Source organism: Myotis myotis, unplaced genomic scaffold, assembly GCF_014108235.1.
Source record: "Myotis myotis isolate mMyoMyo1 unplaced genomic scaffold, mMyoMyo1.p scaffold_m19_p_2, whole genome shotgun sequence".
NCBI lineage: Eukaryota > Metazoa > Chordata > Mammalia > Chiroptera > Vespertilionidae > Myotis > Myotis myotis.
Genome location: NW_023416324.1, coordinates 101,295,114 through 101,551,685, shown reverse-complemented (window position 1 = coordinate 101,551,685; position 256,572 = coordinate 101,295,114). Strand labels below are relative to the sequence as shown.

Genomic DNA, 256,572 nt, shown 5'->3' with positions numbered 1-256,572 from the left:
TACACGGTGGCAGCACTACCGAGCAGCGGCAGCAGGTGCAGCAGGCCAGGATGAGTGAGAGGGGCACGGCGCCTGGCCCTGATTCGGGCTCCTTCCTGGCCTCCTGCCACTTGGTGCACTGCTACATCCCCCGAGGGGTCCCGGACTGAGAGAGGGATGTTCGACTGCCGGCTTAGGCCCGATCCCAGTGCGTTCTCTGTAGAAGGCAGTCAGTCTGAATAACTCAGGGACTCAGGGAAGCACCGGGAACTCAGAGTGAGCCTGCCTCCGTGCTTGACTCACCCACTCGATGGTGTTTGCAGGACCGACCGTGGTGGTCCAGCCTGTGCATGTGCAATAGCTGCTGAAGCTCAAGCAGCAGGCCGTGCAGCAGCAGAAGGCCATTCAGCCACAAGCCAGCAGGTGGACATCACCCGAGGTGTCCCAGACTGCGAGAGGGCATAGGCTGGGCTGAGGGATCCTCCTCCCCAGTGCACGAATTTTGTGCACCAGGCCTCTAGTAAATGCATAAATAAGTGGAACAACAAATCTCTCTCCCTCTCTCTCTTTGTCTCTCTCTCTCCCCTTACCCTCCTTCCTCTCTCTCTCTAAAATCAATAATTTTTTTAAAAAAGCATGGGGAGGGTATCTTTCACACATATTGGCCACACCACCAAGTACACCAGGCACCATCAGCCTTCCTAGTTGAGGTCAACCTGTTAGGTGAAGATGGTGTCCATTATTTGAAGTTGAATGTCTCTTTAAATGTTGATTAGACATATGTGTTTCTCCTGAGAACTCAGTGTGCATGATCTTCATTCATTTTTACTAGTGAGGTATTCATCTTTCTTTAATAAGTTTAAGAAATTCTTTGTATAGTAGAAGTGCTGGCTTTTTGTCTGCTAAATACATGCTGCAGTCGCCATAAGAAGCATCCAAACCTTCAGATGCCTCTGTTTTAACTTTGGTTTTGTATTTATTTACATATAGAACTTATAAAATTTGATGTAGAAAAACTTACCAGTATTTATTTTTGTGCTTAGATTCTTCCCCATTCTAAGATAGACTTAGTAACCTACATATATATTTTTCCAGTTCCTTTTTTATTCATTCACTCATCCATCCTTCATTTATTATTGCCTTTGAATCCAATCCCAAGGCCTCTGGCTACCCCATCCCACATAGCTGGTGGTTGAGTCCTGTATGTGGCAGGCTTTTACAGTAATTTCTGGAAGCTTACCCTTCTAGGAAAGTGGGGGGAGAATGGGCAGGTACACATCTCTGTTTAAATAACAAACATTGGCTTCTAAGGCTCCAAATAGTCTCCAGGTATGAGTCAAGGTTCTTCCCAGCCAGTCCTTTAGCATTGAGAATTTTAGGATAATACTGATTCCAGTGGCATGAGAATGCATCGCTCAGATCTGCTCCAAGCAGCGTGGGTGATTGTCCTCCCCTCTAGATCTGCCACCTTAAGCTCGGTGTCCCACACAACCTGGCACTCCCCATCAAGAACAGAGCACAGTGGTTGCTGTCACCATAACAAGCATCCAAACCTGCAGAGAATTCTTATGAGTTTACTAGTGGCCCAGTGCACAAAATTCATGCACATTACAAGGGATTAATTAGAGGAAATATTTTAATATTGCTATTTGCCCTTTCTCAATAATAGAAGTGTCAGATATGAAAGAAAATTAGTAAAATGTATATGAAAATCTTCCTCTTGTCAGAGGCTGGGGCATGCTGCAGGACCCAGAGTCAAGTCCTCGCACACCCACGGTGCCTCAAAATCATGCGAGACCCAGACCCAGCCAGCCCCACCCTTGTCAAGCCCTTCCAGGCAGGGGGCACAGCCTCAGGTAACCCATCAAGCCCCGCTGGGGCAGGGGGCGTGGCCTCAGGTCCCCCGGGCCGGGATGGGGGGTGTGCCTTGAGGTCTTCTGTCATGCCCTGCATGGCAGGGGGTGCAGCCTCAAGTCGTCTGGCCTGGCACCGGGGGTGGGGGGTGCAGATCAGTTCCCCCGTCAAGCCCTGCCAGGCAGAGGGTGTGCTCTGAAGTCTCCTGTCAAGCCCCACCATGCAGGGTATGGCCTGAGGTTCCCTGGCCTGGTGCCAGGACACGGGGCATGGCCTGAGGTACCCCGGCCCAGTGCCACACAGTCTCAGGTCCCTGTTGATTACTACTTAAGGCTCATTATGGGACCTCGGCATCCACTGTGGGTGCAGCCATCTTGACCATTATGGCGTGGTGGTCAATTTGCATATTCCCTCTTTATTAGATACTAGAGGCCCGGTGCACAAAAATTTGTGCACTCGGGTGAAGGGGGGGTCCCTCAGCCCGGCCTGTGCCCTCTCGCAGTCTGGGACCCCTCGGGAGATAACGATCTGCTGGCTTAGGCCTGCTCCTGGGTGGCAGAGGGCAGGCCTAATCCCTAGGTGCAGCCCCTGGTTGGGCTCAGAGCAGGGCCGATTGGGGTGTTGGGGCACCTTTCCCTGTCATGCACAGAGCAGGGCATATTGGGAGGTTGCGATGCCACACTCAGTCACGCTCAGGGTAGGGCCAATTGGGGGGTTGGGGAACCGTCCCCTGTCACACTCAAGGCAGGGTTGATGGGGAGGTTGTGGCGCCACCCCATCACGCACAGAGCAGGGCCAATCAGGGGGTTGGGGCACCACCCCCTGTCACACTCAGGGCAGGGCCAATCAGGTGGTTGGGGCGCCGCCACTCTCATACTCAGGTCAGGGCCGATGGGGAGGTTATGGCTCTACCCTGTCACACACAGAGCAGGGCCGATCAGGGGGTTGGGGTGCCGCCCTCTATCACCCACAGAGCAGGGCCAATGGGGAAGTTATGGCTCTACCCCATCACACACAGAGCAGGACCTGTGGGGGGGGGGGGGGCGCCGCCCTCTAACACCCACAGAGCGGGGCCGATCAGGTGGTTGGGGCGCCGCCACTCTCATACTCAGGTCAGGGCCGATGGGGAGGTTATGGCTCTACCCTGTCACACACAGAGCAGGGCTGATCAGGGGGTTGGGGCACTGCACCCTGTCACACACAGAGCCGCAGGGCGATCAGGGGGTTTGGGCGCTGCCCCCCGTCACGCTGATCCAGGTGCTGGGAGGCCTCGCGGCTCCGCTGATCCCGGTGCTGGGAGGCATATTACCCTTTTACTATATAGGATAGAGGCCTGGTGCATGGGTGGGGGCGGGCTGGTTTGCCCTGAAGGGTGTCCTGGATCAGGGTGGGGGTCCCCACTGGGGTGCCTGGCCAGCCTGGCTGAGGGGCTGATGGCTGTTTTCAGGCTGGGACTGAAGCTCCCAACCGCTCCTTTTTTTCTTTTTTTTTTTTTTATTCTGGGCCAGCTTTAGCTCTGAGGGCTCGGCTGCTGAAAACAGGTTTCTGGCCTTTGTTTACCGTCTGTATTTGATACAATGTTGCGGTCCGGCTGGCTGAAGCCCTGCTGAGTAAAGCAGGTTTCTGGGGTTTTTTTAGCTTCTTTATTCGCAACATAGTTGCTGAGAGCTGCAGCTGAGAGGCCGGCAAGTCAGGCGGGGAATGTTGGAGTTCTCCGTCACTGAAGCAAGCAAGCCTCCCTGTTCGCATCAGCTGCCTGGCTGCCGGCCGCCATCTTGGCTGCCAGTTAATTTGCATATCTCGGCCCTACTCTGTGAGTGACAGGGGGATTAACCAATGGGAAGGGTAGCGGTCGTATGCCAATTACCATGTTTCTCTTTTATTAGTGTAGAAGCTTTGCACTAAACTGATGACTTATGCTGGGAAGCCAGACCTCAAACACTTCTGAGAATAACAGCTTTGCAGCTTCTTTTATGTGTTTGGAATTAAGAAGGAACCTAAGGAAGTTGCATGAGAGTGGGAGAAAGCAGCAGAAAGAGCCCAGGTCTCCTGCCCAGATGAAGCCAGAGCCGGAACTCAGCTCTGGGTGGGAGCCCAGCACCTTTCATTCTGGGACAACTTCATGTGCTGAGAGAAAAGTCTTCACACAGACAGGCAAATCCCTTCTTGAGTGCTGGCCCTGCCCTCTGCTCCCCTGACTGTCCTGCTCCTCCCCAGTCAGGGCCTCAGGCTGTTATTTTCCAGACCGGCCCACCCCAGCTCCCCCTGTGCCCTGGGGCCAACTCAGTCTGTCACTCTCCCAGTGCTGAGCACAGGGCCTTAGGGCAGTCTGCACAGTCCAGAGAGAAGCTTCACCTTCCACATTCCAACCTTAACTTCAGGTAACCTGACCCCAGCTGGAGGTAGTTATTGGGGTGATTGTGTTGAAGTGTCAATACACACTGGCTTTAGGGCTCCTCAGTTGCCCAGCCAAACATGCAGAGCTGCTTCCCTGTGCTAACCCACCTGGGTATGGGAACTAGTGGGCAGGCAGGCCCATCTGTCTTGGGCATCAGCACTGAGTTGCCCTCTGGTCTCCTTCCAGCCCATCCAGCTCTCCCTGGAGTCTGCTTCAGCCTCTTCTTCCTTCGAGCCTCCTCATCAAAGCCCTGCTAGAGGCATCTGGTGGGAAACCCACTCCTTCGCAGCACACCAGTGAGGAGGGTCCTTATCCTACATTGCCATTTGTTCAGCCCCAGTCTTCTGACATGCTCAGACTATAGGTGCAGTCCAGGCTCCGCACTCCTGATCTCCACTCACCTGAGCCCTGTTGGAACATGACCTCAGTGCCCGTCCATCCATCCACCCATCCATGCAGAGGCGATGCAGCTACAAGCACAGACTCTGGAGCCAAGAGGCCTGGATCTGCATAATAACCACATGGCCTGAGGGAAGTCCCTTCTCTGTGTCTCTGTTCCCAGCTATAAAACAACTGCCAACCTCAGCATGCAATTGTGAGGCTAAGTGAGCTAATGTATGGAAAGTGCTAGGGGAGGGGCTTGTACAGGGTAAGTGCTCAAGGACTATTAGCTAATATTACTCACTCAGCAACTCTTTCCTGGGCATTCAGTCTGTGCCAGGCACTGGGCATCCCACTGGGGGTCCAGCAGGAGGGCAGAGTCACCCCTGCCCACATGGAGCCCACACTCTGACAAAAGACAGATACAAATTGAAAGCCAAAAGTAAGAACTGCCCTAAAGAGAAGGTGCAGGGGAGGCAATGTGGTGCAGTGGTTGGCTTGTGGAGGCTGGAGCCAGAATACCTGAGTTCTAACTGACCCCCAACCTCTCTGGGCCTTGTTTCCTCCTCTGTAAATAGGGATAATAGTGCCTGTCTCATTGAGTTTCATGAGGAATCCTATATAATAAAAGGCTAATATGTAAATTGTCCCCTTGGGAGTTCAACCAGGAGGCCAGGAGTTCAATTGCTCGCTATGCCGTGCGCTGACCACCAGGAACATGGCAGGTGACCAGCGGTGGTGGCAGCAAGGGAAGGAGGAGGTGGGGAGGCCGGGGGGTGGGGAACCTGATCAGCTGCTGGAGACCAATTCCAGCATGACAGCAGGGCTGCATCTGGGAATGGCTGAAGGCATTTCCTCAAACCTGAAAAGGGATTATTGCTTGGCTGCCAGACAGCTAAAAGGGCATCTTAATCTACATGTTATTGCCTCCTACTGGCCAAACACCTGAACAACCATAGGCTAATTCCCCCATTCTGACAATGAACTCTGTACTGAAACCCTGACCCTTTGAAGTGTATATCTCTGCCTTGCCTCAGGACAAATTGTGTTAATAAAAAGCATGGAGTCCTGGGATGAGGAGACCTGAGAATTTAGATCTTGGATCTTAGCTCCTTTAGCTAAGCTCCTCTGACCCCCAAATGACTTTCAAAATTATATTTCGTCTCTGGACTCTTACTTAAAATCTACGCACAGCCTTCTCCAGATTCCTGAATCCTTCTTGATGTTGGGACAAGAACCCCGACAATTGGCCCTGATCGCTGGCCAGGCCTAAGCACCCTACTTGTGCACAAATTCCATACACTAGGCCTCTAGTAAATGAATAACAGGTGGGAAGGAATTTTGCAGGGCCTGACAGACACAGTAAGTTCTCAAGGAACGTAATTTAGTGATATAGAAGCTAAGGAGTCCCTTGAAGGAAAGGTTGAGGGAGGACTTGAGGGTCCCAGTGGGCTGCAGGAGAATTTAGTGTTTATTCTGAGAGCTATGGGCAGGTATGGTAGGATTTTAAGGAGGAGCTGGGACTAGAGTCCAGGGAGAGCTGATGGAATCCCAACAGGGTAGCTGCATGGAGAAGTGATAAAACTGGAGAGATACTGGGTAGAGAGACTATGCAGACTGGTGTGATGTTGGGAGCCAGGGAGAGGGAGAGCCAGATAACTCCCTGGTTTCTGGCTCAGGAGGCGTTATTGATGAGTTGGGAAGGGGAGTGGGTTTGGCCTTTCAGTAAACTTGACTCAAAGAGGCTTAAGCCAAAAAAGGGGACATATTGAATTCCATAATGAAAGAGTAGAGACGAGAAGTGGGTCTAGGTGCTCAAACGTCTCCAGAAACAAGTTCCTCCCTCCTGTCCCTCAGCTCTCCTCCCCACTCCTCCATTTTCCATCTAAAGCACTTCTCTGGTGGCCAAAATTCCCAGCAGCTCCAGCCCACAACCCTCAAATCCAGGCAGAAGGAAGCAGTAGTCCACTGAGTTTCAGGTTATCTCAGATTGGAAGGTTTTAAGACAGATGCCCAGGCCTGAACCCTTGCAGCTAGGTTATCTGCTCTCCAAAAAGCTCTAGGAGGGCAGGGTGAACCTCTAAATGGAAATGGGGTTGTTGCCAGATGCTACAGAGGAATCCGTGAATGTCCCCAATAGGGCGAGTGAGTTTGCATCCCTGGGTTTGAAGTCAATTTCTTCTACACCAGATTCAGACACTGTCAGATAATAGCACCCATTTTTAAAACAAGTTCTCTGTGAAATCCCCAATAGGTACGTGGTGACATCATGATGCTTGCCAGTGATTGGCTCAGTCTGTCCAATGAGATGCCCAGCTCTCACACTGTCGTTGACTCACAGAGGCCAGGCAAACAAACACGGGTCTGATGGGAAAGTGTTGCCTGGGGTTGGTGACTAATAATACAACAATGAGGTTACACCCATTACAAAAATGTTAAGCCAGAGAGAATGTGACAGGAGCCCAGTGGCTGATTCCAGTTATGTGAAAATACCAGAAAGAGGGTCTGTGAAAGGCAGAGGCTGCCAGATCGAGGAATCCTGGGTTTTCTTAAAAGCATGACCACCTCTGTATGCATCCCCAAAGTGTTAATTAGTTTGGGCTGTTTTGAAGTTGATATAAACAGACATTCTCTAGTTATTGCTATTGCATTGAGAACACCCATGTCAGTCCCAGCAGCTGCTCTTACCTCTCTAGCACATATAATGGTCCACTAACTGACACATCGATGGATTCACTTGTCTGTGGATATTTAGTTTGCTTTCTGGTTTTCTCTATTGCAAATAATGCTGCTATAACTATCCTTGTACCAGTCTTCCAGTGACATTTGTATTAGCCTTCCGGCCATCCAGGAGCCAGAGTGCTGAGTCATGGGGTGTGCATGTGTTCAAGTTGATCAGCTCATGTAAACTGTTATTTCAAAGTGTTTGCGCCAGTGTGCGCTCCCTCTGGTTGCTGGTGAGGCTGCACCTCCTGGCTAACTCTTGTTAACATACCTCGGAGATGTGAAATGGTGTCTCGGTGTGGTTTCAATTCGCATGTCCCTTGTCACTGAGGATAAGATGGACATATGTTTATCAGACATCTGCATTTCGTCTTTCGCGAAATTTCTGGGCATGTCTTTTACCCCTTGTTGTTCTCTTCAAAATCACTGAGCACAATCAGGCCATGTGACTCTGCCTGTGAGCCCTTTCATGGCTCCCTAGGCGCCTCAAAGCAAAGCCCACGCCCAGCGGCCTGGCCAGCAAGGCCTTACAGTGGTTTGGCTCTGGTCTGTATCTCCACTCTCAATAGGAGCATTTCCTGAATCCCTCCTCTCATATTCTCTCCTCCCCTCAGCTCCTACAGAACTTCCTCCACTTCTTTGCCCACATCCTACTCTGTGCCACCTTATAGCTCCTGCTTGTGCTGTGGCACCTGCCAGCAAAACCCTACTTCTCCCCACTGACCCTTGCCTGGCTGCTTGTTTCTTAGTCTTCAGATCTTGGCTAAAACATCACTTCCTCCAGGGAGACCTCCTGGCTTCTCCCCACCCAGACTGCGTGGCCACAGTGCCTGCACACTCTGTCTCAGGGCACTGCTCCTGTGCCATAATTGTTACCAGGCTCATCAGCCTTTGCCACTGGACAGTAAAGTCCATGAGGGCCAAGACCATGACCATTTTGCTCACATTTATATTCCTTTAACTAAGAATGTGGCTACACAGTTAGAAGGGTGGGAAGACAAAGAGATGGACAAGGCAGTGTGGGGCTGTTGAAGCACTCACTGTGCTTTCTGGGATCACCTCCAAATAAACTCTTTGCACCAACACAGACTGTGGGAGGGACTGGGGATCACTATGAGCCCATATTAGAGTGGAGGAAGGGGAGCACTGCATTGGGAGCCAGGAAGCTGGGTTCTAGTCCTGCCTCTGCTGCTGGCAGGCTAAGATCTCTCCATAAGTGTCTTGTCTTCTCTGCCCATCTAACGGAGGGAGGGCCTGGCCTTCTTTCCATCACAGAGAGTGCCCTGTCAGGCCAGCCCAGGGAGCAGGCAGACCCCTAATCAGACAAAGGGGCCTTGTTCCCGGAGCTCTTTCACGGAAACTCCTTCTGCAGCAGCTTGGCTCTAACTGAACAAAGCAATATGCCAACATGTAGGAGGAGGAGCGGTGGGCAGGCAGCATCACAGCACCCCTCTCACTGTCCAGACCCCACCCAAATGCCAGATGCCAGGATCTCACTCTGAAGAATTCTCCCCTACTGTCCCTGGCCCCACCCCCAGCGGCACCAGGCCTTCGTCTGAGTGTCTCATGGAGCTGAGGAGCCAGTTGAGGCATGTTCCCTTTTTGCCTCATGCAATACTCAGTTACCCTCCGGGCGAGCGTTTCCCCAGGTCATTTCAACAGATGAGGAGCTTGAGAGGCTTGGGGGACATGGCCATGAGCCAGCAGGATCAGTGGCCGGTCCACACAAGGGCAGCCCGCCTCCATGAGTGCACTGCCTGGAGCCTCCCTCTGGGACCATGCCACAGCACTTTCAGAGAACTCAGGAGTCGGGGATGGGGGTTCTCTCTTCATCAAATCTCACACTGGCCTTCCCATGAGAAAATAAGGCTCAGTGCAACCTGCCCTCAGCAAATCAGAAAATGGACAGGGACAGATGTCATCACCTGGCCTGCTGGACAGCTTCAGGGAAGGAGCAGGCCTCACCCCACCACCACTTTGGAAATCTGTTGAGCATGTCCCCCTGGCTCTCCACCCCAGCATGCCAGCAGCAGCAGATCTCCTGTGGAGAATCCTGGCTCATTCCCCATCCTGCCACCTGCAAGTTGTGTGCCATTGGGCAAGAGGCTCGCCTTTGAAGCTATCTGTGAAGTGTGCCCAAGGCCGCTAGGGAGGACAGAGGACCTGGTGCATGTGAACAACCAACATGCCCCTAGATTTGTAGAAGGAAAAAGATGGAAATATTGTGGGCAAGGAAGTGAAGCAACTGCAATTATTGTCCACTCCTGGTAGAAGTTTCATTTTAGAAAACTGTGGGATGAAACTGACTAAAGCTGAACACATGCTCACACGAGGACCAGAAATCCCACTCCTAAATTTCTGCTCAGGAGAAGAGCATGTGTCCTCCAGGATCTGGACACATTGGTCGCCTGCAGCATTGCTCCTAATTCCCACACTGGGCACCACCTAAAAGTTCTTGTGCAGCGGGAGGGAGAGGATGTCATGGATTATCCACACTGCTGAGCGCTGTATAGCAGTGAAAACAAAAACTTTATGGCCACATGGATATAGCTCACAAATTCAACTCTGAGCCAAAGGAATCAGGTGCAAAAAATTGCACACATGTGAGTCCATTTTTAAGAAGTTCTAGAACAGTCAAAACTAATCTGTGCTTTTATTTATTTTATTTTATTTTATTTTATTTTTTAAGTCCTCCAGTGGCGACTCAGTGAACATACCCTTTCCCTGCCTCACCCTCTCACTGTGCTTTCTTCCAAATAAACTCTTTGCATCCGAATCCTTGCCCTAGGTCAACTTTTGTGTCCCTAAATGTCTGGACAAGAGGAAAGAAGGGGGGATTGTCCTTATCTGGGAACTAAGAGGCCAGGAAGCTAATTCAGATCTAATCAAAACACTCCTTGCCCAAGACCACAGCAGCAGAGAACCATGCTTTGGCAGGAACTGGGCACATGAGAAGGGGTTCCAGGTCAGGGCCTCTGCAGAGAGGCCTCTCCTGGAAGAATCACACGTGCCTACAAGCTGGTGGGATGGAGGCCACACCAGGACACTGCTGGTATTGATGGCATGTCAGTGCAGCTCAGAAGGCTATAAAGACTGACTATGAGAGCACAGTAGAGTCAGATGCTGGCCTCCTCCAAGCAACCTCCTGCCTCCCCATACTGGATGCAAAAGAGGCACAGAGAGTAGGGAAAGACAGATTACACTGCCTTCACCCAGTCCCTGGACCATGGACCACATCCAACCTGGGGAGGGAAGGGGAGAGAATTCATAGTCCACAGTGGCCCAAACACTGGGATTTGCCAAAGATGGCCACCAGGGAAAGTGGGGTCCACAGGACTGAGGAACAGTACCAACAGGAGACGAAAATCCTTTCCCCTTCATCCTCCCAGAAAGTCCAGGCTGCTCAATAAACTGGTGGCACTTGAATTGGGCGGTTGTGCTGCATAAAGGAAGAGCAGAGGTTTGTGGGGAAAGGCCTAGCCCCATCCTCCCATGCAGGGCCCACCCCCCCCCCCCCCCCCCCCCCCCCGGCCATGCAGAATGAGGGTGTCTCTTACCCACTCTGTGGCTTTGCCAGCAGGAAACAATCTCACACACCATGAACAGTGCCTCCAGGTCCCCCCAGGCTGCACAGATGGCTTCATGCCTCACCAGGGCCCAGAAAGCTCTGCCCCCAGCCCAGGCCCCCTTAGATGGCTGAGATGGTGAGGACAGCCAGGGTACCGGGTGCAGGAGGGCTGAGAAATAGAACATTTCTCCCAATGTTTTCCCTATGAAGAAGGAAAAGCATAGTCCAATCTCTTCCAGAGACACAGATGCAAATTTCCTAAACAAATAGGAAGAAACCAAACCCAGCCATCTCTAAAAGGCAATGCACCACATGCAAATATGGTTTATCCAGGAATGCCCATTTGGTTTAATCCTGGACAAACACATCATCTGGTTCACATATTAACAAGTAAATGGAGAAAAACCATTCAATCATCTCAATCAGAACAGAAAAAAGATGTGTCTGGTAAAGCCAACATCTCACAAACTGGGAGTGGGAAGGAACTTAATCTGATAAAGTATGTATCTATACTAATAAAAAGGTAATATGCTAATTAGACCGGACATCTTTCAGACATACTTCCGGACAAAGCCATGGTGGCAGGGGCCAAGGCAGAGGTAGTTAGGGGTGATCAGGCAAGCAGGGGAGCAGTTAGGGGGCAATCAGGTAGGCAGGCAGGTGAGCAGTTAGGAGCCAGCGGTCCCGGATTGTGAGAGGTATGTCTGACTGCTGGTTTAGGCCCGAGGGGTTCCAGATTGGAGAGGGTGCAGGCCGGGCTGAGGGACCACCACCCACCCCCCATGCACAAATTCGTGCACCAGTCCTCTAGTATGTATATAAATTCCCTTTCTACAGATGACTGAGGTGAGTTAGAGATGCAAGTCTCATTTCAATACTAATTCCTTCTTCCAGATTAGGGTCCCTCATACCTCCCATGCCAGAGATCATAGAATAGCACAGCGTCACTGCCCTCCTGGAACTGACTGTGCCAAACCATCATCTTGTTGCCAAGGTAGCTTTCCTGGAGGTTGGAGAGAAGGCAGGATTGGCCCTGGCACTACCACACCAGCCTCAACAGCTTGCCTTTCCCTTCCCTATGTGAACAACTTTGCAACTTTTAAAAAAATGTTCAATTATGGTTGGCAGTCAATATTATATTATACTAGAGGCCCGGTGCATGAAATTCATGCATGGGGGAGGGGTGTCCCTCAGCCCACCCTGCACCTTCTCCAATCTGGGACCCCTCAGGGGATGTCTGACTTCCAGTTTAGGGCTGATCCCAGGGACATCCCTCTTGCAATCTGGGACTGCTGGCTCCTAACCACTCACATGCTTTCCTGCCTGATCACCTCTAACCACTTTGCCTGCTGGCCTGCTCCTCCCCAACTGCCCCCCCCCACTGGCCTGCTCCTCCCCAACTGCCCCCCCCCCCACTGGCCTGATCACCCCCAACTGTGCCCCTGCCAGCCTGCTCACCCCCAACTGCACCCCCTGCTGGCCTGCTCACCCCCAACTGCACCCCCTGCCAGCCTGCTCGCCCCTAACTGCACCCCCTTCTGGCCTGCTTGCCTCCAACTGCTGCCCCCTGCCAGCCTGCTCACCCCCAACTGTCCCTTCCCCCCCAACCCCCGCTGGCCTGATCACCCCTAACCGCCTCTGCCTTGGTCCCGCCACCATGGCTTTGTCCGGAAGGATGTCTGGAAGGTCTCCCAGTCTAATTAGCATATTACCCTTTTATTAGTATAGATTAGTTTCAAGTGTACAGCATAGTGGTTAGACATTTCCATAATTTACAAAGCGATTCCTCTGGTAAGTCTGTACCACCTAACACCATACCATAGTTATTACAATAACGCTGACAATATTCTCTATGCTGCACTTTACATCCCTGTGACTGTTTTGTAACTACCAATTTGTGCTTTTCACCCAGCCTCCCACACCTCCTCCCATTTGGCAACTATCATCTTGTTCTCTGTATCTATGAACCTGTTTATTTTTTGTTTGTTGGTTTATTTTATCCTTTAGATTCCATATATAAGTGAAATGATATATTTGTCTTTCTCTGTGTGACTTATTTCACTTAGAGAAATACCTTCTAGGTCCATCCATGTTGCATAAATGTAAAGATTTAATTCTTTTAATGGTTGAGTAATATTTTATTGTTTATATGTACCACCTATCCTTTATCCAATCATCTATGGTTGAGCTTGGCTATTATAAATAATGCTGCAGTGAACATAAGGGTGTATATATCTTTTTAATTAATATTTTGGATTTCTTTGGATAAATACCCAGAAATGGAATTGCTGGGTCATATGGTAATTCTATTTTTAAGTTTTTGAGTAACCTCCATACTGTTTTCCATAGTGGCCGCACCAATTTACAATTCCACCAACAGTGCATGTTGGTTCTCTTAACACTTGTTTGTTGATTTATTGATAGTAGCCATTCTGACAGGCCTGAGGTGGTATCTCATTGTGGCTTTAATTTGCATCTCTCTGATGATCTGTGATGTTGAGCATCTTTTCATATGTCTATTGACCATCTGTATGTACTTTTTGGAGAAATGTCTATTCAGGTCCTCTGCCCATTTTTTTAAGCAGATTGCTTTTGTGGTGTTCAGCTGTATGAGTTCTTTATAAATTTTGGATATTATCCCCTTATAGGAAGTATCATTGGCAAATACCTTCTTCCAGTTGGTAGGTTGTCTTTTCATTTTGTTGATGGCTTCCTTTACTGTACAAAAACTTTTTAGTTTCATACAGTCCCATTTATTTATTTTTTCGTTTGTTTCCCTTGCCTAAGGAGATATATCAGAAAAAATATTGCTAAGAGAAATGTCAGAGAGTTTACTGCCTATGTTTTCTTCTTGGAGTTTTATGGTTTTGGGTCTTACATTTAAGTCTTTAATTCATTTGAGTTTATTCTTATGTGTGGTGGGAGAAGATGGTGTAATTTCTTTTTTGTTGTTGCTGCATGTATCTGTCCAGTTTTCCCAACATTCTTTATTGTCTTTACTCCATTGTATATTCTTCCCTCCTTTATCATAGATTAATTATCCATAAAGATGTGGATTTATTTCTGAGCTCTGTATTCTGTTCCATTGATTTATGTATCTGTTTTTATGCCAGGACCATGCTGTTTTTGTTTGTTTTTTCTGGAGTTTTGTTTTGTTCTTTCATTTGGGACATGTTTCTTTATCACCTCATTTTGGCTGCCTCCCTGTGTTTGTTTCTATGTATTAGATAGAGCTGTTTTGATTCCCTGCCTTGGTAAAGTGGCCTAATGCAGTAGGTGTCCTGTGGGGCCCTGCACCACAGCTTCCCTGGCCACTGAGCCAGACACTCTAGGAGTGTTCTTGTCTGGGTTGTGTGTGCCTTCCTCTTGTAGTTGAGCCTTGATTGCTGTGGCACATTACTGGGTGGGGTTGACCCACAGACTGACTGTGAGGTTTGACCAGGAACACAGCATACGAGCTACCACTGTGCACGGGCTGACCCCCATGGAGCAAGATTCACTCCTAGTGGGCTGTGGTGCCGGCGGACATCTCTCTATAGGTGACCAGGTGTGCCACTTGTGGAGTTCATCAGGTGGTGCTCTGTTGTGGTGTGAAGCTGGCTGGCAGATCTGTTGGTTCTAGGACTTCTTGGGAGAGGCTTCTATGTAGGCCAAGGTCAGCCGCTCTCTGTGAGTGGCTGGGCTACCTGGTAGTAGCTACAAAGTGAACTGTAGTTGTTAGCTCCCTGCTCTGGGTCTGGAGGCATGTGGGAAAGGCCACCCTGCAAGCCAAGGCTGGCTGTGACTAGTAGCAGGCCTGGGGCCACTCAGGAGAAGGCACAGGGACCCTGAGGCCTGCCATCACCTGTGGGCTTCCCATAAGCCTCGGTGCAGAGAGAGCCTGGGTTGTCATGTGAGTTGGTTGGGGCAGGATCTCAGGGAGGCACCAGGGTGGGGCAAAGTGGAATTCACCTGGCTGATCCAGACTCAGATTCGGCTGGGTGGGGGGGAGAGCTCAACACAGGAAAGGCGGCGCCCACCTGCCAGCTGTGTGGGAGGAGGCTCCACCCAGGGACAATGGCAGCTGTCCCTCCAGCCCTCACCCAGAAGCCACCAACTCAGTTTCTCCCTGTATGTCTCTGGGCTCCAGAGCCCGAGCCCAGGGTGAGTGCGTGCAAGTGCCAGTATGTGTGTGGGCCCTTTAAGAAAACTCCTGTTTTCTTTTTTCTTTTTCTTTTTAAAAACATATATTTTTATTGATTTTTTAAAGAGAGACGAGGGGAGCGGGAGAGAAAAAGAGAAACATCGATTGACTGCTTTCCGCACGCCCCCCACCAGGAATGGAGCCCATATCCAAGCATATGCCCTGTCCAGGAATCGAACTAGCAACCTTTTCCTGAGCCACACCGGCCAGGGCGAGGATGCCTGATTTTTCAGTAGCTTTCCATCTCCCCTGGATGGGCAAGACCCCACTGATGTCATGTGGGCTCCTTTTCCTGGCACTGGAACCTCGGGCTGTGGAGCCCAGTGTGGGGCAGGGATTCCTCTACCCTCAGGGAGGACCTCTGCCACTGAGATATCCCTCCCATTTCTCAACGGCCACTCACGGGTTAGGGCCAGTCCATTTTGCATTTCCACCTGTCCTGCAAATCCTGATGTGGCTTCTGTATTTCCTTAGTTATAGGACTTTAATTCAGCCAGTCTTCAGGTTGATTGTTCTATAATTTATTGTAATTTTGATGTGGTCACCGGACAAGGCGAGCACAGTGTTCACCTACTCTGCCATCTTGACTGCAAACCTTGGTTTAATGGATCAGAGATTTCTTAGAAGAAGTGACATTTAAGCTTATAAAGAAAGATGTGATTAAGGACCATGACATGAGGAGATCCATCTAGGTAGTTTTGCCATAAGCATCTTTTTCCAACTTCTTTAAAAAATTATAGTACACATAAAAAATACATATAACAGAATTTACCATGTTAGCCATTTGTAACATGCTCAGTGGCATTCAGTGCATCCACAATGCTGTACAACCATCACACCATCATCTCCAGAACTTTTTCATCTTTCTAAACTGAAACTTTGCCCCTTTCCAGCCCCTACACCACTCTCTCTGTGAGCTTGGCTTCTCTAGGGCCTACCTCATATGAGTGGGATCATCCAGTATCTGTCCTATTGTGACAGGCTTATTTCACTGAGCAAAATATGCTCAAGTTTCATCCACATGGTAGCAGGTGTTAGAATTTCCTTTCTTTTTAAGGTTGAATAATATTCCATTGTATGGATAGACCACATTTTGTTTATCTAGGCATGTGTGGATGGACTCTTAGGTTCTTTCCACCCTTTGGCTGTTGTGAATGGTGCTGCTATGAACATGGGGTGTGCAAATATCTGTCTAAAAACCTGCTTGCAGTTATTTTGGGTATTCTTATCATTCCTACTTTGTGCACAAAGAAACTGCCCCAAACCCTAGGGTTTCAAGCCTTGTACCTCCCAGCTCAGATGCTGGGATGGAGGAGTAGACTTGCTAAAGAACTAAGGCATGTATTCAAGCAGAGGAGAACCTGGGGTGGGCAGGGGAGGCAGAAGAGATGCATATGTTGGCATTATCCACATATGTCATCTCAGCTAATCCTCACAGCAACCAAGATCTGGGCCACAGATGCATTTGCTTATCCAGGATAGTTTTTAAAAATCAGGATATTCCAAAATTTCTATTTCTTACTTCTGTTGAAAAGTCAAAGAGTCTACTTTGGTTTGTGTTCTGATAGCTGGAGCCAAGTGGCACCCTTGGCACCCTTAGCATCCTTAGACAGAGCCTGGGCTCTCTAGGTGTCCACAGTTTTCTACAGCCCTTCCCTCCCTGGCCTCCATAAGCACTTGAGTTTGTAATCCCTTAGCTAAGAATGAATCATCCCATTTTACAACTGAAGAAAGTAAGGCAGAGAGGTTAAGTAAGTAGCTAAGCCCCAACTTAAATCCAAGACTTTTGAACTACATAACAGACAGTGAATGGAAACTTGACTGTGTGGGTAGGGCTACATGCTTCAAGATAAATATAACAACTCATTCAAACACCACATCTCCATCCCCTTTGCTCTCAGGACCCCATCACTGTCTGCCCAGCCCCACATGCAGCCCATTGCCAATGGAAGGGCTGTGGCCCTTTTGCCTGCCTCCCCATTCTTCTATCCTGCCACCTCTTCCCTCATTCACCCTCGGCTGCCCTCATTTTGTCCTGCCACTGCCAGGCGCCCCTGCAATTTGCCCAGACACTAGCTGCAGGAAAGCTCTTCTGGAAACATGCATCTGCTGGTGGTACTCCCCTGCCTACACACCCTCCTCAGCCCCAGTGCCTTCAGAATGAGGTCTGAATGTATCAGCCTGGTCTTCAAGACCCCTAAGAACCAGCACAGCTGTCCCCTGCTCCCCTGCCTTATCTCCCACACATCTGCCTCCAGCCAGACTGAGCTGATGGGCACAATACAACATTCACACCTCTGTGCCTTTGCAGAGGCTGGTTCCTCTGCCTCAATGCCCTTCCCTAACTTTTTCTCCTAATTCACTTCTACTCACGCTCCAGAACATGGCTCAAGCATCGGCCCTGCCCCTGTGCTTCAACCATTATAGCTCTGATCGCCGTATGTTCCTATTGTACTTCTCTCGTCAGACTGAGACCACATCTAAGTCATGTCTGAGCCCCCACACCCAGACTAGGGAGGGCCTGGCACAAAGTAGTTAAAATAACTAAATGGATGGAGGAAAAGATGGAAAGGAGAAAGGAGAGGGGAACAGGTGGGAAGATGAAGGGATGAATCAAGGGAGAAGTAGACGGGTGGGTGGATGGGGAAGCATAGATGGAGGGAGGGGGGAAAGAGGGAGGAACGAAGAGATGGATACTAAGAGAAATGGAGGGATGGAAAAATGGGTGGATGGGTGGAAGGAGGGAAGGGTGGAGGGACTGGTGGAGAGAGGGGTGGGATGGGCTGGATCTCCTTACCCCACTGTGTGCCAAGGCTCTCAGAGAGGTGCGGGGGTCTTTATTTGCCCTGTGAGTCCTCCAAGGAGCCCAGCAAAAAGAGTTCAGTAAACTAACAATGACCAAATCCGGAATGCATTGGAAGTGGTGTTTAGGCTGAGGAATGGGGCCATTGGGTGCAATGGATAGGGCAGTCCTGATAATGGTGCCAGGGCCAAGGCAGGAGGGGGCTTTAGTGAGATTCTAAAACACTATGATGGAGACAGAACTAGCTGGGCTTGGTGACCAGGGCATCACAGAGAAGAAGAGGGGGTTCGTGTCCCTGTAGTGAGGAACAGTGGTGACCCAGAATTGGATGTGCTGAGAATGAGGCCACCCATTGGGGAGCTGTCCAGGGGCAGGGTCGGAGCTCAGGAGAGGGCTCTTGACCAGAGCCAGGCCTGCAGTTTCTAAAAAGAGACAAGCTAGATGAGCATGTGGGATTGAGAGAAATTTCCAGAAAATCTTGGTGGAAAAAGCAAAAGATGGAAGCAGAGCCTTGGGAACAGGAGAGGAAAGCCAACCAGGAAGAAACAGAAGGGAGAGGTTGGAGGGAAGCCCCAGAGAAACCCAGTCCCCAGCGGGCAGTAGAGAGGGCACATGGTGGGTAGGATGTGTTCCCTGTCCTTAGTCACCCTCTTTCAATCTGTCTGGACCTTGGAGTCAGACAAATGCTTGCAAACAAAGATGAAGGAGATGGGGCTGGGACAAAATAGCCATCATTTGCAGCACCAGAGCGCCAGGGCTGTCCACCAAGCAGAAGCAGCAGTCATGTTAACAGAGAGATGATGTGCAGAAAGTGAGAGTATTGGGTGGTTTTTGGCAAACTCCTCCTCTCAGCCACATCAGCTCCTGCCTGGTCTGGACATCACCTGGAGCCAGGCCATCTGCCCTTAGTTTGGGACCTCTGACCTTCCTCCACTTCAGCTGTGCCTCAGCACACCCCCTCCAGTCCCAGCCTTGCTCTGCCAGACTGCTGTCCCTAATCCCGGGTGCAGACAGGACCAACCTCCCTCTCACAAAAGGCTCTTGTTCTGCTGCTGCTCACCCCTGGCCCCCATCACGAGGAAGGCCTTCTCCCAGTCAGGGAGGAAGGAGGCCTCTGTCCAGCATCTCCCACTGCCAGGCCTCAGGCTGCCCGCCCTTGTCCTACAGCTGAGGAAGGAACTAGAAAGGCCAAGCTCGGGCTTTAATGCCATGCCCAAGGCGGTTGCTCCTGATGGCCACACACCAGCCGCACAAACCTGGGCTTGTTCTTGGGTCTCTCTGAGCCTCACTCCTCAGACATAAAGAACAGATCTTCCACTTATAGAACAGATCTGAATGCAATGGGACATGTGTCCCTCTCTCCTTGCTGTGTCTCCAACCCCCAAGCCAGTTCTGGACATTGGGCCTTGGTGCTCACAGAGCCCTCTGTCTGAGCCTTCCTCCCCCACAGCGCTTGTGCACTGTCACCATGTCCCCGGTTATTCTGAACAAGCAGCAATCTCCCTCACTCTCTGAATTCTTCTTCAGTGTGATCCCTAGCGGTGTACTAACCAGTGGTCCTCAAATATTTTGCTCTCAGGATCCTTTACTAAGAATACCAGGTGTAGTACATAAGTAAAAACACAGAATAACCAGTTCAATTGGAATTTCAGATAAAGGACAGGTAGTTTTTTTAATGTAAGTATGTTCCAAATATTGCATAGGACATACTTGTATTTTATTTGGCAACATTATCTTTTTTGGGGGGGAAATATTATCTTTTATGCTCTTAAAAATTATTGAGAACCTCAAAGAGCCTTAGTTTATGTGGATTATACATAATGATATTTATTCTATTAGAAACTAAAATGGAAAATTTGTTAAAATATCACTGCCAGTTGCCTTTCTGGTAAAAAGTGGAATTCCATAACAAGAGCTAGTTGAGCTGACAACTCACACGCCATACATGTTCTCTTCCCTGAGAAAACCATCAGATGTGGGGATGCACTATGCACACTTCCCATTTTATCACATACAGCATTAGAAAGATGAGTGCCAAGGGGTCAAGATCAATACAGAACTTTTCAAATATCTATTGAGATAAAACTCATATACCATATAACTTACTCACATAAAGTGTTCAATTCAGTGGTCTTTAGTATATTTACAAGGTTATACAACCATCACAATTAATTTTAAAACATTTTTATCACCTCACAAAACAAAATCCCATGCCCACTAGCCGGTGACACCCACTTCCTCTTTCCTTCCAGCCCCTGACAAGCACTACTTCCTGTCGCTGTAGATTTGCCTATTCTAGGCCTTTCGTGTGGATGGAACCATACGCTGCGTGGTCCTCCGTGTGGCTCTGTCACTACTCGCCTGCTTTCAGCTCTGTCCACGTGGTAGCCTGTGTCAGGGCTTCATGGTTTTTTATGCTGAAAAAGTTCCACGTTTTGTCTATCCACTCATCTGTGGATGGACATTAGAGCTGTTTCCACTTTTTGGCAGACATTTATTTGCACAAAACTGCGAACCATATCCCCCCCCCCCCCCCCCGCCCCCCCCCCCTCCCCCATGAAGGCAGATAAGTGCCTTACTATAGTCCAGTGATGGCGAACCTTTTGAGCTTGGCGTGTCAGCATTTTGAAAAACCCTAACTTAACTCTGGTGCCGTGTCACATATAGAAATTTTTTGATATTTGCAACCATAGTAAAACAAAGACTTCTATTTTGGTATTTATTTTATATATTTAAATGCCATTTAACAAAGAAAAATCAACCAAAAAAATGAGTTCACGTGTCACCTCTGACACGCGTGTCATAGGTTCGCCATCACTGCTATAGTCATAAGTAAAAGAGGACTGAGCTGAGTCTTAAAGTGAGGGATTTCATGTCACAATGCACAACAAATTTTACTATTTGTTAGTATTTTTGATGGCTTTCTATTACAGAAAGTTTCCAGAAGTAAAGATCATGGTGGAGTGCCCTCACCACGTGCATACCACAAGCTCCGCCCCCCCCCTTGCCCCCCGCCCCTGAGAGCCTGCGGCTCAGGGTCCTGTGGGACTGTCAGCCCCTCACAGGAAAGGGTGCTGGCACTAAGTCCTGCTGAGGAGCCATCCAGCTGGGCTACCCCCCAGATGTCCGGGGCCAACTGCCAGCTCCCCCGCACCCCCGATTGAAGATTTGGCCTGGGACCAGGCAGCCCGAGCTCCAGATTGATAAACCCAAGTTTCCCTGTGGAGCTGTCTGGGCGGGAAGAAGCTCTGTGGGGAGGGCCTCCCTAAGGTAAAACTGGACCCAGAGGCAGCTGACCACACTTCCTCCCACTCAGCCTTTCCCGCCCCTGGTCTTGTAAGCCCCTCCATCCAATAAGAAGCTCCAGGACCAGCCTGGAAAGAGCTGGAGTTGGGGAAGAAGAGGCCCAGAGGAGTCGGGATGCTGTCCACAACCCCATGAAGCTCAGGATGCAAAGGGGCAAACTCCTTTCAGAGACCCTGCTGACTCCTGAGAGGCCCAAGAAGGAAGACCACCCATCTCAGCCCCCTGCCTGGGAAGGAGGAAGTGGAGGGAGGTAGGCCAAAATGGGGCTGCAGGAGGAATACAGCCTGAGCCTGAGCCTGCAGGGATGGGAATGGGTGGGAGTGGAGGCCTGAAGGCCCTCCCAGGGTTCATTCCCAGGGCTCTCCGTTTGTGCTTCTTGCTTGTCCCTAAGTCTTCACAAGATTTTCTAAACAGTCCAACCCTTGTGCCACAGGGTCCGAGGTCAGGACCCCCAGCACACTGGGGCCAGGAGGCTGAGAGAGAAAGGTCACCTGCCCCCAACCACCACCCCAAGGCCTGAAGTCGCTGGTGAAGGGAAGAGGTCCTTGGGATCAAGGTCATTGGAGGCACTGCGATTCAGCTTCCCCACCCAGGAGGGTGCCTCTCCAGGACCCAGGACCAGTCTGGGGAAAGGAAGCACCTCTCCCGAGGGCAGTTCAGAGGTGCCATGTCTAGTGACAGGAAGACACCTGGGTTCAGGGAGCCCAGGCCCACACCAAGCCTGAGCGTGCCAGCTGTGTCTGACCTGCTCAAAGGCAGTCTGAGCTCCAGCCTTGGGCTGTGAGGCCCTGGGCAGGGCTTGCTGGGTCTAGCCAGCTCTCCCAGGGTTGGAACTCTGGCTCCTGAAGCCTTGGCCCCAGCCCAGATACCTGGTTTCCTCAGGTGCTGCCTCCATCCCCCAACCCAGCAGTCCAAGTGCCAGCTGCCAGCAGGAGATCCCTAGGTTAGCTCTGCTCTAAGCAACCTTTGGGAAAATATTTGCTCGCTGCCCACAGGCTTCCCTGGGCTTCCCTTTCCAGGCATTGGTGGGGAACACTGCTGTTTGCACTGGGCCCTGGTAGCCAGCCCCTGGCGCTGAACTCTGCGGGCAGTGCCCACTCTCCATCTCAGGCCCAGGAGACCTTGGCAGAGCCCTGGCCAAGCCTCCACCCTGCCCTCTCTCCTCCCCTCCTTCCTGGCATAAACCCTCGTTCCCAAGAGCAGCAAGTCAGTCTCTGGGCTGGCATCATCTGAGAGAGGCAGCAGAGGCCTGGCCAGGGTGTTTCCAGGGACTTGGAAACCAGTGCCAGAGTAAACCCTGCCCATGCCTGCTTCCTCAGGCCCCGCACAAAGGAAGGAAGGTGGCAGATTACAGAGGCATGGAGCACCGACTGCATATCAGGCCCCTGGTGTACATAAGGCCGAATTTCACATGTTGAGGGCATTACTTTCCTACTTTGTAGAAGAGGAAATGGGGACTCAGAAAGGAGAAGTGCCTTGCCCAAGGTCATACAGCCAAGAAGTGGCATAGGCAGGATATGAACCCAGGACCTAGTCTCCAGTGTCCGCAAAGTCGGCCTCTCCTGCTTGGAGCCTGGGCCGGACCTGACAGGGGAAGAACAGCAGCTAGATGGATTGGCAATGACTCTGGGGCCCGAGTGTCCACACACTGCCACCTCCCCGCTGGGCCATGTTTGTCAGTCCCCATGACTGGCTCCTGCATCAGTTTCCCTTGCTGCCTAGAAGGATGGGCCCTGCTGTTCCTCCTGGTGCCAGCAGACAATATTGAGCATCCTGGGCCCTATCCCTTCTCCAGGACCTTCTTGGGGCTGGACAAGCTCGCCTGGCCAGTGTAATCACTCTCCCTCTCTTTCCCAAGGGCCCCTGTCCCATTCTGGGAAACATGGTCCATCCACAGCTTAGAGCTTGCTCCTGTCAGCACAGATGTGTGGGGTGGTGGTGGGAAGGTAGAGACTTGGGAAGAGACCCTCCCCACACTGCGTGCACACACTGTCCCAGGCATCTTCTTCCCTAAAATGACAAGGAATGCAAAGTCCTGAGTGGCTCCTGGTGCCCAGTGGGCACTCATCAAATGTCGGCCCCCTGCTGCGTGCCCCTCCCTTCCCGGCCTCCCCCCCCCCCAACTCCCCACCCCCCAGTTCATGCCTCTTGTCCTCTTCCTCATAGGTCTTGGGTCAGAAGAGCACTCAAAAACTGACAGCTCCATTCCCTGGTTTTCAGGTGGAGGCAACGGATGAAGGGCCTACCCAGGGGCTGTCCTAGGGGCTGTCCTAGGGGCTGTCCTAGGGGCTGTCCTAGGGACTGTCCTAGGGGCTGTCCTAGGCTAAGGAGCCAGGGGAGCTGAGCTGGGACGGGGGGTGGGGGGGGTGGTCATCGTGGCTTGGACTGATGACTGCTTATCTTCCAAAAAATAGCAAGGTCAGGACAGCTTGTTCCCACATCTGGACCCAAGGGAACCTGGCTGACCATGCCTCAGCTTTGTTGGACCTGACATCTGCTCAGCAGCGGCCTGTAGCTGCTCAGTCCTTCATTTTTAATTCTACACAAAGTGGATGGGACAGTGGGCCATAGGTCCACTGTTTCTGTGGCTGATGAAGCTGGCAGGTCCTCCTAGAAGCCAGGTGGTGGCCCCTGCATCTGGGGGCAATTCCCAGGCTGGAGGAAGAAGGGAGGGAGGGAGGGCAGTGGGAGGAGAAAGGGAGTTTCCCCTGCTCAGGGTCTCCTTCAGGCAAGAGACTTTGCACAGTCTCTGCTCACCATACACACAGGGGCACTGAGGCTGGGAGGTGGGCAGTGACGGGCCTGCTTTAGTGCAGCTGTGACTGTCAAGTGAAGCCTAGAACCCTGGCCTGGCCGCTCTTTTCTGGAATGTCCACCATGTGCCAGGCATTATTCTAAGTGCTTTGCATGGGCTGACATTCATTCCTCATAGCAAATCTGAGAGGCAGGTGCTGTTATTATCCCCTCTTTACAGATGAGGAAATGAGACCAGGGAGGTTAACTCACTCACCTAATGTCAGGAAAGCGGACTTCAGCCTGTGCCATCCACTTTACTCCAGTGCTCATTCAGTGGTTGGAAAGTGTGAAACTTGGTTCCTCCCACACCCGCTGGCCCCCAGCCTGGCTGCTAGCAACTCCTTGGAAGCTCTAGGTGGAAAAACAATTGTAGTGTTGGTCCAGGGCTGCTGGAGGGGCTGGGAGCTCCCTTTTCTGAGTCCCACAACTCTGACTGAGAGAACCTGAAAGGACCTGGAGCGGGTGGGGATGGGGGCACTTGCTCAGGAGTGGGATTGGGCCTCCGTGGACTCAGAGGGCAAATGGGCCCATCCCTCCCAGAAGTGGGATGGAGAAAGTGGTCTCCACCCTTGCCTGGTCCCCCAGAGCCTAGAGGGCAAGACAGCCACATTAGGCACCAGCCCATTTTCCTTGTAACTGGAACAATAATGAGTGTTTATGGAGCACCTACTGAGTGCCAACAGGACCTGTTCTGGGGTTAGTGAGAGGGAGCAGACCCAATCCCTGCCTCCTTACTGTCTGGCAGGGAGAACAGACAATAAAATGCGCAGTAAAGAAAGTACCTGTTTCCCAACATCCTGGGAAGAGGTGAAGTGATTGCCACAGGCACTTGGTGAGGCCGTGATGAGATTCACAACCAGCCTGTGCCTTAGTGACAGTGCTCTGAGCCCGGCCAGAATCACCCTGGCATGTCTCTGTGCATTAACACCTAGTCTGCAATGGGTCATTCCCATGCCCATGTGAACCTCCCAAGGACCCCTCAGGTGGGTGTCAGTCAGCATTCCCATTTTCCAGAAATGGCAACTGAGGCTCCAAATGGGGAAGCACTTGTGTAGGGTCATCTACTTGGAAAAGGTAGCACCAAGACCCCACCCTAGATCATTGACAGCCTCCCTTAAATCTCTTTTGGGAACTGTGTAGAGTCATGGCAGGGCGGAGTGGGGTCAGGGCTCCAGCCAGCAGGCAGACTCCTCCTGCACAGGGGACAGCTGGGGGCTGGACCTCAGCTGACAGCATCCTTTCTTTTATAATGATACATTATTTATATGGCCCCAGCCCCACCTATGGTGAACTCCCTTGATAATGTTGGTCTATCTTTTTAAGCAACAACACAGCTATAATTTAACATTTAAGAGGAAATGAAATCCACACAATGTTTCCTTTGTGTTCCTAAAGAAAAACTACCATCACCAACCATGTTCAGGCCACAGCAGAATAGAGTAAGAATCTAGGTGCTTATTGAGATAAGAAAGGTTACTTGCAGCTAAACAAATGGCCCCAAGCTGATATTTTGTTGTTTTTGTGTCAGTTCTGTCTCTTCTCTTATAGTCCGACTATTATTTCTAAAAGCACCTAGGCTTTGCTTTAGAAAGTGGTAAACAAGCTTGATACCACTTAACAACACATGGACTTTATCATGAGAATAAATTCCACCAAATATTGCAAGGTCAGAGAGCTCAGGAACCTGCCACAGCACAGCAGCTGGCTTCTTCAACAATTTTGTGCCAAGTAGAGAAAGGCTCTACTTCCTGGAGACACTTACTGCCCTCTGCTGGAAAGCTGTCTTGATAAACACACAAATCCACCCTGTTACCGTGCTACCGTAACCAGCAGTCTTTAGAATTGTGTAGTGTACAGCTTGTACAGCTATCAGTCCTTCTTGATGTCACCAGAATTCCCTCTTTCGCCATCATGGTTTCTCTTTTCCCTTCCATTTTACTCTTTCATGCCTTATTCAGGCTTTATCACTGGAGTAAAAATATGGCTCTATAACTCAGGAGACAAGGTCACGTCTCTCCCACCCCCAAATAACGAAGTCTAGGTAAGGACTCTGGCCAAACAAGTCACACCACATCACTAACCATCTCTGACCAGGGAAAGGGGATGTGTAACAGAATAAGCAAGATTATGCTGTGTCAACTGATGGTCATTGGTGCCACTTCAATGCCAACCAGAATCCCCAATCTTGGATGCAGTGAAGGAAGAGAATTTATTTGGTGCAAACAGCTCCATTGTGATTCAGTTGTAATACAGCATGACTGCAGAACAGCATAGCTATGAAACAGCTTGATAGTGTTACAGCTCAGTTATGGAAAAGCATGGCTGTGGAACAGTGAGGCGGCTCTGACAGAGTGGTGCTGGCCCCAGTGGTACCAGCCAGACAGCTCCTTTCTGTTCTGTTCTGCCCTGGTCCACCAAGACAGCTCTGCTCCGTTCCACTGGGGCAAAACAGATCCTCTGCCTTACAGCTCCACCTGGGAAGGACAGTCTTCCATGGAAAGGGAAAGTGCACTCCCCAGACCTAAAGGGAGCTGACTTATATAGAGAGAAATCCTTGCCCCTGGTCCCTGATTGGTTCATTCTCTTGAAAATGAGGACTCGAAATCTTCACTGTTTGATTGGCCCAAAAGCACTGTCCCAATTGGTCAGAATGGAGCTGCTCTGATTGGTCAATGGAGATGCTAATGAGGATTCTAGCTGTGCAGGTCCAATTGGATGGGGAAAGTCTCAGTCCTATTGGTTGAAATATGATACCAGGAACTCCTTTATAAGGGCTGGCTCAGATGCAGGGACACAGTGCAGGCAGGCAGTTCAGTGTGGACAACAGGCAGTTCTGTGCAGGTTTCTCCTGAATCACGGCTTGCATGAGAAGTACCTGTTTAGCAACAGCTGCTAGGCGCTGTTTTGTTTTTTCTTCTTTTTAAAATTTTTGAGCCCAGCTAGCCAGCAGGAGCCCTTCTTCATAGATATTTTCTTTCTCAGGGTTAACTGCAACAAGCCATTTGAGACCTCAGTTAGCTTAAAAAAGAAAGGTTTATTTCTTGCTTCCACTGAATGTCCACCACTGTTTGGGGGAACTACTTACCTTCGACTTTCAGGGATCCAGACTAATAAAGGCTATGGGTCAAAATGTGTTCCTGCCATCACTGTGGTAAAGCCGGGGACACATAGAGAATCACTCACTGGCTTAGAAAGCATCCATCCTGGAGATACACCAGCCACTGAGCTCAGAGTTCATAAAGCAAGTCTGTGGCCACATCTAACTTCAGAGGGCAGATGGGTGCAGCCCTGTTCTGGCCTGAATAAGGGGGGCTGGACTAGGATGATCTGAACTTGAATCACAATCTACTCTTAGGGCAGCAGGGGCTGGGCTAGGGGTGGGCAGGGGACTGTGACTGTTACAGCCTGGAATTGATGGGTAGGAGTTCCTCAAGGAAGAGAGGAGGGTGCCACCTGTCCCAAACAACTGTCCAGGTCAGTAGCCAAGAGTCAGTCAGTCCAGGGTTGGAGGGCCATGTGTGAGTGAGACAGCGTGGAGCCGCCACACGCAGCCTCTGGACACTGCAATCAGAAGGAGCCCTGAGGGACCCACAGCAACCAGAACTCCAGGGAAGCAGCACACATATTCCAGCCATGAGAAAAACACACGAGGGCCCAGCCTGGACCCCACAGAGAGGTTTTAGATGTGGAGCCTCTGCATTTGTTTCTCTTTCTGGTTCTTGGGTGGCTGTGGGTGGGCAGAGGTGCCAGGTAAGTAAGGAATGATTATCAACATCTCTTAGAGTTTTCAACACCATTTTACAGAGGCTATCGGTACTTGGATCAGCTAAGGAATTTTCTCAAGTTCGTGGAGCTAACTGGGAAACCCACATTTTCTAAACACATGCTAAGCTTGTGTTCACTTCTCAGGAGCTCCTTCTCTGTTACAGGAGCAAAGAAGCACAGAGGTTGAGGGGCCCATTGCCAAGCCAGGCAGACCCAACTCCAAAGCTCAGCCCTCCCTCTGGAGTCCTGGGGAGGAGTGTGGGGCAGGGGAGCCGGGAGCCGAGGGGAAGGAGCACTGGGCCTTTGAAAGGGTGATGGTCTAGCACAGCCGTGGACAAGCTACGGCCCGGCCCGTTTGAAATGAATAAAACTAAAAAAAAAAAAAAAAGACGATACCCTTTTATGTAATGATGTTTACTTTGAATTTATATTAGTTCACACAAACACTCCATCCATGCTTTTGCTCCGGCCCTCCGGTCCAGTTTAAGAACCCATTGTGGCCCTCGAGTCAAAAAGTTTGCCCACCCCTTGTCTAGCATGTGATCAAGGAACTTGGGGAACCACATGGATGTCTGCAGGACTGCATTTCAGGCACATTCCTGAGCTCTGAAAGGAGAAATAAAAATGTTCCCTTGTCTGTGAGCTAAAGAGACAGCAATATTGTAGTGTAATGAGGACCAGATGGACTTCAGGAATTTCCAAAGCCCTTTATAGAGTATTAGACAAAATAGCCTCTGAGCCACACACTGTAACTTTGTTTGTCTGTCTGGATATCGGCTAACAAGACGACCCATGGGCTACACACACTGGCTGGAGGGTCCTAGAAGGAAGTGGGCCTCTGGCTGGATCCCTGGCCACTCCCCCAGCTTAGGCAAGTGCCTCATGCTTCTCTGAGCCTCGTTTACCAGTCTGTAAAATGAGGCTCAGGTCCCCGCCCAGGGAGGCTGCTGTGAGGGTGAAGAAAAAGTGGGAGCACAAAGGGTGGGGTGACTGCTAGTGGGTAGGGCGGCAGCTGCCACCATGGCCCTCCCCCTCCCACTACTTCAGTGTGAAGGCTGCTAGGGGAGGAAGCCAGGAGGCTGGGCTTGCCACGGGTGTCAGTTTCCTTAACAGCCTTCCCTGGGTCTTCCTTTCCCCACCTACAAATAAAGAGTGGTGACCAGCAGCACTGAGCCAGCACCACAGCAGGCCCTCAGAGAAGGGCAGCCTTCCCTCTCCCCCACCTCAGCAAGCGCCATCCAGCCCCAGTGCCAGGAGGCTGGGCCTCTATGTGCCATCAGCTTGACGAGCAGGTACAGCTGGTGGTCCCAGGGGCCCTCGGCTCTGACTGGTCATATGCCAGTCCATAAAGTACTTCTCAGCTGCCTGCTCTGTTTTATTTTCAAAACCACTTTGTACTTGCAAAATTCAAGCTGCAAGTTGGATGGCCCTTCAGAAAGCCAGTGTGTCGTCTAGCTGCAAAATGCTTCAAGGGCAGGACATGCAAGTTGCCTGTCTCTGCAGGCCCCAGCTCAGCCAGCCTCTCAACCACTTACACCACCACACTCCTCCACCTGGCTCTGCCACTGCCACTGAGTGATGGGAACGGCTGCCTTTTGCCTCTGGGCCCCATCTCTTCTAGACAGTGGGTGCTGACATCTGCCTCTGCCAGAATTGCTGGTGAAGGTGTGCACCAGGGAGGGGCTGAGAGGTCCAGGTGGGATGTGAGATATAAAACTCTGCAAGATACTCTCATTTCAAACCTTTGCCAGAGGGTCTAGTTTGGGGGAAAAGCACTTGTTTTGGAGTTGGATAGATTTGGACCTATTCCCTGGCCTTCCCATCACCTGTGTGACTTTGGGCAAGTCACCCCCCTCTCAGTCTGTCTCCTGTTCTGTAAAAGATTATGATAATGATGGGTAACTTGTATTGAGTGCTGGACACTGCTTTAAGCACTTTACACATTAAATCACTCCATTTCATTCTCATGAGAACCCTGTGAGGTAGGTGCTGTCACCCCATTTTACAGATAAGTAAACTAAGGCACAGAGAAGAGAAAGTCACCCAGCCAGCAAGGGGAGAGGTGGTACTCAAAGCCAGGCTGGCAGAGAGGGAGCCCATGCATCAACCATTATACCCCACAGCCTCACAAAAATCACAGGACAGTATTGCTCCCAGGGTGGCCCTGGGCCTGGACCAGGGTGTCCCCAGCCAGTCTTGGCTGAGTTAAATGAAACCAACTCAAGGACAGGCTGCCTTAGAGGGTTTCTCGGACCTAAACTCTAAGCATTTGGCTGAGGAGCCAAGGAGGTGTCATAAGAGCCTCCTTTAGGTCTGCCTAGGAGTCTGCCCACTTGGCTGGGAGGGGTCCTACCAGAAGCTGCCTTGGTTTACACCCCAGGTGGCAAGCTGGGACCTTTACTCTTGTCTCTGCTGCCCACCAGAGCCCTGTTAGCCTCGCGTCAGGCCTGGTCTTTGTGGGGTGGGGGTGGGGTAGCTACTGTTTCCAATACTTGCCTGAGAACCCTTCAATGTTCCAAGTGGAGTGCAGAGCTGGGACTCTGGGAGGAGAAACCCCTTCCCCAGGCCTCAGCCGGTCACAACCAGGGTCTATGGAAAGGAGTGGAGGGGCTGCTTTCATAGAGCACCCACTTGGTGCCAGACTCAGCTGCCACTGGTGTTCCCCCACACCTCTGCTACACCTCCCTGTCCCCAGCGCAGCACTGTGACTCATCAGAATGGCTGAGGAAGAGGCTGTCATCTGTCCCAGGCCCCCACCCAGGCCCAAACAGAGCAGGGCTCCCCAGGTGATGGGCTTGGGCGCCAAGCTCTGCCCGCTCCCCTGCACAGAGCGGTGCCGCCTCCGCATCAATGTTCCTGCTCTGGCAGGGCCTCTTGCAGAAACTCCACACCCAGCAGGCATCAGGGCTGGCCCATGGGGCTCCTGTGTGACAGTGCTTTCCCAAGCTTGTTTGCCCCCAAGTTCTCAGCACAGCGTGTGTTTGACCCCTGCCCTCCCATGGCCTCTCCCTCTCTCACCCTGGGCTGCAGCATCAGCCAGGCCTGCCACACTGGCTCCTCAGCCGCCTCACACAGTTGGCATGTTCCCCTTGGGTTTTTATAACTTGGGATATAATTTGCAAACAGCAAAAACACATAGGCCATAAGAACAGATCCCAAACATTTCACCTCAACTGCCCTTGATGCTCAATGAGACCTACAGGAAAATCATCGTTGCTAACATTTACTAGGCGCAGAGGAAATGCAACATGGCATCCTCCGTGCATCCCACATATTAAAGCGTTTATCCCTGGAATCTACCTTTAGGTAAGTATCCTGAAAAGCCCCTACAAGTGAGGAATCAGCTTGTAAGTTCTGGAGCTGAGGCCTTGCTATGAATCCTGTTCTACTTACTAGCCGTGGGCTCTGAGTGAGTAACTAACCCCTTCTATGCCTCAGGGTCCACATCTCTAACACAGACAACAGTCCTGCGCTCACCTCAGTGCAATGTGCTTCCACAGGTAATTCCCACTGTGAGCCTGGAGCAGAGCCTGGCACTGTCAGCCTGCATCCTCCTCCTCAGGTAGCAGAGGGCCACCCTAGAACCCTGCCCACCACCCTGGTGTCTTCATCTGATGTCCTTGTCCCTGACACTGACCACTCAGGGTCCATCCTGCCCCCATCCAGGCGGTGCCGCTAACCCTGGGGATGGCCTGGTCACTCTGCGCGGCTGAGGACAAGGACCTGCTCCCCACCTTCCTGGACTCATCTGCCCCATCCAGACCATCCCCACAGTGCGCCAACCAAAGGCCAGGGCTAGAAGACCTTACCCCACCCCACACATGCTGCCAGCACTTGCTGCCACACACACACACACACACACACACTGCCCAGCTAGAGCACCCACTACCACACACACACACACACACACACACGCTGCCCAGCTAGAGCACCCACTGCCACACACACACACACGCTGCCCAGCTAGAGCACCCACTGCCACACACACACACACACACACACACACACACACGCACACGCTGCCCAGCTAGAGCACCCACTGCCACACACACACACACACACACACACACACACACGTGCTGTCCTGCTGGAGCACACACTGCCTCACACACATATGCACATGTGCCCTGCTGGAGCACACACTGTCTCACACATACACATACACACACACTCATGTGTTGCTCTGCTGGAGCACCTGCTGCTGATACTATCATGAAAGTGCACCAAGGAACTTGGAAGGCCAATGGACCTTGGGCATTGGTGTACCATTGCTCATATTGAAATAGTAGTGGCTCAAAGCAATTTCCTGACCTAATAGCCTAAAAGCACATGTTTACTGGGCCTTACTGATCTTTACTGATCTTTATTGACCTTAGAGACGGTCTGTCTGCTACCAGTTTGCCATGCTTTACTGAGGGCAAGATGTGTATCTAAAACTGAATAAAAAGCGGATAAGGCCAGGTTTCAGGATGTCTCTCCAAGAGAGAGGTCTCCACCTGCCCTGCCCCCCATGCCTTCTGAATTCATATTTCTTGTATAGCATTTTCATTTGTGCGTTGGCCCCTCCTTCAGATCCTGAACCCTAGCCATGCAGGTTGCAGCATCTGGCGCCTTGAACAGGATACTGGAGATTTGCCTGAATGAAAAACGAAGTGAAAAAGGAAAAGTGAAATTCACTGGAAAGGTGGGAAGTTCACCATGCACAAAGCCCATGCCAGCTTTGGAGTCGTGACCATAACTGGATGGGAACGTCTTTAATTAACCAGGTTATACTGGGGCAGAATTGGAATAAAAGGCAAAAACACCATTGTAAATTCTTAGCTTGAATGCTCAAGGATAAAGGAATTAAGGTGTCAAAAGGTACTCTCTTAAATCAGGCTCAAGGAAAACAAGTGCCCTTGTCATCTTTAACTACGTGGGCTCTTGTTCGAACTGCATTTTGCCCACTTTGTATTGGGGGTCAAAAGTCTATAAAACCTAAGGCCCTGGATCCTCTGCCTCTGGTGTGGGAAGGCTCATTCACTAGAGAAAATGGGGCTAACAGTCCTTTAACAAGGACTCTTTAATGCTTTGTCTGAAAATTACCATATGACGCCTTGGGACTGGCAGATTTTAGCCAAAACGACTTTAGAGGCCAGTCAGGGCTATGGAGAGAAGAATATGATGAGATCTGTGAACAACAGGCTGAGATCTGGGCCGCATCTGGCTGTAGGTCCCAGGCAATGTAAAACATCTGAAAGATCCATGAAAAGAACTCTTGATTTATTAAGTCTTGTCTATGTATAATGTGTGCTTGTCTGTTGTTATTTTATCTGTCTTTGTTGTTTGGTTTAATTTGTTTATTGTTAGTCTATTAAGCATGCCTTTAATTTATCCTCATAGAAAAGAAACAGTAGATGGCCAGGTCATTACTAAATTTCCCCAGAGCAAACAGAATGTGGGGGTGGGGAGAGAGAATATGAGCGGTACATGTGGCCGATAACACAGGCCCTAGGAAAACTCCCTAGACAAAGAGAGGTAACTAAAAAAGGCCCCAGACCATTAATTACTAGGTCTCTTGGTGATCCTGCAAAATGGACACCCACTCTGGGGAGTGTTATTAAAAGTCTCATTTTCGCCATGTTTTTGTTTTCTAGTCTCTCATTTGAAATGTAAATAAATAAGCCATTTCTCACAAATTGGAAATGCGTCTGTGGAAGGGAAAAGGCTAGTTTAAGAGGAAGGCTAGTTTAAGATGGGTGGCCTCTCGGCCTAAGCCCCATCTCTTCATGGATGAAATAGAACAGGCAAAAAAAAAAAAAAAAATTTAATTCAGCCTCTGTTATTCTTCAGAAGATGGTGAAAATGACACAAAGAAAATATACAGGTTGTGTTTGGGCAATAAGATTAGTGTTTCCATAATAATGGGCAGTTCTTGAATAATGGACCGTATTCCAAGGTTGCCTCCCACGTCCTGCAGGCACTCCTGTTTTTATAAAGAAAAATAAAATAAAATAATACTTTAACATTAAAGCCACTGAAAGTCAGTAAGTTATCTCTGTTACAGACTTTGCCGAAGAAAATGCCTTCAATAATAATAATTGGCTTTAAAATCTCAAAGTGTTAAAACATAAATAAATAGATGTAACTAAAATGAAGGATTTGTAACAAAGCTTTTCAGTAATAATTATAAATATATTAATAATGTGAGTGCAGTCACTCAAGAGGAGACTGACTGCACTCTCTGTTAGAGGAAAGGGCCAGTTGCCCTTCTCCCTGTAAAGGCAGAGAAGCCACAGCAGTAACCTTAGATGTTATCTCTAAGAAAGAATGTAGCAGTTTAAATCCAAGCGGCTAGACTAGAGGCCTGCTCCCTCCTCCCCCTGCCTTTTCTCCAGCCTCATATGCCTATACATAATTTTCCAAAGTCCTTGGTAACTTAAAGACTTTAGAACATTGCTGGATTAAATGATAAACATCTAAATATTCCAAGAAGTTTAAGTTCACCTGGTTTTACCTTTTATTACAGAAAATCTAAAAATATATTTCTTAAAGGTGAGAATGTTCATAAATGTCAATCTAAGAAATGCTGGCTGTTTACTTGTAATTATCATTGGAAAATTGAGGTTTAAATATTGTATGGTTTTAATAATAGAAGGCATGGACATACATTTTAAAAGACATACATTTTCTTCTTTAAGAAAAAGGTCTGTGCAATTTACTGAAGGTATATACAAGCTAATGACAGAAAGAAAGAATATTAGAGTGGAAATACTTAATGGAAGGCCTAAGGCATGGTTATGCATTTTTGAAGGACATGGAAAGAAAGTTTGAAGGCTAATTTAAAAGTGTGAAATTTGTGAAGGTTGCGTATGTAATGAGAAGGAAAAAAAATGTTAAAAGAAAGAAAGAAGTTCTAAAGTTAACTATTTGCAAAAGTTGTAAAAGGGTCATAAAATCTCAGGGAAGTTTAAACAAAGGTTAGACCACTACACTTACCTCCCCTGCCAAGGACAGAGCAAATGGTTAATACAGAAAGGGAGGGCAGGACAAGGTTGCTGAATACTTCTTAAGCAAAACCAGAATATTCAGCAGTGAAATTTCGAAACAGGAGCATACATAATGCCTCAGACCCCCCAACCCAGCCTGCTCTTCAGATTGGCTGGGGGGTGGGGCAGCATCTGTACTTCATAGGTCAAATGTATAAGTTTGCTTACTTTGCTTTTTCAATAAAGACACCTACTTTAATTAATAAGTTAGTTTTTCACAATATAATCAAGGTCTCATATAAACTCATTTATATGAGAAGCCAATATTTTATGAGCAATTGGTTCTAGTAGTCCAAAGTAAAATTTGCATACATATGCAAATGAGCACTAGCCAAAAAGAATGTTGTTTAAAAGTAAATGTTAAGCTTAATAAAAAAGGAGAAATTTTAAATCTCTTCTGCTACTACTTACACAGTAAACTAAAAGTTATTATTCAAGCATTAAATCTCACCATTAATGAGACACCATAAGTAAAAAGTTACTTTTACTCGAGATGTATGCATTGCAGTATTGACCAGCATGTCTCTCTCCTCCGTTTTTCTGAAAGGCAGCCAAGTTGGTTGCTGTTTAAAAGAAAAATTTTTAAAAGCAACTCCCTAAATGTGGCTTAGAGATTGCTCTGGGAAAAAATACAGAGGGAAATACCTTCAAATATCTAGGAATCATAATTGAAAAATCAATATATTAGGCCTCAAAAGATAGAAATATAAAAGAATTGCCGTGACCTTAAATGACTTTAAGAAATTATTAGGGGATATTATTTAGTTAAGACCTTATAAAAAAATCTCTATGGGAGAAATGACAAATTTATTCAATTTACTTAGGGGTGACTCTAATCTTTTCTCTCACCGAACATTAACAAATGAAGCTAGGGAGGAGTTACTAAGAATTGAGCAGGCAATCTCCTCAGCCCAAGTAGCAGGGGGACAGCCAGAATTGCCTTTATCAGGACAGATTAACCCTACTGCAAATAGTCCCACTGGGGTCATCTTCCAAAATAAGAACTCTCCTACTATTATTGAGTGGGTCCATCTAGGACATCAATCTTCTAAAACTGTAGTTAAATGTATAAAACTCATGGCACAATTAATATCTCAACTCAGAAAGCACTGCAGGCAGCTTAGAGGAGAAGAACTCCAATGCATCTATCTTCCCCTCACTGGGAGGCAATTAGAAATGTTAATTCAGACTGATCTGAATTGGCAGACTGAACTAAGTAGATATTCAGGGTAACTTAGTTGTCACCTACTAAAAAACAAATTACTACAATTTTTACATTACACCCCTATTATTATATTTTAAAAAATACTAGGCAGGAACCTATTCCTGGATCATCAACTGTTTTTATTGATGGTTCATCTAATGATAAAGCTGCTTATCATACAATGAATTCAGACCAAGTCATCCAGACCAGTCATACTTCTGTGCGAAGAATTAAATTCGAAGCTATCAAGGCTGCATTGCAGGATTTCCAAGAGCCTCTTAATATTATTTCTGATTCTGCTTATGCTACTGGCCCGGTAAACAGAATTGAGACTGCTCAATTAAAATAGTTCAGTGACCGCCAAAACCGGTTTGGCTCAGTGGATAGAGCATCGGCCTGCGGACTGAAGGGTCCCAGGTTTGATTCCGGTCAGGGGGCATGTGCCTAGGTTGCGAGCACATCCCCAGTAGGAGATGTGCAGGAGGCGGCTGATCGATGTTTCTCTCTCGTCGATGTTTCTAACTATCTCTCTCCCTTCCTCTCTGTAAAAAATCAATAAAATATATATTTAAAAAAAAAAATAGTTCAGTGACCAAAGTCTATTTATACTATTTAAACAGGTACAGCAAATTATACAGCAAAGACAATATCCCTTTTATATTACTCACATCAGGGCTCATACCACCCTGCCTGTTCCTTTAACAAAAAGAAATGCATATGCTAATCAATTGGTTGCTTTAAAACAGGCCACAGAATCTCATCAGCTTTTACATCAGCCTGTCTAAACAATTCTCAATCACTTGACAGCAGGCAAAACAGATTATCAAGGAATGTCCCACTTGCATGTTACATCTGCCTCAAGGGCCTAATACAGGAATTAACCCTTGAGGATTGATAAGGGACCATATCTGGCAAATGGATGTAACACACTATACTCCTTTTGGACACCTTGGGGCATTGCATGTCTCTGTAGACACTATTTCAAAGATCCTGTGGGCCACTGCATCTACAGGGGAAATGGCAAAACAGGTCCTTAATCATTGCTGCTTTTGCTGTCATGGGAATGCCAAAAATTACTAAAACTGATAATGGACCCACATACACAAGCTATCTTTTCCAGCAATTTTATAAAAAGTGGAAAATTCAGTACATTATGGGAATACCATACAATTCCCAAGGACAAGCAATTATAGAATGCAAAAATCAGTGGTTAAAATCCCAACTTGAAAAACAAAAAGGGGGAGTAGTGCAGAAATCTCCTGTAAGTAGACTACAGCAAGCCTTAATTACTTTAAATATTTTCACTTGTAACACTGATGGCACGACACCTATGGATTACACTGGTGTCAGAATAAGCCAAAGGAAAATGGTGTGGTTAAATGGAAAGATCCCGAGTCTGGTTCATGGAAGGGTCCCAACCCCTTGTTAACATTTGGTCGAGGATATGCTTGTGTATTTCCAGAAAACTCCTCCAAGCCTGTGTGGATTCCTGAAAGGAATATTAAACTTCAACATGGATCTGAGAGAGGAACTGACCAGACTAATGAGGACCTTGCACCTGGAGCCTCACCCTGTATCTGCGGCTGTAGACAGACAACTACTCCAGCCCCAAAAAGCAATAGCCCCAAGCAACACGCTGAAGATAAGGAATGGGAAGAGAATGAGACAGATGACAAACAGTCCAGAGATAACTTGGAGGATGGTGAAAAAGCCCTGTCATGCTAGCAGTCATCAGTTGTGCAATGGTGCAGGTTGCCCTGGACAAATCCAGAGGAGGTCGCATCTGCATTGTCACTGCCCACCGTTTGTCCACCATCCAGAACTCAAATATCATTGCTGTCATGTCACAGGGGACAGTGATTGAGAAGGGGACCCATAAAGAACTGATGGCCCAGAAAGGAGCTTACTACAAACTAGTTCCTTAGATGCCTGGCAGCATTTTAAAAAGGACATGAAAGAACTCAATCCTTTTCATTGAATCTCCTTACATTTGCCTGTTAGCATAACCACTATTGTCTGTCTCATTCTTGTTCTTATATGTTTATTTCTAGTCTGCAGATGCAGAATGAAAAGTCTTAAAAGGACTCAAGCCCTACAGACAACATACATTTTCAAGATTAAGAAAACAAAAAGGGGGAGATGCGGGACGCCATTCACTGTCAATACTATCATGAGAGTGCATCAAGGAATGCAAAAGGCCAATGGACCTTGAGTATTGGCAAGGCTAATGCTAAGCACCATTGTTCGTGTTGAGATAGTAGTGACTCGAAGCAATTTCCTGACCTAATAGCCTAAAAGCATATGTTTATTGGACCTTACTGATCTTTATTGATCTTAGAGACGTTCTGTCTGCTACCTGTTTGCCATGCTTTAGTGAGGGCAAGATGTGTATCTAAAACTGAATAAAAAGCGGCTAAGGCGAGGTTTCAGGGTGCCTCTCCAAGAGAGAGGTCTCCACCTGCCCCCCCCCCCATGCCTTCTAAATTCATATTTCTTGTATAGTATTTTCATTTGTGCGTTGACCCCTCCTTCAGATCCCAAACCCTAGCTGTGCTGGTTGCAGCAACACACATACACACACAAACACACACACACGCTCCCCTGCTGGAGCACCTGCTTACACATACACATACACACAATGTGCTGCCCTGCAGGAGCACCCACTGCCTCTACACTGTGCAGAGCCACCATCAGAGTCCAACCCTTCCTGCCTTCCCATCCCATACTTTCCCAGACCCTCCTGTTTGGAGAGCAATTACCTCCCCCCATCTCCTTCACCCCTGCTAAATTTGAGGCAGCTGAGATGCTTACTTTGGAGTCCACTAGAGCTAGGTTCAACCTGGCTTATGCCTCACTAGATGTGTATGGGGTTTGGATCACGTTGTTCACTGTATCATCTGTAAAATGGGAATAATGACTACTTCATAAGACTTGGAGGGTAGAATAAAATACTTTCACTTCTTGGGCAGCTGCTGATGTCAGGCCTTGTGTTATGTGCATTTTAAATGTTTATTTCCTTTAATTCATAGGAGGGAGGGATTCTTCATCTCAAGAGCACACAGTGACTAGGCCCAGTCAAGAAAAGCCTTTATGGTTCTTTACAAACAGAAGCTCACAGTGAGGTGCTGCACCACAGCCTTTCCCCAGATGTCACAGGCTGTCACTGGAGATGTAGGGATGTTAGGGATCAGATACAGAGATACCAAGGACAAAGGCAGGGGGTGGGAGGGTGGAGTGGAGTGTGGTCCACGTGATGGTTAATGCCTCAGGTCTTGCCCAGAAGGTCAGCATTTTTGACAGTTTGTGATCTTGGAACTTTATTCCACCCCCACCCACGCTGAAGCAGAGGAAGTGTGAGGGAGGAAGTGTGAGATTACAGGAGCAGCCCCAGAGGATAATGGCCACAAAACCCATAGGACCTGGGACCCAGATACGTCTCTAGCCCCACCTTTGTCCACTAAGAACACACCCAGGCAATGGAATGGGCTCTCCCCCAAGCCAGCTTCCTGAGGAACCCAAGAGTCCCCTTCAGAGTAGAGCTGAGGACAAGGTTAGGGCCCACTCGGGATCCTGGACAGTGAGATCAGACCCCCAGGAATTTGGGTGAGGCCAGTGGATTCTGCAGCCCCACCCAGGGCCCTGACCCAGCCCCCTTCCCTTACAACTTATAGGCCAGATGGAGACCCTCTGCTCTCCCTCCAGAAACCCCGGCCTGGCCTCCTCAGTTCTTCAGTCCCTACCTGGGGCCTTGGTTCCTGCAGCACCTGGCTTGGTCACCTGCCCCATCCGAGATTTCCCCGTCCAGTCCTCATCTTCCTCTGCCCTCCCCGCTGGGGTCAGCAGCCCTGTTATGCTTCCAGCGCCGAGGTCCCGAGCCAAGTGCTCTTCCCCAAACTGCTCCCCCCTGCACAGGTGGGCCCCTATGGAAGCAGGGACGGGGCCCCTCAGGCCTCCCATCCACATGTCAGCGAGGGGCTCTGAGAATATGTCCAGCCCTTGCATTACTAAAGGAATGCCAGAGGGAAACCTCCCCTTTCCCTGCCACTGCTCACATATAGGACCAGGGTTCCGCCCTGCAGGCCAGGAGTGCAGTCCCCACCCCAGGCCGGGCTCCAAGAGCCGGGTTCCAGTCCCACCCACATGGCTGTCCCCAGATCCTCAGGATATGCTTGAGACAAGAAAGGAAGCAAATCTGATGACTTAAGAGGAGGGAGGCCCAGCCATTGCAGAGATGGAAGCTTCCTTGGTCTGACATGGGTCTGACATTTTTTAAAACGGGAGGGAGCATCCTGACCCCTGGGGGCCTTCCCTGCAGCCCCCAGAGCCTCACCTGCCCTCCTCTCTCCTTGGGTGAACTGCCTACTTCCACAGGGCCTGAACATCCAGTGGGGAGAGTGGAGGAGCTGTCTGCCAGACCTGAAGGCAGGCCTGGGTGGGGACAAGCCCCAGGCCCTTCAGGGCCCCTAGCAGCTGCCCTGCCATCCCATGTGGTTAGAAAAGGAGAAGCACTGAGGGGTGGGATGGGTGAGGCAGGCAGAGAACTGCTTCGAAGGGCAGTGCAGTCAGGGAAACTCCTAGAGTAGCAGAGGTGTGTCTGAGTTCTGTGCTGAGATGCTGGCTGACTCAGGACCAATGAGCCCCAGGTCATACAAATTAAGGATGGAGTCAGCAATGATGCGGGCTGTGCGCTTCTGGTACCCGCCTGAGGTCACCATGAGGATGGGCACCTGACATCTGCGGGCCACCCGGAACACCAGCTCATCCCGCTTCACGATGCCCTGTTGGGAGATTGGGAAGGTGAGCTCAGGCAGGCCCCGACCCTCATGGTATCAAGAGGTTCTGCTGCAGGTCTAGCCCTGCTTGGACTGCAGCTGTTTCCACCCATCCGCTCTGATATCAGGAGAAGCACCAATGTGGTCCACCTGTCCTGCTGCAGCTGAGTCCTCAGAGCAAACCATCCCCTGCCCTCCCACCCCCAAGTTCAGGACATACCTGTGGGCTAATGGATAGTCCTCCAAGGCGGTCACCCTCGAGGATATCGGTGCCTGCGTTGTACACCATGACGTCGGGAGGATGCTCCTGAAGGGCTCTCTTGAGGTTCCTCTCCACTTTATCCAGGTACTCGTCATCCTCGGTGCCCCATTCCAGCTCTACCTTCCGCCTGATGGCCTCTAAGCGGGACACAGGAATTTCCCCGTGTGCAGAGACAGGAAACTGAGCTCAAGAGGACAAAGATTGCTTGGATCCCTGCCAGTGCCCAAGGAAGGACTAGAAAATAATCTGACTCCAGCACTGCTCAGCCTCTTATTTCACTCAAAACTAAGCTAAAAACACACACACAAACAAACCCATCCTTTTCCTGTCATTGTGGTACTGTCCAATGAATGTCTAGTGAGGACAGTACTGCTAACCCTAAACAACACATCCACATTAGATAGGGCTTTCTTTACCTTAGTGCAATTTGAGGGGTGGGGGAAACTCAGCTAAAAAGAGTACCAAGAGCTGCAAAGCGGGAACCCAAAAGAGAGAAGGGGAACTGCGGATAAAACACCTTGCCCAGACACAGGGATACCAAGCTGTGCCCTCATGTCCAAACCCGGCACATTCAAGATTCATTTCTGAAACTGGTCCCTTGGGGTATACCAGCAGCTGAGTGCCCACAGGAGACTCACTAGCCCTTCCAGCATAAAGGTCCCCAACCCACAAAGTGGGCAGGCGCTCAAGTTTTCATAGCTCATCTGAGCATCTCTGCCTTTAGTTAAGTTGAACCTGCCTGCATTTCTTTTTATTTTACCAACTATTATATTTGAACTAATTTCTTCCATCTTATTTGGAGTACCCTATTTATCTTATTTTCCCTCATTTCCTTTTGCTCATTCCCTGTGTTCTATAGACAGATGCATCCTAGGAGTCTATTTTTATTCTTCTGATGGTTACCCTTAATATAAGGACCCACCCATATGTTTATTAAACAGGCTAATGCAATCTTGAGTGGGTCATGTGACTTCTTTAGGTCTCAATTTCCTCATCTGTACAATGGGAACAATTCCCACCTTGCAAGACCCAGCACATAGGAAATACTCAGGAGAAAGCCCCATCCAAGCATGAGTGAACTCAGGACTGAGGGTAGCAGGCAGCTTACGCTTGGCAAAGCGGTCTCCAGGGTAGATGTGGCGGTTGTAGACATCCATGATGTACACACGCTGGTCACCCATGAAGTCCCGTTCGTGCCCATTGCCCTGCAGGGAGAACATGGGAGCCACTTGCAGGCAAGTGCCCTCAGCAAAGACAGGACCCTCCCTCCAACCCCCACTGCCCTGTGTCTGAACAGTGTGGTTTGCCCTTTGGCAGAGGGTCTCGTGGCTATAAAGTGACAAAGCTAGGATTCAACCTCAAAACCTGGCCCCATGACCTTCCAGCATGATCTTAAGCAAGCCCAGCCCTCTCAAGTCTTCTCCAGGACACAAGGCAGGAATCCTGGCCCCACACCCTCTCAAGTCTGTGGTAGAATTGGCTGGGATCAGGAATGTGAAACATAAACTGTAAGGGCTGTACGCATGTGGTTCAGGAGCTCAGTGTCATGTGACCTTGGAGAAGTCCCACCATCACAAAGCCACAGCAGCAGAGGTGCAGGAGGGCCTTCAAGAACCCAATGCATGCCCTGCCCCACCTGGGACAACAGGAGCCAGACCTGGGTAGCAGTGGCTGAGCAAACCTGCAGCGCATGAATGAGCACTTTCCTGGGGTGCAGGAATACAGGCTCCTGGGCTCTGTGCACAGACTAGGGAGCCACTGAGGGGTTTAAAGCACAAGAATAGCACTACCTGTAGGGATTTTAGGAAGAGCCACCAGCCTGGTTTGGGGAGGCAGTCAGGAGAAGGGAAGAAGGACCCTCAATTTCACAGGAGCATTGGCTGGGGCGAGAGGGGCAGAGGGAGAAAGAAGGACCCTCTGCTTCCAGTCTCTCCAGCACAGAGAGGGTAGGCAATGGGAGAGAGGCAGAGCAGGATGAAGGTGGCGGAGATCTGCCTTGGGGCTCAGGGATGTTTCCAGGGGGAGGAGTCCCACAGTGTAGGTTGTATGATGGAAGCTGATGGGGAACACATGGAGACATGGAGGGGTGCTGAGGAGGGGGCCCAGAAGACCCCAGCCCCCACGGGGCACTCACCTGATGGGCATCAAGATCAACAATGGTGGCCCTGGAGATGCCCTCCACTCGCTCAAACAGAAACTGCCCAGGGGAGGAGAGGGGAGAGGTGAGGACCCACACAGGCCAGAAGACACAGCCCCTCAGGAACTCCCAGGTGGTGAGGGGCCAGGGCAGGAGGACTAGGCAAAGACATCACACACCCATGAGAGCTACGCAGCTCCAGAGAAGCATGTGTGCATGGACAGGGAAGCCCTCCTGGAGGAGGGTCCTGTGCCGCGCCCTGAAGGGCAGAAGTCAGGAGGTGAGCAGGTGAGTGAGGCTGGCCCTCAGTGACACCCCAGGAATCCCGGGGAAATGTGGGGGTTGGGGGAGGAGAAGCCTCCCTTCAAAACTGGGCCAGGAACTTTATTCTACAATCTTTATCTTCCTACAGGTCAGGTCCACATTCCTCCTGTGGGAAGCCCTCCTCCCCTTTCTCCACCCTCCAAGCTCTCCTGTGTGTCTGCCTCCCGAATGCCCAGGGTCTGCTGACCTGTCTCACCCCCACCATTAGTCTGTGTGCCCTGTGAGAACAGGAACCTCAATGACCTGTTCCGGAAGCCCAGACTGAGACCAAGTGCAGCATGGTCAGGGGGAGCCCGGGGGTTCCACAAACATGGAGACCAATGCCAGCTCTGCCCCTCTGGCTGTGTGACATCACCTCTTGGCCTTAGTTTCCTCATCTGTAACATGAGGATTCACTGAGGTAAGCCATGGAGAACAAAGGTTGGCATAGGCTTGAGCCTGTAGTAAATGTCATCAGTATTATTGTGATCATTATTATTTCTACCTCCCCTCACTCTTCTGTAGGGATGCCCTTCTTATATTGTTAATATACATGCTTCTCCCCAGCCCCTGCCATTGCTGAAGGCTGTAATATCTCCCTTTTGTCACAGGCAACACAGAGGAGAGTCAGATCTGGGTTTGAGCCTGAGCCTGGCTGAGTGATGCGGGGACCTTCCTCCCCTCTGAGCCTCACTTCCCTCCTGTATAATGTGGGGTGAGAACACAAACTTGGGAGTGGCAGGGGGTCCCAGGGAGGGCTCTTGGAGGTGATTCCCACATGCTCTCCTGCACACCTTGATGGCAAGCGTGATGTCTGCGTAGGCGCAGAAGCCCCCTCCCCGGTCGCTGGAACAGTGATGGAAGCCACCACCTATGGAAGGCAGACATGATGAAGTCAGGGCCAGGCTTAAGAGCTAGACCTAGGCATACCCCCCTACCCTCCCACGTGCCCTCCCTGCTCAGCTCCCAGGAAGGTTCCTGGGCCTCCAGGTTGACAAAGTGAGCTGCGTGCCTAGATACGTCACTATCCCCAAGTCAGGAGGTAGCTTTGCCATTACAGCCACCCCTGTCAGAGAAAGAAACCTCTTAGGGTATCCCAACAAGTCAGACTCCAGTGTCCACTCACACCTCTTAGGGACAGAGCTCATCCTTCCCAAGACAGTAAGTCTCCATAGAGCTGGGCCTGCCCACATGTGAGTCCTCCTGCCAGAAAAGGGTGGTGGAGCTATGGGGCAGGTTTACCTTGGGAACCCCCAGATTCTGCCCGGGTGGTAGAAAAGGGTGATCAGGCAGGGTACCCTCTGCTGGTCATGGCTACCCATTGCAATGGTGAGGGTCCTAGAGACCAGGGTCCGGCCTCCTCTACCAATCAACCCTGTGACCATAGCCACAGAGGCCAGAGCCCATCCCCCTGCAACCCCTAAAAGAACTGAGCTGCAGGGCTCCTGAAGTTGAGCCCAGTAACTGCCTCACCTGGCAGTGTGAGGCCAGGGCCCGGATACAGGGAACTGCCTCTTTGCACCACCCAAGAGGCTGTCATTGGATCCTAATGACGAGATAACAGCCAACAGTGAACTCCTAACCAGCACGGAGCTCACTGAAGCCTCCCCACAGGACCATCTCCATTTTACAGATTAAGACCCTGAGGCACAGAGAGTGATGCGGGGTTAGCAACTTGCCCTGGGTCACTCAGCTAGCTAATGGCAGAACCAAGATTCAAACCAAGGGCCTCTGAGTCCTCTTGGGACCCCTGTAGAAACACATGGCACATATCACTCACTTGTTTATTCAGCAGAGTATCATAATATCATGGTTAAGCCAGACCTAATGATGGGTATCTGGCCATACCAAGAAGGCCTTGCAGTGTTCACAGTCCAAGATGGGGGTGAGGGAAGGCAGCTATGGGGCTCTGAGAAAACCACTAGGCCTCTCTCGACGTCCATGTTCTCATCAATATAATTGGACTGAACTGAATAATAACACCCAGCTCAGATGAGAGCCGGGACAGAACAAGGCTTCACAAACTGAAGTGCTGAGCCTTCATGAGGAACACAGCAGGGACGAGGAAGGTCATGGGTGCAGACCTCCCATGAGCCAATCTTGTGGGCGAGTCCAAGGGGCTGGGGGAATGCTAGCCCTCAAGGTCCCTGAGAATAAAGTGATGTTGATCTTGGGCAGCCCACCCACCATGACATGGCCAAGCCCCTGAAGGCTGCCCTGGGTCCCAAGAGGTTAATGGAGTCTTTTGGTTTCAGCTTCATGCAGAGCTGTCCAGGGGATGGCACAGGCTTCCTGGGAGAGAGTGAGCTCCCCACCACTGGAAGTATGCAAAGACAGGACTGAGGAGCAATCTGGAGAACTCTTTTAGACAAGGATTCCATGCCAGATGGAGGTACTGGTTCATCCCTCCTACACACCAGAGTCTCCGAACTCATAGCCACTTCCTCCAGGTTCCTTCTGGTCCTCCCTGCCCCCAGGCCTTGGACAGGCCAGCTCCCCCAGGCGGGGCACTCACCCACATTGATGGCCCAGCCTCGCTCCACTGCCAGCTTCCCCGCCTGGGAGACAAGCACAGGGTGAAGGGCAGGGCAGCCCTCTTCTTCACTCACTCATTCACTGAGTCACTCATTCATCCCATAAACACTATTTCCAGCCAGCGCTGAAGTGGGAATGAGCTCTGAGGTGGGGGCTAAGGAAGCACCCACCCCCAGTATACTCAGTCCCAGAAGCAAGTACCAGATTAGCTGGGATGTGCAGTGCAATTTTGTGAAGAAACTGGAATAAATAAAAGTACTTATGATCACACATAAGCTGACAATGATTTTAATGTGGCCTTTAAAGGGAATTAGACAAGTTTTTGCTCATAGAAATATAGTACACTGAATACTGAAATCCACAGGAAATCAAAGTTTAGGGGGAGGGCAGTAAGTAATACTCTAATAAACTAAAAAAAGATACAAATTTCCAGGTTGAAAAGAAAACTATAGTAGTCAACAGGCATTTACCAGGTCTGAATTAGATATCGCACACGGGAGTCTGAAATGATTCTCTACCTCCAATGAACTTGGCAGCCTATGGCTCATTTTAAAGAGAACTACACACAGGACATGAAACCTGTTTTGCTGGGAGTTTTCTTCATGGCCACACCTGCGATGGGAAGACAGGGGAGCACCATCCATCACTGACATCATTTCCATCTTAAATTGGAGTACATTGGAGTGATCACTTTAGGATATGTCTCTGGGGCATGGGGGTGTCTTACACACCAGCAAATACAGTAACTCAATTGGACGTCCCTGAAAAAGGAACAGTGAACTCTGATGCCCTGGGGCAGGAAAGGCTTTGAGAGGAGCTGCTGGGCCTTGAGGAGTACTTCGGTTTTATTCCACTACTAAGTGGGAGGAGGGCATCCATATGGAAAGCCCAGGGTGGGCAACAGCCCAGAGGTAGGAAGGAACCAGGTGTGGGGATCCCCAGCCCAGCCCTGTGTCCCACCTGCCTCCCCACCTACCATTATGGTTCCTCCTGTCTGGATCCGAAGGGGCTTCAGCACCTTCCTCTGCACAAGGAAGTTGGGGAGAAAGATGACAGGGGGGATTTCTGTGATGGTAGCGACAGCAAAGGACCACTGTGGAAAGAGACGCAGGCCATTGGCCTCCTGCTGCCATGCCCAGAGCTCAGAGGCAGCAGCTGGGAAATCAGATTTTCTGTAATGGCAGTTTCCAGGTGTCCTGGGTGAACTCTGGGCCAGGTATAGTTACTATGATAAGAAACAAGAACCCCCACCAGTCTGGCCCCACCAAGTTTGGGGCTCAGTAACGATGTTTATCCAATACAGTTTTTTCAAGCCTATTTGGCCACATTCCTCAGCACTCCAAAGCCCTTGGCTGCCCTCTTGTGCCCACAACAAGAGCTGAGGAGGACTCCATCCTACAGAGGTGCAGACCCAGAAATGACCCAGCCCTCCCACTGTACAGAAGGGGACACTGAGGTCCCAATCAGGGAGGATCTTTCTTGCCAAGGTCACACAGTGAGTCACAGAGCCAAGTCTGGAAACCCAGATGTCCTGCTTCTGCTGCCTCTTCATCTACTGGGAACTGGACTTCCTTTCAGAAGAGGCGTCCTGCCTCCTCTCCAGCTACTGAGGCAGGAGGACTGGGCCACCTAAAAGGCATTTGCACCAATATCAGACACAGCTTTTCCTGTGACCTCTCAGGCCTCTGGGCAAATGTCCCTGCCTTCAGATCCTGAACCACCTCCTGCCTGACTGAGAATGCACCTGGGCCCATGCTGTGCTCCCTGCGCCCACTGATCGCAGGCAGAGACTCGGAGGGCCCAGGGCACGTTGTAAATGTGTATTAAGGTGGGGGCTGGTGCGGTCCTCATGTCAGCATGCTTACAGCCTAGATGGGAAATACTCATATGTGACAAGCCTTGCGATGGAGAAGAACATGGTTTGGGTGGGGTAGGGGCAGACAGGCTTTTTGGAGGTGGTGACATGAAAGCAGAGACTGAAGGTGAACAAGAGTTATCCAGCTATAGGGGTCAAGGTAAAAAAAATGACTACTGGCAGAAGAAAGTCAGTCCATGTTTAACAGAAGTTAGGGACAGCTGGGACACGGAGGGCTGGTCTGCAGCGAAGGCTCTCAGGCATGTCAGGGCAGTGGGAACCTCAGCCAGTGCTTCCCACACTGCTGTAGTTGTAGCAGAACCAGTTAGGGCAGTGGTTCTCAACCTCTGGCCCTTTAAATACAGTTCCTCATGTTGTGACCCAACCATAAAATTATTTTCGTTGCTACTTCATAACTGTAATGTTGCTGCTGTTATGAATCATAATGTAAATATCTGATATGCAAGATGGTCTTAGGCGACCCCTGTGAAAGGGTCGTTCGACCGCCCTTTCAAGGTTGAGAACCGATGAGTTAGGGGAATGAGAATAATGGCAGCCCCAGGGAGGAAGTGAGGGATATGAGGGTCTGGGGAAGGTGAGATGGGGACAGTTAATAGAAGGCATATGGGGAACAGATGGACAAAGGTCCAGGACACAAAGTCAGAGCTCCAGGACTCCAACACTGAAGGGCAAAACCCAGGTTGGAGTCCACTGGGACAAAAAAGGACTGTCCTGGGACCAGAAGGATGATGGCGAGAGTTTGTGCGTGTGTGTGTGTGTGTGTGTGTGTGTGTGTGTGTGTGTGTGTGGTGGCAGGGGGTGGGGGTAGGGACCAGAGGTGCTCAGGAGGCCAGACACAGAGAAAGTTTCAGGAAGCAGTGAGCAAAGTGAGGCTGTGAGTCTGCCAAGGCATCCAGTGAGAGAGAACTGAGAAGTGTGGCCGTTATGATCACAAATCAGGAGAGATTTAGATTTAGGTCTGGAGAGGCCTACAGAAAAAGCATGTGCCTGGAAAGAGCCAGGAAGGGGTGGTTGTAGTGTGAGGGCACCCAGGAGAAGCTGGAGCAGGAGGACAGGACAGGACCAGTCAGCCCCCAAAGGGGCCCCGGTGGCTGAGGCCACTGGCCAACGGGAGACATTTTGTCAGGTTGCCTGCACTGCTATGAACACCTGTGTTGTCAGGCCTCTCAGGCTGGCAGGGCTGAGGACAGAGGGGGAGGCTTGCTCTGCTCCCTCACTCCAGGGAAGGAACCCAAGAGCAGGGCCCATGGGGCATGGATTACTTGTCTGAAAGTAGAGATGACCATGCTGCCTTCCTCAGCCGTTTTTAAACAGCAGCCTCTCATGCAAACCACACGGCCTGCACTGTTTCTGCCACCTGAGCCAGCCCATATAAAGGAGTTCCTAGAACCCTATGTCAACCAATAGGACTGAGGTTTTCCCTGTCCAATTGGATCTGCGCACCTATATCACCCATCAGCATTTTCTCCAACCAATCAGATCAGCTCCATTCTCACCAATCAGGACAGTGCCTTTTGGACCAAACTGAGGATATGGAGTCCTCATAGGCTGAGAATGGACTGACAGGGATTTATCTGTATTAGACCAGCTCCCTTCTGGCTCCTGCAGTGCATTTTCCCTTTCCACCAGAGACTGGGGACTGGTTTCTGGGCTGGGCTGGAGCCGACTAAACCAGAGCAGAGCTGTTAGCCTGAGAGGCCTCATCTGAGGGCCATTTTGCCCCAGGGCCACCTCACAGCCATGCTGTATTGCAATTGGGCTGTTTGCACAGAATAACGTTTCCTTCTTCGCTGCACCCCAAATTGGGGATTCCTGTTGGCATAGAATCAGTAGCAATGACCACTGGCTGACAGTGTGTGCATATGCATACGTGGGTGGGGGACAGACCTAGGTGGAGGACAGGGCGGCCAGCTCCCCTGTTCATCACGCCATCTCACTGCCCACCACAGGCCTGGCAGACGAAAGGCCTGGAGCCACTGTTTTCTTGGAAAAAATGAGTGAATACTCAACAGAGCCTCTGAAGAAACACATTAAGTGACTGCCTGCCATCACAACCAGCAGAGGGAGGGTCTGAATAGAAACCAAGCCACACAACCTCCTAGGGCAGGGGTGGGCAAACTTTTTGACTCGAGGGCCACAATGGGTTCTTAAACTGGACCGGAGGGCCGGAACAAAAGCATGGATGGAGTGTTTGTGTGAACTAATATAAATTCAAAGTAAACATCATTACATAAAAGGGTACGGCCTTTTTTTTTTTTTTTTTTTTTAGTTTTATTCATTTCAAACGGGCCGGATCCGGCCTGCGGGCTGTAGTTTGCCCACGGCTGTCCTAGGGTCTGGGATGGACACTACCTCAAGAATAGCTTTCTCTAAGAGGATTCCACAGCAGCTATAGCACAATGGCTCTCCATCAGGAAGGGTCCACACCAATGAGTTTGGGAAGTCCTGCATATTTGCCCCCTCCTGGAAGGTCACATCCCATGCTGGCACATTAAAGGCTCTGAGAAGTTCTGCTACAGAATCCCCTGTAACGCTGCTTCACCCCTTGCTTCCCAAATTTCCTACTACAAACCTCCGCCTGCCCGCTTTGCTTTTAATATAACAGTAGAGGCCCGGTGCACAAAATCGTACACTAGTGGGGTCCCTTGGCCTGGCCTGCGGGATCAGGCCGAAACTGGCTCTCCGACATTTCCTGAGGGGTCCTGGATTGCGAGAGTGTGCAGGCCAGGCCAAGGGACCCCACTGGTGCATGACTGGGGTGGGGAGGGACACGAGAGGTTGGCCAGCCGGGAGGGACTGTGGGAGGGCTCCAGGGCATGTCTGGCCTGACTAGCTCAGTCCCAATCGTCTAGCTAGTCCCGATCAGCCGGACCCCAGCAGCAAGCTAATCTACTGGTTGGCGCATCTGCCCCCTGGTGGTCAGTGCATGTTATAGTGAGCAGTTGAGCGGCCTTAGCATATCATTAGCATATTACGCTTAGATTGGTTGAATGGACGACCAGACACTTAGCATATTAGGCTTCTATTATATAGGATACTGTACTGATCTTCACAAAGATGCAGTCATATAGGATAATACTGGGGAAACTGAGCTAGAGCATGAATTTTACATGGGCCAAGCATTAAGTCACAGCACATATGGGTTTCAGCCAAAGGGACCAGCTCCCACAGGAGAAGGTGCCTATCAACACTTCTCGACTTCTGCCCATGTAAACACGGCTGGACACATCAGCCTTCTTCTCAGCCCAGCTGTGGCTCCTGTGCAAGGCAGTGGTGTAGCTCACTAATGAACTATCCAATCCAGTAGCTGCCAGCTACAAATGGCTACTTGCATATAATTTTAAGTTAATTAAAAAAAAATTAAGTTTTTAAAATTAAAATTTGTTCCTCAGTCACACTAGCCACATTTTAAGTATTTAATGGCCACATGTGGTTACTGACTACTGGACTGGACAGAGCCTTCCTAGAACATTTCCATCAGTATAGCAAGTTCTGTTGGATAAAGCTACCCTAGAAAGAAACAGTGGCCAGGGTGAAACATAAATGGAAGGAATGGGACAGGCTGGGGGGTGGGGGGTGGTGGAGACAGATGCTCCAGTGCCAGGAACAGATACACTATCTGGGAGGTGCAGCGGGCTGCATTGGGACTACCCAAACTTGCCAGCAGGCCAGGCCCTCTGACAGCCTGGCCCCAGGCAAGGGCATTGAAGGCTGGATGGGAGCAGGAAAGGGACAAGGTTCATAAGTCTTCCTCAGAGTCAACTTGTCTAACTCTGGACTCTGCCACTGCAATATAAATTTGAACACAGCCCTCTACTTAACTGTGCCTCCATCCTCCTGTCTCCTCATCCATAAAACAGGAGCTCCTCCCAACTAGGCCTCGAATGAGGACTTAGACCATTGGAGAGGCCTGTCCTCAGTGCCCAATCTAAAGTCCCCCTACCTGGCCCTTCGACCCCTGCCTTTGCTTCATCTTTGTACACAGCACTGGTCTCTACCTGACAATAACAATACCTCTATTGTTATCTGTCCCTCCCAGAAGAATGCAGCTCCAGGAAAGCAGGCACACACTTGTTTCCTGCTGCACAGGCAATGCTGAGAATGATGCCTGGCACACAGTAGGTGCTTGCTGCACATGCTGTCAATCTTCCCCAGATCCCTACCTGCAACCTCTCCTGAGGAGGCCATCTCACCTGTCCCATCCCAGGAGAGCCTGTGAGAACCTGGCCTCTTGCTGCTGAGACAATGCCCTGTCTATAGCACACCCCGTGGGATCAGGCTGAGGTCACAATCCTGGTGAACCCACGTGTAGGCCCAGTTTTTTCTCCTGTTTTCTCTGCCTGACTCCCTCTCCCAGAGGGTTCTCCTGGAACCTTGCCCCAGGTAAATCCCTGCTGCAGGCTCTGTTTCTAGGGCTGTGCTTCTCCAAGTATGGCTCCTGAACCAGCAGCAACAATGGCACCTGAGAGCTTGTTAGACATGCACATTCTCAGGCCCACCCCAAACCTCCTGAATTAGAAACTGGAAGTGGGGCCCAGCAATCTGTGTTATAACAAGCCCTCCAGAGGATCTGAGGCTTAAGAAAATTTGAGAACCACTACTCTAGGGAACTTGACCTCAGACAGTGCTGAACAAATGAATGAATGAGCTACAGTGAACCTGTGAGGTTTACCCCAGCCTGATGCCCATGGCCCACCAAAGTGCATGGCCTATGTGCTTGCCCATCCCAGCGCCTGGTCATATATCAGGGCCTTTGTGCCCAACTACTTGGTTTGGGTCAGGACTTTCCAGCAGTGAAGTGGGAGCAAAGGGAGAGAAGGGGGAGAGGGGAGTCCCACACAATCATCTCAGTTGATGACCAAATAAGCCTCTGACAAAATCTAACACCCTTTCATAAAATCAATCAACAAGTTAGGAACAAAAGGGAACTCCCTCAACATGACAAAGGGTGTTTCTCTCTCTCTCTCTCTCTCTCTCTCTCTCTCTCTCTCTCTCTCTCTCTCTCATACACACACACACACACACACACACACACACACACAATCCCATTGCTAACATCATACTCAATAGTAAAAGGTTAAAAACCTCCTACCTAAGATCAGGAACAAGCCAAGGAAGACTGCTTTTGCCACTTCTGTTCAACTGGAAGTACCACCCAAAGCAATCTGTGTTTATATATATATATAAAAGGCTAATATGCAAATTGTCCCCACAGGAGTTCGACCAGGAGACTTGGAGTTTGATCGCTCACTATGACATGCACTGACCACCAAGGGGCAGCGCAACATGAAAGAAGGCCCCGGCAGGCAGCCAGAAGGCTCCGAGAGGCCCTGATTGCCAGCCCAGCCTAGGGAGTCTAATCATGCACGAATTTCGTGCACTGAGCCCCTAGTTAGAAAATAAAAAGAAATAAAATGCCTCTAAATTGGAAAGGAAAGTGGAACTTCTCCCTATATTCACAGTTGGCATGATGTTATATTTAGGAGATCCTAAAGAACAAACACAAACACAAACCCCCAATTAAACCTAATAAATAAATTCAACAAAGTGCAGGACATAAGATCAGCACACAAAAATTAGTTGTATTTCTATACATTAACAACAAAATCCAAAAAGAAAATTAAGAAAGCAATTCCATTTACAATAACATCAAAAATTAAAATACTTGGAAATAAATTGAACCAAGAAGAACCAAGAACCAAGTAATTTACACTGAAAATTACAGAACATTGCTGATGCAAAAACTTAAAGATCTAAATAAACTGAAAAATATCTTGTGTTCGTGGATTGACCTAATATTGTAAAGATGGCAATTATCTCCAAATTCATCTGCAGATTCAATATAACCCCTATAAAAATTTCAATGGCCCTTTTTGCAGAAACAGAGAAGCTGATCCTGTAATTCATATGGAATCTCAAGGGACCCTGAATAGCAATCTTGAGAAAGAACATAGTTAGAGGATTCACAACTTCAAAAAATTCCCAATTTCAAAAAGTACTACAAACTTAGTAATCAAAACATAGGATTGTGGTATTGCATAGGATCGCCATATAGATCAATTGCAAAGAACTGACAGTCCAGAAATAAATCTATATGTCTATAGCCAATTGGTTATCTACAAGAGTGCTAAACCAGTCAATAGAGAAAGAACAGTCTCTTTAACAAATGGTTCTGGGAGAACTGGATATCCACATGCAAAAGAATGAAGGATGCTTATCTCACACCATATACAAAAATTAACTCAAAATGAATCCAAGACCTAAATATAAGCTAAAACTATAACACTCTTAGAAGAAAACACAAGGGTAAAATCTTCATGACCGTGGGTTTGGCAACACAGTCTTAGACACCAAAAGCAGCCAACAAAAGAAAAACATGGATAAACTGAACTTTAGCAAAATTTAAACATTTTGTGCATCAAAGGACATTATCAAAAAAGTGAAAAGGCAACCCACAGGATAGGCAAAAATATTATTTGCAAATCACATAATATCCAGAACATATAAAGAACTACAACTCAACAGCAAAGACAAATATCCAATTTTTAAAATGGACTTCAATAGGCATTTCTTCAAAGAAGACATATAAGTGGCTAAAATGCACATGAAGAGATGCTTAATGTTATTAACCATTACGGAAATGCAAATTATAACCACAATAAGATACCATATCACATCCACTAAATTAGCCACAATAAAAAATAAAACACAGAAAAATACGTGTTGGTGAGGATGTAGAGAAGATGGACCCCTTGTGCTGTTGTTAGAAATGTAAAGTGGACCATGCCTGGGTAGCACAGTTGATTAGAGCATTGTCCCAATATGCCAAGGTTGTGGGTTCATTCCCTGGTCAGAACACAACAAATTGATGTTTCTCTCCTCCCATCCTCTTTCACTCTAAAAATCAATAAGTTAAAAAAAAAAATAGAAATGTAAAATGTGTAGCTGCTGTGGGAATCATTTTGGTGATTCCTCAAAAAGTTAAAAATAATTTCCATACAACTCAGCAATTCCACTCCTAGGTATATAACCAAAATAACTGAAAACAGGTACTCAAACGAATACTTGTACCTATGTTCATAGCAACACTATGCACAAAGACCAAAAGCTGGAAATAACTCAAAATCTATCAGCTGATAAATAAACAAAATGTGGCATATCCACACAATGGAATATTATTCAGCTTTAATAAGGAATGAAGAACTGATGCATGCTGCAAGGTAGATGATTCTTCACACTGTGCTCAGTGAAAGAAGCTGGACACAGGAGGTCACATATTCTATGAATCCAGGTATACTTATGTAAAACAGCCAGAAAAGGCAAAACCAGATGGTGGTAACACCCGTAGCGGGGAGGGAGGAATAGGAGCAACTGCTTAGTGTGGAAGGGTTTCTTTTGGGGTGATGAACATGTTTTGGAACTAAATAGAGGTGATGGTTTACACAGCATTGTAAATTTACTAAAGGCCACTAAATTTTATACTTTAAAATGGTTAATGATTAATTTTATGTCATGTGAATTTTACAATAAAAGAAAAAAGAGAAAAAAGAAAGGAGAGAAGGAAAGATAAGAGAGAATCATAGACCCTGAGGGGTCCCATTTCCCCTGAGACTTTCCTGGGACATCTGCCTTCTGGTGCTGTGTCTCTGGAAACTGTGCTTCCCTTTCTCCCACAGGACTGTGATACTATAAGGGCAGTGACTAGGCCCGATTCACATGTCGGTTTCCTGGGGGTCAGGCCAAAGTTTCTGAGGCGTCTTTGTCTTTTTTCTCTCACATGCCCCCTACTCATCTGAACAACAGAATATCTTGTTGTTCAACCGCTGCTTGCTGCCTGGTCTGAGAGCCCAGGACCTCTCCCAACGAGTACTACACAACCTCCTTCCTCGCTGGTCTCCCTGCTTCTGTCTTGACAGCCTATCCTTACCATAGCTGCCAAGCAACTTGGCTAAAACCTAGATCAGGTCATGTCCCTCTGCTTAACACATCCATGGCTCCCACCTCTCTCAGAGCAAAGCCACAGCAATGGGTGCCTGGCCCTATCCTCTTCTGACCTCACCTCCTACAAGACTCCCTTCATCCCCTCCAATCCAGCCACATCGCCTTCCTTGTGCCTACAACACACTGGAGATACCACTGCCTCGTGACCTTTACACGTGCTCATTCTTCTTGGAATGCCCTCCTGGATGCCCCCATAGCGTACTCCCTCACTGCCCTCAGCTCATGGTCACATCAGTAAGGTCCTCTGTGATCCCCCATTTCAAACTGCGGTCTTTCCCACCCCATTTCCCCCCCAAGGCACTGAGCACCTTCTAAGATACTATATAATTGATTTGATTTTTTTATGACATTAGCTGACTCTCCATCTAAATGCTAGCTCCAACAAAAGATCTGGTCTCTTTTGTTCCATCCTGTCTCCCTGCATCTAGAACAGAGCATGATGCTCACTAAATACCTGCTGCATAAACATGTCCTGGGCATTGCCCAGTTTGGGATGCGCAAGGACAAGATATCAAATCTGCATGACACATCCCATGGCACACTGTCACTGGGGTCAGCAGGAGGCAAGAGCCGGCACTGGCCCAACCCAACCACTACCCTCAGTGGGGCCACCTCTGGGCCTTGCACACAGTAGGTGCTCAATAGACACTTGCTTCCCTGAAAGGATATCATCTGTCAAACATCAGACTACAGCATCTCCTTCAATGCCCTGTTTATTAAGTATCAAAGGCTACACCAGTGCAGGGCCAGGCATGAACCCCGGAACATGGGTGGGGGGGCAGAGTGGAGGTGGGGCAGGGGAGAGGGTGTATGTTTCACTGCACACACAGGACAGCCAAGGAAGAGCAGCCCTGGGAAACCTACATGAACTCTTCAGGTGTCCACAGCAGAGAAAAGAGAAGAGAAAACTGCATTTTTCTCTCGCTGTCTGAGTTACTCCTGACAGAAGAGAACTCAAGAGGACTGTTGGCTCCGGATGAGGGAGACAAGGAACACTTCTGTCAGGCTACTGTGTGATACAGGAGCCCAAGAAGGGGAAATGGGAGGAGTAACTCAGACAGCGAAAGAAAACTGCACCCTGTTTGCAGAGTGAATGGGATATTCCTACGCTGCAACACCTAGGTGCCAGACAATGCCTGAAGTGGACATGGGTCTCACCTGAGCGTGAAGGGTACAGCACACCTATCACTCTTCTACAGCACATGGAAGAGAATCCAAACTCTTCCCACAGTCTACAAAACCCTGTATAGCCTGGTGCTGCTGGCCTCCCTGAGCACACCACATGCCTTTTCATTATCTCAGTCCCTTCGACTTGGCTAATCAATCACACTTCTTCCGTTGCAGAAGGCTCACTCCAAGTCTGAGGCTCTGGAGCATTCTTTCTTTAAAGCTCCATCTATGTCACCTACTCCTTATTATTTAGTCTCAGCTCAAACCTCACCTCCTCTGTGAGGCCCTCCCTGATTGCTCAGTCTAAATGAGCTTACTTCCATCCAGGGACCTTCTATTCTTTTTTCCTTCATAGCCAAGGTGTATCCTCTTTCTGGGCCTAAGCTTTTCCACCTATGGAGGGGAGGACCCTGGTGACCTCTACTATGGCTCTTAGTCTAAAATGAATCTTTCTTTATTTTTTTTTAATATATTTTATTGATGTTTTACAGAGAGGAAGGGAGAGAGATAGATAGTTAGAAACATCGATGAGAGAGAAACATCGATCAGCTGCCTCCTGCACATCCCCCACTGGGGATGTGCCTGCAACCCAGGTACATGCCCTTGACCGGAATCGAACCCGGGACCCTTCAGTCCGCAGGCCGACGCTCTATCCACTGAGCCAAACCGGTTTTGGCTGAATCTTTCTTGAAAAGAACATTTCATTTCATTTATTGGGGTGACACTGGCTAATAAAGTTACATAGGTTTCAGGTGTATAGAGCTCCCACACTCCTAGGGGCAGAGAACCTGTTGCATGCCTGACCCCACCAGGGCAGGCTAACAGCACAAGTCTGGATGCGACCCCTTACCCAGCCCTCCACTCTGCTCCCACAAAGGGGACTGACTAACTGCCTCCACCTCAGAATCTCAGCACTGATGACAGCTGTCGGCCCGAGTCTAGAAGGAGGTCATGAGCAGAGAGCCTGTAGGTGGGATTTTAAAATCTTAAATGAGTAAACACATTAAGAAATCAGGAACTGTCACTTAATAATCTGGATTTCTGGCTTTGCTTCAAAGCCACGCACTCTGGCCATGCTGAGCCTACAGTGGGGCTGGGTAGCAGCCACCCACTTGGGAAGGGCAGCAGCTTCCAGTTCACCCATACACCACTATCTGCATGACCAGGTATGTTCCCTGCTGGGCCCTAGGGGTGTCAAACTCATTTTTAACGCAACAGTTTTCAACAAGTCTTTAGCAGTACAAGTTCTTAGAACAAAATCTTAAACTTCAATCCAATATAAAAGTAGACCAAATAGAACAGCTTGGATTGGATAGGGACAGGGCTTGGACTACCCTGTCCATCATCTCAGCGGGTCTTTGCAGCCTGTTCATAGAGCACAGATTGAAAGTCATTAATATAGAAGCCCCAATCCCTGTGAAGTTTCACTCTCTACCAACTGGACATCCCTGCTCTCACAATTCCAGAGATGGGGAACTCATAACCCCTGGAGCAATCTAGCCATCCCTGGTGTCTGCCTTTTCATGACACCTCACTCCTCTTGGGACCACAGACCCACATGCTTCCCCTGTGCTATGGACAGGAATTGAGTCCCTTTAGGCTGTGCTTTCCCAGGCTGAGCTGCCCTCCCCTGGCCACTCCTCCTGGCTGGCAGCCCTTCTGGCCCTTGTACCTTCAGCTCGTTGAGATAACGTCTCGTGTGCACCACCAGCAGGTCTTCCTCTGAGGCTTCCCGTGCCTCTACCAGCATGCCGTCTGACAGAAGCTTCTCTTCTGAAACCACAAAGTGGGCACCATGCTTCCTTGCTGGGAGGGTTCAGCCCAGACCCTCCCACAGGCTGCAAACCTGGCCTCTGTCAGCCCTGCCCCAGGAGAAGGTGGGCATTGCTAGTTTATGGACATTCTGTCAACAGGCCACCTCCCAGGCCAGTGTGAACAATGGCCAGGCCCTTAGGCCAGGAGACTTCAGACATTGTGCACACAAAGATCCTTTCCAAGCCACTGATAGCCACGAGGTGAGCTCAGCGTGTCTGGAAAACTTTCAGAGGCAGATGACACATGGGTCAATGATGTTGAGCCTCTAGGTGAGAAAAGTTCTTTGATCAATTCTCCCCCCCAACTTCTGATGGCATCCTGGGAGGCTCAGTGTGGTGTGGCCTCTCTTTAATCCCTGCCTGACCCATGATCATCTCCCTTTTTAACCCCCCAAAAAGCACTCACAACCTGCAGCAACAGTAAGCAGCAGCCTGAATTGAATTATACTCTTGTTTTCAATGCATTTATATTTCCCACGATTTTCTATTTATGGCAAGTGAAACCAGCTTTCCCATTTAGATGACATATGTTTCCTTTTAAAACAAGTTTATTTAAGTTTTTAAAAATGAAGGTTAAGTCAATAAAAAATATGAAGTAAAAATGGAACAGGTGGTATGAAGAGATGGCAAGGTCCCAAGAGTGGTTTGCAAATGACCGATGTTTAGAAAGCACTGCATTATTTCATCACCCTCACATACACCAGACAAGATTTGCTCCATTTTTCAAAAGAAGAAACTGAGGTCCAGAGACGAAATGCTCTGCAGCGGTCGGCAAACGCATTAGTCAACAGGGCCAAATATCAACAGCACTTCTTCAAAATAGACTCGCCCAGGCCGAAAACCGACTTCTGCGCATGGGCCACAAAATTTCAATCGCACTGTACACGCACCCGCACGTGGTATTTTGTGGAAGAGCCACACTCAAGGGGCCAAAGAGCCGCATGTGGCTCGCGAGCCACAGTTTGCTGACCACTGCTCTAGAGCACAGTGAGAACAGGCCCATGATCCTCTGGGTTCTAGGGAAATCAAAGGGACAAACAAGGTCAGAATCTAGGGGACCTGTTTTAAAGTGTTACCCTTAGGAATCAACCCTGGCAGAAACCAACTAGTTACATACATTTCTCACATATAGTTCCACATACAGTAGGTACTCCCCCTACCCACCCCCAGGACATTTTATGGCTCCCCAGTGTCTTCAGGCAAAGGGCCAGCTCTTTTCTTGGAGGCACCCAAGGCCCTTCACCATATGACCCCTGACTCCTTTCCACCTACATGCTCATAGGAGAAAGGAGAGAACTCAAGAGGACTGTTGGCTCCGGATGAGGGAGACAAGGAACACTTCTGTCAGGCTACTGTGTGATACAGGAGCCCAAGAAGGGGAAATGGGAGGAGTAACTCAGACAGCGAAAGAACTACAAGGTGAGGGCAGGCTGGCTCTGCTCACTTTGCCAGAGTTTGCACCGCTGCACACAACTTGTATTCTTTTCTAGTTAATATTTTTCTGTGAATACTCACTGTAGTCACTACTGCACACTGAAAATAAGTATCACTTGCCATAAATAGAAGTTAGCCAGAAATTTAAAAAAAATACAATAGAAACTGTTATTAATCTCTAATTTGATTCTATTTTCTGCAAGGTTCAGAGCCTCCGGCTTGCTCTGGATTTGTTAAAAAGGGAGATGGGCTTAGTGTTTAAGATAGGGTAGCCCAGGGGTCCTCAAACTTTTTAAACAGGGGGCCAGTTCACTGTCCCTCAGACCGTTGGAGGGCCAGACTATAGTTAAAAAAAAACTATGAACAAATTCCTATGCACACTGCACATATCTTATTTTGAAGTAAAAAAACAAAACGGGAACAAATACAATATTTGTATTTGCATGTGGCCCGCAGGCCGTAGTTTGAGGACCCCTGGGCTAGCCCCACAAATGAGATTTTCTCCATGGTGTGATCAGAAGAACTGAGTCATCCTATACCAGGTAACATTTCGGTAACACTTCCTACTTCCCTCAGTGAAAGCACCTTGGATACAGAGGGAACAACAATATCCTGGCACTAGCCTACTGTAATGCCTGGATTTTCCACACCACAGTTCAAACAGTGCAAGCCTGACCTTGCCCAGTGGGATGAGCCATGAAGGGTAGGAGCCTGGAACTCTGAGTTTCAGACAACTGCTACTTAGTAGCTATGTGACTGTGAGCATGTTTCCTAACTTTTCTGGGACACAGTTTCCTCCATTTGTAACCAATGGAGTTGGAGCAAAAGTTTTCTTCTTGGACTCTCTGAGCTTGTGGTGGATGGACATTGGAGTCCTCCAAACTTCAGCTTCCTGTGTCCATCATTAATTAGCTCCCTTTTACTGGATTTCTAGGAGAAGACACAGAACTTAGGTCCAGAGCGACGGGGAGCCAGGGAAGGTTTGAGACAGGGACATATGCTTAGAAGTTTGTGTTGGAAAGTCCCTTTTCACAGCATGGGTGGAAGGCAGTCTGAGGGCTGAGGCCGGAGTCAGGGGAGTCTGAAGCTTGTGTTAGGGAAAGGCAACGGGGGAAGGTAAAGGAAGCAGATGTAGGGTCCAAGGTGGGACTGCCATACCTTTTAGAAAGCTGATCACCTTGCCCCATTTTCCGGCGTCAAAGGGATGCAGCTTCTCCAGGCCCATGAAGGTTATATTGTAGCGGGAGGAGTACACGATGGGCCACCGGGTCTCGGGCACGTGCTGGTACAGCTGGGTTGTGTGCGGCCTTCAGTAGGCATGGGGACAGAATAGACAGATAGGGATGGTCTCAGTGTGAGAAGCAGACTCCCACTCTGCACCAGACGGCTTTGATTTACCCGACAGACTTGACCTGGTACCACCAGGTCCCTTAGCCCCAGAAAAGAGGCCCCACAGCAACAACAAGAATAGCGGATCCTTACTGAGCATTGGCTCTTTCCCTGCATTATCCAACCCAATCCTCACAGCATTCCTGGGAAGTAGGCACCACCATCTCCCATCTCACCAAAGGCTTTGCGAGGGGACTAAGGCCGGAGCAGCGGATGTACACCCAGGTGCGTCAGGCTGCAAGACCTCAGCACCTCACTTCCACATTCTAACAATTACACCGAACAGCTGTGTGGCCCTAGGCCTCAGTTTCCTATAAAATGTGTGCCTGTTTCGGGGATGGAGAAATGCATCTAAATAGCTGAGCAAAGAAAGCGTCCTGATCATGAGAGCCGGGCTCCAAAACAGACGTTAGAGGCTCGCACGGTGGTGGCCCAATAAGGAGCCGGTGCCAGTCAGCCCCTCTCCGCGGCGCAGCTTACTCCCCACCCCACCCATCGCACCTCCGCGGCTGCTGCCACCGCCGGGGCCTCCGCAAGGCTGGATGGGCCCGAGAGCAGACGTCGGACCCGCGCCCCGTGACGGCCTCCTGTTCCTCCGGCTGCAGAGAAACGGCTCGGGGTTGAGTCGGCGCGGGGCCCGCCTGGGTACATCCGGCCCAGCGTCCCCTCGCCCGCCATACCTGGGCCCGCACCTGGCCGGCCCGCCGGCCGCCCGGGCCCTGGTGCTCCAGCCCACGGCGACCCCTGGGAACCCGGGGGACTAGGACTGGCGCCCGCACGCGCCCCCCGCCACACTCACATCCCGCAGCTGGGCCCTCCCAGCGCCGACCACCGCTCCAGGACCCGGCGGGGCGGGGCGCGGTCCCGCCCAGGACACGCCCCCGGCCTCGCCGCCTCCATGGGGCGGAGCTCCTCAGGCTCGGCCCCGCCGCCGCGCTCGCGTCACAGAAGGTCGGAGTCCTGGCTCGGCCCCGGCGGGAGGGAGGCCACGCCCCCGGCGCCCCGGGAGCGCGAAGGGCCGCCTCCTCGGACCAGCCGGGACTCTCCCGGCTCCCTGGGGAGCCGAGTTGGAACGCGCGGCCTTGCCCCGCCGGGGAGGCGCTGAGCGAGGCCGCCGGCTGCGCCCCGCCTCCGCGCGCTCGCGGGCCTGCGGGGCTGCGGGCCGAGCTGAGACGGAGTCGCTGTGACCTTGGTCTGCGTCCGCGCGCCGCGCCGGGGTCTCTGCTTCCCGAGTGTCTGCAGCGTGAGGTCTGTGCGCGGGCCGCAGGCGACCCCCCTCTGACCTGCGGTCACGCGCTCCCCGCACCGGGGTGAAGCCCCAGCCCGGTCTTTGGCAGCTCGGAGTTGACACAAGCACTCCCCACGCCAGCCGTAGGCTCTCTCAGCCTCCGTTCTTCATCGACACAACCCTGAACCCGCCGGTGATTCAGTCCTCAAGGCGCCGTCCCTCGCGACTCCCCCGACCCGGGAGGGAAGCCAAAACTATCCCCAGGGGCAGCTGACAGTCTTGGGCTGGACGCTGGGAGGAGGCCACAACAATAGAGCCCCAAAGGACAGAGACAATGGGCCTCTGTAGGCCCAGCTGCTGACCCCAGGGCTGCCAGGAGCTGGGATCCCTGGTGGCTCCATGAGGGCTGGTGACAGGGTGGGCATCCTGAAGGAGAGGGCACAGACATTTGACCAGTGCCTTCCATGTACTTGTCACTTGATTGCATGATGGCATTGAATTCTCACAACCCAATCCTATGAGGTGGTGCCCTCACACCCCAATTTTATCATGAGGTCACTGAGGTTCAGGTCTGGATTAAACCCTTACTCTATCACCTACCAGCCCAGTGTCCTTGGTCAACTTGCTTTAGGTCTCTGGTCCTGCATTTCTGCACCTGTAAATGAGATGATGCCTGCCATTTACCTCATGAGGAAGTTAACAGAATCAAAAGAGAGAGGAATGCTGATGATTATTTAAAGAGCACGTTGCAGGTTTTAGGTTCAGTTCTAAAAGCTTTATGCTCATTTAATTCTTATAGCAACCCTAGGAAGCAAACTATGATTATGCCCATTTTACAGAAGTAAGTTTCCCAAAGGTGAGGGATGTGGACAGATGTAAACTATAGCCACAGAAAGGAAAAAAGTGGCATTTAATAACAACCATAAGCAAGAAAGTGCATACAGTAGTCCTGTGTCATTATGAGAGATCAACTTTTTCTCTGGGAACTTGATCTGTGGTTTGGGAAGGCACAGGTGAGCCATTTGTTGGGAGAACAAGAGTCTGGGGCAGGCTGGATCAGGGAGCTGAGGCCAAAGAGAGTAGGATTGCTCTGGGTAAGAGGGTTTTTTAAGTGGTGTCTGGTATGGCTGAGGAGGAAGGTGTTCTGGAGAACCCTTCAAACCAGTATGCCAACTTGGACCACCTACCCACACCATCACCTGTGGGAGAAATAAACTATGCTATTCATGCTATGTGTTTGGGGGCCTCTTTGTTACAGAATCCTAGTATGTCTGCTCACTGACTGCACTGGGACATAGTAGTGAAACCAGCAGGCAAGATTCAAAAGCCATTGTCAGGCTCACAGTTTAGTGGGAGAGACAAACATTACACTAGGAAACAATCATAATTAAAATGTGATAAGTGCTGTGACAGGCACAAGGTGAGATGGTGAGAGAGAATGAAGGGATCCCTGATTTAGACAGTGGTCAGGAAGGTCCCAAGAGGACTGTTTTTTTATTTATAAACTATGTGTATTTTATTTTTTTAATTCATGTATATGTTATTTTAAAATGTCATTATGATAAAACAAGACGCTGATTTATCAAACATTGTATAGTTACTACTTCCCCTCTTTATGCAATCTTGGAGTATATTTCAACTTAAAATGAATAAGAAACCCCCAAACCATAGCACTTCTTCTTTAAAAAATTTTTTTTTTATTGATTTCAGGGAGGAAGGGAGAGGGAGAGTGAGATGGAAACATCAATGATGAGAGGGCACCATTGATTGGCTGCTTCTTGCATGCTCCACACTGGGGATCATGCCTGCAACCTGGGCATGTGCCCTGACCTGGAATCGAACCGTGATCTCCTGGTTCATAGATTGATGCTCAACCACTGAGCCACACAGGCCGGGCCCATAGCACTTCTTTTGAAAAATACAGGCATACAAAGGACAGCATTAACTGTAGAAATGCACCAAAGATGAATAACAATTGACACAGGTGAGATATTTCAATATTAGTTAAATTGACACAGTATTAAAACTGTGCTCTTTTAAGTTCAAGTAAACATCTATGTCTATTCTGGTATCTAGCAATTTTATACATATTTAACACAGCAGCAACAATAACAACATTAAGCAGTATTTGTTAAACTCATAATGAGTGATAAGCACTGCTAAATATGTAAAACGTGTTTTGCCCTAACAGGTTTGGTTCAGTGGATAGAGCGTCGGCTTGCGGGCTCAAGGGTCCCAGGTTCAATTCCAGTCAAGGGCATGTACCTTGGTTGCAGGCACATCCCCAGTAGGGAGTGTGCAAGAGGCAGCTGATTGATGTTTCTCTCTCATCGATGTTTCTAACTCTCTATCTCTCTCCCTTCCTCTTTGTAAGAAAAAAACCCCAAAAACCAAAAAACATGTTTTGTTATTTGTGTTATTGATGAAGAGATTATTTTTAAACAGAGAAAACTGCAAGTGCAACTGTCCTGAGGCCAGAAGAAGCTTGTGATCAAGGAGCAGAAAATGGGGGTTTGTATCTTCTTGACTGTGGGCACCAGGTCCCAGCAAGAGAGAGGACCCACACAATAGGGTTTACTGAGAAGAGTTTAATGAAGGGACAGTTTACCTGATGTTTGGGTGGGGGTTAAGGGAATTAATGGGATGATACATTACCTGGTCTAGCAGTAGTGGGAGACTTGGCCCACTCAACCTGAAGGGAAGAGAGGAGGAATGTGGGGGGCTGTTTCTCTCGTCTCCATGTCCCACATAGAAAAGGAAACAGTCCATTTGCTGAGTGGAGGAGCTGGGGATTAAGAAATTAAAGAAAGACCATGACGCAGAAATAGATTTTAAGCTGGGGCCAGGTGGGCGCCATCCTCTCTGATGGAGAGGCGGCAAAAAGCGGGCTGAGCCACACAGCAGGTTTATTTTAAAGGCCTAGATTTACATATCTAGTTCCGCCCCTGCCTGATTAACATGTCCAGCCTTATTGGGGAAGCATGTTCCCAGGGCGTGGCTCTGCCTATGCTCTGAGTTCAGCTGACAATAATTATAAGAAAATGCCTAGGTGCCTCCCAGGTGGCCCTCTACAGAGGAATGGTTTCCTGGAACCAGAGAGAGCTGCAGCTATGGGTCAGCTCCCCGCACCCCACAAGGGCAGTGGCTACAAAGAAATACAGACACTGCCAAAACGGGGTAGATGGAAAAATACCCCAACTTTCCTCTCCTCCCACCCTCTGATGCCCATTGGTGCCTCCCATTGGCTGAAGCCAACCAGGAGCCAAGGAAGGCCAGGTTATGGTGTCCACAGGGATCAGATTTATTAGGGGACACAGAGTAAGGTGGAAAACTGTAGCAAGTGGATCAGGGGAGTGGAGGGTAAGTAGAGAATAAACTAGTGTTTTAGGTGACCTTGGATGTTTCAATGGCCCTTCTGAGCCAATTCTCTAACAGGAGTGAGTTGAGGTTGAAAACTGACCCTGTAGGAGAAACCAAGATGGTGGCATAGGTAAACACCGGAAATTGCTGCCTCCCACAACAACTTCAAAAATACAACGAAAAGATAAAACAGACATCATCCAGAACTACAGGAAGGCTGGCTGAGTGGAAATTCTATAACTAGAAAGAGAAAAGCACACTGAGACTCAGAGGAGCTGCGGAAGTAAAGTGCAGAGGTACGGAGGCTCGAGCGTGTGCAGAAAGGGGCTGGCACCTGAGGACGTGGCTGTCTTTTTGAATTGGAAGGGAGTCACAAGCTCCCGACTGCTCTGAACTCCAGTTCTGGGAAGTCTCTGGGGACCCAGGACTCAGACAGAGAGAAACTGGACTATCTGGAAGCGGGCAGAACTCGGAACTTGAGGGCAGCTTTCCCTCAGAGGTGCTTGCAGCGATCACCAGGGCACTGAGAGGCAGGGCCCCTTAGGGAAGGGCTGAAGATCAGCCATAGCTGCTTGCTCCTCCCTGCTGATTCCCTGAGACCCTGCCCCACCCAGGCTGCTGCAGAGGCTTTTGCATATGAATGCCCTGGCCCTTGCAATCTGAAAATTACCTAACTGCAGCTGGGCCACACAGACCCAGAACATCCAAGAGAAGGCCCAGGGACCCACAGCAGCTTGCATTGCTTCACAGCTGGTCCTCATTTGGGCACCTCTAAACTCCAAACAAGGAAGGGGAATCTGCAGATCTCTTTGTAGCTCCTGCTGGGTAGCCTCAGGCACTGGCTAAATTAGCACCTCCTTAGATCCAAGAGCCAGTCTACCCAGTGGTCAGAGTGGGACCATCCAATTATACCTCCTCAGATCCATAAGGGACACACTCAGGGGGCAGACTCACTGAGCACCAAAGCCCCACTGAAGCAAGTCTTGCCTCATAAGGGTGTCTTCAGCACAGAAGTTCTCCCACCATAGACACAGCTGATTCTCACAGCCAATTGGCCTGGAGGTCAATTCCTCCCAGTGATACCTACAACAATCAAGGCTTAACTACAACAAGACTGTGCACAAAGCCCACAAAGGGGTGCACCAAGAGTGTCCACCTCAGGTAATTGGGGAGGCTGAGCCACTGGGCCCTATAGAACACCTAGCACACAAAGACACTCTACCAACACAGGGAAGCATAAAAATGCGGAGACAAAGAAACAGGTCACAAATGACAGAAATGGAGGAAAGCAAACGACTGGATATAGAGTTCAAAATCACGGTTATAAGGTTTTTCAAGAATTTTCTGGAAACTGCCAATAAATTTAGTGAAACCCTGGAAGATATGAAAAAAGACCAACTAGAAATTAAGCATACACTGACTGAAATAAAGAATATTATACAGACTCCCAACAGCAGACAAGAGGATCCCAAGAATCAAGTCAAAGATTTGAAATACGAAGATAACAAAAAATACCCAACCGGAAAAGCAAAAAGAAAAAAGAATCCAAAAATATGAAGATAGTGTAAGGAGCCTCTGGGACAACTTCAAGCATACCAACATCAGAATTATGGGGGTGCCAGAAGAAGAGAGAGGGCAAGATATTGAAAACCTATTTGAAGAAATAATGACAGAAAACTTCCCCTACCTGGTGAAAGAAATAGACTTACAAGTCCAGGAAGTGCAGAGAACCCCAAACAAAAGGAATCCAAAGAGGACCACACCAAGGCACATCATAATTAAAATGCCAAGAGCAAAAGACAAAGAGAGAACCTTAAAAGAAGCAAGAGGAAAAAAGCAATTACCTACAGGGTACGACTGTCAGCTGATTTCTCAACAGAAACTATGCAGGCCAGAAGAGAGTGGCAAGAAATATTCAAAGTGATGAATAGCAAGAACCTACAACCAAGATTACTTTATCCAGCAAAGCTATCATTCAGAATTGAAGGTCAGATAAAGAGCTTCATAGATAAGAAAAAGCTAAAGGAGTTCATCACCAACAAACCAGCATTATATGAAATGCTGAAAGGTATTCTTTAAGAAGAGGAAGAAGAAAAAGGTAAAGATAAAAATTATGAACAGCAAATACATATCTATCAACAAGTGAATCTAAAAATCAAGTGAATAAAAAATCTGATGAACAGAGTAAACTGGTGAATATAATAGAACCAGGCGCATGGAAAGGGAATGGACTGACAATTCTTGGGGGATAAGGGGTCTGGGGATGCAGGAAGGGACTGGACAAAAATCGTACACCTATGGATGAGGACAGTGGGAGAGTTAGGAGCAAAGGGTGGGGTGGGAACTGGGTGCAGGAGAGCTATGGGGGAGAAAAGAGCAACAACTGTAATAATCTGAACAATAAAGATTTAATTTTAAAAAAATAAATAAAATAAGTGGGTTGACCCACTTTAAAAAAAAAAAAAAAAAGAAAAGAAAACTGACCCTGTCCCTGATACTGCCTACAAACATCTTTTTTAAGAGAGGAAGGAAGAGGGAGAGAGAGATAGAAACATCAATGAGAGAGAATCATTGATCAGCTGCATGCCCTGCACCGGGAATCCAGCCAGAAACCCAGGCGTGTGCCCTGATTGGGAATCGAACTGTGACCTCCTGGTTCATAGGTAAATGCTCAACCACTGAGCCATGCCAGCCAGGATGGACCAAGCCTTGGCAGTAAAGGAGCAGGAGCAGCAGCAACAGGTTGGGGGAAAGCTGCTCTCGGGTTTGTCACTCTGGCCCAAGAGAAGGACCTGTTCCACACTGGGGGACAAGCTGCCGGCCTTCCCTGGCAGGACCCTGGACACCTGCCGTGAGGAGATGCTGCCAGGGACACAGGACCCAGGAGTAGATCTTTTGGCCCTGCTTTAATGTTCTGCCTTGCCAAGCCCACAGGGTGTCCCCAAAGTGTCAAGTGCCAGCAATAGCTGCCTGCAAACATCTTACCGGTGCAGAGCACTCACAGGGCCTGTTACCATGGAAACCTGATACTCAGGCTTGGCCAGCTCTGCCAACCATCCATTCCATACCCCAAAATCAAACAGTTGATACAACCTGTGACTAGGTGTTGCCCAACGAATGAGAAATCACTGCATTTCTTAGAGCCTCAGCCTCAGTCTTAGTAGAGGTTGCCAGGGCTGCTCAAGACCAGTAGGGATGTTTGGATGCCCTGTGTGGGATGAAATCATCACTCCCATCTCTGGGCTCCTAGCAATTTGCTCCACCAGGGAGGACTGGCCCTAAGGGAATGCCATGGCTCATGAATTTCTCATTAGCCCACAGCACTGCCAGGCTTCTGCCACTGGAAGGCACGTGAGGCCAACACCAAGCAACTGTACCCATGGAGAGAGAGACAAATACCTGACAGCCACAGACATACACACACACCTTATCATTTCCAGATATAAATAGAAATGCACAGACAGAGACACACACCACAGATGCTCCCAGTCATGCTCCCAGTGTGTTCCCCACATTCCAGCCCAGGTCTGGCCACCCTTTGATTCTTCCATCATTTGTTTTCCTGATTGTCCTGGTTGAAGGTTGGATGCCCCACAATATGCTCTTGTGGATCCCTGAACCTCTCTGAAATAGAGTGTCTTCCTCATTATTATGCTTCTTTCCCAGAAGGCAAAGATCCTGAAACACAAACACTGAAGGAAGAAAGAAAGGAAGGAGGAAGGAGTGTGGGAGAGAAGGAGAGAAAGGAGGGAGGGAGACATAAACATAGACATGATAAACATGTGACAGTATGATATAAATCGCTCAGGAGCAGGTTGGGCTTTATGTTTATTCAATGGGGAGGATTACTGTTTTTCAAAATCAGATGACTAAAACTATAAATACAAATTGAAGATGGAGCCTTGGCAGGGGCCTGTGTAAGTGAGGGCCCTGGAACTTAACGGTGAAACTGCTCCATCACATGCATGAAGCACAGATGTGTAAGTCCAAAAATGCATATGGAAGCACAAACACAGGTGCCCCCAATCAACTCCCAGACACACACGTCCATGTGGCTACAGGATTCAATTGCTAGCAGGGGCTGGGCCCACCAGCACCAGCCTTCAGTGTCTGTGCAGCCTCACTTAGAAAGAAAGCTTTGGGCCAGCTGCTTCCACACCCACAGAGCATCCTCTGGGACAATTCCCTGTGCACTTTGCTATTTTTGAGGAGTGGGCCATGCTCCTACCTCCTCACCCAGACCCTCAAACCCCACACCCCTTCATCCAATGAGCTGACTTTACACCAGGTTAACAGGACAAAGAAGAGGGAGAGCTGCCTCTAAAAAAACGTTTAGCAAACAGTGAGGTGTTAGCCTCCACTGTTAGAGCCAGCCCATCCCAGTGCTTTTTTTTGAGGATGAGACATCCAGGCCCAGAAGGGGAGGGTACAGGCTCTGGGTGGGTCCTCCTAGGGAACAACAGTATCACACACATACATACTCACAGAAGCATCACAATTTTCTGGAATCCAAGATTTTAAAAGGTTTTCAGTTTCAATATAGAAAAACATAAAGAGAATAAAAATGGTGAGTAATGCTGCCACATAGGTAATCCAAGGGGCATTTTAAAAAGAAAATTAATGCAAGCACATATTTAGGACATTCAAACATTTCAAAGACAATAAAAGAAAAACTAAAACCTCCCTTTCTTTGACAGTCCCTCTCACTGAAGAGGATCACTCTGCATTTCATTCCAGAACACTTAGATATATCAGCATTTTTACTGATATAATCACTCTGCCCACTGCTTTGCACCTTGCTACTTTTCTACCTATAGCACATCCCTGCAGATCTTTCCACATCAACAACTTCTAATTTACAAGCTTCTTTTTTAAAAAAAAAAAATATTTTTTATTGTTGATAGTATTACAGATAGCTCCCATTTTCTCCCAGTTTACCCCCTCTCCTCCCAGCTCCTAACCACCCCTGCAGAAGACCCAGGTCTTCACCACCCTATTACCCTTATCATGGGCTATGCCTATCCTATATAATAAAGTGGTGATATGCAAATTGACCCTCATGCCATCACAGGATGGCTGCCTACGACCAGGCCAGCAGGGGGGTTAGTGAAGGATGACCAAATGACCAAACAGCAGGCTGCATGGGGTGACCAGGCTGGCAGGGGGGCCATGAGGGGTGACCAGGCCAGCAAGGGGGGACCCTCAAGGTACCTGTGAGAGGAACACACAGGCCAAGCTTGGGTCCCTGACTCCCCAGGGCTCCCATCCAGCCAGGGTGAATACTTCTGCCTGTGGGGCACAGAAGGTGGACGTGGGGCACCGACTTACCTGATCTACCACGGAGGTGAGGGCTGCCTCCACAGCCGTCTGGCCTCTCTTTATTGGCCTGACCTGATGGGATGACCCATTCTTTGAAGAAGAGAGCACCTCAAAGAACTCAGAGGGCAGTGCAGTTTCAATGCGGATGTTCTGGAAGGCGAGGCAGGGTTGGTTGAGAGGTGCTACTCAGACAACCCAGGAAAGTAAGATGCAGGCCAGAAGCCATGTGACCTGAAAGCAGCAGTCAGGCCAGGCGAAGGGCCCCGAGGCTCGCAGGCCTCCAAAAGCCAGCAGACAAGCTGGACAAAGCCCACGCTGGCCTTGACCCCTCCCGGGCTTCCCTCCCTGCCTGACCTGATGACCCAGTGCTCCTGCTATAGTTACCCCATGGGGCTTCTGGGAGCTAAAAGCCTGCAGTCAGGTTTCATAGGTCCTGAGGTCCCAGCAAGGACACCACCAAATACAGTAAAGGACATTGAAACCCTTACAGCTAATCACAGCTGGCAGACACCACCTCCTCACCAACACTTCCTCAACCCTGCTGCCTGCAGCCTCTTCTCCCGCCCAGCTCTGTGGGAGTGAGTCTGTGGGGTGCAGATGCACAGGTGTACTGGTCCTCAAGATGCCCCAGGGATCCCACACAGTGCCTCCTGTAGGCCTAACAGTACCACTAGGAAGTTCCTGAACTCAGTCTGCCTGCATGGGGACCCCTGTTCTTTGGGGGCAGCTCATTTAGGAGCTATCCCACCTCCCCATCCCTGCCCCTATCCCCACCCCAGGACCCTAGGCAGGCACTCACATCTGATGGGTAGACCTTGTTGCCAGACTTATCAAGCACGTCAATGGTAATTTCATATACGCGTCCAGTCTCCAGCACCCACCTGTCACCAGGGTGGACTGTGAACCCTGTAAGAAAGGCAAGTGGCAGCATCTGATGACTCAGGCCACAGGGACATACAGGATGGGACCAAGCACCATTAGCACGAGGGCCCACACTGCTTACCTGGAGGCCCCACAACCACCTATCTGGAAGGGCCCAGACCACTTACCTGAAGAGACATACAAATGCTCAACTTAAAGGTACCTACAACCACTCACCTGGACGACTCACATCTACTTACCTGGAGGGCCCACAACTACCTACTTAGAAGGGCTTAGACCACTCAATTGGAGAGACCTATAACTGCTCACTGGAAGGGCCCCATAGCACTCACCTAGATAGCCCACAACCGCTCACCTATATTCCTCCATAGAAAAAGTCCAGCTGTTAATGACTGTGGGATCTGATGCTGGGCTTCAGCGCTGAGCCCTACAAACCTGAACTGATCTCTAAGATTCCCCAAGACAATCCCACACTTGACTGCTCAGTACTCACTCAAACTTGACCCTGTCCATAGTAAGTCAAAATCCCATACTGATATATACTCTGAATACACAGTAGGCCCACTCTGAATCCATGTGAGTCTATACTCTGAACCCATAGTAGGTCTATGCCAGCCATGGGCAAACTACGGCCCATTTGAAATGAATAAAACTAAAAAAAAAAAAAGACCGTGCCCTTTTATGTAATGATGTTTACTTTGAATTTATATTAGTTCACACAAACACTGGTTTCCATATGTTACTATTTTGTTGAGGATTTTAGCATATGTGCTCATAAGGGATATTGGCCTGTAATTTTCTTTCTTTGTAGTGTCTTTATCTGGTTTTGGAATTAGGATAATGCTGGCTTCGTAAAAAGTGTTCCTTCCTCTTGAATTTTGTGGAATAGTTTGAGGAGGATGGGTGTTAGTTCTTTTTTGAATGTTTGGTAAAATTTATCTGTAAATCTGTTAGGTCTAGGACTTTTGTTGCTGAAAGTTTTATAATTACTGTTTCAATTTCACCAGTTCTTATTGGCCTACTCAGGTTTTCTGATTCTTCCTGGTAGAGTTTTGAAAAATCATATGTTTCTAGGAACTTGTCCATTATGTCCAGGTTGTCCAGTTTGTTGACATACTATTTGCTTACAATCCTTTGTATTTCTGTCCTGTCTATTATTATATCGCCTCTTTTCATTTCTGATTTTATTTATTTGGGTCTTCTCTCTCCATTTCTTGATGAGTCTGGTTAGGGGTTCATCAATCTTGTTTATCTTTTCAAAGAACCAGCTGTTGGAATTATTGATTTTTATACTGTTTTTTGTTTGTTTGTTTGTTTGTTTTTTAGTCTGTATGTCATTTATTTCCACTCTGATCTTTATTATTTCCTTCCTCCTACTTCCTCGAGGCTTTTCTTGATGTTTTCTTTCTAATTCATTTGGTTGTAGGGCTAGGTAGTTTATTAGTCCTTTTTCTTTTTTTTTCTTTTTTTTGAGGTAGGCCTGTAGTGCTATGAACTTCTCTCTCAGGACTGCTTTTGCTCTCTCCCATAGCTTTGGGGTGGTTGTGTGTTCATTTTCATTTGTTTCCAGGAAGTTTTCAATTTCTTGCTTGATCTCATTGTTGACCCATTTATTGTTTAGTAACACGCTATTTAGCTTCCATGTATTTGATTGTTTTTTAGTTTTTTTATTGTAATTAATTTCTAACTTCATGCCATTGTGATCTGAGAAGATGCTTGGTATTATATCAATCTTTTTGAATTTGTATAGACTTGTTTTGTGCCCTAACATGTGGTCTATCTTTGAGATTGTTCCATGTTCACTTGTAGCCCTAAGAACTTTTTTCTCAGGACTGCTTTCACTGGGTCCCATAGATTTTGGATTGTTGTGTGTACATTTTCATTTTTTTCCAGGATATATTTTTTTACCTCCTTGATAACCCATTCATTGTTTAATGGCATGCTATTTAGCCTCCATGTATTTGATTGTCCATGTATTTGATTGTTTGGGGCATTTTTATTATAGCTGATTTCTAATTTCATGCCATTGTGGCCTGAGAAGATGCCTGATATGATTTCAATCTTCATGAATTTGCAGAGACTTAGCATATATCCTAACATGTGGTCTATCTTTGAAAAATGTCCCATGTGCAGTTGAGAAGAATGTAAATTTTGTCTCTTTGGAATGGAATGTTCTGAAGACATCATTTAGTTCCATATGTTCCAGAGTGTCATTTAGGATTGCTGTGTCCTTGTTGAATTTTTTGTCTAGATTTATCCAGTGATGTCAGTGGGGTATGAAAGTTCCCTACTATGATTGTTTTGCTGTTGATCTCTTGTTGGGGGCCAGATGTAAGCTGGCAAGGTCCTTGCACCTGTAGGGGCTAGCAAGGCTGGGACCCTTACCCACACAGTTTTCCCAGACTTGTTTGGATAGCGATTATCAGTAGATTGGGAGTAACATTTGTAGAATGAGAACAGCCTTTCATAGCTTGCCCAGAAGTCTGTAACTATTTACTGAGATATGCTGTACTGAGAACTTGTCCTTCTGCTATGTCTCTCCCTTAGAGATTAAGAGGAACAAAGAATACATTCCTCTTGACAGACCTCCGATTCAGTGTGTTGTGTATAAATAGGATTGTATAGCTAATAAACTCGCTTCAGTTCATCAAGAGAACTGGGGTCCTCCCGACCCCGCTTTCCTGTCTTTCTTTCTTTTCTCAATTCCCACCTCCCTGCCTCAGCCCGGCTCAATCCTGTCAGGCTGGCCCTGACAGATCTGGCGCCCGAGCTAAGGGACTGAGGAACTGGGAAAAAGACGGTGAGGAACTCCGTCGGGCTTGGAGAGACGACGTGAGGATCTCCTCCGGATAAAGAGTGCACTCGTTAAGGTAAGGGAGGAGCAATTTTTTGATAATCGGGAGTAAAGCATGGGGCAATTAGAATTTAGAGAAAATGCCCTTTATGGGCAAATGTTAAAGTTTATGTTCAATAGTAGAGGAACTAAGGTTAATAAGAAGCAAGTAGAAAATTTTTTAAAATTCATTCAGGAGGTCTGCATTTCCTTATGGAATTTAATACGGGATTATTTAGATCCCAGGCATGACCATAATCAACCATCTCTTAAGCCAGAAAAAAAGAAGCAGTGTGATAGCACAAAACAGGAGTCTAAAAGAGACAGTATATTAAAAAGAAATAATGTAACTTTTTTTAAAAAATATATTTTTATTGATTTTTTACAGAGAGGAAGGGAGAGAGATAGAGAGTTAGAAACATCGATGAGAGAGAAACATCGATCAGCTGCCTCCTGCGCATCTCCTACTGGGGATGTGCCCACAACCCTGGTACATGCCCTTGACCGGAATCGAACCTGGGACCTTTCAGTCCACAGGCCAACGCTCTATCCACTGAGCCAAACCAGTTTCGGCAAGAAATAATGTAACTTTTAAAGATAATTTAACTCCTCAAGATGAGGAGGATTTTGAGGAAGCTGCTGCTCTTTGTCATGATGATAATACAGGTATTGTTCAGGAAAAAGAGGAGGAAGAATATTTTTCTGCTGGAACTGAAGAGGGTAGTGATATAGAGGATGTGTTAGAATGCTTTTTAGAAACATTAAAGCTTCTTGGCAAGAAAAAGAGAAGCCGCGGGGGCCGTTCCCGCCGCTCTCCAATGCCTTGTGCGGCACCAGTTCCAAGGAAAAGTCAAACACACAAGTATTACACTTGCGGAGGAACAGGAAACATAGCAAAACAGTGTCCTTCTAATAAAGGGGTTAATAAAGGAAATGGCAGAGGTCCCAAACAACCTGGACTATGCCCTAAATGTAAAAAAGGAAAACATTGGGCAAATGAGTGTAAATCTAAGACAGATATCCAGGGAAATTCTTTGCCTCAACACCAGTCGAGAAACTACCAAAAGGGGCCAGCCCAGCCTCGGCAAGTAACAGTGGCATTGTCTATTTACCCTCCTGTCCCTGTGCTGTCTCAAGGCCAGCAGGCTGCACAGCACTCAGCCCGCCCCAGAGAGCAAAATAGATACAAGAGCTATTCCAAGCAGCCCCCGGAAGTGCCGGGCTGGACTTTGGATCCATAGGAATAAGACATTCTGTCTGCCCTGGGTGCTGCCCTTGCCTACTGAAATAAACAAAATATCATTAGATTTAAAACCTCCCACATAGAGAAGAAATGATGATTTCCTTGCATTTCTAATACAGCTACAGCAAATGCCACCAGATCTGAAATTTAAAAATGCGTCTGGGATTTCTGTACATGTGTAAAGAGAAAACTAGCTTGGAACTAAGGAGCACAACGTCCGATTCTGGACATTTAGGTAGAGTTTCAAGCTAAAATCTCTTTACAAATATACAAAATAAAACCCAAGACTGATTATTTCCTAAGAAAGATGGCAAAATTTAACCCAAAGGAAAAAAGATGCTGGCTAGATTCTAGCAGCATGATTGGCATTTCCATAATAAAGAACAGTTTTTAAATACTAATAAAGAATATTAAAAGGTTAATTTCAAGGCCAAAAAGGAAAGTCAGTAAAATTGTCTCTGTTAAAAGAATTTACTAAAGAATATGCCTTAAAATAATAAATTGGATTTAAATCTCAAGAATTATTAAAATATACTAATTATAAAAATCTAAGTAGCCCAGGTAAAAGACGGCTACGCCCTTTAATTAAGGCTGGCTTCCCAAAGCAGTTTCTAATAGTGGAAGGGCTAGCCTCCCTTCCCCCAACAGAGCAAGTAGGCAAAAAATTTCCTGCCAGTGACAACTTTTAAAGAGAGGCTTGCTTCCCAGTTTCCCATCCTTGGTAGAAAGAATATAATTTACATTTTAATGGTTACCTGTTTTCAGTCAATGGCACCCCAAGGCTTAGGAGTTTACTAAATTAAATTAGATATTCTGAAATAACAAAATGCTAAAATATTAATCTAAATGTCCCTCATGAAAAATCTAGAGGACAGAATTAAATCTATTGATTATGTCATGTATTTTTGAAGTTTATTCTTAAAAATGTTACTGATTAAGAAATACTAAATATTTAACTTGCCAGCTAAGAGTTTAAAGTTCTGGTTACATAAATTGGGAGAAATCATATAATTATAATAAAATTTCAACATTTATCTAATTGAAAAAAGAGGATAAATTCTATAATCCCAACCAAAATTTTTATATACAAAAATCAGTTTTAATTTAATTGATATCTCTTAATAATTATAAAAGGTATATAATCTTTAAATTATATATACACTTATATATTTAATAGTTTTTTAAGTTAGATTTCAAAACTATAATCAAGGAATGACTTTAGGACATTTCATGGGCCCTGAAATGTTTTCAGAAGTTTATTCTCTTTTCTTAAAGGACTTTTTAATAAAGCTAATTTAATATACTTGAAATCACATAGAAAGCTTTATCAGATAAATATTAATAAATATATATTTTAAGTTTTTGCTTCTAAGAAAGGGCAAAACAAATTATCTTATTTTATATTTCTTAAAATAAAGCAGTAAAATTATAAGATATAATTTAATATAACAAAAGCTCATTAATAATTTTTAATATTTTACAACAACATATTAACATTTATTCCAAACAAGCTTAAAAACTAATTGTTTGGCAGCAATTTAATAAGAACATAAAAGGATTTTATCCCTTCCACTGTGTGGAGGGCCCCCTGGGAAGGCACTTAAGCATTCTATATTGACCTCTCTTGCCCTTTTTGCCAAGGGGGTCCCTCTTCCAATTGTCCACAGCTGTTACCTAAGCTCTCTGTTCATACTGAGGTTGAAGCCTCATGGTGGCTGGTACCATGGATCTGTCTCTTGCCCAATGGTGTAAGCTGGGCCCTCTCTAGAGAAGAAACCTGTGTTCCCCATGATCAATGCCGGGGCCCCGCCAGCAGGCGAGGGGATCCAAAGGCAGTTACTGGGCATGGAGGCCACAGGGGCATACGCTATCAAGGAGACAGAACTAAACCTCACATCACCCTGCTTGGCCCCGGAGGATGGCTGGTTAGTCAACGACGGGTAAGACCCCTCTGGGAGGGGCAACCTAAGACAGGCACTTTAGCAGGGGGCCTCAGGGGAGAACTTGGGGGTCAACAGAGGTGGGGCACAGATCCTCACCCCCCCCAGCTATGCAGGGGCTTGAACACTCGCCCCTTCTGAGGGAGGTCTCCTGTGCCCATGGCTGCTTCTCGATTTCCATGCCCAGGTCAAATTGGGACCCAGATAACAGAAAGAGACTTAGCCCAGCCGAGATTGATACCCAGATAACAGAGACTTAGCTAACAGCAGCTACCCTATATATAAATCTAGCTTAACACCAGGAATGCTCAGGGCCTTCTCAAGGATGCAAAATAATCCTTTCCATTAATATTTACAGTATAAACTAAGATTGTTATTAAAGTATTAAATTTAACAGTAAAATAGTAGTCAAGTTTTCAGATTAATTAAATTTTACTAATTAATATAAACAATTATTCATAAAGTATTAGCCAAAATTTTCATTTCATGGACAAATTGCTTAACATACTATAAACCTAAAGCAGTCATATTTTTATACAAAAATTAAAATTTAAAGTTATCTAGACTACACTAAAAAATTTCCTAAAACCTCCTAATATTAAAAAATAAAAAGGGGGGATAGTGGAATAATAACCTGTTAAGTAAATGCCTTAATTGCTTTAATATTTGAAAATTAATTTTTTCATTTATAATGCTAATAGCAAGACACCCATGAAAAACATACGTGGTGTCAAAATAAGCCAAAGGAAAATCATTTGGACAAAAATTAAAAGAATCCTAAGTCTAAATTATAGATATGATTCCTTTATTAACCTTTGGTCGAGAATACATTTGTATATTTTCAGAAAACAACTCCAAGACCATGTGGATTCCTGCAACAGAGAGGAATTATCAGGACTGCTCCAGCCACAGAATAGCAGTGGCCCCGTGAGACAACAAGAAGAGAAGCAGTCCAGAAATGAAGACGGTGACAACGCTTTATCATGCTAGCAGTCAGCAGCTGTGCATCGCTGCAGGTTGCCCAGGACCAAACCAGAGAGGGTCGGACCTGCATTGCCACCATTTGTCCACCATCCAGAACTGAAATATTACTGCTGACATGTACACATAAAAAAACTGTCAGACACTGAAACATGAACTTCGCCTAAAAAACAAAGAAGGGGGATCTGTTGGGGGCCAGATGTAAGCTGGCAAGGTCCTTGCACCTGTAGGGGCTAGCAAGGCTGGGACCCTTACCCACACAGTTTTCCCAGACTTGTTTGGATAGCGATTATCAGTAGAATGGGAGTAACATTTGTAGAATGAGAACAGCCTTTCATAGCTTGCCCAGAAGTCTGTAACTATTTACTGAGATATGCTGTACTGAGAACTTGTCCTTCTGCTATGTCTCTCCCTTAGAGATTAAGAGGAACAAAGAATACATTCCTCTTGACAGACCTCCGATTCAGTGTGTTGTGTATAAATAGGATTGTATAGCTAATAAACTCGCTTCAGTTCATCAAGAGAACTGGGGTCCTCCCGACCCCGCTTTCCTGTCTTTCTTTCTTTTCTCAATTCCCACCTCCCTGCCTCAGCCCGGCTCAACCCTGTCAGGATGGCCCTGACAATCTCTCCCTTAATATCATCCAAAAGTTTTTTTAAAAATATATGTAGATGCTCCTTTATTGGGAGCATATATGTTTACCAGAGTTATAGCCTCTTGTATTGATTCCTTTAGTATTATGAAATGGCCTTCCTCATCTCTTGTTATGGCCTTCACTTTGAGGTCTATTTTGTCAGATATCAGTATTGCTACCCCAGCTTTTTGTTTTTTCATTTCCATTTGCCTGAAAATTTCCTTTCCATCCCTTCACTTTCAGTCTGTGTAAGTCCTTTGTTCTGATATGGGTCTCTTATAGACAGCATATATATAGGTCATGTTTTCTTATCTATTCATCTACCCTATGACTTTCTATTGGAGCATTTAATCCATTTACATTTAAGGTTATTATTGATAGGTACTTGTTTGTTGTCATTTTAATTCTTTATGACTGTGTTCCTTTTTCACTTTCTATTTTTCTTTTTACAATAGTCCCTTTAGCATTTCTTGCATGGTTTGTTTGGTGGTAATAAACTCCCTTACCCTTTTTTTGTCTGCAAAGGTCCTGATTTCACCTTCAATTTTGAAAGATAGCCTTGCTGGATAGAGTATTCTTTCTTTTAAAAAAAATATATTTTATTGATTTTTTTACAGAGAGGAAGGGAGAGGGATAGAGAATTAGAAACATTGATCAGCTGCCTCCTGCACACCCCCTACAGGAGATGTGCCCGCAACCAAGGTACATGCCCTTGACTGGAATCGAACCTGGGACCCTTGAGTCCGCAGACTGACGCTCTATCCACTGAGCCAAACTGGTTAGGGCTGGATAGAGTATTCTTGCATTCAGTTCCCTGCTTTATTTATTTATTTATTTAGTTATCACTTTGTATACTTCATTCCTTCCCTTCTGGCCTGATGTATTTCTTTTGAGAAATCTGTTGATAGTCTAATGGGAGATCCCTTGAATGTAACTTCCTGTCTCTCTCTTGCAGGCTTTAAGATTCTTCCTTTGTCTTTAATGTTTGCCAATTTAATTATGATATGTATTAGTGTTGGTCTTTTTGGGTTCGTCTTGATTGGAACTCTCTGTGCCTCTTGGACTTGTGTGACTTTTTTCTCCCCAGTCCGGGAAGTTTTCTGTGATTATTTCTTCAGACAGGTTTTCTATTCCTTGCTCAGCTTCCTTTCCTTATTATGTAGATATTGTTTCATTTCATGTTTTCCCAAAGCTCCCTTAGGCTCTCCTCCTGCTTTTTAATTTTTTTTCCAGTTGCTGTTCTGCTTGAGTGATTTTTTCTACTTTGTCTCTAACTTGTTGATTTGGTCCGCAGCTTCTTCTAGTCTACCATTGAAACCTTTCATTGTGTTCTTTATTGCTTCTATATTATTATTCATTTCCTCTTGATTCATACACATGCTGGAGTATTTCTCATTCAGCTCCTTATAATTCTCATTGAGTTGCATGTATTTGACATACAGATGTTTGAGCATCCTTATAAGTATTACTCTGAATACCGTATCTGACAAATTACTTGCTTCCATTTCATTTAGTTCCTTTTGTAGTGATTCCTCCTTTCCTTTCATTTGGGGGTTGTTTCTTTGTCTTCCCAATTTTGCTGTTCCTTTGTATTTGTTTCTATGGATTAGATCAAAGTGCTGTGCCACACAGATTTTTGAGGGTTGGTCTTATGTAGTAGATGTTTTTGTGAAACCCAGTGGTGCAGTCTCTGAGGTCTCTTGAACTGGATGTCCTAGGGAGGCCTCCTACTTGAGATATTTGGGTTCCCCTGATGTAATTGGGTGTTGAATGTTATTGTCCCATTCATGGATGGAGTCTCCTCTCAGGGTGCCTGATTATGTGGCTCACTCCGTACCATATCGTGCCAGTCACTGTGGAGGTGCTAAGCAAAAAGCACAAAATACAAGACAAGACATGTCACAAAAGGACCAGAACACAAATGTACACAATATCCCTATAAACTGAACAAAAATAACCACCAGAGAAAAGTGAATCAGGAAAGAGAAAAGAGCAAAAATTATAGAAATATAAGAAAAGAAAAAAATATGAGGAAAAAAAAAACACCCAGAAAAGAAGGGGAGGGGCAGAATCTGTAGATGCAGAGCTTAAATAAAGGAAATAACATTAAAGAATTAGAGGAATAGTAAAAAACAACAGATTAAAAATGGTGGCAGAGTAAGTAGATGGTGCACAGCTATGCTCCTAGGAACAAACTGGAATTACAACTAAAATACAGAAAAAAATTTCTGAATAATCAATGGAAGACTCTCTGGAGAGAACCCTGATACTGAGGACCAAAAGTGGAAACCACATAGAGACAGGTAGAAGGGACAGAGGCACAAAAGGGCTGGCCGGGCACCAATAGACAGCAACTAAAGTTCCAGAGAGATATCTCAGCTGTAGGTTGTTGCCATTAAGAACCCTGGGATCTAATCCCCAAGATGGACTGCCCAGCAGAGAGCACCAGAATTGAGAAGAGTATCCATAACTTCTAAGCTATGAAAAGCAGCAGGGTTGCTGTCTGCCAGGGAGTGATGGCTGAAAATTCAGGCACCCTCTTAAAGGGCCAAAACACAAAATTCCCTGTGGAGCCACCCACCTTTTGCTCTGGCAGAGGGAGTGTGTAGTGGACTGGAGCATTTGAAAAAATCCAACACCCATTTTTTATTAAATACTCTCAGCAAAGTGGGAATAGAGGGTGCATATCTCAACATGGTAAAGGCCATTTATGACAAACCTATAGTGAACAACATACTAAATGGGCAAAAAGTAAAACCATTTCCCCTAAGAACAGGAACAAGACAGGTATGTCTGCTTTCACCACTCTTATTCAACATAGTACAGGAAGTCCTAGCCACAATGATCAGGCAAGAAGAAAGGCTGTATCCAGCAAGGCTATCATTCAAAATAGGCAGTAAAATAAAGAGCTTCCCAAACAAACACAAAAAAGACTGAAGGAATACATCACAATCAAGCCAGCATTATAAGAAAAGGCATCCAAATTGGAGAGGAGGGAGTAAAACTCTAATTATTCACAGATGACATGATATTGTACATAGAAAACCCTAAAGACTCCGCCAAAAAACTAGTAGATTTAATAAATGAATTTAGCAATGTTTCAGGATACAAAATCAACACCCAAAATCTATGGCTTTTTCTTACACTAATAATGAATTCTCCAAAGAGAAACTACACACACAGTCCTATTTACCATTGCAATGAAAAAAAATTAAGATACTTAGAAATAAACTTGACCAAGGAGACAAAAGGCCTGTTCTTGAAAAACTACATGACATTGAAAAATAGATACAATAAGACATAAACAAGTGGAAGAATATACTGTGTTCATGGATTGGTAGAATCAACATCAATATTACCCAAGGCAATCTACAGATTCAATGTAATTCCTATTAAAGTACCAATGGCATATTTCACAGAGCTAGATAAATACTCCACAAATTTATATGAAATAAAAAAAGAACCCAATAGCTTCAGAAATCTTGAGAAGGAAGAACAAAGTTGGAGGAATCACCATACCTGATATCAAGTTATCCTACAAAGCCACCATAATCAAAACAACCTGGTACTGGCACAAGAACAGGCATATAGATCAATGGAACAGAACAGAGAACTCAGAAATTGATCCAAGCCATTATGCTCAACTAATATTTGAGAAAGGACGCAAGAGCATACAATGGAGTCAAGATAGTTTCTTCAATAAATGGTGTTGGGAAAATTGGACAGGTACATGAAAAAAAAAAAAAGGAAAGAAAAGAAAGAAACTAGACCGCCAATTTACACCATACATAAGGATAAACTCAAAATGGATAAAAGACTTAAATGTAAATCATGAAACCATAAAAACCTAGAAGAAATCATAGGTAGCAAAATCTCAGACATCTGTGTTAGCAATATGTTTACAGATACAACTCTAGGACACAGGAAACTAAGGAGAAAATAAACCAATTCGACTACATCAAAATAAAAAGCTTCTGCACAGCAAAAGAAACCATCAACAAAAGGAAAAGGGAGCCCACTGTATGGGAGAACATATTTGTCAATGATACATCTGATAAAGGGTTAATATCCAAAATATACAAGAAACTCATACAACTTAAAAGGAAGACAAACAATCCAATTAAAAAATGGGCAAGGACCTAAATAGACACTTCTCCAAAGAGGACATACTGGTGGCCAAGAGACATGAAAAAATGCCCAAAGTGTTTGCTCATCAGAGAGATGCAAATCAAGATGACAAATGAGGTATCACCTCACACCTGCCAGAATGGCTACTATGAACAAATCAAAAAATCTTAAGTGCTGGTGAGTATGTGGAGAGAAGGGAACCCCCGTGCACTGATGGTGGGAAGGCAGGCTGGTATAGCCACTATGGAAAATAGTATGGAGTTTCCTTAGAAAATTAAAAACAGATTTGTCAGTTGACCCAGTGATCCCACTTCTGGGAATATATCCCAAGAATCCAGAAACACCAATCAGAAAGAATATATGCACCCCTGTGTTCATAGCAGCACAATTTAGCAAATATCTGGAAACAGCCCAAAAGTCCATCAGTAGATGAGTGGATAAAAAAGCTTTGGTGCCAAAACCGGTTTGGCTCAGTGGATAGAGCGTCGGCCTCCGGACTGAAAGGTCCCAGGTTCGATTCCGGTCAAGGGCATGTACCTGGGTTGCGGGCACATCTCCAGTAGGAGATGTGCTGGAGGCAGCTGATCGATGTTTCTCTCTCATCGATGTTTCTAACTCTCTATCTCTCTCCCTTCCTCTCTGTAAAAAATCAATAAAATATATTAAAAAAAAAAAAAGCTTTGGTACATTTATATCATGGAATACTATTCAGCAGTAAAAAAGAAGACTCTTTTACCCTTTGAGACAGCATGGAGGGACCTGGAGAATATCATGCTAAGTGAAATAAGTCAGTCAGGGAAAGACAAATGTCACATGATCTCACTCACATGTGGAATCTAAGTAACAAAATAAACTGATGAATAGAGTGGATCCAGAGACATGGAAGCATGGAACAGAGTGCAGAATCTCAGAGGGAAGGCAGGGAGGGTAGGAGGTACACAACCAAAGACCTCGTATGCATATATGCATAACCCATGGACCCAGACAATAGGGTACTGAAGGCCTAGGGCTGGGGGAGTGTGGTGGCAGGCTGGAGGGGTTCAATGATGAAAAAAATGGAACATATGTAATATTTTCAACAATAAGGAATTATTTTTTTAAAAAAGATTTTGGGGAGTAGGGGAATGACCGGTTTAGAATAAGGAGGGAGAAAAGAAATGAGAAGATAAAAAATATAAAGAAAAAAATTGAAGAGGAGAGAGCAGATAGTCCTAAATTTAGGAAGTGAAACAAGTTAAGAAATTAGTAGCAGAAGAAAAGAGAAAGAGAAAAAATTTAAAAATTAGTAGTGAAAGAAAATAAAAGAAAAGCAATTAGAAAGGGAAAATGAATATGAGCAGGGAAGAGAAAATTAGATATATGAACAAAACAACAGAGACTAGAATAATAAATCAATGAAGCAGATACGAAGATCAATTTTTAAAAAGGGGAAAAAGAAAGGAAAGAAAAACTGCAATGGAGAAAGGAGAAGAAAAAGAGAAGAGAGGAGGAAAAAGGTCTAAAAAATAAAAAAAGATAAGAATAAAAAAAATAAAGTGAAGTGTCATTTGCTTCAGCTGAGTTTTAATGCCTTCTGGGCGCTGGCTTACGTCCCCACTCTTCTGTTCTGTCAGCCAATTCTGGACTTTCTGTTAGGTACTCAGGTGCTAACCACTGTCAGGTACTGTCTTTTGGCTTTTAGCACCCTGCTTAAAGCTCCAAGTGATCCAACTGGTCCACTGCTTGCACCTGTCTCCACAGGCGTTGGCTTCAAGCATGAGGAGCCATTCTACCCTCTTTGCCTTCCGCCAGGTGTTAGTCTTAATCATTAAAGAGTCTGTCTCTGATAGGGCTTTAGGTGGGGTTGGCGTTATTTCGCTTTCAGGGAATATGATGGGTATTTTTTCCTGTCCCAGAGCTACTCCTCCACGAGTGGCTCAAAATATTACTCTGCCCTTGACTGGACAGAGATCATTATATGGAGATCAATGGGGTCAGTTGGGACCCGGCAGTTTTTATCAGTCTGGTTCCTAGAATAGTGGGGTGGATGGCCCCTCCTCCGCTCTGGTCACCGAGGGCTCCTTGAGACTGTTCAGACCTATAAACTTGGCCTCTGCCTTTGTTTCCTCAGTAAAACTCAGAATGCAGGCTGTGGCAGGCTATATCACCTAGGGCGGGGTGTTTTTTTCCCTTTACCTGCCCTCTGGGTGTTGGGAGGAAGTAACTCCTCCCTGGGAAAATGGCCTTTTTGGTTTGGAAGCTTATGATCAACCCAATGCAGGACTCCTGGTTACTGCTTTTTCAGTCTCCCTGCCCTGCTTCCCACTCCTGCCTGTCCTCAGGCACCTCAAGTCTGCGCTTCCCTCCCCACGCCAATGCCTCAGGTTTGTGTAGCTGCAAACAAAAACTCCTGTGCTCTGGGTTTAAAGATGGAAAAAGAAATAAAAACTGCGGCTCTCTCCCCCACTGACTCTGTTCTGCTGCTGCCATTCTGCTGGCTAGATTCTGTAGCTGCTTGGATGATACGCATGCTGCAGATCATGCCATTGCAGGTCCAGAGGTGACACCAGTCGCTCCGCAGCCACCAAGTGCAGGTGCGTATGCTCTGGGCAACCGCCCTATTGCTACCTCACCCTTCCTGAATGTCCCCAGGTGCCTTCTGTTCTTTCTTGAATTTCTTAGCTGGACCACAGTGGGATATTCTAGGGAAATTCTGCAATTTAGTTGTATTTCCAGCCTGGGCCTGGGACGAGGTGCCCGACAGATCTGCCTATTCAGCCATCATTTTCTCCCCTCATTTGCAATTTTAAATGATAGCTTTGCTGGATACAGTATTCTTGGTTTTAGACCCTTGCCTTTCATTCCTTTGAGTACTTCATGTCACTCCCTTCTGGCCTGAAGTGTTTCTATTGAGAAGTCAGTTGACATTCTAATGGGAACTCCTTTGTAGGTAATTTCTGTCTCCCTCTTGCTGCCTTTAAGATTCTTTCTTTGTTTGTAACATTTGCCTTTTTAATTATGATGTGTGTAGGTGTGGGTCTCTTTGGGTTCATCTTGATTGGAACTCTCTGCCCTCCTAAACTTGTGTGATGTTTTCCTTCACCAGGTTGCGGAAGTTTTCTGTCATTACTTCTTTAAACAGGTTCTCTGTTCCTTGCTCACCCTCTTCCCCTTCTGGTATTCCTATAATGCAGATGTTTTTATGTTTCATGTTGTCCCAGAGCTCCCTTAAGCTTTCTTCCTGCTTTTAAATTCTTTTTTTCTATTTGCTGCTCTAATTGGGTATTTATATCTACCTTGTCTTCCAAATTGATGATTCAATCCTCTGCTTCATCCAATCTACTTTTAATACCTCCAGTGTGTTCTTTTTTTAAAAAAATATTTACTGATTTCAGAGAGGAAGAGAGAGGGGGAGAAACATCAATGATGAGAAAGAATCATTGATCGGCTGCCTCCTGCATGTCCCCTACTGGGGATTGAGCCCTCAACCTGGGTATGTGCCCTTTACTGGAATAGAACCCAGGACTCTTTAGTCTGCAGGCTGATGCTCTATCCACTGAGCCAATTCAGCTAGGGCACCACTGAGTTCTTGATGTGCGATACATCATTCTTCCTTTCTGTCTGGTTCTTGTTCATGGCCAATATTTCCCTTTTTGTGCTGTTGTAATTTGCCCTAAGTCAGAGGTTCTCAACCTGTGGGTCGTGACCCCTTTGGGGGTCAAACGACCCTTTCACAGGGGTCGCCTAAGACCATCGGAAAACACATATATAATTACATATTATTTTTGTGATTAATCACTATGCTTTAATTATGTTCAATTTGTAACAATGAAAATACATCCTACATATCAGATATTTACATTATGATTCATAACAGTAGCAAAATTATAGTTATTAAGTAGCAATGAAAATAATTTTATGGTTGGGGGTCACCACAACATGAGGAACTGTATTAAAGGGTCATGGCATTAGGAAGGTTGAGAACCACTGCCCTAAGTTCCTTAAGCATCTTTATAACCATTGCTTTGAACTCAATGCTGGTAAGTTGCTTGCCTCCATTTCATTTACTTCTTTTTCTGTACAAGCTTCTCTTTAATGACTGTGCTTTATTCCATAGCATGATTGCATTCTCTGTCGACATGTATCTATATCTAATTTCTTTGTTTTTATTATGCCCCAACAAGCACCTTGGGGTACCAGGATGTGCATTAATAAAGCAAGCAATTGATCAGTATATGCATTTACTTTTGTTAAATGACCAGGCAGGGTGGTATGAGCCCTGATGTGAGTAATATAAAAGTAGTATAGTCTTTGCTATACAATTTGCTGTACCTGTTTAAATAGTATAAATAGACTTTGGTCACTGAACTATTTTAATTGAGCAGTCTCAATTCTATTTACCAGGCCAACAGCATAGGCAGAATCAGAAATAATATCAAGAGGCTCTTGGAAATCCTGCAATGCTGCCTTGATAGCTTCTAATTCAATTATTTGCACAGAAGTATGACTTCTGGATGACTCAGTCTGAATTCATTGCATGATAAACAGCTTTATCATTAGATGAACCATCATTAAAAACAGTTAATGCTCCAGGAATAGGTTCCTGCCTAGTATTTTTTGGTATAATAATAGGGGTGTAATATAAAAATTGTAGTAATTTGTTTTTTAGTAGGTGACAACTAAGTTCCCCTGAATATCCACTTAGTCCAATTTGCCAATTCAAAAAAAATCAGTCTGAAATAACATTTCTAATTGCTTCCCAGTGAGGGGAAGATAGATTCATTGGGGTTCTTCTCCTCTAAGCTGCCTGCAGTGCTTTCTGAGTTGAGATATTAATTGAGCCATGAGCTCTATACTAGTATTTGTAACCACAGTTTTACAGGATTGATACTCTAGGTCTGTGGTCGGCAAACTGTGGCTCGCAAGCCACATGCGGCTCTTTGGCCCCTTGAGTGTGGCTCTTCCTAAGCCTTAGGAGTATCCTAATTAAGTTAATAACAATGTACCTACCTATATGGCTTACGTTTAAAAAATTTGGCTCTCAAAAGAAATTTCAATCGTACTGTTGATATTTGGCTCTGTTGACTAATGAGTTTGCCAACCACTGCCCTAGGTGGACCCACTCAGTAATAGTAGGAGAGTTCTTATTTTGGAAGATGACCCCAGTGGCACTATTTACAGTAGGATTAATCTGTCCTACTGAAGGCAATTCAGGCTGTACCCATGCTACTTGGGTTGAGGAGATTGCCTGCCCAATTCTTAGTAACTCCTTCCTAGCTTCATTTGTTAATGTTTGGGGCAAGGAAAGATTAGATCCACCCCTAAGTATATTGAATAAATTTGTCATTTCTCCCATAAAGATTTTTAGATAAGGTCTTAACCAATTAATGTCCCCTAATAATTTTTGAAAGTCATTTAAGGTTTTAAGGCAATCTTTTCATATTTCCACTTTTTGAGGCCTAATACATTGGTTTTCAATTATGGTTCCTAGATATTTGAAGGGCATTTCTCTCTGTACCTTTTCTTGAGCAATCCTTAAGCCCCTTTTATAGAGTTCCTTTTCCAATTTGGAAAACATTGCTAAAGTCTGCTCTTCCAGTGGACTCGCTATGAGAAAGTCATCCATGTAATGGATAATATAATACTGGGAATATTTTTCCCTTAAAGGCTGAATAGCTTGAGCTACATATTTTTGACATAAGGTGGGGCTATTGGCCATTCCTTGAGGCAAGACTTCTTTTGATGTACAAAACCTCCCCTGCTGGCCTGGTTGCCCCTAACTGCCCTCCCCTGCAGGTTGATGTACAGAAGTGTCTATTTAGGTCATTTGCACATTTTAAAAATTGGATTGTCTTCCTTTTGTTAAGTTGTATGAGTTCCTTATATATTTTGGGTATTAACCCTTTATAGGATGTATCATTGCCAAATATGTTCTGCCATGTAGTGAGTTCCCTTTTCATTTTGTTGATGGTTTCTTTTTCTGTGCAGAAGCTTTCAATTTTGATGTAGTCCCATTGTTTATTTTCTCTGTAGTTTCCTTTGCCCTAGGAGATGTATCAGTAAACATATTGCTACGAGAGATGTCAGAGATTTTGCTACCTATGGTTTCTTCTAGGTTTTTTATGTTTTCAAGGCTTACATTTAAGTCATTTATCCATTTTGAGTTTATTCTTGTGTATATTGTAAGTTGGTTGTCTAGTTTCATTTTTTTGCATGTACCTGTCCAATTTTCCTAACACCATTTATTGAAGAGACTGTCTTGACTCCATTGCTCTTGCTTCCTTTGTCAAATATTAATTGAGCGTAATGGCTTGGGTTCATTGCTGGGTTCTTTGTTATGTTCCATCGATCTATATGCCTGTTCTTGTGCCAGTACTAGGTTATTTTTATTACAGTGGCTTTGTAGTATAACTTGATATCTGTCTGGTATTGTGATTCCTCCAACTTTGTTCTTTTCAGGATTGCTGCAGCTATTTGGGTTCTTTTTTTATTCCATATAAATTTTTTTAGTGTTTATTCTAGATCTGTGAAATCTGCTGTTAGTATTTAATAAGGATTGCATTGAATCTACAGGCTTTGGGTAATATGGACATTTTAATGATGTTGATCCTACCAATCCATGAACACAGTATACTATTCCACTTGTTTATGTCTTCTTTTATCTCTTCAATGTTCTGTAGTTTTCCAAGTACAAGTCTTTTACCTCTTTGGTGAAATTTATTCCTAAGTATCTTAAATTTTTTCTTGCAATGGTAAATGGGATTCTTTTTTTTTTTTCATTTCTCTTTCTAAGAGTTCATTATTGGTTTATAAAAATACCATTAATTTCTGGGTGTTAATTTTTTATCCTGACACATTCCAAATTCATTTATTAAATTTAGTAGTTTTTTGATGCAGTCTTTAGGATTTTCTATGTATCTGTGAACAGTGACAGTTTTACTTACTCCTTTCTAATTTGGATACCTTTGATTTTTTTCCTCTTGTCTGATCACTATGGCTATGACTTCCAGTACTATCCTATATAATAGAGGTAATATGCAAATTGGTCATTACACCCTCGCACAAGATGGCCGCCCCCATGTTGTCACAAGATGGCCGGTAGGGGAGGGCAGTTGTGGGCGACCAGGCCTGCAGGGGAGTGCAGTTAGGGGCAACCAGGCCAGCAGCGGAGCAGTTAGGTGTTGATCAGGCAGGCAGGGGAGTGGTTAGGGGGTGATCAGACTGGCAGGCAGAATCAGTTAGGGGCAATCACAGGGATCGGGACTAAACTGGCAGTTGGACATCCCCCAAGGGCTCCCAGATTGGAGAGGTGCAGGCTGGGCTGAGGGACACCCCCCCCCCCCTCCACAGTGCACAAATTTCATGCACCGGGCCTCTAGTGTTGAATAAGAGTGGTGAAAGTGGACATCCCTATATTGTTCCTGTTCTTAAGGGAAATGATTTAGTTTTTGCCCATTGAGTATGATGTTTGCTGTAGGTTTCTTATATATGTTGAGATATGCTCCCTCTATTCCCAGTTTGCTGAGAGTTTTTATCAAAAATGGGTGTTGCTTTTTGTAGAATGCTTTTTCTGCATTTATTGATATGATCATGTGAATTTTCTATTTCAATTGGTTTATAAGATGTATCACATTTATTGACTTGTGAATATTGTACCAGCCTTGCATCCCCAGAACTAATCCCACTTGATCATGGTGTATGATCTTTTTAATATATTGCTGGATCCTATTTGCTACTATTTAGTTGAGGATTTTAGCATCTGTGTTCATAAGGGATATTGGCCTGTAATTTTAGTTCTTTGTAGTGTCTTTATCTGGTTTTGGAATTAGGGTAATGCTGGCCTTATAGAAAGAGCTTGGAAGTGTTCCTTCCTCTTGAACTTTTTGGAATAGTTTGAGAACAGGTTTTAATTCTTTTTTGTCTGAAGAATCTCGTTATGGCCTTCACTTTGAAGTCTATTTTATCAGATATGAGTATTGTTGCTACCCCAGCTTTTTTTCATTTTCATTTGTCTGGAAAATTTTTTTCCATCCCTTTACTTTCATTCTGTGTGAGTCCTTTGTTCTGAGGTGGGTCTCTTATAGACAGCATATATATGGGTCATGTTTTCTTATGCATTCATATGCCCTATGTCTTTTGATTGGAGCATTTATTCCATTTACATTAAGGTTATTTTTGACTAGAGGCCTGGTGCACCAAATTTGTGCATGAGTGTGGTCCCTAGGCCTGGTCGGCAATTGAAACGTGAGTGTCTGGTGTAGAAGGGCAGGTCCAGTTGACGTCTGGGTCCTGGGCAGCACCAGGGCCCCCATGCAAACTCCTCTGCCTGAGTCATGGTGTCCGAGTCCCCACGTGGAGATGCAGTGAGCACGGCTGGATGCTGTGAGCTAGGGCACAGCATGGGCCTCTGGGCCACCCAGCAGTACTACACGGAAGCTGGGAGGGCAGCACACTCTCTCACGGCTGGCCTTGCAGACTGGCTTCTGCGTGAACCCACAGGGAGCCCAACCAGCCCCTATGGTCCCAGCGGCTGCAGCCCAGCTCACCTGGAAGAGGCTATGCAGGTGCAGGGCAGGCTCCTTGTGGGTGCCCAGTACCTGAGTGTGGGGGCTTCCCCAGTGCGCTAGTCCTTGCATCCCAGGGGAGGGTAGCAGGGGGAGTGAGAGTGAGTTTGGCAGATATCCTTCATTCTCATTGCACCTCCATCCCCGTCACCCCCACCCCCAGGTAGCAGGTGAGAGTTCGTAGTCCCTGACCTGGGCACTGCATCATCAATGCCTGCCATGTTTCGTGCCGCCCCCTGGTGGTCAGAGCATGTCATAGTGAGCAGTTGAACTACTGGTCTCCTGATCAAACTCTCAAACAACTGCCCAAGGGGACTATTTGCATATTAGGCTTTTATTATATAGGATAGGTACTTAATTATTGCCATTCTTATTCTTTATGCCTCTGTTTTTCTCTTTCTCTCTATTTCTTCTTATAACAGTCCATTTAGCATTTCTTGCAGTGCTGCTTTGGTGGTAATAAACTCTTTTAGCATTATTTATTTATTTATTTATTTGTCTGTGAAGCTCTTTATTTCACCTTCTACTTTGCATGATAGACTTGCTGGATAGGGTAGTCTTGAGTTCAGCATCTTGGTTTTCTTTACTTTGTATACTTCACTTCATTCCCCCTGGCTTAAGGTATTACTGTTTAGAAATCTGTTGATAGCCTAATGGGAGCTCCATTGTAGGTAACTTTCTGTTTTTCAAAGCCTTTAAGATTCTTTCTTTGTCTTTAATGTTTGACATTTTAATTATTATGTGCCTAGGTGTGGCTCTTTTGGGGTTCATCTTCACTGGTACTCTCTGTGCTTCCTGAACACGAGTGACTTTTTACTTTACCAGATTAGGGACATTTTCTGCCATTATTTCTTCAAACAGGTCCTCTATTCCTTTATCAAATTCTTACCCTTCTGGTACCAATATAATGTGAATGTTGTAACATTTCATGTTGTCCAAAGCTCTCTTGGACTCTCCTCCTGCTTTTTAATTTTTCCATTTGCTGTTCTGAGTGGGTGTTTTTCCTACCTTGTCTTCTAATTTTCTGATTTGGACCTCAGCTTCTTCTACTCTGCTGTTGAATCCTTCCAGGGTGTTCTTTATTTTAACTATGTGATTCATCATTTCCAATTGATTCTTATTTATTGTTTCGTTCCTGGCCTCCTCACACAGGGCACCAGCTGCCAGGGCTGACCAGCTGACTCTGAGCGATGGATGAACAGATTTCTCTGACACACATTTCTGTGAAAGAGAGGGCTACAGGACTTAGAAGTAAAAAACAGTCTTGTTCGATTGCCTTCTTAGGCTTTTATTGTTATAACAGTTTGAACTAAAATTAACCTCTAGATACAATCAGCAGGGTAAGTATCCTTGAGAAAGTATATGCTTCTACAAGGCTGGGTCTTTAAAGACTAAACATAGAGATTCTAGCAAAACACCCCGCGAATCGGACTTGTTTGGGAAAGTCAAGGTAGGGGCTGCTGCCTTCGGCAAGGTCACCTCAGAGGCCCTCAACCTTTTCAAGAATCCTCCTTATAGACATTCTAACCAAGTCCCGTGCTTCCCCACACTCCAAGTCTCAGCCATAGTGATCCAACAAAGAAATAAATAAATAAAAGGCATTCAAATTGGAAAGGAGGAAGTGAAACTGTCATTATTCACAGATATCATGATATTATATATAGAAAACCCTAAAGACTCCACCAAAAAACTACTAGATTTAATAAATGAATTCGGCAATGTAGCAGTATACAAAATTAACAGCCAGATATAGATAGCATTTTTTGTTGTTAATCCTTACCAGAGGATTTTTTTTCCATTGCTTTTCAGAGAGAGTATAAGAGAGAGAAGGAGGGGGAAAAGGAGAGAGAGAGACATACACACATTGACTTGTGGCCTCCTGCAAGGGCCTGGCTGGGGGCAGGGAGAAAACCTGGTACATACTCTTCACCACGAATCAAGCCTGGGCTGATGCTCTAACCACTGAGTGAGCAACACTATCCAGGGCCCAAAATTGATGGCATTTTTATACACCAAAAATGAATTCTCAGAAAGAGAAATGAAACACACACACACACACACACACACACACACACACACACACACACAAAACCCACAATATAATTTACCACTGCAACAACAATAACAAAATAAGATGCCTTGGAATAAACTTAACCCAGGAGGTAAAAGGCCTATAATCAGAAAACTATAGGACATTGAAAAAAGAAAAAGAGAAAGATACAAACAAATGGAAGCATATACTATACTAATTGAAAGAATTAACATCATTAAAATGTCCATACTACCCAAGGCAATCTACAGATTCAATGCAATCCCTATTAAAATGCCAACAGCATATTTCACAGATCTAAAACAAATACTCCAACAGTTTATATGGAACAAAAAAAAAAAAAAAAAAACAACCAAATAACTGGAGCAATCTTGATAAAGAAGGAGGGATCACAATACTGGATACTCAAGCTATAGTAAAAAGGCATTGTAATCAAAACAGCCTGGTACTGGGAGAAGATCAAGCATATAAATCAATGAAACAGAACAGAGAACCCAGTAATTGACCCAAACCATTAAGCTCAATTAATATTTGACAAAGGAGGCAAGAGCATATAATGGAGTAAAGACAGTTTCTTCTATAAATGGTGTTGAGAAAATTGGACAGGTACATGCGAAAAATGATACTAGACCACCAACTTACACCATACATAAAAATAAACTCAGAATGAATAAAACACTTAAATGTAAGTCATGAAACCATAAAAATCCTGGAAGAAACTGATACCATTATAATAACCTGCTTATTATTTAACAGTAGAGGAGAAAAGGGGATACTAGATAATATACGCTACCATTTTCACAGCTTTTCCAGGAAGCTGCAGTTATCTCTAAGTCTGTTCCCTGCAGATTGCATGCCCAGAAAGGTCTGGGTGATGTGAGATGATACTTACCTGTCTGTCACACCTGGGAGAATAGGCATGGCCTCTTCAAGGGCACAAAATCTGATACTTAACTCCTAAACAAAGAAAGTTCTCTCTCGTGCCCTCTTGACACTCTTGGCCCTCTGGCACTCCTGGTCTGCAGAGCTGGGCCATGTGGCCCACAGCGATGTGGACTCCACATAATTAATTTTAATTAGCCTAATGCTACATCGGTCCCAGCTCCACCATCTAACGGAAACTCTGGACACTAGCTTTGCTTTTTGCACAACTGCATCTTTTTCAGGACTTGTTTAAGGAACATGGGACTTTGCAAACCAAGGGATATAACTACGCAGATAAAAACCACTCATTCTCCTGTGTGAGTCTTATTAAATTCCTTTTCTCAAGATATTACAAGGACCCCACTCAATCCTCCAGCAACAAAGTCATAGGCAGCAAAATTTCAGATATCTCTCCTAGCAATATGTTTGCTGATATATCTCTTAGGCAAGGGAACCAAAAGAAAAATAAACAAATGGAACTACATCAAAATAAAAAGGTTTTGTACATCAAAAATGAAAAGGTATCCCACTGTATGGGAGAACATATTTGCCAATAATACATCAGATAAAGGGTTATTTTCCAAAATATATAAAGAACTCATATAACTTAACAAAAGGAAGACAAATAATCCAATTAAAAAAAGGGCAAAGGACCTAAATAGACACTTCTCCAAAGAGGGTCTACAGATGGCCAAGAGACATATGAAAAAATGCTCAAAGTCACTGATCATCAGAGACATGCAAGTTAAAATGACAATGAGGTATCACCTCACACCTGTCAGAATGACTACCATCACCAAATCAACAAATGACATGTACTGGCGAGGATGTGGAGCAAAGGGAACCTTAGTACACTGCTGGTGGGAATGCAGACTGGTGTAGGCACTGTGGAAAATAGTATGGAGTTTCCTCAAAAAAATTAAATATGGAACTGCCATTTGACCTACTGACCCCACTTCTAGAAATATATCCTAAAAACTCAGAAACATCAATCAGAAAGAATATATGCACCCCTATATTTATAGCAGCACAATTTACAATAGCTAAGATCTTGAAACAGCCAAAATGCCCACCAGTAGATGAGTGAATAAAAAGGCTGTGGTACATTTAGGCCATGGAATACTATGCTACTGTAAAAAGAAAGATCCCTTACCCTTTAAGACAGCATGGAGACACCTGGAGTATTATGCTAAGCAAAATACGCCAGTCAGAGAAAGATAAGTATCACATGATCTCATTCATATGTGGAATCTAATAAACAAATTAAACTGATGAACAAAATAGATCCAGAGACATAGAAGCATGGAACAGACTGTCAAATCCCAGAGGGATGTGTAGAGGGGAGTGGAAGAGATTAACCAAAGAATGAATATATATATATATATATATATATATATATATATATATATATATATATATTTTTTTTATTTCACGGACACAGTAGTGTGATGAAGGTCCAGGGGTGGTGGGTGGTGGTGGGTGCAGGGTGTAAGGGGTCAATAGGAGAAAAAAAGGGGACATCTGTAATACTTTCAACAGTAAAGATAACTTTTTTAAAAAGCAATCAGAAAAAAAACACAAAAGTCTGAGACTGTTACCAAACAGGTTTGCTGCCCATTGTGCATGGAAGTCAATACTAAGGCACTGGCTTTTGAGAAAAGAAAGGAGTGTTGCTTGTGAGTTGACTGGCAAGAAGACAGGAGGCAGGCCCAGAGCTGTTTTCCTCAGTCCAGGATATGGGGTAGGGTTTTATAGCAGGGGTCCTCAAACTACGGCCCGCAGGCCACATGCAAATACAAATATTGTATTTGTTCCTATTTTGTTTTTTTTACTTCAAAACAAGATATGTGCAGTGTGCATAGGAATTTGTTCATAGTTTTTTTTTTAAACTATAGTCCGGCCCTCCAACGGTCTGAGGGACAGTGAACTGGCCCCCTGTTTAAAAAGTTTGAGGACCCCTGTTTTATAGGGTAGCAGTTAAGGGACCACATGTAATGTTACTCATAAGTGGTATGAGAAATGGCTCACCTGTCCAAATTCAAATGACGGACTTGGAGGAGACAGAAGTATGGTGAAAATGAGATCTTCAATTCTCTCTCGACAGTAGGCATCCATCCCATTGGGCAGGCACCATGGACTAGCTATCATAGCCTATTTATTTAGTCCCTCCTTCAGTTCCTCATTGGCTAAGTAGTATGAAGTCACCTGTTTCCTCATACGTCGCCTAGGTCTTGCTGTCTCCCATTAGGGCCATTTAAAATATTGGGCTGAGGCCTTTCTAGCTGCCTCCACCTCCCCTAACTGAGCAGATGCCTCAGGGGTTTCCATCATGTTGGCCCACGTGCACAGTTCTTTGTTCCTCTTCCCTCCTCCATATATTCTGCTTGCCCTGAGGAAATTCAGTAAATTCCATCAAAAGCCAACCATGCTGGAGATGGATCACAGAGGTCCATTTCCTACAGTGGTACATCCCAGGTTTAAACTTTGGTTCCGGTTCTTCTTAGAAAACAGGACAGGACCAGGTTCTGCAGTTATAAAACTTACTATTTTTCATAGAATTCTTCTGTAAAGTGACATTCCATCAGGGATTTTAATTAGGACTGCTTGAACTGAAAAGGAATTAGATGTGTTAGGAAAACAAATCTGTGTAATCCTGGAGAAGAGTCATGCCTGATTTTTTGGACAAGCTAGGCTTTGAGATTCCCATTTGGGAGAGGACCTGACTAATCTAGGGCAATCAAATTAATCAATTTGGGTAGAATCTTTCCTTTGGGCCCTGGCTACACCTCAGCCATTAGGGAAGAGCAGGTTTCATTTGATTCCCACTTTCCAGAGCTTAGACCCATCATGGGCTGAACATCAGTGGAATTGCCTGCCCAACATCCTCTCTTGTTAAAGGACCATTCTCATCCATCCAGAGAATAGAAGACAATATTTGAAAACCACATATTGGTAAGGAATTCATATCCAGAATATATAAAGAACTCCTAAAACTCAACAACAGCAACAATGAATAAATCCAATTCAAAAGTGGGCAAAGGGCTTGAATAGATATTCCTCCACAGAAGGTATACTGATGGCCAATAAGAACATGAAAAGATGTTCAATATCACTAGTTGTTAGGGAAATGTAAATCAAACCCATAATAAGCTACCACTTTACATCCATTAGGATGGGCATAATAATAAAAAGAAAAGGAAAACAGAATATGAAAAGTGGTGCTGAGGATGTGGAGAAATCGGAACACTTGTGCATGGTTGGTGGGAATGCAAAATGATGCACTCACTGTAGAAAACAGTATGGAAGTTTCTCAAAAAATTAAACATAGAGTTATTATAAGACCCAGCAATTTAACTTCTGACTAGATACCCAAAATAATTAAAATCAGGGTCTCAAAAATATATTTGCACAACCATGTTCATAGCAGCATTAGTGATAGTAGCCAAGAGGTAGAAGTAATCCTTGCCCATCAATGAATGGAAAGACAAAGTGTGGTCAATCCATACAATGGAATATTATGCAGCCTTAAAAGGGAAATTCTGACACCTGCTATGACATGGATGAACCTTGAAAACATTCTACTAAGTGAAATAAGCAGACACAAAAGAACAAATATGGTGTGATCCCACCTTTATTAGTACTTAGAGTAGTCAATTCAGAAAGAAAAATAGAATGATGGTTGCCAGAGGCTGGGGCTAGGGTTGGGGGAGAGAAACATGAGGAATTGGTGTTTAATGGGGTCAGATTTTTAGTTTGGGATGATGAACAATTCTGGAGACAGTGGTGATGGTTGTATGACAATGTAAATGTACTTAATGTCACTAAGCTGTACACTTCAGAATTGTTATAATGGTAAATTTTGTTATGTGTGTTTTTACCACAGTAAAGAAGGGTAAGAAAGAGGCCTAAATAGGCTTTAAAAAAGACCTGTCTTTTCTCATTGGGGGAGCCAGCCCTCCCCTTACCAGTCCATTAGGTGGGCATTTAATTCACACATGCCTGTGATTGGTCAGGCATGTGCATGTGATTCAAGCTGGACCAAGGAAAATTCTTCCTGAGACTGTTGCTGTAGCTCTTGGAAAGGCAGCTTTTCCAGTAAAAGGATAAGGAATCGGTGTCAGGAGTTGCTGGTGACCTCTTTGCTGTCAAATTGGAAGTAGGTTCTGAGAGTGAGGCCAACTCAGTGGGAAGCGAAGTGGGGAGACAGAGAACCAAGCCCTGGTATTGTCTGAGCCAAGCTTGAAGTCAATTCAGTGCCTACAAGCCAGTTCCCTGTGTCTGTAAGCCCCCTTTGTGCCAATTTGAGCTGGATTTTCTGTCACCTGCCACCTAAGGACACACTGCTTGGTCCGCTAAGATATGCAGAGAGTGGGGCTTCAAATGAAGCAGAGCCTCTTGGCAGCTCAGCCCTGTGTTGCTGATGGCTTCATGCTCACTTCAAATACATGGAATACCTGCTCCATTGATGCCTCAAACAGTCAAACCTCAAGACAGGCGATTTCCACCTGTATTTGGGATCCCATAGCCACATTTTTTGGGCAACCTGAGCAGGATATTAGGGGGTGAGCTGTCTCCCATGCCCACCAATCCCTCAAGTTTACCCCTCATGGTGGCACTCAAATCTCCAATTTGGCATCTCTGGCATTCTAGCCTAGAACACCCCACCCACGTGACACTACAGCCACACTCTCCAGTTCCCTGGACACAGGCTCTGCTTCCCAGCCTCCTCACTTCCCCTCTTCCCATGCTTCTGCCCAGCAGCCCTTCTACTCTGTTCATCCCCATCTGTCACACATAGAGTATCTGCAGAAACAAAGCACATTGTCACCCCTCATACATGTCTCTAGTTCCTGTTCCTCTAATTGACACTTATCCCATTTCAACAGCCTCCAAGAGATCTTGGTCTGAACTGAGAACAAAGAGCATTCTGTGATGTCTCACGTGTCAGGGCCCCAGCACGAGCCTACACTGATCTCACCTTGGATTCAGAGTGGCCCAGACACAAGGTTACACATGAGGCTACATATGGGCCCTCTCAGAGCTTCAGTTTTCATATCTATAAAGAGTGGATGGGAAATAATAATACTTACCTCTATAGTTATTGTGAGATTAAATGACATTATATATCCACGACTACTATACATCCCACACTACTATTTAATGAAAGAGCTCTTATTAACCTCTTACCCCTCCCTAGTTCCCATCCACTCATATTATATCTTGGTCTTCACTGTCCTAAGGAAAGCAAGGCCATAGCCAAAATGGAGAGAGAGAAAAGTTAATCATTAGCTTTTGATTTTTCAAGGACCTTAAATTCTATTAATCTAAGGAATTTTCAAGGGTAGCTTGACAATAATGCATTTTGAGTCTTATATGCAGGCTTTAGAGTCTAACCTCCACATATATTTTTCTTGAGCCTCCTCCTCCAAACCACTGGATTTAGGACCCCGGGGATGATTTAGTCCAAAGACCTCAGTCCAGGTGGCTCACACCAGGCAAAGAGAGGACCAACTGGCAAGTCCTGTTTCTAGCCTTGTTGCTTGAGCTGCTGCCATAGGCATCAATGTGGAACACCAAGACTGCAAGTCAGAGAAGCTTATTTTCTGCCCTGGCGATTCTCTCCTGGCCCAGATGCCTGAACAGCTCTGTTGAGTCTGCACATGATGGTCAAGGACAACAAGGGAATATACAGATATCATTAGTTGGTTGTGATGAGTGTTGTGATAATGGGTGGTCATTTACTTTGTGTGGCAGGTGCCCACTTACAGGGACTTAGGCTTTTGGTTTTGTTTTAGAGTAAGAGAGGTTGCTTTTTAGAAGTTATATTTTACTTCTTGGTCTAGATCAAACTCGTGGTCCATGGGCCACATGTGGCCCACAACAAATATTTTTGTGGCCCAGCCAATATAACGGTATATAAGAAATGTTTTAATAAAAATTTCATAACTTAATTTTTACAATATACTGTTATACATAATTATTAATAACGAACTACAATGTCCACTAATGACTGATTATTATAATCATGTTGCATTCATTTCCCTTACATTCTTTTTTTATTAAATCTTTATTGTTCAGATTATAACATTTGTTCCTCTTTTTTCCCCCCCATAACTCCCCTCCTCCCAGTTCCCACCCCACCCTCTGCCCTCACTCCCCAACCACTTGTCCTCATCCATAGGTGCACGATTTTTGTCCAGTCTCTTCCCGCATCTCCCACACCCCTTTCCCCCCCAAGAATAGTCAGTCCATTCCCTTTCTATGTCCCTGATTCTATTATAATCACCAGTTCATTCTGTTCATTAGATTATTTATTCACTTGATTCTTAGATACACTTGTTGATAGATGCATATTTGTTGTTCATAATTTGTATCTTTACCTTTTTCTTCCTCTTCCTCTTCTTAAAGGATACCTTTCAGCATTTCGTATAATACTGGTTTGGTGGTGATGAACTCCTTTAGCTTTTCCTTATCTGTGAAGCTCTTTATCTGACCTTCAATTCTGAATGATAGCTTTGCTGGATAAAGTAATCTTGGTGGTAGGTTCTTGGCATTCATCACTTTGAATATTTCTTGCCACTCCCTTCTGGCCTGCAAAGTTTCTGTTGAGAAATCAGCTGACAGTCGTATGGGTACTCCCTTGTAGGTAACTGACTGTTTTTCTCTTGCTGCTTTTAAGATTCTCTCTTTGTCTTTTGCTCTTGGCATTTTAATTATGATGTGTCTTGGTGTGGTCCTCTTTGGATTCCTTTTGTTTTGGGTTCTCTGCGCTTCCTGGACTTGTAAGTCTATTTCTTTCACCAGGTAGGGGAAGTTTTCTGTCATTATTTCTTCAAATAGGTTTTCAATATCTTGCTCTCTCTCATCTTCTGGCACCCCCATAATTCTGATGTTGGTATGCTTGAAGCTGTCCCAGGGGCTCCTTACACTATCTTCGTATTTTTGGATTCTTTTTTCATTTTGCTTTTCCAGTTGAGTGTTTTTTGCTTCTTCGCATTTCAAATCTTTGACTTAATTCTTGCGCTCCTCTGGTCTGCTGTTGGGAGTCTGTATAATATTCTTTATTTCAGTCAGTGTATGCTTAATTTCTAGTTGGTTCTTTATCACAACATTGAGGGTCTCATAAGATTTCTTATAGATCTCATTAAGTTTATCAGCAGTTTCTAGAAGATTATTGAAAGACCTTAAAAGTGTGGTTCTGAATTCTATATCCTCCATCGACATTTGTGTCCTGTTTCTTTGTCTCCGTATTTTTTATGCTTTCTTGGTGCACCCCCTGGTGGTCTTTGTGCACAGTCTTGTTGTAGTTAAGCCTTGATTGTTGTAAGTAATACTGGGGGTGATTTGACCTCCAGGCCAACTGGCTGTGAGAATCAGCTGTGTCTGCAGTGGGAGAACTTTTGTCCTCTAGGGAGGTGCTAATCTAGCCCTTGCCTGAGGCTGTCCAGCAAATGGCTCTGTGCAGGGCTTGGGCGGGGTGTGTTGCACGGGATCAACAGGGCGGGCAGAGCGAGCAGTTATGGCTGCTCTCAGTACCATTCCCAGAGGCTCTGCCTCTCAGAGTCCCAGCAACCACTGCAAAGCTCGGAGAGAAAGTTGCCCTCGAGTTCTGACCGATGCCAGACAGTCCAGCTTCTCCCATTTGAGTCTGGGTCCCTAGAGATTCACCCAGAACTGGAGCTCAGTGCCTGAGACTCCCTCTGGATTGAAACAGACAACCGCGCCCTCAGCTGCCAGCCCACTCCACGCGCACCTCTGCCCTTTGTATTTTCCGCACTGCGCCTCCTCTGAGTCTTGGTATGCTGTTCTCTTTCCTTCTAATTGTAGAATTTCCCCTCAGCCAGCCTTCCTGTGGTCCTGGGTGATGTCCATTCCGTCTTTTAGTTGTATTTTTGAAGTGGTTGTGCAAGGCAGCAATCTCCGGTGTTTACCTATGCCGCCATCTTGGTTCCTCCTCCTTACATTCTTATTTATTGTTTCAAGCTCTCTTTTCATGTTGGTGTAGCTCTCATTAAGTCCTTTATAATTCTCATTAAGTTGCAGACACACCATTTCTCTCCACTAGTACTGGCAGCGAATATTTTAGCAGCCGATTGCCATGTCATTAGTCTTGGACTGACTTGTTTGGTGTGCACAACAGGAAACATTTTGCTTTCAGAGAACAAGAAAAATAGGTTTATTTGTGTTACGCTTATTAATTTGTGCAGTTATTCAGTGTCTGGTAAGTTAATGTTCCAGAAAAAGATATTAATTTTTATTAAAATGTTCTATTATTTTATGTTAATGATTACTCATTTATTTCAGCCCTTTGTATTCAGCATGTCTCTATCAAAATAAACCCATGTTTCTATGAAAATTGAAGCTTTTTGTTTTTTTGGCGGCCCACATAAACTTAAACCTTGTTTATTTGGCCCATGTTAGCCTTTAAGTTTGACATGCTTGACTCTCAATGAACTAAAAAAGTCACTTTAGAGCAAATTGATATTTGGAGAATAATGATTAAGTATTCCTCTTAGTTTACCTAGGTTAGTTTACCTAATTAAATTAGTTTACCTAAAAAGCAAGTATGGAGGGTTACCCATTGCCTTGAGAGGAGATTATAATGGGACTCACTGGCTAATCAAAGTCTATGGCTGGGAAAAAGATAGGAAATTTTGTATTAGGACCAAATTACCCCTTGGGTACAAAGTAATCAAGATACCACCCATTCTCTTTAGAGATTCCACTATAATAAAACTATCTGACATGGTGGGGTTAGTTCCTGACTAAAGATCCCTTGCAAGAATGGACATGTAGGAACACCAATGGAGAAATCACCATTGGGCTAGTGACTCATGCTCCATGCCAGGTCTATGTTGTGTGGTGGAGAGAAACCTTATATTGGGCTCAAACTAGCTCTGGAATGGTACATGTGATTTGAGGACAGTGGCTTAACATGAGCCTATAAACCAAAGCCTTAAGCAGTGTGGACAGTGCTGTGGTCAGTTGAAGGATCCAGACCATTCAGTGCATCAGTCCACGACAGGTTGCATAAGGCTAACATCCAAAAGAAAAACAACATGGCAGGGACAGGGTAATCCCAACTGAAATATGGGCCCTGCTGGACACTTAGTCCAGTTCACTTTTCTTTTTTTTTTAATATATTTTATTGATTTTTCACAGAGAGGAAGGGAGAGGGAGAGGGAGTTAGAAACATCGATGAAAGAGAAACATCGATTAGCTGCCTCCTGCACACCCCCTACTGGGGATGTATCCACAATCAAGGTACATGCCCTTAGCCGGAATCGAACTTGGGACCTTTTAGTCCACAGGCTGACGCTCCATCCACTGAGCCAAACCGGTTAGGGCCAGTTCACTTTTCAAGAATATAATTGAATTGCTAGACTAAGTAATCCCTCAACTTTTCTCAAGAAGAGAAACTACTAATCTAGTATGTGCAGACTCAAGTGTGTTTTAATTTAAAAAAATTAGAGGTGGAGACTAGCTGGAGAGAAACCTGATAACCAAGGACAGAAAGTGGAGATCATGTAGGGACTGGTAAGAAGAGTGGAAGTGCAAAAGAGCTGGTCGAGCTCCCACAGACAGCAGCTGAAGTTCCAGAGAGATATCTCAGCTGTGAAAGGTTGCCACTGAGAACTCTAAGGTCTAATCCCCAAGCTGGAACCCCTAGAAGAGAGCACCAGAACTGAGAAAGGTGCCCACATAATATCTGGCTGTGAAAAGCTGCAGGGTTGCTGTATTCTAGGGAAAGACAGCTGGAAATGCAGGCAACCTCTTAAAGGGCCAATGTACAAAAATCTGTGTACAGCCACTCACCTTGTGCTCTGGCAGAGGGAGGGCAGAGTGGACAAGAGCTATGTGAGCAGAAGGCAGGGTTGGGGGCTCTGGGGTTAGAACTCAGAAGACAGCCACCCTGTTCCCTGTGCTGAATCATTCCCCCATGCTGTGGAGGTCATCTTCCTAAGGCAAACAATTGTTATCCAGACAGTTTTTCCTGCAGGGGGGTGAGGGGGGGAGTGGGGGGAAAATAGTTGGCTCACAGTATTGGAAAACACCTTGCCTCATGGAGTAGACTAGAGCTTATGAGTCCCATTAAGAGACTGAGATTAACAATTAGACTACAGGCAGAAGCAATAGCCCCACCCTGTTGGAAAAATTCTCACTACACATGTGGAGAATTGTTTGAGAGCTACTCAAGATTGAATCCAATCAGTCTGCAGGCAGAGGTGGCATCTGGAGGCTTTGAGTCTTTGCCTGATCTAATTAATCAGAAACAGCATTTGACACTGTCCAGCACTAGAGATTGAGAGGGGTAGCAGATTTACCTAATACATAGTCACAAACCCAAAGAGTCAGCCAAAATGAGGAGAGAAAAAAAACCCAAAATGAAGGAACAAGAGAATTATCCAGAAGAAGATATAAATGAAATGGAGATAAGAAATTTATCTGATACAAAGTTCAGAATAAGGATGGTAAATATGCTCAACAGCATGGGAACAGATATAGTAACTATGAAAAAAGAACAGTCTGAAATAAAGAATGATAGAGGACAAATAAAGAACACATTGGAAGGAATACACAGCAGATTAGGGGAATCTGGAGATCAGATCAGTGAATTAGAAGACAGGGTTGAAAAAAAATCACTTGGAGAACCAAAAAGGAAAAGCAATTAAAAAAACAGGAGAGTTTCCGAAACCGGTTTGGCTCAGTGGATAGAGCGTCAGCCTGCAGACTGAAGGGTCCCAGGTTCGATTCCGGTCAAGGGCATGTACCTGGGTTGTGGGCACATCCCCAGTGGGGGATGTGCAGGAGGCAGCTAATCGATGTTTCTCTCTCAGTGATGTTTCTAACTCTCTGTCTCTCTCTCCCTTCCTCTCTGTAAAAAATCAATGAAATATATTAAAAAACAAAACAAAACAAAACAAAAAACAGGAGGGTAGCTTAAGGGAGCTGTGGGACAGCATAAAACATAACAATATTTGCATAGTAGGTATGCCAGAAGAGGGAGAAAGGGATGGAGAACATGTTTGAAGAAATCATGGCAGAAAACTTCCCTAAGCTGGTGAAGGAAAAAGTTACACAAGTCCAGGAGGCACAGAAAACCCCAAGCAAGAAGAACCCAAATAGGCCCATGCCCAAATACATCACAATTAAAATGCCAAAAATTAAAGAAAAAGAGAGAATCTTAAAGGTAGTAAGAGAAAGGCAAAATGTTACCTACAGAGGAGCTCCCATAAGGCTGTCATCTGATTTCTCATCAGAAACTCTACAGGCCAAAAGGGAATGGCATGAAGTACTCAGGGTAATAGAAAGCAAGTACCAGAAACCAAGTTATTATATCCAGCAAAGCTATCATTCAAAATAGACGGTCAAATAAAGAGCTTCCCAGACAAAAAAAAAAAAAAGAAAAAAAAGAAAAAAAAAAGGTTAAAGGAGGTCATCACCACCAAGCCAGCATTATAAGAAATGCTAAAGGGACTGCTGTAATGAGAAGAAGAAATAGAGAGAGAAGCATATGAATTCAGAATTAAAATGCCAATAAATAAGTACCTATCAATAATAACCTTAAATATAAATGGATTAAATGTCCTAATCAAAAGATATAAGGTAGCAGAATGGATATAAAAACATGACTCAACTAGATGCGTGAAGGGATGGGAAAAATTATTTTCATGCAAATGGAAAAGAAAAAAAGCTGTGGTAGCAACACCCATATCAGATGAACTAGACTTCAAAATGAGGGCCATCACAAGAGACAACTGAGGTTACTATATAATACTAAAGGGATTGATCCAATAATTGGATAAACATATATGCACCCAATATAGGAGCATCTAAATTTATTCTTAAAAAAATTTCTAGGGGACTGTAAGGGGGAGATTGACAACAATACTGTCATAGCAGGGGACTTTAACATCTGACTAACTTCACTGAATAGTTCTTCCAGACAAAAAATTAACAAGGAAACAGTGACTCTAAAGGACACACTGGATCAGATGGATTTAATTGACATTTATAGAACATTTCACCCCAAAGCAGCAGAATATACATTCTTCTCAAGTGCACATGGGTCATTCACAAAGATAGACGACTACATGTGAGGACACAAAAAAGTCTCAACAAGTTCAAGAAGATTGAAATTGTACCAAGCATTTTCTCAGATTACAGTGGAATGAAATTAGAAATCAACTACAGTAAAAACCCCAAAAACATTCAAACACATGGAGGCTAAATAGCATTTTATTAACAACTAGAGGCCCAGTGCACGAAATTCATGCACTTGGAGGGTGGTCCCTCAGCCTGGCCTGTGCCCTCTCACAGTCCGGGGAGCAGGCCTACGCCAGCAGTCGGATATCCTTAGCGCTGCCACAGAGGCCAGAGAGGCTCCCGCCACTGCTGCTGCAGTTGCCAGCTGTGAGTCTGGCTTCTGGCTGAGCATTGCTCCCCCTGTGAGAATGCACTGACCACCAGGGGCAGCTCCTGCATTGAATGGGATCAGGCCAAAACAGGCTCTCCAAAATTTCCTGAGGGGTCCCGGATTGCGAGAGGGCACAGGCCAGGCTGAGGGGCCCCATTGGTGCATGATCGCTGGGCCAGGGAGGGACATGGGAGGTTGGCCAGCTAGGGAGGGACCATGGGAGGGCTCCAGGGTGTGACCGGCCCATCTCACTCAGTCCCAATTGGCTGGACCCCAGCAGCAAGCTAACCTACTGGTCAGAGTGTCTGCCCCCTGGTGGTCAGTGCATGTCATAGCAAGCATATCATAGCAAGCAGCCTTAGCATATCATTAGCATATTATTAGCATATTATGCTTTGATTGGTTGAATGGATGACTGGACACTTAGCATATTAGGCTTTTATTATATAGGATGAATGGGTACCAATGAGATGAATAAAGAAATAAAAAACTTCCTGGAAACAAATGAAAATGAATAAACAACCCAATGACATAAACAACTCAGTGATACAGCAAAAGCAGCAATGAGAGGGAAGTTCATGGCACTACAGGTATATCACAAAAAAACAAATAAACAAACAAAAAAAACCAAGAAAAATCAGCAATAAACTATTTAACCCTACAGCTTAAAGAACTAGGAATAGAACAACAAAAAAAACCCAGAGGAAGTAGAAGGAAGGAAATAATGAAGATTAGAGCAGAAATAAATGACTAAAAAAAAATCAAAGAAACCAAGAACTGGTTCTGTGAAAGGATAAACAAATTGATGAACCACTAGCCAGACTCATCAAGAAACAAAGAGAGAGGACCCAAATAAATAAAATGAGAAACAAAAGCAAAGAAGTAACCTCTGACACCATGGAAATATAAAAAATTGTAAGAAAATACTATGAACAACTATATGCCAACCACCTGAACAATGTAGATGAAGTGAACAAATTCTTTAAAAAATACAATTTCTCAAAACTAAATCAGGAAGATTCAGAAAACCTGAACAGGCCAATAACAACTGATGAAATAGAAGCAATAATCACAAACTCCCACCAAACAAAAGCTCTGATCGGCTTCACAGGGGAGTTTTACCAAACATTCAAAAAACTAACACCTATACTCCTCAAACTATCCCAGAAAATCCAAGAGGGAGGAACACTTTCAAGCTCTTTTTATGAGGCCAGCATTATCCTAGTTTCAAAACCAGATAAAGACACTACAAAGAAAGAGAATTACAGGCCATATCCTTGATGAACATAGATGCTAAAATCCTTAACAAAATATTAGCAAATCAGATCCAACAAAATATTAAAAAGATCATATAATATGACCAAGTGTGATTTATTCCAGAATGCAAGGCTGGTACAATATCTGCATATCAATAAACATGACACATCACATAAACAAATTGAAAGACAAAAATCACATGATCATATCAATATATGCAGAAAAAGCATTTGACAAAATGCAACACCCATTTTTATTAAAACTCTCAGCAAAGTGGGACTAGAGGGATCATATCTCAACATGGTAAAGCCATCTATACTAATAAAAGGGTAATATGCTAATTAGACTGGATAGACCGGACATCTTCCAGATGTCATTCCGGACATACTTCCTGACAAAACCGGGGCCCAGGCAAAGCCGCCTTGGGTCCCGGGTGCCTGTGGCCAGCCTGGGCGAAGTTGCCCTGGACAGAGGGAGGGAAGCCTGGGTCCTGGTTGCTGGAGGAAAGCCAGTGCTGGCAGCCAGGGGAAGGAAGGCCTACTCTTGCATGAATTTTTGTGCATCAGGCCTCTAGTATATGATAAACCTATAGCAAACATCATACTCAATGGGCCAACACTAAAACCATTTCCCCTAAGAACAGGAAGAAGACAGGGATGTCTGCTTTCACCACTCTTATTCAACATAGTACTGGATGTCCTAGCCATAGCAATCAGACAAGTAGATGAAAGAAAAGGCATCCAAATTGGAAAGGAGGAAGTAAAATTCTCATTATTCACAGATGACATGATACAGTACATAGAAAACAGACTCCACCAAAAAATCTAAATTTAATAAATGAATTTGGCAATGTAGCAGGATACAAAATCAACACCCCAAAATCGATGGCTTTTTTATGCACCAACAATGAATTCTCAGAGAGAGAAACTAAACAAACAATCCCTTTTACCTTTGCAACAAAAAAATTAAGATATTTAGGAATCAACTTAACCAAGGAGGTAAAAGACTTGTACTCAGAAAGCTACAGGATGTTGAAAAATGAGGTAGAGGAAGATATAAACACGTGGAAGAATATACCGTGTTCATGGATTGGTACAGTGGTCGGCAAACTGCAGCTTGTGAGCCACATGCGGCTCTTTGGCCCCTTGAGTGTGGCTCTTCCTAAGCCTTAGGAGTACCCTAATTAAGTTAATAACAATGTACCTACCTATATAGTTTAAGTTTAAAAAATTTGGCTCTCAAAAGAAATTTCAATCGTTGTACTGTTGATATTTGGCTCTGTTGACTAATGAGTTTGCCGACCACTGGATTGGTAGAATTAACATAATTAAAATGTCCATACTACACAAGTCAATCTAAAGATTCAATGTAATCCCTATTAAAATACCAACAACATTTTTCACAGATTTAGAACAAATACTCCAAAAATTTATATGGAGCCTAAAAAGACCCTGAATAGCTTCAGCAACCTTGAGAAAGGAGAACAAAGTTGGAGGAATCACAATACCAGATACTGAGAAGGCTAAAAAGGGCTAATTCCAATGTAACCCTGATATTTGGGGGGGCTAGCAATCTGGATCTGGGCCAGCAAGCCCAGTGTACATTCTTGATAACCTGTAATTAAGTGATTGCCTCTTTCCCAGAAACTGGTCTTGCAGGACCTGTTATCTAAATACAGAGGCCATAAAACTGTGAACAGTGCACTGCCCCAGGAATTATTAACGCTGGCGCCAGGCTAGACCATCAGATATGGCCTGGAGAATCCCAACACTTGGGGGCCTTCTTGCAAAGCCCACAAAAAGGACCGGAAGCATAATCCATGTTTTCGGGACAAAGACCCCAGAAACATATAAAAGAGAAGCCCCCTGCACGTTACTTTACTCATTTTGGGAAGTTATTCCGCTGAGTCCGTCGGCGTATTAAACAGTGTAACTCCTTTTCTCTAAAAGCGTTGCGTGGTTTTTCTTTTGTCTTCTGCAGCAATACCATGTTATACTACAAAGCCACCATAATATAAACAGCCTGGTACTGGCACAAGAACAAGCATATAGATCAATGGAACAGAACAGAGAAACCAGAAATCGACCCAAGCCATTATGCTCAATTAATATTAGACAATGGAAGCAACAGCATACAATGGAGTTAAGACAGTATCTTCAATAAATGGTGTTGGGAAAATTGGACAGATATACACAAAAAAAAGAAAGAAACTAGACCACCAACTTACACCATACATAAGAATAAACTTAAAATGGATAAAAGCTTAAATGTAAGTTATGAAACCATAAGAATCCTAGAAGAAACCACAGGCAGCAAAATTTCGGACATCTCTGGTAGCAGTATGTTTACTGATACATCTCCTAGGGCTGTGGTCAGCAAACTGCGGCTCGCGAGCCACATGCGGCTCTTTGGCCCCTTGAGTGTGGCTCTTCCTAAGCCTTAGGAGTACCCTAATTAAGTTAATAACAATGTACCTACCCATATAGTTTAAGTTTAAAAAATTTGGCTCTCAAAAGAAATTTCAATCATTGTACTGTTGATATTTGGCTCTGTTGACTAATGAGTTTGCTGACCACTGTCCTAGGGCAAAGGAAACTACAGAGAAAATAAATAAATAGGACTACATCAAAATTAAAAGCTTGTACATAACAAAAGAAACCATCAACAAAATGAAAAGGGAGCCAACTGTATGGGAGAACATGTTTGGCAATGATACATCTGATAAAGGGTTAATATCCAAAATATATAAGGAATTCCTACTACTTAACAAAAGGAAGACAAAAAACACAATTTAAAAAATGGGCAAAGGACTTAAATAGACACTTCTCAAAATGGACATACAGCTGGCCAAGAGACATATGAAAAAAATGTTCAAAGCAATGATCATCAGAGATGCAAATTAAAATGACAATAAGGTATCATTTCACACCTGTCAGAATGGTTAACATCACTAAATCAACAAATGACAAGTGCTGGTGAGGATGTGGAGAAAAGGAAACCTTAGTATACTGCTGGTGGAAATGCAGACTGGTGCACCCATTACAGAAAATAGTCTGGAGTTTCCTCAAAATATTAGATATGGAACTGCCATTTGACCCAGTGATCTCACTTCTAGAATTATATTTTAATAACCCCAAAATAGCAAACAGAAAGAAGGTATGCACCCCCTATGTTCACAGCAGTACAATCCTATCTAATAAAAGAGAAACATGGTAATTAGCCTTACCTCCGCTACCCTTCCCATTGGCTAATCAGGGAGATATGCAAATTAACTGCCAGCCAAGATGGCGACCGGCAGCCAGGCAGCTTGAAGCAAACATGAGGCTTGCTTGCTTCAGTGACGGAGGAAGCTAACATTCCCCGCCTGCCGCTGCCAGCCTCTGAGCTTGCAGTTTGAAACATTGTTACAAATATAGAAGCTAAACAAAACCCCAGAAACCTGCTTTCAGTCAGCCAGGATCTCAGAGCTGGAGTTGAAACAGTGTTTCGATTATAGAACCCAAACAAACCAGATACCTGCTTTCAGCAGCGGAGGCCTCAGAGCTGGAGCCAAGCCTCAGAGCTAAAGCTGGCCCAGAATAAAAAAAAGAAGAAAAAAAGGAGCGGTTCGTAGCTTCAGTCACCCGCCAGCCTGAAAACAGCCCTCAGCCCTCACCCAGACTGCCAGGCACCCAGGTGGGGACCCCCACCCTGAAGGGGGTGTGACCAGCTGCAAACAGCCATCAGCCCCTCACCCAGGCTGGCCAGGCACCCAAGCGGGACCCCCCACCCTGATCCAGGACACCCTTCAGGGCAAACTAGCCAGCCCCCACCCGTGCACCAGGCCTCTGTCCTATATAGTAAAAGGGTAATATGCCTCCCAGCACCAGGATCAGCGGAGCCGCAAGGCCTCCTGGCACCGGGATCAGCATGACAGGGGGGCAGCGCTCAAACCCCCTGATCGCCCTGCGGCTCTGTGTGACAGGGGAAGGCGCCCCAACCCTCTGATCAGCCCTGCTCTGTGCTTGATGGGGGGAGCTCCCCAACTCCCTGATTGCCCTGCGGCTCTGTGTGTGAGAGGGTGCGGCGCCCCAACCCCCGATTGGCCCTGCTCTGTGTGTGACAGGGTGCACCGCCCCAACCTGCGCCCCCCCCCCCCTCCACACGGGCCCTGCTCTGTGTGTGATGGGGTAGAGCCATAACCTCCCCATCAGCCCTGCCCTGAGTGTGACAGGGTGCAGCGCCCCAACCCCCTGATCCGCCCTGCTCTGTGTGTGACAGGGGGTGGTGCACCAATTCTCCTATCAGCCCTACTCTGTGAGTGACAGGGGGGAGCTCCCCAACCCCCTGATGGGCCCTGCTTTGTGCGTGACAGGGTACGGAGCCCCAACCCCCTGATTGGCCCTACTCTGTGCATGACAGGGGGTGGCGCCACAACCTGCCCATCGACCCTGCCTTGATTGTGACAGGGGGCGGTGCCCCAACCCCCAATCGGCCCTACCCTGAGCGTGACTGGGGGTGGCATCGCAACCTCCGGATCTGCCCTGTCTGTGCATGACAGGGGGGCGGCGCCCCAACTCCCCAATCAGCCCTGCTCTGAGCTCAACCAGGGGCTGCATCTAGGGATTGGGCCTGCCTTCTGCCACCCGGGAGCAGGCCTAAGCCAGCAGGTTGTTATCTCTCGAGGGGTCCCAGACTGCGAGAGGGCACAGGCCGGGCTGAGGGACCCCCCCCTCCCCGAGTGCACAAATTTTTGTGCACCGGGCCTCTAGTTTAGTATAATAGCTAAATCTGGAAACAGCCCAAGTGCCCATTAGTAGATGAGTGGATAAAAAAACTGTGGTACATTTATACCATGGAATACTATGCAGCCTTAAAAAAGAAGAGTCTCTTACCCTTTGAGACAGCATGGAGGAGCCTGAAGAATATCTCAACCTCTGCGTCGCGACCCCTTTGGCAGTCGAACAACCCTTTCACAGGGGTCGCCTAAGACCATCCTGCATATCAGATATTTACATTATGATTCATAACTGTAGCAACATTACAGTTACGAAGTAGCAACGAAAATAATTTTATGGTTGGGTCACAATATGAGGAACTTAAAGGGCCAGAAGGTTGACAACCACTGAATTCTAAGTGAAATAAGTCAGTCAGAGAAATACATGTATCACATGATCTCACTCACATGTGGAATCTAATTCAAAATAAACTGATGAACAAAATAGATCTAGAGACATGGAAGCATGGAACAGTGTGGAATCTCAGAGGGAAGGCAGGGGAGGGTGGGTGGGTGGGAGGTAATCAACCAAAGAACTTGTATGCATATATGCATAACCCATGGGCACAGACAATAGGGTGGTGAAGGCCTGGGTTGGGGGTTGGGAGCAGGCTGGAGGGGTCAATGTGGGAAAAAGAGGACATACGTAATACTTTCAACAATAAAAGATTTTTTAGAAGATTAGAGGTGAACTCTATTTGTGCCCCAAAGCTACTAAATAAAGCACAAATTACCCTTAATTTTATTACATTTTTTAAAATGAACCCCCTACCCCTACCTGAAGTTTCTCTCTTCTTTTTCTGTCTTCTCCTAGATCTGTAGCTGTGAATGAAAAAATATTGGGCTTGATTACTGGGATAAGATTTAATTATGTCCCACTGAAAATGGAAAGGATAAAGTAGGCCAGGCATGCATCTAAGAGAATTCTTTCCCATTTTGTCCTAGCCACACCCAGGCAGGACCGCCAAGGCTATCGCTTTGCCAGCACTAGTGGATTCCCTATAATCAAGGGCAGTTTCCAAAGGAGCCCTGGTTGATGTGGGACTTCCTGCAGGGGGCAGGGAACTTGAGATATGAAGCTGGGGAGAGGCGCTGGCTTGTAGGGGATCAAAGTATCGTGTTGTTGTATGTGTCCGAACCCTCCATTTTATTTACTGTCCTTTCAATAGGCAATGTTCCTCTTATAGAACCCTCTGTATTGATTAGGATAAAAACTTGGTCATTTTAACAGAGGCACCAGAAATAACAGCAAGCTTAAATAGCAAAGTTTTTATTCCCTTCTCTCATAAAAGACAGTGTGGGTTATCCAGGACTGGCTCTTAAATAATCCAGGCCTTCAGTGCTACTCTGCTGTCATCTATGCATGGCTCTTTGGCTCCAAGCTGAGGAAATGGAAAAGCAGAGGGCAGGGCCAGTGCCTCCCTTCTAAGGGCACAGCCCAGAGCTGCTCTCTGCTTGGCTGGGAGTGGCTCACATGACTCTGCTAACATCCTATTGGCCGGAACTTAATTGCATGGCCTGGGCTGCAAGAGAGTCGGGGAGATGTGGCTCAGCTGAAAGGCCTGGGCTATTAGGAAGGTGGGAGGAGCTGTATGCTAAGGAGCCAAGGGCAGGAGGGGCCAGCATCTGAAGATGCTCTGTAATACCTGGTTCAGATTATCCGATTTCATTTGCCTTTTCTAGGAATCTGCTTCCTGCTTTCCTGTGAGTGAGCAATACCTGAGGGGCAAATCACCTCCCTGACCTCAAGGTGACCCTGGCCCTCACAAAGTAAAAGCAGGGTATGTTCTGCTGACTTGGGGCAAACCTCACTACTGAAGGGGACTGGTACCTTACTACTCACTCTTGCAAAATCTGAAGGAGAGAGCTGGAGGTTTGATTACCCTGTCTGGGGGCAGTGCAGACACCAGTTTACCAGTCTTGTGGGGAGGACCTGCCCTTCCTGGGCTTTGTAGGGCAGAGTGTGTTCCCCATGGGACAGGTGTGGGTCCTCTGGCTGGGGCCATGTGCTGTTGTTAGAAAAACCCTGCCTGAGAGAGTTTCCTTACAAAGTATGGATAAATCCACAGAAAGGACTGGAGGTGTGTGTGATTGTCAGGCTGGGGGTCGAACCCGTAACCCAGGTACATGCCCTTGACCGGGAATCGAACCCGAGACCCTTTAGTACATGGGCCAATGCTGTAACTGAAAAATCAGACAGAGGCCGAAAACCAGGACTACAGGCTTTATTAGAGAAGGACCTGTTGGGCTGTCTCGCAAGAGGAGGACAGCAGCACGTGCAGGGGTGAGCACGCCTTTTGAGGGGCAGAATGGGAAGGGGTGGGGGCTTAGTGTACTCGGTGCACACTGATTGGTGGCTTACTGCATTGTCCATATAGGACAAGGGCTTAGGGTATTTAGCAGGTGTGGACTGGTGGTCCAATTTATAGTCCATATAAGGTACATGGTTAATCACTCAGGTATTTCCGGGCTGCAGGTTACGTCATACTCTGCCCACCAGTTGGGGGAAGGGAGGACCTATCAGTAACTACTGAGCCACACTGACTAGGGCTGTTTCCTGCTTATTTATATCCTGCCTATTGAGTCACACAACAGTGTTTAAAACCCAGTCACACTGACATTCTTCTTCCAGGGCATTTCATCTTGGAAATGTTCTGGAATGGTAGGCTTTGGGGTTGCAAAGACCAAATACCCACTTGGCTGATTTCATCAGAAAGCGGGGGAGGATTTTTTGTAAGTATACTCCCAGGTCGACTGGGAGCCTGAAGAAACAGGCTTATAAAATGGGCTGGAACCCAGGATCTTCAGCAGAGATCCTGCTGCAGAAATGGGTCACTGCATGTCCCCATTCCATGACTATCAGTATAGCCTTCAACAGTCCCTGACCCTCACTCCCTACTGAAGGATCCAATCCTGGGTGATAGCATTAGGTTGGCCAAACCTATATCATATGCCTTTCTATGCCAGGCTGGCTGGGCTGGTGGAAGAATAGGAGGAGGATGTATGTAATGCATGCAGTAGGTCCATGCCCAGAAGGCCCATTCCATGCTCAGGTCCTATTTTCCTAGCTGCCGGAGTGTTTGCCTGCTGACAGCTCAGCTGAGTCCCTCCTAGTGCTGTCCTGGGAAGAGAGCTGTTTACCAGAGGGGAAGATCTCAAATGTGAAAACATTTGTCCATCATTTTGTTCTTTCCCATTGGTTGTTTTTGTTGGGGAAATTTCCTGATTGTTTTAAATTAAGCATACCGGTGGTCAGAAAGCAGTGTCCACCCAGATTATTTTTTTTAGGTCTGTTTCTGTGTCAGCTATTTGTTTGTGGGATTAAACTTTATTTTTTGAGGTAATTGTAGATTCACATGCAGTTGTAAGAAATAATATAGAAGGATCCCATGCACCTTTTACCCAGGTTCCCCTAGTGGTAATTATCTTGCAAAACCTCTCTGGAGCTGGATGCTTTCCATTCAACTCTCTGTTTCTTCAGAGAAAATAAACCATTGGAACCCCCCCTGCCAGAGCACCTGGTCCCACCCAGGGAAGACCTCCCAGTACAGGGATATTTAGAGGTTCCCCCAACCCACACATTCCCTGGCCTGGGGACTTCAGGCTTTGAGAGTGACCCCTAGACACCCCTCATCACCATCCACAAGCCCAGTGACTTCTGAGGGGCAGGCTTAGACCCATCTGGGCCTCTCTGAAGTCCAGTGAGGTGTCTGCCCAGCCCCAGGGCCACCTTCTCCAAGAAGCCTTCCCCAGCATGATTGAAATCCAGTTTCTTCTTCCTTGTCAGGTGGTGGCATCATTTTGTGTCTTCCTGATTACAATTCAGAGCACACTTTCTGGATGCATGCTCACCCTGTTCCCTTCCTGACCTCCCACTAGGCTGAACCCTCCCAGCAGCAGATTAACATTTTTAGAAATGCTGGTGCACCTGGTGCCTGCTGAACCCACCTTCACACAATTCATGACAAAAACTACAAACCACAGAGGACAAAAAGTACATTGAATTTAAGAGCTGCGATTTTTGCATGCAGATGAATTTAGTGATGCTGAACTTTCTCTCTTTCTTGGGGGCGGGGTGAGGGTAAGAGTGTGCTCTAGGAGTGCCGACGCCCTTAATCTACCCTTTGGGTAAACCACATTGACGCGCTAAGTACCGCCATAGAGTTGAAACCACAGGGTGTGAACGTGGGAGCCAGAAAATGCTCAGGGCTTCCCGCGTCGTCCAGGGTGTCCCGCAGGCGCGGGCCTTCAGGCTCTCCCCACACGGCGCGTACCCAGCGCTTCTACTCCCTACGGTGGTGCGGACATGCGCAGCATCTTTCCTCTACTCCCACCCCTCCCCTCCCCTCCCTCAGTCACCGTCTCCCCGAGAGCGCGCACCATCTCATACCGCGACTGCATGGCCCGGGGCGCGCACCCCAGCCCCTCCCCCCGCCGGCCGTGCCTGTGAGTGGGGTCGCAGTGAGCTCGGCCCCTTTAGTTCCCGCGCTGCCCCGCCCCGCCCCTCTCGCTCCCGCGCTTATCACCTGCTGGCCAGGCGCGCGGGCGGGGACTTCGGGCGCGAGGGGGAGCGCGCGGGCGATCGGGTCGCTGGAGGTGAAGCGAACGAGGATGGCGGCGCGGGCAGCCGGGTCACCGGAGGTGAAGCCGGCGAGGACAGCGGCGCGGGCTCGGGAGCTGCTGCAGCTGCTGCTCGCGCTCTCAGTGCTGCTGGCGCTGGGCCCCGCCGCAGCGGCCAAGCTCAACATCCCCAAAGTGCTGCTGCCCTTCACGCGGGCCACGCGCGTGAACTTCACGTTGGAGGCCTCGGAGGGCTGCTACCGCTGGTGAGGCGCGGCCGCGGCCCCGGGCTGCGGGCGGGCGGGCGCTGCAGGTGCGCCGCGCGGGGGCAGGCGGCGCGAGCGGGTCTGGTGGGCGGGGGTCGCTCCTTCCAGGCCCGCGTGCAGCAGGTGCGGCGGCCGGACCTGGCGGCGTGCACGCCCCGGCGCCGCCACTGCGCACGGCGGCGCCGCTGGGCCTCTGCGCCAGGGCCGCCTAGGCCTGACGGGCCATGACCTGCTTTTTTGTGGGTTCCTCGGGAGCAGGGGCTCCACCCAGTCGTCCTGACTGGGGACAAGGGTTCTCAGGACGTCTCCGGTCGGGAGTGGAATGTGCCCGAGCGTCTGGGCCGGGATTGGCGTCCTGTAGTCTTCTTGTTCTGTACTCCAGGGAGCAGGTGGACAAGGCCCTGCCAAGCCTAGTGATGGGGTACCGTCCCTGGCACCACAGTGGTGTGGGAATTAGGTGTGGAGAAGTGTGGAAGGCGTGTGTGGGAGTCAAATCATATCCCTGCAGCATCTTTGGGAAGAACATAAACCTGTGATGAAAGGGCTTTTGGAGGAAATACTAGGTTCCGTTTGACAGACAAGAAATGAGACACAAGAACGTGTTTGGTGACTCACGCCCAAGTTTCTCAGAGTGGAGTTAGCCATGATGCCTCAAGCTCAGACATCTCTTCTGGCTTCTCAGGGGAATTCAGGGATTGTACACTCATTGTGGGGGATGTGATACTAATGAAACTAGAGGGCTCTGTGCCTCCTCCCCACATCAGGGAGACCTGGCTAGGCTCCTGGCAGGGCAGAGTGATGTGGTCCAGCCCTTTCATCCAGCAGATGGGGAGTAATTCGGCTTCTACTACTAGCAGGGTGGAGACAGCCTTTGGTGTGCCTGAGGCCCCCACCAAGATGGGCCTTGCTAGAGATGAAAGGAGGAGGTAGTCCCCTGCCTGGCTCCCCCCCTCCACACCCCCACCCCCCTACCCCCTCATGGTACACCTTTGCTCCTCCCTTTCTTTCAGAGTCTCAAAGCAGGGTGTGTGTTGTGGCTTAACAAGGTGGGATCACATTACAGAGAAGTATGTGCGTATTTTAAGTTTGTTTGAATATTCATCTGTGCAAGTGTGGGGCCCAGAGCAGCTTTCTACCTTACTTGCATCTTTTTATTTTTCTGTACGTTGGACTCCTAAAATAAGGACATGCCATGTCAGCCAGTTGCATTTTGGGTTTAGTGTCTTCTGTGCCTGCGGGTCTTGTTTCTGGCTGGCTGTCAGAGGCTGATCTTAGCTTTAAGTTTTCTATATCCCTGTCTAGGGCCTTGTCTTGTGTGGGAAGTTTAGCTGTTCATGCTTTACAGGAGATACATGCTCACTCTCTGGTTGAAGTTGTCTGTTCTCTTATTTTATTGGTGAGAAAGAGGAAACTGGTTATTAAAAACAGCTGGCTTCATAGGAGTCCTTTTGGATGTATTTGTATGCTGCTTCCTCTGAGCTTCTTTAACTGTACCTCCACTCCCCCCGAAGTAACAATCTTTTTTGTGTGTTTTTGTGTGCATTTTCTTCTGAATGGAGCGTATAGACTAGAGTTATTTTAATTTACTTGTTATAGCTTCTTAGGAGGGAGGGGAAAAACAACACATGTAGTCTCTGGCACATCAGAAAAGCTTTAAGTGAGCTATAACTTGTTTTGCATCTGATCCATAGTTTTTATTGCAAGTGTGTGACCGCTCATTCTATGTGTCTCCTCAGGTGTTTGTTGGTTGTGATTTCCCCTTCACAGGAAAATCTTCCATCAGTCAAGTACTGAAAATGCTTTCTTTATTTTTAGTAGTGCTGTTCCTAGTTTCATCATCTATTGTTTAGTTCAGTGATTTTCAACCTTTTACATCTCATGGTACACATAAACTAATTACTAAAGTTCTGCAGCACACCAAAAAAATATATTTTTTGCCAATCTGATAAAAAATAGGTATAATTTTGATTCACACTAGATGGCTATTGTTGTATTTGCTGTTGTCATTTTTTTTTTAATTTAACAATCTCAGGGAAAATAAGTCATTGCCCCTGACTAAAGGGTCACATATTGCATGTTTTGAAACTTCTTTTGGCACACTGGTTGAAAATCGCTGATTTAGTTGGCATGCAGACAAGCTGTATGTCTGCAGTAATCTAAACCTGGGAGGAAATATCCTCTGCATCCAAGGAGTTCATTGTTAAGTCTCTGTGATGAAACACAAAGAAAGCGTAAACTCTCCTGAACCTTGGAGTTACTTTGGTTATCCATAGAATTTGAAGTCAAGCTCCAAATTTACTGAAATCACATGCCTGAGCCAAGAAACAGTTTTGTCTTCCTGTTTCTTGATTTTATAGCATCAAATAATTGGACAGTTTTAGGGCCAGAGGAACCATAGAGATCATCTAGTCTAAACTGCCTATGTTTTAGTCTAAGCCTCAGAGAGGAACCTGCTGTCTGTGATGTCCTGTAGAGTGATGGTCTGTGAGTTGAGCAAGACCCCACAGCGGTTCTCAACCTGTGGGTCGCGAACAATGAAAATACATCCTGCATATCAGATATTTACATTATGATTCCTAACAGTAGCAAAATTACAGTTATGAAGTAGCAACAAAAATCATTTTATGGTTGGGGGTCATCACAACATGAGGAACTGTATTAAAGAGTTGCAGCATTAGGAAGGTTGAGAACCACTGCTAGGACATGGGACGCTTCCAGTTCTACCCCATTCAGGAACTTACAGCCTCTGGCTAATTTGCCAGACGAATTGAATCCCTCCAATTACACTCAGCATTGCTGGTTATGTGACAGGTTCCTGATTCTTTTTAAATATTTTGTGTGATTGAAAATGCTCCATAAAGTATATTTCATTAGGTCCTTTTTTAAGATATGTTTTATACAAAAATTACATCATATGGAAAATTGTGGAAAGAGAAATATATCATAATTCTTCAACTGTAATACAATCAATCAGTCACCATTTCAGTTTCCTTTTAATCATTATTTTTTCCCTCTAAGTTCAACCTGGTATTTAGGCCACTTGGTAACCTCTTTCTCTTCCAACCACCAGCTAAAATTAAAGTCCAAGTACTTTTCTATGCCGTTTCAAAATCTTCCTAGGTGTTCAGTGTCTGAGCACTATTCTGCTAGATAGATGTTACATTTTCTGCTTATTCTTTTCCTTTCGGTTGAAGTCCCAGGATTTCTGGATTCTTCAGTGGGCTGCACTGTCTTGGAGAAAGTGTCTTAGCCTGTTTTCCCAGAAGCAGAGCTCGAGATAAGGATTTAGTGTGCGTGGCTTATTAAAAGGTTTCTCCGCTGAGAAGTGGAATAGGGAAGGGGAGATGAGTGAGGATGTGGTCTCAGAGAAGGTCTAGCCTTGGGCTGATCCATGGGACCCTCTGGAATTGACTTGCATGAAGGTTGTCCTCTCTTGAGGTGAGGGGGAAACCAAGCTTATACTTTTTTGCCCAATCAGCCATTGGCTGCTCCTGAGGGGAGGGGTGTGTGCAGCCTCCCAGGCCTCTGGGTGGAGCCTAATGGCCAAGGGTGTTTGACTGGACAGGGTTGCAGGTATAAACTGTGAGCAACAGTACTCCCCACAGCTGAGGGGCATGGGGTGGGCCTGCCTGGTAAAGAGCATCTGGCACCTGGCAGGGCATACACAGTGTGCACTGAATTGAGCTGTGCACAGGCGGCCGGAAACTCCCCAGGGCAACATGGAGCTGCCTGATGTGTTTGCCAGGCTTGGTACTGAACTAGGTGCACCCACTCACCACGGCCCGGCACTTCTCAGCCACAAGTGTAAGGATTGTTGGGGAGGCAAATGGGACCCCTTTCTGCTACATGGGCCCTGTACAGTGGAGTTTGTCCTTGGAATATGCTGTGTCCCAGTCAGCTCAGGTGACCCATTGAGAATCACTGGACATGAAAGACTCACAGTCCCTTTGTTCTTGCTGACCCGCATCTGAGAGTCCAGCACCTTCCTGAGATATGTACTTCCCAGGGTCCCTCTGCCTGCCCCCAGCAGGAGGAACCATCAGCAAGTCACATTGCAGTACTTTGCAGGCTGAAGTTGGGGGAGAGAGGGTGAGGTGAAGGTTTCCTCTGGCTCCTTCCAAAACCCTGCTACCTGCTGAGCCAAGTTGGAACCTCATCTAGTTCCAGCACCTTCTGCTGAGTTCACAGACTCAGCCTGCAGAACAGAGCAGTTCACATGTTGGGAGCTGGACAGGTGAGGCAGTAGGCCTGACGGGAACTGGCTAATCAGGCTCTGACATTAAAATAAAACATTTACAATGTGGAAGCTTACAAAAAAGTGGGCTTCATTCATCTGCAGGCTGACCAGTTTGCAACTTCTGCACCTATTCATTGGGCCTTCTGTGGCCTGTAACTGTGCTTCTGTTCCCCTGGCCTGGAGTATTTTTCCCTTGACACCCCATTTGTGGGCACTGTTCATCCTTACACACTCAGACCAGTCTCTCTCCTCCTTGCTTCTGCAGGGGTCTTGGAATGGTAGACTGTGTTTGTGTGTTCTCATTGGAGGTCGTATTTGGTGTTATTTCTGGCAGAGATGCCACGTGCCTGCAGGTCCCAGGATAGTGCTCACTGTGAAGAGCTGTCCTGCCTGAGTGCCCTAGGGACAGCATTGATGACAACCATATTTCACAGGTGAGGGCTGGGGATTCACTTAACAGGTAGGTCATGAATATTTGTGACTGTATGAGCCAGGTGTTACTCCAGGTCCCAGGGGTGACAATGGACAAGCAGAGGAGAACCTGCTTTCCTGGAGCATAAACTAAGGAAAGTACAGGCCACATTCCTAGTGGTGAGTCTTTGAGGACATGAGCAGTGTGCTGTGTGATTCTGTAGAGGGCAGCCAGGAGAAGCCTCTGGAGCTGAACTGGAACCTGAGTGGGACCAACTGGAGGGAGCAGCAAGTGCAGGGGCCCTGGGGGGACTGAGCTTGTTGGAAGAGCACAAACAAGCAGGTTTGGTGAGGGAAGTGGTGTTAGGAGATGAGGTTAGAGAGGTTGGCAGGGGCTGGGCCTGTGGGACCTTGTGGCCTATGGTTAGGAGACAGGAAGCGGGTGGTCAGGGTCAGGAGTTGGGTGGCATTAGCCTGGGACTGGTGCTCTGGGCCTTGCTCTCCCCTCTGCATCTGGCCTGGGGGCTGCCTCAGCGTTAGTTCCTGCAGGACTGGTGGGGCCTTGCTAAACTCCCTTCATGAGACCCAGATAGGGAGGTGCCTGGAAGTGTTTCTTTCAGTTGGCCTGGTGCCTGGGTTGTTTACTTCCTGCTTCATTTCTGTGTTCCCCATTCTGCTCATCTTCCGGCCTGCAGGCTCTAACTCTGCCCAGGAGGGGCTGGACCTGCAGGTAGATAGAGGGTGGGCTGTCACTTCCACTGCCACCCCCTCCCCCTTGGCACAGCTCTCACTTTTTCTTCTCCCTGTGGTTTTCTGTCCTGAACTTCCCTGTCCGGGGCTCGGCATCCCCTGCTCAGCTCCTGTGCCTCCCAGAGCGCCAGACACATTCTGTGTGTCCGAGGGCCTTATGTGACCTTAAGATTGGGAAAGCTTTACCCTTTCAAAATTCAGTGTCAGTCCTTTAGAGTTCCTCAAAATAAACGTTTATTTCTGGTTCCAATATGTTGTTTATATTTTTTTCTTTGAAAAATTGCAGTAAAATATACATACCATAAAATGTACCTTCTTAAGCATTTTTAAGTGACGGTTCAGTGGCATTAAGTGCATCCATACTGTTGTGTAGCCATCACTGCCATCCGTCTCCAGGACCCTTTCATTAGTGCCAGTTGAAACTCAATACTCATCAACCACCAACTCCTCATCTCCTTCCTTCCAGCCCCTGCAACCACCATTCTACTTTCCTTAACACCTTTTAATATTTGTCTATCTTCAGAGGGAACAGGACGATGGCTCAGAACTTTTGCAGGGAGCAGTGCCCCCCCCCCCCCCTTGCCCAGCTCCGCCTTCCCAGAATCTAGTAACATTGTTTTGACTCATCTTTGTTTTTATGGTTATCATTTGCAGATGTATGGCAAATGATAGCGGCTTTCTGTCTACAGAATTGATATAGGTTTCCTTTAAAGTACTGTTTCTATAAAGAAGAATCAATTCAAAGGAAAAAATAAGGAGAAGATATAAGGGTTACCTGGATATGACTGGATCCAGGAGGGCAGCATACAGCAAGAGCCCAAAGGTGGGGAAAGGCTGGCAGAGGGCAGCTGCCCGGTGGCCAGAGGCACATGTCCAGAGGCAGGGGCTTGGAGTATTGTAGGAGGGGTGTAGCAGAGGGAACAAAAACAGCAGAACCAGTTTTTTTCCTGCTAATCCCTTTACATGTTATTCCCCATTTAATCCTAAAAACAAAATTTAACCCTTGTAGGAATGACTTCCACTGCACAAATGGGGAGCCAGAGACCAGGAGCCTCACAGACAGTTAGTGGCAGAGCCACTTTCAAAACCAGGTCACTCGCTCTAGAGCCAGCTCAGACCTGGGAGGCAAGAGGAAATGAGCCAGCACTTCTCAGCTAACAGTTGGTTTACCTAGTTCCTTCAAGACGGTTTTAGAACAGTTAGTGCCACTTGAAAAGCAGTGTCAAGGATACATGTGGGGTGTGTGGTGTTTGAGGAAGAGGTTAAGGCCATTTTCTGCCCAGGTTTGGAAGCCGGCCCCTCCCTGTGGACAGGGGTGGGAGGCCTTTGTCCTTATTTTGAACTATCTATGTGCCTTCAGCACAGGGGAGTGGGACAGTGTCCAGACCAGTGGTCTAGAGCCAGGCTGGACTGAGGCATTTTTCTAGGAGTATGAATATGGGCAGATTACTTATCATGCAGAGGTTTCCTTGTGTACCAAATGGGGTTTCAATAGAATTAAAATGAAATATTTGTGATGTGTTTCATTCTGTGACTGACACATAAAAAGCACATAATAAATGAAAGGTTTTTTCTTTAAAAAAATATAGTACCAGTAGTTTGAATGAAATAAGGCAACGAACCTTAACAGAATTCAGTCAGGGGGATTTCATTTGTCTAGATTCTTCTGACCGTATATAACAGGAAACTCAAACCACAGTAGCTTAAATAAAACAATGGCATGTTGTTCTGGCTCATAAACCTGGAGGCAGGAAGGATTTGTTTTGGGCATCTGTGTTGCAGGAGCTTTTCAGCAGTACTTGGTCTCTCAGTCCTCAGGTCTTTACTTCAGCTAGGTGCTCTCCTGGGGTAGAAGAAAACAGTTCCAGCCCTGCAGCCCCCAGAGTCAAGTCTAGTGGGGCACATGCTTGGGTCTGAACCCTGGCAAACCAGGGGAACACACAGCTGATTCACCAGGCCCCAGGCACCTGCTTCCTAGTGTCCAGAGGAGTGTGGGTAGTCTGGGGCTCATGATCTGAGAGTGGAGAAGAAATCGCCCCCCCTAGAAAATCTGGACACTGTTACTGAAAGAGGTGGGTGGAGACTGGGTCACCCAAACGAAGCACAGGTTCCCTACAGGAATGACACCCATGTGTGTGCATTGGCCTCACTCACCTGCTCGTTGAGCTGTTTAGATGTTTGTGTGTGTGTGAGGGGGCAGATATACCCTGGGCGGGGTGCTGGAATGGAGCTGCTGTCTGGGAGGAGGTCATGGTAGGATGTGAGTGAGAATGACGAGAGGAAAGAAGGCGACATGGCTGTGTGGCCGGCACTGAGCCTCAGTCTCCCAGCTGTAAGGTGGGTGTCCTGGGCCACCTCCTGTGTAGGACTTTGGGGATGGTTCTGAAAACACTTGGAAAGGCCTTTTTTTTTTTTCCATTTAGGACATTTGGTGCCTTTTTTTCCATTTAGGACATTTGGTAAAATTAAGTTTGTAATTACAAACCTTCCCATAAAGAGAACTCTAATTTCAGATGGCCTTACCTGTAAATTCTTTGAACATTTATGAAGAAATAGTACAAGTCCTTTGTAAACTCTTTTAGGAAGGAGAGAAGGAATGATCATTTCCTAGGTCATTTTTGTAAGGCCAACATTACACTGATTGCAAACCAGACAAAAACATTACCAGTAAAAGAAATGCATAGACCAAAAGCACAAAATTCCTTAACAAAATACTAGCAAATCAATTCCAGGAAAATATAAAAAAAAATAATGTATCATGACCAACTGGGGTAAATCCCAGGAATGCAGGTTTGGTTTAACATTAACAAAGGAATCAATATAATTCATCATTTCAACAGAATGAAGAGGAAAAGCCCATAGGTGCAGAGTAGTCAACACCATTCATGAGAAAAATTTACAGCAAAGTAGGAATAGAAGAGAACCAATTCACCATCTGATAAAGGGCATCTACAAAAACATGTGCCAAAATCATATGCTAGTGCAGCAGGGCAAGAAGTGAACAAGTCACAGGCCCTGTCCTTGTCTGCAGTGTCTGAGGGAAGTTGGACAGGGAAAAGCATTATTGCCAAGTCATTGTGTTGGGGCCTTTGAACTCGCTGATCCATTTCCCCCAGACACTCTTCTTCCGGATGCCCAAGAGCCCACGCCTGCTGCTCCTTTACAGACATGTGGGTCTCTGCTCCCATGTCACCCTCTCCGTGAGGCTTGCGCTCACCATTCTACTGAAAATTACGGCCTTTCCCTATCTTGCTTTAATGCTTTCCGTAGCTCTATTTTCTAAGACCCCATATTCACTCATTTTGGTATTCTTGTTCTCTTCCCACTGAAATTTAAGCTCTGTGAAGGTGAGGATTAATGTATAATTAGTACTTTGTTGTATTCCCAGCTTAGAACAGTGCCTGGGACATTGCACATAACCCAGTAAATATGGATTCAGTGAATGAATAAATGAATTAGGGGCCCCAAGGAGACCAATGGTGTGGAAACTGAGAGGAGGGTAGGTGAGAAGGATCAGAGATGGGTCCATGGAAGAGTTGCCATTTGCCATAAGCCATGAGAGTTGGGCAACATGAGAGTGGGTGAGAAGGGCATGTGAAATGGAGGGAACAGTATAAGCAAAGGAATGGAGCGTGGAGGCGTGAAAGCTGAGAGGGAGGTAGAGACTTCTCAGCAGAGATTAGACTTGAAGTTGGAAGTTCAGGCTCTTTTCAAGAATGTGACCTTGCACATAGATCAATGGAATAGAATAGAGAGCCCAGATATCGGCCCGAACCAATATGCTCAATTAATATTTGACAAAGGAGGCAAGAACATACAATGGAGCCAAGATAGTCTCTTCAATAAATGGTGTTGGGAAAATTGGACAGATATATGCAAGAAAATGAAACTAGACCACCAACTTACACCATACACAAAAATAAACTCAAAATGGATAAAGGACTTAAATGTACGACAGGAAACCATAAAAATTCTAGAAGAATCCAAAGGCAACAAAATCTCAGATATATGCCGAAGCAATTTCTTCACTGATACAGCTCCTAGGGCACTTGAAACTAAAGAGAAAATGAACAAATGGGACTACATCAAAATAAAAAGCTTCTACACAGCAAAAGAAACCATCAACAAAACAACGAGAAAACCCACTGTGTGGGAAAACATATTTGCCAATGTCATATCTGATAAGGGCCTAATCTCCAAAATTTATAGGGAACTCATACAACTTAACAAAAGGAAGATAAACAATCCAATCAAAAAATGGGCAAAGGACCTAAATAGACACCTTTCAAAAGAGGACATTCAGAAAGCCAAGAGACATATGAAAACATGCTCAAAGTCACTAATCATCCGAGAGATGCAAATCAAAACAACAATGAGGTACCATCTCACACCTGTCAGACTGGCTATCATCAACAAATCAACAAACGACAAGTGCTGGAGAGGATGTGGAGAAAAAGGAACACTTGTGCACTGCTGGTGGGAATGCAGACTGGTGCAACCACTATGGAAGACAGTATGGAGTTTCCTCAAAAAACTGAAAATGGAACTCCCATTTGACCCTGTGATCCCACTTCTAGGAATATATCCCAGGAAACCAGAAACACCAATCAGAAAGGATATATGCACCCCTATGTTCATAGCAGCACAATTCACCATAGCTAAGATCTGGAAACAGCCTAAGTGCCCATCAGTAGATGAATGGATTAGAAAACTGTGGTACATCTACACGATGGAATACTCTGCTGCTCTAAAAAGGAAGGAACTCTTACCATTTGCAACGGCATGGATGGAACTGGAGAGCATTATGCTAAGTGAAATAAGCCAGTTAATGAAGGAAAAATACCACATGATCTCACTCATTCATGGATAATAGAGACCATTATAAACTTTTGAACAATAATAGATACAGAGGCAGAGCTGCCTCAAACAGATTGTCAAACTGCAGCGGGAAGGCCGGGGAGGGTTGGGGGACAGGAGGTAGGGGGGTAAGAGATCAACCAAAGGACTTGTATGCATGCATATAAGCATAACCAATGGACATAAGACACTGGGGAATAGGGGAGGCTAGGGGACTGTCTAGGGCGGGGAAATGGACACATATGTAATACCCTTTGTATTACTTTAAGCAATAAAAAAAAAAAAAGAATGTGACCTTGAACCAGGGACCCTCTCTTAGGCTTGAATTTTTGCTTGTGGCTCTAAGGATGGTAGGGTGTGGGCATTGAGGAGGCTGCTCTTGGGGCCCTGACAACAGGGATCAGGGTCAGGCTTTATTAAGAGAAGAGGATGGACAGGGTCAAGCATTAATGATCACAATATGGAAGGTCCTGCATTTTCTTCATTTCTTTAAAGAGCAGAGTTCTTGTGCTCAGAATCATGCCAAATACTGAAGGGCCACAAGCCCCTTATTTGGGAGCCTCCTCCTGTTTTCTGAACTTGAGAGCTTACTGTGTGCAAGGCCCTGTGATAAGAGCTTTGTTATTGTACTAAACCACTCTATCCCTTTGCACCAGGTACTGTTTTTATTCCCATTGTATAGAAGAGTAAATGGAGGTCTAAAGAGGTTAAGTCATTTGCTCAAGGTCACACAGCTAGTGAGTGGCAGCACCCTGCTGTCTCAGAAGTTCACCTTCCAGCAGATATCAGTAGGCAGAGAGCTGAGCAAGGCCATGTCCCATCACAGAGTGCTGCTCACCACTTAGCCGCAGGCCTTCAACTGACTGGATGACGCCCACCACGTTAGGGAGGGCAACCCTGCTTTATTCATTCCATTGGTTACATGTTGATCTCATCCAGACACCAGGGGCCCAGAGAAAGACCTTCACACTTCCATGTAGGCCTTGGGGAGTGTTGTTGAGTGGGGGATAGTGGGATAGGCATGCCCACCAGCAGCTGAGATGCATGGATGAGCCAAATATGTGCGAGCTGGAGCAGCACACACCCTTGGCGGATAATTTAAACTGGAGTCTGCTCTCAGTAGAAAAGCCTTATGAGCCAGGACCTGCTTCTTTAACAGAACATGCTGCTGCATCCAAGTGAATTGGGCTGTTGGAGTAGGAGATGTGGCTTCAGTGGGGGCAGGTTACAGTGTGGATCCACGGGAACCTCACCGTGAGCGGGACAGCGAGGCCCGATGACACATCATTGCTGGAGTCTGTGTTCTTTGTACAGCCAAAACAAATGGCTTCAGAATGTCCTAGAAGGAGTCAGATAACTAAAAATAACCTTTTGCTGTTAACAGAAACACCACCCTAGGCTGCCCTAAACGCTCTGCGGATGGTTGGGATGAGCCCCTCTGGCTTCAGATGGAGCATTCTGGAGCCCAGAGAAAATTCCCAAGTGAAAGTGGGGGTGGAGGATGTGGTTGTCCACCCCCTGGTAGTTTGCCACATCTGCTACTGACTTCTCAGCACTTTATCATTCATTATGAAGTGTTTCCAGCCCTCCCAGAGGCCTCGTGAGGACCAGTCTGGCTCCCACTGCAGTGAGCTCAGCCCAGGTTGAGTGAGTGCAGGGATTCCAGACTGCTCTAGGCCTGTGTGTGGGCTCTTTCCCTGCATGGATCTGGCTGTCTTCAGGCTGGGACAGGCCACCACTGCAGGCCTGAGGATGGGGTGGGTGCCTTCTTCCCCAGGCAGCTAGAAGAAGTAAGGCATGCTGCTTTGTCTTATCTCTGGGCTACATTTACTGCCCCGTGTCAGCCCTAAGTGCAAAGAGCCTTTCTTAAGAGGTTGTAGGAGGGTTCAGCACCTGCTACCCCCAACCAGCCCTTGGCAGAGATCAGAAGATGCCCACGGGAGTGGTGAATTAAGAATACTGTATCTGACTGGCTCTCCACCTAAAGGCCTGCCCTCAGAGCTGACTGTCCAGCCCCATAGTCACTTGCCACTCTTGGGAGTCCTTGACATGCTGCTGGGGCCATGTAATATTTGTGATATGTTGGATTAAGTAATATGTATTATTAAAATTAATTTTATCAGTTGCCCTGCCTGTGTGGCTCAGTTTGTTGGAGCTGAGGTTGTGGGTTCAATCCCAGGTCAGGGCATATATGGGAGGCAACCGATGGATGTTTCTCTCTCTCTCTCTCATCTCCGCCTCATCGGGGACATTGATAGTGAGGGGGTGGGGGTGGGGGAGGAGGAGGCGTGCACATGGTAGGCAGGGTGCATAGGGGAAATCTCTGTACTTAACTCTTAATGTTGCTATGAATCTAAAACTGCTCTAAAAATAGTCCTTTAAATTAATTTTAACTATTACATTTTTCATAAGTCAATTAGAACATTTTAAATGTGATTCACCTCATATTTCTACTGGACAGGGCTGCTTGTACTTAATAAAGCCCTACAAACAGTAGGCACACAATGAAAGGTGCAGTGTCCCAGCCAGGCTCAGAAGGCTGCCTGGCATGGCAGTTGCAGACCGAGAAGGGCTAGGGATGCGGGACGAAGGGCTTCATGCCTCTTCAACTGGAACTAGATAGCTCTGTTCTTATCAGCAGTGATTTATTTGTTGGGACTCTGTCTGAGATTAACTCACTGCTGTGAGGGAATGAGAAAAGAGGTGTCCCTAGTTTGTTCTTGAGATTAAGACTTGGAGAGGGAGTGGCATTTATATCCTAGACTGGGAGTCCAGATCTCTAGCTCCCAGCTGCCATTTAACAAGACAAACCATGCTGTTTCTCAGGGTAAAAGCAGGAAATGATAAATTGTCTTTATTTTTTCCTAATAGACTTTACTTTTCAGAACTGTTGCGGGTTCATAAAAATATTGAGCCAAATTATGGATTTTCTATATAGCACCCCTCCCCTCAGTATCCCCCATTATGAATATCCCACACTAGAGTGGTGCATTTATTACAAATGTTGAGCCTACACTGCCACATTATTGTCCATAGTCCATAGTTTATATTATAGTTTGTACTTAGTGTTGTGCATTCTATAGGTTTGGACAAATGTGTATTGCCTTGTATTATTATAGTCTCATACAGAGTAGTTTCATTTCCCTAAAAAATCCTCTATGTTCTGTCTATTCATCCTTCTCTCCCCAGTCTTTTACACAATTTTAAAATTTGGATTAATTTTAGATTTACAGGAAAGTTACAAAGATAATACCAAGTTCCTGTAAACCCTTTACCTAGCTTCCCCTAATGTTAACATCTTCCATAACCAGGAACACTTGTCAAAATCAAGAAACTGACATTGGTACATGACAGTTCACTAAACTCTAGGCTGTTTGATATAACCATTTTCTCCACTGAAGTTCTTTTTCTGTTCCTAGATCCAGTCCAGCATCAGCATTGCATTTATTTGCCCATTTCCTTTGTCTCCTCTGTCTCCTCTGATCTGTGTGAGCTTTCTAATTTGGTCTTGTTTCCACAGTAAGTGTGGTGTGTGCATACATGCATGTGTGTGCACACATGTTTGGAAGGTTTAATGTCCTTTGAAAATGCTCTTAAGAGTTCCAAAGCTATGGCCAGTTAAATGGGGTGTGTTTCCAGCATGGGTGTGAGCATTTTGCCACAGCTACCTTCTCTCACCTCTTGTATATTCTTGTCCATTTTGTTGTCTGCCCTCAGTCTCTGAAACTGTCTTTTCTCAGAAGTCTCTCAGTGATGCATTTTCTCAGGGGCTTAGACTTCTTCCCTTAACTGTGGGTGAGGTTTATTGCAGAGTACTTTCAGGCACCTTGCCAGCAGCTCGCGTGCCTGTGATGTCTGTGCAATCAAAGCACCCTTAGGTGTGTTTGCAGTCACTACTGTGCCGACTTGGCTCTGGGAGAGCCACTTGGCATCAAACTGGAGAGCAGGGAGAGGTCTGTTTGGGTGTGTTTAACATCACTGCTTTTAAACACCAGGCAGTTTTTACAAATTTCCTTCTGAATATTCTAGGATGTTGATGTATCAGTGAGTTTAAGCCGAGGCCAGGAAGGAAGTAGAGAAACATGTGCCTGCTCTGCTGGGTGCTGTGCTGAGTGTAGGCCTAGGAAGGAGCATCGAATTCTCTGCACAGTAGGTTCCCCTTTCCTGGTTCCTCAGTCACACTAGCAGCTCACTGAGGGCAGCACCTTATTCTCTGATCTATAAATGTACATCAGATTGGAATGCTTAGCAGCGGTTCTCAACCTATGGGTCGCGACCCCTTTGGTGGTCGAACCACCCTTTCACAGGGGTCGCCTAAGACCATCCTGCATATCAGATATTTACATTACAATTCATAACAGTAGCAACATTACAGTTATGAGGTAGCAACGAAAATAATTTTATGGTTAGGTCACAACATGAGGAACTGTATTTAAAGGGCTAGAAGGTTGAGAACCACTGGCTTACTGGCTTAAGATCCCCAGTGCTTGTCATTGCCCTTTGAATAAACGGAAGCTCCTTACTGTGGCCCTCAATGCCTCCTGGCCTCATCACCTCCTGTCTTCTTGACTTCAGCTCCTCTGGTGTCTTTGACCTAACCCCCTGCCATCAACTTGACTAAGACCCTGGCATCTCCTTGAATTCAAAACCCGCTATCTCCTTGACTTCAATCCCTGACCTCAGCCCCTGCCATTCTCCTTGAGCTTAGCACCTCTTATCTTCTGGAGCCCTTTCATTCTTTGAGCACACCTAGCTGCTTTCAACCCCAGGGCCTTGGCTGACCGGTCCCCAGCCTGATACACCTGTGTTTGCGTGGTGTCACTGAATGGCCACTTCAGAGCGGCTTCCCTGAGCCCTGTCTGCAGACAGCTGTAAGGGTAGCGCTCATCCTGTGATCTTCGTGGTGAGTCCACTCTGCTTGCACCCCTCCCTCGCCTCTCACCGCAACTGGGAACTGTTGTATCACATGTTGTAGGTGAGAAAACATGGCACTGATCCTGGATACCTCCCAGAGTCATGCTGTCCCTTCATCCTTTTATTCTGGAGGCCTGTCTCTCCATGGGAAACCACCTCACAGATTTGGCTGATCATTTGTTTGTGTGTTGATCTGCCTTTCTTAACCACATCGACATGATGTTGGCTTCATCACATGGGGGCTTGAAGTCATTGTGGTCATCTTCAGCTTTGGTAGAATTTATTTGGGGATGGAAGCTAATGTTGGAGCCTCCTGTGTGCCAGGCCTGGCGTAGAGTCATGAGGGGTACACCGTGTCTTTTCTTCACCGGAGACCATAGGCAGTTTTCCTCCTGGTGTAGAATTATTTTCAAGCCCATAGAATAATCTCGTAAGATGCCTATCTAGTGAACATTGAGGTGGCTTCCAAGTCTTTGGTCTCCTGCTGGGTTATTTTAGCAGGGGTGTGTGTGCAGAGGTTCCACATCCACAAATTGTCCCCCTTCTATCAGAGGGGTCTTGGCTGGGCCCTGTTTCTCCTCTGGATTTGAAGTTTGTGGAGACTACCACCTTTATTCTGTGTTTGAGTCTGTGACAGAGCCTCATATGGGGAGCCGTCTTTGGCTTCTGCTCCCAGCTGTGCCTTGTGGGATGGCTTCAGAGAGCAAATTCTTGTCTTCTTACCACAGGTCATCGACCCGGCCAGAGGTGGCCAGCATCGAGCCGCTGAGCCCAGACGAGCAACAGTGCTCCCAGAAGGCAGTGGTGCAAGCCCGTCTGTCCCAGCCTGCCCGCCTGACCAGCATCATCTTTGCAGAGGACATCAGTAAGGGCTTTGAGTGTCCTGTGTGTTCCCTGGGGGAAACCATGTAGCAAACATCCCACTGAGAGCCCAGCCATAGATGCCACTAGAATCCATGGCAGTGCTATCTATTTCTCCTGTTGGGTCAGAGGACACCCAGGCAGGATAGGGACACTGAGCAAGCAACATCATTACCCTGGTCCCTCCTGCCAGCACTTTGTACAGTTTTCCCTGTCATGGAGGCTGGCTTTCATTTCTAAATTAGTATTTATTACGCAAATAACTCATAATGAATATTGAATCAAAATGAACAAAGTTGTAATCCTTTCACTTCCCCATATTTAATTTACCATATTATGGTTGTAAAATGCTTAAAAAATAATATAATTTTCTGTCTTGCTTTTCTTCCACCTAACATGATATGAACAGTTTTTCATCTCATTATAGAATTATTTTTAATGGCTGAGTTATATTCTTAACAGGAAGTTGTCCTGTAATCATTCCTTACATTGGACATGTATGCTGTTTTTAGATGTTTATTTCAGTGTTACATAGAAAAGTAAAAATTCTTATTCAGAGAATTATTTTGGGTTCTGTTAGCCATTTCCAGCTAATGATAGATTCCCAGTTTTACTGGGTCTCACAGCATGTGAATATTTTTAAGGTTTTTGATATGGGGCTGTATTGATTTCTAACAAAGTACATTAATAGTGCACATGAAGTTTCATATGGTGCCTGGAGAATGGTCAGAGTGATTTTGAGTCACATGCTGTTATTTTTGCACTAGGGAGTTCTCCAGCTAATACCATTTATGTGTCTTATTTGTGGAGCAAGTAAAACATCTGTGCTCATGGGAACACAGTCCTTTTCTTCTGCTGTAGAGCTGATAGTCTTATGTAAAAACACCAGTGTAGATCAATAAACACCACCAGGCAGAATTCCTAATCTCACTGTAGGGACAGGCATCAGAACAGTACTATCTTTTTGGATGCTCCTCATCGTACTATATGTCATCTAACATAATGACTATGCCCGGAAAGTACAATGTTTCCTCAGAGGAGTGTTCTGCACACAGCTTTAAATGCTGGTGCTCATGTTGGAAAGGCACACAGTGGGCAGTGAGCATGCCTCTAAAGTGCTTACTCTTTGAAAGTCCATGCTGACTTTCAGAAGAGCGTGTGCTGGTCAGCTGCTTGCCTTCTGAGGCTTAATTTGGTTCTTCCAGCCCTGTTTTGTGGTGCTTGTTTTGTTGGCTGCTCTAGTCTTTGCCAAAGTGTAAAACCACCTGACCTGCAAAGCCCTGGAGGTGGGTGGCAGTCATGCCCTGGCACTCCGTCTGACCCCTGGGTCCTGTCCCTTTAGCCACGGGCCAGGTCCTGCGCTGTGATGCCATCGTTGACCTCATCCATGGCATTCAGATCGTCTCCACGACCCGCGAACTCTACCTGGAGGACTCGCCCCTGGAGCTGAAGATCCAGGCTCTGGACTCTGAAGGTGAGGACATCCTCCTGGCAGTCTCTGTTTCTTTCTTCCCTGTGTCCAGTCCTACCATTCCACACAGAAGGCTGCTCCAGCCAGGAAAGTGAGGTTGGTGATGGGGATGGGGAGGAGGCTTGAAGAGCTCTGGACTACCTGGGAGGTAAACCCCAGGCCCTTGGTGTCAGGGATGCCATGGCCACTCTTGTTTACTGGTCTCTGTAGTAGGGCTGGTGAGGTGAGAGCTTTTGTAGCCTCTGGAGGCTGACTTCAGACATGTGCATAGGGATTGTGTTTGGTAAAGGCATTTCTTTGAAAAGTGATATCTGAATGATGAGAAGCTGGGATAGGCTCCTGTGTTACTAGGTTGTAAACAGTGGGAGGCATTCTCCTTGCTTGGCTTTGAGTGCTGCTATGACTTCCTGGTCCAGATGGCAGATTGTGTGTGTGTTTGCTTTGTGTGTGTGTGTGTGTGTGTGTGTGTGTGTGTGTGTGAGAGAGAGAGAGAGAGAGAGAACAGATAGACTCTGGCACACATGTATACTGCTGTCCTCATGTAGTATCTTTCTTCATTTTATCAGAATCAAATACTGAATTGTTCTTAGATCTATTCTGGCAGTCGTCAGACTATCTTCACTGTAGCCTGACCTTGTGGTAAAGGAACAAAGGGAAATTTTGTAGGTTAGATTATTTTTCTTTTCCTTTTAAATTAAATTTAATTAATTTATTTATAAAATTATTTGTCAGTTACAGTTGACATACTTTAATTTTCTCAATTACAGTTGATAGGCCTTGTTGTCAGTACATCAGAATGGCCAAGGCCGCTCTGAACATGAGACTAATTAGGGTGCCCAAGGCCAAGATACCATGAATAGCTGCAAGGCCACAGTGATCTCACGGTACGGTACGCTGTGCCCTTCTGTAACCCAAATGATTGATGTCACTGTTGGCAACTAGCCTTCTTTGTCTCTGGAGTAATATACAGGTTACTGACCAGGAGTCTGCTAGCGAGAGAGAGCAGCTGGGAGAGGAGTGTGTGGAGAAGCAGAGGCGGTAGGCACAGAGAATGTAGCTTCTGTGTGTGCTGGAGAGGCTAGAGGGCTCAGATGGAGCTGAGAGCTGATACTGGTACGATGTAACGCTAAGAACTCACAGAGAGCTCAGATATAGCCACCATGTTAATCATCCAATGTGCTGGGACAGTGAAGCTTAGAAGTAGTTACTGTGTGAGGCTACAGAGACCAGTCAGTGTGCTGGGCAGGAGAGACAGGAGAAGCTGCTGAGCCAGAGAGCTGAGATATCACTATGATGCAAAGCGGTAAGTTTAGAGGCAGCATGCGGCTGCTCAGATAGTAACTGTGGGTACAGAGACTGATGCTACTTTATGGGAAAGATATGTATTTACCAGCCGGTGTCCAGCTGCCTGCCTGTATGGACATTGTCGTGAAGAATTGTCGTGTCTAATGGCTGTATGGCCACTGGTTTCTGCAATAAAGACGCATTCTTATATACCCTCAACCTCTCATGGCTTCTCCATCTGCCCCACGAATTGACCTGTATAACTAGTGAGCACAGGATAAAGGAGGAACTTGGACTAAGTTCCCAACAGTTAGTACAGTGGGCAGGGTTCGAGGAAGAATTAGCCCTGTGCTTGGCTTAGTCGAATGGGAAGAATTTAGAAGAATATATGGACTCAAAGCCACTCAGAGCTAAAAAAGGAAGGGATTAATAAGTACACAATTACAAAATAGTCATGGGGATGTAAAGTACAGCACAGGGAATACAGTCAATAATATTCTAATAACTGTGTACGGTGCCTGGAGGGTACTTGAAATATCAGGGGATCACTTTGTCAAGTGTATGATTGACTAACCACTATGCTGTACACCTGAAACTAATACAGAATAATATTGAATGTAAACTGTAATTGAAAAATGAAATTTGACTTCTGATCAAGATGACAGTGTAGGTAAATGGGATATTTGCCTCCTCTCAAAATTGCATCTAAACTACAGAATAGTTATCACCACCTGAAATCAAGCTGAATGGAAGTCCTACCACTAGGGAATTAGAGAAGCAGCCCCATCGAAGCTGGTCGGGGCAGAGATGTGGAATGGGCTGGTCCCACACCCACATGTGGTGGACAGAAGTCCAGAGGGATATCTCAGCTGCAGAGGTCCCCACTGAAGAGTGAGGGGTCCAGCCCCATACCAGCCACCCCCCGGCCCCCAGGTTCCAGTGCTGGAAGAGAAGTCTCCACCACTTCTGGCTGTAAAAACCAGCAAGGACTGAAGCTGAGGAAGACGGAGGCTGCTGAAATCCCAGGAGGTTCCTTGCAAGCATGTCAAACTTATGGCCCGCCACAGGTTTGACATGCTTGTCAGGTTCTGCACAGCCCTGGCTAGTGTGGCTCAATTGGTTGGAGTATTGTCCTGTACACTGAAAGGTTGCAGGTTCTATTCCCAGTCAGGGCATATACCTAGGTTGCAGGTTTGAGCCCCAGTCAGGGGGTATACAGGAAGGTAACCGATTGATGTTTCTCTCTCACATTGATGTTTCTCTCTGTCCTCTCCTTCTCCTCTCTCTAAGATCAATAAACATGCCCTGGTATGAAAATGAAAATAAATAAATAAAACAAAGGGCCTGCACATGGACTTAGTCAGATTCACTACCTCTGAGCTCCAGCACTTGGGCAGCAACTTGAAAGGCACCAGAGGCAAATGGGGAGGAAGTGAATTGTCCAGCATTAGGATGAGAAGTGGGGTAGGCAACTTTGTCCAGACAGAAGTGCTGGCAGAGGACATTGTTCCTTTGATGAGGCTAACCCCCACAGAGCCAACAGGCCAGAGCCACTCTTTGCTCCATCCTAGTGATTTCCCGAGACCCCACCCCACCACACCCAGCTTTCAGGCCCACCCAAGCTGTTTCCAGTGGCCTTTCCATACTAATGGCCTGTTTTGGCTCATGCTTCAGATTTTTCTAAAATTTCTCAAGCAAGTAGCATCTGCCTGCAGCGAGCCTGCACCCCCTCTCTAAGTGGCCCCAAGCCCGGCACTAGCAGCAGCTTGCCTTGCTTCACAGCTTGGCCTCTCCTGGGCACCTCCAAGCGCAGCACAAGTAGCAGCCATCTGTAGATCGCTTTGTAGCTCATGCTGGGTGGCCCTGGGCAGAACACAGGTAATGCCTGATCTTGGCCTGCACCTCCCAGGAGGCCCCAGAGCCAGTGCACCCAGTGGACAGCTTCAGATCAAATCAAAGCACTGCCACCCAACCGCCTTGATAAGCAACACACTTAAGGGGTGGACTCAGCAGGTACCAGAACCCTGCTGAAGTAAGTCCTGCTCTGTAGGATGGGCCCCTGCATAGCTGATCCTCCAGGGTGGTTGGAGGTTGGTGGTCACAGCCAGTCCTTGCAGCTGATTGGCCTGAGGGGGTAAATCCCTCCCATTGACATGCCAACAGCAGTTGAGGCTCAACTACAAGAGGAAGGTGTACAAAGCCAACACCCGCATGTACCTTTGAGTTCCCAGATTTTGGTGGTCAGGGAGGCTGTGCCATTGGACCCTACAGAACACCTACTACATTAGGACACTCTACCAAGCCTGGGAGACGTAGCAGCTCTACCTAATACATAGAAACAAGCACAGGGAGGCTGCCAAAATTAGGAGACAAAGAAACGTGGCCCAAATGAAAGAACAGAGCAAAACTCCAGAAAAAGAACTAAACAAAATGGAGACAAGCAATCTGCTAGATGTAGAGTTGAAAACACCAGTTATAAGGTGGCTCAGTGAACTTAGTGAGAACTTCAACAGCATAGAAAAAAGGACATGGAAATCATAAAAAGAACCAGTTAGAATGAAGGATACATTCACTGAAATGAATAATTACAGAGAGTCAACAGTAGAGTAGATGAAGCCAAGAATCAAATCAGAGATTTGGAATATAAAGAAGCAAAAAACACCCAGTCAGAACAACAAAAAGAAAAATGAATAAAAAAAAAATGAGGACAGTGTAAGGAGCCTCTCAGACAACTTCAAGCACACCAGCATTTGCATAGTGTGGGTACTGGAAGAAGAGAGAGCGAGCAAGAAATTGAAAACCTATTTGAAAAAATAATGACAGAAAACTTCCCTAACTTGGTGAAGGAAAGACACACACATGCCCTGGAAGCACAGAGGGTCCCAAACAGGATGAACTTAAAGAGGCCCACACCAGGACACATCATAATCTACACTAATAAAAGACAAAGATGCTAATTGACCATACCTCTGCTACGCCCAAGCCTTGCCCACCAGCCAATCAGAGCGACTGTATGCAAATTAACCCACCCAAGATGGCGGTCGGCAGCCACGGAGCTGGAGCAAGCAGGAGACTTGGTTGCCCCGGTGATGGAGGAAGCCAAGCTTCCCGCCCACCCTGGCCATCTGTGGCCTCCACAAAATGCAACAAAGTTTCAATTATAGAAGATAAATAAATCCCAGATACCTGCTTCTAGCCAGCTTCCACTGGGAGCGTGGGTGGCTGGGGGCTGTGGCCAGCCTACAAACAGCCATCAGCCCCTCACCCAGGCTGGCAAGGCACCCCAGGGGGGACCCCCAACCTGAAGGGTCTGTGGCCAGCCTGCAAACAGCCATCAGCCCCTCACCCAGGCTGGCAAGGCACCCTAGGGGGGACCCCACCCTGAAGGGGCTGTGGTCAGCCTGCAAACAGCCATCAGCCCCTCACCTAGGATGGTCACACCCTCATGGGGTGAGGGTCCCCACTGGGGGCCTTGGCCAGCCTGCAAACAGTCATCAGCCCCTCACCCAGACTGGCCAGGCACCCCAGCAGGACCCACCCACCCTGAAGGGGATGTGGCCAGCCTGAAAACGGCTTTCAGCCCCTCACCCAGACTGGCCAGGCACCCCAGCAGGACCCCCCACCCTGAAGGGGGTGTGGCCAGCCTGAAAACGGCCCTCAGCCCCTCACCCAGGCTGGCCAGGTACCCCAGGGATGACGTCCCCCCACCCCCCCGTGAAGGGGCTGTAGCCAGTGTGCAAACAGCCATCAGCCCCTCACCCAGGCTGGCCAGGCACCCCAGAGGGGACCCCCACCCTGAAGGGGCTGTGGCCAGCCTGCAAACAGCCATCAGCCCCTCACCCAGGCTGGCCACACCCTCATGGGGTAAGGGTCCCCGCTGGGGGTCTTGGCCAGCCTGCAAACAGCCATCAGCCCCTCACCCAGGCTGGCCACACCCTCATGGGGTAAGGGTCCCCGCTGGGGGGCTTGGCCAGCCTGCAAACAGCCATCAGCCCCTCACCCAGGCTGGCCAGGCACCCTAGCGGGACCCCCACCCTGATCCGGGACACCAGGGCAAACCAGCCAGCCCCCACCCATGCGCCAGGCCTCTATCCTATATAATAAAAGGGTAATATGCAAATTGACCCTAACAGCAGAGTGACTGGGAATGACTGGTCACTATGACACACACTGACCACCAGGGGGCAGACGCTCAATGCAGGAGCTGCCCCCTGGTGGTCAGTGTGCTCCCACAGGGGGAGCTCTGCTCCGCCACAAGCCAGGCTGATGGCTGCCAGTACAGCGGTGGTGGTGGGAGCCTCTTCCGCCTCCTCAGCAGCACTAAGAATGTCTGACTGCAGCTCAGGCCTGCTTCCCGCTGAAAAGTGGACATCCCCCAAGGGCTCCCGGGCTGCCAGAAGGATGTCTGACTGCCAGCTTAGGCCCAATCCCCCAGGGAGCGGGTTTAAGCCAGCAGGTGGTCATTCCCTGAGGGGTCCCAGACTGGGAGAGGGCACAAGCCGCACTGAGGGACCCTCCTGAGTGCACAAATTTTTGTGCACCGGGCCTCTAGTTAAAATATAAAAGGGTAAAGACAAAGAATCTTAAAAGCATCAAGAGAAAAGAAAGCAGTTAGTTAACTACAAGGAAGCCCCCATAAGAGTGTCAGCTGATTTCTCAACAGAAACTTTGCAGGCCAGAAGGTATTGGCAAGAAATATTAAAGTGATGAACAGCAAGGACCTGCAATCAAGGTTATTCTACCTAGTAAAGCTATCATTTAGAATTGAAGGACAGATAAAGAGCTTCATAGACAAGAAAAAGCTAAAGGAGTTCATCACCACCAAACCAGTATTACAATAAATGTTAAAGGGTCTTCAAGAAGAAGAAGAAGTAGGGGGAATGGGGAGGGGCAGAAGGAAGGGGAACGAGAGAAAAAATATGAACAATAAAATGGCAATAATTACATATCTATCAACAATTGAACCTAAAAAAAATAAATGAACAAGCACAACAGAAACAGACTCATAGATACAGAGAACATTTTAGTGGTTGCCAGATTGGACGGGGCTGGGTAGATGGGTGAAAGAGGTGAAGGGCTTAAGAAGTACATATTGGTAGTTACAGAACAGTCACAGAGATGTAAATTACAGCATAGGGCAGTGGTCGGCAAACTCATTAGTCAACAGAGCCAAATAGCAGCCGTACTTCTTCAAAATAGACTCGCCCAGGACGAAAACTGACTTCTGCGCATGGGCCACGAAGTTTCGATCACACTGTACATGCGTGCCCGCACGTGGTATTTTGTGGAAGAGCCACACTCAAGGGGCCAAAGAGCCGCATGTGGCTCGCGAGCCGCAGTTTGCCGACCAGGGGCATAGGGGATATGGTCAGTAATATTCTAATAACTATGTATGGTGTCAGATGAGTGTGAGATTTATTGGGATGATCACTTGGTAAATTATATAATGTCTAATCACTGGTGTGTACACCTGAAACTAAAAAATAATGTATGTCAACTGTAATTGAAATTGAAAAATGATTTTAAAAAGTTTAAAAATAGTTTCAGGTGTACAGCATAGTGAATAGACATTTATATACCTCATGAAGTGATCACCCTGTTGAATCTAGTATGTAGGTTAAGATTCTTGTTGAAGAAAGCAAGTTAGGCACAAGATGCCTTTAAGATGAAGGATCTTCTAAAATTTCAAGTTCAAACCAAGTCACATCTTATCTTGGAAATCTTCCCTGACCACTCTCCCCCACCCCCTCTAACCCGCCCCCGCTTTTTAAAAACGTTTCTAGATGGAGCTTTCTCAGCGTAGGTAGTATTGACATTCCCTTTCAAGGGAAGATAATTCTTTATGGCAAAAGGCTGTCTATAACGCTTCATAGGATGTTTAGCAGCATCCCTGGCCTCCACCCACTAGATGCCAGCAGAACTCTCCAAGTTGTGACAACCAAACATATCTCTAGCCAGTGCCAGATATCCCTTGGAAGGGGTACAACTGTTCTGGGGACATCTTTCCAATCTTCCCTTCCTCTGTGTGTTCATCCATCAAATAAGTTGCCTACCTTATCTGTTTTCTGGTCTGTGAAAGTAAGATAGGGGATTGAAGGACTTGGTAAGAAGTGTGTAAAGGGTTTAGTGCTGCATGGTGCATATGAGTACTCATTAAGCCCAGTAGTGTCTGTGCACTTTCTACATATCTAGCACTCTTCCAGGTCTGGGGGTGCTGCCTGGAAAGGGAGGGCCTGACCTCTGCTCCCAGATTCTCCGGCTTTGGGGAAGGTCCCTGTGTAAATAAATGCCCACATGCATCTCAGTAGGTGCTGTTGAAAGTCAAATTAGATGCAAAGTGTGAATGGACCACAGAGTTTGGGGGAGCCAAACCCTGGGAAGGTTGGAGGTGAATTGTGTAGGACAGAGGTCAGGACAGTTTCTTAGAAGACATGATGGTTGCCTGATCCTTGAGGATGTGAGGTTTGCTAGGAAGGGAAGGCCATTTTATTTTGAAAGCGACTGAAGCTCAGACAGGGGTAGGTTGCAGAATGTAAAGGATCCTGTGTGTCATGTGTGGGATTTGCACTTGGCCTTAGAACAGAGGGCGCTGAGGAAGGAGTTTGTGCAGTGAAGTGATAGGAGCTTACCTGCAGGACTCTGGGGGGTGGCGTGGGGGGGGGGGCCATTTGCTCTTCTTGGGAACAAATGACCAAAATTTGAGGCCACAAAGGTGCCAGGCACTCCTCTGAACACTTCATATTTTCCAGCTCATTTCATGTGCAGGGGATGAGACTGTGGCACAGAGTGAACACACACATGCATGCACACAGACATGTCCTTAGTATGTATCAGAGCCAGAGTCTGAGCTCCAGCCTGGTCCCAGAGTTCACTGTCTTGGCTGGGGGTTAGCAAACTGTGAAAGGCTAGAGAGTGAACGTTGTAGGCTCTGCTGTCTGTACAGTCTCTACTGCAGTTACTCAGCTCTGCCATTGTTGCTCTAAGCAGTCTTAGATGGTGTGTAAATGAATGGACATAGCTGTGTTGTAATAAAACTTTATTTAGAAAAACTGGCAGTGGGCCAGAGTTGTCCCCGGGACTAGTTTAGTTTACCCATCCTTGCTCTTGGCCACTGTTCTATTTCCCATCTTAAGTCACTTTTTTAAAAAGTGACAGATTTTAAAAAGATTTGTTCTTTTTTATTGATATTTTATATCATGGAATTCACCTGTTTAAAGTGTATAATTCATTGTTTTTTAATATCTTCACAAAATTGTGCAACCATTACCACTAATTGTAGGACATTTTTATCACTGTGAAAAAGAAACCCATACTCATTAGTAGTCACTTTTCATTCTTTCCTCTCTCCAGCCCATGGCAACCACTGATCTACTTTCTGTGTGAATAGATTTGCCTATTGTGGGCATTTCATATAGACAAAATCAGACACTCTGTGACCTTCTGTGACTGGCTTTTATTGCACATAATGTGTTTCAGGTTCATCCCTGCAGTAGCATGTGCTTCTTGGGTATAGACCCAGGAGTGGAAATAATTTTTATTTGAGGAACCACCAGGCTTTCTTCCACAGCAGCTATCCTATTTTACATTCCCACCTGCAATGCATGAGGCTTCCAGTGTTTCTACATCCTCACTAACACTTGTTATTGTTCATCTTCTTCTTTATAGTTGAGTCATTTTTCTGCTAGGTGTGCATCCTTTCCCTTAGGCGGTTAGTGGCAATGTCAGGAGTGGGAAGGTGTTTGTTCCTGGCCTGCCCCTGCAGGACAGGTGCCCAGTGGCCCTTGGTAGTCACCTTTCCCACTCCTGAGGTTTCAGTGGCACATGAGACCAGTTCCAGAGTAGGAATTCGAGGTTCACCAGCTGGCCTACAAATGCTGGATCATTCATTAATCGCCCAGATCAGCAGTTCTCAACCTGTGGGTCGTGACCCCTTTGGGGGTCGAACGACCCTTTCACAGGCGTCGCCTAAGACCATCTGAAAACACATATATGATTACATATTGTTTTGTGATTAATCACTATGCTTTAATTATGTTCAATTTGTAACAATGAAATTGGGGGTCACCACAACATGAGGAACTGTATTAAAGGGTCGCAGCATTAGGAAGGTTGAGAACCACTGGTCCAGATCAAGGCCCCGCCTTTGCAGTAAGCATGTGGTTCACTACCTTCCTCATTGTTCACTGTGAGGGTGTCACACTTTCTAGTTGGTTAACCTTCCCCAGAAATCCTTGGATCAGAACCTCAGTTATCTCTTCTTTCTTTTCCCTGAGCCTTTGTCCTCTTTACTAGCCACAGTGTCCTTTGTCAAGAGGAACTTGACCTTTGTAACCTTTGAGGACATAACAGTCTCAGAAAGGACACATCTTATCTAGACTGGTTGGTGTTTGTCAAAAAGACTCTGCTTATGGCTCAAGAAGCATTGTTAGGTGCCTTCTGTATACCATGCACTGTGCCAGGCCCTTTACAAGTGCAGTCATTTACTCCCAATGGATAAAGCTTGTTGCATAGACAAGGAGACTGAGGCCCAGAGCTTAAGTAACTTGCTCAAGGTCCCACAGCTCATGGGTGGCAGAGTATGGGTTGGAACTCAGGATGTCTGATTTTGTTGCTTGAGCTCTTGTCCCCCAGGGCACATCGCCTGTTTCCTGCTGCAGTGTGTTTCCTGGGTGGGCTCTGCACAGGGCTGGGGGCCATCCTTTTGGCCCAGGGGCATCTGCAGAGTGACTGTTTTGAGCTAATGTTTTTCACAGTATTTTTCAGCCCCCACACACCTCATACATGGCAAAATTAGACAAGCTCAGGGTCACCAGTGATGTCCCCCTCTTTCCCCCTCCCCCTTTCCTTATGCTGCATGTTCTTCTCAGACCACCTTCCAGCGTTTCTTCCTATTTCTGCTTTCAAAAGCCCTGGTCCCTCTGGATATTCCCTTTTAGACATTCTCCCAGGGAGCTCTCCCTGACCACGAAGGAAAAATCTGTCCCTCCCTTCTGACACTACTGGGTGTGGGGCATTTTTCACTCTGCATTGTCCAGTCCAGCACTTGCAGAGCAGAACAGGGCTGACCTCATTCTTCTGGCCTCTCTGTGTTTGACACTGGACTTTGGGCCCAGTGGGCATTCATCAGAGATTTGTTAAGTTGAATTGCTTAATGTTTTTCTGTGGTCCCCAGACCAGGACAGGGGAGGTACAGCCTCCGGAGATTGGACCCTGGGTTTTATTTCTCAATATTAACACTTGGCTGTGAGGCTGCAAGGTCATGGGCTTAGTCTGTCCCACATAGTACGTGCTAATAGCTACTTTTGGAATGGAAAAAGCAAAACTTTAGGCAGAAGTTTTTTTGACATCCCCCATCCCCTACCTTACCAGCCCCACATATTCCTGCTGCATGCATCAGTCTGAGATGTGCCACACATTCCTCTGTCCTCCCATTTGAACATGGTGGGCATGCAGGAGAGGCTGGGTGGGGCAGCAAATCAGAACTATATGAAAACAAATTTCCTATTGCCATTTTTCATCTTAAGAGACCCCAGCAGGCCTCCCCCAGCCTCAGTCTTGTCCTCAGAAGGTCTTCTTGGATAGTACTTGCTCACGGGGACTGTCCAGCGCTGCCTAGGCACCTTGCTGGGGCCCTTTCACCATTTGATCTTACCAACAACCCTGTGCATTGGTATTTTTATTCCTATTTTACAGTGAGAAAAGTGGTGCTCAGAGATGACCTGGGTAGGTCAGTACACTTTAGTGATGCTTGAATGGACATGTGCCAAGAAAGCTTTTGTATTGAATTTCTGGTCATGCTTTGACAGTCTGCTGCGATAATAGGGAAATCCATTCTTCTCCCAATTAAGTGGATTGCAGAGTCAGCATGTTTGGCTCTGCCACCAGAAAGGGGGGGGGGGGGGTTTGGACTGGCTTTGCTTTAGGCATTCCATTTTGACTCAGTGGGCAGGAGGTTCTCATAGTCAGAACCATTAAACAGAGGAATGGGCTATATTGGGAGTTGGTGAGTTGCTCCTCACTGGGTGAGCAGGAAAGGTATAGGTCCCTGCAGCAGGGAGTCCTTGGGTTGGACTCTTGCAGCCAACATGCTTCACTGGCATGGGTTTTATCATCTACCTTCTTGCCTAATGCCTGAATACTGGGGAGACAGGTTACTTTGGTGAAAATGCTTTGAGGTTTAAGAAATCACATACCTTTACCTTTTGTTTGCTCAAAATCATTTATTGAGCACCTACAATGTGTGTCAGGCCCTGCCAGGGTACCACAGAGATAATTGGGATAGTCCTGTCCTCCTGAGTTCCCGGTAATGACAGTACTCAGACAGCTGAGCACACTCTGTATAGTGGGAGGGCCATGCGCCGGCACTGAGAGCATGGCTCTCCTGCCCGCTAGGCTGGGGTCCAGTTTTTGGGGGAGGAGGATGCAGGATCCTTGCAGCTGCCTCCCTCCCTTGGTTTTTGCCCTGTCCTATTCCCTTTTGCACCCTATATGTTACTCATTGTCCACTCAGGAAAGAACTGGGTGAGTTGTCACAGCAGCTGGGTATTCTGGGTCCTCCCTTGGAGCTCCAAATATGTTACTCATTGTCCACTCAGGAAAGAACTGGGTGAGTTGTCACAGCAGCTGGGTATTCTGGGTCCTCCCTTGGAGCTCCAAGCTTGTGTCCATTGTGCATGGGGTTTTTCTTCCCTTCTTCTGATCAGTTGCTAAGTTGATGGAAAGACATCTAAGGAATGGTAAGGAATGGTCTCCCGTCATAATAAGTGCCCTGAAAAGTAATGACAGTGACAATTTTGTGGAACTTTTGATAAGCACTGTCTAATTTGACCTCTGAAACCTCACAGGAGGTGTGGGGTACAGGATCCCAGTCCTCTCTCACTCTAAACACCATGCCTTGTGTGCTGGAAAACGCCTTTCTAGGCTCCAGGTGCTCTGCTTTGGAGGCTGGACAGGCAGGGAATATAGATGATGGGGGTGGAGTGGATGTGGGACAATAGGGTGTGGTGGGGAAGGTGGCACACCTGTGATCATGTCCCTCTAGAGAGGCTGAGCCAGCTAGCTACTGCTCACAGGAAGGAATAGAGCCCAAGAGCTTGGACCTTTAGACTTTTCAAGAGCAAGGCCAGATGCACATGGCTTCCCATCAGCCCCACCCTGGAGGCCAGGGGTCTCAGTGTCAAGGTGAAGAGACAAGAATCCCCCAGCCATTTGAAGCCAGCCAGCAGGTCGGGGATCTGCCTCTCCTCTGAAGTTTCTTTCCCTGTGTAGGGAGGTGGTAGCAAGAATGGATGAATCAGGTCTCAAGAGCTGCTGCCTAAACTGTAAAGTGCTTATAGGCGCTAGGGGTGATGGTGTTACGCACTACACTGAACCTGCTGTGAGCAAAGCGGGAGGTACAGCGGGAAGCACACAGCATTCATCTGAGACAGGTCTGGGTTCACATCCCAGCTTGGCCCCTCACAGCCTCAGGACCCTGATCCTTTAAGCCTCAATTTCCCACTGCCCTCACTCCTCCTTGCAGGGGCCTGAGGACTTTCCCTTCCCTTGGCCCTAGGAAGTTAACTCCAGCATGTTTACCACCCTTCCCCCATCTGCTCTTATAGGGAACACATTCAGCACCCTGGCTGGACTGGTCTTTGACTGGACAATCATGAAGGACACGGAGGCCAGCCGCTTCTCCGACTCCCACAGTGCACTACGGTGAGAACTACCTCTCCTGTGAAGGGAAATGGGAAGGGGTGTCACTTGGCTCTGAACGGGCTGGAGGCTTTCATCGTGATCATTGCTGCTGTCAGTGAGGGGCGATTGCCAGTATGCCAGCCAACATTCCTCGGGACTGATTTAGGAAAAAGTGTTTTGGCCCACACAGTTGTGCGTGAATTTTGATGCTTTTGCAGCCCATTGGGTGTGTTCTGTGAGCAGCTGTCAAGGAGGCTGAGTGTCCAACTATAGAAGAGAAAACTTGTCCCTGGTAATGGGGTACAGGGAAGGGTTCTGTGTATCCCCAGAGGGCAGTCTCCTATTTGGGGACGGTTAATGGGGAGACAGGTTCCAGCTAAGAGGACATTCTCGGATGTAAGAGGCTGTGTTCCCAGCACCAGAGTACAGATGGATTCCTTACCTATCTTGACTCAGTAACTCCTCCCAATAGCTATGTGGGCTTACGTACCACGATTTTCTCCACTTTTCAGACAGAAACTGAGAGTTTGAAGCCTTTTGTCTCATATTAGTAAATGGCGTAGATAGAGTTTAAACCAGATCTGTATAAATCTTCACTATGAATATGGTAGCCACCACCTCATCCTGGCTGTTTGCATTTACGTTAGGTAGAATGAGGAGCCCAGGTCTTTAGGTACACTAGCTGCATCTGTGGTGCGTATCACTGTGCAGTCAGTGGCTACCACCTGTGGACAGCATGGGTGTGCATCCATCACACCCGCAGGTTCTGTGGGCCAGTGGGACAAAGAGCCAGGCCTGGGCTTTACCTCGGTGATACTACATTGTCTCATGCTTTATCAAGTATGTTTTAAAAGAGTGTAATCCCTCTGGGGGCAGAAATGTTGCAGCCATTTTCAGTCTATGGAAAAGTTGCAAGTACAGTACAAAAGGTGGTTTCCCTAAACCAGCGATTTTCAAGTGGCGTGCCGCAAGAATTTTTAAAACATGCGATAGCTGAATGGTTAGTCAGGGGCACGTTCCCTTAGATCAGGGGTCCTCAAACTACGGCCCGCGGGCCCCATGCAAATACAAATATTGTATTTGTTCGCGTTTTGTTTTTTTACTTCAAAATAAGATATGTGCAGTGTGCATAGGAATTTGTTCACAGTTTTTTTTTAAACTATAGTCTGGCCCTCCAACAGTCTTAGGGACAGTGAACTGGCCCCCTGTTTAAAAAGTTTGAGGACCCCTGCCTTGGATCATCAAGTAAAAAAAAATGACAACAGCCAACCCAACAAAGCCATCTGGTGTGAATGAATCAAAATTATAACTCTTTTTTGTCAGATTGGCAAAAATTATAACATGGCTTTTGATGTGCCACAGAATTTTAGTAATTCTTTTATGTGCCACAAGATGACAAGGATGAAAATTGCTGCGCTAGAAGAGCAGGTTTGCCAGTCTGTTGCCCCATCACCCTGAGGACTTTAATGTGCATTTATTGCCACGAAGGGCACTTCCTGCATCTCCACAGCATACTCACCAAAATCTATAATCATAAAAGCGTAATATGCTAATTACACCAGATGTCCTTCTGGACATCCTTCCGGACAACCTTCCAAACGAAGCCAGAGCTGCAAGGGAAGCCCAGGTCTCGGGTGCCTGCTGGCAGCTGGAGTGAAGCCCGGGTCCTGGGTGCCTGCCAGCGGCCAGAGGGAATCTGGTGCTGGCAGCCTGGGGAAGGAAGGCCTACTCTTGCACGAATTTTGTGCATCGGGCCTCTAGTTAGGAAATAAACATTGATGCATACAAGACTTCATTCAAATTGACCAATTATTCCAGTTCCATCCTTTGTGGCAAAAACCCAGCCCAGAGTCCCTCCATGTTGTCCTGTCACTTAGTCACTATCAGCCTGGAACTGTTTCATGGATCTCAGCATGTGTGAAGACTGCAGTCCAGTTATGTTGTAGGAGGTCTCTCATTTGGGGTTTGTTTAATGTTCACTCCCAATTAGACTCAGAGCTTTGCATCTTTGGCAAGAATATAAAAAAGATGAGATTCTGTATTCTTCTAATTGCATCGTGTTACGATTTTGCTGGCCCATCACTGATGTTGATGTTGGTCCATCACTGTCATCACTTGGGTTGGGTGTCTGCCAAAGACCCCAATATAAAGTCACTTTCTTACCCCCTTGCAATTTGTAAGTATTTTGTGGAGAGCTAAGAGTCTGGTATTTATCCCTTTAAAGGTCTAGCTTAGGGCTGTAGGACACACCCAGGCTTGGCTCACAGCATCTCCTGGCAGACACCCTCTCATGTCCTGACCCTGCACCCCTAGGCACCTTCCTGGGTCAGAGCTCTTCCCGGGACTGGGACCATCAATGTGTTACCTGGAAGAGCTCTGGAATTGCTGGTATCTCATAAAGCCTGGGTGGGACATGGGCTTGGCAGTCAAAGGCCTGGATTCCAGTCCCGACCTGGTCACTTCCTGCCTGGGGTCTTAGTGAAGGAATGTGACCCTCTGAGCATCAGCTTCCCTCTGAGGGTGGCCCTGTGGGTCAGCACAGGGACTGTGTTCAGAGCCCCTGCTGGGCCTGTGCACACTAGATGTTCAGGGAATGCTGGTTCACGGGCCCTTATTGTGCAGACTGCCAGGCTTCATGCAAACAAAGATCTGGACCAGGGTCCATGAATGTGCAATTTTCATAAGGATGTTGGCAAGTCTGATATAGGAAGTTTCAGGGACACATTTCTAAGCAGCACCAACTAGGGCAACACCTCTCATTTTAGCACGTGGTACCTACCAGGAGTCCTTTCTGTGTCACTGGCCTGTTCTCTGCCACAACAGGCCCCTGAGCTCCCAGTCACCCCATATCTGAGTCCACAGCTAACTGAAATCCCAGGTACTAAGGCGTATTGGAACTAGTGTATTGGTTTTTCATTAAACTCAGCATATGACACCTAGTAAGATAGGACAAGGAGATAGATCATGGTGCAGTACAGCACCCAGCAGACCTCGGGGAGAAGGAAAGCATCTCCAGTGGATGGCTCTTGTTCAGGCAGAAAGGTGGGCTTATTTATAAATCACAGACTGTAGGTAACAGACTGTTTCAAAAGGGTCCCTTAAGCCAGCCATACTTGCCAAACAACACTCTGGGGAGACCCCACACATCTCGACTTCTCTCCCCACCTGGGCGTTCCCCCACACCCCGACCCTAAAAAGGATAAGATGTGATATGATTCCCTGGTCCTGATGCATTGGGTCATTGAGACTCATTTCCCAGAGGCAGGAGGTAGCCCAAGGGTGGACCGGAACATGGCAAGTGGCCCTGGGGAGCCTGATGGGCATTTTTGACATCACCCTGGCTGAGTCTGTTGTCTGGGACCTGCTTCTTAGTCTCCATGGGCCTCATCTTTCACATCTGTGAGAGTGAAGCATTTCTACTAAGTGGGTGATCCTCAAATTTCAGTGTTTATCATAATCACATGTAGATTTTGATAAAATGCAGACTGCCAGGCTTCATGCAAAGATCTGGATCAGGGCCCATGAATGTGCAATTTTCATAAGGATGTTGGCGAGTCTGATAAGGAAGTTTCATGGACACATTTCTAAGCAGCACCAACTAGGGCAACACCTTTCATTTTAGCACCTGGTACCTACAGGAGTCCTGATAGACAGTGGATGTGTGAGGTTCTTTGGTTCCACACATCAGGTCTGATGACATGTGTTTTTCCAGAATCCTCCCGTTCCTGGAGTCTACCTACACACCTCCTTCCTATATATTAGAAATGGAGAAGGCGGCCAAGCAAGGGGACACCGTCCTGGTGTCCGGGATGAAGACCGGGAGTGCCAAGCTCAAGGCTCGCATCCAGGAGGCCGTGTATCAGGTGGGCCTGGGCGCGGGAGGTGCTGGGCTTCCTGGGGAGGGGGCAGGATGCCTGTTCACCCCATATGCACATTTCCTCATGGAAGTGAGATGCCCTGCCGTGAAAGTTTCACTGTCATGAAAGGGGAACTTCAAGGTGTGGTTCCATGTTTTTGTTAGTTTGGTTTGGGTTTGGGGGCCACAGCTTAGTGAGAGGTAGTTGAGGCACCAGAGTGCACCATCTGAAGTCACAAACATTTGTTCCATTCTCAGTTTTGAAGGAGGTTCAGGAGCACTGGGATTTTCATTAATTAGCTTACTTTCAACAACTACCCCCTGTGCCAATATAGGGACACATCCGAGCATTGGGCACTCTGCGAACAATCCTGAGCTGCCCTCCATGCTGTCTCTTCCTGTGCCCAACAGAAGCCCTGAGACTGGCGGTTCCATTTGTGAAGGACTAGTGCTCCTCACCCTCCCTCCACCCCCAGTGTTGCCCTGGCCTCACCAGCACCTACTTTTCCATCAGTGCCTCGTTTTGAGAGGGGTACAATAGGAAAAGGGTGGGTTTTGTCACAGTCCTGGCTCTTTCCAGATTCTTGTGAGAAGATGTCTGCCCTGCCTGCAAACTGCAAACCGGAACTCTTCCTTTTGTTGGCCTGGTTCCTGGGTCACAGGCAGACAGGCAGTGGTATTTCATCTGCCTTTTAATCTGCAAAGTGACAGATGACAGAAACCTCCCCACATTCAGACTCTTTGGCAGATTAGCCAGTAGTTTGGGAGTCCTGGAGGGTTTTGGAAACATGGGAGGTGCCATGGCACAGGGCTGACCCTACAGGACTCTGCTCTTTGGAAACAGTTTGCCTCTTAGGATCCTGGGCCCTTGTGTGATGTGCAGGGCTGAGATGGACAGGCCCTTTGTCCTGCCTGTGTTGGTAAAGGGCTTCCCTGCATGCCTTTCTGGGAGGCACCCACCACAAAGCCTGGCCCAAGGGAGGGGCTCTGTATGTTCTTTGATTTTTCAATAAGTCAAGGATATTATTTAACTTATTGTTAAGCCGGGAAACCTGTAAAATGTTACAGCTGAGTCAAAAGAGAACCCAAATAATTTATGAATAGGTGCAAAGCTGGTCAATATCCATTGGGCGGTAATCATTTGCATCCCCTCCCCCCCAGGGAAAATGGGTTTCCATGTCTGTGGATGGGAATCATCTACTTTGCCATCAGTTTTCTCCAACTTGCAGAGTTGCCAAGCAGTGAGATGGCAATGGAAGGCACGGCCCCGTAGGACCCGGTGGCGATGGTGCACTGCAGTCCACACAGGTGGTCTTTCTCCCACTCAGAGTCACTGAGGAGGAGGCCTTGGTGGGGCTTCACGTTGGTCAGGGACGGGCCCAGAAGCAAGGGCTGAGTGCTCTCAGGAACACACGCCTCCTCTTTCCACGTTGGCCTCAGGTTTCCCAACCCTTCTGTGGGGAGAGCCCCTGAGCCCCTGGTGACCACAGTATCCATTGAAATCACTCCTGGCTCCTCACTTTGCATTCTGTTTAATTTTTATTGTTGTGAATTGGGCTGTAACACACTTAGAGGGAGCGCTGAATTCATGCTTGCAGCACAAGCGCGGCTCCCCTGGGGCTTTGGGATCCGAAGGCATTGCCTCATTCTTTCACCCCTACCTTCCCTGTCCTCACATGAACATACTGAAATGTTCTAAAGGTTCCTTCTCTTGGCCATACCCACTCTCCTGTCCCTGACCCCACCTCACCTGTTCTATCCTCATCTTTATGCCAAGAATGTCCATGCTGCGGAGGTGAGGCTACTAATTTTGGAGAATATCCTTCTGAACCCAGCTTATGATGTTTACCTGATGGTGGGGACCTCCATTTGCTACAAGGTGCAGAAGATCAGGCAAGGAAAGATTACAGGTGAGTCACCGACTCAGGTAAAACATACATAATATAACATTTACCACGTTAACAGTTCAGTGGCATTAAGTACACTCACATTGTTCAGTAACTATCACCACCATCCATCTACAGAACTCTTCATCTTGTAAAGCTGAAACTCTGTCCCCATCCAACACTCTCCATCCCCTTCCCCAATCCACTGCTTTCTGTCTCTATGAATTTACTTCTCTAAGTACCTCAAATAAGTGGAATCAAACAGTACTTGTTGTTTTGTGACAGGCTCATTTCACGTAGCATAGGTCCTCTAGGTTCACCCATGGTGTAGCACGTGTCAGAATGTCCTTCCTTTTTAAGGCTGAATAATATTCCATTGTATAGACAGACCACATTTTGTTTACCCAGTCATCCTTCGGTGGATGCCTGGGTTGTTTCCATCTCTTAGCTATTGTGAATAATGCTGCTGTGAACATGGATGTGCAGATATCAAGTTGAGACCCTGCTTCCAGTTCTTTTGGGTATTTATTCGTGAGCTTCACAATGGACTGGGTTCTACCCTTGGTTTGCCATCGATTGCTGAGCAGCCTTTGCAAGCCATCCCCCACTTTTGAGACTCATTTTCTCCATCAGAGCCCTTGAGGCCTTTCTGCCTGCGCTGTGAGGGCAAATTGAACTGATGGACATAGATTTGTTCTGGAGTTTCAAAGAGCTGTGTACATGTGATACATTTCATATAGTGAGTGTTGAGTGTTCTTAATGCAGCACCAATCCTACTAAGAATTATTATTATTATTATCATTTTGTTTAGCATTTACACGTTTCATGGTTAGAGCACAGGGTGTCAAGAGTCTCTGGAACAAGAGTGTTGCACTCGGGAACCATCATTTGAGGGCCTGGACCTGTGTGTGGGCAGGCGCCTCCCCCAGGTTGGGGCTGCATGCCTGTGATGCAGGGCGCTGTTTAAGAAGCTGCATGCTTCAGCTTTCAACCAGCTTGGTTGAAAAGACAGCACCTTAGCTGAGAGGATTATTACTGTGTGGCACGCTTAGAAGGCCACAGAAACCGAGAACAGGCCACTCCTGCCTCAGGGCCTGGCTCTCTCTGACAAGAGGTGCACCCTGAGAACATCCCCACAGTAGGATGGGTGAGGGAGAAGAGGGCTCTTAGTATTTATAGCAGGTGTCTATGTTGCTTGCAGGGTGATGTTTCTACTCAGTCCTGTTGGCATTTGGATTGCTTGCAGACACGATGGGCACAGTAACCAAATTATTAGACAGAACAAAATGTGGGAAGGACATGCTGGCTGATGGAATTGGTATCTTGAGAAAGACTTGAGTGATTGGAATGGTGGAATTTAATTAATTAATTAATTTTTTAAATTAAATCTTTATTGTTCAGATTATTTCAGTTTTTCTTCTTTTTCCCCCCATAGCTCCCCTCCACCCGGTTCCCACCCCCCTTCCACCCTCATCCCCCCCTCCACTGTCCTCATCCACAGGTGCACGATTTTTGTCCAGTCTCTTCCCGCATCCCCCACACCCCTTTACCCCCGAAGATTAGTCAGTCCACTCCCTTTCTATGCCCCTGATTCTATTATAATCACCAGTTTATTCTGTTCATCAGATTATTTATTCACTTGATTTTTAGATTCACTTGTTGATAGATATGTATTTGTTGTTCATAATTTTTATCTTTACCTTTTTCTTCTTCTTCCTCTTCTTAAAGGATACCCTTCAGCATTTCATATAATACTGGTTTGGTGGTGATGAACTCATTTAGCTTTTTCTTATCTGTGAAGCTCTTTATCTGACCTTCAATTCTGAATGATAGCTTTGCTGGATAAAGTAATCTTGGTGGTAGGTTCTTGGCATTCATCACTTTGAATATTTCTTGCCACTCCCTTCTGGCCTGCAAAGTTTCTGTTGAGAAATCAGCTGACAGTCGTATGGGTATTCCCTTGTAGGTAACTGACTGTCTTTCTCTTGCTGCTTTTAAGATTCTCTCTTTGTCTTTTGCTCTTGGCATTTTAATTATGATGTGTCTTGGTGTGGTCCTCTTTGGATTCCTTTTGTTTTGGGTTCTCTGCGCTTCCTGGACTTGGAAGTCTATTTCTTCCACCAGGTAGGGGAAGTTTTCTGTCATTATGTCTTCAAATAGGTTTTCAATATCTTGCCCTCTCTCTTCTTCTGGCACCCCCATAATTCTGATGTTGGTATGCTTGAAGCTGTCCCAGAGGCTCCTTACACTATCTTCGTATTTTTGGATTCTTTTTTCATTTTGCTTTTCCGGTTGGGTGTTTTTTTGCTTCTTCGTATTTCAAATCTTTGACTTGATTCTTGCGATCCTCTAGTCTGCTGTTGGAACTCTGCATAATATCCTTTATTTCAGTCAGTGTATGCTTAATTTCTAGTTGGTCCTTTTTCATAACCTCGAGGGTCTCACTAGATTTCTTGAGGGTCTCACTGCATTTATTGGCGGTCTCACCAGACTTTTTGAGGGTTTTACTAAATTTATTGGTGGTTTCTAGAAAGTTCTTGAAAAACCTTAAAAGTGTGGTTTTGAACTCTATATCCAGTCGTTTGCTTTCCTCCATTTCTGTCATTTGTGACCTGTTTCTTTGTCTCTGCATTTTTTATGCTTCCCTGTGTTGGTAGAGTGTCTGTGTGTGCTAGGTGTCCTATAGGGCCCAGTGGCTCAGCTTCCCCAATTACCTGAGGTGGACACCCTTGGTGCACCCCTTTGTGAGCTTTGTGCACAGTCTTGTTGTAGTTAAGCCTTGATTGTTGTGGGTATCACTGGGAGGAATTGACCTCCAGGCCAATTGGCTGTGAGAATTAGCTGTGTCTACGGTGGGAGAACTTCTGTGCTGAAGACACCCTTATGAGGCAAGACTTGCTTCAGTGGGGCTTTGGTGCTCACTGAGTCTGCCCCCTGAGCGTGTCCCTTATGGATCTGAGGAGCTGTAATTGGATGGTCCCAATCTGACCACTGGGTACACTGGCTCTTGGATCTAAGGAGATGCTAATTTAGCCAGTGCCTGAGGCTACCCAGCAGGAGCTATGAAGAGATCTGCAGATTCCCCTTCTTGTTTGGGGTTTGGAGGTGCCCAAATGTGGCCCAGCTGTGAAGCAATGCAAGCTGCTGTGGGGCCTTGGGCCTTCTCTTGGAAGTTCTGGGTCTGTCTGGCCCAGCTGCAGTTTGTTAGGTAATTTTCAGATTGCCAAGGGCCAGGGCATTCATATGCAAAAGCCTCTGCTGCAGCTTGGGTGGGGCGGGGTCTCAGGGAATCAACAGGGCGGAGCAAGCAGCTATGGCTGACCCTCAGCCCTGCCCTAAGGGGCCCCGTGTCTCAGTGTCCCAGTAATCACTGCAAGCACCTTTGAGAGAAAGCCGCCCTCGAGTTCCGAGTTCTGCCTGCTGCCAGACAGTCCAGTTTCTCCCCGTATGAGTCTAGGTCCCCAGAGACTCACCCGGAACTGGAGTTCAGAGCAGTTGGGGGCTTGTGACTCCTTCCCGATTCAAAAAGAGAGCTGTGTCCTCAGTTGCCAGCCCTTTCCGAGTGCGCCTTCATACCTCTGCACTTTACTTCCGCACCTTCTCTGAGTCTCAGTATGCTTTTCTCTTTCCTTCTAGTTGTAGAATTTCCACTCAGCCAGCCTTCCTGTGGTTCTGGATGATGTCCGTTTTGTCTTTTAGTTGTATTTTTGTGTGTGTGTGTGTGTTGCCTGTTGTTTTTTTGTTTTTGTTTTGTTTGTTTTTTAAATATATTTTATTGATTTCTTACAGAGAGAAAGGGAGAGAGAGAGAGAGAGTTAGAAACATCGATGAGAGAGAAACATCAATCAGCTGCCTCCTGCACACCCCCCACTGGGGATGTATGCAACCCAGGTACATGCCCTTGACCGGAATCGAACCTGGGACCTTTCAGTCCGCAGGCCAACACTCTATCCACTGAGCCAAACCGGTTTCGGCCTGTTGTTTTTTATTTAACAATCTAAGGAAAAGAGGTCAGTGTCCCTGACTAAGTATCAGGTATTGCTTATTTTTTAAATTCTTGTGGCGCACTGGTTAAAAATGGCTGCCTTACAGAAAACTGTTTTGATGGAATAACGGGGTGGAAGCCACACTGAAGACAGTAGAATTGTGAGTGGGACGTGAGGACATAGGGACAGTACGTGTTACAAGGAGTTTGGTTGTAAAGGATAGGGAAAGGCAGCATCTAAAGTGGCATGTGTGGTTTTGAGGAAGGATTTGTTTTTAACTGGCAAGCTCCTTCCTACCTCCTAGGGTTGTTGCAATGATTAAATGACATCATGCATACGAAGGGTTAAGCCTAGTGCCTGGTACATGGTCTGCAGTCAACAAACATTAGCTTTAAAAACAGAGTGAAGTAGTATTAGCATTTCCGTTTCATATAACTGTAGGTGTGCCTAACTCCAGACTTACTTTTTTTTTTTTTTATTGCTTAAAGTATTACAAAGGGTATTACATATGTGTCCTTTTTTTTCCCCCCCGCCCTTGACAATCCCCTGGCCTCCCAGTTGTATTTTTGAATTTGTTGTGGGAGGCAGCAGTTTCCGGTGCTTACCTATGCCACCATCTTGGTTTCTTCCTGGTGGAATTTATTGACATAAAGTGTCCAACTGCATGGATGGATGGATGTGGGCTGGGTTCCTGTGTCAAAGACAATGTTGGAGGGACTTAGAACCCAGTCCACCCTTGAACCATGGCTGCTCAGAACTAAAGCACACTGGTTGCATGAGCAGGGGCTGGAGGGAGCCCATGCCATCCTGAGCTCAGGCCACCACCCAGCAACTCCATGGTCATCCCTGGACCCTACCTGGGGCAGGGGACTCTGACAATTAGAAGCACATCTAGAGAGCCAGCGGGAGGGGTCAGAGACCATGTTTCCTAGGAGAATGTAAGGGCAACCTTGAGGATGGCCATCTATTCTCTGCAATATGTCTGATCTGGGACCCCAGGAACAGTGGACAGTGACCCTTAACATCTGAAAAGCCTCCCATATTCAGGGCCTCTGACAAGTAGTGAGCCTGCATTATAGGAGCTATTTAAGGAGTCTGTTAGGCTCCTCCTCATTTTTATCATTTTAGGGTTTTGTATATACATAGTAGGCAAAAGTAGGTTTATCATCTTTCATATGGCAGTAATATAATGATTTATAAATAGTAATACAAGAATGGAGGGGATGAGGGAGGGAGGACAAAATGAAAGAAGGTGAAGGGATTAGCCAAAGAACATATATGCATAACCCATAGACACAGACAACATTGTGGTGCTAGCCAGAGGGAAGTGAGGGGCTTGGGTAGTTGGGTGGAGGTGGGCAAAGGTGGGGAGAATGGGGACATCTGTAATAGTGTCAACAATTAAAATAAAGTTAAAAAAATAAGAATGGACTGTTTCACATGCTCACAACTGTAAACATACTTTTGTCTGGTCTGTATAGTTATGTCTGAGTTGTGCAAGATCCCTCGAGAGTCTGTATATTCATTTGGGGAACTTTAGACAGGGAGGCAGCTAGTGCTTCATAAAGCAGCATAAAGGAAAGCTGCCCTACTGAGTGAGCAGTGGCACCATCTCATTTTACTATGACCTGCATCCTTGACACACTGTGGCCACATGCTGAACACTGGTGCATACTCTGCTCAAATCACAACAGCGCTGCTGGACTCCTCAGTTAGAGGCAAGGAAATGAGCAGTGTACGCACTTTAAGTGACTCAGCCCTAGGCCAGAATCACCTGGCGGGCCTGTTCACAGCACTGGGGCCACCCCTGAGTTTGCTTCAGCAGATCCCCATCCCCAGGGGCCCACTATGTGAGGTTCCCAGGTAAGGCTGCTGGTCCAGGGACCACACATTGAGAACCCTCTGCTCTAGGGTAGAATCTTGGGGACTAATCAGAACACACAAAAGATTCCCCAGTACAGGAAATGGGCAAGTGGCCTTCCTTCAGATTCATTCTGAAGGCTGCTCCAGCTGAAATTTCTCCCAGGGCTGAGCAGGGAAGTTGTCCTGCATTCTCTATGGCCTCTTTCATCTCTTGCTGGATGGCTAGAACATGGCCACTCCTGCTGGCCTTGGTGAGTGGGTTACTTGACAGGAAACTGGCGGAGAGGGCGTGTCAGAGTGGCGAGACTCGAGACTCGGTGGTCTCAGTCCCAGGTCTGTGGGACCACTCTCAAGCTTCTCATTTCATTTCCACAGCACTCCCATCTCGAGATGCAGGCGTTGGGAGTGCCTATTTCAAGGGTTGCTGAGGGACAACATGGGGTAATGTGCACATACTAGGAGAACGTTGGCTCAGTCCCACACCATCTTGGTTTCCTGGTCAGCAGTAGCCACTTAGATCAAAAGTGCTTGTGCGGGAGATTGACAGAGAGGGTAGGTTCTGTCAGCTATTATTTCCCAGGAAATTGTTTTCATCCTGGCCCCGCTGAGCTCGTTCTCTCCACAACACAGCATGGAGCAGGGAAGTATTGATGATGGTCAGGATTAGCAAAAGAGAAGATGCTTTGCATATTCTAGACTCAGCTCCCCAAAGCATGTGGCACACCACAGACCAGCACCTTTTCTGGAAACTTCCAGAGGATACCCAGCCCAGGGAGCCCCATCCGGACTCTCGGTGCAGCAGAGTGCACTTCTGCAGTGAACACAAAAGGGCCTTGATGTTCCGCAACCAGGAGGCCATGTGACAGAGGCTGTGCTAAAATTTAAAAAGCAGCATTTGGCAGCCTCAAAAAGCTGATTGCCTCTAGGATTCATGAAGAGTGTCAGCTTTCTCCACAGGCATGGGAAATAATACTAAAAAAATAAGCAAAAAAATATCATGTAGCTGTACTGGCAGCAGGGATTCAGGGTGCGGCTGACACATCGGCTCCTGACGTTTCCTATCTTCTCGCTCCCTCTCTCCCACCTGGCTCTTTTTGGGTTTCGGTGGCCAGAACTCTCAATGCCTTCAGATCAGTACCAACTGCAGCTTCAAGACCACATCCAGGGCCCTACGGGAGACCCCAGCCGGCCTGTGGCTGTCTTGGCTCAGGACACAACGACGGTCACTGCCGTGCAGCTGGGACAGAGCAGCCTGGTCCTGGCCTACAAGAGTATCCTTTCCTCGGGCCAGCACGCCCCATGCAAGTCCTCAGTGCGGGGATTATCCTTTCCTCAGACCAGCATGCCTGATGCATGTCCTATGCTCAGGGGATCTGCTGTTTGGAAGGGGAGTCTTTTTCTCCTTGGAAGCTGGGCTAGCTAAAAATAGCCCTGTTTTCCCTCAAGGTCTGAAAATCAGAAAGATTGCTCACCTCTGTGGGTGACTCACTGGAGAAGCTCCCGCATGGGAGCTGGTTGTGGGCCTGGAGCCTCACTCCCAACTCCAGAACGCCTGCGATCTCTTCTAAGGAGCTGGCTGAAGCTGTTTCCACAATGGTGTCATCCCTTGTCTCAGACTTGTTGGGGTGTCTGTGTGCCTCCAGTGTCCTCTGCAGAGACCCCCTTTGCTGGTGTAGGAAGCACGGAGTGGCTCTGATTCTGGAAACGGCTCTGCCCCACTTGACACCAGGCAGGGAAGTTTCCCTCCCTCCTCTGTCCATGCGGTGGGTGATGGGAACCATCCTACCCATGCTGAAGCCTGCCAGCTGGTTTACTTACTGCCTTGTGTTTTGTTCCTTAATGAGGAATTCAGGTATCCGTATGCAGGGTGCTTCCAGGTTACCTAACAGCACCATCTACGTGGTGGAACCCGGATACTTGGGTGAGTGTGGGCATCCTAGGTCCTGGATGCTGTTCTTTTTTTTATTACATGAGTTAGGAAAATAAAATAAAAGTAACAACTCCCCAGAGGATGCTTCACTTGACCAGCTCGACCAGCTGGGTGGCCTGGGGCCATCAGCACCCACCTGCCCTTGCCAGGGCTGCTCCTCAGTCCTTCCCCTGTCCGAACCCAGAATCTGTCAGAGGCTAGATGGGGTCAGGGAGGTGGCCAGCTCATCAGGGAGAGAAATGGGATAGGGTAGAGTGGGGAAGGGCTTTGTCTCTTGCTGGCTTTCATAGCAGGGCTCTGTCCAGACCTGATCATGGCCATGGACATTTGGAGGTGAGAAGGGCCCCTGAGGTACCATGATAGTTGGTAGATGTCTCCTTGGGGAGGAAGGGGAGGCTTTTGTCAGGAGGAGGAGAGGAACCCATAGCCATGGGTACAGCCAGTGCCTGGGAGCTGCCATGACAGATGAGGACTTGAGATGCGTCCGGACACTCCGGGTCACCGACACAACACTTCTTTTGGTCTGGGCTTGCTCACCTGTTGAGTGCAGTGACATGGCGCAGCAACCCCAAAGTTTTCTTGTGTGCTGCCATGTCAGATTGCTGTTTGGTGCAGACCTCTGTGGATGATGTGGTGACACCAGGCAGGATGGCCCTGCGTGTCTTAGGAGCTCCACTTACTTAGAAATGCCTCCTTGGCATCTCCCAGCTGTCTGGTCTATGCTGGGCAGGGTGTTCCAGAAGGCAGACAGGATTCTTGGTGCTTGGTGTTGTGGGGAGAGGCCAGCACAGCAGGCAGTGACAGGACAGCTGGGAGTGTTAATGAGAGTGCAGAGAAAGGCTTCAGGGATATGCTAATTGAGGCAGGCCTTTTCTAAGAAGCTGCTTTTGCTGGTGGGTCATCATGGCTCAGAGAGCAGCATGGGTAATGGTGTGGAGGTGAGAAAGCACATAGCATCACAGGGGGCAGCAGGCAGCTGGTGTGGCATCTACAGTGGGAACAAAGCAGGGGGCCTGGAAGCAGTGCAGGCTCACTCGGGAGCATACCCAGTGCCAGGCCTCATGCAAACCTGTGCATTTAGAATGTAGATACAATGTGGGTTCAGAGTGCAGCCCTAGGGTAGACTCAGAGTATAGCCTCACCGTGGACTCAGAGTGTAGACCCACTGTGGATTCAGAGCATATACCTACTGTAGATTCAGAGTATAGCCACACTGTGGATTCAGCGTATAGCCTCACTTTGGAGTCAGAGTATAGCCTTACTGTGGATTCAGACTGTAGACCCCCTATGGTATCAGAGCATAGACCAGGGGTGGGCAAACTTTTTGACTCGAGGGCCACAATGGGTTCTTAAACTGGACCGGAGGGCCGGAACAAAAGCATGGATGGAGTGTTTGTGTGAACTAATATAAATTCAAAGTAAACATCATTACATAAAAGGGTATGGTCTTTTTTTTTTTTAGTTTTATTCATTTCAAATGGGCCGTAGTTTGCCCATGGCTGGCATAGACCTACTATGGGTTCAGAGTATAGACTCACATGGATTCAGAGTGGGCCTACTGTGTATTCAGAGTATATATCAGTATGGGATTTTGACTTACTATGGACAGGGTCAAGTTTGAGTGAGTACTGAGCAGTCAAGTGTGGGATTGTCTTGGGGAATCTTAGAGATCAGTTCAGGTTTGTAGGGCTCAGCGCTGAAGCCCAGCATCAGATCCCACAGTCATTAACAGCTGGACTTTTTCTATGGAGGAATATAGGTGAGCGGTTGTGGGCTATCTAGGTGAGTGCTATGGGGCCCTTCCAGTGAGCAGTTATAGGTCTCTCCAATTGAGTGGTCTAAGCCCTTCTAAGTAGGTAGTTGTGGGCCCTCCAGGTAAGTAGATGTGAGTCGTCTAGGTGAGTGGTTGTAGGTACCTTTAAGTTGAGCATTTGTATGTCTCTTCAGGTAAGTGGTCTGGGCCCTTCCAGATAGGTGGTTGTGGGGCCTCCAGGTAAGCAGTGTGGGCCCTCGTGCTAATGGTGCTTGGTCCCATCCTGTATGTCCCTGTGGCCTGAGTCATCAGATGCTGCCACTTGCCTTTCTTACAGGGTTCACAGTCCACCCTGGTGACAGGTGGGTGCTGGAGACTGGACGCGTATATGAAATTACCATTGACGTGCTTGATAAGTCTGGCAACAAGGTCTACCCATCAGATGTGAGTGCCTGCCTAGGGTCCTGGGGTGGGGATAGGGGCAGGGATGGGGAGGTGGGATAGCTCCTAAATGAGCTGCCCCCAAAGAACAGGGGTCCCCATGCAGGCAGACTGAGTTCAGGAACTTCCTAGTGGTACTGTTAGGCCTACAGGAGGCACTGTGTGGGATCCCTGGGGCATCTTGAGGACCAGTACACCTGTGCATCTGCACCCCACAGACTCACTCCCACAGAGCTGGGCGGGAGAAGAGGCTGCAGGCAGCAGGGTTGAGGAAGTGTTGGTGAGGAGGTGGTGTCTGCCAGCTGTGATTAGCTGTAAGGGTTTCAATGTCCTTTACTGTATTTGGTGGTGTCCTTGCTGGGACCTCAGGACCTATGAAACCTGACTGCAGGCTTTTAGCTCCCAGGAGCCCCATGGGGTAACTATAGCAGGAGCACTGGGTCATCAGGTCAGGCAGGGAGGGAAGCCTGGGAGGGGTCAAGGCCAGCGTGGGCTTTGTCCAGCTTGTCTGCTGGCTTTTGGAGGCCTGCGAGCCTCGGGGCCCTTCGCCTGGCCTGACTGCTGCTTTCAGGTCACATGGCTTCTGGCCTGCATCTTACTTTCCTGGGTTGTCTGAGTAGCACCTCTCAACCAACCCTGCCTCGCCTTCCAGAACATCCGCATTGAAACTGCACTGCCCTCTGAGTTCTTTGAGGTGCTCTCTTCTTCAAAGAATGGGTCATCCCATCAGGTCAGGCCAATAAAGAGAGGCCAGACGGCTGTGGAGGCAGCCCTCACCTCCGTGGTAGATCAGGTAAGTCGGTGCCCCACGTCCACCTTCTGTGCCCCACAGGCAGAAGTATTCACCCTGGCTGGATGGGAGCCCTGGGGAGTCAGGGACCCAAGCTTGGCCTGTGTGTTCCTCTCACAGGTACCTTGAGGGTCCCTCTCTCTCTGGGCTCACAAAGGATGTCTGGGGGCGGCTTTGGGCTCTTCCTGTCACCTGTCCTCACACCAGGCCAGAGGCCCTCTTCCTCTGCCAGCCCATGTAAGAGTGAGCCTGCACCTTTGGGAAGAGGCCAGAACTCTTGCTGAGGAACAGTGTTGGGCCCCTGCATCCAGCTGCACCAACCAGGAGCCACCAGCATCCCTTTGGCTGTTTTGGCTGTGGGTCCTTCAAAGTCTCTTTTATTTTTAAAGTTTTTACATATAAATTTATCTGTAAAGTTTTTACAGATAAATTTTTTAAATTTATCTTTATCATTGAGAGTATTACAGATGTCCCCTTTTTCCTATTGATCTCCTCCACCCCTCAACCTCCCCCCTCCCCCAACCCCACAACCTTCATGGTACTATTGTCTGTGTCCATGGGCTATGCATATATGCATATATGTTCTTTGGTTAATCTCTCCCCAGCTTCAAAGTCTTTTCATTTTTTCCTGTACTTAAAAGGCCAATCAGTTTTAGGTGGGAGTAATTCTTACTGATGGGAACATTGGCATGACTGTTCTCATCTGCCTACCCTGCACCAACCTCTCAGAGGCAGTAGAAAGAAATGGCATGTGGACCACACTGCAATTCCTACCCAAGTCTTCCCTGGGGGCTTTGGGCGAGTTGCTTTAGCATACCACACCTCAGTTTTCCCATTGTAAAGTGGGGATACCCACATCCATTCTGTCAGGGGGTCCCTGAGGATGAAGTCGAGCAGCATTTACTCCAGTGGACATTATAGAGCCACACAAAGCCATCTCCAAGGAGATGGAGAGGCTGCAGGTTATCTGGCATTTCCTTCCCACTCCCCTTTCGTGTCTGATCCCCAGGGAGGGACAGGGGTCTGCTTGACTGGGAAAACTGCTGCAACCTGGTTGTCATGGTGATGTGGGGCACCCTCATCCCCTTGTAGGATGGAGGGGTCCACATGTTACGAGTGCCTGTGTGGAACCAGCAGGAGGTGGAAATTCACATCCCCATCACCCTCTATCCCAGCATCTTGACGTTTCCGTGGCAACCAAAGACAGGCGCCTATCAGTACGTGATCAAGGTAACTAGGAGCCCCAAGTCTGGCTGCACTCCTTTGGGCGTTTCCATGGGATTGAGACTTTTAGGACATTGTGTTTCATCTAATATTATCTTCTAGGTTGTGTTCTAGGGGCTGGAGAGAATTTAAAATCAGTCTTTATTCTTTATTTCTGAGGTTTCTATCACAGCTGTAAATTTTGATAATCAGGAAAAAAAACCCTGAAAAATAGAAAGTAAAGCAAAATAAAGAAAACCTGGAATACCGATATAACTTCCATATGCATTTGGTGTTTTTTTAAAATTATTGATTTTAGAAAGAGAGGAAGGGAAGAAGAAAGAAGGAAAGACAGAAACATTGATTTGTTGTTTTATTTATTTATGCATTCATTGGTTGATTCTTGTATGTGCCCTGACCAGGGATCGAACCTGAGACAATGTTTTAACCAACTGAGCTACCTGGCCAGGGCCACATACATTTGTTTTTGTAAAAAAATTGTTTTCCCAAAGCAGTGTAAATATTCGTAGAGAAAAAATTGAAATGTAAGAGAAAATGTCTCCAACCCTGTTATTTACCAAGTGTTCTTGGGCATTTGTCAGCATGGACTGATTGATTCCTTTGGGCCTTTTGAGCCCTTGAGGGCAGCATGTTCCCCATCAGTCCCCACCTCCCTGGCAGTGATGGCAGGTGTCCTGTCTGTGCACTGGTGCCCACTGCCAGGTATGTCACCATCCTGGCCCCTCTTGGGTTCTAAGGTGGTGGCCCCTGTTCTTGGGAGCTGTCGGACTGTTGTTTACTTTATGGCAGATGGCTAGGAGTGGGCAGGGGTGTGTGCTGGGAAGGAGCGTTGTGTCTGGTCAGAGGCAGCATCCTGCACCGGGCCCCATGGCCTAGGGTCCATCCATTCCAGCCTGGGCTCTGGGAGGTACCCCTGGACTCTGGAGCCACTGTCATGGACATGTGGGTATGTGTATGTCAGCCACAAGGTCCCTAGAATGTGAGGATTAGACCGGGGTAGAGTGGAGAGAGCGAGGCGTGGAGGCAGCCTCCAGTCAGGCATGGGATGGATGACATGTTTTTCCTTGCAGTGGGGGACACTGACCTGTGAGTGTGAATAGGTGTGAGTGGGGGTGAATGTGAGTGGGTGTGTGTGAAGCAGAGAGAGGCCATGCAGGTGCACTGATTAGATGATGATTTTTTCCCCCTAGGCCCATGGCGGGAGTGGGAACTTCAGTTGGTCTTCATCAAACTACATGGTTGCCACAGTCACCGTCAAGGGTCTGATGACCACAGGCAGTGACATGGGACTCAGTGTGATCCAGGCTCATGATGTTCAGAACCCGCTCCATTTTGGGGAGATGAAGGTGAGACCTCAGGGGCCAGGACAGCCCAGGGGGTGATGTCTAGGCCTCAGGCTTAATTCAGAATCACCCTTTAGCCTTTGGTCTTATACTTAGTGTTGGCAACAGGTGAAGTGGTAGTGAATCAGGCCCTAGCCCTGCCCTTGAGGAGCTCCCAGCTGCATCAGGGAGATGGGAATGGCATCCCACACCAGGCAGGGGATGGGACCAGAAGGGCCAGGGTCAACATAGCTGGAGTTTTTCGAGTGGAGACCAGAGAACACAGAACACAGGAGATAACCAAATGAGCCATTCTAGAACATTTGCCAGACCTAAAACATACAACTCTCCAAATTGGAAGGGTCGCTGACTGTCAGGTTGTAAGTGCCCAGTGAAAGGGAAGCCCAGGACTCCAGGAGACCCGGCCCAGCCTCTGCTCTGCTTCTTGTTCAGATACAGTCAGGAGTCCCCTGTCCCAGGGCTCCACACCTGGCTTTTGACCCCAAGTGATGTGGGATCAACTCACTCAGCAAAGGCCACAGGTGAGAGTGGTCATCTGCAGCTGAGCCTGGTGGCCTCCTGACCCCACTTCTTTCCTTCCTCCCTGACCCTTTCATTTCTTCACTTAGGGCAGAAATTGAAGGTCCATTCATGATGTGTCTAATACTGATCTTCTCTTATATTATTTGGGATATTGTTGATAGGCTATTTTGTCTTTTTATTGTCACACAAACACACACATCCCTACCTTAAAATTTATCTAAGTTTCATATGAAGAGGGTTGTAATGGAGACCCTTTAGCTACAGCATAATTGTGAAATATTTAGGTAAACTCTAACCACCTTGCCCCTCCCCATCTCCCAAGCTTCTTCATCTCAGTAAATGTGCCACCTTCCACCCAGTTACTCAGCCAAAAGCCGAGGACAATTCCCTAATGGGCAGTGTATAATGGTTAGAGCCTGGCTCTCGGGGCTGGACTGCCTGGTCCAGACACCATCATGCTTCAGCCCAGATAGGTTCTTTAACCTCCCATGCCAGTTTCTTCATCAAGTGTTGAGGTTGGTATTAGAACCTTCTTAACAAGGAGACTGAGAGGAGTCAGTGAGCTAGCAATATTCTCCTAACTGAACCTGGAGTCTGGTAAGTTTTGTTTATACAAAGATTGTTGTTTTTTAAAAAATATTTTTATTGATTTCAGAGAGGAAGGGAGAGGGAGAGTGATAGAAATATCAATGATGGGAGAATCATTGATCAGCTGCCTCCTGTGTGCCCCACACTGGGGATCGAGCGCACACCTGGGCATATGCCCTGACTGGGAATAGAACTGTGACCGCCTGGTTCATAGGTCGACACTCAACCCACTGAGCCACACCTGCTGGGCAAAGATTCATTGTTTTTGATGATGGCTCTCTCTCACCCTGTACACTGCCTTCTTTATATTTTTCCAATGTGCTGAGGTGGTACATGCCTCAGGATCTTTGCTCGGACCATCTCTTTTCCCAGAATGTCTTTCCTCCAGACTTTTGTGGCTCTCAGATCTAAGCCTACATCACCTTTTCAGAGAGGTCTTCCCTGACAGCTCTATCTCTGAACATTACCTCAGTCCCCAGCACACACCCGCATGACCCTCAGGCTTGGTCTTCTCACTGATATATAGTTGGTACCCAGCACACAGTACTGTTAGTAAATCCGAGCAGCAGGCCTTTCCTCTCCCACGGAGCCTGATGACCTAATCAGCTCCCTGTCTTCCAGGTGTATGTGATTGAGCCCAGAGGCATGGAGTTCACCCCTTGCCAGGTGGAGGCACGAGTGGGCCAGACCCTGGAGCTGCCCATAAGGATCAATGGCCTAATGCCCGGCGGGGTCAACGAGGTGGTCACCCTGAGCGACTGCTCCCACTTAGACTTGGTGGTCGAGGTGGAGAACCAGGGCGTATTCCAGCTGCTTCCAGGTAAATTAGCACTGATGAGCAGGTGCCAGATAGCAGTGGGTTGACGCCTTGTGTTCAACATGGGCTGCTCTAGGCTCCTAAATAGAGGGCATGAGGCAGCAGGGGTCACAGCATGAGAAATGGCATTTGTCTCCTTGTGCTCCACCAGCAATGGTCTGATTTGGATCTTACCTGCCATGTGACCTATTGTGTCACTGGGCTCTCTCAGCCTGTTTCCACATCTCTAATGCAGTATCATACTAAATAGAATTGCATGTCACAGTGCCTATTGCAGCATCTGGACTGTAGTAGATGCTCAGAATACACTGTTGATAAGGGGATTTGGTTAGGGACAGAGTCGCAACACCTTTGAGACATGTGTGGTCTAGCCCTCCAGAGCCATCAGCGCCCCATGCAGGGTTTGGGAGGTGGTGGTGTCAGTGGTGTTGGTATCAGTGGAAGCTTGTTAATTTATAGGGTGTCAGCCCTGCCAGGTACAGGTAAGTGAGCCTCTGTGTATGCCCTCCTTAGACTTCACAACCATCACAGGAGGAGGAACTGGTGTTGGGCCATGTGTCAGATAAAGAGACTGAAGCTGTGTAGCCATCCAAGGTCACAAAGGGCACAGGGTGTGATGGTGTGCAGATCCGAGTATGTCTGGGATACTGATCTGAAGCCTCAGTCCTCCAAAAAGTGGGCTTTGCAGGGAAATTAGCTCAGGGGCAGCAGAGAGCTCCTCTTCGATGTGCAGATGAAGAAAGGCAAGGACTATTGAGCCATTGAGGAAGGAGTAAGGTTTGAGCAGGGGTGGAAGTAACAGGGAAACAGGGAACAGCACTCAGTGGGTGAGGCTCCTGAGGTGGGCATGTCCAGGGACGTGGGCACACACAGTGGACCTGGAATGGCTGAACTTGTTGAATCCTGAATTGTGGAGGGCACTGGAGGGCTTAGACCTGTGTCCAGGCAGTGGGGAGCCACTGACGGTCTGTGAGCAGAGCAGTGTGGCTTGATCCTGATGGGGCTGGGAAGCCCAGTTGGCAGAGGTGTTTGTAGAGTGGCCCGAGGTGCTAAGCAGCTTTCCACACCAGCGTCACAGTGTGGCTACCCATGGAGCCCTGTGAACTCGGAGCTGCGCAGAGGAAGGACAAGCTATGCCAGGTCCTCTCTGACCATCCAGGAGAACCAGCTGTGGGAGATCTTAAAGTGTTCTTGGCGAGGCAACAATTTAGGGTGGAGGAAAACATTAGTGCGTGGGAGAGAGCCCTGCTGGCGACAGGGAAGAAGCCTGCCTCCCAGTCCCCCACAGGTGTCCTGGAGGGGAATCGGCAGGCTCAGCCCAGGCGCTGGGTAAGCATCCAGGAGTCCAGGAATAAAAGGCAGGCCTTGGAATTCTACACTCCTGAGTCTGAGCACCCCTTCTTCAATATTGGCTGAGTTGCCCAACCTCTCTGAGCCTTGGATTCTTCATGTATAAAGTGGGGATACCGGCCCCTTGCCTGCTGTGAGGGTTACAATGAATGTCCCTCAGCCCAGAGGTGGGATTTGGTCCTGAAGACAGCAGTGGAGACAAGTCCTGTGGCAGCAAAATTTTCCTTAGAAAGCTCCTTAAGTATCCCCCAATGTAGAGTACATGTGGCTTTGTGGAGGCTTGTGGTAGAGCCCAGGTAACATGAGAAGCCTAGTCAGGGTAGAAAGGCGATGGCATCATGGAAATCCGTGGGACACAGGACCAGATGGGGTCAGTAGATTGAGTGACACCTGCCCTAGGGCACAGGAGGCTCATGGAAGAGAAACATGAGGACCGATAGGATCCCAGTTAGGCTGACAGGGTCCTTCTCTTTCTCCGTCTCCCCTACTAAGTGCAGGTCCTTGGTCTTGACCAAGTTAAGACACATCTGATGGAGCTCAAGCCTTGGTTCTTGGAAAGGGCTCGACCAGGATCCCAGGCAACACCCCTACCAGCAGCATTTGAGTAATTTGGGGCCTCACCCTCTTCCTGCTGGACTTGCCACTGGGATCCCGTTTCTGCCATGTCCTCATCATGGAAGCCCCCTTAAGAGCCCCTTGGGGTTGTGAGTGTTACTGTGAACTTCTTCACGGAGCCCCCAGGATTGGGCTTGACCAGGTTGACCTCTGGGGGTGGCAACCCCACAGCTCTTGTCCCCACCCCAGCCCTTTTTCTGTTCTCAGACTCAGCTGATTTCTAGCCCTTTGTTCACTGAGTACCTCCCAAGTGCTATGCCCTGGGGTCCCCTGGTTACCATGAGAGCTGTGGTCTCACCTTCATGGCCTTTACAGTCTAGTAAGACAGATGGTGCAATGGGCAGGAGTGGTGCTGGGACAGTGTGCCAGTGTGGGAGCGAGGGTCCTGGGGGCTCTGTCTCACTCCTGGCCATGAACCCACCAAAATGCCTAAACATGTTCCCCAGAAGAGATGTGCTTGAAGAAAGTGCCTACGCCAGTTTGGAGGTGTGCAGGAAGGCTGAGAACTGAAGGATGGGGCTGGGAGGAAATGGGAAGAGTATTCCAAGGAGCAGGATGAGTGTTGTAAGCCTAGAGACAAGAAAGGATGTGGCACACTCCAGCTCCTGCCAGGTTGGGGCAGGTGGGCCTCCACTTTCCAGGGCAGGTCCTTGGAACCAGAGTAAGCCCCTTGGGGCTCCATCTTCAGCATCTTCCTACAAAGGGCCCACCTCCCTACTTATAATTCAGGGTCATGTCCAGATAAACGTTTGTGCAGACTCCTTGTACCTGACTGGAAGACAGCAGGGTCCATACTCAGACCCATCATTTCCCTGTTGTTTTTGTGTAATGTGGACACAGATGGCCCATTTGGCAGTTTCAGTTTTCAGGAGCTCCTGGGCCCTGCCTGTGGACTCTGGCCTGCCCTTCTTGGTGGGCACAGCAGTGGCCATTGGCGAAACAGCATGCATTGAAATGTGTCCTAAGGGTGGAGGAGATTGTTCTCAGATGTCCACAGCAGCTCTTTGACTAATTGCTCCAAACTGGAAAGAACCCAAATGCCGATCAACTGGTGAATGGATAAGCAGACTGCGGGACATCCTGGCAGTGGAAAACTTCTCAGCAATGCAAAGGAAGCAAGCCATTGATCACGCAGCAGCATGGCCAAGTTTAAAAATACACTGCATGAGACGAGCCAGACATGAAGAGTGCAGTTTGTGGATGTGTAGTGTGAGGCAAACCGGTCCATGTGGAGACTGAGTGTAGAGCAGTGTTTGCCAAGGATGGGGTCTAGGGGAGGAGGGTGACTGCTCATGGGTATGGAGTTTCTTGCTCGGGGTGAAATGCTCTAAAATTAGTGGTGATAGTTGCACAACCCCATGAATATGTTAAAAACCACAGAATTGCATGTGCATTTTAAATGGGTGATTCTGCAGTATGTGATTTATATTTCAGTAAAACTAGTATTAAAAAAAACTAAACTATGTTGGGAAAAATCAGAATAGTATACTGATGGCCTGTAGGGGAGGAGTGGCTGGGGATTGCCTTGGAAACCATATGAGGGACCTGGGGCGGTGGGGACGATTCTGCATGTGGGAGATTGGGGCTTCCGGATAGCCAGAATTCATGGTCTGGTCTGTGCACTTCACTGTGTATAAATTTGATTTTTAGAAAAACAGAACCATAAAGAAATATTAAACTGTAGATAATTACCTGCTTGATAAAGTATTTAGAATGAAGTATTCTGACACCTGCAACTTACTTTTAAATGCATAAAAAATAAGATCAGCCCTGGCCGGTTTGGCTCAGTGGATAGAGCATCAGCCTGCAGACTGAAGGGTCCCAGGTTCAATTCCAGCCAAGGGCATATGCCCGGGTTGCGGGCTTGATTCCCCCCACCCGCACCCAGTAGGGGGAGTGCAGGAGGCAGCCAGTCAGTGATTCTTTCTCATTGATGTTTCTATCTCTCTATCTCTCTCCCTTCCTCTTGGAAATCAATAAAAATATATATAGTTAAAAAAAATAAGATCAATTGGTCAATGGGTAGGGGATGGATAGATAATGCAATAACAGAAATAAAGCAAAATGGTAATTGTGGAATCTAGGGGGTGGCAATATGGGGTTTCACAATGTAATTTTTTCTAAAAGTTTGGAAAGAAAACAATAGAACTCTGCTATACTCCCACTAGAATGGCCTTTTTTAAAAAGGGTGGAAAATACCAACCATTGGCAGGGATGTAGCATGGCCTTTAGAAATAGTATAACTTGTTACAACCATTTTGGGAAAGGTATTAGGCAGGAATATTGAAAGCTGAACATACGCATGATCCTCGGCAATAGGGATAAGGGGTGCACATATGGCATTCTTAGGGACACACTCAACAGAAAGGCCGAAATATGTCCCCCCGAAGAAACATGCACCAAAAGAAATGTTCTCAGCAGCACTGTGTGCTGTTGTGCTGCCCGGGAACAGCCCAGGACTTTGCAGTAGCATGGAGAAATCTCTTCACACAACAGAATCATGTATACAAATACGGATAAAAGATCTACAACATGCATAACATAAGGAGGGATCTCACCATCCACACTTAGTTGAAGAGGGCAGACACAAAGGAGTGTAAGCTCAGTGGATCCCTTTATATAAAATAGAGAAGCCAGCAGAAGTACAGTGGTTCTCCTTTGGGGAGGAGCTAGTGACCCAAAGGGTCCATGGGAGATTCCAGGGAACAGGTCACGTTTCTTGATCCCAGTCCTGGGTACAGGGTGTGCTCAGTTTATGGGGTGTGTATGTGTGTGTGTGGGGGGGGGGTCATTGTGAACTGTATGTTTCTGGCGATGTACTGTTTGGTATGGGAATTATAATTTTACGTTAGAAAATTAGGTTGTATATCTAACCCAGGATGAAAGGACTGTCTGCCTGTGTGGTCTTTCAACAAAGGCAAATTCAGAGTGACTACCTGACTCTCTTCTTGCAGGGCGGCTGCAGCCGGGGTCTGAGCACTGCAGCGGTGTCAGCGTAAGAGCCGAGGCCCAGGGGCACACTGTGCTTCTGGTGAGCTACAAACATGGCCACATCCACCTGAGTGCCCGCATCACCATTGCTGCCTACCTGCCCCTCAAGGTGAGCCTGGGGCCCCTGTACTCCACCTGCTTCCATGATGGGAATTATTCATTTGTTCTGGTGAATTTGTGTTAAAGCCCTGATGATTTAGAATAGCTTTTAGAGCAGCAATCTCTTTCTTTGGGTTTCAGGCTGAAATGAGGAAGTATGTAAAAGAGCAGTGCTTAGTGATTCCTGATACCCATGCAGATGAAATGTTACCCTCTCTGGGCCTCCAGGGATTAAGACAGAGAGGGTGATTCTAGTGATCTCCAGAGTTACCCTGCAGGGTCTCCACAGAACCCTCGAATGGGGACAGTGGCCCTGGCTTGTGAGTGCAAATTCTGAGGCCTCAGGAATCTGGGACAGGTTTGGGTTTTCCCCCTGCCTGTCAGGTAACCATCAAGCATCTGAGTCCCCGTTTGTCCATCTGTGGCAGTTACAGCACTTGAGGTCACAGCACACTGCCTCAGGGTTGACACCAACCCTGAGTTTGGATCCAGGTCCGACACCAGTTCTGTGGCTTTGGCCAGTGGTCAGCAAACTGCGGCTCGGCAAACCGCGGCTTGGCAAACCGCGGCTTGCGAGCCACACGTGGCTCTTTGGGCCCTTGAGTGTGGCTCTTTCACAAAATACCAGCTCTTCCACAAAATACCGACTTCTGTCCATGGGCCAGGAAGTTTCAATCGCACTGTATGTGTGCGCCCGCACGTGGTATTTTGTGGAACAGCCGCACTCAAGGGGCCAAAGAGTCGCATGTGGCTCATGAGCCACGGTTTGCCAACCACGGGCTTTGTCTCATTTAACCAGTTAACTGCCATGCATCCAAAAATGCTTTTATCTCGCTTGCGTCTATAGATGCTAATGGCATACAAAGGGTTAATTTCTCTGGGCCTCAGTTTCCCTGCCTGTAAAAATGGGCTAATATAGTACCCACTTCATAGGGTTGTGGTGAGAATTAGCTGAGTTATGTGCAAAATCGGCTTAAAACAGTGCCTAGGAAGTAGTGAGTGCCCAATGAGGGTTAATAATTAAAATACAAATAAAAAAGAAAGCTTCACACAATAGCTACTATGAAGCAGGATGGTGCATGTATCTATTTCTTACTTTGAACTGTGCTTCTCACACAGGAGGCCCAGAGAAGGTAAGTTGGCTCCTTTTTCAGGGGATGACTGAAGGCCCAGCCAGTGCTTGCATTCCCTGACACTCACCATTAACCTCTGGGACAGCTCTGGCCACCTGGGTTTCTGACTCTTACTCATTAAAGCAAGCTCAGTAACATCAGAATCTTTCATCTCAGAGCCCCTGGCCCTGGAAATAGTGCCTGATATAACACAGACAGCTTTTTTAAAAATTGAGGTATAATTGACATATAACAGTGTATATATAATTGACCTATAACATTGCATTATGTGCAACATAATGATTCACTGTTTGTATATATCAGGAAATGGTCACCCAAGTAAGTCTAGTTGCCATCCATCACCACCCATAGTTAAATATTTTTTTCTTGTGATGAGAACTTTTAAGCTCTACTTTATTAGCAGCTTAAAAAGCATGTAATACAGCCCTGGCTGGTTTTTCTCAGTGGTTAGAGTGTCAACCCATGGAACTAAGGGTTGTGGGTTCGATTCCTGGTCAAGGTCATGTACCTCAGTTGTGGATTTGATCCCCAGCCCTGGCCAGGGCCTGTACAGGAGGCAACCAATTGATGTGATGTGTCTCTCTCTCTCTTCCCCTCCATTCTCCTCTTTCTAAAAACCAATGAAGAAAAAAATATCCTCAAGTGAGGATTAAAAAATAAAATATGCAATACAGTATTGTTAACTATCGTCACCATGCTGTACATTACATCCCTAGAACTAATTTATTTTATACTGGAAGTTTGTATGTTTAGATTTCCTTTATGCATTTCTCCTCCAAATCCTTTCTCACCCTTGCAATCATCAATGTGTGTTCTGTATCTATGAGTTGTTCATTTGTTTTTTATTCCAAATATAAGTGATATCATATACTATATGTCTTTTCTGTCTGACTTATGTCACAGAATAATGCCCTCACGGTCTGTGCATGTTGTTGCAAATGGCAGGATTTTTTTTATGGCTGAATAATATTCCATTGTATATATGAAGCATATTTTCTTTATCCACTCATTCATCAGTGGATACTTAGGTTGTTTTTATGTCTTAGCTATTGTAAATAATGCTGCAGTGAATATGAGGGTGCAGAAATCTTTTCAAGTTAGTGTTTTATTTCCTTCACCTTCATTCATATCCAGAGGAGGAGTGGTTCTGTTTTAATTATTTGAGAAGTGTTGTTTTATTTAAAATGAACAAGTAGGGAAAATGTGTTCAGGGTTAACCATGCAGGACTGAACTCAAGATCTCCTGACCCCCAGACCTAAAATAGCAGATCCTTACAGATGTTTTACTAAGAGAAAAGTGTGAGATTATAAAAAATGGGGCAAGGGAGGCTGGCAGTTTAAAATTAGGAGGTCAAACTTCCCTTCCTGATGAGGGCACTGGATGAGGTGAGAGGGCTTCGAGAGCAGAGCTGAAGAGAACGGAAATTCCTAAGATGGCAGTGGTCATTCTTGAGGAAGTCCTGCCATAGCCGCCCACAGCTCCCCATAGCCTGTCATAGCTGCCCACAGCCCGCCACAGCCTGCCACAGCCCACCATAGCTGCCCATAGCCCCCCACAGCCCCCCACAGTCCTCTATAGCTGGCCACAGCCCGCCACTAGGCGGGGTGTTCTGCCAGGACCCTCCTGTGAGGTTCTATATAGCCCTCATGAGTGCTTCTCCAGATGACTGGATGGTCTGATTACTGGGGTATTGAGCTAGAACATCAGAGGCCCACAACTGAACTCACTGTCCCAACACGGGATTAAAGGTAGAGATAAGGTAGGCATGTCCCCAATCAAGGCGGCTTCCTGACTAGACAAATAATAGAAGAAGAATATGGGTCTCTTCTCCTTTTATCTATCTTATGCCTTCATATCAGTTAAGGTCAGGTAACAAAACCCAAATAACAGTGGCCTAACCAATAGAGAATTTATTTCTTGTTCACACAGAGCTAGTGTGGCAGCTCCAGAGTCATCAGGGACCCAGGTTTCTGTCTCTACTTCATCATACTAGTATGTGGCTTTCATCTTCAAGGCTGCCTCATGGTCTAAAGTTGGCTACTGAAGCTCCAGCCATCCTGTCTGCATTCCACGTAGCCAGAAGGGGAAGAGCTCTCTCTCAGCTGAGTTCATTTCCTGTAGGAGCCTTGTCAGAAGTTTAAAGCAGCAGTTTCCACCCATGTCTCACTGGCCAAGACTTAATCTGTTGGTCACACCGAGGGACATATTTTAGCTGGGATATTTACTACGCTAATAAAATGGGGTTCTTTCTCTAAGGAAGAGGAGTATGGAAACTGGGAAGGCAGCAGTCATTGCTATAGCCTGTGTTTGCTGGTCTTTCCATCATTTTACTTTGCAGACAGTTGCTGGGCACTTGGCAGGTACAGGCCCAGGCTGGGGAGACAGAGCTCTAGGGAGAAATCTCACAGTCTGTGCCGGGGAGGGTGCCAGTGTATGGGGAAGACAGACTCTCAGATCATTGCAGTGAACATAGAGATAATGAAGAGTCCCCAGGAGGACAGGTCACTGATGAACACAGAAATAGAAGGAGGACAGGGAGGCAGGAAGTGTGGCTGGTGGGGGCACCAGAAGTAGTGTAGTATATCTTGGAGTGAGATCAGAGACTGTGGTGGGTCAGAACAGGAGGTTTTTGAAATCCATTTAGGAGCTGGATGTTCTCATCTTGCAGTGGGCAGTTGGTGAAGGTCTGGGGATGACAGTCAGGTTCACACATGACCAGCACTACTGGTGGGGTAGGGGAATGTGTGTGCCCTGGAAGCACAGTGTAAGGACTCTCCCCATCTGATCCGCAGAAGAAAGATCCATTTCAGATCTTGTTTGCACTGCTTGCCCTCCCCCTCCAACTTACATAGTATCTTCTCTCTATGCTAGGATCATGGTGGGGCTCATGCTTGCCAGTGACCTGACTCCCTCTGCAGTTAACATCCCAGTCACTCCTTAGCCCTTGTCTGCTGCGGTGGCAGAGTAAGTGGATGCTGCATGGACATGCTCCCAGGAACAAACTGGAATTACAACTAAAACACAGAAAAACTTCCTGAATAATCAATGGAAAACTTGTAGGAGAGAACCCTGATATCTGAGGACCGAAAGTGGAGACCCCATAGAGACTGGTAGGAGGGGTGGAGGCACAAAAGGGCTGGCTGGACGCCCACAGACAGCAACTGAAGTCCCGGAGAGATATCTCAGCTGTGGGGGGTTGCCACTGAGAATTCTGGGATCTAATCCACAAGCTGGGCCCTCCAGCAGAGAGCACCAGAACTGAGAAGGGTAACCACATAACATCTGACTGTGAAAAGCAGCAGGGTGCTGTCTGCCAGGGAGTGACAGCTGAAAATTCAGGCACTCTCTTAAAGGGCCAACACACAAAATTCCCTGTGGAGCCACCCATCTTGTGCTCCAGCAGAGGGAGGGTGAAGTGGATTGGAGCTGTGAGAGCAGAAGCCAGGACTGGGGACTCAAGGGATAGAGCTAAGAAGGCAGATACCCCGTGTTTCCTGGGCTGAGTCATTCACTCACCCAGCAGAGGACATCTTTCCCACATAGACATTTGCCTTGCCTTGGGGGAAGACAGGTGACACACCCTATTGGAAAACACCTTGCCCTGAGCTACTTAAGAGATAAAAATAACAGTTAGCCTCCAGGCAGAAGCTACTGCCCCACCCTGTTGAAAAAAACTCACTACACCTGAGGACAATTGCCTGGGGGGCAATTCAAGTCCCAATCCTATCAGTCTGTAGGCAAAGGTGATCTCTGGAGGCTTTGAGTCTTTGCCTCACCTAAGTAGTCAGAAACAGCCTTTAACACTAGAGATTTGAGAGAGAGGTGTAGAGGATGTAACTAATACAGAGTCATAAACCCAAAGAAACAGCCAAAATGAGGACACAAAAAAGCAACCCCCAAATGAAAGAACATGAGAATTCTCCAGAAGAAGAGATAAATGAAGCAGAGTAAGAATTTTATCTGAAACAGAGTTCAGAGTAATGATGGTAAAGATATTCAACAGCATAAAAAAATATAATAACTATGAAAAAACAACTGTGAGATAAAGAATGATATAACACAAATAAAGAATGCATTGGAAGGAATACACAGTAGATTAGGGGAAGCTGAGGATCAAATCAGTGAATTAGAAGACAGAGTTGAAAATATCACTCAATCGGAGAACCAAAAAGAAAAAACAAAAACAGTAGCACAGCTTAAGGGAGCTGTGGGACAATGTAAAATGTAACAATATTAGAGTAGCAGGTGTGCCAGAAGAAGCAGGAAGAGAGAAAGGAATAGAGAACATGTTTGAAGAAATAATGGCAGAAAACTTCCATAACCTGGTTAAGGAAAAAGTAGCACAACTTCAGGAGGCACAGAGAACCCCAAGCAAGAAGAACCCAATCAGGCCCATGCCCAAACACATCAAAATTAAAATGCCAAAAATTAAAGACAAAGAAAGAATCTTAAAGGCAGCAAGAGAAAAGAAAACTGTTACCTCAAAGGAGCTCCCATAAGGCTGACACCTGATATCTCAACAGAAACTCTATAGGCCAGAAGGGAATGGCATGAAGTACTCAAGGTAATGGAAAGCAAGATCTGAGACCAAGACTATTATATCCAGCAAGGCTATCATTCAAAATAGTGGTCAAACAAAGAGCTTCCCAAACCAAACAAAAAAAGGCTAAAGGAGTGCATCACCACCAAGCCAGCATTACAAGAAGTGCAAAAGGACTGCTATAATGAGAAGAAGAAGCAGAAAACCCTAGCCATACAGAATTAAAATGGCAATAAATAAGTACCTGTCAATAATAAGCCTAAATGAAAATGGATTAAATGCTCCAATCAAAATGCGTAGGGTAGCTAAATGGATACAAAAACATGACCCAACCATATGCTGTGTATAGGAGACCCACCTCAGAACAAAAGACACACACAGAATGAGAATGAAGGGATGGGAAAATTTTTCCATGCAAATGGAAAAAAAAAACCTGGAGTAGCAATACTCATATCCAACAAAATAGACTTTAAAATGAAGGCCATCTTAAGAGACAACAAAGGTCACTACATAATACTAAAGGGAATGATCCAACAAGAGGATATAACCTTGTTAAACATATATGCACCCAATACAGGAACACCTAAATATATATATAAAAAAAAATTCTAGAGGATGTTAATGGATTGACAACAACAGTCATAGTAGGGGACTTTAACACCCCTCTGACTTCACTGGATAGATCTTCCAGACAAAAACTTAACAAGGAAACAGTGACTCTAAAGGATACACTGTATCAGATGGATTTAATAGACATTTATGGAACATTCCACTCCAAAGCTGCAGAATATACATTCTTCTCAAGTGCGTATGGATCATTCACAAAGATAGACCACATGTTAGGACACAAAACAAGTCTCTACAAGTTCAAGAAGATTGAAATCATATCAGGCATCTTCTCAGATCACAGTGGAATGAAATTAGAAATCAACTACAGTAAAAACACCCCAAACATTCAAACACAAGGAGGCTAAGTAGCATGTTATTAAACAATGAATGGGTTACCAACAAGATCAAAAAAAGAAATAAAAAAACTTCTGGAAACAAATTAAAATGAACACACAACAACCCAAAATCTCTGTGACACAGCAAAAGCAATCCTGTGAGGGAAATTCATAGTACTACAGGCATACCTCAAAAAAACAAACAAACAAACAAAAACACACAAGAAAAATCAACAATAAACTATTTGATCCTACAACTTAAAGAACTAGAAAGAGAACAACAAGAAAAGCCCAGAGTAAGTAAAAGGAAGGAAATAATAAAGATTAGAGCAGAAATAAATAACATAGAGACTAAAAAACAATACAAAAAAATAAAAAGTCAATGAAACCAAGGGCTGGTTTTTTGAAAGGATAAACAAAGTTGACAAACCATTAGCCAGACTCATCAAGAAACAGAGAGGACCCAAATAAATAAAATCAGAAACAAAATGGAGAAGTAACCACTGACACCACAGAAATACAAATGATTGTAAGAAAATAATATGAACAACTGTATGCCAATAAGCTGGACAATGTGGATGAAATAGACAAATTTCTAGAAAAATGTATCTCCAAAAACTGAATCAGGAGGAATCAGAAAATCTGAATAAGCCAGTAACAGCTGATGAAATAGAAGCAGTAATAAAAAAAACTCCCAGCAAACAAAAACCCAGGTCCAGACAGCTTCACAGGGAAGTTTTACCAAACATTCAAAGAAGAACTAACACCTATACTCCTCAAACTATTTCAGAAAATCCAAAAGGAAGGTACACTTCCAAACTCTTTTTATGAGGCCAGCATTATTATAATTCCCAAACCAGATAAGGACACTACAAAGAAAGAGAATTAAAGGCCAGTATTCCTGATGAACATAGATGCCAAAATCCTCAACAAAATCTTAGCAAATTGTATCTAACAATATATTAAACAATCACACCCTGACCAAGTGGGATTTATTTCAGGGGTGCAAGGCTGGTACAATATCTGCAGATCAATAAACATGATACAGCACATAAATAAATTGAAAGACAAAAATCTCATGATCATGTCAATAGACACAGAGAAAGCATTTGACAAAATCCAACATCCAAACTCTCAGCAATGTGGGAATAGAGGGAGCATATCTCAACATGATAAAGGCCATATAAGACAAACCTATAGCCAACATCATACTTAATGGGCATAAACTAAAACCATTTCCCCTAAGAACAGGAACAAGACAGGGATGCCAACTTTCCCCACTCCTATTCGACATAGTACTGGAAATGCTAGCCAAGACAAGAAGAAATAAAAGGCATCCAAATTGGAAAAGAAGAAGTAAAACTGTCATTATTTGCAAATGACATGATATTGTACATGGAGGGTCTGTCCCACCTGCACATCACTCTTGTGAAGCCCCAAAGTGCTGGGTCTGGAGAGCCCACCTGCTTCTTCCTTCTGTCCGTCAGCATAGATTGAATGCATCACCCTGGGCCAGCCAGGTGCCTGGGGCCTGAATCTCCCTCTGCCCTGTCCCTGGCCTTCTGCCTCTTCATCCTACACCAGCTGTGATTTCCCTACAAAAAAGTGCATCTGTTCTATCTCCTAGAAACATATACTGCCAGCTCTAAGGGCCTCTTGATGGCCAGACCCATCTTCTTGATTTGCAAAACAAGGAGGCCCAGGGTGGAGACCTCGCTCTAGAGTCCCTGGCTTTGCCTGTTTTAATGTCTGCACTTTGATGCGTACTAAGGAGCCTGTACGATTTCTGAGTGTCCCTCATTAGTGGTGTTGGTTATTGACCTATCTCCCTGGCATAGATTTCTCTGATGTGACACTTTTATGCCGAATGAGAATGGAATTCCGTGTGAAAGTGATAATTCCTAGTTCTCTGGCTGTTGGTTACAGGGCATCTGGTTCATTTGCACAACCTTTCCCTTTGGGTTGGTCATGAAAACTTCCTTTGGTGACGTCTGCAGTGGCCTGCTTTACCCACAGCAGAGCTTTGCGGACTGTGGCATTGAGACATGGGCAAGAGCAGGGCATCTGAAGCCAGAATAGCTGGGTAAACTTGGGTAAATTTCTTTGCTGGGATTCATGTTTTCCATCTGTAAAATGGGATGACAGTTCATACTAATGACAGTGATAATAGCAAAGACTGTTAACTGAGCTTGTGCTGGATGTGTTCATTCCCACTCCCTTGAAGCTGCAATAACCCTGCAAGGCAGGAGCTCTTCTCATGCTCATTTTACAGCATGAGAGACTGAGCAAGTGGCAGTGTTGTTCCCATTGTGGGGACAGAGAAGCAGATGGACAATAAACATTGAAAGTGATGGTAGGGTAGTGATAAGGGAAGGAAGTAACAAGTGTTGGGAGGTCCTGCTTTGGATGGGGTTAGGGAAGGCCTCTCTGAGGAGGTGACGTTTGAGCAGACCTGTGCACATGTGCAGGGAGGGGATGCATGGGGAGTTGTTGGCTGATAAACCCAGAAAAGTGTTCATAGCAAAAAGTAATTCAAAAGGAGAGAATTCTCATTGAAAAGTAATACCCTTTTTTTTGCTAAGGATATACTGTGAAAAGCCAACTAGGCGAGCCTGCACCTATAGGCCTCAGCAGATCATCACCTTAGCCACTAGCCCTACCCCATTCTTGAGAGTGTGTGCATATAAAGCTGCCATTCAGGTGGGAGTTTGTTTCCACCTTAGGTGGCATCTGGTTGGGGCACTGCTCTGGGTCCAGGACTGTGGGGGACAGCTGAGTGGTTATTAGCCTGTACCTGCAAGGACTATAGGCTGTTGGCAGGTCTGGACATAGCCCAGGGGTGAGAGAAGTCAGGCTCTGCATGGTCAGCAGACACCGCAGACAGGGGGCAGGGCAGAGGTTGGCACACTGCAGTGGGAGGCACATGTGTTGGGCCAAAATGAACTAATTTTGGAAAAGAGTACACTGTTATCTACCCACCAGCAGTGTGCTTGCTAGAGCGTCAAACCTTTGGACTTGTATCAGTCAGATAGCTGAAAAATATCACAGTGTGGTTGTACGTTCTTGTTTTTTTTAATATTGTAATTTTTCCTATATGATATTTTATTTCTCATGTGGTTGAGATCATGCTGTGAATACAGAAGGAAACAGACACATATTTCCCTATTCTTAATGAGCCCACAGCCTGATCACGAGATAGATACCCAAACAAATCCTTTCCTCTCAATATGATTGAGCAACACTCGAAGCAGGAACCAAAGAATGAGCCACCTACCTGGCAGGTTGAGGGTCACCTGGTGAGGGAGGAGGCAGGAGCTTTTTAGAGGAAGGAGTGGGCAGGGGGCACAGGATAGCCTGGGGACAGACTAGTCTGAAGGTGGGACTCGAGAGAGATAGGCGAGGGCCAGGTTGGGAGAGCCTGAATCCTAGGGTAAAATGCTAGCTCAGCCTTTCTTCCCAGGGCGACCGGCACTATGGAACCATTTAATGCAGAGAGGGCATGGTCTGTGTTTAGGAAGGAATACCTAGCAGCTCTCAGAGGGCAGACTGTAGTGACTAGCAGGGAAGCAGGCTCACAAGTCAGGACTCGGTGCTAACCCTATGGATCCCCTGGAGCAGGAGCTCAGCAGCCCAGGCAAGGGGCAGAAGAGCAGGGCTGCAGGGCCCTCAGGACTCCCTGCTTCTTCACACCCCAGCTATGTCTGTAGAGGGAAGTGTCCTCATGTGGAGCAAACCCGCTGTGAGATGGGAATGACATCCTTTCTACCAGCTTTCCATCCTTTCTCAGCCCAGGAACCCCTGGGGCCCACAGCACATGGTCACCCTAGGCCGGGAGAGCAGATGAGAGCTTTTGTAAAAAATTACTTTAATTGCTCTAACCAGTTTGGCTCAGTGGATAGAGCATCGGCCTGCGGACTGAAGGGTCCCGGGTTCGATTCCGGTCAAGGGCATGTACCTTGGTTGCGGGCACATCCCCAGTAGGGGGTGTGCAGGAGGCAGCTGATCGATGTTTCTCTCTCATCGATATTTCTAACTCTCTATCCCTCTCCCTTCCTCTCTGTAAAAAAATAAATAAAAAATATAAAAAAAATTACTTTAATTTATTCTTTGTAGATTGGGTACTTTGAGGACTTAATATTCACTCTTTCACTTAACAAATAATTGAACACCTACTCTGTGCCAGGCACTGTTCTAGGTGCTGGGAGCAAAACGGCCGAAAGGCTTGTTCCCCAAAGCTCATGGACACGTTGAAGGAAGCGCAAGAAATGCAGTGGAGAAAGAAGTGAGGAAACAAACCACTCTGAATTATGCCCTCAATGACACCAGTCTGTGTTTCCCCTGGTTGTCTGGTGTGTTTCTGTTTAGAATTGTTTCATGCTTTTTAAAACAAGATGGCTGTGATCAAACTGTTCAATCAGTTCCATACCCAGCTCTGCCTTAGGGACCCACACAGGTCCCATCGCGATGCACAAGGCACTCCTGCAGCCCGGCCGGGATTGTACACTGTGTGGATGCACCCAACACTCACGCAGCCCCGTGCTGGGCATCTGCAGTAGGAAATGGCTATGTGTGAGCCTCTCTGCATGAGCTCATTTCCCTCCTTCCTAGACTGTCCTTAGGTTAGATTCCAGACGGGAAGTTCCTGTGTCAAGGACAGTGAGTATTTTCAAGGCCTTTACTGGATTGTTTTACAAAAGAAGCAGATCAATTTATGCTCCCTTCATCCCAGCAGTATCAGAGAGGAGGACAGAATTCCCCTCAGAGCACGTTTGCACCAACAGCACGGGCAGTGCTGCCAATGAGCACCAGGAGCGGGGCTATGTGGCCTCCACAGGGCAGGGCAGGCCTCTACACGTGCCTCTCAGAGGAAGGCACTGACTCTTCTTTTTGCTCCCACAGGCTGTGAACCCCTCCTCTGTTGCCTTGGTGACCCTCGGCTCCTCACAGGAGATGCTGTTCGAAGGAGGTCCCAGGCCCTGGGTCCTGGAGCCGTCCAAGTTCTTCCGAAATGTCACCTCCGAGGACACTCACAGCATCAGTCTGGCTCTCCTTGGGCCCCCTGCCTCCCGTAATTACCAGCAACATTGGATCCTCGTGACTTGCCAGGCCTTGGGCGAACAGGTGAGAGGACAGCTGCCCCCACATCACCTTGCCCAGAGGAAGGACCCTGCTGTATTCACAGCATCATTTTATTTAATCAAAATGGCTGTGATCAAACTGTTCAGTCAGTTCTATATCCAGCTCTGCTGCTATATCCATCTCACATACAGAGCAGAAGGCTCTGTTGCTATACCTGAGAGATAGCTTCTGCTGCTATACCCATCTCACAGACAGATGAGGATCAGTGAGGTAGAATGACGTAGTGAATGCAAGCAGATCTAGCAGGGCATGCGGTTGGGACCCCCTTCCTATACATGCTGGCTTTGATAGAGCTAGTCAGTCCTGGCTCCATTTCAACAACCTGGTGACCTCTTCTCTCTCCAGGCTTCAACACTCCCCACTACCAAATCAGGGCTGAGCTAAGATCAGGGGCACAGTCAGATGCCTCCAGGGGCAGGCAGGTCTTGTAAAGAGTGAAGTCACAGGGCCACATTTGTCAGATCTTTTTGGTATTTCACGATAATCTGGGAATCCCAATACTTTTTTCTGTGAAATCTCTTAATTTTTATTTATTATTATTATTTATTTTAATATGTCTTTATTGATTTCAGAGAGAAGAGAGATGGAGAGATAGAAACATCAATGATGAGAGAGAATCATTGATCAGCTGCCTCCTGCACGCCTCCCACTGGGGATTGAGCCATAACCCAGTCATGCACCCTGACCTGGAATTGAACCATGACCTCCTGGTTCATGGATTGAAGCTCAACCACTGGGCCACACTGGCCAGGCAATTTTCATTTTCTTTTTAATGTTGAAAACCAAGAAATTAGGAGACTGGGTAGACTGAACAAAATGTGTCTGTCACTGGAACCCCTGAGGGTTGGAATCACGTGGATCGAGGGCAGCTTGCCCACTCTACTGGTCTGTGTATTACTTTCTTGGGGTGTCAGGCTGTAGGCAGAAACCCTGCAGGTCAGCGTGGAAACTGCCCTTTGTCCTGCCTTTTGTCCTGCCCAAAGGTCAGGAAGGGTGAGAGGCTCTGGACCAGACCATGCCTTCCTACAGAGTGTGTCATTAGGGGGTCAGGACCACTCTCTTCTGGTCCCCCCACAGGTCTCAGTCCGATAGCACACATTCTCTCACACCTGTACCTCGTTGTGATGAATGTTTTCAAGTCAGGGTGGACTCTTCATTTAACAACCCAGACTTGGGAATTTGTTCATGCAACCTGGGGTTTTCATAGGATGCTGGGAAGCCATGTGGTGCCACCAATCCACCTCTTTTCTGGCTGATGTCTGTAGAGGGCACTAGGGGCTCCAATCTCCCATGCCTATGTCACTGGACTTTTGTACCCACCCCTCCCCGTATCCCATGATGTAGATGTCATTATCATTCCCATTCTGCAGAAAAGCACACTGAGTCCCATGGAGCTGGGTGGCAAGGTGAGGTGCACAGTGGAGCCGAGCCTCAAATTTGGGGGTGTCTGACTGCTCCTTGTGCTCTGCCAGGTCATTGCCCTCTCAGTGGGGAACAAGCCCAGCATCACCAACCCCTTCCCTGCGCTGGAGCCTGCTGTGGTGAAGTTTGTGTGCGCCACACCCTCCAGGGTCACCCTGACGCCTGTCTACACCAGCCCCCAGCTGGGCTTGTCCTGTCCGCTGCTGCAGCAGAACAAGCAGGTGGTGAGTGGGCACTGCTTGGGGATTGTAGCAGTTCAGTGCACAGCACGTCTCTACACTCAGCTGGCCCTGCATGGTGGGCACTTTTGCCTGAATGTTACCTTTGGGGGTTCCCAAGACCTAGAGAGGTGATAAGACCTAGCAGGCCCAGCTGCTAGTGGCAGCACCGGTGAAGGTGAAGCCTCTGGCACCTGGAGCAGCTGCTTCTCTCTGCACAGCGCTTGACAGTTTATAAAAATCTTTTTTTTCTCTGACTTGAGGATGATAAGGCCGGGCTTGTTGTCGGCGGGCAGTGTGTGTGGTCAGAGGAAGGGTTGCCAAGGACAGGGCCCAGCTGCAGTGTTCTCGAGGGACTGTGCTGCAAATGTTGTCAGAGAAAAGAACAGCAGGGAGGTGAGGTGAAACCCAAAGATCTGGTCCCCTTGGGGTTGCAGCCAACCAACCCTCTACCTCTGAGGCACACAGGGGCCAGATGACTGGACAGAGCTTGGAAGTCCTGCTGTGCAGGTTCAGGTGTGTGAATCTGCAGCTGTCCCCAGCCCTCCTCAGAGACGGGCACTAGGCTTCTTTTCACTCATTCCTTGACATTTGTTTGTTGAGCACCTTCTCTGTGCCAGGCACCGTTCCATGTCTTGGATATAGGGCAATCAGGACAGGTGAGGCACCTTCCCCACAGAGGTGACAGGATGGGTGAGAAGGTGGGAAGTGCTGTGGAGGAAGTAAAGTAGGGTGCGAGACAGCTACTGGTGGAGGCCCCTTCAGATGGAGCCAGGAAAGGCCCGGGAGCAGAGAGCACATCCCACTCAGGCCCTTGGCTGAAAAGAGCTGAGATAAGGGTACCCTGGGCAGATAGAACAGCAGTACAAAGGCCTTGAGGCCAGACCAGGGTCTCGGTGTCCCTGTGCTCACATGATAATCACACAAGTCATCTGTGCTAAGAACTTTCACCTCTGTGCCTCATTGCCTGTCACCAGGATTGTCTGTGACCCCAGGGTCCTTGCATCCCCTTCACAGGTTTGTCCACGAGGCTCAGAGATGGGCAAGGTCCCAAAGGCAGAGCATAGATCTGTCCAGCTCCAAGCTCAGTGCCTCCCCAGTGGCCCCTGGAGCTGCTTCTCTTCTCCCAGCCCGGTCTTGGTCTAGCTGCCCTCTGCTTCGGTGGCATTGGGGAACCCTCTCCACTCTCCGCAGAACACTCAGTGCCTGTTCTCCAGAGAACACTCAGTGCCTGTCCTCTTTGTACCTACGGGAACCTTTCTGAAGCAGTTTATATCAGCAGCCTCTCCCACCCTGGCAGCCTTCGAAATTTGGGAGTTAGCTCCTTGCTGGATGGAGGACAGAGCTGCTTTGTATTTGGTCAAAGTTCCAGGGAAAGCACCAGACTCCAGTGTCTGGTATTTGGGAACAATTCCACCATCTAACACATGACTATACATTTAGTTCAACTTTTCCTTCCACAGCTCTGGCATCGGTGGGTGGGCTTCTGCCTTCTCTTGGGCTTTACTAGTCACCCAGCTCTGAGACACGTGGTGTGTGAGCTCCTCCAGCCCTGATACTGATGCCATAACGTTGGTGTCCTGAGGCATCGTTAAAAGTGAGGACTCTGTGCTCCGCCTCAGAGCTAGCGGGGACTGGGCGAGGATTGTCCCACCTTTGTGCCCTCTTGACAAGTGAGGAGAGCAGGCTCAGAGCCCTGAGAAGCCAGTGTCACCCCTAGCTCAGGCCTGGGTGTTTGTGGCATGGAGCTGATGACCATCTTTCCCAAACGGAAACATTTTTATTTCCCAGACTTTGGAAACTATTGAGAATGAATGTCCTGTAAGTTTTACATTTTAAATCACTTTTATGCATTTAGCAAATTATGCCCTAAAAGACTAAAATTGCAATAAGTCCGAACTCTTTGGGAAAACCTGGCCTGCTGGGTCCACTGTGTGAGGCTTGGAGCTGGACAGCACTCGCGTCCACAGGCTGAGAGTTAGGGCCCAACCCTACCCCGGATATGGCTGGCCTCCTCCGAGTGATTGGGGGTGACTGGCCTCCCAGAGTCATTATTGGAGAAAGGGGTTCAGTCTGGTACCTGTTAGGCTTTTTACTTGTTCTCCACTTCAGCCCTGCCAGTGGCATCCCACTCACTGAGGCAAGGCCACGTCTCTCCCTGCTGCCCACTCCATCCTTGCTGGAAGCCCTGTCACCTGTGAGCAATGATCCTGTGTGGGTCTCCAACTTGCCATGCCCTCTGGTTCGAATTCTCTCCCCTCCCACCCCATGCTTTCCTCTTTTGCCTCCTTTAGTTCTTCATTCACACATTACCTCCTCAGTGGGGCCTTCCTCGGCCTTCAGACCTTATCTGAAGTTTCACCCTCCACATTCCATATCCAGGTCCCTTCCCTCAGCCAGCACTGAACACCACTGGGCACACTGTACAATTTTTCTTCTCTCCTCTGTGAGCCTCCAGGGGAGCCTGGCTCATGGCAGGAGCTCAGTAAATGTGGCAGGCGCATGAGCATGGCAAAGAACTCACTGCTTGTGTCCCAGTGGCCTTCTGTCCATGACTCCGGCTGTGTAGACACCTCAAGAATCCCAGTGGAGACACTGCTGAGGAAAGGGGCACAGTGGATGGTGCCAGCCTCAGGAGCAGGACCGCACAGGACAGCCTGCCTGCTCAGCTCTAGCCCATTCAACCCCAGGCTGGCCAAACCTCATTTTCAAAACAAAAACCAATCAGATTATGTGCAGCTTCCCTGTCCTTAAATGCTGGCTCCTCGTTCAGGGAGCAGGTTCAGGCCGTCCATAGTGTGTGACCTCTGGGTCAGCCCAGGGTTGTCTCTCTTGTCTGACAGATGCTGGCCAGGCAGCAGGGCATGGCTCTGCATTCGCTTGCATGTGCTGTAGACCTCAATCATCAGGAAGCAGTAGACCTTGAACATGGAATTGCCATGTGGTCATCAGTGCTGGGGTTCTGGTGCTGAGAGCTGATTAGGCAGGGACCCTGTGATTTACGGTGTCACTAGGGGACCTTGAGAAAGCTGTATCCCTGCCATACATCCTGGGTGCAGTATCAATTTAATTTTACACTTCTCTAAAGCCAAAGGCTACCCAAGACACATTTGCAGAGTAAATTATTGGCAAGGCCAGACACTAGAACAGATCTGACTGGTTGGAATGACAATGGAACCACACTCTGGCCTGACGCTGGCACTTCGTTCAGGTCACCCAAGTTCTGGTCACTGCAGCTGCACGCCAGGAGACTGAGTAGCCATTGGAGCCTCACTCTCAAGCCAGAGAGAAGCTGCACACTGTCCGAGGAGGCCCATGGGCTTTCAGATCAGACCAGCAGTTCCACGCCGAACGCTGTGTGACCTTGGGCAAGTTACTGATGTCTCTGAGCCTCAGCTTCCCCATCTGTAAGTTAGGGATTATATCGTGCCTAAAATGGCCATGGGAAGGATCCAGTAAACATGCAAGCATGCTTGACATACAGTATTAATGTCCTTCCCTGGGAGAGCAGGAGGGAGGGAGGAATAGTAGTGTTTCACCCAGGTTTGCATCTGGAGGAAGAAATGGGGCACCCAGCACATGCCCCTTGTCTCTGCCCATAGTCATGGCTCCCAATTTGTGTCCAGATACTTATAAAACCCTTTGCATTCTCAGGTGATTGTGCTGATTTGCATTTACAATTTGCAACATGCTTTGGTTTAGTGTTTGGGGGAAAAGACCTAGGACTTGGGGAGCAGCCACGTGTGGTGGGGAGTTTGAGGGCTATAATAGTCAGGGCAGATGAGGTGAGGCTACAATGACAAGCAGCCCCAAGTCCCACTGGCTTCACACAGCACAGGCATACTCTTACTCACACTACCTGTGCATCTGGGTGGGCTGGGGGCCCTACTGTGTGTCACTGTGATCTTCCTTCCAAGACTTAGATGTGAGCATCGCCAAGTTGAATATGGCCAGGTGGCATTGTGGAGGCAAGGAGACCATGGCAGATCATGTTCTGGCTGTTAAGTCTTCTGTCTCCTGGAATTGTCTCAAGTCACTTGTCACTGGCCAAAGTAAATGACGTGGTCCCTCCTAACTACAAGGGCCAGAGAGGTGAGGGTAGATGGTAGAATTCAGGGTTTGGAACTGAATCCTGTAGGTGTGCCACTCAGCCACTGAGTTGCTTTGCTCCTTCTATTCCTGGGGACTCTGCTTCCTCACCCTTGATATGTGGGTGACAGCTCCCACGTCTCAGATATTTTAGGAGCAAGGAGCTTTGCAAGAGCTTTTTGGAGCTGGAATTGGCATTCCTGTTAAACTACTAAGGGACACATCCTGGAGAACAGAGGTGTATGGGGGCAGGGAGGGAGTGGCAATGATTTGGAAAGGTGAGGGCAGAGGGGAGGGACAGCAGCCTGGCTGGGATGGGAGGTCTGTGGCAGAGTCTCCCAGCCTTGGCACTATTGATGTTTTGGACCAGATTTTTTCTGCTCATGGTGCTGACCAGTGTACTGCAGGGTATACACAGTACCCTTGACCTCTACCCACTAGATACTGTTTGCACCCCCTGCAGTTTATAATAAAAATGCTTTTAGATGTCGTCAAAGCCCCTTTGCCCTCGTTGAGAATCATGAGCTAGAGTAAGAGGCCAAGGCTGTGGGCACCTTGATCACTGGGCAGTAATGAGGACTGGTTAGTGACTTGCCCCGAGTTGCTCACCAGGACCCTAATGAGCCCATAAGGCAGTCTACTGGGTTCCTGGAACACCAGGAGTGGCTGTGCCGCTGTGGGTCCTCAATGCTTACTCTGAACACTGTGCCCATTGTGATCTGGGTATGGTCACAGCACCTGACCTTGGCTTCTTGCAGGTTCCAGTCTCCAGCCACCGCAACCCCCTCCTGGACTTGGCTGTCTATGACCAGCAGGGCCGCCAGTTCAGTAACTTCAGCTCTGTGAGCATCCAGTGGGAGTCAACGAGGCCATTGCTGGCCAGCATCGAGCTTGACCTGCCCATGCAGCTGGTGTCCCGGGATGATGGGAGTGGCCAGAAGTTGCATGGTGAGCTGGGGTGGTGAGCCTGCAGGTCCAGGACAGGAAGACAGAGCAGTGAAACCCTATAGACAAGAGGTGTCTGAGGAGTGCTAGCGGCTGTTGGGAGCTGTTATCTGGGACACCCTTTTATCTAGGATGGAAACTTAGGGAGCATTGTGGGTTTACCACTCTCCTTTGAACCTGTGACCTTGTTTGAGAGATAGAGAGCAGGTTCAGAGCCTGTTGCAGGTGACCCCCACGTCCTAGGCTATACAGCAGGTTGGCCTGGCCCCAGCAGCCAGGAGTTGAACATCTCCAGCTCATCTAAACTGCTTCATGGAACCTTGCTTTGTCAACCATTATGATACATAAAGCTTCGACAAACTCAGGCATCTACTTTTAGGACTGGAAGATTTAAAACTGCAAATCAGAAGGAGGGAGGGTCTGTTTCACAGGCAGCAGTGGGGCAAAAAAAAGACATGGGTTTTTCTCTTCTTGGACTCAGGTTTGCAGGCCATTTCGGTTCACAAAGCATCGGGAACCACAGCCATCTCTGCTACCGTGACTGGCTACCAGCAGTCCCACCTCCTCGCAGCCAGCGTGAAGCAGCCGGTAACTCCCAGGGCACATTGGGGGTGGGGTCTTCTGCTCCTCCTGCATTCTCTTTAGTTTTAGTGTCCTGAGCCCCTGCACTGGGCCACACCCCTCAGTTCACTGACCTTCTCCCTGAATCAGGTGAGGTACACTCACCTGAATTGGTGAGCCTCCTTACTGGCCTCCCGCCTCCAGTCTCCCCCACCTTGCATGACCTGCATTCAGAGGACTGGAGGGATCCAGTGCCCCCTTTCGGCTCCAGGACATGGCTTTGGGAGCCCACAGACCTAAGGGCAGGAGCCGTCCTCATCCTCAGCCAGGGCTTGCCCATTAACGCTCTTCTCCCTGATTGACCTGACTTACAGCCCCCGCCCCTGCCTCTATATGCCTTTGAACCCTCAGTTCTGTTCCCTGGAATTCCATTTCCTCCTCCCTTTTATTCTTCTCTCCTAGGAGCCTCCTGTTCTTTTAGTCACACCTAAAATATCAGCCCCTCGTTGGAGAGTTCCCTGAACTTTCCTCACAGAGCAGCCGCTGTTGCCCCAGGCCCCAGAGCCCCTCATGTTTCCTGCTCTCCTAGTGCAGCCTCCACTCATGCACTGACACCCTGTCTGCACACACATGTGGCCATCCACTGGACCACACCTCTCTACCCAGCCTCTCATGGGGGCCCAGGCAGAAGTGCTGCAGTGGGTGGCAGGTGGGCACCTATAAGGTGAGTGGGAAGGGTTCCCCCAGAACGGCACTGCCTGGATGACACCCACCCCATCATGGAAGAGGGTGGCAGTCAGATTGGATTGTGAATGGGGTGGAGGCAGCAGGTAATGACTGTGGAGGGAAGGTGTGTCTGACTCTGAGGGACTCTGAGTGCTAAGACGAGGAACTGGGGTATTGGGGAGCAGGGACACTTGAAGAGGGTGTGACACCAATGGGAGCAGCACTAAGAGGCTAGCTTGGAGGAAGGTAGCCCTGAGGAGCATACTGGTACCTGACCCTGATGGCTTAGGTTCTCAGTCATTTCACTAGCATCTCAGCTGTTGGCCTCATGGGCCTCCTTCTGGACTATAAACATCTAAGCAGATCCCCCTTCAAGGCCTTTGCACTTACACTCTGCCCTGTGGGCTTTTTGCAATTTATTTACATCATTCATACCTTTACTTTCTGTGTCTCTGTTCATCTGAGAGGCACACCTGAGAGTCTCTTCCTCTCAGACCTGTCATGGTCCCTTCAGCCCCCACCACAATCACACCTTTCTGGCATTCTTTTTCTCTAATCCTTGCATTAGAATCATCTCCCTGAGGGTAGCTGCTGTCCCTTTAGTGCCTAACACAGTGCCTAGTGCAGTGTCTGGCACAGAGTAGGTGCTCAAATGTGTGAGTATATGTGGGTCAAAGCCAGGTCAGGTCCAGCAGTCTCCCTGGAATGATGTGGCAGGAAAGAAAGATACTTAAATATGCACATGGCCCAAGGGGTGAAAGCCAAGCTTGTCCTCTTGTGAGCACCCTGAGGACACCTGTACAGTACTCCCATGGTTAGTCTGGTCAGGGTCTTTGCTGTTTGCCCAGTATACATCTCATACATGGCACTACAGCTGGCCGGTTGCTGTGTGCCCCTGCTTTCCTGGATGTTTGTGAATTGTCCACCATGTGGAACCTGGAAGGTAGGATGGGGCACTTGCCTTGGCAGGATTATGAGATGCCTCAAAGGGACATGGCCTCTGAGCTGGGCTCACACAATGGATTCATCAGGACTTGTGTCCTAGACATAACAAATGATACCGGAATCTGGGGCCTCTGGTCCTACTCTTCCCCAGGGGCAAGGGTGGGTGGAAGGCCTGTGGGCTCATGGGGTTGGCCTGTTGCTTCCTGGATATGATGGTGTTGGTCTTGCCCTTTCAGCAGGACCCTCCTGTGCCTGTGTCAGCCTCTATAGAACTCATCTTGGTAGAGGATGTGAGGGTGAGTCCGGAAGAGGTGACCATCTACAACCACCCTGGAGTACAGGTACAGCCCCTTTCTTGCTGCCTTGCCACCTAGATGTGGCCCATTGGCGTGGCAGTCCTGGCCTCTTAGACTGACCCTCCTTGCAGGCAGAGCTGCATATCAGAGAAGGTTCCGGCTACTTCTTCCTCAACACCAGCACCACTGACATCGTCAAGGTGGCCTACCAAGAGGCCAGGAGCAGTGCCATGGTGAGTGGGGGCCCGTCTCTATCATTGGGTGGCCATAGGCTTCCTGATTTGATTATTTCAAAGGTTGGCACTGTCAGCTGTAGTTTGCAAGGTCTTTAGATTATCTGATTCATTGTTGTGCACCTTCAGTCATTTGTCTGCTACCTTTGTGATTTTTATTTCATCTCCACAAATTACCCACACTATTAGTTAGCCAATGGCTTCCTTTTAGTAAATCTTTATTAGGATTAAACTATCATAAGAACATAAGCACCACTACAACAACCATAAAATTGCTTTTAAAAGATGTATTAGCTTTTTATGTTTTTTCCACATTCCTTTCTCAATCCTCTCCCTATTCCTACAAATGTGACATCTTTGTCCATGGCATAGAAGAATTTAGCATTCCACTTTTTCAATTATTTTATCCTAAGTGTTTTCCCATGTTGCTGTGTAGGCTGGCTGGTTATTTCTGTGCAGCCTTTTATACTCAGCCATTTTCTCCATGTAGAGCATTTTGGTAGTTTAAATCATTTTTTAAAAATAGCCCTGCAATTATAGCAAAGAGTGAAAGGATTAAAAACACATACCAATATTTTCAATACCTGCATATCTGTATATTGAGTTATGCAATCATGAAAACCTAACTTTCTTTAAAAGGAAATTCTTACTTACATAAATGCAGGCAGCCAAAAACAAAAATACAGTGATGACACCAAAGCAGTGTCATCAATTGCAGCTCTTTAATTGCCATTGGAATATTCTGAACCTAAGACCAGCTTTCCCTTTGTTAAGGGCTGACTGCCAGGTGTGTAAGGAGTGCCCCAATTATACAGCACCAAATGAAACTTCTTCCTGAACTCGAAAGGGGCCAGGTTGATTCAGTGTTTGGCATGTGGTGGGAGAAGTGCAGATAGTACATACAGTGAGGGAAGACAGGTTAGGCCCTTATCCTGGCCGTTAGTCACCTGCTGTCCTGATGCCTACATTGGCCTTCAGTGTTGCCCTGTTCCCGGAGGTGAGCCCTAACAGACTGGCAACAGCATGGAACAAGCTTTCTAATTCCAGGGAAGGCTAAAATCAGAATTAACCTTCACAGAGACCTATTCCCTAAATCTCCTTTCAGAAATACAGCCCGGGTACTTGCCCATGGTTGTATAGTAAGTTTGTGGCCTAGTCAGAAATCAAAATATGTCACCTCAGTCTCTGCAGGACATGTCCAGCCATGACTTTATGTAAGTCTGTTTATCTGTTTGCATCCACTGACTGTCTTACCACCTGGGTCACAAAATTAGTTGCCTCTGAGGTGGGACAGGTTCAAAGTAAAGTGAGAAAAACAAGCAGGGTGCGAGGAACATGCTTGGGGAGTGCTATGCTGAAATGTCACCTTAAAAAATAAAAAACAAAAAAAAATATCACCTGATGCTTAGCTTCAGTGCTGGGACGTAATAGGCAGTGGTGGGGACTGCAGCAGAGGGAGAGCACAGGCCATGTCTACGATACAACCACTATGCATCTATAGCTCACTTCTGTTGGTATCTATACATATAAAGAGGTGATATTCAAATTAGGCTGGGACGCCGTAACGGGTCAGGACCAGACAGGAGGAGGTTGCGCGCGCAGGTGAGGCCTGGAGCGAGATGGAGACAGACTCAGGGGGGCCTGCCCGAGCTGGTGCAGAGGCTCCAGCATCCCAGAGCGGACACAGGCAGGGGGCAGGGGCGTCCTGGGGTGGAAGTCAGGCATGGGACCCGGCCGCCCGTGGCTCCAGTCAGGCCTGACTCCCGTAGTGGACCGCGGGATGCCTCCTCGCACGGCAGGAGGCAGGGCGCCTCCTCGCGCGATTTCAATCGCACGTTGGGCCTCTAGTTTTTAATAATAGCTTTATTGAGGTATAATCCACATACCATACAATTCACCCATTTAAAGTGTACAATTTAGCAAAACAGCATGGTACTGGCACAAAACAGACATATAAATCAATGGAATAGAATTGAGAGTCCAGAAATAAATCCATACCTTTATAGTCAATTAATATTTGACAAAGGAGGCAAAAATATACAATGGACTAAAGATAGTCTATTCAATAAATGGTGTTGGGAAAATTGGAGAGATACATGCAAAAGAAAAAGGAACTAGACTATCTTCTTACATCATATACAAGAATAAACTCAAAATGTATTAAAGACTTAAATGTTAGACTCGAAACCATAAAAATGCCCAAAGAAAACATAGGTAGTAAAATCTCGGATATTTCTTATAGCAATATTTTTTCCTCAGGCAAAGGAAACCAAAGAAAACATAAACAAATGGGACTACATTAAACTACAGAGTTTTTACACAGAAAAGGAAACCATCAACATAATGAAAAGAAAAACTATGGAATGGGAAAACATACTTGCCAATGATACATCTGAAAAGGGGTTAATATTCAAAATGTATGAAGTACTTATAAAACTCAACACCAGTAAACAATCCAATTAAAAATGGGCAAAGGATATGAATAAACATTTCTCCAAAGAGGACATATAGATGACCAATAGACATATAAAAAAATTATCATTGTTATAATCATCAAAGAAATGCAAATTAAAACTATAATACGACATCACCTCACACCTGTCAGAATGGTTACCATCAATATCAACAAAAAGCAAGTGTTGGCAAGGATGTGGAGAAAAGGGAACCTTGCACTGTTTGTAGCAATGCAGATTGGTGCAGCCACTGTGGAAAGCAGTGTGGAGTTACCCCAAAAAATTAAAAATGGAACTGCCTTATGACCCAGGGATTTCTCTTCTGGGAATTTATCTGAAGAAACCCCAAATCACTAATTAGAAAGAATATATGTACCCCTGTGTTCATTGCAGTGTTACTTACATTAGCCTAGATTTAGAAGCAGTCCAAGTGTCCTTTAGTAGATGAATAGATAAAAAAGCTGTGGTACATTTATACAATGAAATACTACCCTGCCATAAAAAGGAAGAAAGTTTTACCCTTTGTGACAGCATGGATGGACCTAGAGAACATTATGCAAAGTGAAATAAGCCAGTGAGAAAGACAAGTACCATGTGATTTCACTCATATGTGGAATTTAATGAACAAATTAAACTTTTAAGCAAAATAGAGACAGACTCATAGATACATAGTCGGCAGACAGCTCTGGATGGTTAGGGCAGAGGGTTGGAATGGTGGAGGGATTGAGCAAAAAAAATAAAAGAAAAGAGAGAACAGGGACAATAGTGTGGTGATCATGAGATGGAAGGGTATAGGTGGAAGTGGTAGAGGGCAGAGAGGAGATAAAAGGTGATGGAAAAAATGAAATAAAATTTTTAAAATAATGAAGTGTACAATTTAGTGGTTTTTAATATATTCATACAGATGTGCAACCATCACCACAGTCAGTTTTAGAGTATTTTCATCACTTCAAAAAGAAACCCCATACATTTTACCTATCACCTCTATTTGCGTGTACACACACTCACACATGAAAGAGTATTGGGTACTGTCAGATGCATTTCTGTATCTCTTAAGACGATTGTGTGGTTTTTTTATTTTGTTAATATGATGTATTACATTAATTGACTTTCAGATGTTAAACCAACCTTGCATTCCTAGGATAACTGCTACTTGATCATTATATATAATTCTAGCTCTGTGAAATAAGCCATTGTAATTTTTAATATATTTTTATTTCAGAGAGGAAGGGAGAGGGAGAAAGAGAGAGATAGAAACATCAATGATGAGAAAGAATCATTGATTGGCTGCTGCCTACATGCCCCACACTGGGGATCTAGCCTGCAAGTGGGCATGTGCCCAAAACGGGAATTGAACCCTGACCTCCTGGTTCATAGGATGACACTCAACCACACCAGCCAGGCTGCCATTCGTATTTTAATAGGGATTATATTGAATCTGTAGATTGCTTTGGGTAATATAGACATTTTAATGATGTTAATTCTTCCAATCCATGAACATGGTATACGCTTCCATGTGTTTGTATCTTCCTCTGTTTCTTTTTTCAATGTCCTATCATTTTCCAAGTACAGGTCTTTTACCTCCTTGGTTAAGTTTATTCCTAGGTATCTTATTTTGTTGTTGTTGTTGCAATGCTAAATGAGATTGCTTTTTTAGTTTCTCTTTCTGAGAGTTCATTATTGGTGTAGAAAAATGCCATCGATGTGAATTTTGATTTTGTATCCTGCTACATTGCCAAATTCATTTATTAAGTCTAGTAGTTTCCTGGTGGAGTCTTTAGAGTTTTCTATGTACAGTATGATGTCATCTGCGAGTAGTAACAGTTTTACTTTCTCCTTTCCAATTTGGATGCCTTTTTTCTCTTCTTCTTGTCTGATTGCGGTGGCTAGGAATTCCAGTACTATGTTGAATAAGAGTGGTGAAAGCAGACATCCTTGTCTTGTTCCTGTTCTTAAGGGAAACACTTTTGGGTTTTGCCCGTTGAGTATTATGTTGGCTGTAGGTTGTCATATATGGCCTTTATTATGTTGAGTATTGTCCCTCTATTCCCACTTTGCTGAGAGTTTTTATCAAAGAAGGGTGCTGGATTTTGTCTAATGCTTTTTCTGCATTTATTGATATGATCATGTGGTTTTATCTTTCAATTTGTTTATATTATTTATCACATTTATTGATTTGTAAATATTGTACCAGCCTTGCATCCCTGGAATAAATCCCACTTGATCATGGTGTTTGATCTTTTGAATATATTGCTGGATCCAATTTGCTACTATTTTGCTGAGGATTTTAGCTTCTGTGTTCATCAGGGCTATTGGCCTGTAATTTTCTTTCTTTGTAGTATCTTTATCTGGGTTTGGAATTAGGTTAATGCTGGCTTTGTTAAAAGAGCTTGAAAGTGTTCCTTCCTCTTGAATTTTTGGGAATAGTTTGAGAATGATGGGTGTTAGTTCTTCGTTGAATGTTTGGTAAAATTCACTTGTAAATCCATCTGGTCCAGGACTTTTGTTTGCTGGAAGTTTTTAAATCGATGCTTCGATTTCATCAGTTGTTATTGGCCTACTAAGGTATTCTGATTCTGCCTGCTTGAGTTTTGGAAGATTGTATTTTTCTAGGAATTTGTCCATTTCACCCAAGTTGTCTAGTTTGTTGGCATATAGTTGTTCACAGTATTTGCTTACAATCCTTTCTATATCTCTGGTATTCGTGGTTATATTGCCTCTTTCATTTCTGATTTTATTTCTTTGGATCCTCTCTCTTTGTTTCTTGATGAGTCTGGTTAGGGGTTCTTCAATCTTTTTATCTTTTCAAAGAACCAGCTCTTGGAATTATTGATCTTTTGTACTGTTTTTGTTTGTTTGTTTGTTGTTTTAGTCTCTATATCATTTATTTCCACTCTGATCTTTATTACTTCCTTCCTTCTACTTCCTCTGGGCTTTTCTTGCTATTCTCTTCCTAATTCATTTAGTCATAGGAAGGTTAGGTAGTTTATTAGTCCTTTTTCTCGTTTCTTGAGGTAGGCCTGTAGTGCTATGAACTTCCCTCTCAGGATTGCTTTTGCCCTGTTCCATAGGTTTTGGGTGATTGTGTGTTCATTTTCATTTGTTTCCAGGAAGTTTTTAATTTCTTTTTTGATCCCATTGTTGACCCATTCATCCTATAAAATAAAGAGGTAATATGCAAATTGACCATCACACCCTTGCATAAGATGGCCACCCCATGTGGTCACAAGATGGCCACGCCCATGTCATCACAAGATGGATGCCACAAGATGGCTGGCAGGGGAGGGCAGTTGTGAGTGATCAGGCCAGCAGGGGAGGGCAGTTAGGGATGACCAGGCCTGCAGGAGAGGGCAGTTGGGGGTGACCGGGCCTGCAGAGGAGGGCAGTTGGGGGCAACCAGGCTGGCAGGGGAGGGCAGTTGGGGGCGATCAGGCCAGCAGGGGAGTGGTTAGGGGGTGATCAGGCTGGCAGGCAAAAGTGGTTAGGGGCAATCAGGCAGACAGGCAGGCAGGTGAGCAGTTGGAAGCCAGCATTCCCAGATTGTGAGAGGGATGTCCAACTGCCGGTGTAGGCTCAATCCCTGTGGAATCAGCCCTAAACCAGCAGTCGGACATCCCCTGAGGGGCCACAGATTGGAGAGGGTGCAGGCTGGGCTGAGAGACAGCCCCCATCCAGTGCACGAATTTCATGCACTGGGCCTCAACTTTTTTAATAACATGCTATTTAGCCTCCATGTATCTGAATGTGTTTGAGGTTTTTTTGTTGTTGTAGTTGATTTCTAACTTCATGCCATTGTGATCCGCAAAGATGCTTGGTATATCAAGCTTCTTGAATTTGTATAGACTTGTTTTGTGCCCTAACATGTGGTCTATCTTTGAGAATATTCCATGTTCACTTGAGAAGACTGGATATTCTGTTGCATTGAGGTGAAATGTTCTATAAATATCTGTTAGATCTCTCTGATCTAGTGTATCATTTAAGGCCTGTTTCCTTGTTAATTTTTTGTCTGGATGATCTATCCAGTGATGTCAGTGGGATATTAAAGTCCCTCACTATGACTGTATTGCTGTAAAACTCTTTCTTAAAGTCCGTCAAGAATTTTTTAATGTACATGGGTGCTCCTATGTTGGATGCATATATGTTTACAAGGGCTATATTTTCTTGTTGAGTCATTACCTTTAGTGTAGTGTAGTGGCCTACTTTGTCTCTTGGTATGGCCTTTGTTTTGAAATCTACTTTGTCTGATATTAATATTGCTACTCTGGCTTTTTTTTCCTTCCCATTTGCATGGAATATATTTTTTCATCACTTCACTCTCAGTCTGTGTGTATCTTTTGTTCTGAGATGGTTCTCTCGTAGACAGCATATATATGGGTCATGTTTACTTATCCATTCAGTCACCCTATGTCTTTTGACTGGAGCATTTAATCTATTTACATTTAAGTTTACTATTGGTAGGTATTTTTTTATTGCTGTTTTTATTTTCTTTATGCTTGTGATCCCCTCTCTTTCTTTTTCTTCTTCTTAACACAGTTTCTTTTTTTAAAAAAAATAATCTTTATTGTTAAGATTATTACAGATGTCCCTCTTTTTACCTCTCATAGCTCCCCTCCATCCAGTTCCCACCCCACCCCAGGTCCTCACCACCCTATTGTCTGTGTCCATAGGTAATGCATACGTGCATATAAGATCTTTGTCTAACCTCTTCTCACACCGCCCCCTATCCCCTTCGCTCTGAGAATCGTCAGTCTTTTCCATTTCCATACCCCTGGTTCTATTCCATTCACTAGTTTATTCTGTTCATCAGATTTTTTTATTCATTTGATTTTTGGATTCACTTGTTGATAGATATGTATTTGTTGTAACTTTGTTGTTCATAATTTTTATCTTTACCTTTTTCTTCTTCTTCCTCTTCTTAAAGAATACCCTTCAGCATTTCATATAATACTGGTTTGGTGGTGATGAACTCCTTTAGCTTTTTCGTGTCTGTGAAGCTCTTTATCTGACCTTCAATTCTAAATAATAGCTTTGCTGGATAAAGTAATCTTGGTTGTAGGTTCTTGCTATTCATCACTTTGAATATTTCTTGCCACTCCCTTCTGGCCTGCATAGTTTCTGTTGAGAAATCAGCTGACAGTCATATGAGCACTCCCATGTAGATAACTGTTTTTCTCTTGTTGCTTTTAAGATTCTCTCTTTGTCTTTTGCTCTTGGCATTTTAATTATGATGTGTCTTGGTGTGGTCCTCTTTGGATTCCTCTTGTTTGGGGTTCTCTGTACTTCCTGGACTTTTAAGTCTATTTCTTTGACCAGGTAGGGGAAGTTTTCTGTCATTATTTCTTCAAATAGGTTTTTAGTATTTTGCTCTCTCTTCTTCTGGCACCCCCATAATTCAGATGTTGGTATGCTTTAAGTTGTCCCAGAAGCTCCTTACACTACCTTCATATTTTTGGATTCTTTTTGCTTTTCCATTTGGGTGTTTTTTGCTTCCTCATATTTCAAATCCTTGATTTGATTCTCAGAATCCTCTAATCTACTGCTGAATCCCTGTATATTATTCTTTATTTCAGTCAGTGTGTGCTTAATGTTTTACTGGTTCTTTTCCTTTTTTTTTTTTTTTTTTTTTGGCATTCTCACTAAGATCCTTAAAAGTCTCACTAAATTCCTTGGAGGTTTCTAGAAGATTCTTGAGTAATTTTATAACTGTAGTTTTGAACTCTATATCCAGTAGTTTGCTTTCTTCCATTTCTTTTTTTTTTTTTTTTTTTTTTTTTTATTTATTTTTTTTTTTATTGATTAAGATATTACATATGTGTCCTTGTCCCCACGTTACCCTCTACCCCCCACCCCCCCCACCCCCGCTCATGCCCTCACCCCCCCCGTTGTCCATGTCCATTGGTTAGGCCTATATGCTTGCATATAAGTCCTTTGGTTGATCTTTCCCCCTTACCCCCACCCTCCCCTACCTTCCCTCCAAGTCCCGACAGTCCAATCAATGTCTCTCCGTCTCTGGATCAGTCCTTGTTCATCAGCTTATGTTGTTCATTATATTCCACAAATGAAGTGAGATCCTGTGGTATTTATCCGCTCTCAAGTTCCATCCATGCTGTGGCAAATGGTAAGAGTTCCTTTTTCTTCTTCCTCTTCTTAAAGAATACCTTTCAGCATTTCATATAATGCTGGTTTGGTGATGATGAACTCCTTTAGCTTTTTCTTATCCGTGAAGCTCTTTATCTGACCTTCTATTCTGAATGATAGCTTTGCTGGATAAAGTAATCTTGGTTGCAGGTTCTTGCTATTCATCACTTTGAATATTTCTTGCCACTCTCTTCTGGCCTGCATGGTTTCTGTTGAGAAATCAGCTGACAGTCGTATGGGTACTCCCTTGTAGGTAACTGACTGTCTTTCTCTTGCTGCTTTTAAGATTCTCTCTTTATCTTTTGCTCTTGGCATTTTAATTATGATGTGTCTTGGTGTGGTCCTCCTTGGATTCCTTTTGTTTGGGGTTCTCTGCGCTTCCTGGACTTGTAAGTCCATTTCTTTCACCAGGTAGGGGAAGTTTTCTGTCATTATTTCTTCAAAAAGGTTTTCAATATCTTGCCCTCTCTCTCCTTCTGGTACCCCTATAATTCTGATGTTGGTACGCTTGAAGTTGTCCCAGAGGTTCCTTACACTATCTTCATATTTTTGGAATCTCTTTTCTTTTTTCTTTTTCGGTTGGGTATTTTTTGTTTCTTTGTATTTCAAATCTTTGACTTGATTCTTGGGATCCTCTTTTCTGCTGCTGGATCTCTGTAAATTATTCTTTATTTCAGTCAGTGTATGCTTAATTTCTAGTTGGTCCTTTTTCATGTCCTCCATGGTCTCCCTATACTTATTGAGGGATTCATTAAATTTATCGGCGGTTTCCATAAAATTCTTGAAAAACCTTATAACCGTGGCCTTAAACTCTATATCCAATCGTTTGCTTTCCTCCATTTCTGCCATTTGTGACCTGTTTCTTTGTCTCCGCATTTTGGCAGCCTCCCTGTGTTGATAGAGTGGCCCTGTGCGCCAGGTGTCCTGTAGGGCCCAGTAGCTCAGCCTCCCCAGTTACCTGGGGTGGACACTCTTGGTGCACTCTTGGTGCCTTGGTTGTTGTAGAATCACTGGGAGGAATTGACCTCCAGGCCAATTGGCTGTGAGAATCAGCTGTGTCTAAAGTGGGAGAACTTCTGTGCTGAAGACACCCTTCTGGGGCAAGACTTGCTTCAGTGGGGCTTTGGTGCTCACTGAGTCTGCTCCCTGAGTGTGTCCCTTATGGATCTGAGGAGTTGCAGTCTGGTACCCTCTGACCACTGGGTACAGTGGCTCCTGGATCTAAGGAGGTGCTAATTCAGCCTCTGCCTGAGGCCACACAGCAGGAGCCACGAAGAGGCTCAGCTGTGAAGCAATGCAAGCCGCTGCGGGGCCTTGGGCCTTCTCTTGGAAGTTCCGGGTCTGCCTGGCTGGGCTGCAGTTAGGTACATTCACATGCAAAAGCCTCTGCCGCAGCCTGGGTGGGGCGGGGTCTCAGGGAGTCAGAGGGCGGAGAAAGCGGCCATGGCCGATTCTCCGCCGGAGTCGCGCGTCTCAGTGTTCCGGTAACGGCTGCAAGCACCTCTGAGGGAAAGCCGCCCTCAAGTTCGCTCGCTGCCGGACAGACCAGCTTCTCCCCGTATGAGACCTGGGTCCCCAGAGACTTCCCGGAACCGGAGTTCAGAGCCGTGGGGAGTTTGTGATTCAAAAAGACAGCCGCGTCCTCAGGCGCCACCCCCTTTCCTCGCGCGCGCGCGCCGCCGTACCTCTGCACTTCACCTCCGCAGCGCCTCTGGCTCTCAGCGTGTTTTTCTTTCCTTCTAGTTGTGGAATTTACACTCAGCCAGCCTTCCTGTTTTTCTGGATGATGTTTGCTCAGTCCTTTGCGGTAATTTTCAATTGTTGTATGAGGCGATAATTTCCCGGTGTTTACCTATGCCGCCATCTTAGTTGCTCTCCTTCTTCCATTTCTTTCATTTGTGACATGTTTTTTTGTCTCCACATTTTGGCTGCTTCCCTGTGTTTATTTCTATGTATTGGGTAGCTGCTAAGTCTCCTTGAGTTGATAGAGTGGCCTTGTGTGCTAGGTGTGCTATAGGGCCCAGTGACTCAGCTTCCCCAATCACCTGAGGTGGACACTCTTGGTGCACCTCTTTGTGGGCTGTGTGCACAGTCCTGTTGTAGTTGAGCCTTGATTGCTGTTGATAGCTCTGGGAGGAATTGATCTCCAGGCCAATTGGCTGTGAGGACCAGATGCGACTACAGTGGGAGAGCTGTTGTGCAGGAGACTCCCTTATGGAACAGGACTTACTTCAGTGGGGCTTTGGTGCTCACTGAGTCTGCCCCTTGAGTGTCACTTATGGATGTGAATAGTTGTAATCTCGTATGGTCTCACACTGACCACTGGTACACTGGCTCTTGGATCTCCAAGGAGGTGCAAAGTCAGCCACTTCCTGGAGCCATCCAGCAGGAGCTACAGAGAGATCTGCAGATTCCTCCTCTTTGTTTGGGGTTTGGAGGTGCCCAGATGAGGCCCAGATGTGAAGTAAGGCAGGCTGGTGCTGGTGCCATTTTTTGGGCGTTTTATTGGTAGGTTTGCATCTCCCTGACCCAGCTGCATCTTATTTAACAGTTTTCGCCTGAGAAAGGGCAGACCATTCATATGCAAAAGCCACTGCCCACAGCTTGGGTGGGGTGTAAATTGGGTGAGGCGGGGTCTCAGGGACTCACTAGGGTGGAGCAAACAGAAATGGCTGCCAGTCAGCCCTGCACCAGGGAGGTCCCAGCATGGGAACAATGACCGCTGCGAGCACCTCCATCTGGAAGAAAGCCGCCCCCATGTTCCTGCCCCAAGCCAGACAGTCCAGTTTCTCCCCATATGAGCTCGCCTGGCACTGGAGCTCAGAGGAAGTGAGAGCTTGTAAATACAGTTCGTGGTGCCAGGCTTTTAAGAGGAGCAGCTTGGTCTCCAGCAGCCTGTGTGTCACTCAGCCCCAATCCACACTGATTTTTACAGTTTGTAGTTCTTACGGCCTATAGGGACTTCTTTCCCCAGCTCTGGGACCCTGGGCTGGGGGTCTGGTGTGGGGTTGGGACTCTGCTCCTCCAGGCAGCCTCCGCAGAGGCAATCTTCCTCCCGATTAAAAAAGCAGTACATGTGATGGTTTCAAGATAGCGGCATAGGTAAACACCGGAAATTTCTGCCTTGCACAACCGCTTCAAAAATACAACTAAAAGACAAAATGGACATCATCCAGAACCACAGGAAGGCTGTCTGAGTGGAAATTCTACAACTAGAAGGAAAGAGAAAAGCATACTGAGACTCAGAGGAGGTGCGGAAGTAAAGTGCAGAGGTACGGAGGCGCACGCGGCAAGGGCTGGCAACTGAGGACTCCGGTGTCTTTTTCAATTGGGAGGGAGACACAAGCTCCTGACAGCTCTGAACTCCAGTTCCAGGTGAGTCTCTCAGGACCCAGACTCATACGGGGAGAAACTGGACTGTCTGGCAGCGGGTGGAACTTGGGGGCGGCTTTCTCTCAGATGTGCTTGCAGCGATTACCGGGACACAGACCCTGGGCCTCCTAGGGCAGGACTGAGGATCAGCCATAGCTGTTTGCTCCCTGTTGATTCCCTGAGACCCCGCCCCACCAAAGCTGTGCGCAGAGGCTTTTGCATATGAATGACCTGGCCCTTTGCGATCTAAAATTACCTAACAAACTTCAGCTGGGTCACAGAAACCGAGAACATCCAAAAGAAGGCCCAAGGCCCCACAGCAGCTTGCATTGCTTCACGGCTGGGCTTCACCTGGGCACCCCCAAACCCCAAACAAGGAAGAGGCATCTGCAGATCTCTTCATAGCTCCTGCTGGGTAGCCTCAGGCAGAGGCTAATTAACACCTCCTTAGAGATCCAAGAGCCCGTGTACCCAGTGGTCAGATTGGGACCATCCAGATTACAACTCTTCAGATCCATAAGGGACACACTCAGGGGGCAGACTCAGTGAGCACCAAAGCCCCACTGAAGCAAGTGTTGCCCCATAAGGGTGTCTTCAGCACAGTTCTCCCACCGTAGACACAGCTGATTGTCAGACAATTGGCCTGGAGGTCAATTCCTCCCAGTGATACCTACAACAATCAAGGCTTAACTACAACAAGACTGTGCACACAGCCCACAAAGGGTGCACCAAGAATGTCCACCTCAGGTAATTGGGGAGGCTGAGCCACTGGGCCCTATAGGACACCTAGCACACAAAGCCACTCTATCAACACAGGGAAGCATAAAAAATGCGGAGACAAAGAAACAGGTCACAAATGACAGAAATGGAGGAAAGCAAATGACTGGATATAGAGTTCAAAACCATGGTTATAGGTTTTTCAAGAATTTTCTAGAAACCACAGATAAATTTAGTGAGACCCTCAAGGATATGAAAAAGGACCAACTAGAAATTAAGCATACACTGTCTGAAATAAAGAATAATATACAGAGATCCAACAGCAGACAAGAGGATCCCAAGAATCAAGTCAAAGATTTGAAATACGAAGAAGCAAAAAATACCCAACCGGAAAAACAAAAAGAAAAAAGAATCCAAAAATATGAAGGTAGTGTAAGGAGCCTCTGGGACAACTTCAAGTGTACCAACATCCGAATTATAGGGGTGCCAGAAGAAGAGATAGGGCAAGATATTGAAAACCTATTTGAAGAAATAATGACAGAAAACTTCCCCTACCTGGTCAAAGAAATAGACTTAAAAGTCCAGGAAGTACAGAGAACCCCAAACAAGAGGAATCCAAAGAGGACCACACCAAGACACATCATAATTAAAATGCCAAGAGCAAAAGACAAAGAGAGAATCTTAAAAGCAGCAAGAGAAAAAATGTCAGTTACCTACAAGGGAGTACCCATACGACTGTCAGCTGATTTCTCAAGAAATTATGCAGGCCAGAAGGGAGTGGCAAGAAATATTCAAAGTGATGAATAGCAAGAACCTACAACCAAGATTACTTTATCCAGCAAAGCTATCATTCAGAATTGAAGGTCAGATAAAGAGCTTCACAGACACGAAAAAGCTAAAGGAGTTCATCACCACCAAACCAGTATTATATGAAGTGCTGAAAGGTATCCTTTAAGAAGAGGAAGAAGAAGAAAAAGGTAAAGATAAAAATTATGAACAACAAATACATATCTATCAACAAGTGAATCTAAAAATCAAGTGAATAAAAAATCTGATGAACAGAGTAAACTGGTGAATATAATAGAATCAGGGGCATAGAAAGGCAGCGGACTGACAATTCTTGGGGAGTAAAGAGGTGTGGTGGTGTGGGAAGAGACTGCACAAAAATCGTACACCTATGGATGAGAACAGTGGGGGGGTAAGGGCAGAGGCTGCGTGGGAACTGGGTGGAGGGGAGCTATGGCGGGGGGGGGGAAGAGGAACAACTGTAATAATCTGAACAATAAAGATTTATTTAAAAAAAAAAAAAGCAGCACATGTGAGTGCTAGTTCATCCCGTTCTGCACCTCTGCACCTCCTACCAGCCTCAATGTGCTTTCTTCTTTCTCTAGTTGTAGTACTTCCACTCAGCCAGCTTTCCCATGGTTCTGGATGATAGTTGTTTTGTATTTTAGTTGTAATTTTGATGTGGTTGTAGGAGGCAGCAAGTACAGGCATTTACCTATGCCACCATCTTGGTTCCCCCCTTAAAGCAGTCCCTTTAACATTTCTTGCATTGCTGGTTTGGTGGTAATATACTCCTTTAGCCATTTTTTGTCTGGAAAGCTTTTTATTTCACCTTCAATTTTGAATGATAGCCTTGCTGGATACGGTAGTCTTGGATTTAGGCCCTTGCTTTTCTTTACTTTGAGTACTTCATACTTCATGCCACTCCCTTCTGGCCTGAAGTGTTTCTCTTGAGAAGTCAGCTGACATTCTAATGGGTACTCCTTTGTAATTTTTTTTTCTATCTCTTGCTGCATTTAAGGTTCTTTCTTGGTCTTTAACATTTGCCATTTTAATTATGATGTGTCTAAGTGTGTGTCTCTTTGGGTTCATGTTGTCCCAGAGCTCCCTCAAGCTATCTCCCTGCTTTCTAAATCTTTTTTCTATTTGCTGTTCTTATTGGGTATTTATTTCTACCTTCCAGATCGCTGATTCAATCCTCTGCTTCATCCACTTTACTTTTAATCCCTTCCAGTGTGTTCTTGATATCAGATATATCATTCTTCATTCTTGTCTTGTTCAGCATGAAAATGGAATCATGACCTCTGTTTCCCTTTTCATGCTGTTGTTTTCTTTATGCACTAAGTTTTCCTTAATCATATATTTAAAAAAATATATTTTTATTGATTTCAGAGAGGAAGGGAAAGGGAGAGAGGATAGAAACATTAATGATGAGAGAAAAATCATTGATTGGCTGCCTCCTGCATGCCCCACACTGGGGATTGAGCCCACAACCTGGGTATGTGCCCTGACTGGGAATTGAACTGTGACCTCCTTCTAGGTCAATGCTCAACCACTGAGCCATGCTGGCCTTAAGCATCTTTATAACCATTGCTTTGAACTCTATGTCTGATAGGTTGCTTGCCTCCCTCTCATTTAGTTCTTTTTCTGGATATTCCTTTTCTCTCATTTGAGGGTTGTTTCTTTGTCTCCCCATTTACCTGTCTGCTTGTATTTGCTTCTATGTATGAGATAGAACTGCTATGCCTCCCTCCCAGTCTTTGTGGAATGACCTTACGTAGAAAGTGTCTTAAGGGGTCCAGTTGCATAGTCTCTTTGTTCACCTGAGCTGGATACTCTAGGAATGATCCTTATGTGTGCTGTTTGTGCTCTCCTGTTGTAATTGGGACTTGATTGTTGATGTCCCATTTGTGGGAGGGATCTTTCCTCTCATTGGATGCCAGTGAGCTTCATCCCCAATGTCCTCGTGCCAGCTGTTATACAGGTGCTTTGGGTCTGCTATTTGTGGGGCTCGCTGGATTTTTCTCTGATGATGTTGAATCTGGTCCCTTGATGTGTCTATCCTGCGCCTCATGGTAGCTGCTCAAGTGCAGGTGTATGTGAGTCACTGTCCCTTTCTGGTCCTAGGCAACCTGATTGAGGTCTAAGAAGTTGAATCCTCTTGTAGTCCAGTGGTCAGGGACTTCTTAGCCCAGAGGCTGGATCTGTCTTGAGTCTCACACTTTATTGACCCTGTTTTGACCTGCACTTCCTTCCCCATGGAACTAGTCCTGTAGCTGTTAGCTGCAGCGTTTGGGGTCCCACTGGCTTTTGCCTCACTGGGCAGTATGGGATAGTGTCCGTGGTGGGGACCCAAACTGCTCTTTTTGACTAATTAGAGCAGGTGTCAGCTCTGGAAGTGGCAGAGTGTGGTGGATGGAGCCCTACACTGGGAGCTTAGGCGCCTGGATCTCTCACCAGTGCTGCCCCTTCAGGGCTGTGCTCTCATTCTGTGCAAGCCTCCATTTCCCCATGTGTGCACTGAAGGTGTTGGACTAGAAACGACCCTTCCCAAATAGGTGAGGGTACATGGGTTTGCAGACTGCCCCCCCCCCGCCCCACCTCCCCAGAATTTCCAAGTCTTCAAGCTAAAAGTAAAACTAAGCAATCAGGCTGGAGCACCCGGTTTCTTTATGGTACCTGAGTGGCTCAGCTAACTATGCCCATGGAACTTGATCTAATGAAGAAGTTTGTTGGGTGATAGTCTGCACTAGATGTTAGGCTCAGTCCTGGGGATACAGTAGGGGATAAGACAGCCTGGAATGGGCTGACACAAACAAGGGTCTCCACCAAGACTGAATTACAGAAGGTATAACTGCACTGGAAATGAGCAGACGTGACAGGAACTTGGCCAGTACGGGGTCAGTGAGGACTTCCCTGAAAGGATGCTTAAAGAGGGACCTGAAACATGAGTGTGGCCAGCAGGTGAAGATGTGGGAGAAGAATCCCAAATCTTGACTTAGGAAAGACAGTGCAGACCTGAGGCCAGCAGGCAGGTGCTGGCCAGCTTGAGGCACAAAGAGAACAGTGTGGCTACAGTGTGGTGGTGCTGGGGGACTGTGGTTTTCAGTGAAATTAGAGCCATGGGCAGAGGCCAGATTGTGTCAGGTTCTTATAGGATGTGTTAAGGATTTGGACTCACTCTCTGGGCAGACCTTGAAGGGTTTTAACCTAGGTGTGATATAATCATATTTGGTTGTCTCCTTAGGGTCTGAAACCTTATTTTTTCCCCCCACAGGTTCTTGATATTGAAATTCTAGCTTCACAAACACTAATTCTGTCAGTGTACACATTACCCCCAATGAATGTAATACAACAAAGTGAAGGCCACAAAGCCAGGGCAGACAGAGATGGGAGGCAGCCCACTGGGCTCACCACTGGCTCCAGAACTTACCTCCACCTTTCCAGCCTCCCAGACCACCCAGTTGAGATATGCACCTAACAAATCTGACAAGTTGCTACAAATCCATCTTCAGAGAGAGTGATGAGGATGACATTTGGGGAGAGGTTCTTTTGAGGTGGGATCCATGGAAGTGGGTAGAGATAGAAGAAGGTTTGAGAAGGGGGCATCTTTGGCAGGCAATGAAAGACTGGAAAACAGTAACTCACATGTGTTCATTCAGTCAGTACATTTTACGAGGTCTCTGATTCAAATGGAGCTGTGGTAGAAATGAATAGAGATGAATGAGACTCATAGAGCTCACACTTACATGGAGGCCTCCAGGGTTTGTTCCCAGGTTCTGACTCTGAGTTCAGGCTGAGACGTCTTGTGCCCTTCCAGTCCCTGACTTGCCAGATGCTTTTCTGTTACTGGAGCTGAAGGTGCAGGTTGCCTGGACAGGGAATATGGAATCCTAGGTTTGAATCCTCATTCCGCCTCCAAGTTGCAACTTCCATTTTCTTCTTTATAAAATGTACAACGGAAATAAATGCTCTCTGAGATAATATCCCAGCACTAATATTTTACATTTCAAGCCCATCCCATGGCTGGCAGTGGGAACTCATGAGGAGGAGTGGGAAGGGCAACATTTGAGTTAGGATTTTCTCTGTTAACTACTTCCAGCCTGTCCCAGAGGGCTCTGTGAGATGGTGTTCCACGGGGACAGCCTGCTGCTGTGGAAAGCTGTAACTGAGCCTGTCTCTGACCCTGCAGGTGTACCCTTTGTTCCCGGGCACGTCAACCATCATGATCCACGACTTGTGCCTCGCCTTCCCAGCCCCAGCGAAGGTTGATGTTTATGTTTCAGACATTCAGGAGCTGTACGTCCGAGTAGTAGACAAGGTCAGTGTCAGCTTCCTGATCTTCCCCTTCTCTGCTGATTCACAGAAACCAAGAAGATGCTGTGGTCATGGGAGATATTTTTTCTCACATTCTTTGCTTTTTCTCCTGGTTGCTATGTCCCTCCTGGGTTGCTGTGAGCTGGCACTGCTGTCTCTCATCTCTGCTCTTCTGTGCACATAGTGCAGAATGAGCTCTGAGTGTACTTCTTCAGCCCAGTGGACAACAATAAAGCTTGGCTGCAAATCCCCCTTGGAGCTGTCTCCACATCAGCCTGGACCAGGGATTCCTGTCCTGCAGCTGGTGCGGGTCACTAGCCAGCTGGGTGCACACCTTGTGGAACATGATATTTTCTCCCCACTATGTAGCTTTTGGAGTCTCAGGAATTTCATTGGCAATTGAATGAAGCTCACTAATGCCAAGTCTTTTGCAAAGTAAATACATAATAGATATAGGCTTTTCTTTAATGTAAATAGGAAATTTTTATACTCCAAATACCTAAAGTAACTATAGCTAGATTTACGGAGAGTTACTGTTGGTTCCTATTTTTCTGAGTGGAGAGAATGGTTAATTAAAAGGAAAATCTTTAAGCAGCTTAGACAACTTAAAAAGCCAATATTCTCTTACACAGCCTCAAATATTCCTCCTATGGTCTCATTTTCACTGGTGATTTGCTGACCAGATTTCACTTAGCATTTCTGACTCCCATTTCCTAAAGTTCTTACTGTATGTATTATATGCTGCCAGGTGTGAGATATTCAGTCATTATGCACTTATTGAACTACACTACATCGGCTGCCATTCTAAGCTGTGCCTTGTCTAACTCGATGGTTAGTTCTTTAAGAGTGGGGAGTGTAATTTATGCATCTAAGTAACTGCTTGTATACAGCAGTTATTCCATTGATTTTCATTTGTTGATTGGCTCATGGTCTGGAGATCAATCCAGGTGACCTGTCCCTAATTTCCAGGTCTGGGGGTTTGAGGTTGGTGACATTTCTCAGAAGGTCGTAGGTTGCTATAGGTGGTGGAGTTGGTCATTCCGAACCCCCTGAATCTGTTCCCTGTGATATAGGTGGAGATTGGGAAGACGGTCAAGGCATATGTCCGTGTACTGGACTTGCACAAGAAGCCTTTCCTGGCCAAATACTTTGCCTTCATGGACCTGAAGCTCCACGCAGCCTCCCAGATCGTCACATTGGTGTGAGTTCCCCAGGGGTCAGGACAGAGCATCTCAGGGACGGTGCTGACAGGTCTGTCTGGGGGAGAAGTCCCAGCCCTTCCCTCTGTTCCAGCTCCCTTGACGAGGCCCTTGACAACTACACTGCCACGTTCCACATCCATGGTGTGGCCATTGGCCAGACCAGTCTCACTGCAGTTGTGACTGATAAAGCTGGACAGAGAATCAACTCAGCCCCACAACAGATTGAGGTAAAGTTGTTCCTCTTCATGCCACGTGGGGTCAGCCCAGCCCCTAGTGGGCACACGGGTGGAGAGGGGAGGACGTCCTTTTTGTGATAGGCCATTTTAGCATCTGTGTCCTACAGTGTGCCTTGATTACCAGCCTCAGGGAGCTGAGGGCAGCCCCAGAGGAAGGGCTGAGCTACATTAACCTCCCTCTGGGACATGGGAGCATTGATGTTGCTCAGAGAAAGGAAGCCCCTTATCACCCAGCAGGGTAATGGCAGGCACTCTAAGCTGCTGTAATGCCAGACAGAAGTTGTGGACAGCTGTGCGGATGCTCCTCTTGGCAATCAGTCTGAATGTTAGGCGGGACCCTTAGAAGGGGCAAGCTTTCGGGATGGGAGTGCCTGGAGCAAGCAACTACTGGATAGGGGAGCACTGAACTCCCCCCAGCATCATCTCAGCAAGTGGCTTGGGCTGTCATGTGGTGTTAGCTTTTGACCGGACCCCCATAGTCACCAGGGACCTAGGCAGCCATGACCAAGAAGTCCTGCCCAACTTTATTCTTCTTCAGCAGCACTAGACTGTTTGGCTCCTGCTTGCATCTTCCAAGGGTCTCAGCCACACATGGGCTTGTGTGCTGTATGTTAATTAATCTGTGTCTGACACTGGTGGATGTGAACTGTGCCTCCACATGGAAGTGCACCTTTCTCCTGGTGGAATGGAGTTCATTTCTGCCTGTGAATAGCTCAGCCCTGAGACTAATCCTCACACACAAAGCAGCCTCTCAGCCACTGGCTCTTTTGCTCACCCTTAAGCTCTCCTCTTGCCAGGTGGGGGTTGGGGAACAAGAGGAAGATGTGGGGCTTTGCCTTGCTGCAGAGATGGGGCATCCTCCTCCCTACCCCTGGGCCCACTTTCTGAGAAGTTTTGAGGGCATTGAAATAGAGGTAATTTGTCAATAGGAATTTAGAGAAATTTGGTGGAAAGAGGCAAATTTCCAAAGATGAGTTGGGGAAATCTGAAAGGCAGTGGATTTGAAACTGACACGGAGCGAATCTCCCAGATCACAGGACCCACCTGATCCTACAGGTCTGGGCTGGAAAATGCATCTCTAATGGTTCCCAGGAGACCTTCACAAGCAGTAGGACATGCCCCCAACCACAGAGTCTTGGGCCCGTGGGTGGGATGAGAGCCTATGGGAGCTACTCAGGCTCCCCCAGAGTTGGCACAGGACCCCAAGGCTCTCCCGGGTACCCCTTCAGAGAGGAGTGATTTCCACGCACCATGTTCCCTTCTCCCTGAAAATGATGAGTGAATTATGCCCAACAGCATGAGCTTGGAATGCAATGGTCCCCCCTTTCTCTTTTGTCTCCACACCCAGGTCTTTCCCCCATTTAGGCTGATACCCAGGAAGATGACGCTGATTATTGGGGCCATGATGCAGGTATGAGCCAAAGGCCACATCCTTATGCCACCTACATCCACGGCCAGGCACCAGCAGGCAGTAGCCGCACACCCTGCCCGGGCTCCAGGTGTGCCCACCTGCCGTGGGCATCGACAGTCTGAGATGGAGTGCTCTGGGATGTTAGCACTCTCATCCTCTGAAGACAAGGTGTGGTTGCCAGGAGGATAGGGGTTGACGGCACTGCTGTTTCTCCCCATTCCAGATCACCTCTGAGGGAGGCCCCCAGCCTCAGTCCAACATCCTCTTCTCCATCAGCAACGAGAGCCTGGCAGTGGTGAACTGCGCTGGGCTGGTGCGGGGACTCGCCGTTGGCAACGGCACCGTGTCCGGGGTCGTCCAGGCCGTGGATGCTGAGACCGGAAAGCTCGTCATCGTGTCTCAGGTAACAGGCCTGGGCTCCATCAGAGATGGGTGCTTTCTGAGTCCGCACTCTCACGATGGGGTGTACTGCCCCCTAGCAGCTGCAGGGTGGTCATCTGTGAAGGGGAGGCAGCTCTGGTTACTGGGTTTGGGCTCTGCTCCCAAGGACCATCCCTCTCTGAGAGTCTTGCTTCTGCCTTCTGAGGCTATAATCCCTGTCTGTCACCTAGATCAGCCTGCCAACTCGAGGCACCTGGATTCTTCTCCAGACTGAGTTCCTAACTTCTTTTTAAGGAACAGGGTCTCTAGCCCCTGCCCTGGGGATGGTGCCAGCCATGGTGATAGACTCTGCCCAGACCACTGTGCACCCCTCCTATAGCCTCAGCGCCTGGCAGTTGTGCGCCTCTCCCTGTTTCTAGGTGAGGGGCTAGGGAACCTGCTAGAGGCGCCGGTGACTACATCGCAGTTCTAGGACTGACCTGGGCCTGCCGACAGCAAAGCTCTCAGTCCCTTTGTTCCTTCAATTCAAGCAGGGCTGGGTTGTTCCGAGGGAAGAGAAAGGGTGCTGTTGGCTCTCTCACACGTTGTGGATTACAGTGTGAGTTTTCAGAGGTGTGCGCTGGCTTGACTTAAAAAGCATAAATAATAGACACCAACAGTATTTTGGGCCTGGATTTGTATTTCCAGGAGAAACAAAACTGGGATCTTCTACTAATATCTTTGGCTCCTCTAGAGGTTGTCTTTCAAGCCTCTTTGCTGAGTGGGGACATTTCCTGGTTGCTTTTTTGGGTCAACATGATGCTGGAAAGCCTAGCTAGGGGAGGCCTCTCCTTGGGAGAGCCCCACTGCACCATGTCGGTGGGACTGACTCCAAGCACATGAAAGTTGGTGTCCCCAAATCTGATGACTTCCCTTCTTTCGGGGGGGGGGGGGGGGGGGCGGGTGGGTACCTCTTTGGGCCCCTGGAAAGGAGATGGGAGATCATTTCCACCTCCTGAGAAGGGCTCAGATCACTTGGAATCTCCCTAATACTTTGGCCTGCAGTGACCGACAGAGCATCTCAGGGGAAGCTGCCTCATGCTTATGGCTGTGATGCAAAGCCAGGCCTAAGGAGAGCATTTTGTTTTGTGTAATGTTTCAAAGCCCAGTCATCCTGTTCCTTGCTGGAACTGGGACCCTGGAAGAAAGCTGGGGCATGTGCTGCCCGGGGAGGGAGGCTGATGCACCATCCTCCCCCAGGCTGACTCTGAGCTGGCGTTGAGTTCACTGATTTACTCCTTTCTCCAGCAGTTTCAGTGTCTTCCATGTACCCCAGTTAAACTGTGCAGTCCTTTTGAATCGTGGAGGTGGACACTGGTTCTGCCTGTCAATTTGCTAAAGATCAGAAAGTGTTGGGAATGTAAAAGTCTACCTTGTGGCACATCATGTTTTACATAGGTGTCTTGGAGAATAAATTAAGGAACAAGGAGGCTCTGCCCTTGTTTTCTCTCTAGAGAGAGTATTGCCATAGAAACTGGCTTACTTTTCCCCTCTTGGGGCCTCAAGTGGCTGAAATGGCAGCTGACTAGAAATTTGGCCAAAGGGACACATAGCCATGCATTTCCCTCCTGGCTATCTCTGCTCATTGTGGTCTAACCTTGCTGGGCCACCCCTCTTTCTGTGTCTCCATCTGGCAGGTTGGGGACGGGGGCTGCTGGGAGAAGACCCTAATGCCCCTTGACAGAGGGAGAGGCTATACAAGCCCAGGCAGGTGCGAGCTCAGCCCGAGGCCCGTGTGTCCCCGAAGGGATTGTGATTCTGGTCTGAAGCTTCCAGTTCTCTCTGTCCAAGAATCAGCACCCAAGGTCAAGGGGTGGACCAGGACTGGCAGGAGGAGACCGAGTAATGAGAACGATAAAGGAAAGGAAGGGAATAAGGGCTTATTGAGGACCTACTATGTGCCAGGCATTAGCCCAGATCACGAGATACAGGAGATGGGCTCAGTGCAAGGGCTTAAGAGTCTTACTAACAGTACTCAGCATGAGTCAAGAGTACTATGAAGAAGCCAGTCAAGTTCGGCTAGGTTTATAGGAGAATAAAGTTCAGAATGAAGGAAGATGTAAAATCTGCTCTAATCAGACTCTGCCTGGCTCCTGCATTTGTCCATCTACTGTGCTCAGTCAGAGAGCAACAGGCTGGATTTGGGGTTGGGAGTTGGGAGGGTCTGGAGACCTGTACTTCCCAGCCTAGAGAAGAACAGTCCCCAGTCACTGCCCCCAGTCTCTGCAGTGCTGACCTGGAGCACCTGGATCCGACAGATCTGTAGGCTCAGAGAGCCAGGCTGGGGCCCGGCCCTCCCCCAGGGAGTGGGAGAGGCAGTGACCAGGTCCATGTGAGGTGAGCCACCCACAAAGCTACGCCAGCTCTGGAAGAGAAGCATTGGGCTAGACATCCTGTGGATGCCTTCTAGCCATGTGACTGAGCGAGCCTCGGAGGAAGCAGGGGTCCCTTCCCGAAACCACTGTTGCTGGCACAGTCCCATCCTCAGCCCATCTGAGCTCCAGAACTCTTTCCCCAGGACCTTGTGGAAGTGGAGGTGCAGCTCCTGCAGGCAGTGAGGATCCGAGCCCCCATCACCCGGATGAGGACAGGGACCCAGGTGAGGTGGACCCCTCTCCAGCCCCTCCTCTCTGTGCTGTCTGAGCAGCCTCTGGCAGGTTTGGGGCTCTGAATTCTGGTTCAGGATGAGCTTAGGGGAGCCACTGCTGGGAGCAAGGGCCCTGCAAGATGAAGGGAGGAGAGCATAGGCAGGGACCCAGGCGGGGTGTGATGGCTGCTGGGGACTGCAGGTCCTGAGAGGTTTAGGGGTCGTTTCAGGCTGGAGTCTCTCAGCCAAGGTGAAATACAGCCCACGGCTCAAAAAGGATGGGTGGGGAGGTGCTTTTCTATCACACCTTCCTAACCTGTGCAAGCCCCCATCTCTGGTGAGAGCAGAGTCGAGGCAGCTCATGTTGCACAAAGGAGACACGAACGTCCCTGGGCAATGGAGAGGCAGATGGGGCAGTGCCCAGGGCTTCCAGGGGTGCTCCTGGCAGTGAACTCTGCTGGTCACAGGCCTGGTATTTCCCCCACAGATGCCTGTTTACATCACTGGAATCACTAACAACCAGAACCCTTTCTCCTTTGGTAATGCTGTGCCAGGCCTGACCTTCCACTGGTCGGTCACCAAGAGGGACATTCTAGACATCCGGGGGCGGCACCACGAGGTAAGCATCTGCCCAGAGCCTCCCCTCCATCCCAGGCCAGAGTTTGGGCAGGGAGGGCCCTCCCCAACTCTGCACACAAGGTCTGCATCTTCGTACAAGGCCAGTCCTAGCCCTTTTCTGCTCTCTGTCTTGAGGCTTATCAGGACACCGCCCAAACACTGCCACCATTCTCTCTCCCCCGATGTGTGTCCTCGACTCTCAGTCCTGTGTCTGGGAATACGGTCTCCCAGCGATCCTTCCCATAGTGCTCAAGGACTGTGTGCAGCCCTTTTCACTTGAGGCTCATTCTTGCTAACCACTATAGAGGAGTTTATGGCTAAGCTACTAACAGAAGGCAACAAAAATTACAGCCTTGTGGGGCATCAGAAAAGTCCTAGAATGCCATAGGGTTGCTAAACTGTAACTTCTACCCACTTTCTGAGATGATGCTGGAAGCCCTGGGTTTTCTTCTGGTCTATCCCAATGGCTCTCCAGTGGGGGGGGGGGCTCTGCCCTCCTCAGATCTCAGAGCTGGCAAGTGTTGGAAATTACTTACTTAAACCTCTCTTTGTGTTAACTGGAACTCATACCTGGGAAGGGACTCACCTAGGGTTGCCCAGTGAGCCAGTGGGGAGAAGGAACTGGGTGCCAGGCCTGGTGACTCCAGGCTGCCACCCCATTTAGGCCTTGGGTGTACAGGACCCGAGTGGGAGGTGGTTCTGGGATAGTCCTTCTTGTCTTATCCATGAATAGTGATGGGGGGAGTGGGGGGGACCTGTGATGGGGAGGAGCCAGGCCCAGGGATGAAGTTTCCTAGAGGCTGCCAAAAGCTCATCTAGTATAGGGCAATTTCTTCCCCAGGCCACCCAGGAGGGCCAGGGTCCTGTCCCCAGTGCCAGCACTTCCCCAGGCAGTTTCCTTGGTATGTGGGCAGTGACTTCTTCACAGACATCATAACAGAGTTCTGCAGGGAAGCACTGCCAAGCCTAGAGACCCTCTCAGTCAGTGGTCAGCAAACTGCGGCTCTGCAAACCGCGGCTTGCGAGCCACATGCAGCTCTTTGGCTCCTTGAGTGTGGCTCTTCCACAAAATATCAGCTTTTCCACAAAATACCGACTTCTGCGCATGGGCCACGAAGTTTCAATCGCACTGTACGGTGCGCCCGCACGTGGTATTTTGTGGAAGAGCCGCACTCAAGTGGCCAAAGAGCCGCATGTGGCTCACAAGCTGCGGTTTGCCGACCATGGCTCTAGGTGATTCATAACCACCTCCACACACTAAAGGCTCTGAGAAGTCCTGCGTGGAAATGCTGGCTATGGTGGGTTGACCCAGCGTTTTCTGCATTCACCCATGAATGAACCCAGTGACTCAGAATGGGGCACTCCGCTCGCCCTGGGAGATTGCAGTCTGCGCACTTGGGGTCAGCAGGCCTGACCAGGGCAGGAAGGCAGCAGCCTTTGAAAACAGTCTGGGGCTCTGTCTGGCTCCGCCCTTTGGGGGTGCTGGGGCCCCAGGGCTCTCCCTGAAAACATATTTGGTGTCTGTCCCAGGCGTCACTCCAGCTCCCGTCGCAGTACAACTTTGCCATGACCGTGCACGGCCGGGTAAGAGGCCGGACCGGGCTGAGGGTAGTGGTCAAGGCTCTGGACCCCACAGCTGGGCAGCTGCATGGCCTCGCCAAAGAACTCTCTGATGAGATCCAAATCCAGGTAAAGGCCAGGTGGGCAGGAAGCACATGTGAGAGGGAGAGTAAGTGCCAGCCCAGTGAGTGCCCTTGTCCTCAGGGGCCATGAAGGTACATGTCAGCCCTTCCACTGCCACAGGCAGGCCCTACCCCGAGCAGTTCTCAGTCTGCTGGGGTCGGGGTCAGGGTGTATGAGCTACTCTGGGAGCCCAGAGACGTGGCTGCCGAGAGCTTCGCAGAGGAATGCATTTCAGGGGGGAGGAACCGGCTGGCGGCCGGGCAGATGGACTGGCATGGGCAAAGGCCTGGGGGTCTGAAATAGCTTGATGTGTTCCCAAAATAGAAAGTCATTCTGACTTTCATGGGAGGAAAAGGCTGGAAAATAGTCTTGAGTCGGGCATTAACATATTGTCTGAATTTATTTTACAAACACTCTAAGAGGACCTGACTGCTAGACATATTTCCTGTTTCCCAGAACTCCTGTAGGCCTGAGGGCAAGAGCTGCCTTGACAATAAGCCTAGGGCCCCACGGGGGTGGGGAGACGGTGGGGAGCGGCCCTTCCAGCTCCCAGTAAGTGGGTGGTGGGCCCTTTGGGTGGCCTGGGAGATGGTGTGGCCCATCACTTCACAGATGAGCCCACACCTCAGAGGGAGGTGGTCTGCTCACAGCCCTCGAGGGTACACAACCTATTCAGGAGCCGAGACCAGCAGCCCTCCTCCCACCCAGGCTCAGCCTGCACATCTCTCCAACCCACCCTCCTGCCTCCTCTGCCCTTCTGGGCCCCTCTGTCAAACTGGAGAGTTGATGCTCTGAAGAGCATTTTTAGCTTTAAGGACCCTCTTCTGCTGATCTGGGGCTCAGCAACCCCTGGGTCCTCCTAAATTACAAGGAAAAACTGAAAGCACCCCCTAACTATTAAGAGAAAAGAAATGGGTTCAAGCCCCTTTTTCAAGAAGAAGTGAACCATCTCTAACCCGGGCACATACCCCAGTAGGGGTGAAGAAGCAGTTTTTCCAAGAAGGAAATGCCTGTTTGCCAGCCCCCCTCAACTTGGCTCACATGAGCATTGTACACAGACACTGACACACACGTATGTGCACAGATACAGACATACAGACAAGAACTATGTGCACAGAAACACAGATACATGCAGATACATAAACACATGAGTACATGTTCTTTTTGGTTAAAATAGAATGAAGTTCTAGCACCTGTCATGGGATTAAAGACGGGCTTTGCAGCTTCCAGTCTCTCTCTGACTTGGTTTCCCCCATTGACAGCGGATGGAGTTTTGAGTGCATCAGAAACTTAGAGAAGCTGGATCCAGCCCACAGATGTGTTTTATTTGGCTCAGCGCTTTGAAACAATTTTTTCTTTGTTGCCAACATTTAAAAATAAGATTTTGTATAAAAATCCAATATGCAGCTCATCCTGAAGACATGCATTTGCCATATGGCAAAATCAGCAGGAGATGAGAAGCAGCCACCCTTTAACAGCACTGTGCTCTCCAGTTTGCCACAGGCCCCATCACTCCCTGTTGTATCCTTGACAGTGAGGCTGAGTCAGTGCCATTGGCCATGCATGTTCCTTTTTGCACATACATCCTGGTGCACACACACCCCTCCCTCAACAGCACCCCCCCGGGGACTGAGGTAGAGCATGCCCCTGGCTCTGTAAAGCAGCTCCCATCAGGGTGCCCAGCATGCACCTGCCTGTTTCCCTCATCCCACCTCTGGTGTCTCCTAGCAGTCAGCCCTCACCAGTGCATCACCAGCTAGACTAGACAGATGCTTGCTGGCAGCAGTTTCTCATCTGTGCGCCACACTCAGCTCTCCCTGCTGAGAGAGCAGGAGATACGAGACATGATTCTGGTATATCACATGAAATAAAATGTGCCTCTGTTTTAGGTATTTGAAAAGCTGATGCTGCTGAACCCAGAAATAGAAGCAGAACAAATACTAATGTCACCCAACTCATTTATAAAGCTTCAGACAAACAGGTACACAACTGGTTTTTAGCAAGGTCATGAATCTGTGCTTGGTCCAGTAACTCGTTTATCAAAGTTGTCAACAGCTGTGGCTGCCTCAGGTACACTGGGCATCTTTCTTGACATTGCCTTTAAAATGGGTGTGGCCTCACATTTCTCCTTCTCTCTGTGTGGACATCCCCATTCTTCCTCATCACTTAGACCTGCAGGCCCTCTTCTCCTCATTGTGGCCTAAAAACTGTTTAATGTCTGCTGTTGAAATCCAGTACTTCAAAGGGGGAAAAGCACCAACTTGGAAGTGTTAAATTTTCCAAATCCTGTGTATCTTCAAGACTTGCCACTCAAAGTATAGTCCACAGACCTGCATGGCATCAACTGGGAGCATGTGAAAATGCAAATCTCGGGTCCTGGTGGGTTCAATTCCCAGTCAAGGGCACGTATCTAGGTTGCAGGTTCGATCCCTGTTTCAGATTGGGGCATGTGCTGGAGGCAGCCAATCAGTGTTTCTCTCTCTCTCTCTCTCTCTCTCTCTCTCTCTCTCTCTCTCTCTCTCTTTCTCTCTCCCTCTCTTTCTCTCTCTATCTCTCTCCCTCTCCCTCTCCTCTTCCTTCCTCCCTTCCTTCAACTCTCTCTCTAAAAAAATCAGTGGGGTGGGCCAGTCAGGTTCAGTGGTTGAGTGTTGACCTATGAACCAGGAGGTGAGGGTTTGATTCCTGGTCAGGGTACATGCCCAGGTTGTGGGCTTAATCCCCAGTAGATGGCATGCAGGAGGCAATCAATTAGTGATTCACTCTCATCATTGATGTTCCTATCTCTCCCTCTCCCTTCCTCTCTGAACTAAATAAATAAAATATTTTTTTTTAAATCAATGGGGGGAAAAAAGAAGAAAATGCAAATCTTGGGCACCACCCCAGACCTGCACTTTAACAGGATCTTCTGGTGATGGGAATATACATTAACGTTTGAGAAACACCTTTTAAATCATTCTGCAGACATAATTCCTACCGTGCATTCCACATGGATGCCTTTGGCAGCCATGACTTGCATTGGAATGCTGTTGCAAGATAGGGGGCAGTGAGGACCATAGGAGCACTTACATGTTCCATGAAACACATACACATGGTATTCATTTAACCAGATTTTCTAAATGTTAAGTTGTGTTCCAGGCTCCAGGAACAGAGGTGGATGACACATGGTGCCCTTAAAGAATTTGGTGGGGAAAAGATAGCATGATAAAAGCTATAATGAAATGAAGTTTCATTCACGCCACAGCCCAAAGAAGGGCCTTCCATGTGAAGAGTTAGGGAAGACATGTCACAGAGATGCTTGAGCTGGGTCTTGAAGGATGCATAGGAGTTCTGCATAGGAGGAGAGGTTGATGAGGGGGTTGAAAGTTGAGACAGAGTTTGTTTAAAGTCCTCTCAGGAGGGTCTTCGGGGCTAGGGCACCACACCGTCCTTTCTTTACGATGTTAATGAGTGTGTAAGGGATGTGAATGCTGCAGGATTTGTCTTCCACCTAGTACATGATGTCAGTGGCTTCACAGATCATTTTCTGAGCAAGTAGCTCATGTTCACCCTGTTTCCGCCCTTGGAAATAGGACATTGCTTCCCGTTCACACTGATGTGCCTAAAGGCACACCGCTGTTTGCAGGGTGATGGGACGGCCTCCAGGTTCTGTCCCACTCAAAGCTCCCACCTTCTTTCTGCTACACCAGGCTGCCTTACTTCAGTAAACGGAAAACAGTTTGCCTCAGAAACAGTATTTTACAGTAAATGCCCCATGTGGATGGTGAAAGGAAATCAGCCCTCATGGTGTCTGTCTCCCTGTTGACTGGCCATGTGAGGAGCTGTTCTTGGAAGAGTGGGAAAAGATACTTTCCTTGGAACTTTTGGTTTTCCAAATCAGGGTCCTGTTAGTGACTGAAGAGGCAGGCTGCCCACACGTAAACAGCTCTGTTTTGTTTTCCAAAGGGATGGCACAGCATCTCTGAGCTACCGTGTCCTGAATGGGCCCGAGAAGGTTCCCATCGTGCACATTAATGAGAAAGGCTTCCTGGTGTCAGGGCCCACAATTGGGACTTCTACCATTGAAGTGACTGCCCAAGAGCCGTTTGGGACCAATCAGACCATCATCGTTGCAGTAAAGGTAGGGTCCCATTATTCTCCTTTTTAGAGTAATAAAAGCAGTAGTACGGAGGTAATATTTCTCCCCTTGCAGGTATAAAAATGAATATATTCCCCTGCAGCTGAGAAATCATATGTAAGAATTTATTTCAGAATAGCCAGGGGCAAAGTTCCTAGGTAAAAAGCTACAGCATCTTCTGGCTGTCCAAGCCAGAGGTCTTTGGAAATTATAGAGTGCAATGACCTTGTTCATAACTGGGGAAACTGAGGTACAGCACAGTCCTGTGATTTTCCAGCACTGGCACCCCAGGGTCTGGATGGGGCAGCTGGTACCTGGCACATGATAAGTGCCACTGAATGCATGAGTTAGATACCAGACCCACAGTTCATTACATGACACCGGCGGCAGCCTGGACAGGTAGGTGACACATGCTATGGGCAAGAAAACCAGGATCCAGAGTGGAAGTGAGTTGCTCAAGGTCACAGTGGTTGCGAGTCAGTCTGGGTGCTGATCTGCCTTGGCCTGGCTTAGGCCTGTGTCCTCTGGTCACATCACGGTGCCTCCCGGGTCGCTCCTCAGTGAGGGGAATTTGTCCTTGGACATCCCTGGGGTTTATCTTAATGTGAGATATTCCATATCTCATCACTGCCGTCTCTAAATCCTAGATGACAGAGAAAGTCCATGACTGTTTTTATGTTTAGATTTTCCCTGGGTCACAGGCCTACTTCCTTAAGTAATGGCTCTTTGTTTCAAGGTGAATGCCTGGCAGGGAAGCTGCACCCTAGTTTCTGAGTGAGTGGAAGTGACTGACTGCTCATGGCACAACTGTGTGCCATCACTGCACCTCTGAACGCTGTCAAAGATGTCAGGCCTGTGGGGAGCCAGCTTTTGTTCAGATTTCACCTGGAATTAGAGAAGGAAGACTGATCTTTATGGAGCTCAGGCTCTTGGGCTTCCACTCCCAAAACCCATCATTCTCGCCTTTCCCCATCGGTCCTTTCCCCGGAGCAGCTTCAGGTGTGCAGTGTCTCCAGTCAACGCTGCCTCTACAACCCAAGCAGGCAGCATTCTCCTTTAAATGCCATAGAGCCTGGGCTTCTGAGGACAGAACAGTCAAAGCTCAGGATATCTTTGCAATGTGAATAATGATCTAATTTTCAAAGTCATAGATTTTAACTCTTGTGGGTTAAGTTGGCTCACTGTGTAGGGAGGTGGGAACCTCGTCACTAGGTTGGGACACTCTGGGGAGCAAGGCCTTTGCTCTTTTTTGGTCGGGCCCCCAGTCCTCCCTGAGATGGGGACCAGCTAGGGACAAGCATCTCCTTGGGAGGTGGGTTTACCAACACAGTCGTTGCCATATCTGCTTATTGTCCTTCAGGTGGCTCCGGTGTCTTACCTGAGAATCTCCCTGAGCCCTGCCCTGCACACCCGGAACAATGAGGCTCTGGCTGCCCTGCCTTTGGGAGTGACTGTGACCTTCACTGTCCATTTCCATGACAACTCTGGAGATGTTTTCCATGCTCACAATTCGATCCTCAACTTTGCAACTAACAGGTAGGGTGTGGGTGCTGCTCTTTTCTCATGCGAAGTTATTTCTTGATTGTACCTACATTTAATTTAGAGATGTGACTGATGACAACACAAAGAAGCTAAGGGCATTGAAAGAAAAGTTTTGTTAGAGTTTCTAGGAAGAGGGGCATGCCTCTCTCAAAGGGCCACCAGGGGAATCACCAGGCGTCGCCCAGAGGCAGGAGGAGTGAGGGAAGTGTGGTTGGGAGCCTTTGTTTGCTCTGTGGCAGGATGTTATTGGGTGGAGATGTTCCCTGATGGTCAGGAAGCAAAACACAGATGTGGGGGTTTACAGTTGGAGGGTTTACAGTAATATTTTTGTGTACCTTTGAAAGCTGGATAGCAAGGGCGGTACAGACAGCCCTGTCCACGTCTAGGCCCTGTAATCCGTGGATGCACGTCACCATTATATACTCACAACAGTTGGTCAGAGCAAATGAGGCACACGCCTTTGGTGCTCGGGTGTTCACTGGCTGCAGGCTGTGTGCGGGCTCTTCTACTGACATCTCGTTCTTCACTGTGGCCCATTGCTGAGACCCAGAGAGGTCACACAGCCAGGAAGTGAGGCTTGAATACCAGCTCCAAGTGCAATTCTTTTTGGATGACTCTTCTGAAATACAACTGCAGCCTCAGGCCTAATGTGAGGAGAGAGGGGGTGGCCTCAGTCTAGGCCTACTAAAACCCCTGAGTCCGTGGGAGAGGTGGTTCTCAAGTGTGGTTCCCAGATCAGCATCATCAGCATCATTGGAGAACTCTTAGAAATGACACTGCCAGGGCCCAACAATCTCTGTTTTAATGAGGCTTCTATGAGACTCTAAAGGTTGAGCACTACGGCCCAGGGGGATGCAGTCCCAGCTCAGAGGAGGAGAGAGAAGCATCAGACCAAGAGGGTGGAATAGGCCTGGGGAGTTCTAGGCAGCACTGGGGGGGGGAGGGGGCGGGGCACGGAAGACAGTCCAGGTTCTGATGACCATTGCAGCCCGGCCTTTCCATGCGCCCTGGAACAGATGTGTCCCCTATTGCTAAGACACCCAATGCCAGACGCTGGAGGTATGGCATGGTCGGAGAACCTGGGTTTAGAGTGAGACCCGGTTCTAGCCCAGCTCTGCTCTTTATAGGCCTGTGAGCTTGGGCAAGGCAGGTCACCTCTCCAGACCTCTGTTTTCACACCTGTCAAGAGGGGAATGTGGCAACTGAGGCTGTGGGTGTGAGGGCCTCTGCCAGCTGTGGAGTTTTGTGCACACAGTATGGACATCTGTCGGTCTGGGGTGCAGGCTGCCCTGTAGGAGGTGGAGCTGGGTGTGGCAGCCCCTAGCTACAATGCAGAAGCTACACTGGCCCTTGTGTAGTAGGAGCCTCTAAGAGAGCAGTCAGGGTTCAGGAGTCAGAAGGTGTGGTGGAAGGAAGTGATGAGGCCAGGGACCCTAACCCACAGCCTCCCAGTCCAAGCCTTCACACTGAACAACACTGGCCAGTGTGGATTGAACTGTTGCCAGGCACTAGTCTGAGCACCTCTAGCTGCTGACCTAGTTTGGTGCTCACACCATGCCTGTGACAAGGGTTCATTGTTATACTCATCTTACAGATGAGAGTGCAGAGGCTACTTTACTTGTTCAGGCTACACCACAAAGGGTAGCCTGCCTGGGGAGGCAGTCTGTGCCTCCCCAGGACATGCCCACTTCCTGTTGACAGCACTCTGCAGGCCAATTTTCTCTCAGGGCCTCTCCTTTTCCTTCTGTAGTGTGGGTGGCGATGCAGCCCCTCCTGGCTGAGGCTGCGGGTTCCTCCAGAAGATGAGGTGAGGGCAGGCTTGTTGGGCCTGTGGTGCTTTCTACCTGGAGCACCTGCTAGGTGGCCGTGCATTGGAGCGACATCTGGGCTGTTGCTCAGCAAAAAGTATTGCCCAGCAGAGGACTGATGCTGCATTTCTCCCCCGAGTCAGGGCTGTTTCCTGATACTGAGAGCCCTCATATTCCTTCTGTGCCTAGGGACGAGTTTGTGCAAATCGGGAAGGGCACAACCAACAACACCTGCATCCTCCGCACTGTCAGCGTGGGCCTGACGCTGCTCAGTGTGTGGGACACGGAGCACGCAGGCCTCTTCGACTTTGTCCCATTGCCTGTCCTACACGCCATCTCTCCGGAGCTGTCTGGAGCGGTGGTGGTGGGGGACATCCTCTGTCTGGCCACTGTTCTGGTCAGCCTAGAAGGTAAGAGAGACACTGGCTGAAGGCACCCTCCCTTGTGAGACACGGGCCCTCAAAAAGATGGGAGTGGTCTCCCTGGGAGGTGCTCAGCTTCCTGCTGTGGGAGACGTACATATAGAATCCGGATGATGCTCTAGAACAGGAGTCAGAAGACTGGCACCTTGGGCCATAGCCAGCCTGTTGCCTGTTTTTTGCAAATAAAATTTTATTGGAACTCAGCAACACCCATTCATTTACTTGTCAGTAGCCATTTTCACCCAACTTTCAGTTTGGATGGTGGCATAGGAGACCTTTGGGCACACACAGCCCCAAATATATGGCCCTTTGCCACCCCTGCCCTGAAGCAACCCTGTCCAGGAGTATTCTGCCAGCGTGGAAGCGCCCTGTGTCTACACTGTCTAACACAATAGCCACTAGCAGATAAACACTTGAAATGCAACTAATGCAGCTGAGGAACTGAATGTTTCGTTTGGTTTTATGCTGGCAGCTATCATGTGACCAGCATGCCTCTGTAAGGAAACCTAAGCAAAGAATAGCTATTGGGCCAGTTTAGTGACCTCCAAATTTCAGTCCTTCCCATGCCACCTGTACATCTATGAACTACATGTACAATTATTGATTAAATTTTTTTCAAATTGGCTAATTTTTTCCCTAATTAAATTCCTTTTAAAAGGAAGGTAAACACTGCCTTTAAAGAAAAGCAAATATAAGTTGCCATAAATAGACTGTGGTTGTTCCGTTTCTAATTTTATCCTATATAATAAAAGCCTAATATGCAGATTGACCAGCGGGATGACCAGTTGCTATGACATGCACTGACCACAAGGGGGAGACACTCAACGCAGGAGCTGCCCCCAGCTCACAGGCCCCAGGCCAAGCAAGGTGGGGTGCCAGCAGGGGCCCCCAATAGCCCCACCGGTTGCCCCGGAGAGGGAGGTGACCAGCAGCAGGGGGCAGGACTGGTGAGTAGGCGGCGCCAGGCCAGCCAACGTGGGTGCCAGTGAGGGCCCATTGATCTCCCCATTGGTCACCCCACAGATGGGCCCTGATCATCGGCCAGGCCTAGGGACCCTACCCGTGCATGAATTTTGTGCATCGGGCCTCTAGTTTATTATATTACAAATTCGTGCACCAGTGGGGTCCCTTGGCCTGGCCTGCGGGATTGGGCTGAAACTGGCTCTCCGACATCCCCAAGGGGTCTGGATTGTGAGAGGGCACAGGCCAGGCCAGGGGACCCCACCGGTGAACAATCGGAGCTGGGGAGGGATGCGGGGGGTTGGCCAGTCAGGGAGGGAAAATGGGAGGGCTCCAGGGTGTGTCCGGCCTGTCTCACTCAGTCCTGATCAGCTGGACCCCAGCAGCAAGCTAACCTACCGGTCAGAGCATCTGCCCCATGGTGGTCAGTGCACATCATAGTGAGTGATTGAGCAGCTTTAGCATATCATTAGCATATTACACTTTGATTGGTTGAACAGACGACTGGACAGTTAGCATATTAGGCTTTTGTTATATAGGATGTGATTAACTTTTAATTAAGAAATACTGTCTGGTGACGGTTCTGAGCCTGACACCTGCTTCATTTGGTCAAAAGGGACTGATAAATAATGGGGGCCAGGGACAGTGCTGTGGGGAAGAGCATGTAGAGGGTGAGGCCTGGAGGGCCAGCACCCAGGTCACCTCAGGATGGGGAAATGACTGAGAGACAAGCAGGGAGGGTTTGGGGGTGGGAGGGGCCGGAGGATCCTTCTTGGCAGGGCAACAGTTGTGCAATATGCAGGTATGGTAGACCTTGCTGGTGGTTCCAGGTGGCTGCAGCCAGGAACATGAGGGGAGTGGGTGAGCCAGGCTTCAGAGGCAGGCAGAACACAGTTTCTATCCTGAGGGAGATGAGATGTGAGTGTGGGAGCGGGACAGCATGAAGACTGGCACAATCACCAGGTGAGGTGGGGTTTGGCAGGTGTGTCAGATGTGGGAAAGATAGGTGACACTTTGGGCTTTCTCCCCCAGGTCTCTCTGGAACCTGGAGCTCCTCAGACAACAGCATCCTCCACATAGACCCCAAGACAGGAGTGGCCGTTGCCCGGGATGCAGGATCCGTGACGGTTTACTACGAGGTTGCTGGGCACCTGAGGACCTACAAGGAGGTGGGTTTCAGGACACACATGGCCCGAGAGGCATAGCTGAACTTCTTGGGGTGAAACTTTCAGTTTTTGGTACTGAATGATTCCCTTTTCTCTAAGAAATAACTGTCAGTGCCTCGGGAGGCAGTCAAGCTCTGGGAGTGATAAGTCTGGGGTCTGCCACCCACTTCTGGGATTGGGACAAGTGTCCTTTCATTTCCAGCCTCTGTCTCCCTATTTTCAAATTGTGTGATGATAAGAGGCGATCTCCTAGGGTTGGTCCATCTATTTGATTCACGCTATGCCTGGAAGGGCAGGAATGCCCTGTATGGGCGTTTCTTGGGCATTGTGGCTGTGGGCAGGCCAGCCTAGCGATTTGGCGTTACTAGCAAAGTTAAACCTCCTCCAACAAGTGACCTTTTGAGTCTTTCTGGAGGCAAACAAAACTGCTCTCTCTTCTGTTTATCTCCAGTTGAGAATGAATCAATGAGCACGTCTGGCTGCACCCCAGTGTATCCCTAGAGCCAGCCTGCCTGTATGGACTCCAGCAACATCCCCCAGGAGCTTGCACGTTAGTGCTGCAACTCTATAGTTTGGGCCAACTGGGTGAAGGGAGAAGCACCTGGGGACTAATAAAGCCGTGCTCTCCTGGAATGAGCTACTTAGAGTGGTAAAGGGCGGGACCTGGGGAAGGAAGGCTGACAGAGCATGGCATGGGCAAAGGTGTGCAGGGTTCAAGAGCCCAGTCCTGGTGGCTGGAATATAGGATGTGGGGGAATGGAGGCTTGCATTGGGATTAGATCATGAACTGCATTAATTTCAGGTTGTTAGTTCCATGGAGTGGTTAAGTATGTAGGCTCTGGGGCCGGGCTGCCTCAGTTTAAATCCCAGCTGGACCACCCGCTGAGAGGCTATGTGGCCTTGGATAAGTTATTTAATCTCCCTGTGTCTTAGTTTTCTTATTTGTAAAATGGGGATGCAGAATAATGAGTTAGCATGTGGGAAGCACTAAGAATGGTACTCAGCACGTAGCAAATGCTCAGTAGGTATTAGTTGTACTGTTACTATTCCAGGGTAAAGGGGTTGAAGCTTATACTAGATGCAGTAGGGGTTCATCAGGGATTTTTTAATCAAAGAGTGACATGGATCAGCAGTAAGTGTTGGAACAATCACCTGGTGCCCAGCAGAGTCTAAGAGCCCAAGAGAGGAGGAGTAGCTGCAGAGTAAGCAGCCAGGAGACCAAAGATGGGCCCTCAGCTGGCACCATTGGGTGGGTAGAAACTAAGATGACTTTGGAAGAGATTCAGGAGGTAGGGTCATCAAAGTTTGGTGACTAGAAGTAGGGAATGAGGGAGAAGGGGGCCTTGGGGATGACTCCCCAGGGTCTGGCTTAGGTGATGAGGTAGATGGTCCTTTGCTGTGAGAGGGGAGCGTAGAAGGGGAGGCCAGTTGGGGGAAGATGATGAGTGACTTTTGGGGCATGATGAGTTTGAGCTCTTCCAGAAGGGGCTTGGGGGGCAGTGGATGCAGCTGGGTGTGTGTGTCTGGAGCTCCAGGGCAAAAAGCTGGAAATAGGGGTGGGGTTTACGGCACAGTGATGGTCTTAAAGACTTGGATGTGGGTGGGAATAGGCAGGGCACAACAGGGGAATGGGGCCAAGGCCCTCGCCCTGTCTGCAAAGTGCTGAAAGATTAATTAACCAAATTGATGAACAGAGAAGTGATGATACCTGTCACAGGAGCCAAAATCCACAGCCCATACCAGACCACTGACCATTTCAGGCCTGCTCTTCAGCTCCCTGGTCCTGTTCAATGGGAGAGCACTGGGCTATGGAGTCTGACCTGTTCCAGCACATAATTTAAGCTTTGAGCCTCGGTTTTATCACCTGTGAAATGGGCAGTCCCTGTACTCCAGGCCACAAGTTGAGATAAAAACACAGCACTCAGTGAAGTTCCCTTGGCTTCCTTCTAGCTAGTGATTGGCGTCCCTCAAAGGATTCAAGCCCATCACATCCACCCTGTCCAGACCAGCTTCCAGGAGGTCACAACCTTCAAAGTGATGGTCACCGTGGGAGACAGAAGCTCTAACCTGAGAGGTAGAGAGTGAGTGGGACTCGGGCGGTCTGGGTAGGGAACTTGCCAGACTCCAGGAGTGGGAAGGGGGCTTCTTGTGCCCCTCTAATGGGTTTTGTGTGCTTTTCCTACTCAAGTGTTCTCCAGAGAGAACACTTAACCCCAGATGCCTGTTCCTTTCAGCATTTTAGAAATTCAAGTGATCCACAAGCAGAAGTTGTAAAAGGAATCTTCCCAAAAGAGCCTGGCCCCCAGAAACTGTGTTTCTTAGCTGGAAATGCGACTTCAGCCCTAGGGCAGCAGATACAGAAAGCCACACTGACCACCACGAATCCCAGAAAGGAATGGCTTAGCAGGCCTCATTGCAGATGTGGCGTTTTGTGATTACCTGTCCCTAGTCATACACAGAACATCCAATCCCATCCCCTGCCCACGAAAGCTCTGGACAGCAGCTTCCAGAAATAAATACATCAATTAAGGCTTTTAAAAAAAAAAACTTCACTGGTGGAATTAATCAGAACTATTTTTGTTCTAATTAATGAGGCAGCTTTATTGCATCACAGTCCTCTCTTCCTACCTCAGTGCCAGTGAGCAAAGGGGAACTGTTGCCCTCCTGATGTCCAGATATCAATTGCCCATTTTCCCCACTGACAGGAACAGACACATGTTAGCAGGCCTGACCCACCCACATCCCATGCCCCTAGACCAGCAGTGGGCAAACTACGGCCCATTTGAAATGAATAAAACTATTGAAAAAAAAGACCGTACCCTTTTATGTAATGATGTTTACTTTGAATTTATATTAGTTCACACAAACACTCCATCCATGCTTTTGTTCCGGCCCTCCGGTCCAGTTTAAGAACCCATTGTGGTCCTCGAGTCAAAAAGTTTGCCCACCCCTGCCCTAGACCCAAGCTCTAGAACAAATGCTGAAATTCTGATATGAAATTGCCTGAGATTCAGAATGATCCCCATCCTCTGTAAAACTTGTCCTTTGCTTTTATAAACCATGACACCTAATAATCCTAAATAATGCCTTTACAGAACTTTTTTTAAAAATATATTTTATTGATTTTTTACAGAGAGGAAGGGAGAGAGATAGAGTTAGAAACATCGATGAGAGAGAAACATTGATCAGCTGCCTCCTGCACATTCCCCACTGGGAATGTGTCTGCAACCAAGGTACATGCCCTTGACCGGAATCGAACCTGGGACCCTTCCGTCTGCAGGCTGATGCTCTATCCACTGAGCCAAACTAGCTAGGGCCTTTACAGAACTTTTTACTGCACCTGGGGCCCTAAGCTGCACCCTGAGTCAGCTTGACCTGCAACCCAGCGTTGGGTGATGCAGTCTGCTGTTCACCATTCTGTCACCCTTGTTCTGTCACCTTTGGAGAACCCTAGGGGTTCCTCATGGAAGGCATTTGGGGTGCAGTTGCCATTTTGTGGCCCGGCCAGCCTCCATGTGCCTGTCTGTTCCTGCTCCCTCATCTTGGGGCTCTTCAGGCAGGTGTAGAAGCCTTGATGGGCCAGATGTGGTGGTCGGCAGCCTGGCCCAGCCCAGCCCTTCTTAACCTCTCCCCATCTCTAGGTGAGTGTTCCGTGGCCCAGGTGGAGGTCATCAAGAAGCTGAGTCCGGAATCCCTCATCAGCTGCCAGGTCCAGTTCAAGCAAGACATCCTCAATGTACCGGCCTGTGATGTATTCACTGCAGAACCAGCATTCGATGCTGCCCTAGGTAAGTCTCCAGGGATTGAAAGTGGAAATTAACTTGCACAGAGGGTTTGCCGTCAGTGCAGTTGACTCACAATGGCTGTCTGTCCAGAGGGGCAGTCTTTCAGGGGCCCAGTTAAGGATTGATGCTGTCACTCCGGCTCTGTGGTTCATTGTGTCCTGCAGGCGAGGTAGGTGTTTCTGTGATGGGTCATGGCCATTTTCAGCAACCACCTACCCAGCAGACGGACATGGTCAAAGTTGGAAACCCTGAGCTAGATCACTGTTTGCTCTTCCCAGCTCAGAGCCTGTAAGTGCTGAGACTGCATCCCTCCATAAAACGGGGAGGGTGGCACCTTGCTCTACCTGCAGGTCAGGGCTCTGAGAGGAGCAAGCCAGAGAGCGATGGAAGGACCTTATTGAATAGTCGAGGGCCATGCAATGTGCCATAACTAGAGCTGTGGAACTGAAGACCGGCATCATAGACAGGAGTGGCTGCCTGCCTGAGGTGTGCTGGCCAAGACACGTCAAGCATCATCTCCTAGGTTTCAGGAAAGGGGTACCCACCTGGGATGCTGTGAGGGTTCAGGGGATAATTCCTGCTACATGCAACAAATATCCTGAGTCCTCTGTGGTAGCTACCAGTGTTATGATGATGACTGATGATGACCAGTCTTACTCAGGAGAAGTTAGCAGGCCATGAGCCCAGTTTGCAGCTCCCAGTGGCCTAGGGTAGGGGCTTCCTCTTCTTGCGCTCACTCTGCAGCTCTATCCCTCTGGCCGCAGCACCAAAGCATCTTCAGCACCCAAGCCACTGTCTGAGAACAGGACATACATCATGAGAGTACATGCGTGTGCTAAGCTCAGGGCTTAGCACAGAGTAGGCACCCAGCAGTCCCAGTCCCTGACTACTCAAAGACACAGCCCTAAGGAGAGTGATGTTATTGCCACTTGACCAGAAGAAATAGGGCCACCACAAAACTGACTTGTCTAGGGGTGCTTGGCTGGCATAGGCATGGTAGGGCTCCTCTAGGGGCACTTGACTGGCATGGACATTGAAGGGACCCTAACCCAGGTTCAGGTTTGAGGTTTAGGATGCTTTCCAAGGCATTGCTCAACAATGTCTGTTCAGCTCATTATCTATCTGGGTCAGGCCTGGAGGACAGGTGATACCAAATAATCCTAACTAATGCCTTTTCAGAACTTCTTTCTGCACCTGGGGCCCTAAGCTGCACCCTGAGTCAGCTTGACCTGCAGCCCAGCGCTGGGTGATGCAGTCTGCTGTTCACCCTTCTGTCACCCTTGTCTGAGCCAGGCTGGCTGGGCCCAGCTGCAGAGCTGTACCAGGTGTTCCTGCCCAGAGAGCATCAATCCAATGGGGATCTGGGGAGTAGAGAATTCTGAGACAGTGTGGGAGAGTGGTGGGCATTAAAAAGGTGTTTAATGGGCTGGAGACAGTGACGAAGGACTTTCTAGGAGACCCTTGGAGGAGGTGACACCTCACCTGGGCTCTGAAGTATGAGTAGGAATTCTCCAGTTAAAAAAGCAGGGAAAAGGAATAGCATTAGAGCATGGGTGGGAAAAGGGACAAAGTGGAACACCCTTGTCTCCACAGGTCGGTACTTGTGCTCGGTCATGATGCACAGACTGACAGACAAGCAGCTGAAGCACCTGAGCATGAAGAAGACAGCACTGCTGGTCACAGCCTCCCTCCGGGGCATCCACTTCTCCGGAGAACAGGTTGGGGTTGAGGTGCCCTTCAGCCCAGGACTGTACACCGACCAGGCTGAAATCCTTTTGAGCAACCACTACACCAGCTCCGAGGTCAAGGTCTTTGGTACCATGGAGATTCTGGAGAACCTGGAGGTAAGTGGCATCAACACACAAGCCTAGGGCATGAGGATGGACCAGGAGGCAGAGAGGGCGAGGTGGTACATGGAAATCCTACATCACCTCTTTTTAAAATAAAAAATAAAAAAATGTTTAATATTCCTACCTTTTTTTCCCCCATAGCACTGTTGGTCTCTATTAGCCTATATAATTGTATTGATTATTATGATTCCTGCTGGTCTTCCCCAATGAGAAGTTAAGTGTGCGAGAGCGGCACTTGGCACAGGGCCCCTAACACAGAGACGGTGCTCGGTGAACAGTTAATATATTGAATGAATGGGTTCAGTGCCCGAAGGCTGCTGACCTTGGAAGGAATAAATGTCCTAATTCATAACCTGTCACTGACTCACATACAACTGGGGACAAGTCTCTATCTCTGGGCCTCAATTTCCTCGACTGCTGAATGGTGGGTAAAGGTCCTAGAGTTCAGCAGGTGGGAGGAGGCAGGGGGATGTGTGAGGGTGTTGGCTTCTCTGCCTGCTCCTTCTCATCTCAGGGCAGCCAACATGGCTGAGTCGAGAGAGGCAGGGCTGAGTGCATTGTTCATGGTGGGTCTGCTGAGCCCTGGGATTGGGCTCCTGGGAATCCACCATTATTTGAGCTCCAGACTACTTCCCTTGAAAGTTGGTGGGTGTTCGTGTCAGTTTAGCATGTCTAAACGAGAACTTGACTGGAATTCAGTGATGAGGACCTGTCCTTTCCTTACAAACAGCTCGAGTGTCTACAGTGTGCTCTTCCCTAGCTTGGCAGGTGGTGTGCTCTCAGGAGTGCCCAGCCTGCGGGAGCTGGGCAGGGTCCCCACCTCCAGCTTTACAGGAGCAGTGAGGTGCTTCCCGCCCACCCTGACGTCTCTCCCAGGTGAAATCGGGATCCCCAGCAGTGCTGGTCTTCGAGAAGGAGAAGTCTGTGGGGCTGCCCAGCTCTGTTACATACACAGTTGGCATCTCAGACCCTGCGGCTGGCAGCCAGGGACCTCTGTCTACTACTCTGACCTTCTCCAGTCCTATGATGAGCCAAGCTGTCACCATCCCAGTGACCGTAGCCTTTGTGATGGATCGCCGAGGGCCTGGCCCCTGTGAGTCATGGGACAACAGCTGGGACGGACCTGGGTGTGGAGAGATGGACTGGAGTTGCCCTGGGTGTTAGTAGAAACCTGAAAGAGGGGGAACTGGAGGAATAAAAATATAGAATGTCCCACAAAGTCGTCCATTCAGGCGGTCATGCACACTGTGCTTCCCACAGTCCATTCTCCACACGGCGGCCAGAGGGAGCCCGTTAAAATGTGATTGGATTGCACCCTTCCTACACTCAACATTCTGCCATGACTCCCATCTCCTTGGGAGATAAAGCCCAAGTCCCTCCAAGGTCCCCAAGGGCCTCACATGGCCTACCCTTTTGCCTCATTTATGACTCATTTCCCTTTGTGTACCCTGCTCCAGCCAGACTGGCCTCCGTCCTGTTTTTGGAACATGTGCAGCTCCCAACTAGACCCCTTGGCATTTGCTGTTTCTTCACTGTAGGATGTGTTTTCCCCTTGGCCAAAACCCCCACCTTCTTTAAAGCTTTCCTCCAATGGCACCTTCTCCTAGAATCTGAACATCAACCCTCCAAACACCTCATGCTTCCTCAGCACTGCTGCCAGCTGCCAGCCCTCACAGTAGCTGGCGCCATTGAGTGTAGTGATTGCTGCCCGTCTCCTCCACTGGAAGTTAAGTATGTGAGGACAGCACTTAGAACAGGCATATACAGTTAGGGTGCTCATTAGTGAACATATTTGTTAAGTCTGCACCTGTTGTGTTCCAGAGCCCATGCTGGCAGATGCCTGAAAAGCGCTCCCCCCTCCCTCTCCCAACCCCAGTAGAGAGGCATGGATCCCAACTACAGAAACAAGGGAATGTTTCTAGAGATGTGGCTGCGGATGGGGCAGCACACAGGGGCAGTTTCCCCTCTGCTGGGAGGAGCTGCAGGTCAAAGGGCTGCTTCAGCTAAGTCTGGAAGGATGAGTGGCCGGGGGTAGGCGATATAGTCAGAGACCCTGGGGCCACGTGCAGGCTTTGGGTCAGAAGCCTCAGCTCTGAGAGCAGTGGGGTCCCTGTAAAGGACCTTTGCGCCTGACCTCCCTCCACTGCTGTGGTGCTAACTCACTTCTTGGCATTTTCAGCACTGCCCTGCCTTTTGGGGCAGCATGGCTGATCCTGGGCAGCCCATGCCCCCCTAACTCTCCTAGACAGGCCTGTTGTACCCTCAGCTTTCCTGCTGAGCAGTGTGGGGACTTTCCATGTGGAGGACGTTTCAAGGAAGCAGACTGTCTGGAGGAACAGGGCGGGTCAGGCAGCCCAAGTAGAAGGGGACAGCACAGGGAGACAGCCCACGGACCAGACACTGCTTCTGGCCTCAAGCAGGCCCTCATCCTCTGGCCATGCACACGGACCCTCAGGGGTTCCAGGTTAGTGTGCTAAGCTGTCTCTTCACTGCCCACAGATGGAGCCGGCCTCTTCCAGCACTTCCTGGATTCCTACCAAGTCATGCTCTTCACACTTTTTGCCCTGTTGGCTGGGACCGCGGTCATGATCATAGGTGAGGCAGGCCACGTGTGTCCCTTGGATTGCGCCCCCATGCCCATCCTGCTCTAACCAGCCATGTATTCTGTCTTGCAGCTTACCACACGGTCTATGCCCCCCAGGAGCTCACCGCCCCACCAGCCCTGTCCCACCGAGCCAGCCCTCAGCACAGCTCCCACTGTGAGTAGTCCCCTGAAAGCCCAGGCAGTCAGAACTGGGCTGAAGAGGAGTCCTGGGGAGAAGTGGCAGTTGAGTCCCTAGACCCCTTGTCTCAGCAGGTGTGGTGCTGGGCACAAAGGAAGGCAGATCTGGGAGCTCATGGGAGAGAACCGTGGGCTCCAACACTGATCCTGGGTCCTGGGCCAGGAGAGCTTTCGCAGACAGAGCTAGGCAGGGTGGAGGGGCCGGTGGCAGGGAGCGCTGTCTCTGCAGGTGTGCACACTAGGCCTGGCTCCTGTCTGCTGGACACTGCAGTGGACTTTAAGCTGGGGCTGGGCTGGCCAACTCAGAGACAAGGATTCTGGGTAGTCCTGATGAGGGATTTCCCAGGAGGGCAACAATGCCAAGGCCCATTCCCCTTAACAATCCCATTGTCTCTGGTGGCACTGAGGCCCTGGCAACTCTGCACAACTCCAGGGAGCACCTCTCTCTGTAAGTGGTGTCCCTGAAACTGTGCAGTGCCCACTCTGCACAGCTGTGCACGGCAGCCCTTGTCTCCTGATTCCATTTAAGGGTTCTCTCCCCCACACAGGAAATCCTGGAACTGGGTCTACCGACTATGTCTAGGTTCAAGGGCTCCGTGAAGTTTTTGTCAGGACACCGTTTTGTATATAGATGCATTTCCAGGATAGCTGGTTCCCACATACATGCTGGACTCCAGAGTCACAGTCTCCTAGGAGGCTCCTCCTAGGTCTGTGAACTAATACCTGTGAAAGGCATGGGATGGTCAACAGCTCACTAGCTTTGTAACTCGGGTAGGCTAACCAGAGGCACACAGAGGCACTCACCCTTTCTAACCACCTCTCCCCACTCACTCTCCCTGGGTGCCCTTTCTACCCATACCTCCCCCATGCCCCGCCCCGCCATGCCCTTTCTAACCACACCTCCCCACTCACTCTCTCAGGGTGCTGGAGCCACCCCCGGGCCATTGCATTGTCTCCCTGACACTCTGACCTTCTGCTCACCTTGGAGTCTGTTCATGCACCTTTCTCTGCACAGTCGGACAGCCCCTCCCTGCATGTACCGTGGGCCAGATGCTTCTCTGCCATTCTTACACTCTGCTGGCAGTCCGGGAGGTCAGGAGTCACACTCTAGGCCTCTCTGCACATCCAGCTGCTCTCTTTCCCTCCAAGGGCCAGCTCAGCAAGCCCCCAGTGGATTCATTCTGCGGCCCAGAGGTGCCTGGGGGCACATTTAGGAGGTGCCTGGTGACCTTTGTTCAGAGAAATCTAAGGAGCGTCCCTCTCCCTGTGCTCTTGCTCACATGTCTCTCTCTTCATCCAGATTTTGCTGCTTCATCCCCGATGTCTTCTGTTGCACTGCCTCCTGGTCGCCGAGCTAGCCCTCCCTCAGGGCTGTGGAGCCCTGCCTACACCTCCCACTAGTCATCGAGCCAGGGGCCGTTCTGCAGCGCCAGCGTGGAGCAAGCCCCTGATGGCTGCCCAGCCCCAGCCCAGTCCCACTGCTCCTCTGTTCTGATTTTTAGTTTAGACTGTGCTCATTGGCTGCTGCTGATATATTGGAGTTTGTTTTACTTCAGTCTTGCAAAGGCGAAGACTTTCTGACTCATCCCTTTATGCCTGGTTGTCTAGGGTTTCTGAACAGTGCTTTCATTTTCCTAGTCTCTACAATCACTCCCTTCTCAGACTTTGAGCAGCCAGACTGTTTAGAAGTTGTCTATAGATGATGCTACTGCAGTGGTCTCAGGGAAAGGACTTTTTAATTACTTTTTTATTTGGGGGCTTTTTCCCCTGTGGAAATTGCTTTTCCCCTGATCCAGCTCCTGCTAGGAAATGAGGGAAGTGAATGACAGGTGCCCATGCCTGCCCCGTTTACTGCACAAGAAGCCTCAGGACCGCAGCAAGTGGGACCCTGAGCCCGCTCAGCCTCACTGAAGTGCTGAGACACAGCAGGGAGTACCAGCCAGGCTGCTCTTGGGCCACTGTGAATAGACTGCTGGCCTTCGTGTTTCTTTGTTTCCTGACCCGTGGAAGCATCTGGATTCAGCCTCGCCCCCTGGGGACGTCCAAGCTCTCTGTCAGCACAGGAACCTTGGAATCATTGTGAAGAAATGTCCTTGGAGTCAGGAATCTTTGTGTTCTTTTGGAGAAGCCTCCATATTCCCACGCACAAAGACCCAGTGTTATTTGTCCCTCCTTTTGTATGACAGTCACACCTCAGCAGATCTGAGCCGCTACAGTCACACCTCAGCAGATCCGAGCCTCTGTCCTACCAGCAGGTCTCCAGGCAGCTCCCCAGCAGGTGTAGCCCAGCCGGACCAGTGAGGGGCTGGGAGAAGACAATGGGGAAAGTCCTCCCTCTTTCCCATTCCTCACTCCCTCTGCCCTGCACCAGGTGGACCTAGAGACACACCCCAGGGCCAGTCTCACGTGGGCACTGTGTGTGGGGTCTGGTTTGACTCTGAGATGCAGTGTGAATCCACTTCGGTCCTTTGGGGTTGTTCTGTGATTTTGTAAAGCTGGAGACAGGAAGAATTGTGCCTTGCATATTACTTGAGCTCAAACTGACAACTTGGATGTAAACAGGTTTATTTCTACTTGGTTTATTTAATAAAGCTCAGTATAATTTCTTAAGAGGCGTGTGATCATTGCCGGGATTACATGAGTCCTGCCTGGAAGTGGCCCAGGCCCTGGTGACTGCTTCTGGTTACGTGGGTTTGGGAAGAAGCTCTGTTTTGCTGCCCTTGAGCCTCCTGCGCTACATCTCCCTCCTCTGGCCACCAAAGCCTCCCTTCCACCTCTGAGGGCAGCCAGCAGCCAGGGCTGGCGGCCATGGTGTCTTCCCACAGCTGCCAGTCCAGGACCCCCATAGGTGTCTTCCTTGTAGGACCTCATGGCAGCCCTGCCCACACATCTGCATGTTACCGATTGCCAGCTCAGCCTTCTCTCCCAGCATCTTTCCCTCTGCCAACTATTCCTTTCTCCCTGCCACTCTGGCTTCTACCCCACTCTCCTATAAGGCTGATCTTCCCAGGGTCACCAGCACCTCTACTCAGCCAGTCCTCTCACTGACCTCTAGTCTGGACACTTCCCTGTTAACTCCCTGCCTTGTGGGCAACTCCTCATCTGCTGCCCCACTTTACCTCCCCACACCCTCACTCTCTGCCTGTTGGATTGCTCATGTCCCTCAGGGTTAGTCCTCTGCCGGCCCTTCCCCACCAACCCCAACTCATGCCCCTAGAGCCCCCATCTGCCATCACAGAGCACTCACACAGACGTCCGAGAGCCCTGAGGGGCAGGTCACAGGCATGGGAACAGATTCTGAGAGAAATGAGATAGCTGCCCAAGATCACAAGCCACCCCAAGGTTCCTCTGGTGGAGACCAGATGTCCCCAACGTCACTTCCTCTCCTTCCTTAGGATCCAAAACTGACTAAGTAGGACAAAGAGCAGCCAGCATGCACAGAAACCACCATGCCACTATGTTTTGGGAAGAGAATGAGCAGCAGTGTCCCGTGCAGCTCACAAAATGGTCTCCCAAAGGAAGGTGGTACACTCTCATCTCGGCATCCCTTCCCCTGACTGAGCAGACCTGGTGGGGTTTCCATGTAGCAAGGACAGTAGAGTCGCTGGGCCATTGTAACCATGAAGCCTGTATCCCAACCCAGGACTGCCTCCCTTGACACTCATTGGCTCCATGATCAAGTGGGCCTTCATTAACAGCCTAACCTAATTCCTCTCATTCAATGGCAGCACCTAAATGCAAGCCCAGATGGCCCAGCCCTCTGTGCTAGGGGCCCTACTCCTGTAGGCTACACCCACATATCCAGTCACCTCCTGACCAGAGCTCTCCTTTCATCACCATGGACGCACTTGCTCCTGCACTACTGAGGTCCCCTCCTCAGGTCCTCCTTGACTCGTTTGCTGCATCCAGCCAGTCTCCAAGTTCCCATGAATCCTTGTCTCCTCATCTTTCTGGCTTCCCATGGCTCTCTTCTCAGTCCAGGGACATTCCTGATGGATGAGGTCATGGCCTCCCCACTGGCCTCCCTGCCCCAGCCTCTCCTCATTTTTACTACCCTCTTATCCCCTGCCGTGCTGCTGGCAGATCTGATTGTTGCACCTCCCTTAAACTCACCACAGCCCTTCCTGGGTGTGGCCCCTTCAGGCCTAACTGTCTCAGCTTCTCTGTACACACCCCATAAAGTACCATTTCCCAAATAGGCTCTGCTTTCCTCACCTCTGCTCTTTGTACTCAGGTGGAAACTGCCCTCCTGGCCAAATCCATCCTCCCCACCCCCAATTCATCCTCCCCACCTCTCACTCAGCTGGCTTTGAGATCAGACAGAGCTAGGGTCAGTTCTTGGATCCACCTTTCCCTCCTGTGCAGTCCTGTTCTGGTCTCTTACCCACAGTGGGATTTGTTTTCCTCCTCTGTGAAATGGGTGCAGCAGTGCCTACAAAGTTACTGTAAAAATAAACAAGGTACCATGTGTGAGGCCTTTCATTTGGGCAGTGGATGGGTGAGGGGGGGTGTCCTCTCCGGGAGGAAGTGGCTGATCTGACTCTCAGAAGGGAAGGCAGGAGAGGGAGATAGTGAGGGAGAGGCCTCAGCACCATATGGAAGGCTCTGTGGAGCAGGGAGGAGGCCAGCCGTTGCACTGAGATCCCTGGGAAAGGGAGATGACTGGGTGCATAAATGATTGTGTAACTGAACAAGGTTTGGCTGCCTGCCCCAATGAAAGCCAAACTCCTGAGACAGGCGCTCTTGAGAAAGAAAGTGGTTTATTAAAGTGCTGAGCGCCTGAGAAGAAGGGGGACTCTCGTTGCAAAGCCCATCTTAACATCTCAGTGCAGGCAAGGGTTCTTATTAGGAAGGAGAGGAAAAGCAGAATAAATAAATCGAGGAGGAGGAGTTGAACGTTCTTTACATGTAAGTCAGCACAGTCCATTCTGATGATTATCTTGCAATAAATAGATCAAGCGGAGGTCCAGTTTTTATGGTTGAGAATCAGCAGGTCTCCCAGAGCCAGAACGTCTGGTTGCAGAGTCAGCCGGCTTCTCCAAAGCTAGTTCCTGTAATATGCTCAAAAGCTTGTTAGCAATTTATGGCAGGCGTGACAAACTGGGCCTTTGTTTTAAAGCATACAGCCTGTTCCCTGATTTGGAGAGAAACATTGTTAATTATGTTATTTATTCAACAATATTATTTTGTTGATTAGCATAAGATTTCATATATCCTCTGTAACAACTGGGGCACAAGTGATAACTTTAGAATAAGTTAAGACTTTGTTATGGCCTGCTCATGCTGGCCTGCTCAAGCTAAATGCAGAATCTAAAAAGCCTGGCTGGTGTGCTCAGTGGTTGAGTGTCAACCCAGGAACCAAGAGATTGCTGGTTCAATTCCTGGTCATGGCACATGCCTGGGTTGCGGGCTCGATCCCCAGTAGGGGGTGTGCAGGAGGCAGCCGGTCAATGATGTTCCTCTCTCTCATCGATACATCTATCTCACTATCCCTCTCCCTTCCTTTCTCTCTAGAAATCAACAAAACATATTTTAAAAAAATAAAATAGCCCCTGTAGCCACTGTCATTGCCCTGGTCCTGGTTTCCCTGACTGGAAAGAGGAGGAAACTTTTTTCATGAGGATTCTGTGAGGACAAAATGAACTAACAGATGGGAGGTGCTGCGTCCACATGTGCTGCTGTCACTGTGGGGGAAAGCTGGCACAGGGCCCGTGAGGAGAAAGAGTGTCATATAATGATGAGATGAAGAGACAGGTGAGCAGGGAGGGAGGATGCTCCTCCAGCCCCCTGGACCTCTGCTGTTATTCCCCATGCTGTGCTGCCAATCACCTGACCCCACTTCCCTCCCCAGCTGGGGTCTCCTTGAGGGTGGGCATAAGCCCAATTCTATTGTTTCCAGGACCCAAGGCACAGAAAGATCTAGAAAGCATTCAACTGATGTCATATATTCAGCACAGAGTCTGCCTGGTGCACAGTTATGTTATGTGCCCTTGAGTCAGTTTTGACTCCTGGTGACCCCATGAATGAGTGATGTCCACAGTGTCCTGTTCTCAGCAGCCCTGCTCAACCCCTGCAGACTCGCACCACTGGCTTCTTTCCTGGAGCCCAACCAGCTCATGCTTGGGATTCCTCTGTTCCTGCTGCCTTCTGCTTTTCCCAGCATTATTGTCTTTTCCAAAGAACCTGCCTTCTCGTAATGTGCCTGAAGCAGCTTCAGTTTTGTCATTTTTACTTCCAGCAATGCTTCAGGCTTAATTTGCTGTAGGCTCACTTGTTCATCTTTCTGATGGTTCAGGGTATCCCATGGAGCTCTCTCCAACACCATATTTCACATGAATCCATTTTTTCCTATCAGCCTTCTTCACTATCCAATTTTCACATCTGTATATAGTAATTGGGAATATGAGGGTGTAGGTGATTTAAGCCTTGGTCTCTAATGACACATCTTTGCTTTTGGTGATCTTTTCTAATTTTTCTATTGTTGCCCTTCTGAGCCTCAGCCTTCCGTTTATTTCCTGGCTTCAGTCTCCATTTGAATTGATGACTGAACTAAGGTAAGAAAAATCTTTAAAAATTTCATACTGAGCACACAGCACTCAATAATTGTCAGCAATGCCCTCAGACAAGCCCCCTCGGTGACACAACTGGCTGCCAGGAGCCAGGAATCACATCACATCTAGACATGGCGGCATTCATAAGAAGAGCAGAAAGTCACGCTCTCCCTGTCCCCATCCAACGACTGAAGACTTCTTTGCTAGAAGGCTCCTTAGCAGACAGCTCCCAACATATCATAGTTGAGGTTGGTTCTCATGGCCATTTCTATCTCGTGGCTGGTGCGGGCAATGGGATGATTATGTCCATGTGTGGTAATCCTTCGGGGTTGAGTGGATGTCAAGATATTGACTCCTTCAACCTCTTTCACCAAAAATCAAAAGGCCTGCCTAGGGTCAGCTGGTAGTGTGTGGTTTCTTGACTTTGTGCAGGAAAGATTTCACAAGTCCAGGTGACTATGAGAGTATCTTTATTAAAGCTGGGGACAGTGAAACAAGAAAGGGCTTAGGGTAGAAGAGGCAACAGGAGAGGGCCTGGGCTGGGCTGCTTTGGCTCACTGAAAAATAAAAGTCATAGTGAAAGAAATGAGCTGAGGCGGGGCTGCTAGAGCTCACGAGAAAGTCAAAGACAGGTTCAGAGGGTTAGTCTGGGAGGAGCTGCCACTCACCATTGCTGCCCTGGTTGCAAGCTTTGGGGTCCCTTAGAATTTAGGAGGTGCATGCCTGTGGGGGGATGGGAATGGGGGGGGAAAGACAAAGGCATGCTCCCAGGAGAGAGAGTGCTTGCTGGGTCCTTTGTTTTGAGGGTTTTAAAGGTTGGGAACTTAGGGGAGAATTTCAATAAAATAATAATTAGCTGTCCAGGTGTGCCCTTTCAGGGTCATGGTTACCACTGATTGGTCAGCAACAGGGCAGGGGTCATTAGTCATTGCAGCTGGTCCTGGCATCACCCACCTGGTTTTGCTGCTTTTCTGGGACTGGAGCAGAAATACAACTGGGGCCTAGATGCTATCCCTAGAGAGGTGACCTGTCTCTGCTATAAATTGCTGGGCCAGTTTGTTCAGCGACCTGTCTCAGTTTCCCCATTCTGCTGGCCAAAGATTTTCCTAGCTTCTTAGCATCCTGCCTCAGTCCTGGCATTTGCCCAGTTGGTTTCTCTCTGATGATGATATGTCTTCCCTTTACCTACCTTGAATGCTGTGAGCCTGACAGAGCTGGAGGACCAGATACACAGGTGAGAGGTCTGGGCTTTCTTCTCCCCAGAAGCGACCATCATTTTCAAGCACATTTGGGGATGGCAGATGTACCTGCTGCCAGAAGTAGTCAGACCTCCCCAGAAGTGCATCTGCAGAACCAGGTGATGCACAGCATGATTCTGCTTTTTGTTCCCAAACTAGCTAAGCAACTTGCACTCTAAAGAGTGCCCAAACATGCGTTTGGCACCATTTAGTGCTAAAAATATAGTATTGCATATGGATTTTTTTCCTCCAGAATTCCAAAATTTGTCCAAAAATTAACTCTTTGTGCCTATCTTTCGTGTGTGTGTGTGTGTGTGTGTGTGTGTGTGTGTGTGTAAGTGTGGGTGACATTCTGGAAATGTTATATCTTGAAGTCTGATATATCAGCTAGGAGAGAGCCCAGAGCCTGGGGCATCCCAGATGGGTGGCGAGGGTCTAGTGGGAAATGCAAATAATTTTATCTCTCTGGGCCATAGTAGTTCCCTCATAACATCTTTCCTGCCCTCCCACCCAGACTGGCTCCCAGAGGGAAGCAGGTCCGTTACTTACCCAGCCCTCACCCTCCCTGCATGCACATCCTCTTCCATGTGACTCTTCAGTGCCTCCCACTAGAGGCTGAGTATATCCCTCTCCTCACCCGCCATGAAAGTTGTGGTCATGTCACTTGCTTCAGCCAACAGGATGTGGGTGGAAGTCACATCGTGTCAGTTCAGAGCCTATGCTTAAAGAGGCCTCTCAAGTTTCTACTCCCCTTCCTGCGCTTCTGCCACTGACAATAATAAAAAAGCCCAGGTGGCTGTTGGCCCAAGGAGGAGGAAAGACACCTAAAAGGACCTGAAACAATCCCTGCCCATCCCAGATCAACTGACTACAGACCCATGCCCGCGGGAATAAATGATGGGTGTGAAGAAACACTGACTTGGGAGATGGCTGTCTGGCAGTGTTATTATTTAGTAGGTGACGTGTTGTATGGATTCCTTTCTGTCTGAACTCGTTGAAGGCACGATTTCCATCACTTGTCACTCTGGGGTGGAGTCTGACTGACACAGTTGAGCCCTTCAGCCTACTCTCTCCTGGGCCCTGCCACACCTGCTCTTTCAGTCCATCTGCGGGGACAGGGATTCCTGGGTGGCCGTAGCAGAGGCAGGAAGGGCACTGGCACTCAGAGGCCAAGCCAGCCTTCAGGCAGGAGCCTCTGAGGAGGACGAAGGGCACAGGAGTGCTGTCTGATGCAGGGCCTTCCCGTCCCTGAGCTCCAACTTCCTTTTTCCTGGGAAGGGGCAGTCAGCTGCACACTTGAGGCTGCTGTGAGGGTTGATGGAAATGTGGTTCTGAAAGACTCTTTGCTCCATCGAATTACTAGTATATCCTGTACCCAAACTAAAACCATCCCCTACCAGCCTCACCCTCCATTGCCTCTCTCATGGTGGAGACCACACAAAGAAGGATGTTGTTGAATGAATACCAGAATAGGTCCCCATGAAGGAACAAATGATAGTAGGTTTTCCTCCACCATGGGGCTCTAGTTTTCTGGAACACCCTGAGCCTTGGGCCAGTGAGGAGAAGAGCAGGGACTGGGGAGACAGGTGCAGCTGAAACTCTCAAGTTCATTTCATCCCAAATGCCCCTGGGGTAGAGAAGGCTGACCCAGCCTCCCCCAAACCTGGAGGCTCTGAAGCCACCTGGATTAGGGCCAAGCAAGGGCAGCTCAGAAGAGTAGTCACCACCTCCTGCAGCCAGCCGTGGTTCCCTGAGGCCAGTGTGGACGGTCAGAAGAAGCCTGGGAGCAGCAGGGGCAATCAAGGCAGCTGACATTTACTGCACTCCTCTAGTAGCCTGTGCTGAGCACTTTCCAGTCTCTAGTTTGCTTCGTCCACACCTCAGCCCTACAACTGGTACAGCTATTTACAGATTGGGAAACTGAGGTACACAAGGGCAAGCCACCCTTCAGGCATTACACAATTGGCAAGTGGCAGAACCAAGATCAGAATGCATGCAGACTGGTGACAGGGTTTGCTGTCCACACCCATTCTTGCCTCTGCCCACCTGGAATGGGTGGCTGGGGGCACACCCTGGAGAGGAAGGCTGTGTGGGCAGGGAGCAGGGCCTGCAAACACTCCCCTCAGAGCAGCTCACCTTTAGACTGTCATATGGATCATTTTTCATAAGGAAAAAAATTGTAATATATGAGTATAAAGGAAGATTTAACAACCCTCCCCCATGACTTCCACTCAGTGTAGGAACCTGTTAGCATGGTCTTTCAGACTTCCAGGCTATGGTGGTAGTGTTGTTTAAAAAAACAGATACACAACAACAAAACAAAAACAGATACACAAAGATATGACTTAAGTTTCATCTCACCTCTGCCTTCCATCCCTTCCCCTACATTCTTAGAGTCAACTACTTTTAATTTGCATCATATCCATTCAAAGCTACTTTTGTTGTTAATAATAAGCATTCAATAAATAATACTTTTTTGTGTGTCCTCTTATGCTTTTACATAATTGTAGTCACATTCAGCATCTTGCTTTTGTGGGAATTCAGAACAAGTCACCCCAAGATGTGCCTTAATGGTATGTGATTATTTTTTTAAATATATTTTATTGATTTTTTTACAGAGAGGAAGGGAGAGGGATAGAGAGTTGGAAACATCGATGAGAGAGAAACATCGATCAGCTGCCTTCTGCACACCCACTAACTGGGGATGTGCCCGCAACCAAGGTACATGCCCTTGACCGGAATCGAACCTGGGACCCTTCAGTCCATAGGCCGACACTCTATCCACTGAGCCAAACAGGTTAGGGCGATATGTGATTATTTTGAGCTAAAGGCAATTTTACTAGTAGCTTCAGGCTCAAGAGAAATCTGTCCCTTCCTTAATTACCTGAAAGAACTTGAATTAGGGTCCTGGCCCATAATAAGAGATTACCAGCAAAAACCTTTTAGACCCACCTATATGGCAGGGCAAACTTTTATTTACTAACCATCTGTTCTTATCATCCTGCAATAACCCTTTGAAGCCCCAAGGTGCATTGCCTTATCTCTAGCTCAGAAGGTCTTACACTAGTAGACCAGCCAGAGATCAGGTAGGGAGAAAAAGGTAAAAGTGAGCAATTAGCATCCCCTAGACTGGCAAACACATAAACAGATAAATTTCTTATCTCTACTTCATTTATCTCTTCTTCTGGAGAATTCTCTTATTTTTTTTATTTCGGGGTTGTTTCTTTGTCTCCTCATTTTGGCTGCCTATTTGGATTTATGACTGTATTAGGTAGATAAATTCTCTACACCTCTCAATCTCTAGTGCAGGACAGTGTCAAACACTGTTTCTGACTACTTAGATCAGGCAAAGACTCAATCCTCCAGAGCAGCCGTGGGCAAACTACGGCCCGCGGGCCAGATCCGGCCCGTTTGAAATGAATAAAACTAAAAAAAAAAAAAAAAGACCGTACCCTTTTATGTAATGATGTTTACTTTGAATTTATATTAGTTCACACAAACACTCCATCCATGCTTTTGTTCCGGCCCTCCGGTCCAGTTTAAGAACCCAATGTGGCCCTCGAGTCAAAAAGTTTGCCCACCCCTGCTCTAGAGACTACCTCTGCCTGCAGACTGATGGGATTCTGACTTGTATTACCCCCAGGTAATCGTCCTCAGGTGTGGGGAGAGTATTTTTTCAACAGGTTAGGGCAGTTGCTTCTGCCTGGAGGGTAATTGTTATTTTTAGTCTCTTAAGTGGCCTCAGGGCAAAGTGTTTTCCAATAGGGTGAGTCAACTGTCTTCCCCGCAGACAAGGCAAATGTCTGTGTGGGAAAGATGTCCTCCACTGGGTGCGGGAATGGATCAGCACAAGAAACCGTGGGTGTCTGCCTTCTGAGCTCTAATCCCTGAATCCCCAATCCTGGCCTCTGCTCACACAACTCCAGTCCACTCTGCCCTCTCTCTGACGGAGCACAAGGTGGGTGTTCCATGGGGAGTTTTGTGCATTAGCCCTTTAAGAGGGTGCCTGAATTTCCAGCTGCTGCTCCCTGGTAGGCAGCACCTTGCTGCTATTCACAGCCAGATATTATGTGGGTACCCTTCTCAGTTCCAATGCTCTCTGCTGGGCAGCCTAGCTTGGGGATTAGACCCCAGAGTTCTCAGTGGCAACCCCTGACAGGTAAGCTATCTCTCTGGAAATTCAGTTGCTGTCTGTGAGAGCCTGGCCAGTCCTTTCATGCCTCTGCCCCTCCTATCAGTCTTTATGTAGTCTCCACATTCAGTCCTCTGGTATGAGGGTTCTCTTCCTGTGAGTCTTCTGTTGATTATTCAGGAAGTTTTTCTGTATTTTAGCTGTAATTCCAGTTTGTTTCTGGGAGTGTGTCTGTGAAGCATCCCCTTACTCTGCCACCATTTTTTTTCTGTCAAATTTTTACAAGAGTTTATTTGAACTAAACTGAGGACAATGCAAGGAAGATCTCAAATGCTTAGGAGAATAACAGTTTTGCAGTTTCTTTTATACATTTGAAATGAAGGAGGGGCCATAAGGAAGATTACATGGAGATTGAATTACAGGATAATTAATAAGATTATGTGCTCTCCTGCCCTAACCGGTTTGGCTCAGTGGATAGAGCATCAGCCTGCAGACTGAAGGGTCCCAGGTTCGATTCCAGTCAACGGCATGTACCTTGGTTGCAGGCACATCCCCAGTGGGGGGTGTGCAAAAGGCAGCTGATCAATGTTTCTCTCTCATCGATGTTTCTGTCTATCCCTCTCCCTTCCTCTCTGTAAAAAATCAATAAAATATATTTTAAAAATGGGCAATGGACCTAAATAGACACTTTTCGAAAGAGGACATACAGAAGGCTGAAAGACATATGAAAACATGCTCAAAGTCACTAATTATACAAGAGATGCAAATCAAAACGACAATACGGTATCATCTCACACCTGCCAGAATGGCTATCATCAACAAATCAACAAACAACAAGTGTTGGAGAGGATGTGGAGAAAAAGGAACCCTTCTGCACTGCTGGTGGGAATGCAGATTGGTGCAGCCACTGTGGAGAACAGTATGCAGTTTCCTCAAAAAACTAAAAATGGAACTTCCATTTGACCCAGTGATCCCACTTCTAGGAATATATCCCAAGAAGCCAGAAACACCAATCAGAAAGGATATATACACCCCTATGTTCATAGCAGCACAATTCACCATAGCTAAGATCTGGAAACAGCCTAAGTGCCCATCAGCAGATGAGTGGATTAGAAAACTGTGGTACATCTACACAATGGAATACTATGCTGTGGTAAAAAAGAAGGAACTCTTGCCATTTGCAACAACATGGATGGAACTGGAGAGCATTATGCTAAGTGAAATTAGCCAGTCAGAGAAAGATAAATACCACATGATATCACTCATTTGTGGAATATAGAGAACAACATAGACTGATGAACAGGGCCAGATCCAAAGACAGAGAAACAATGATCAGACTGTCAATCCCCAGAGGGAAAGTAGGGGAGGGTGGGGGTAAGGGGAAGAGATCAACCAAAGGACTTGTATGCATGCAGATAAGCCTAACCAATGGGCCCAGACAACAGGGGAATGTAAGCATGAGTGGGGGGGAGGTGAAGGTTGGGGGTTAATCGGGGGATGAGGACACATTTGTAATACTTTAACCAATAAAGAAGTAAAAAAAAAAGATTATGTGCTCTCCTGAGGGTGGTTAGGCTTATTTCAAAGGTGTATTAACCTAGAGCCGTGGTCGGCAAACTGCGGCTCGAGAGCCACATGCGGCTCTTTGGCCCCTTGAGTGTGGCCCTTCCTAAGCCTTAGGTGTACCCTAGTTAAGTTAATAACAATGTACCTACCTATATAGTTTAAGTTTAAAAAATTTGGCTCTCAAAAGAAATTTCAATCGTCGTACTGTTGATATTTGGCTCTGTTGACTAATGAGTTTGCCGACCACTGACCTAGAGATATATAGAAACAATAGACAGAGCTTAAGTCAAGATAAACTTTTTACTAAAGAAGTTATATGCCTGAGGCATGACTACCCACCATGACCTTCCCAGTTAAGTATTCATGATCAGGTCACCCTGTGAGTTAGTTTCCAGAGAACCCCCCCCCTTTTTTTTTTTTTTATCTGTACATGTAAGGTTCCCAACTGACCATGTAGATGTGTCAACAAATCACTGTGCACCTGTTATTATATGATTAATTTTCAAGGAGCTGGCAAAGCCTAAGACCATGGGTTTGGTGACCATCTATTATTTTATTAAGTTTTATATTGTATGTAATTAGCAAATAAAATTCTGTGGAGGATTTAACTGTGTGAGAAATGCTCACCTGTCCGAATTCAAAAAATGGACTCAGAGACAGAAGGATGGAAAAAACGAGACTTTTAATATATTCTTGTAAGAGCAGGTGTCCATCCCGTTCAACAGGTAACATGGAGTAGCAATCACAGGCTATTTATCCCTAAGGTGGGAGAGTCCCTCCTCCAGTTCCTCATTGGCTGAGTACTATGGGGTTGACAGTTTCCTCATATGTCGCCTAAATCATATTGTCTCTTATTGGGTTATTTAAAACAATGGGTTCAGGCCTTTTCTGGTTGTCTCTACCTTCCCCCCTCCCCCCATCTACTTGAGGTGGGTGTCATGAGGGTTTCCATACAGTTCTTTGTTCTTCTTCTTCTTTTTTTAATATATATATTTTATTGATTTTTTACAGAGAGGAAGGGAGAGGGATAGAGAGTCAGAAACATCAATGAGAGAGAAACATCGATCAGCTGCCTCCTGCATGCCCCCCACTGGGAATATGCCCACAACCAAGGTACATGCCCTTGACCAGAATCAAACCCGGGACCCTTCAGTCCACAGGCCGACACTCTATCCACTGAGCCAAACTGGCCAGGGCAGTTCTTTGTTCTTATATCCTCTTCCTTCCTCCCTACATTCTGTTTGCCCTGGGGAAATTTAGTAACTGTTTCCATTAAAAGTTGACTATGCTGAAGCTGGATCACAGAGGACTATTTCCTACAACTGGATGCTTATCAGGTCACCATTTTCCTCTGGGGAGTATTTACTGAAGGAAAAATAATACAATTTATAAGAACCAGGAAAATGGAATCTGAAAGACCCAGCTTTAGGCATAATTGCTCTAGGGCAGCAGGCACTCCCCTCCTCTGGGTCCTTCTCCTCAGGGGCAAACAGCGTAGCCAGTGAGGCTGACTGACACGGCCCAGCCACCTAGTAGAACTCCTGCCTCTGCCACTTATCCGTGGATGATTTTAACCTTGGGTACTCCATATCACCTCTCTGAGCCTCAGATGCCCTGTCTGCAAAACGTTATTATAACAGGACCTTCCCTGTAGGTTTGCTGTGTGGGTTTAGTTTCTCTGTTGAAAATCCCCAGCATGTGAGAGGGGTTGGGGATGGAGACTAAGGACCTGGAGAGCATGACCCACCTGCCAAGTTCCAGCTACCAGGTGGGAACAAAGCCCAGTGGGAACAATTCTTGTTTTCTAGAGACTCCAAAAATCTAGCTTTTGATGGTAAAACCTTCCACTTTAGAAATAGTGGTAGTAAAATTCAAGTTTAAAAAATATAAAAAAACCCAGTGTGGCTCAGTTGATTGGAGTGTCATGCCATATGCCAAGAGGTTGTGGGTTCAATTTCCGGTCAGGGCACATACCCAGGTTTCAGGATGGATCCTTGGTCT

The 256,572-nt window shown here is 47.4% G+C and overlaps 2 protein-coding genes, 1 non-coding gene and 1 pseudogene across 23 annotated transcripts; 3 read left to right on the top strand and 1 right to left on the bottom strand.

The window, feature by feature from the left end:
• The first annotated feature begins 37,433 nt into the window (after positions 1-37,433).
• LOC118676802 lies at positions 37,434-37,914 on the top strand (annotated as a pseudogene).
• Positions 37,915-39,064: 1,150 nt separating this feature from the next.
• On the bottom strand, positions 39,065-62,641 carry HDAC11 (histone deacetylase 11). Of its 18 annotated transcripts, none has more exons than XM_036350358.1 (11): positions 62,482-62,578; positions 62,184-62,281; positions 61,452-61,600; positions 58,718-58,818; positions 46,975-47,091; positions 45,979-46,021; positions 44,258-44,334; positions 43,158-43,220; positions 42,132-42,228; positions 40,982-41,160; positions 39,065-40,767 (listed from the first exon to the last, which is right to left on the bottom strand). In XM_036350358.1, the coding sequence occupies exons 3-11, from the start codon at positions 61,516-61,518 to the stop codon at positions 40,564-40,566; spliced, it is 948 nt and encodes a 315-aa protein (XP_036206251.1). In that variant the 5' UTR covers positions 61,519-61,600; positions 62,184-62,281; positions 62,482-62,578; the 3' UTR covers positions 39,065-40,563. The 18 variants fall into 18 exon arrangements, with proteins under 18 accessions (XP_036206251.1, XP_036206234.1, XP_036206232.1 ...); XM_036350341.1 differs by lacking the exon at positions 62,482-62,578 and adding an exon at positions 62,375-62,393; XM_036350339.1 differs by lacking the exon at positions 62,184-62,281 and having other exon boundaries at positions 62,482-62,613.
• LOC118678052 lies at positions 41,341-41,460 on the top strand. Its single transcript, XR_004974726.1, has one exon. It is a non-coding gene; the product is annotated as a U4atac minor spliceosomal RNA (small nuclear RNA).
• Positions 62,642-118,724: 56,083 nt separating the features above from the next.
• NUP210 (nucleoporin 210) lies at positions 118,725-243,694 on the top strand. 4 transcript variants are annotated; one of them, XM_036348955.1, is made up of 40 exons: positions 118,725-119,005; positions 134,903-135,039; positions 136,378-136,509; positions 149,394-149,490; positions 153,182-153,332; positions 155,103-155,235; positions 162,173-162,331; positions 162,913-162,981; positions 165,081-165,187; positions 165,837-165,977; positions 167,067-167,204; positions 168,389-168,544; positions 170,273-170,471; positions 175,388-175,533; positions 187,041-187,262; positions 188,753-188,926; positions 193,768-193,957; positions 194,436-194,542; positions 196,426-196,527; positions 196,614-196,715; positions 214,374-214,502; positions 215,572-215,699; positions 215,792-215,927; positions 217,285-217,347; positions 217,571-217,750; positions 220,286-220,366; positions 220,842-220,973; positions 222,503-222,661; positions 224,545-224,636; positions 226,598-226,772; positions 228,130-228,305; positions 230,309-230,529; positions 232,534-232,670; positions 234,618-234,741; positions 236,309-236,455; positions 238,046-238,296; positions 239,179-239,395; positions 240,802-240,897; positions 240,978-241,061; positions 242,385-243,694. In XM_036348955.1, exons 1-40 carry the CDS (start codon positions 118,791-118,793, stop codon positions 242,483-242,485), a joined length of 5,706 nt encoding a protein of 1,901 aa, XP_036204848.1. In that variant the 5' UTR covers positions 118,725-118,790; the 3' UTR covers positions 242,486-243,694. The 4 variants fall into 4 exon arrangements, with proteins under 4 accessions (XP_036204848.1, XP_036204847.1, XP_036204849.1 ...); XM_036348954.1 differs by having other exon boundaries at positions 196,423-196,527; XM_036348956.1 differs by lacking the exon at positions 222,503-222,661 and having other exon boundaries at positions 196,423-196,527.
• The last annotated feature ends 12,878 nt before the right edge of the window (positions 243,695-256,572 follow it).

Coding starts and splice junctions, on each gene's coding strand:
- HDAC11 (XM_036350340.1), bottom strand. CDS start 62,582: ATGGAGGCGGCGAGGCCGGGGGCGTGTCCTGGGCGGGACCGCGCCCCG. Junction 58,819..61,451: donor GGTGATCAGCTTTCTAAAAG/GTATGGCAGTCC, acceptor TTGTGGTTTCAG/AAGAGAAGCTTCTGTCAGAC. Junction 43,221..44,257: donor ACATCACGCTTGCCATCAAG/GTGTGCAGGAGA, acceptor TCCCCTGGGCAG/TTTCTGTTTGAGCGAGTGGA.
- NUP210 (XM_036348954.1), top strand. CDS start 118,791: ATGGCGGCGCGGGCAGCCGGGTCACCGGAGGTGAAGCCGGCGAGGACA. Junction 188,927..193,767: donor TGCAGCAGAACAAGCAGGTG/GTGAGTGGGCAC, acceptor GGCTTCTTGCAG/GTTCCAGTCTCCAGCCACCG. Junction 238,297..239,178: donor AGATTCTGGAGAACCTGGAG/GTAAGTGGCATC, acceptor CGTCTCTCCCAG/GTGAAATCGGGATCCCCAGC.